This window comes from Leptosomus discolor, chromosome 7 (genome assembly GCF_034619465.1).
Source record: "Leptosomus discolor isolate bLepDis1 chromosome 7, bLepDis1.hap2, whole genome shotgun sequence".
Taxonomy (NCBI): domain Eukaryota; kingdom Metazoa; phylum Chordata; class Aves; order Leptosomiformes; family Leptosomidae; genus Leptosomus; species Leptosomus discolor.
The window spans coordinates 11,374,239-11,662,596 of record NC_141397.1 but is presented as its reverse complement, the minus strand read 5'-3'; the positions used below and the strand labels follow the sequence as shown (position 1 = coordinate 11,662,596).

At 41.3% G+C, this 288,358-nt stretch overlaps 2 protein-coding genes across 2 annotated transcripts; one reads left to right on the top strand and one right to left on the bottom strand.

Moving 5' to 3' along the window:
• The first annotated feature begins 5,977 nt into the window (after nt 1-5,977).
• TRIL (TLR4 interactor with leucine rich repeats) lies at nt 5,978-8,272 on the top strand. Its single transcript, XM_009948410.2, has one exon. The coding sequence runs from the start codon at nt 5,978-5,980 to the stop codon at nt 8,270-8,272; it is 2,295 nt and encodes a 764-aa protein (XP_009946712.2).
• Nucleotides 8,273-64,465: 56,193 nt separating this feature from the next.
• Nucleotides 64,466-277,372, bottom strand: CREB5 (cAMP responsive element binding protein 5). The gene is made up of 10 exons (XM_086468150.1): nt 277,307-277,372; nt 274,041-274,134; nt 264,919-265,040; nt 234,998-235,170; nt 133,408-133,534; nt 131,148-131,258; nt 72,507-72,830; nt 66,967-67,194; nt 65,868-65,976; nt 64,466-64,629 (listed from the first exon to the last, which is right to left on the bottom strand). Exons 1-10 carry the CDS (start codon nt 277,358-277,360, stop codon nt 64,466-64,468), a joined length of 1,506 nt encoding a protein of 501 aa, XP_086324276.1. The 5' UTR covers nt 277,361-277,372.
• Nucleotides 277,373-288,358: the final 10,986 nt, after the last annotated feature.

The following is a 288,358-nucleotide window of genomic DNA, read 5'->3' as shown; positions in this document are numbered from 1 at the left end:
GAACACTTGTCTGATTTGTTACCCCGTTATGGAAAAACTGGTCTAATAATACTACAAAGATTCAGTATATAAACAGATAATCATACAAAAGAATTGCAGACACTGCAACAGCTAATTGGCCCTGCATAAGCTACGCAAGTATTTGGTTTACATAAATGACACCACTCTTATCCTGACACTAGTAGGGTTCGCTTCTTTCTTACTGTCACAGATGCTCAACTACACAAAAAGTACATACTTCCATTAAAGAGTTTCTCCCTCAGGAAATAAGTATTGGATAAAGCAAAATATATCAGCTAAATACTTGGATAGACTTTTGCAAGTACGATTTGGCCAATCTAATTGACAAAGCTAATTTGTAAGTGATCCACATTGGTAGACATCACTATACAGAAGAACACAGGTATCTAACTCTCCATTTATTGTTATGAAATACTAATATTATAACAACAATATCCATTACTGGATTTGCATTTAATTGTATAGATTGAGCTGGCCCATTTTCACTTGCAGACAGAACATGTGCATACATTGCTGCCTGTGGATACAGCTACAATTTGTTTTGCAAAGTCTACACAGTGAAACCCAAAAACCAGATTTGAAATTGCTTGGTCAGTAAACTAATATGCACAAAGGAACCAACTGCTATAATCAATATGAGGTCCTGGAACCGCCTGCCCAGAGGAAGTCTGAGGCACAACCTACACTATGTGAAATTCAGTCAGTTTTGATTGTTCAACAGAGCATGCATACAATGGTAAAAGCATGTCTAGACTAGCATCATATGTCAAAAAGCCACAAATACTTTAGTCAGATGTTTAATTCTGCAAAGATTTAAAGATATGCGCGATCAGCAGAGCTTTGTAGGCCACAGACCTCTATGGATGATGGGACCAGATATCTATTAAACATCTGGTAGCTTTCGTTGCATCAAGCAGAACAGGCATATAACATTAATTGCTGGCCTGGGAGCCATACTTTATTTCTGAAGAACTAGATGTGGCAAGAGATGTTTCATTACAAACACACACAAACCATTGCATCAGGAAAAAAGTTTTATTTAAAATGTTAATTGTTACAGTTAAGTGCAACCAACACAAATTATACAACATAGGCAAACTGTTTGTGCAATTCCAAAGGAAAAAAAAAATTAGCACATTTGGCACAAGAATTCTCATATTTTCATAAGCTATGGTATTTGCATTACTGGCACTGACATAAAGGCACCGAGATTAAGCTCCAGTTCCATGGAACTAGTTACCATTGCTGGTAACTACACAAAGCAATGAGATATCACCCCTTCAACTTCGGCACCAGTTCTCCTATTCTGGAATCAAGAAAGAGTAACTCTGTTTAATGGAAGTTTCTGATGGGGATATTGCCACAGTCCCAGTATCTGCTGCGACAGGCTACACTGAGCATGCTCCTTCTTTCACTCCATTTTGCATTCTGCCTACAAATATGTGTTCATCACTTTCAACCACCAGTCCCCTGACCCGTGCCTAGATAACATCGCTTGAAAAAATGACAAAAAGAAAATCATAGAGGTATTTGGTCTTAGGTGTAACAAACATAAGGATACTATTCAGCACGAAACAAAACCTTATTCAAGCTCATTTCTCTCATAATCATCACAGGAATAGATACATATCAGCAGAAAGACAGTATTCTAGTTTTGCTATTTGTTCTTGGCCCTTAAAACTCCTCATACTTAAACTCTTAATCATAAAGGTGTATTTTAACATAACTTTTAAAGCTTTTAAAAATAGGCTACTTTTTAATACCCTCCCCCAAGTTTTTCAAAATCGGATTTATGCTTTTTCAGTTTGGGGTAAAAAAGATTACTATTTCTTAATAAGGCATTAAAAATTTTACTACATGCTTGGATGAGGAAACAAAAACTACTGCAGCTGCAAAGTTCCTATTCCAAAGTAGGAAAACAAACATGGCACCTTTTATCTGAACAGATGTGTCCCTACATTTGAATAACAGCTTTCTACTTGAATTTAAAAAAAAATTCAGACAAAACCCATTGCATTTGTTTATCTGTTTCTGGTATAGGATATTTCCAGTGCAAGACCAAGTGTGTGATGAACTCTCTTCTTAAGAATCACTAGTAAAATTTTTTTTATTAAATTCCTGTCACTTATAATCCCCCCAAAGCAGTGAAAATAATAATAATGTTGGCTAAGTGTCAGAAATCATAAATCAAAAGCAATACATAAGACACAATTTGACATACACCTTTAGTATTTGCAATGACACATGACGAGAAAAAGATCTACGGTGCTTCTACAGGAAGGACAGTTCATAAATTGCCCTTATATGCTTGAGCATGTTTCAGAAGAAAACCCCAAAGGAACAGAAAATAAGCATAGCATTACACAGAATGGTTTTCTAAAATTTCAGTATTTAAAGTACACCAGAGTGAAGGAAATTCGTTGGGGGGGGGGGAAGGTCACTAGTCACTTAGGCTTTGCTCAGAATTAAAGACAACTTTAAGACCCAGGGTATCTTCTCTTGCACTGTAGTGGCTTTGAGAATGAGGGAAGAAACACACTGTCTTTGTAGGGTGAAAAAAATCTCTCTACTTTGTCCTGAATATTAGACATGATGTGATAGATACCGAAAAGAAAAAGCTGGCATATGAAAACATATTCAATAAAGAAGAGACTGAGTGAAAAGGTCTGTATTCTTAATCCATGGACACCAGAATCATGAAGAAATGCTGGATGGGCTTCTTTTGTAACCTGGGAAAATAAGAAAAAAGGCTGACAAAAAGTTCCTCCTGTGAAACTTACTCAGATTTATTTCAGGAAAAAAATACCTTACTAATCAAGCATGCACTGCTTGAAATAAAGCAGTTACTAATAATCAAAACAGAAACTTTCCACCTCACTCAAGAAGCAGACAAACTTCCGCCCACCCTCAGAAAACAATGCAGTGACAATTTAGGTCCCAATTTTAAATCAAGTTAATCTAAGAACATGTTTGTTTGATATCAAGAGGTTGCATGTCTGCAAAAGTCAGTAAGTTCTGGATTCTGTCAACTCTGATTTCCACCATTTTTGCTTCCAAATATTTGATGCGATATACTGTGAAGCCTTCCCCTATAAGCAGATTTTTGGGTAAAAGTACCTAATCTTTCAGTTACTCTTTTAGTCTATCAAGACTGTCTAAGCAACTGCTGTTTCTCACCAAAAAGAATTTCTAGCTTTAAATTTCACAATCCCCTTTAACCAGCTCACCTCACCATAACCGTATTCCAGCACATTATTGTTCACAGCGGGTTTTACCAATAAGCAACTTATAATTCAGAGCTGCTAACTTAATTTTAGAAGAATTTGCAAAATCCATCCAGATTATCTAAAATATCACTCTCCTGCCCCAAATATGACTTCCCACACCAGCACAATGCAGTTACCACTACAAAAAAGATTCTTCATAAGGCCCAGCCTCAGCTAACTACAAGAGCTAAGATCAAGATGCTCATAGCGACATTCCTTTGACCCAGCCAAGCCTCATCCCTTCTCTTCAAGGTTTCTTCAGACTGCCAGCGTGCTTTTGAAGCAAACCTGTTAATCACCCCCATGTAGAACACCACTTCGTGCTCCAGAGCAGGCTTGGGGCACATTTCATATTCTCCAAACTCCAAAAAGCGGGACTGAAACAGTTCTCAAAGTAACACCTCTGCGTGAAAGTGAACAACGGGGCTCAGCACAAGCTACCACGCTACTTGCTTATGCTGACACGGCTACTAAAAACGAAGCTTCCATGAAAGCGATCTAAATTCTGCCTTCTGGTGAGAGAAAGGAGCACAGCTTGTACACTGCTTTAGTCCAGAAGGGTACACATAGTACATGCAGTTGGATACAACTTCACGTGGTAACAGTTTCCAATGTATTTATTAAATTTGCAACACAATATTTTGGGCATTATCTTCTTTCTTTCAACATCCTTGACAGCCTTGTATACCCTTTGTACCTCAGCATTTCCTCCTGCCCATAAGACACTTATTTACCCCCTTGGCGACATCTTAGGGAAAGAAAAAACGCCAACGGGAAAGAAAGGCAAGTCATTGAATGGATGGATACACAATCTGGTTTGTTTTCAGTATGCTTTCCAACACCCTCCTTTCACTCTGTATGCTGTTGGGAGAGAAGATTCTTTAAAATGGGAATTATTTTTAAAGAGCATCTTAATCACACTGATGAGACCCTTGTGGAGCTAGAGCTATGTTCCACTACATCTTCACTGCTAGCTTTGTCAGGAACCTACTGGGCAGCGTCATGCAGAGAAAGAATGAAAGTTCATTCTTTGATGTACTACTATAGGTGGCTTAGTCCTCTGATTGCTGTTTGCTTGAAACAAAACTAAGTCCTTAAGCCATGGTACACTCTAACTACTGCTTTTGGCAAGTTTCTAAATACAAGCAAAAAAGGGGGGGGGGGGGGCAGACGATGACTATTTTACTTCTGTTCCCTTCCATCCCATTGGTGGGACAAGGGGAGGTTGTTTTGAATTTCTATGCAGCAACAAGGAGTAACGACAGACGCTCAAAAGTTCAGAATTCCAACGAGCTTTGCTCCGTAACCTTGTTTAACATTGGCAGCAACCGATAATAGTAATGAGAGCGACAACCGCACCGAGAGATGGCCAAGGGAGGTACGATCCCAACGCTTACAAAAGCCGAGCGCGACCGCAAGGCCCCTCAAAGGCAAACACGACCACAGCGCTCGGCCTTGGTGACAGCTGAGGACGAGAGGAAGGAGGGATGAGAGAGGCAGGAGATGGGGTGCCAGACGCCACCGCCCCGGCCCCGCGTCAGGCAGCCATGGCCGGTGGGCAGACCTCTGGCGGTGGCACGTGCCCCGTCCTCGCCCTGTGCCCTTCTGAGGGTCCCCACCCCCGCCCCGCAGAGGCGGACTGACAGGCCGCCGCGGGCACGCGCACTCCGAGAGGGGAATCTTCTAGAAACGCGCCGGGGGCTCCCCCGGGGCGCGCGCACTCCGCGGCAAGCGCCCCCTGCAGACGGGGCGGGGGGCCGCGGGGCACGCGCGCTCGGTGGCGAGGGGCCTCGCCTCGGCGGCCGATGGCTGACCCGGCCCGGCTCGCAGGCGCAGAGACAGAACCTCGCCGACAGGGGGCGCCGGCTGGCAGAAGCCCCACCGCCCCTGCAGGGCGCGGCCCGTCGCTCCCGCCCCAGCCGTCCCGCTCAGGCGAGGCGGGTGTGCGGGCCGTGAGACGGCGGCCGTGCCGTCGGATGCCGCAGCTTCCTCCTCCCCGATACGCAGCAATGTCCGCAGCCCATGTGGCTGGGAGGCAGCCACGGCCGGTTCCAATTCCTACTTTCCCACTTTTCGGCCCAGCTCGCTGCCGGGGCTGAGCCCAGCCAGGACGGGCCGAGGGCTTCCGCCCGCCCCGTCCTCCTTCTCCTCCGCTCCATCCGATCGTCCGGTCCCTCAGGGCACAGTGTGGGAAGTACAAATTTCCGCTGAGTTTTTCTCGGCAACTTTCGGAGCTCGTCTTTCTCCAGCTCCCCGCTCCGCCTGCCGCCCCCACCCCCTCCCCCCCGCTCCGCCCGCCCCCTCCGCCCCTGGGAGAGCCGGCGGAGCAGCGGGCAGCCGCGCCGCTCCGCAGCCCGCCGGCCGCACGCACCCCCGCCCCCCCCCCCCCCCCCCCGCGGCGGCACCGGCCCCGCGACCGCCCAACCGCGGGCCGCAAGGGGCGGCGGAGCCCGGGCGGCGGCGGCGGCAGCCTGCAGCCCTCCCGGCCGCTCCGCGCCCCCGGCCGGCTCGGGCGAGCCCATGGTGCCGGGCAGAGCGACCTGCAGCCGCCGCCGCGCCTGCCTGCCCGGCGCGGAGCTCAGCCCGGCGCGGAGCACAGGAGAGGCCGATTAGCAGCCGCGGAAGAGGAGCGGGGGGATGCCGGAGAGACACAAAGCCGGCGGGGGAAGGAGCCCACGGCTTGTCCCGGGATGGGGGCGCCGCGCCGGGTCCGACTGATGGTGCTGCCGCGGGTGTTCTGGGGCTCCATCCCCCTCTTCCTCCTGCTGCTGCCCGGGGCCGAGCCCATCTGCCCCGAACCATGCGACTGCCAGCAGCACCAGCACCTCCTGTGCACCAACCGGGGCCTGCGCTCGGTGCCCAAGGCTGCCGAACCCCAGGATATCCTCACTTACAGCCTCGGGGGCAACTTCATCGCCAACATCTCGGCCTTTGACTTCCACCGCCTGGCAGGGCTCCAGCGCCTGGACCTGCAGTACAACCGGATCCGCTCGCTGCATCCCAAGGCCTTTGAGCGGCTGGGTCGGCTGGAGGAGCTCTACCTGGGCAACAACCTGCTGCCGGCGCTGGCCCCTGGCACCCTCAGTGCACTGGCCAAGCTGCGCATCCTCTATGTGAACGCCAACGAGATCGGCCGGCTCAGCGCCGCCTCCTTCTCCGGCCTCGGCAGCCTTGTCAAGCTGCGGCTGGATGGCAACGAGCTGGGCTCGCTGGGCGACTCTACTTTCTCAGGTCTGCCGAACTTACTCTACCTGCACCTGGAGTCCAACCGCATCCGCTGGCTGAGCCGTGGTGCCTTCACTGGCCTGGCTAAGCTGCGCTTCCTCGACCTCTCGGGGAACCAGCAGAGCTCCCTTCGCCACCCGGACATCTTTGGGCCGCTGCGCTCCCTGCACACCCTGCTGCTGGCCAGCAACAGCCTGCAGCAGCTCACAGGGGGGCTCTTCCAGCACCTGCCCAGCTTGGCGAAGCTCTCGCTCAGTGGCAACCGCCTGGCTCACCTGGCCCCAGATGCCTTCACGGGGCTGGGTTCGCTAAAGGAGCTGCGCCTGGAGGGAAACCTGCTAAGCCACCTGCCCGCTGCCCTGCTGGAGCCGCTGAGCAGCCTGGAGGCGCTGGATCTGAGCCGCAATGCGCTGACCGCCCTGCACCCCTCCACCTTTAGCCGCCTCGGCCGCTTGCGGGAGCTCAGCCTGCGAGACAACGCGCTGGCCACCCTGCCCGGCGAGATCTTTGCCTCCAGCCCGGCTCTCTACCGCCTGGAGCTGGAAGGGAACGCCTGGAGCTGCGACTGCCGCCTCCGCGGCCTCAAGCAGTGGCTGGGGGCCTGGCACTCCCAGGGCCGCCTGCTCACCGTCTTCGTGCAGTGCCGCCTGCCGCCCACCCTGGCCGGCAAGTACCTCGACTACCTGCAGGACGCCCAGCTGCCGCCGCCGCAAGACGGCGGCCCCTGCCACGACGGTGCTCCTCCCTCCTCCGCGTCCCCCCCGCCGGCCGCCGAGGGGCTCGGCAGCAACAGCAGCCGCGGCGGCGGCGCGGGTCTCCCCCGCGGGCCGCCGGGGCCGCCGCCGTCCGCCTCCACCGCCCGCCTGCTGGGGGCGCCCGAGGGCGCGGCGGCGCCGAGGGCCGCGGCGGAGGCGGCGAGCCCTACACCGCCGTTGCCCGCTCGCCCGGCGGCCTCCGGGCCGGCACCGCCCAGCGCGGCGTGGCCCCGCCGGGCTGGTAAGGTGCGCTCGGCGCCGGCCGCCGGGGTCCCGCCGCTGGTGTCCGACCCGTGCGACTTCAACAAGCTGTTCCTCTGCAACCTGTCGGTGGAGGCGGTGGGCTCCAGCTCGGTGACGGTGCGCTGGGCCGTGCGGCCGCACCGCAGCCCCCGCCTGCTGGGGCCGGTGCGGTTCCGCCTCCTCTTCGACCGCTTCGGCGCCGCTGTCAAGTTCCAGCGCTTCGTCTACCTGCCGGAGCGCGGGGAGCCGGCCGCCACCCTGCGGGAGCTCCACCCGGACACCCCCTACCTCGTCTGCGTCGAGGGCATCCTCGGCGGCCGCGTGTGCCCGGTGGCGCCGCGGGACCACTGCGCTGGGCTGGTCACTCTGCCCGAGGGCGGCACGGCGGCGGGCGGGCCCCGCAGCCCCGACCAGCAGCTCCTCACCCTGGTGCTGCTGGCGGTGAACGCCCTGCTGCTCTTCGCGGCGCTGGCCGCCTGGGCCTCCCGCCTGCTGCGGAAGAAGGTGCTGGGGCGGCGGCGGCGGAAGGCGGCCCCCGTCCACGTCCGGCAGCTCTACTCCACCCGCCGGCCCCTCCGCTCCATGGGCACGGGCGTCTCCGCCGACTTCTCGGGCTTCCAGTCTCACCGCCCGCCCCGCGGCGCCGCCTGCGCCCTCAGCGAGGCCGACCTCATCGAGTTCCCCTGTGAGCGCTTCATGGACAGCGGCAGTGGCGGCGTCCGCCACGGTGACGACCACCTGCTACAGCGGTTCACTGACTGAGCCCGCCAAACTACAGCTCCTGGCAGGCCCTGTGTGGGCAGCGAATGGTGGATCCCACTGGGAGCTGTAGTCAGTGTGGCAAGGAGAGGCAGCCGTTGGTCTGTGAGGGAATGGTGCGGGCCCTGCAAGGTCATGGCCCCCAAGGGGGAGAGCTGTGGCCCAGTCGTTGCCTTCAGCTGCCCTTACTGCAGGCCGGGGCAGATGCCATCTGTGAGACAGGCTTACTCAGTCACCTCTGCTGGGAGGTCACCGTGTTCTCAGAAATCATCGCTAACCCAAGCAAAAGTCCTGATAGGCGGTAGCTGGTCGTCGCCATGAGGAGACCCAAATGGTGGGAGCTGCGAAAGCAGCTGGTGCCTCCCTTACACAATCTCAGAGCCGTAAATTTAAGTCTGGTATTTTACAGGTGGTTTTCTTGGACTGCAGCTGGGAACAACAGCTACGGTGAGCGGCCTGGCCTTGTGCGAGGACACTTTGAACAGACCTTTCCAAGGTCTCCAAATCTTCCTGATTAAAAAATTTGGGCTCAGTGTTGTCTTTTAACGTTACTGTTGAACTGTGAGAAACCAGGAAGTCAACTAGAGAGCTAGAAATGTACGTTTTGCGCTGGACAGTTTGAAGGCTGTGCCATTTTAAGTCAAACCCAACATGAGGCAATTTAAACATGAGGCGATTTAATGTGCGCAAGTGTGTTTTCATACTTCTTTTGTAAACAGGAGACAATAATGCAGCTGGTTACTTTTACAGGAATATATTGCTGACACCACTAGGAAAAACTAACAGAGTTTTGTAGTATGTTTACAAATGAGCTATTTTGAAATTGGTTTTGAATAAATACTGCCTGGTACTTGTACACATTAATGTGTGCTGTAGTTGTCTGGGTTCATGGTGGTCAGTAGATCACTGACCCTCACATAGTCCATCTTCATTTCTAAATGGGTGGATGCAGAGGTGAACTGTTGGTGGATAAATAATATTGGTGCCTTTCTTCAGAAACAATAGTAGGTGAGAATATTTCAGGAATGTGAAACAGTCTTTAACCTAACAGGCAATTCTCTCTTAGCCTTAGCCTACTAAAGTTAGAAGCTTTATGTACCTCACTGTGAAATAAAACATTTTTGTATATTAATCAAGATTCCGTGTTTTGTGTAGCTGAGTGAGTAATGCTAAAGTTAAACCCTTATGTACTAGTATATGATGTTTGAATTGGTTTGGGTTTGGTTTGGGGTTTTTTTTAGTTTGAATTTTGCTTTTTGTTTTAGAGCAATGCTAAGCATTTTATGGTTAGTTGCTCTCTACTTTCTTGGACTTTTACTTTCCTAAATATTTACAGAATGTGGTTCTGTTACTATGAAGTATGGTGGTTTAATTCTCTCTGTGTGGTCTAGAAGTGAGCTAATTAAACAGGTCCAAACTGGGGTTACACTTTAAATGCAAATGTCTTAGATGGAGTTTGGTAAATTGTTGAGACCATTGATACTACTTCTGCCTCTCTGAATTTAATGTGCAACCTCAGATGAACTCTTGTGGAACTGAATGGCTTGAAGGAAGTGTTAGCGGACTATGGAGGAATTCATCTCAATATCATGCATTCATTGCTGACCCTCAAGTAAGCGATTTGGGGTTTTGCTTTTGTTTTGTTTTTTCTTTTTTCAGATGAACAAGTGTTTACAAAAGACACCATAGTAACTGGTACCTTTGATTGGAGTTCAGTGACTGAATGGAGAGAAAAGACTTTGTGTTCTGAGAGAATTTTATTCAATCTTTAAATTCAAATGGGAGGAAAGGAGAGAGTGTAGAGGTCGTTTGCCTTAATCTTAGCCTTTTAAATGGAGAAAAGAAAAAATCCAAGTCTTGATTCTTGAGTCAGTAGCAAAAAGTCCTATGGGATTTCATTTTGACAGGCAGTAGTTTTCATGAATATCAGGGGCCAAACTTGATTGTCAGTGTATAGATTACAGTTCATAACTCTTATGGGCACAATGTTGAATGGAATTAAAACTGAAGGAATCCAGAATCAGGTTTTGTTTTTTTGTTAAGAATCTTTCATTTCTGTTCTTTTGGACACCTGGGTGCTTTTGGCCATTTATGACTGACTGTGGAATACACCACTGTTTGTTGTTAGAAATGCAGTGGGGATTACTGAGTAAAGCTGTGTATCACACTAACGTTAGCTCTATCACTGGATATTCTTCCAATGGGAGATGCATAGATGCTGTACGTGGTTATAATCAATTATGTCAATAAATCCATTTGCTGAAAGAAAATTGGTGTCTTAGATTGTATCTCATAATGCATCACTTCAATCACAGATGGCTGTATCTTCTTTGTATTACTAGCACTGCTGTTTCTTAGGGCTGCAGAGAGTGCCTCATCGTTCATTCTCTCGTGTCTTTTCACCATACGTTGTGTTTGCTATTTTGGTTGTAATATGTTTGCGTAGTGCAAACACTAAAATAATTAAAATTTTCAGTTCTGAAACAGGTAGACCACTGTCTCAAGATGGACTAGTAAGGTGCCGTTACATCAGTGAACTAAAGATCCTTTATAAGCTAAATAAGAAATAATGATTGTTTTGGATAGTACCAATATTTTATGTTCATTGAAAGTTATCAGGGGCTGTTTCAGTATTACCAGGCTAATGATGTCAACGTGATGTCGCATTGAACATGTATGTGTTGTTCTAATTAAGAATTCACTGCTTTTTGTATTTATACAAATGTCTGGAGAGTTGCTAGAATGCAATGGAAATGGCTCTTGGTTCCAGCCCAGGAGAAGTAGATACATAGATCTACACAACAACAACAAACCACTCAGATGGTTAACAGAATGAAGTTGGTGACTTCTTAACAGTCACAAGTTCTGTAACGCTAGGAATACCTAAGCTTTGTGTGCAGATGTTACTTGCAGCTTTTTTGCAGAGGAGGAGCTGTGCTAGCAGGTGGTTGAGGAAAGAAATGTCGGTGACATTCAATGACTGAATGATGTAAATATTACATGGCTTTATTTTTACCAGTATTAATGCATTTATATATATATGAGTCTTTTTAAAAGTAAGTTCCTTTCTAATAAATGACTGTAAAAACAGCCCTTTTAAAGTGGATGAATCTGCCATCAATTTGTGCTCAAAATGTTTGTCCTTATAGCAGAAATAGTGTTTTACTGCCCCGTCCTCTGCTGGAATCCATGCAGCTTGGGGAAGAGTGAACTGAGTGCTGTTCTCCTGCTAAGTAATTACTGAGCACGTTATCATTAAAGATTGAAAATCACCAAATATTGTCCCATCCAATTAAGTGGACTAGTGCTGGGGGGTCTACAAAAGGTACTGGGGCTTCCCTGGAGGCGGTGCTGCTTGATTCAGCAGCGTCTGCCCACCGCCTGCTCCCCCAACCCTGCCCCAGTCCCTGAGCCTTCACTGCAGTCAGCTGGCAGGGTTGTTTGTGCAGCTGGAAGGTGATCTGCAAAATTGATCCTCCTGGAAAATAACCTTTCCTAGTACCTCCCCTCTCCCCCATTTTTCAGCCAGCTCGGTTTCTTTCTGTTCAACTCGCGCAAGTATTGGAAGTGGCAAAAGCTGGGGGTGCAGTGCAGAGGAAGGAAAAAATAGTTAAAGATGGGAAGCTGCTTAAACAATCTCAGGTAGTCTTGACACCCAGTTTGTCTGCAGTCTAAGAAAATCTAGACTGTTCAGATTAGATAAAAATCATAGGTAGAGGATATACCTTTACTGGAAATCTGCAAAACTGAAAAAGCTTAAAACTTCTCTGTGAGATCTTAGAAACATTGACGTTACATCACAGGGCTAGAGAGAAATAATCTGAAGAGAATAGAGCTATAATGGTGTCAGGCAAGGTCTACATGTGCTTGAAAAATTCTTGCTGAAAAGCACCGCTTGACTATCAGAGCCTGTGTTAACACAGCTGGATTTGTAAAAATGCTGATCTTTTTATGCAGTGCTATCTTTAGTTTTCACAATTCACTGCAAATGCCACATTTTAAAATGCCATCATCGCCTGAACCATGTTATTACCCTTACAAGAAGGGACCTGGTAAATTATGTACATCTTTTGTGCCTTTTCCTTTTTGCTCTTTCATGGGAGAGATTTGGAAAATGAGGAATTGGAAGGAAAAAAAGAGTCTATGCCTGTTCCATCAGGATATTTATTTAACTAGTAAACTTACATTTAGATTGTAGTGGATGAGTCCACAAAAAATCATTTATTTTCATGACAGTATATGTATTTGCAGAAAACTCCTTCAGTGAGCATGAGAAGCGTTACTTCATTTTGAAAAACCTGGCTGCTCACACTAATTCATGTTTCTTTGGCCACCAAAGGTCTGCAGATGTTGTGTGAGGGCCATAAGTGAAGTTTTGGTTTAAAAAATGATTTTTAAAATCAAATCAGCCAAATTATGTGTACACAGTGATGTACTTCGTTTTTCATCTGGGCAACTCTTTTGAGACGAGTTGCTATATAAATTTTGATCTATAATCCGGTATTTGTTAAGTAGACATGGGGAATAAACGTAAGGAAATATGTGTGTGCTGGATGCTGGATTTGTTCTTTTTTGTTCTATGCTAAATATAGCACAGCAGCCTGTCCAAATACTGCTGTTGTGTTTTTCTCCATAAAAAGTTGAGTTTTCTCAAGAGCATGCTTTAATTCCCATAGAAATTAAACTCCCATAGAAAAATAGGCAATTGTCTTTAAACGCAAATATTTATCTTAGTATCATTGTACATGAATTTATTTAGATAGATGCTCCTTGATCTGTTGGGGTTTTTTTTTGAAATAAATCTATGTCCATTTGTTTTTACAAACAAGGCCATAAGAATTAAAATGAATAATACAGTATGAATAAATAACTGGAAGAAAACTGCCTAAAAGCATAATAGAGGTATTTACTAACAAAGAAGAATCTGACACATTAAAAAGAATTTATGAATATTTATAGTGTGACATGTTGTTGTTGGATTTTTAAAGGTACATTTATTTTTACTTTGGCAATCTATGTGTAATAATTTTATGTCATAGAAATAAGCTATTTGGCCAGGGATGGGGAGGTCCACCCATTCATAAATCTTAAAAGCTATTGAGTGCTGCAAAGAAAACTGGGGTACTGTTAAAAGTATTAATTCTTACCAAAGTATTACCTGTTTTTTCATTGCAAAGCTCATTTGAACTTGCTGCTGGGCAAAGTAGTCCTTAGCTAATGCATTAAATGGTGTCTCTTGACTTCAGATAGGTGTAATCCCATTCCTTACTTTAGTAAAAATTTTAATGTTCAGACAAACATTCTCAAATCAGGTTAATATTTTTTCCAAAATATTTCTTTTTTTTTGTATATTCAGTATTTCAAAATACTTTAACGCTCTTCGCAGATCCATGTGGAAGCTGTACCAAGAGAGAATCTGAACAAACATTAGAGCAATCTGTTAGTCAGCATATGTATACCACTTTGTAACATCGTGAGTGCTCAGAGGTTGTGAAGTGAGGGTTTTATTTCTTATAATATTGTGAGAATGAACAACCAAGAAAATGTTCATGCATGGCCATGGCTGTGCCTTCTAGCTATGGCAAATGTATTACTGTAATAACCACCTTATGCATCAGACTGGTCTAGTCTAGTTCATTTTATTTTGACATGTGAGACTAGAAAAAAGACCTGATTATGAGACCTGAATTTCAAGGAAATAGAGTGGATAAGCTTTTTGTGAAGGCCTTGGCAAAAATCGTGTTATCCAGAATTTTCCTGGTTCATTTAACCTCTCGTGTGCGATGTGTTTCATTGTCATTAGTTTAGTATACGTTTGTTTAGTTGTAGTAAATATTTAGAAGTCATTTGAATATTCGAAGAAGGCTTGGATAGATATAATAGAAAAAAATAATACACAGAAAGATAATGAGACGAATTTTCTCATTGAGAGACTGATTTACCTTGTAAGGGACCAGTATTTCAGGGGTGTTGTCTTTAAAATAAACCTGAATGCCAGTTTTAAGTCAAGAAAGGAATTCTGTTTTCTTGCAACATGAAGAAAGTAGGAAGGTTATAAATAATTACATGACTCTTCTTATTTAATTTCTTGCCAATAAGGGCAAAGATTGGCATTATTGTAACAACTTATATTACATGAGGATGTGCATGTATCCTGTCTGGATCCAGAAAAGTTCACTGCTTTTAAACTAAGGGATTCACTGTTGCCCTTCTGTAGTTCACCCTGACAGTGAGAAAGACCTCTTTGGTATGTCCAGATCCATGTTTTAGTACAATCTTTAACTTAATTTGTCATTGTACCATTGATACTCGTTTTCTTCCTATCTTGCTTGATATTTGAATATTACAATTAAAATTCAGTTTAAATGCTGAAGTTACTTAGCACTGTAGCAGCCCTTATCTGACTACTGTAAACCAATTTGAAATAAGAGAGAATACTCAGTGGTGATACCTATCAGATGAAAGGTCAGAAATAATTTTACTCTAGAGGAACACACTCAGGAAAAGCATGCTTTCAGAAAAAAAAAAAATTTTGTTTTGTTTATAACTGAAGGATAACATGGTTTATTTGCCATTATATGTCATGATCTAAATCTTGAACAAGTATACTGCAAGACAAGGATCGTATGTTAGACTTATGAGGCAATTTGGAGTGTTGCTCAGTACATATAGCAGATGTTCTAGCATGCCATTTTTTTGCGGCAACAGCTTGATCCTTCTTCTGTTTTCACTCTATGAGAGTGAAAAGATTTCAAGACTCTTAATGTAGGTACCCGCTGATAATAGCTCTGTGGCAATGGAATTAATTGTATCGCAGAACAGTGCTCTAAGATTCACTGTTCATCTTAAAAAAGAAAAAAATATTTAGTTCTCAGATCCAATCAGCTTGGAGACATTAACCTGAGTGTTAACTGGCATGGAAGTGTCTTTCTCAGCTGATGATTACCGAAGAGGGGGAATCTTTCATGATCATTGTAGTAAGTTCTTAACTCTGAAACGTAAAGACGTCAGACTATTGCCATTGTTGATGACATTATCATAAGGACCCAATTAACTCATCCCCCCCCCCCCCCAAACCCAAAGTTCTCTACTTTCTCTTGCTGCCTAAAAAGTTCTACTTATTATTTTAAATATTTATCAAAACCTTCAGTTTTTCTTTCTCCCAGCAGAATTCCTGCATTAGGTATTGACAGTATAAAGCTCTGCAACCTGTTCCAACTTTGTAATGAAGGAGTGGCAGAAGTGATTCAGAGCTAACTGTACTCATTGAGTTCAATATGAAAATGAATAAAGTACTAAATGGGGCAACAAACCTGGAACTTCCCAGTAGTTCCCATAACCCTGGCGCAAGTGCTGGGATCCAGCTACAGTGCTGCTGTGCTGCTTGTGCCTTCCACCTCACTGCTCTTACTGGTGCAGCCCTACCTTCAATCTTACTCATTGGCAAAGGGTTTTCTCCAACAGATTAGGAACATTCTGTTCAGCCTGGTGTCCATTAGTTATTTGTTTTTTCTTATCTCATTTTTAAAGTTCTATATAATGGGAGTTTGTTTGGGTTTGTTTTATCTGGTTTGAAATAAGAGATAACAGCTGTTTAAAATAGAGTCTTAGAAGGAAGGACTACATGAATTTGAAATAAATCCTGCTTAAATGGAAGTTATTTTATTCAGGAATGATTTGTGATTGGAATGATTCACTGGGATCCCACTGATACTGTTCTGCTGGCACAAAGGGAAGTGCAGAGGCTTCTGGTTTTCCTGCCAGGATTTATCCCTAAGAACCTGAGATTGCAGAGGTCCAGCAGGAACTAAAGACATCCTTTACATCCATTTCTGTGGCTCAAATGGAAAAGAGATTGAGGTTCAGCATCTTTTTCACTGGAATGGCTAAGAACTTTATTTATTCTATAACAGATATATTGACCTGAGCTGATTTTGTAACTGGAGAGTTGTAAATAGGTTTCACACTAAAGGCAGCATCAAGAAACCTGACAGGTTTTGAGACAAAACCTCCTTGCTTTTCCTCTGTAATACTGAAGTCAGCACAGACTGAAGTAACTGGCAGTTTGCTGAAGGTGTTAACAGCTCTTTGAGGTGTCTGTAATATGCAGCTGAGTACACTTTATTCAGTTAGAATAGTCTCACATATATTTTATTTAGAGGTACTCAGAGTATGTCCCAGGCTGAAAATACTGATGAATTCCAAACTGTTAGCTTGTAATGATACTGACCTACTTAGATTTTGGAATAATTTGTTGCTTATATTTGTACTCGCAAGTGCACCTGAGGCATTCCTGAACTTTAGTCTGATCGTATGTTTTTATCCAGCCGGCTAAAATCACCTACCATTCTAATTAGGACAACTGTACCTGGAAAACATTTTCACTTATAGCTTTTTACTTTTAGCCTTTTCACTTATACCATGGTAGAAAATTATCTTAGTCTATGAGCTCCTAAGCCTTGAGATATGCAATTGCTTATGAAACAGGAGAACTGACAGTGTTCCCAGCCTTCCAAACACAGATGAACTCTAACAATCAGAACAGGGTTGGAGGTTATTTTGCTGTGGTAAATAACTGATGGGTTAGAGCTTTGCCAAAGTCTGCCAGTAGTGACAGTAGTGCCAGGACCCAAGCATGTACGCACAGGAATAGTCATTTGGCTGTGGGAACTCTACAAAATTTGGGCATGTGCATAACATCACTAGAACTGATTTTATGCCCTTAGGACTTACCAGTTATTTTATTGTGGGTTTATTTTTTTTTTTTTTCCCAAAAATGTTCTTCACCTTCTTCCCTGTTCTATTTCCTTTTCCACCTGGCTAGAGGCTTTTGGATTAATACAGCAAGACTGACTGGAATATGTGTTTAAGGATGCTGAAGCATCCAATGTGTGTGAGAAGCTGCAAGTGCTCAGAAAATACGATGCCTTAGAAAACATGCAAAATGCAGACCTTGAGAGGCATTAGTTCCTATATTTCTTTATAGAAGGAGGTAAAATCGTGACATACAGGCCAGTGGTACAGCTTTTATCACCTGTATATGTTTTCACATCAAATAGCTTGTGTAGCTGCCTGTTTTTCAGACAGTGCCCTTTGGACCTAAAGTGGTCAGAATCAGATAGGAACAGTTGGAAACCAAATTGTTACTCGTGAATCTCAATATTCAAACCAAGAGTAATTCATACATTATACAGAGGAATTCCGAATCTCGCATAATTCTTCTCAAAGGCACTAATCTCATTTTAGGCAGCCTTCTCTTTCTGGTCCCCAAGGGAGCTGCCATGCAGAGCGGTCCCTCTCTCCCATGCTACCCCTCTGTGCACTGCTGGGATTAGCTTGCATTTCTCAGAAGCCTTTGGAGGTTTTTTAGCTTCTTGGTTTGTTTGTTTCCTGCTGTGTAATAGGCCTCATCCATGTCCCCTCTTTCTGTGCCGTATTAGGTTTTTAAACGTCAGGATTACAGCAACTGGGTCATTACAGCAGAACTGCCGAAACTGATGTAATGACCTCTGTGTGTTTTCAAGTCAGGAGTTAGAATCAATGCTTTATCTGCTTAACTGTAATGCTGAAACATTTTAAACTATCTTTGTTTCATAATTCCTCTGCCCTTTTTATCTTCTCAAATTCTCAATTTGCTCTTCTAAAAAAGTAAGTGGAGTTTTTCTGACTCATCTTTTCCATGTAAAGTCATTATGCCTGACCCATAAATATAAACTTCCAAAGAGCAAATACTTTGCATCTGAAAAGGTCAGAATGGCATGTATTTTCCTGAGGGGACAGAAGCCTTCTCAATATATCCAGGAAGAATTTATTAACCATCCATTTAAAATTACATAAAGTTAAATATCATTTTGCAAAAGGGATTGTTTTGGAGAACAACAGGAATGTAACCAAAACTGTGTTTATTATATACTACTAACAAATTTAAACTAAAGGATTACAGCATAAACCCACAGTTGTTTACGAATCCTCCAGATTAAATTGTTCCTAGAATTATTTATCAGTGTAAATACATTATGCCAAACTGGTGTAGCACAACAGATCCCAAGGCTAATTTCAGTGGATCTACATCAGACCTGAATGTGAGCCAATCTTTCTGTTTTCCTGCTTCCGCTGTAAAAAAAAAAAAAAAGCCATGGATATTAAGAAGAATTGGTGGTCTATTTAAACAGGAGTCTCATTAAACAAATTAATTATTGATCTCTTTCACGTAACTGTGAAGTTACATTCTCATCATTTGTGATGCAGTGCGTGAAACTAATTAATTTCTGGAAAATGTTCATCTGTGATTTGGCTACGCCTGTTAAACATTTTGGAATATCACACGGAAAATGAAGCTACCAAAAGGAAACATCTGTTTGTATCTAAAAACCCCAAACATTTCTGAAGTTTAGCAACAAGCATTCTTCTTGGGGCTGCCACCTATTATACTCTGCTCTACAGCAAATAGCAAAAGGATACTTGAGGTGACCTTTTGTATCAGATTAAACAAAATGAGAAAACACTTGGCAATCAGACTTCCTCTGCTAGGCCATGGGAAACAGCAGAGCAGAGGAACAGATACAGTAAAAACATATTAATTCAATCTCATTTGCTTTAGAAGAGTCCAGCAGTGAAAAGAACAACTAACTGTGAAAAACCTGAGGTCTCTGTAATTTGGCACCTCTTGAAGTCTGTCTAGATTCTTCTGAAAAGGGCTATCTCAAGCAGCAATAAAACAGGAGGGGATGAAGAAAAACAAAGGACTAGAAAACATTATGTGGGAAATGGTTTTCTTTCAAAAGCTATTTCTCAGGATGAAAATATCCCTAGTGGAGTGCAGTTTTGGTATCAGTGTTCTTGTTGCACATGCTGTTTTTGAATATTTTTTCACATATTTCTTTAAAACACTATGTGGATTTCGAGGTTCCCTGTGCTTGCGTAAATCCATGACTGTTGTTCATTCGTGTGCTGAGCAAAGCTGGGGGAGGAAAACAAACTGCTGTTTCCCGGTGAGGTTAAGCTAGCACAAGCCAGAATGCTGTTAAAATAATAGTCCTGTTTGTTGGTGGATGCTCATCGCTTCCATCTGTCTGTCCAGCACATGCTGGGTAATAGCACTACTGCTAGTATATATTGCCGCTCCTTGCTGCTTGTTGGCAAGATCACTGGATTGTTTATTCACATCTGTGAATGGCAATGAACGAATAATAGGAATAGTCAGCTCTACTAAGCAAATGATAGATGTATGATCAAATGACATCCCACTCTAAAGGGTGAACAGATAAAGAAGTCATCAGGGAAGGGAGGATAAATGCAAATGTTTAACTGTTATAATGATTGGGATTATTATGCATTAGGACCTACCTAAGGAGGTTCAATTTCAGACCTTCAGTGCACTAGGAGATCTGTTGTGCTACACCAGTTTGGTTTGCTCAAACTGGTTGTTCTATATCACAGGTGATTGTCTAACTTGCAGCCTGCTTCCAGCATGCCTCACTCCTTGCTGCAGCTGCTTTCCATCCACAGCAGTTCCTCATGCTCAGATCTTGGAGTCCTTCCCTGTGTGCAAGCACTCAACCCCTGCAGGCTTCTTCTAACTGGATGGGACGCAAAGGACAACCTTCCTCTGCCTTCCAGAGGGAAGCAGCTGCAAGGAGAGTGGGAAGGCATGAGGTCCTCAAGGTTTCCACCACAGCCATGCATGGGTAAGAAGCCCAGAGGACAAACTAGCTTCAAAACCAGTTGTGTAGCCCATAGGCAGGGATGGGAAAAAAAAGACTTTCCCTGGAGGCAAGACTGCAGTGACGACAAGTATGATGGTCAAACAAGGGCTTGGTGAGGAAAAAGTTTGCAGCATGCAGAACTTTGACCAGGTTATGAAAATTCAAGGCCAGAAGTGCTCATAGGGTTGTTTTGGCCTGCTGAATTGTTCCACTCTTATGTCCCTATCTAACAGCCAGGAGATATTGCTCCCTGTTTGCTTGGGTTTTTTTAGAAGAAAGGAATATGAATGTTTCAACAGTCTCCCCACCCCACAACACCCCTTGCCCATCTGCACACAGAGTAGTCAGGGGTCACTGCTGACAGAATTTTTCTTGAGGAAAAAAAGCCCATCCATGCTGTAGACTGCTACCTCCAGCAGCAAAGTTACTGTTTAGCAGTAAGCAGATCTAAAAATAGTTTTAATAGGATCACAGCCTCTTCCTGGCTCTGGGGCAGCTGGAAGGAGAGGCACCACAGCCAGGTTCCACCTTTTCCAAACAGCATTGCTGCTTCTCCATTTCTCCCTGCACATGTTGCAGTACACCACAGTCTGCCAAGCACCTGGCATGAAGCTTACGGCTGTGGGCTGATGCTGTTAAATCACAAGTAATGGCAAATATCACATTTCTTGGAAATAAAAGTAACTTCTTTAAAAGCTGCTGAAAGTCATGGGAATCTTGCACTGCTGAATGAGGTGTATGTGTAAGCTCCTATCAGGGTAATGCTGGTGTTGGCTGGATGTTGCAGGATAATTTTTAGCAAATGTAGGTGGACTTTACGTAGAGTTACTCTTCTGCTTACAAGAGAGATGGTGATATGTGGGCAGGTATATAGGATTAAACTCAATTCTTATTTCAGCCACAAACCAGGAAGGTGATTTGAGTCCTGTAGGTGTTTTTCCAGAGTGAATTGGATCTTCCTCTATTCTCGCTGGAGGTCCCATGCAGAGGGTCCAGAGGCATGGAGTAATTCCTTGCTGCGGCAGACCTGCTCAGATTGGTAGAAAAGCTCTTGGGGGAAGATTTGGCCTCTGGAGAAGAAGCTTCCTAGACTGAGAGTTTGACTAGTGGTGGTGTGTACCCCGAAGAAGCTGGTGGCTCAGCTCTGAAAAGAGCTCAAGGCACACAGTTATTTAAACATCCATTTAAACAGTTGGGCTACTCACTGCAGGCACTCTGCAGACTTTCTGCATGTACCCATCCTCCTCAGACTTCCCGTCTTTTCTACTCAGAGTCAGAGATCAGTAAGAGCCAAAACTCCTATAGACTCTGTAAGGCCAGAGAAGTTGACTGAATGAGAACACTGTACTGGATGTCCAAAATAGTAACTGAATTTTAGGAGCTAGCAATAGAGAAGGGAGCACAAACATACATACATTTCTTAAAATGCAACCCTTTTGCTATTTTTGTCTTCGTATCATTTTTGGTTTGTTCCTCTCTCTCTTTACATCATTTTTTATGTTCACACATTTTTCTGTATTTTCCTTCTACTTTTTCTCTTAACTCCATGCTACTGACATTGTTCTCACACATCTGTTAGAGCCTTCACAGTGTTCTTTCTGACTAAGTGTTCATTAACCTATTATGTTGTATTGCAGAAAAAAGCAGATTAATTATATTCTGAAGATTCCCAGCACCTCTGCTGACAGATTTTCTTATGGTAACTTTGACCTTTTTCCTGAGCACAGCTTCTCTATTCTTCTTCCTTCATAAAAAATATAAAGCTTACAAATCAACTCATCTAAGCCCCTTGAAAAGTCTTGGTTCAAGCATGTTTCCTCACAAGTTCATCCTTGAGGATGCACAGTTTACCTCCTCAGAATTTTCATGTTGTCACACATAATTACAGCATTGATTTATTAGGGTTATAAACAAGCTAGTCAGTAATTTGATAATGTATATACAAAACTGGATGAAACAGAAAAACTTCTGCACATGTATTCTCTGTCTGAATTGCCCTAACAGTCTGCAATGTTCATGCCTCCAGGCCTTTTCTCACTGTACATGGTTCATCCTGAAAACTGTGGAGCATTTCTAGGGCAGCTAGTTTTCTTTGACCTTTTTCCTCCCTGTTTTGCTTGGAACCCCTTTCCCGATATGAAAGCACACTTATCTCTTTCTCTCCCTTGTCCAAACATCCTTATTTGACTTGGTGAATGAGTTTATATGTCTCCTTCATAAAATTTGGAAGTATATTTATTCTGAAATTAGTATTTTTCAGTCTCCAATCACTTTCACAGACATAGAAAAAAAGTTGCTTTATTAGGCTTCAACCTCCCTGTTGCTCGAGGCATATCCAGTTCAGTAGATGATATTTGATTTAAAGACTGACTATGGACTCCTGTGTGGCAAAGTCATGAAATAATCCTGCTCAGATATTGAATGCTATTCCATAATTGTGTCATAACTTCAACTGGAATAGATTTCCACAAACTATTTCAACAGGAAAACATTTTAACAGGTTAACATGCCTCAGATCCTTAGGGCCTGCCTACCCTCATGGGTTATGTTGAAAGGAAGCTGCTTGAGGAAGCTGGGGCTTACTTCAACACAGCTTTCAATAAATGGTGACACATTTCAGCTGAAAACTATATTAAGATTGTTGGTTCTTCTGGGTTTTTTTACTGTTGACATTAATCAGGCAGATAAATTTTGGCAAATAAGTGGAAGGAAAGTAATTAACACTGTTTTTAAAACTGGCTTAGGTAGTTGAATAGGTATTTGGGAATACATAAACTTGTTAGGATATGTAGGTGCAAACAGTATTGGCTGCATGTCTGTTTGAGTACCTGCATACTAGTCCCTGCATCTGGTCCCGGAATGTTTCTTCAGCTCAGGCTGAGTGCCCTATGGGCTTTCTGATGAGAAGGGGCACTGCATCCAGACTTACCTCCCCACTTAACATTTTCCTTGCAATTGTGTTCTTTCTGTGGCAATAACTTTAATGTTACTTCCTGATCCACTTTTCTTCTAGAACCTAAATGACAGCGTCACCTCTTTTGTACTTAAAGAATTCAAATAGTTTTCACCATGTTTTCTATCAGCAAAGTATTTCTAGTAAGTAATATAAACTGAAATAACTTTGTCAAACTAAAGAAGCTAAAGAATAAAATTAGTGAGAAGTTGTCTTCAAAACCATCTAGACACAGTCAGAAACTGTCTAGACATGGACCTGGGCAACTGGCTTTATGTGGCCCTGCTTGAGCAGCGGAGCTGGACCAGGTGATCTCAGAGGTCTCTTCCAGTCTTACCTCTTCACCTTCTGTGATTCTTTCTGTGACTTAACTTTCAGCCATACCCATTTGCATTATTTAAGTAGTAACTGAAGCTGTTTCCACCCAAGCTACAAGCAGAACTGCTAGTTGAAGACGTAGGGTTTTTTCCCCTGATCACACGCACTGGAGTATATGTGCTGTTGAAGTTCATTTAGTGAAAATCAGATCCATCAATTGTCTGGACACCCTGAGGTCTAGCAATGGTGGAGTTGATAAAACCAATCAGGTTTAGTTTTGTTGCTTTTTTTTTTTTTTTTTTCCCCAGAATGAAAATATCCTCTTTGTAATCTTTGATGCCTTTCAGTTTTGTGACTCTTAAGCCTGTTCAGATCACTTTCAGCAAACAACATGTGGTAAATTAAGTCATTCTTCCTATCTGTCAACTGTCCATAAACAGCCGCTGTTTTTTCCATGCAGTACCTGAAACAATTCAGTAGATTTTTATTATAATCAAGCTTTCATCTTGTTTCTCAGCAAATTTGAGAGTTGATCTGTCTTTTAGTATTCAAATGTTATAGCTAAACCCACAGTCAGTACTATAAATAGCCATCTAAATAATATGGAAACTTCTGATCAGGTGGCCCCACCTTTGTAATTACTACTTCCTCCTTGGAGTAATCTTATCATCACAATTACAATCACTTTTGGTGAAAACACAAGCATAGACAACCACTGACACTGGGTCATGTCCAATTTAGAAGTCACCAGCATAATTGCCAGCAATTTACCCAGCTGCAGTCATCTGTGCTTTTAATTCAATTTTTTTTTTTGCGTGACTTCTCCTTGTTGTTCCACTTTGATCAGTGTCAGGGAAGAAGTAAACAATGATGGTATTGGTCTGCACTTGCAGTTACTCTGTCTTGTTTTGGAGGAGGGTTTTCAGAAATACTGAACGGAATGCAAAAATGGTTTTCCTTTACGCTTCCTCTGTGCCATTTTAGAGCCTTCTTACAATGAATATTCCCTTTTTTTTTGCTCCCTGGATCAGCATAAAGAAGCCTCAGCAACCCTGTCAATTCCAGTCATACAGAAATTGCAAGCATTAGCAAAACAGTGGATTTGGTGTTAATTTTAATTTGCTTTCAATAGTTCAAATTGTACTGTTTTCTATCTTTAAAAAATTCTCATTGACTGAAAGGGCTGGAAACATACTTAAAAATAAAGAAAAAAAAAAAAAAAAAGAAAAGTCTTCCTTGAAAAAATGTGGTGAATCAAGAGCTGCATAGTTTAAGGAAAATAACAACATTTACGTAAAGCTGTAAATTTTAAATGCTATCATGCAAATCAGACTGTTAGACTCATCTCCTGAAAACAGTGCTAGATGAAGAGAGGGGGTTGGTTTTTCAGATGCGGGAAGTCTTAGATATGAATTTTAATGTTTAGCTTCCTGATCAAAATGCAAAATGTAATTTGGGTCCATGTGATTTTCTGGCTTGATTTAATGGGTTCTGGATAGTCTTGACAATCCCTCGATATGCTGTAGAGTTCAGAATCACTGAGTTCTAGATAGTTTTTCTTACCAACTGATGAGGCATATTTGGTTGTATAAAAACCTTTGTGAATAACAATTTCTGTAAACAGAAAGGAAAAAGAGTGACCAAGATACATATGATAAAAAAAAAATTATGTTCAGGGGAATTAACCTTCTAAAGTAATTTTACATGTACATGTGCTACAGTTAAAAAAATTTAGCTGTCTTGAAAAATCATGTTCAAACATAAAACATTTGAGGTAATTTAATAGTTGGCACTTAAAGTAACTGCAATTTGATGTTCAATTCAAACCAGATGTTTATTTTTTGCAAGAAGTCTATTCTGTTGTCAGGGGAGAGAAAAAGCATTCAAGGTTACGGAGCAGACATTTCTTACTGCAGTTGATTAGAACAAATTACCAAGAGCTGCACTTCACATTTGAAAGACTGAGGCGTTTATGATCTCAGGCCCCAACAATTAAAGAAAACAAAAATAAAGGGATTGAAAGTATACATACTGTGAGCAGTTAAACTGCAAGAATGCTGTGGATCCCAAGCAGCTGGATTCCATTTGAACTCAAAAAGTTTAATAGCATAAGCCTGCACATCTTCTTTTCCACTTCTGAGGATCATCTGCCAGATGGAGAAGCCCCCCCCTCTCATTTCCTTGCACTGTACAATTGTGTTACAGAATAAAATGACTCGATGTGCTGGAGCAGAACCAGTACTTTTAAACCAGGGAAAGATTTATAGCTCTTAGACAAGATCAGTTTGATGCAAAGGAAACAAAGGTAATAAACCATCCAGCTTCAGAAGTTAAATGCTTGCAGGGAAGTTATTTTATTCAGGTACCAAGCAAGCCAGTAACATTGATGCAGTACCAAAATCTGCATTCCTGGAAAGTGGCATATGTTAGTGAGATCATCTTTTGAGATCATAGAATCTTAAAATGTGCCCAGAAGTTATTTCCTACTCATCATTTTGAATGATAGATCTCCCGTTGTTATGCTAATTGGATACTTGACAATGACTCCTCTGTACATTGTCCAAACTTACAATTTGGAAATAAATTTAGTGAGGAAAGAAATAGGGCAAAAAGTAACCCTTGTTCAAGACAGTAGTGATCCAGCAACAGGGCTGAAAGAAATCAACAATGTACTAGACCTTGTTCTAAGAGGAATGGCAGTTTAATGCTCTTCAGACTCTTGCTTCTGTCTCCAGTCACACACAGGGTCTGTAGAGGCGGTCTGTGGTGCGTTAAGGAATGTACAATTCCTGTCTCGTGTCACAAAAGGTGGCTTCCCAGGAAGATGCTGGTTCTGCTGTCTGTGGGACCCTTCATGCACATGAAAGGAGAGGAGGAATTGCTTTTTGCCATGTAATTTAACAACGCTAATTAAATAAAGATATCCACAGTGCACTGAGTGGCATTAATTACAGCCCTTTTTGCAGAGAGTGCATGTGTAGGGGGGAATTGCACAGAAGCCAAATCACAGAAATGCGTTTTAAATATATGTGCTGGAACTCCACCAACTCCAGCTCTAATAGCAGCTCAAGAGGGAAAGTCCTGCTGCTGACCCTGGGTGCTTCGGGGGGAAAAACTGAAAAAAGTCTTTGGACTAAGCTTGAATTGCAAGCAGGGTCTGTATGAGACAGCTTGGCTTTCAGACAGTCAGCTTCCCATAAGTGCAGCTCACAGTCTCAATGTCCAGAGATGAAGGGGAAGCCAAAATTGGTGAAATAGTCACAGGGTTTCTGTGCTTCTTCTGGCTTGGTTTACAGTCAAACAAATGCATTCTGCCATAGAACAAAAGCACATAGACTTCCAAAGCCTGAATGGGTTATCTTCAGCTGTAATGCTGAATTTCAGACATGAAGCATAAGCCTACACAGCATGATTAGATGGTGCTTTAAGCATCAGCTAAGTGACTTATGCTAAAAAGGATGCTGAAACTTTGGTGCAGTTAACAGATCAAGACAGCAAGGCCACAGAGCTGCTGCAACGGATCATAACAACAGTTCACTGGCCGCTAATCCAGCATATCTCTGTCACTAAACAAACCTCTCCTTATATAGTTCACTTTTTTTTCACAGTGTGTTGCTTCTGGCAGAAAAAGAACACCCCTCACTTGAGCCACAGTGTGGTCAAGCTTATAGGAATTGCTTACTGCTCCAGCAGTGTGAAAGAATTATATGTGATTTTGAAACACATGTCCTCAGTCCATTAAGATTTTAAAGTCACTTTGGTAAGAACAAACAACATTCAGTGCATCGTTATAAGCTGTAATCAGAGTCACTGTCCTGTTTTAGAGGGCTTGAAATGAGGTACATTACTTTATGTTTTAACTTTCTCCAGTCATTCTATAAGGTATTTCTTCCATTTAGAAGTAGAAAGATGACTTTGGTGACTACTGGTCCCAAGCTCCAGCTGTATTTGAGATAGAAGCTGTGTTTTTCCAGCTCATCTGTCACTAGTAATAAGATTTCTGCAAGCTGAAAGATACCTGTGGAGCCCTGTTGACCCTACCGGGGCCAAGCACAGCTTACTCAGTATTTCTGCTTATGAACAAAACATTGACACCGTCTCCTTACAAGTGCTAGTGAGACGTCTGTCCAGACTCACCATGGGTAAAATAACTGAAGGTATCGCTATTTGGCTTGGTAAGAGATGTACTTCCTAAAAAAGAGTTTCTTTGGGATTAAAGAGCAATGCCAATCATAGATGTGAAGATACTGAGGTTGCAAAAATGTGAATAAAAGCATATGTATCTACATCGCTGTATATTTCACTGTGACTACTATACAAGAGCACCTTTGTTCACGGGATTCCAGGTGGTATTTGTGCCTAGAAAAACTTTCCTCTTTTTTTTCAGCTTGGAAGAGGATTGTCTCAGCTGTGTTGGAGCCACCACGCGTGCATGAAGGCAGCGGTACCCGTGCGTTGCCCAGCTCTGCCCCCTCGAGAGGAACGAGAGCTTTCGCGGATGGCCAGAGAGCATCTGCAGGATATCCACAGCCCTTAAACGAGCTGTGATTGCAGTGAATTGCGGATTCCGTGAAACCCGTGTGGTTTGTATGGGGTGCGAAACGCTCCCGCCGAGGCTGGCCCCGACATCGCGGGCTGCCCCCTCGGCTCGCTCGGCTTCTCACCCGCAGACAGCTAGTACCACCCAGTGGTGTCAGGGATTATTGCAGGTTTTTGAGTGATTTGGCTTCTATTCTGTAAAAATGCCATGTTTTTCTTGACAGCGGAAGAAGCAGCGAGAAACGAGGCCAATAATATCTATAAAGTGGTCTGAGTTCGCTGATGCTGAATGTCCTTTGCAAAGCTGGAAGCAAGAAAGCAGTAGAGGGTCACAAAAGTATGTAGCATTACCTCCTTCGGATGCAAGTGATTTGCTTGTGATCAGGGTGTTCCGAGCTGTTTTACTCTGGTTCTGCCGATACTTCTGTAAAACAACATGTGTATACTAACTTGCAAACTAAAGGTGTTTTGATTTTACGCAGCTTCAAAAAAGTTGTAATAAAAGTTGTAATGCTGTCATTGGTCACTGCTTCTTTGTAAATGAGAAATGAAAATATTATTTAATGCATGGAAGGCTATAACAAGGTTTCAAAGATTCAAGTGCTGTAAACCCCTCTTAATCTTTTTTTTTTTTTTCCCCATGAAGTTATAAAGAATGGAGAAAATTATTGTTAAATATTGCAAGAATGAAAAAAGTTGTAACTGATCATATGTTGGAGTTGCCACATTATAGTTAACTGCATGATTCTGTTGATAGTACATTCATAGAGCTTAATTCTGTATTATGTTTACAGGAAGCCTTCAAGTCTGAATCTGTTTTGCCCTTTCTTTAAATGTGCCAGAGCAAAAAAGCATATTTTAAAAGTATAATTATTCAATTCCTATATAGATTGTGAAAATAAAATCTTCTTGAATCCAACAGGTGGGAAACTCTAAAAAAAATGGCAGCAAAAATTACAAAAGATTCCCTTCAGCCTAGTGTATTCATTGTATGAGCAGTTCATACACATTCACACAGTGTGTGTGAGCTGTGAAAATGAAACCAGAAACAAAGCTAGAGTAAAAAGGAAATGTACTTTAGACAGTGAAAAATATTTAACATAGTGGCTTTTTTTCCCTTTTTGTATCTTTATTTTGCAGAGTCTAAAGTCTTCCTAGTCACATACAAAAACAGTCAATTAAATTTTTTTTATTTCAGCAAGGCCTTCATTACAATCTAAACCATTCCAGATGAACTAAAGATGTAGAGAGGGTGCTGGAGAATGCCCTTGAGATTTTTGTGGGGCAGCGCGGTGGTGGTTTAGATGATCTAATAAGTTTTTTCCACCTATTACTTTCAGCAGCTTTATGATTTAATTTTTTTTTTTAAATATCAGAACTTATTCATGCCCCCAACCTGTCACTAGGGTTGTGTGCGGACATGTAGAGTTCTGGAAGACACTGTTTTTCATTAGGCTTTTAGTCCAAATTTCAATACCAGGTCTGCTCCTGAAGTACTTTAACATGATCTGTGGTGCTATACTTTAACTTTCTGGTTTGGCAAATTAAAAACAAGCAAACAAAAAAGCAAGCAAACAAACAAACAAAAAAACCCAACCAAACAAAAAAAAACAACAAAAAAAAAATGAGCTAAGGAGAAGCAGAGATTCGCCCGCTACACCAGAACAGAAGATACCTGTAAACCTTTTTTTTTTTTTTTAACACAGGACTGTTGAGTTGGAATTATTATATGCTGGAGATAGCATTTATTGTTTATTTTAAGGATTCAGTTAACATTAGCCTGTTCCTTTCAATGTATCAAAATCTATTGAACGTCCTAAGAATGGCAATAATCTCCTTTGGTTTTGCTGATACATTTCTGCTTTTGTGCTATAGTTAAGAGGTGCTCACTTCAGAGCTTGGACTGAGCTTTCAGCAGCTGCCCACAGGGGAGCTCAAAGCTTTACAGGAGACTTCCACCAGTGCTGAACACCGTGCTTCACAAATGCTTCATGCCGCATATTCCCACCAGAACTAGGTTAAACAGACAGTTAGTAAGAGACTTGCTTAAAATCTACTTGCTTTTTACTCTTGTAGGTTTTTTTGGTCCTATTACTGTAGTATAAATCCCAGTGGAGTTATTCTGTTCAGCCTTTAAACAGGTGGGAACTAGGAATGTGTGAACATGGGAGCCTGTATATACTTTGTATGTTGCTGGGTTTTGGAGCAATATGTGCATTTTCAAGCTGTGTAACAAATGGCTATCAAGGCCAGCAAGTTATAAAGTTTGTGAAATTTCGTAATTTTACTGGTTGGGGATTTTTTTCCCTTTGAGTTTGCTAGCTCACAATAATCCACAACCAGATTTTTTTAATGACTTTTTTTGAGTGGGAAGGGGTGTCTCCTGTAATTCCTAGTAAATCAATTCACCTGTTACTGTGACTGTAGATCAGTCCTTCCCCCCTTCTCTCCGTTCACTGTTTATTTGTAGTTTAGCTTCTTCCTCCCCTGCACCACCTTGTGCCACCAACATCTGTGGAGGAAGATGGATCTGGGAACGGAGCTGGTTGATGGTTAAACCAAGAAGAAATGGGGAGCTTTCAGCTGAATTGATTCCACAGAGCCACCTCAGCATGAGAGAGGCGGTGAGGGCAAGCTGCATGAAAGGGCATGAGGGAGGGAAACATCTCTGCAGTAAGATGGACTAAGGCAAATACTGAATCACAACCCTGCCTTAAAACATACACAGGACAGGTTTTCACCCAAAAACTAAATCTTTTGGGTCTGCCTTTCATGTTAATTTCCATGCAAAAAACTTCTTAAAACGCCATCCTTACAACACTTTAACTCTTCCATGTCCCCCCCCACCCCTTTGTCCATCCACTTTAACTGTGTACTGGGGTCATAAAGTCCAGTACCCTCTCAAGTCCTCTTTGTGTTCCTTTCAAATAAGTCCTTTGTATATTCATTTATAAATGCTTATTTTGGTAACTATGTGCACAGAAGATTACCCAGTTCCTCCCTTCAGTGATGGAAATAAGATTGATTGCACTAAATGTCAACGACAGCCAGGCTAGGGAGGCTGCCGTGAGAGGCCCCTGTGAAATTCCTTTTAACTTTGATGAGAACAGAGCTTGGGACTAAAATGGCTGATGCAAATGGCAAGGACTACTATCCTTGGAAAGGGTATAACCCCTTGGGGGTAAGCAAGTGAGGGCAGCTTTGTGCAATAGTTGTCATAAAATGAATAAAATACGCATTTTCCCTTCTTCTCACAGTAAATGCCCTGGGGTGTGATCTGTATTACTCCTTAAGAGAATTTTTTCCTGCTCACACAGATATTATTATTCCCATTGGCTTTAGCTGAACCATTTGGGCAAGCCAGAGCTGCAGGATTTGAGCCCTTTTGGCATGTACAACACACATTTAATAACATGACATAGTGTTAAGGCACTTCACAGATATTAGTGAAGCCTCCTGCCACCTTTATGAAGTTAATGGGTGTGATACCTTGGAAAAGGTTGGGGAACAAGGACTAGGACTTGAAGTTTATTACTCCAAAAGTGGCTTTTCATGTTCTTTCCTAGGAAGCCATATCCCTGCTTTTGCCCTGTCCTGTTCAGGTTACACTCTCCTTTCACCTCCCACATCTGCTTGCTCACTCTCCCAGCCCTGTCCTTGGTAGTGGCACAATGGCGATGGTGGTGGTGTGGGTGATGCAGGTGTCACCTGCCACAGAGTCAAATTGTCTCCAGTTTGTGGATAATGAAATATGATAGCTTTGGGTCAACAGGGCACGCCTTTGACTAAATTAGTGGTTGTGTTTCACATGTGTGAGGAAAAAAAAGATGTGAATTATGCCTGTTGATACCAGTAACAGTGGTTGTTGAAACACTTTAAAGCATGAAAACATTTTTCATTGCTTAGGTTTACTGTATTCTCTTATTCCATTGTTTACATGTGCAAATGCATTAACTGGATTTATTTTAATTCCTTTTTCAGTCCATCACATAGAACGATACAGTGTTGCTGGGACACAAATGACTTCATGCACTGCTTTCTGGAGAGATCCATTTTCTAATTTCTAACTTGGAAATATTTCTGTGGGTATGAGCTTAAGCTGGCTTCAATTTTATGAAAATAAACGTTTTGTGGGTAAATTTAACCTGTTGGTTTTGCTTTAAAATACTTCTCACCATTCCCAGCCTGGTGAAACTTTCTTGGGCAGTTTATTGATTGTCCAGGAATCATAATCCAGGCTTGTGCTTATACGTGACAGACTCAATAGGCTAATTATGTTGTCTTTTAGTTTTTGTTTCAGTGTGATCTTTGTTAATTGGATGGATTCATTTGCTGCTGTTTCCTGTTACCATTGCAGTCCTTGCTAGGAGTACCATAACTGTACTTGCTTTGTAGGCTCTGGGTAGTACCTCCATGCTTTATTGCTTTGACCTGTTTTTTCTGTGTTTTCCTTTTTATTATAGCTGGGCATTTCTATCCCTTTCTCACAGGTTGGTTATGATGATTATTACCAACAATGTAGTGACATGACCAATAAATCAAGTTTCTGGCCAAGGCAAATGGTCACAGACATTGGAGGCTCCACGCCTCTCCCACTCTCAGCTTCCCCAAAGAACAGAAAGAACATAAAGGCATCGTAAATATCCTTACTGATTCTTATTAAAAAGGGGAAGAAGCACATAATAAATCAGTTTTGAAACTACAGCTGGTGCAAAAATAGAAAAAAATACAAACCTATTCTGACTGTAGAGCTTGTGATTTGATCCAAGGGGCTATGTACGCCTGTGTCCTGCCTGACTAGAAGGGAAGGTGTGAGAATCCTGCATCAGCAGGCACTGGATGACTTGCCTCCCTCATTAGCACTAGACTCTAAGGACAGGCTTAACCTCAGAAGTGTGAATTTTAATGTCCCGTCCAAAGTTATCATCATTAACGATGATTTATCCACATGAATATTTGGTTCATTTTTGACTCTTGCTAAGTTCATGGCCTTGACAGCTTCCCATTGCAGTGAATGCTGAAGCCTGTTTGCACATCACACAGAAAGGTGTTTTCTTCAGCCAGCTCAGAGTTTTGTCAACACTTAACTTTGACTGAATGCCTCCTTGAGTTCGTGTTACGAAAGAGATTAGGAACTTCTTTTTGGCCTCTGTTCTGTGAATAATGCATTATTTTACATACTGTTCCAATGTCTCTTTATTTTCACTTGTCTTATAAGATGATCCCTCACAGCGTTAAGTCCCGGCTCTCCTGCCACTCTCGTACATGAGGCTTTTTTGTTTTAGTTCACATGTAGGAGCCAAGTCTATTGGTCTCTGACACTGGTCAGCAGTAGATGCTTGGGGGAGAGTTTTAGGAGAGGAAAATATGTATTGATGCTTCCCTGACAGACTCTCCCAGCCTGCAACTGAGGGATTGCCTGAACCCAAGACGGTGCCCATAGATTTTTCTCCATAAATTTGGACTCCAAAATGACGTAAGTAATTCTGGACATAGCACAGTCCTATGGCTTAAGAATACATTGAATGAAAAGTATTTCCTTCTGCTTATCTGAACCTGCTGCTTGCTTATATCTTTAAATGGCTTTTAGTTCTTGGATTAGAAGGCAACGAACAATCTTTCTTTTCCTATTTACCTTATTTTCATTACTAATGATTTCATTAGCCTGTAGCACACCACCCTGCAGTCAGGTCTGGAGAATCTGCCTCCCTTATGATCCCTGATATGACAGCAGTACATTAGCATTGATCACCATTGTTGCCTTTTCCACACCTTTTCTAGGTCTTCTATGACTTTTCAAGTGAGGCAGAATCAGATCTGCACAGCAATATCCATTTTGTAGGTGCAGCACTGGAGTGTTCTCCATTTTGTTCTTTCCCCCTTTCCTGCTATCCTATGTAATATGATCTGCCTTTCTTAACTGATACATTTTCATACAGCTATTTTAACTTCGAGATCTCTTTCCTGAGTAGTCGTGAATTGTTCAGAAGCCTCCACCATGTACATCATATGGAAGTGATGGCTGGTTTTCCTGTCCATATTCTGTGTGAATTTCATCTTGACATTTTCTTCACCCAGTTGTTATCTTCTGACGTTTCTGCAGTTCTTCCCAGTTATCCTTTATTCTCACAATCCTGAACAATTTTGTTGCCTTGCTACCACCCCACTTTCTAAATTTTAGGAACTTGTTGAGCAGAGTGGCTCCCAGCACTGGACTCGAACAGAGTATTTGATGTTTTCCTTCTATTGAGAAACCTGAGTGTTTTTTCCCACTCTCTGGAGAGACCTTCCCTCTTGCACTTTGGCAGTTTAGCTTCTTCTCTGGTCTTGAGTGAGAGACCTTGTCTAATGTCTTTCAGAAATTCAGGCAATCAACTGTAGCTTCCTTGACCATGGGCTCATTGTTTAATGAACTTATAATATATTTGTGAGGTATCAGAGATTTTTCTTACCTATTCCCTGTGGAATTATTCAGCCAATCACAATACTCCTTACACATAACTTTATTGCATCTACTACTGAAGGCTTTTGCATACTTCTTCAAGCCACAAAATTGACACTTCATGGAATATTTTGTGTATGCTCTCTGTATGGCTGTTGGCTGGAAGAGCCAGGTTTCTTCTTCTCCTATGAGAAGTGATGAGTTCCGTTCCTCTCTTGGCCAGGGCATTATTCTGTACTTGCTCAAGTCTTCTTCAGAGTGTCTCCAGGAAAGCTGCCTTTGGATTCAAACTTGTCCTTTTAGTACAATTCCTTATTACTGTAGCATTTGGGGTGTTGCTGTATGAAGCAGATGCATACGCCCAAAGAGGCGTATTAGTTTGAAAGTATAAGGCCGTACCAAGCAGATAAGTCTATAGTTGAGTTTAAACCAAAGAGAGCTTTTCCTGCTAATTAGATTTTTTTCAATGAAAAGTGAAGAGCCCATTGGTGAAATACTGGATCGCTGTCCCAGAATAATGAGGCAAAATGAACTAGGAGGTGAAATTTGGCCATGGTCAACAAGGTCAGGAGAGCAGCTATTTTCATTCTGCATGAGGCTTGTACAACAAAGAAGCATTGATGTCCTTGCAGCTATTTATATTGAAAAATTGTCCTGGTTTGGTATCATAACATCCTTACTCCTTTTCTCTATGAAATTCTTTTTTTGCTGTCTGTGCAGTCCCAACACTTGAGCCTAGTAAAATGGCCATGTTTCATGTGGCTGTGGGAGGGGTACGAGAGCTAAGGGACATCTAAAAGAATTACAGCAGGTTAGTGTAAACCCAAGGAATTCCTCAGACAACATTTTGGCACTGGGGAGGATTATGTAATTTACCCAGGGGTTGGATTTAGCTTTAGCACTTCTCATTGTTTCCATTTGCTGCAATCTTCAGAGGAGAGACTATGGTTATATCACCAGACTAGTTCTCACACTTTTCTGAGAAAACGGAACTAAAGGTAGAACAAACTTAGACACTTTTAAAGTCTTCCCCTCCTCGAGTCTGCAGCTAACCCTTGTGGGTTCATGTTTGCGTGTATAATGTTCCACAAAAATATGTGAGCCGTCTCCAGGCTTTCTGGGCCATTTAGGATGAATAACTGTAGCTATTCTTGGAAAAACCTTGTGGCATGACCAGTATAGACCTCTAAATGTCCGTCAGCGGGCGAGATTGTTTGAATGCTGTCAATGGGATTCTGTGCAAGCAAGGGGGGCTGCCACACTGAGCCCATTGTGGGACCCAGGCCTTCCCCCTCTTGCAGGATCAGATCAATTTGAGGACCAGGCCCTTAACACAGCCCAGTTTGCAGGAGGTAATGAATAACCTCTCTTCCTGCTCTTTAAGGCCCCCTTTAGAACATGCTTTTTCTGAAGTTTCAATGTAATTTGGGGGGGGGGGGGGGGGGGGATACCCGTAATCAGTTGCCTGAGTTTTATTTTTATCAAGTGTTAGGAGCAGTGGGAAACGGAATGCTATGAACCTAAATCTAGTCCCTTCATCAGGCTGATGCACACAAGTGTGAGGGGGAAGGTACAAATATGGGCTGTCTCCTCGTTGTTCAGATGAACCCCATGCTCTGAATATGCCTTAGAGGGAAAAGAAGAAGTCTTCCTATTTTAACATCCATCCAGTCACACTCACTAGATGCTGTATTTCAAACTCTCGTGCAAGAACAGCTAGAGTTGTCTGAAGATATGCAGATAAATTGCATTCACTAATAATAACAATAATTTATTTTAAAAATCAAATCTCTTTGTGAGTGATGGAAAGACACTGAATCTTTAATTTCCTCCCTGAAAGCTATAAATCCCTTGAATGAGGGTTTCTTTACACAAAGAAACACAGCATAAAGACATTATGAGGAAAAAGAAGGGAGTAAAATGCAGGCCAATTATGCTCTAGCTCTGGAGTGTTGCTGCCAAGGCTATTTATTTTCACAGACAGTGTTAATTTTGTATGCACACACAGAGCTTTGCTTGCTGATACCACAGTGAATTTTAATTTTGGAGGAGGCTCTGGTTCTTGTCACCATTAAATTCACCTCCCCATTTACTGCATATGAGGATGTTTTTTGAGATCTTTAGGTTATTTTGTTACATCTGTTTCTCAGGTTTATGTGTCACCATCTAAAAAAGTTTGCAGGTGATCCTAAGAAAACCCTTCCTGAACAGCCAAATAGCCCAAATGGAGTTGAAGCCTTTCCTCTGGGTAAGACATAGCCAAAACAACCTCTTTGATTTCAGGCGTCAGGTGAAGATGACATCTCAAAGTCAGGCTGCGGAGGTGATGGTGACATAGAGTGATGGTCCGGTGTCTTCTCACCAGCTGACTCCATAACCCTACTTTTCAGATAACTACAGAAAGAATGTAGCTAAATAATGCCATACATGACTTCTAAGCTAATCACTCTGCAGAGCATGTCCTGGACCTCTCTACCCCTCACTGGAAAATCCGTTTTTGCACCTGTGGTGCAACAATTTAAAAGGACCTTAGCAGTTCGCATCTGGCATTGGGTTCTTTAGCTACAGCAGATGTTAATTATGAATTGGCAAGGCATAATGCTGACAAACCAATAGTGAAGGTACAATACATGAAGCTTTACTGCAAGGACTGCAAGGATTCTCTCAGTATTCAGTCCCTCTTGGAAGGCACTCTTACATATGCAGGACTGTTCATAATTCTTTCTTGTTATGATCAGTCTTCTGTGATTTAATGATCTTTGTGAAGTGAGAATGGCAAAAGCAGAGTCATGTATTTATTTAACTTAGTTTCTGTTTGAGCTTGATTACTTAAGTGAAAAATTAAAACACTGTTAAATTTGGAGGGAGGACAGCAAAACACCTGTTAAAGCTCAACTTTGTAAATAAGGTTAATCTGCATAAATCATTGCTTTGGTTTTCATGTTAATTAAAGCTTTTGTGCCTTCAGTACACTAATTGAGGTGTGGAATGTCTCATTCTCCAGCCTCCTTTGCAGGGGGAACTGCAGGTGCTGAGCATTTTTGAAAAGTAGGCCAGCATGGTGCACCCAGAATCAGAAGCCTCTTTGAAATGCCTGTTACTATTTACTAAACAAAGCTCTTATTTTAATCATGGTCTCTCAATAAATTTATACTTGGGCTTTGCTTAAAAACTCAGTGAGGCCAACAGAAGATTCTTATGTCCCTACTGAGGAACAGTGAGGTGAAGAATAGTATGGGTGTCTACTAAAGCATCATAAAAATGTAATTTTGCCCTTTCTGATAAATAAATTTGCATTCTTTAGCAGAGTCTGCAAAATGTCCTTTCAACATGACATGTGTGTGCTTGGGAAGCTATTGCTTCTTTTCATAGGAACCACACCAAAGCTTGGGCTAGCAAACTTTTTGGTTTTAACTTTCTTCAAGTATGACAGTGTTTCAATTTGGGAAATCTGATTTCACAACATGTGAATTTCACAAGTGGAGTTCACCAGGATTTAGGTAATTCTGAAACTGAGGGGTTATTTGGGACTGCTCTTTGAAAGGCAGAAGACTTCATGAATTCTATGGTAACAGTCATAGGCAGGAACTGTGAGATGGTTTGGACAGACACTAGAGGGGTGTCGGTTATTTCCTGTTGAATCCCACTATTGCTCTTCAAAAAGACAGTAAATTATTGCTACAATTAGAGTTTGGCTGAACATGAGGATTAAGATGATGTTTGCAAAAATCTCAATGGAATACTTCATATCCACACATCCTGTATACATTCAATATGTTCAAAGCCTTCTCTTCAGATACATGTTACCCCTGTGGCACTGATTTGTTACCATAGTTCTATGTTATTTTATAACTGTACCACTGGGATAATAGGTGTCTTGTCTTGAAATTTCTTGGGCATGTCTTACAGTGAAATTGCAGCCAGTCTCTTAATCCTGAACCACAGGTGAGATCTCATGAGGTCAAGGTTTGGTGTTATCTGAATTATTAGAGCATAATCAATGGTCTCTTTAAATGTGAAAGATGTTTCTGAATTTCTGTTCCCTGTGTTGCCTTCGAAGCTTGATGATCAAACACTTCTTCAGACATCAAGCCTCTGTGCTGGAGAACATCGGTTTGTAGGAGTGCACTGCTGTCGAGACAGTGTAAATAAAAGTTCAAAAAGTCAGATTGTGTTTCAGTAACATTTATCTAAGTTTTGCTTGATGGAAAGCAATTAAATCATTTGTGTTATTTATACAAATGAGGTTAAATAAAGTGGTTCAGCAAAACTTAAGACATTTATAGTGCAATCTGTGATGCCATATGGAGTATTATCTTATCTGGACACCTTATCTAACTTCTTTAAACACTGTGTTAACTAAAAATAAAATTGTGGAAACCCATTAGATCTTACTCTTCTTACTCTCCTAATAGAAGTCTGTTGTAGTTTTTCCTTTCCTTTTTTGACTTGTTATTTAATTGCAATGAGGAATTTCCTTTGAAAATCCCACCTCCTTTGCTTGCCTAATTATAGAAAATCAAGTAATTTTTCAACAGTTTAAAGCATACACAAAAAACTGTCCAGAAGGAGCAGAGTATCATACAATGTATTTAGCTCATGTAAAAGGTATGAGGTGACCTCACAACCACCCTGAAGTCAATGATAATGCTGCAGTGGACACCATGAGAGCCAAGCTGTCTCTTTTTTGTGGTCTTATCTACTGATTTCCATGTGAGTAGATGAACTATAACCCAGCTGGCAGCAGCAGCCAACTGCCACCTCCTTAACTGTACAAGGAAGGGAAAAATACTGCCTTTTGAATCCACCTTGTCCATCTCCAAGGTGATGACTGCTGTAAGCCTTTTGTATCAAGATAACAACCTGGAAAGCTGAGCTGCAACCACATGCTGTTCTGGGGATTAAATTGGGGATATGGTGCTGGGAATAGAGTGGACTTACAGTGGCATGTGTGTGAAAGGAAGGGAGGCATCAGTGACACAGTGGTAAATGTACACTAAAACAAACATGTGGGGTTTTGGTAAATAAATAATGACTCTCCACTCAAGTAAGAAATAAACTCTTCATCACCCAAATTTGCAATGGGAGAACTCTGTGTTTATGCCTCTCTGTACCGCATGGAGAGTATGTGGATAAGAGGAGAGTCTTTGAGGTTGATAGCCCATAGCTCCCTGGCATTGTACATTTAATTTTCTTGACTTTTGGGTCAATCAAAGGTGACAAGACCAGTGAAAATCTCCTCTTCACAGCAGGCAGCCTGGAAATCCAGAAGCTGTAAGTCAGTCACAGAACGGCTGAGGAAGGTATGTGTTTTTCCCACTAATAGGATTCAAGACTAAATCTCAGTTAAGCAGTGATTGAAAACTGTCACCTCTTTCAAGTGGTTCAAACAACTCAGTGGCCTTTCTTCTGTTATGAATGATGTGATGTTCACAGCCCAGAAAACCACCCCTTCAACAGGTATCTTTCTATGGACTTGTAGAAAGGTGGCGTGTGGTGGGCAGGAAGACTGAACAAGTCTTTTTGCTTCCTGGACTGAGAGATTTACGTTTACCCTGCATAGTACTTAGTCTTCCACATCCATGTGAAATGAATACAGATTAGGTATGTTGCGCTCCTCTTTTTGCTTGCAGCCTGTTATGTGAACTCTCACCTGGTGCTGGCACGAATGGCTCAGAGCAGAAGTGGACAGAGCCATCAGCATCACTCAAGGCACTTCAGTGGGACAGCCTCTTCCTATTATTTTCTAGACAGAAACTCTCATAGCGATAACAAACTTCAGATTTCAGGGCCGTAATTTACATTTCTTAACTTTCTGTTTTTTCTGAGTTTGCACCATTTTTTATATACTGATGTGTTCAGTCTTTCTGCATTTAGTAAAGGGCTGAGTCTATGTCTGAGGAGCTTCTGACTCAGGGAGTCCCATCCTAAAAACTGTGTATGAATTTCTACTTCTGTAAGTTTCTACTTACTCCTATAAGCTATTGCACTGGCGTTCAGAAGTGTTTGAGTCTTGTGAGGGAAAATGTGGGTTTTGAAGTAGCCACTACCTATATATTTCCACTTACTGGGCTGTGAATACTGTATATTTTAACAGAAGATTTCATCAAGTACTTCTATGCTTTTAAACTTCTTTTGCATATCTGTTTTGCTACATTTTAATGCTCCATCAATCCTATAGTACTTTTTGATCTTTCAAGAACTTAATACTTGCTTTTCAAAAGTTTATGGTAGAATCCAGCTTCTAAAGAACTGTAACATAACTAGGCAAAAAAAGTCCAGTGGTTATTGCAAAAAGAAAAGAAACAGCGCTGGTGTTTCTGAGAAAGTTATGGAAAGTGGGTTGATTTCCTTTCTACCTGGGATGAAGGGCTGGAGCTTTTTTCTATTACTTGTTTTTTAAATTGCTTCTCAGTCTTCATCACTATTAGAATTTTTCCAGGAGGGAGAAAGAGCCTCGCTGTTCAACCCATGAGATGGAGAAAATGGATTTATTGAGCGTTCCCCATCATCCAAATTCCATCACTGCCCTGAAAGGTTCCTGAAGTACTCATCGCTCTAAAGGCTGCAATCATTTCTAGCATGTGGGAGTGCTGGAGTCTGAAAGCGAAGTGGATGCAGTTTGGATCCTCAGTTTGCTTATGATGCTTCTCTTCCCTCCCTGCCCTAAAGTCCGTGGCTGTTAGGGTCCTGTCTGTGGGTCCTTCTTCCCTTGGTATTCATGGCAGCACTCCCAAGCTTAAGCAGTTCCTAGCCCCCTTTGGCTTTAGTGTAGCTGGCACAACAGATGGCTCAGGAATATATGGGCTTTGGGGCCTCTCACATTCCAGCTCCCCCTTTCGAAATCCAAACCCTCATCTAATATTCATAATCCTTCATGTCAACTGTTTCACATTAAAAAGAGATATATTTTTGGTTTGCTAAACAAAATTTCCTAAGGGCAGACCTGCTAATGATTAGCTGATGTAACAATGCTCAATAAAAGCAATTTGTAGTGGTGAAGTAAATATTACCGCACCAAATAACCGATGGAGTAATTTCATTGTTTGCTGATTTGTAGAATTCAATTGTGAAAAGTTTTAAGAAGACTAATGATGTAACTGTTGCATTCACCTCATGAATACTCATGAATACTTCAATAAGTTACTTGGATTTTACTAGCAATAACCCAAGCTCCACCATCTTTCATCTGAATATTTGAAAGTGCTTTACAAACAAGTCTCAGAAGACAATGATTGCACTAGTTTTTCTATGCTGACTCCTTAGTCTACTGTTTTTCTCTTCTCAGATCATTCAAATGAATAGGCAAGCTTAATGGCTTAATGACATAACAAAAGTTGAGTGGAGCTACTGGTTGTTCCCTTCTTCGCACCAGCCCTAACATTTCTTAGAGTGTATATGAACTAGTCTACAGCAGGATGCTGCAACACCTGTACAGCTCAGAAAGTAGAAATGAACCCAAAGAGGAAAACTCAATGGGATGAGGTGTGGCATCAGCGTCAGGTACAGCAACACACATAGTGGTGTCAGCCTGAAAAACTTTATCCTAAAAAAAGTTATCTTGGTGCAGCTGCTTTCTTTCAACCATTGCAAGCAGCCCTGTCATAATAAAAATAACTATCTTAAACTCATTTCTCTCTTAAGTTTGGGCAGGATGTAGCTTACCTCATCATTAAAGAACAACATTAGCACTATTGCTCCCACAATCGCTGTCTCTTAGAGACCAATATTCAAATGCAAAGAGTCAGCTCTTACTGCTGTACAACTTTTTAATGAATGATCTAAGTTCCAAGGGTGAAACGCATACCAAATTTTATTGAACCTGGAAAGAAAGGTTTCCTCATTAAGAATGCCCAGAATCAGTATCACTTGGGCAAAATAATTACCTGCAGTTGTCACAGGTGAAAAGTGTTAGCCAAGGAAGCACATTTGCCAGTCTATTAATTTGCAGAGAGACTAGCTAGAATACTTTGAACTGGATTTCTCTGCCTATTGGAGATAAAAACTGAGTATGTCCCTTGACTGATTCTCAAAACTGTATAATTAATGACTCCAGAGAGAGTGAGAAAGTTAGAAAACTCTTCGAAAGGGTATTCTGAGTTCTGAAATGACATATTTTAACATCAAGTAATCAGCAGATGAGATTCCCCAGCCCATTTAAATATTCAATACTTTATGCATTATGATATCAATCATTCTCATGAAGCACAAGCTCCTGAAAAATCTCCTATGTTTCTCCTTACCACCAATTTTAGAGTAAGTATGCAGCACCTAGGTTTGTGTATGGAATTTCTATTGACATTAGTGAGGAGAGTATGTGCTCCCAGTCACGGGTACAGTTTGGCCTTTAGGCAGTTCTTCTCCAAATGAGACCATGGGGAACAATACCACACTGGGCTGCAAAAGGAGCTCTAATTTCGATGATTTTGTGCAACTGAGTACTCTTATTTGCGACCTTCCAAAAGCAGTAAAGCTCTAGTCAAAATGTAATTCCTAGGTCAAAACCAAAGAAGCCGAGGAAAAACTTTTAAGCACTACCCAAGCAGAATTTGTTTAAAGTTATTTTTATTTTCTTTGCAAGGCGATAGGTTTGATTAATCTTGAATTTCTCCAGGATAACTATTCCAGAATTGTTATTCTGCTCTAAGTCCATACATAGACAGTCTTATTCTATACAATTCTGATTTCAACTCAGTTCACTTTCGATAACTGCTGCTAAGGACATTTATTCTGGAGTAATTATTTCAATAAATGCTCAACCGTAGAAAAGTCTGGAGACATTTTTTTCCTCAGATTACAGTGAAGGTGAATGGCTGTGGTCAGTTGGAACATGCCAGTTTCATAAGGTAATGAAGCCAATGCTCCTGAATTTATCTTTATGCCTTTGGGCATACTCTACTTCCCTGGCTTTGCTCTGGATTTCCTACCTGCAGTTAACTCCTGATGGATCTTCATCTGTCAGTAAGATAGAAGGAAAAGTCAAATAAACACTATGGCATCATTTCTATGCATCTCTAGATAAACTCTAGAGTCACGACAATGTAAACATACTCTGTCCATTCTACTTGCTCTTTACTTCTTCATAGAGATGCCATTTCCTCTCCTAGTTTACGTTGACTTGTATTCTCTCCAACCACCATCATTTTAATGCCTGCCCTGCCAGCAGCTTCTGTTACCTCTGTCTTTCCATGTCTCAATATTCTTTCATAAGCTTTTCAGTACATTTATCTTCTCAGAGTGCACCTTAATGTCATCAAATACATCCCAGCTCAATTTCAGCCTTTGCTTTGGTCAATCTGCTGTTTGTCCATACTTTCAAAGGCTTATGCTCTTGCAGCCTTTAAATAAGCACCTGTTGGTCACTTAATCATCAGTGTTATGTGCCATGCAGTACTGGGGAAAAAAAAAAACCTCAGAGTAAGTGAATATTATCTGAATATTACTTTTCGGTGTGGTATTACGGAAGAGACCCCAGTCTATACCAGAACTTACTTTATGATGAGAGACAGAGTAGGATATTATAGTAAATAAGACAGAAATGCATGTTTCCCATGGAATCCGGAATCAGAAGAAAACAGGAATAAATGACAATAGCGTGCAGCAATTCCAGTGCCTAAGCAATGTTAACCAGTGCTGTTTTAGACACCCTGCCTGCCCTTCACCTGCCTTTCCAGAGGCTGCAGATGTGCGTTAGAGTCCTATGTCACATTTGCCAGCCTCAAGCAGGGAGGCAGCCACAGGGCATCAAAGACTACTTTGCATCTATTGCATTAGGTGCCTGTGCTTTGGCACTTGAATTGCTCTTTATGTGCCCAGAGTCCCAGTTAAATGCCTTGGCTGCGAACATGTTTTTTCTTACGAAGATGAAAATTCTGCTATCATTACATCTAGCGTGGAATTTAATTCTTCATTTCAGAAGGTATTGCAATGGAAGCAAATTCTGCTGAGTGCTTCTCAATGACATAATTAAAGACATAACACGAACATGAAAATTACATGTCTGCAAGACAAACTGAAAACTTTCTCTCCTCCCATCCCTTTGGAAGAAAATGTGGAGTGAAACATGAAAATTCTCATCAATCCCTGTTTTGTAAGATTGCAAACTTCTTAACTGATTTATTATCATGCTAGGTATTTTCTTTACCACACTTGGCTTTGAAACACTCTTTTGAATACAAACATACCCTCTATTACTTGCATGGCGTAATACCGTAAGCACCAGGGTACAGCGATGGTGGGTGGGCTCTTTTCTTTTTCTTGCTAAACACAGAAACTCTCTAATGTTGTAAGTACCAGCACACTTGAACGATCCATTTGGGATGGTCCCATTCTCACATTCCTCTGCTGCCTCTCTTTCCTTTCAGTTAATTCAGTAAAGCCTCATGAGTGTTGGAAGGTGGAAGATGAAGTCATGCAAATCAACACACCTTAAATCACAGGGCAACAAAGGAACCCTGTTGATCTCCCCAGACTTTTCTGCCCAGGAATGAAATCCCACGTGAGGCATACCAAATGCTTCTGCTTATAACAGAAGTGCCGATTCCTCTTTTTGGGCCAAATGCTACTCTAAGATGCATACATGAGGCCCAGCTGAGGGAAATGGAAGCCCAGTGGAGCATCCACTAGCAGAATTTGCCCCAGAGACACCAGGGAAATCCCTAGTTCTGTTAACTGACTGCAACGGTGACACTGAGCTTGTTACTTACATCAAAAACTGATGTCCCCCTCCTTGGTAATTTTGCCGTGAAGACCTCCCCTATGGCACAGAGGCCTCTCCTGTATTTCCCCCTATTCCCGTCTCAAGCAACCTTAGTTCACATGTCAGATGTCCAACAATTTTCCCCCCCCCCAAAAAAATCTGTTTGAATGTCTTTGTGATTATGTGCTCTCAATGAAATAAGGCAAGCAACATATTTTCTTGCTGAAACCTATTAGAAGCTGGGAGAGATGCAAAAAGCCAGATTCTCTGCTGCACTGAGACATTTTGTACTGTTAGAACAATGGGGCCAGAACAAGATGGATCTTCCCACCGTGCAGTTTATTCTGTTGTTGGGAAATCTTTAGCCCCAGTGGCTTCTGCAGCTGGTGGCAGGCAGAACGCTGAATACAGGAGATGACAGGAGTAGTATTGCTGTTCCCTGCCCTTGTGAGCTCTTGATAAACAGCTGGTTTAGCTTAGAGCAGCCCCAAGGCTTTTTTTCTCCTTTGACTGCTCATGATCTGCTTTAGATAAAATTAGAACTGGGATGCAGCAGCCAGCTCCATTGTCATCCTTCTACCTTATAGCTGCAACTGGCAGCTGTAGGGTACTGCTAAAAATGCTGAGGGACTTGCTGTTTATGCCCACCAGAGACGCAGGAAGCTGTGCTGTGCCTGCTGCCATCTCTGCAGGCAGCTTCCAATAAGGAGGTATTCCCTCCCTCTCTGATGTAAAAATGAACTCTGCTCCTAAAAAATCCTGATTGATTGCACATGTCCCTTCGGGGTCTCGGGGGCAAAGAAACACCCTGGGTGCTCGTCTGCCGTGGTCTGTTTGTGGGGAAGCAGCGTGGGTGTCTTCAAATCCACCAGACTACATGCTCAGTTCACGCTGCCCAGGAGTGGTGGAACCGAGGCTTTGTGCCTCACATGTGGATGGGGAGGACTGTGCTTGCTTCTCCCTCAATGACGGGGCAGGCGTTCTTTCTCTTTCCTTTCATGAAACTGGTTGGAGCTTTGTGGCTGCTGCCCATTTGACTTTTTGAAGTCGTCCAGTGGTTTCAAAGTTACTAGGAGGGAAATAAAGACGTACGCTCACTCCACTGCATACAGCACACATGCATTTTTACCTTAGGAAGCTAGACCTAATATGAAACCAAGAAATGTAGCTAATTTTGGTCATGTTCTTAATGCTGGATTGACATTAGTGTGATACCAGTAATGCCACTCATTCATAGAGATACGACAAACCCAAAGGTTTACTGCTTTTTGGCATCCCTGTAACCAATTACACGAGGGGAAGGCGAGTTTAAACTGCTATCAGTTGAAAATAGTGGCATTTTAAAATCACTTTGTGGGGTATGTATCACTTCAGAAGGTTCTGAGTAACCATGAATCAAGCCTTGAACCTCTTACCACATGTTAGGAGATCATCTAAATCTTCCCATCCTCTCAGTGAGGAACAATAGCTTTCACTCGAAGAGACACTATTAATGGCAAAATGGATTTAAAAAAAAAAAAAAAGAGGGGAAAAGGAATAATAATAAAAAACCCTTCAATCACTCGACTTACAGATGCAACTAATTGATTTGAGGGTTGGCAGGGGAGTGCCATGGCAGCTAGTTTGATGTAATAATTAATGCAATCATCCTTCTTTGTTATTACTTTAATAAGGTAAACACCCTGTTAAAATAAACTGAAACAGTTGTCTCTGGCCAAGAGCTTGCAGTTGTGGTGAGCGGCGTAATAACCCCACAATGTAAAACTTGGACAGGAAAGAATGAATTACATTAATCCCTGAAGGTTCTTACTGCAGACTTTTGAAGTTTTAACTTTAAAGTGGAAAAGGAGATCTGAAACTTGGAGGCTATTCACCCTGTGGCTCCTGAGAGAAAGCAGTGTGTGTCTGCTTGAGTACCCTGAATCCTGCTAATACGGGCTGGAGATAAGCTCGGTTTCTGCAAACACTCGTGCTTGTGCTTATCTGCACTACTACAAATAGTCCCTAAAAGTTAGGCACAGGCATAAAAATCAGCACTTGCACAGGTAGCTTTTGTTCTGTATTGGAGTATCAGTATGAAGAAGGTTTCAGCTTTGTTTTTATCCTAAGGACTGTTTCTTAGAAGTAGTTTCCAGCAAAACCCACTTGCGGTAGCATGATTTGAAAGGGCTGCTTTATTTTTTGGGGCTGTCCGCTTCAGACATTCACTCTAAACAATGGCATTAAGTAGGATATCTGTACCGTGTTGTTAAGGATCCCTTCAATAAAAGGGAGTTGCTGGAACACACAGCAAAATGGAGAAAACCAATTTACTGGTGAATAATAACAGTATTTTTTCTCCTATTTACTTACAATGTTTTAACTGTAGGATGTGTGCAACTCAGAATTTTATTCAGATATTTGAGGTTTCTCTTACTTTCTAAACCCCTTGTTTTAGTGGTTTTACCTAAAATGCACGTGCAATCCTTTGGACTGAAATCTTTGCACATGGCCTGAAAACTTCCAAATATTTCTGTACAAAACCTATCTGGCTTCTTTGAGAAGTCCCATGTGACCAAAAGATTTGGATTTCTTCTCAGTTCCTGCTCTTCCATTGATGCCTCAAGCATCAATAACTTAAATGATAATTTGCCAGATTCCCATAAGATGTAGGTCCAAAGATGAGTTATACCATTGGAAATGCATGAGTAACTTTTGCAATGAATAATGTAGTTTTCAAGATGGTGAGTGCAGACTATGTTGTACTAGGGTAGATTTACGGTGTGAATGGGTAATAAAGGGTTATGGCCTCCTTATTCATGTCAGCCAGCATAAAGTGCTGTGGGTGTCACGGAAAAAATAGTCACAATTTGTGGAATTTTTACTTTATTATTTATTGCCAATTAACAGAAACCTCTGATTACCGGTTAGGGTACTGAGAAAAACAAAGCACCAACAATTAAACACTGAAGTAAACAGTTTTCTTCCCGTTCCCAATGCTCAGCTTAGGCCAAACACATCTCCTAGCCCTGCCTCACTGCAGCTTCTCTGATTTCCCACACTGGTTACACTTGGTCTGTCCCATCCCTTTGGTGAGGCAGGGGTTTTCTGTCTGCTGTGCTGGGTGTACTGGTTTCTTTTGACTTCTGCATGCTTTTTGCTGTTTTCCCTCTGCAGCTCTTTGCTCTTACTTGGGTCACCCTTGGTGGTAGTCCCCCAGGGTTGTCTCTGCTTCTGTGTGGGTCCCTCAGTTGTGTCCCTCTCTATGGCAAGGGAGCACCTCCAGCCAAGAGCCCTTCTCTCTCCAGCCACCTCCTCCACAGTATCTCTAGCCCCAAATCTCCAAGAGCATCACTCATCCCTGAAGACTGCTACTTGCTTTCTTAAATACGTCCGAGCCGGGGCACCATGTGCTCCCTAGATGGACAGAAGTTTTAGCAGGTAATGGTGTGTTTTCGCGTGTTTCGGAAGTGTCTGTGCTTGTCACTTGAATATTCATAGCCTCCATCTACGCTCGTCATCCTCTGCTACCAAACCCCTGCCATTTATTTACGCCCCATGCAGAGGGTCCCTCTGAAAACTGTGCTGTCCCCTCTATAGAGACCTCCACACTGCTTGTTTAATTTCTTTCAGGATTAGCATTTTAACAGGAAAAGCTTCAGAAAGCTGAAGACTGCCCTTGCTGTACAGAAGAGAGAGATTCATTATTCACAGCACATGGCTGTGTATGCTCTTTATAAGCTCTGGAGCTTTACTCCAACTGAGCACTTTCTTGTCAAATTTTCAGTTTGTCACTTCTACAGCAGTTGAATTTGGTAAGAGAAATTGCACAGTCCACAGAGAAAGCAGCTGAGATACATATATTTGTAAACAGTAAGGGTGCTACTTATGATGACGGCTCTTTTAATTCCCTTATTTTCATTCCTTGGATGGAATTCTTCATTCACATTCCTTCAGCTGCATCCTCATAGCTGGTTTGGGTTTTTTTTGCTGAAAAACAGGAGTAGATGGCAGTTTCAGGTGTGTAGTAAGGTATGTGAGAGGACAGTGAAAATTGTCAGCTCTGAAATAGGAAAGGGAAGAAACCAGAAGTGCAATCCCCTTCCCTTCTCCTGGGTTAGCATTGCAGGAAGACTGAGATGCCACCCCGTTGAACACATGGTGAACCCTCCCCAGATGAAAGAGTGGCCCTGAGAAAGGACAGCCATTATGTGCGTCAGGGCAGCATTTCCCTGTTGCTGCTAACCTGGTGCACTCTGGGGGTTGCCACCAACCTGATGAACACTGTTCCCCGTTCCTTCTAAAAAAGGTGTTGCGCTGTCTCTTCCTTGTGTGGGACCCAGTGACCATGCAGCCGCGGCGTTGGCTGACGTGGGCAGGAAACAATTCCAGACCTTTTGGTGGCAATTTTGACTTTGATGGCATTTGATGAGCTAATTTTCAATCGGATCAGCTCACGGGGACAGTTTGCCCTGTACACACCTGGGTTAGGGCAGGAAGGAAAAACAGCACCACTGGTTTTGACAGCGGCCCGCACCCGGGGCTGACACCAGCACTGCCCGTCGCCCCGCGCTGTCCTCAGCTGCCGGGCCGGGCCGGGCCGGCCGGGCCCTCGCCCCAGGGCCAGCCCCGCAGCCGGGCTGCCCGGGGACAAGCGGCGGCGGCCGCCTGAGCTTCCCGGCCGCGCCACAGGGGGGCACGGCCGGACTGGGAACGCACCGAGCCCAGCCGAGCCGGGCCGGGCCGTGCCCAGCCAAGCCGAGCCGAGCCGGGCCGTGCCTCACCACCACCGTGTGCGGTCCCGGTTACCGCGGGTTTGTCCCCGTCGCCGCCGGCGAGTACCGGTACGGGATGGCCCGTCTGTAACGGCCGCAGCCTGACTGTATGGCAGTGCCCGGGCTGCCTGGCCGAGCAAACACATCTGCCGGAGACCTCGCAAAACTTGGGGCCTCCGCGGGTTTGTCCTCGGCCACCTGCCTGTTTGGCCGAGGTGGGAGCGAGGCTTGTCCCCAGCGGGGCTGGGGGTGGCGGCAGGTGAGGGAGCAAGCGAGCGGGGCCCTGTCACGGCCGCACTCATCGTCGGCCTGAAGTTGTGGGAGCGGGTGGCAAAGGCCTTTGTGCAGTGTCTGCGGGGAAGCTGGAAGAAGTGGGCAGAGAAACGTCTCCTCTCCGCTCTGCAGCCCCAAAGACGTGTGAACACGGGGGATGCTTGGTGTCTGCAAAGCAGACCTTTCTCAGGTGACCAAGGCAAGCAGAGGGGAAATTTTTTCCCTCAAAAAAAGCTCTTGCACTTATTCTACTTGTAGGCCACAGTTCTGCATGTATATTCGTGTATACAGTGGTAAACCACCGTGGACTGCGGAGGGATGGTCTTCCTGCATGTGTAGGATGAGGGTCTTGCACGTTCACCTCCCATTACTACAGGTGAAGCTGAGGTGGAAGGGGGCCCTTGTAAAACCCGGGGATTTTATAGTGGAGCGAATGGGAGAACAAACATACCTCTGAGGAACGAACATGGAGAGGGCCCTGTGCCAACTACAATAATCAGTGTGACTAATAGGGAACACCAAGAACTGTTCCATTATATCATGAGACATTACATCGTGCTTGAAGAAACAGTCTTTGATGACATGTGAAGGATTGGCAAGTGCATTTCAGGGAATCCTCCTGTATTCAAGGGTTTCAACCATGTTAATCATGTTATGCATAATTTAACTTTCTCGGAGGTTAAATTGAACTTGTTGGAATGGGTTTTACATATTCATCATTTAAATTTGGGGGAACAGAAGGTGTATGAACTTATTTAAGTTACTCATTTATAGTTCCTGGGAGGAATTAGAAACTGGGACTTTACGATAATTTAAACACGTATTTCACCCTGGCCCAACATGCTACGGTTTTGCAAAATGCCAGGTATTAGCACAACTCCATTTGCATTTAGTCTCATAGACCATACAGAGTAATATTTCTATATAAGATATTGTGATACTGACTTTCCTATTTTTTGTAATTTTAATATCACAAGTGTCAATCAGCAAGGAGATTGTTGCCTTTATTACAAGTAATATAGTAGAGCAAAACAAAGAACTTTTTAGAAAATGAATATGCTCTGGGGAAATTCAATAAATCTTTGTTAGAAGAAAAAAAGTTCTTATATATAAATATATAAAAGCTTGCTGTGTATTGTGCAAAAGTTGCTTACTGCTAAAGGAGTAATGCATTATAAATCAACGGTGGGTCCCATAGCACATTATGGGTTATTTTATTGGCTTTTTACCTTAAGGTAAGTTCTTTTATTAAGAGTATATAAGAGCAAACTCTGCTGAATACCTTGTTTTTCACAGTGCTTTATACATAATGGGGTTTTTTTAATTTGCTTCATTAAACATTCCTGTAATTAATGCATTTAATGGGAATCCAGCAGTAACAAATATAAAATTTATTGTGGTTTTAAAAGAAACTACTTCGGTTACTAGATTTTCCATTAACAAATGGCGGTGACCAAATTCCTCAAAATATTTCTACACTCACCCCAGAAATCTCCTGCTAAAACAGGTGATGTTTTCAACTGTGTAATGGGAAAGAAATGCCACATAAATAATCCTTGTGAAGGACTCAGTATAAAAGTAGAGGGAGAGAGCACCAAAAAGTGTCTTTAAAAGAATCCCCAAAACCCCCTGTTTCAAGCTTGATAAGAAGACGTCTGTATTAGCATTGGAGCTTGCCATGTGAGTTATTAGGTGTTGAAAGACACTGTCTAGGAAGTCTGACCCATCAGAATTTGAATGTAAAAGGCAAGTGACAACTGAATACATGAAAAGCATTAGAGCCTGGTCCCAAAGCCCTCTTTCCCTGCCTGAAAAGCCCGTTTATCTTCGGGTGAATAAGAGTTACAGAATTGGAACCTAAGGAAAAAATCGGTGGTATCCATGGCCAAGGGAATGTCTCCCTCCCACCCATTTGATTAGAACCATGTGCAAGTTTGGCTAATGAGACTGCAGGGCTTTCCCCTCGCCTCACTGGATGATTGTGGCATTTTATTTGAATACCGATATGGTTTCCCATTCTGTTCCTCGCAAGCTTTTGGTCTGGGCAAATAAAAAAAAAGAGATGTCAGAACCGGAGAATCTTTTTACAGCGTATAAAACTCTTCCCATCCAATCCAAGAGGAAATTGTAATGTGAAGAACATCAGTGTTTTAATGGCCTCCTAATGAGGACGAGCTTGGCCAGAACTTTGAAGAACACAAATGGAAAGCAAAACAGCTCGTTTCTCCTTGAGGGCAAGGATTATGATTTCTAGAGAGGACTGCATGGATATGGCTTCAGCAGGTAAAGCTTCACCTGCCTGAAGTCTCCTGCTGGGGCCCTGATGTACAGGCTGTGGGCAAGAGAAGGAAAGGGGGTAGGAAAGAGGGGGATGCGCTCATGTTTTCTGTTTTTTCTGTCAGTCTATTCCTCTCTATGTGCTGCTGGGAAAAATGAAGACAATTGTATTTACCTAAATCCTGGGGTAATTAAGGTACTAAATTAAAGCCTGAGAAGCTTTCGAAACTCTCTGATGAAAGAGCCCGTACACGGACAGCATGCTTGTAAACTTACGTGTCTGGGGTTCTCCCTAAGGTACAGGGGATACACAGCAAACACTCTGTACAGCCATAGATAGGTGATCACATCTAATTTAAAAGCCCTCATTACTCCCTCCTGACAGGCTTGGATGTTTGCCTGCCTAGTTCCAAGGCCAGCGTCGATCCATTTAAAATTAATATTTTTCATTCCTCTCTCCGCTGCGTGCATTTAAAAGCTGTCCTTGGCTTTCCCTCCCAGCTGCTGGCTCTGATTAGCCCAGCAGTGGCTGATGGAGATCCGCTTTGCGGCACCAGTGGGATCCTGCTGCTCTCATACCATGTTAGAAGCAGAGCTTTCCTGGAAAAGGGACTGCCTTGATCCTGACATCTTCCGTGGCTTTGGCAAGCCAAGGGGGCTTAATTTCTGATTAGGAAAAATGGGCCTTTCTCATCCCACCCCAGAAATGAGCTGTGAGTGCCAGGGCTGTGTTGATTGTCATGCTTCTTCCTGCAGCGCTGTCCCTCAGCAGGGCTCAGCACCGTGTGCCCCCTGCGCTTGACTGGGGCTTGCAAAGGAAGGAGAAATTGTTTTGTGAGAAGAGCAAGGACTTTCGTGAGAGCTAAAAGGAGCTTGAGTGACATGCAGCATAACATGGCAGAGAAAATTGGCCTCATGAAAATATGCCTGAAGCTTATCCTAAGCAATTAAAAATCTGAGTTCTGCTCTGGAAAGCAGCTGTAAAAAGAAGAAAAAAGTGCATTGTTTTAATCAGCAGCTTGGGTTTCCCCTCTATCTGCAGAGTGGGGTTTGCTGACTCTTTGAAGGCAGAGAGCAGGTCACGTTTAAAGCTACTTTTGGCTTCATGGGCTTTGGAGGGGAAGAACAACTCTGGGTGAAGCCTTGCTGGTGGGTCAGCACCAGAAGTGCACTCAAGTGGATAAACCTCACGGGGACAACGGGGCAGCACCACCACGACTAATGGCACAAGCTGTGGCCATCTCGCTCGAGTTTCTGTCTGGTGCCCTGGCCACAGCCCCGGGGTACAGCTTCACCACACAGCAGCTCACAAGAGATCTTGGCCATCTCCACCCCACCGCCTTCCCCGTGCTCTGCTCACTCCCTGCCCACCCACCTGCAGCTCTCACCTGCCCTCGCAGGGCTTGGCAGAAAGTGAGCTGCATGGTTTGCCACACCAGTTTGCCATGCTGGTAATGCAATAAATAGCCTTCTCCTGTGTTTTTCCCTGGTTTTAGTCAGTCAGATTGGCTTGAGGTAGTCAGGTGAACGACGGGACCTTGGTTTAGCTCAGCTTTTGCACTGTGGTGGCAGGAGTCACCTGCAGTGCCAGAGCCAGGCGGGTCAGTACAGTGGGACCCCTGCAAACCTTGCTGCCGGCATGGCCAGGATGCAACCACATTCTATTGCTGTGGAAATGTGGGGCTGTGGGTGTCCCTGCAGGCCCCCCACCTCCTCCTATGGAGTACTAGCACGAAGAGGTAGCAGGAACACCTTTGCAGAGGGCTAATAGTCCCTCAGCTAATTTAAGGAATGAGTTTAGGATTGCGGGAATTAGGTGCAAAGGGGGTTTTGCTCAGTGCCGCTTGCACCTACCCCAGATGAATGATAAAAACTTTGCCTCTGAAGGCAAGCCACCATTGCAGCAGGACAAAAGCAAAGCAATCCCTTGTCCTCCCCATTTAGCCTGTGAAAACTGCCTGGCTTTAACTTTAATTCTGACAATTTAACTTTTAGATCAAAGTGCAAGGATTAGCTACAGCAAAACGCCAATGACAAAAAACCCAAGCCAAAACAATGGCCGGTGTTGTGATACCAAATACAATGCTGTGTAACTGGAGTCTGCGGTCGTGTCCCACTGCAAATGGTTCCTTTTTCTCATCCACGGCTACGTGTTGTCTTTGCAGCGCAGCTTCTTGAAGCTAAGAAAAACTTTTACTAAGCTGGAATTGGCTTGGCCGCCTTATAACACAGAATGAAAATGATTAGTGAAACAAAAGAGAAAGTGCTAGGAGGATATAGCGTCCTTCCATACAAAGCCTCCTGTCTTCCTATGTGATCCATTATAATCCAGAGGGCCCCAGATTTAAACTAATCTGTTTCTGCCTTTATTTATTTTTTCTTGACTCAATTTCCTTCATGAACTGGCCAGTTATGTCAAGTATTTTTCTTTCTTTTAACTTGACTTGCTGTCAGCTGAATGCAATGCCCTGTGAAAACACCTGCTGACCTGCTGTATATACACGTACACACACATGCACACATCTATACCATCTGCATCTGAATATCTATCTATATTGCCTATGCGTATCTATATAACCTATGTCTATCTATATCATCTATATCTGTATCTAAAGCTATATCTATATTATTTGCTTTTAGAGTGGGGCACACACGTTGCAAATTCCTTAAAGCTCTGCAAAATACACCTTCAAGCTCCCCTCTGTTTTGGGAAAGGCAGCTGCCCCATTGCTTCTAGTTCAGGCTGCTCTGGCTTGCTCTGCGGGCAAGTCCTGGGGGAACGGGCTGATCAGGTTCACTAATGGTTGGACTTTCGTGGTATTTGCTTACCTAACACAATCAGAACACGCGTCGTAAATATTTTATCAGCTTTGTGGGGTCATTCTCATACCAAGGCATTGTGTTGCACTGGAGAATAGAGCAGTCTGGAGGAAAAATGGTGCTCAAGTGCTGCAGAAAGAGAGTTTTAAGCAAATGGCAAGTACTAATGCCCTGCTTAGCACGGCTAAAACAATGTCCATATTGCAGCAGGGCAGATCAGAGGCAAAGAGAAGTTAGGGCAGTTGCAATAACAAAGCAGACCAAATAATTGAGCAAATGGCCCCAACCTCTCAGTTACGAGCTCTGATCTGAAGAGTGGTGGCAGTCCTGGTTTAACTTTGATCCCTCCTTTCCCACTCTTATTGCTTAATTTTTTGACTCCCATGAAACTAGTCCTCAGGAAGTTTTGTATTTAATCTTGTGCTTATTCCCTGTGGGCCAAGCTCTCAAATGCCTGCGAGTAAAACCTTTCTGTAAAGAAGGTGGGTGCAACAAGGTAATTCTAGGGGTCGTCCCAGAGCTGGAGTCTTCTGCAGTGGGACCTTAGCAGCCAGTAGCTATTGCAGAGAGGAAAACTGGTTTTCCCTCTGAACTGACCCATTGCCTGCCTTCAGCTGGGCAGCACTGGCTCCAGGGTGGGCAGGGAGAGCTGAGAGGTAGGACTGTACTGCAAGACTTTGCTGGAGCTGTGAGTGGCAAGGGTTGCTGGAGAGGGGAGCAGAACCAACCACACCATTTCTGAGACTGTTCCCAAGTGCTGCATGTGGGGACACCCCCCCCCCACCCCCCCCCAGGAGGGGCGTCAGACTTGCTTTGGCTCTCTTATCTTGAGAGTCAGTGTGATACCAGAGAGCTTGCATCCTTGCATGTTCAGTGTTCCTTCTATCCTATTATTTTTTTTCAAAATCACCCTAAAACTAGCAAAAAAACCACTCCTGTCTGTCTGCTTGTCCATCCCCCCTGCTGAAAGATTTCTTTAGCACAAGATCAATTCAAATTTCTCAGCTCTTGCCTCCATTTATGTCTGGGCTCCTTTGGGTTTGATCCACACCCCCCTTTTTTTTGGGAGGTGTCAGCTTTCTCCAGATGGTTGTTCCTGCTCTGTTATGCTGCCTGCTTTGTGCCAATGCCTTAGGGATACAGTGCCCTCCGTGATGGCTTATCATCCCTACCCAAACTCTGTGCTACATTGCCATTAGTTTTGAGTGCCCTTACAGCAAGTAGGTGAGGCTGCAGTCTGAGTTCAGGAGAAACCTGGGGGCAGGTTGAGAGGCAAAGCGGGTCCAGCCAAAGCACAAGGGGCTGGTGTGGCAGGGGGAAGGAGACTCTCTGCATTGATGTAAGCTGGGGTAACCCTCTTGCTGATGCAGAGCATCCTCAGCTCAGTCTAGTTCTGGCTGCACCCCTGCAAAGGAAAGGGAAAGGAGCGTATGCTTACACTGATTCATTTTTTGTCTAATAATAACTTTGTTATGATGTCCAGAGCAGCCCAGAGAGAGCAATAGTAACAGTGGACTGCTTGGAAGAGGAACAAATATTGTGATCAGGTTTGGGAAACCATGAATCAGCTGGAAAGGGCAGTGTTACCTCAGCCTGAATACATCTTGCTTAGCTCATACTGTCAGGTGTAAATATAACTGGGTGGACAATAAAATAGTCCTGTGATATGCCTTCATGAGAGGCATCTATTTTTACAGATGTGATGATCCTCTTTCAGTACTTGGTCCCAGAGCAAGAGCCCTGCCATATAAATAAGCTGTGGCATGACAGCCCTACTTTAAAGGGCTGGAAAATGCAGGGTATACGGCCTCAGAAATGGCTCCAGCTAATGCCATGCCTTATGTTTAGGGAAAATGTCTGCTGTACCCCCTTAAAGAGGGAGCCATGTGCACCCACTGCCCCATCTTCCAGCTTTTTCAAAGGGAGAATGGGAACAACAGCATGGCTCTGCCTTTTTCCTACCCATTTTAGGACGGTGAATGCTCTTGGCCAGATTTAGCCTTTTGAAAACCAGGGGGAGAGCAGCAGAAGCTGTGCCCATGCCAGGGCCTCCAAGGGAGCAGCACAGTCATGCCGCACGGGGCCAGTCTCCCGCAGCGTGACACTGGGACTGAGCGCTTGCGGGCAGGCTGGTCCCTGCAGCCAAGGCTGCACCTCTCAGGTCTCAGACTCCGTCGGGCCAGGCCATCGCTTTGGGACTGCCAGCAAGGTCGTCAAGTTGCATTAATCTAAAGCTGGCTTTCCCACTGGAGAGATGGGTCCATCCTGACTAACTTTAGATTACAGTTTACACATTATTGTGCCAAGGTCTGTATTGGACCAATTTATAGTGAGAAATGAGGTTGGCAAGATAACAGGGGCATCACAATTAGAGCTAATTAGCCCAGCAGGAAATCCATTTCCAGGCAGCTTTTGGCAAGAGACGAGGTTGGCGGGATAACAAGCATAGAGTGTATTTTGATATAAGCACACTCCAGCTGCAAGGAAAAGTAAAATAACAGCTTGTCTCATCCTTACGTGGAGGCCTCACGTCAGGCTCCACCACGTAAGTCTTTTTGTTTGAGGCTTTGCAGCCTCCCTGCTTGGAAAAGCTTTAGAGAACTTGTTCTTGCAAAGTCACCTCAGCTGCCGGAGGGCAATGGTGGGCTGTAAGGTCTGCACAACCCCTCACTCCTACTGCCAGATGGGAGGTTGCTCAGCACCATGGTCCTCCTCTGATTTCAGGGGAGAGGAGGGATTGCAGCTTAGAATAGAAATACTGAAGAGCAGCTTGGTGTAATTGCAGTAGTTTCTGCACTGTAAAATGTCTGGGGTATAGACACAGCCAAACTACTGGAACGATTTGTATTTGAGTGCTTTATTATATTGGAATTGCGGTGATATTATTAACATTTGTACAAATGCACAAAATTCCTTTCTCTTCTAGCTAGAAAGAGATGTAAAAATCTGACCTAGTTGAACAGTCTCAATGAACTCATTGTCCATTTGTAACAATAATGGGTTCACAATGCAACAAAAAGCTTAACATAAAATTAAACATATTAAATGCTGCAGCAAGTATTTACACTTATGTACCAAAAAAAAAAAAATTATCTCCCTCCAGTAAGGAAGGTGGTTGCTTTACAGAATAAAACAGACAAACAAACACAAAACCTTTGCATACAATACAAACAACCTCAAGCCCAAAACTTACTGTGACAGCACCTTTTTTTAATATAATATATATATATTTATATATAAACTTCAATAGTTTAGGCTTACTCCAAGCAGTGCTAAAAGTTCCTTAAAACCAGGACAACGGCAATAGTCTGAAGAAGCAATGTTCACTGATGAGGGCTACCCAGTGTTTGAACGGAGCTGTTACAGAGAGGGATACAGAGCTCACGGCCATGGGCTGGGAAACACTTGGGTCCCAATGATAAAGTCCTTGGCAAAACTCTCAGTGGCAATTATTCAGAAGAGCGAATACACCTCTCGTGCAAAATAGTTTGTCTTGTGGAAGCACAGTAAATGTTGTCTCTGACAGGGATCTCTTTGCAATCTCGGCTCCGAGGGGTGGGGAAAAAATTTCTCTGGAATTTCCTAAATTCCAGCAAGGAAAACATTTCCCTTGAAATGCCCTATCAGCCCTCCCACCTCCCTCGCTTCCTAACACTGCTGCAGTTTCTGCAAAGCCAGAAGGAGCTTTCAGTCTCCATTCCGAAGGCTGTCGCACAGATTTTAGCCAAGAAAGAGATTCGGGTCTAAGAGTCTCACGGCATCAGATGGCATGCTCTTACCATGGGCTTTGGGAGCAGTTCCACCAGGTGAAACTCAAGATCACTAACATTTAATTTGCATAAATATAGAACTGGAGGTCCTGAATCCCAGGTATTACACATTGGTTTAAATATAGCGAGTTGCAATTATTGATTCCAGTCCAAGGAGAGCCTGGGAAAGGATCAGATTTCCACTTAGAGAATCAATCTTGTCTGTGAGTGTGTGTGAACACTGATATTTTTGGCCTCATGCAGTTTAGGATTTACTATAAAGTCGTTTTGAAAGCTACAGAAAACCAATAATGGTAAGCAATTTATCTCTGAAGTGTAAAGCCACTGATAAAACTGAGGTAAATGTAAGCTCTGGAAAAAAGAGGTTACAGATGTAAACAGTCTCTTTTGTCTTTGCTGTAAGATGGTTATTTCAGATGTTGAAAATTTGAACAATTTTTTTTTTAGTGTTCAAATCACTTGAGATTTTATTGCTTTTGTTTGTCCTTGGAAGTTTTCAGTCTCTTTTCTTATTCGTTTTTTTTTTTTTTTTAAAGGTGCTGTCCCTAGTCAAGTTATAAGGCAACATATTTTATTGATTCAGGACTCTAATACATAGTATGGCCACTGTTATCACTGCAGCTTCACAGCTACCGTGGGTTGGACAACAGTCAAAGTGCACGACAGTGCACAACAGAGCCAGTCTCCTGACCTTAACGATATACAGGACACTTTGGTTCTCGGGATGAGAGATTATAAATGTAGCTTAGATGCTGCCTCACACACTTTGCATAATAAAACATTTATATGCTGTCATGAAGAGGGTGTAAAGTCTAAGTCACACTGCAGACTGGCTGTTCTCAGCTTCTCCATTTGGGCAGGTGTGAGAGACAAGTTGTAGATATGCCACCAGTGGAAGCATATAAATGTATCTGGTGCAAATGTTTTACAAGAGTATTTATAAATGATTCAACAAGGGAGAGCAAGAAAGAGAGTGAGAGCTAAAGTGCAATTTTAAAATAATATAAATAATTGAAACGTAGAAATAAGATACTAATTAGTTGTAACTGGTTTTGTTTTATAGGCACAGCTTAGTTTTCATGTCTACAGATCAATCTTATTATCTTCTTCCCCCTCCAGTAATTTTCTCTGATGTATAATGGAGTTTTCAATGGTCTAAATCTAAGGAACACTGCTTAGTAAGAGGACAGAAGAGGCAATGATAAGGCAGTATAGTGCAACTCACTATGTGATATTAGAAAAGAAACAAGGATGGGGTTAGATCTTCTGTGGCGATGTATAAAATCAGCCTTAAAAAAAAAAAAAGGAGAAAAAAAAAAGACAGGCTTTCCAGTTATATGTTGACCTATGCTTTCTAAAATGAGAGAGCACGTTTTCCAATACAAAGGAAACAAGTGAAGGTTCATAATTTGTTTTGTTGTTACCAAAAAAAAAAAAAAAAAAAGCAGATGCTGCTTTAAGGAAAACATTTAATTCTAGGAATTTCTGTACAACTGACCTCAGCAAGCTTTTCCATCTTAGATGGATGACTTCTGCTTGAGACCCTGAAATATTAAGATGCACACACACCTAGAGTAATTTATTGCAAAACTAATATTGTAACTTTAAAAAAACAAACAGATTCTGTACAAGAATACTGTTCAAATGGAATGTGTTAAAATAACATTTATTAATAAATACTTTATAAAATTCTATGTGAATACTAAATTAATAGATTCCTGTTTTAAAATTGCTTTGGTCCTCATGAATTTTCATAAATTCACTCTATACGCTTCTTTTTTAAAAAAGGTATTAGCTGCTAAAAAGCATATTTTGCCTAAACTAAAAGGCTAGTTTTCAACACTAAATATTGTTGCTTAAAAAAATATGAATCCTCAAAAGTTGGGCATTTAACAACAGTTATAGCTGGCTTGTTAGTTAACAGGACAGAGTCAGTTAACACACTAAATCCACACGCACTGAGGCACTGAACCATTGACTTTCCACTATTCAGAAGATGGGCAGCAGACATTTAGCTTCATAGCAGGAATTAACTCCCAACAGCGTGAAATTCTCCATAAATCATCATCATCATCATCGTCCTTATAAAACACACCATGATAGCACACAAACTACTTGTCTCCCACAGGCAGCATTATGAATATGGCTTGCATAAATTGACACGGGGAAGGGGGGTCGGGGATGAAGGAACCATATCACAGCATCGCTTGTTTCAGATCAAAGTATTGCAGTTGTCCGTGGCTGAGATTTCCAACGTGCTTCTGATGTTGCACGACGAGAGGTGCCGTGCGTGGAAATACCTCCTCCTGAGCCAGGCGCCGGCTGAGGCTCGCTGCCCTGCTAGAGCCCAGGAGAGTGGGTGAGGAAGCCATCCCAGTTGTCCACTGGCAGCGGGACGGGGCACGGAGCCCAGTGGGGGGCTGGATCGGCGAGGCAGGAGGAAAGCAGAGCAGTCTCCAGTAGTAGGTTGTAGAAAAGTAAGATTTCTCCTGAACGAAAAGAGCCTGGGAAGTGCATTTAGAGTGATGGGTTTAGGAAGAGGCCGCTGCCCCCGACCGCGCAGCAGAGGGACATCCTGGGGACAGTGGGGCAGGGCTTTCTCCCGCAGCCCTTGCTCAGGCAGCCTCCAGTGCCAGGCTGGACCAGCAGCTTGAGGAAAGGCTGCAGGATCACTCCCCTGGAAAACAAGAGCATTTTCATGTGGAAGCAAATCTGATGCATAATATAAGGTGCCTGGTACGGTTGGTCCTTTTACCAATGATATAGCTGATATAAATATGCTGCGTGTTGTCTAGGCCTGTGAACCTGCGACAGAGTTACAAGAAGCAATAGCAAATAGCTTTTCATCCTTTACTTATTTCCACATCACTAGCAAGGATTATACCTAAAGGCCAATAGTATAGAGAGGAGACATTTCATTGTAATTACACATTTAGGCCAACATGTGTGGTTGGCTTGCCTAGTTAGCATTAAAAAAAGAAATAATTGAGCTATATATAATACACATCAGTCAAACTGTCAAGTTGCTGAATTTAACAAAACTTAGGCAAGGTTTTTGTATTTTTTTCTTTTTTTTTTTTTTCTTTTTAATGTAGAGGCTTTCAGTTTAACAGCTAAATATTTTAATTGAGGAGACTGAATAAAATGAAGCTAAACCGTAATTCTAGTGCAGTGTAGCTCAACTGGGTATTCTAATATTACTAACAACTTTGATTTTTATTTTTTAATGTATTTAAGTGCTACCCATATAGAGGGAATTTTTTTTAAATTAACCCTGCCATGGCATTTCTTTTTGATGGTGAATGATAAAATTCAGACACTGGGGAAATGCTTATTTGGGTTTTTTTACATGGTGGATACTCAGCTGGAACATTTTGCTCGACTGCATATTTGAAAAAAGTTCCCTTGGGAGCCGTGATGAAGCAAAACCATTTAGCTATTACAACTGGAGGTTAAAAAAAAATTATAGATTCAGTATTTAAAACACTTTAAAAGTATATGTTTGTCTAAAATATAATAGAAAATCCTTTATGTTTGTATTTTTTCATAATTTTTTTTTGGTTCTTAGACTGTATAATCAAGTCAAGATTTACACTGTACATTAAAAATCTTCTTTTGAATGTATTTGCATAAATGGAAAGCGAGCTGTTAAAGAAAAGAATACTGATAACAAGTTAGTTACAAAGATAAGAACTAATTCAGAAATGAATGATCCTCAGAATTTTGCTTTCTCTTCCAGGCAGGCCCTGCTCCTTACAGTGCCTCACACTTCAGTTGTTTCATTCTCCCTCCTGCACAGAGAAGAGCCACCCTTTTAAAACCCACGACTCCTCTAAAACATAAAGACACAGTCTTTCGGGGGAGAACTTTGCTTCAGAACAAAGCATGTTCAGGGCTAGAGGATTTTCCGGGAATAATGTGAATTAGCTTTTGCTATTAAAGATGCAGCTCGAAATGTTTGAACATTTATCACCAGCTCGGAGCCCGCTCCTCGGGTAAGCAGCAGGAGGTTTTGCCGCTGACAGATTTGAGAGCAAAATCAAGTCCCAATATACAGCAAGGCAGCATAATTAACTGGCATCATCTCCATCTGATTTTCCCATCAATCACTGGTACCTCTCGAGGATGCAAATCAGTCGTGCTGAGGGGCAGGCCCAGAGTCCAAACAAAAACCTTAATTGTGGCACAAGGCTTTTTCCAGACCCTCTTTGCAGGACTGAATTCTGAATTTTATCCAGAGTGCAGTGGGATTTGCCATTCTTGCAGTGCTTTTTAGCGGCTGCATGCCTTCTGAAAATTATTTAGCGTCCTAATGAGACAATTCCTTACCCGCAGTAAACGGGCGTTAAGTGCCATTAAAGTCAGTGAAGGTACAGTGCTGTCTGCCAGCTCAGGAGCGGCCTGTGGACGCTTAAAAGAACGCCTGCAGAGAGCAAGTCTTTCCCTGGGAATTAAAAATGGCATTTTTCCAACCAGTCAGAACTATTATACTGATTTATTTCTCATTTATAGCCCATGAAACCTGAGGCTGTTAGCTTATGTTGCTAGAACAATGCAATTGGGTTAAGGAACAGAACTTTTCCGAATTATTATATACTACATGGATTTTTCTGTGTTAATGACTGGCAGTGCAAAAGAATTGCTGATTCTCAGGTGTTGCTTGCCATGCCTGTACTGGGCCACAGAAGCTTACAGGGCTGCTAGGATCAACACAGCTGGCTCTCAATCCTGCTTCACCTGGGGCTGCGCTGCTTTCACCTTTCGCTGTTTATTAAAAACACTAAATCAGGAGCATTTCTATTTTTTAAAAGCCAAATGCTCAGCGCAGCCCAGCTGCGGGTGAAGAGCTAGTGAAAGCAGCAGCCGTGCCAACAGTTTTTAGGTGGGCTTGAAGTTTTTGCTTGTTCATCACTGCTCTTTGAGAAAAAAAGAGGGAAGTGAGAAAGCCGTGGAATGAAAAAAAGCAGGAAAAAAAGCGCTGGGGGATGAAAAGGGAAGGGAAAAGCAAGGTGTAAGAATAACTGGAGGAGAAAAAGGCCAGGATAGGGGAGAGAGGAGAAGGGGGAGGGCTAGACAAAAGAGCACGTTATTTGGGCTTGATTTTGTCCTGATAGCCACATCCTATATAACCGCTTTGAAAGAGGCTCTGAATGCAAGATGGGGTCTGCTGATAGCACAACGCTAACTCATTTTTTATTATGCTGTCAGCAGATGCCCTCTCTCTATATTTATAGCCTAATTACTTCTAGTTACCTATGTACGACTTTGTTTAATACTTTTCATGCCTCACATTGGCTAACAAGCTGCAGTTTAACACAACTCCGTTATTTCTGAGGCTTCAGGCTAGATTGGTGAGAAGGAAACATGACTATGTACAGAAACAGTTAGGTTTATAAACAAGTAACTGGTACCAAAAAAACTGGAGAAAGCACCAAAGCATTTCTCAAGCTGATAGCATATTAATTGCATAACTCCCTTTTATGTAACTAAGTATAAAAGACATTTTAATAACTATAAAAATGAAAGCCAGAGTCTTTCAAGAACTGAGGAATCTTCCAGGCTTGAGTTACGGTTGCAAATGTCCTTAGCAGAGAGGACGCTTTGATACGCTACCACACTCCCCTAGCAGTTTCTGATCAACCACTTTTAAAGGATGGGGTTGATGTCTGTTCTGTGACTGGCGAGCTGGGTGAGAGTGGAGCTTCCCACGACGTCGCTGACGGAGGAGGAGGTCGTAATAGTGTTGTGCTGGATGACTTGCTGCTGGGAGCAAGCTGGGACCGGGCTCGCGGGAGGACTGCTCTCGGGACCTGGGAAGGGGGTGAGGGCACAGAGACAACATTCATTTTTCCATCCAAGTAACAAGCCCAGGCTGGATGATGCTCCTGGAAAAGGGATGTACTACTACGGCAGCAATACCAACAACCAGAGGCATGCACAAGTCCCAGGATTTCAAAATACACAGTTATCCAACACTCTCTGTCTTCTGATCTTTTTCTGTGGGTTTTTTTGTTTGTTTGTGGGTTTTTTCATGTTTTTGTTTTGGTTTGGTTTTTTTGTTGTGTTTTTTTTTTTTTTTTTTTTTTAAGCCAGCTTCTTTGATATCAACCTGACTTCAGGATTTGGGACCTTGAAAAAAGTCCAAGACCTTAACGATTATGAAAGCAATGTTGGGATAAAAAGTCTGGTATCTTAAAGTCTATAAAATCAGTTGGGATGTTTAAATGCTTTATTCACTCCAGCAGGAATCAAAATTGGAGTGCAGTGCACTGCAGCACAGAAAATCTAATTCAAGAAACAGTTGATAGGCATGTAATGCAGTTATGTATTTTTTTCTTTGAGTACTGTTAAAGAGCCAGATGCATAGTGATGCAGAGGAGACAGAAATGGGCTCTATTTTAAGAGGATGCCACAATCTAGCAAATACTAACCCTGAAGCTCTTCTGAGCCCTTCTAGAGCCAAGCAAAGAATTTGTCCCTAAATTACCACATTGGTAAAATGCATCAACCAGACAGGATCAATTCGATGTCTCCATTAGATAAGAATTTTTTGAAAAAAACGAAAGATAAGAGTTTAAAAAAGAGTTAACAAACCTTGAAACCCTGCGTCACGCCTGGTCTGCGCCACTGTCAGAGCACAGTACCATTTTCGCTGGAGGGGACTGTAATGTTTTCCTTTTTAACTTTCCTTTTGAGAGTTATTTTAAGGTGCTGGCAGCACTGTGCCCAGGAGGACTCTTGCAGGTTTGGAGCTGTGAGTTCAAGCAGGATACTCCACAGGGGAGAGAGAGCGTCCATCCGTGTGCATCTCCTTGCAGAAGGGAGGGGTGGGGAAGGCTAGCTCTGCTGTGTGGGATGCAAACCAGGGCTTTTCTGGGTTTGAGCAGGGCTGGATAAATAAGGGCAGGAGATTGGATGCCTCGGATGATGTTTGAGAAGACAGAGTTCAAGTGATAAAATGACCGACAAGGGGTTCTGGAGGGAAGAACTGGAAACATTGCTTTCCTGTGAGGAGTGTGGAGACAGTGCAAACATACCAGCTACTTACTTAGATATCCTTGTGATTCTTTCTGCATAGCTGTTATCGGACAGTCTTTATGTGTTAACAATAACTGTTTCAGCTGTGCTACCTCATTTTTCAGCATGGAAACCTCGTTCTAGAAAAGAAAGAGAGGGTTTGGTTTGCCACAAAGCTTAAGCCAGGCTCTTTTGCAAAGTTTAAACTCAAGAACACAGAAACTGCTCCATAACTTTGGAAGAACTGACCGAAAATGGCACTTGGTGCTCATGTGCTGGGTTTATGGTAACCGTGACATTATTTCATAACTTCTTCTGAAGTCAATTTGGCTTCCAGATTTGATGACATACGCTGACAAATGAACTAACTTCACAGCACCAGCGATACTTCAGGCAATGTTTTAACCCACTCAGGAAATACTCTGGCTCTCTGCATCAGAACAGGGAGGGCAGACCCGTGGGGGAAAGCGGCAGCCTGCCGTGCTCGGTGGCATGGTGGCAGGCCTGCTGTCACCTGCAGCTCCGCTACCGCCGGTGCCTGGGTGCCGCTCACACCTCTGTGCTTTGGGGGAGTGCCGTTACGCGAATGGTCTTTCTGCTCTTGGCAGCACACAGGCACATCTCTGGATGGGACAGAAGTACAGTGCCCACCATAACGGCAGCACTGTAAGAAAGGCTTTTATTATCATATTCAGGTTTTTTTCATCTATCCGTTTCATTTTCCTTACTGGTAGACTGATCTATTCACAGTCCTATCTCGCAGGCTTTGATTGAGGCTTTAGCTACATGCCCTGCTCTGAAAAAGTGTTTTACAGCCGAGTTAATGGCACTTTCAAAAAAAATCCCCACAAAAAGCAGTGACAAGTAAAGAAAATAAATACAACTCCATCTAGCAAAGGCTTCTAAATCCCAAGACAGCTTTTTCCTGGCTTATCCTCCTAAAATGTAATTATTTCTTTAATTGAAGCGCACACATCTTGATTAATCGACTTTGATTATGCCCATGCTCCCACTAGGAGCCAGCTGTGCGGGGGCAGCCCTGAAGGTGATGAGGGCCCGTGGGCACCAGCAGCCCCTCTGAGCACAAAGAGCCCCTCTGTGTCCTTGGGGGCACAGACAGTGGCTCGCACCTGAAGCTGCATGTTTGTCTGGGTGAGCTCTTCTGCTTTCTTTTCCAGTGACATCACCCAGACCTTCCTCTTCTGTCTGCAGCGCGTGGCGGCGGCTCGGTTCCTTTCCAGAAATTTCCGCCTCCTCTCATCCGGGTCTTCATCCACCACCCTCCTCCGGCGACCTCCAGTTGGCTGCGGCGGCTGTATCGTCTGCGTGGGCTGCATCTGCTGCGCCGCCGGTGAAACCTGGCGAGGAAGAAGAGGTTTGGCAAGGGGTGGTGAGAGGGGAAAGTTACAGAGAGGGGATGCTGAAAAGGGAAGGGAAATCTCACAGGCTCGTTCTGCTCCCCGACGAGGACTGCGGCAGGAGCAAGTTGAAAGGCTGCGCCAGATGCCACTGAAATTAGCTGCTGGCAAATCCTTACCGTGGTCAAAGGGGAGATTTTTTGGAAATGATCCTCTGAATATTAGTAGGGAAAATATTTTTCCCCTTACAGTTAGTTATTAAAAACATTCACATTAGGTACTTTCTCTGCCACCACCTATTTCAAACCTAAAATGTGAAGTTCCTCTCAGCAGCTGTTTTAATCAAAGCAGAGGACTGTAGGGGCCTTATTTCTGTCTCCCTGTTTTCTTTTTTTTTTACAATTGCCTCCAAAATTTTAGGACATTTCTATTCCCATCTCCATTTCACACTTTACCACCTCTGGAGACAGTGGCTGCAACACTCTGCACCTCAGCGGAGCTGGAAAGCTGTGGGCTGAGATCATGCAAGGCCAGCAGACCTTGGTGCCCCTCAGTTGGGGGTAAAAGAAAGGGTTTAGGTACCTGCACTTGAACTTGCATTTTGGTATCCCTGCACTGCATGAAGAAGGATATTCTCCTTATCAGGCATTTCCATTTGAGCCCTGTGGATGATACACTCTTTTTTATTCAGCAGCCTGGCTTTGACAGTAGAGGCACATCACATCCAGCCCCGCTGCTATGAAACTATGGAAAAATATGTATTTATGCTTTTCCAAGTGCAGGAGAGTATTGATCCTGCTCCTGAGAGTAACTGGCCCATGCCATTACAGAAAAGGTGTGCAGTGCGGGCAGCCCAACGTCGTCTGTGCTCCGACTCCTGGGCGGATGAAACACATGCCTGTGTCCCTGTCAGGAACCAGCATCAGACTTAACGTTCAGCTGCCTGGGAACAGCCAGCTTTTGGACTGCTTTCCCGCCTCTCTCTGTGCCCAGGCCATGGGGCTCTGGATTGTGCTCGGGGCTCAGGAATTCGACCCATGGGTCCCATTGCTTGCACGCAGTGGGAGCTGCTGCTTACATTGCTGCTACCGCTCCAGCACAGTCTGGAACAGTCTGGAAACCTGAATTGTTGACTCAAAATTAACCCTCTTGTTCTGGCAAAGGCCCAAACCTCCAAGGTGCTTCCTTTTGACTCCAGGGAGTGGACGTACTCAGTGCTTTGTCAGGCTGAGCCCTGAATTTCAATTGCGGCAATTAACATGTGTTTGCCTAACACCTCTGTCTGTCTCAATTAAAATGATACTATCGTCTTGCAAGGTCGCTTTTCTGTCTAGATTCTCACCACAAACTGTGAAGAAGAGTTTGCTCCCTCCCCCAGCTGACTTGTGTCAATTAAAGTGGCAATTTTATGTGTAATTATTCTGTGCATCTGATAACGCTTTTTGCATAAAGCCAAATTTATACCCAGCTTTATATTGCACAGTCAGGGAATCTCTCTCACAGGAGCAGAAAAACGTTTTAAAAAACCAATCTTCTAAAAATAAATAAGCCACCCTGCACTTTCTGACTGATTTTTAAAATTTCAGTTTGTATTAACTCTGTATGTTTGCCGGTTAAATCTCCAAACCGCTGTCCTCACCGGGGGTTGGAGTCTCTGGGTTATGGCAGCTGCAGAGGCTGCAGCCCCCAGTGCTGCGCAGGACCACTAGCCAGCACCACGCAGAACTGCCGGTGAGCACCTCACAGGACCACTGGCTAGCACTGCAGAGGACCACCAACCAAAGCCCCCGTCCCCGCCAGCATCCCTGGGCTGCCACCAGCAGATCGCTGCCAGTGGATGCCAGCTGCTCCCCGTCCACCAGGGCCGGGCATGCCAGCGCTTTAGCAATATAACTGAGTGCAGAGGCCTCAGAGATCCCTTTTAATGTCAACATCTCATCAAAGGCTTTTCTCATATACAACACCTTTCCAGACTTCAGAGATCTGTTATTTATGTTTCCGGACCCCAGACGGTTTCCTTATCCCATATATTTCCTTTTTAATTCAGCTTTAAAAATTCTTGTTCCTTAGCTCTCTCAGTGGGGCCTGCTACACAGGCAGAAAAAGGTAAGTATAATTCTTTTTTCTCCCCCCTCGTATGGTCATTTTCTCCTGAATAGCTAGTGAGTCATTTTGTTTTCAGAATGTACCAGTCAGTCTTCGGGCAGTCAGAGCAAATTTTCAGAACAACAAAATCTTCTCTCCATCTCTGGCAGATATTAATTATAAAGGTTGCCATTACATCATTAATAATGCCATGTGGGATAATAACTGACTCTTACTAGATAGCTCTTAACCCTGAAATCTGTTAGGCTATATCTTAGTAACTGTCTAAGCATCATTCTCTAGCACGATTTCACTGCCCTGCCTAGGGACATAAGAAAGAAAATGAACATGTATTGAAATTGAGGTCAATTTTTTTTAGAGGATGCTAATCACATATCTGTAATGAAGACAAATGTAGGACACCTAAGAGAAGGAAACAACATCCAAAACCATACTTCGCTTAAGCTATCACTCTGGTAAGTTTGATATGAAGAAACCTTCATGGGACCAACACAAGAATAACAGTATCATTTTTGTAGTAGTTGAGGCAATATAGCTACAACTTGGTAAAATACCTCGCTTTCTCGGAAAGGTACCTATCAGAAAGTGATTTCTACTTTTATGCTTGATCCAATATTTCTCTCTGTTCTTTGCAACTCACCACAAAACTAATACCCATTCACTCACTCTATGAAAGCATAATTCATTGGGCTCCTGTGTATCAAAATGGTAACTGAAAAGCACAAAATGAATTCTGACATTACAGAAGGGTGTGGTGCAGAATAATGACAGTCTCAGCACGGGAGCACACTGCTTACAGCAGCGTAGACCATGCTGTCATTTGGCAGGTGGTTTGGAATGGAAGAATCTGGCTCAGAAGAGAAAGGAGGTTAACAATTAGTAAAACGCACCATAAAATTAATGTCTGCTGGAGCAATCTGACCCCCAAAGAGGACGTTACCATGGAGATTATGGATGAGCTTAGAAAGTAATAACCATGTGGTCATTACTCAGCAAACCCATCTTTTCTCCCCAGTAATGCATCTGTTCAGAAACCACTATTGCCTTGGCACCATGGGAACAGATGTGCAGCAAGAGCTCTGCTGCCCAGGGAAGCCGCTGACCCTAGGATTCCTACTCCATCACCCTCCGTTCCCATCCTCTTGGTGACACTTACATCTACGGACAAGGTGAAACCTCCTTGATCCCTGATGGGACCTGTTGCCTCCATAACAGGCTGTGCATGGCAAAGATCATCTGACCACACAGGCACAGCTCCAGAGACTGTGCGGTGTGGAGACACAGGGTGAATCTGATGTACATTTGTGGCTGCCAGTCAGCTCACCTACCCTGGTGCCTGTATCTCCTCTTGCCCACCTGTGAGTCTTTTGGGGTGCCTAGCTAACAGTGAATACCAAGAACAAGAAGCCTAGGCTGTCCTAACTGGAATGAGTGTAAGAAAGACATGGACCCTCTCAAATGGGTCCAGAGGAGGGCCACTGTCTCATTGATCTTATCCTTAAAAGTGGGAGGTTTGTTTTCCCTGGTAGCTCCTCACCTATTAAAACTGGTAATATGGATGTTTTGCCACAGTGCTCCATACCATGGTATCTGACTCCCTCACCTGCATTAGCATGTTTATCCTCTCAACCCCTTGGTGAGGTGTCGGTACTATTACCCTTGTTTTAAAAGCTTCAGAGTGGTTAAGTGACTTCCTCCATCTCATCCATGGAGTCCTCAGTCTGCTAAGCACAACTTTATCCATACTCTCTCATGGATCTCCGAGACAGCCATCATGTTAATTTTGGTTTCTCTGTTATGAGATAATGTCTTTTTATTGGAGTTTTTAAACAACTCCAAGGAAAATAACTCATTAACAGATGGGAAAATAATTGAATTCGCAAAGTAAAAACTGAACTAAACTTAGGAAAGCTCTGGACATCTTCTCACAGGGGAGTCTGCTGCTCTTATTTAGACTGTTTCTCTAAAGCTGACAATTCATTTTACATTAGCAAATGCTTTAGGGAAATCCCATGTGCTTGCAGCCTCTGCAATAATAAAGCTAGATGTTAGTAAATAGTTAATGTTGTGGGACACTGGGATGTCAGCCAAATCCTCTCGTTTTCTTTAATGTTTTCTAAGAGCTTGTCTGAAAGGTATTTGCAAGCAACACAATACTTCACAGATTGAACTTCTTATGGCTGGCACTTCTCTTTGTTCTCATTCTATGCACTGCCTGCCTGTCCTCCCTAAATTTGCTCCCCAGATCTGACATGTTACAGTAACTGCTCCCAGAGCTTTATTTTTCTGGTGTGATCCTGATGCAGAAGCCTATCATCTTAAGACATTAACAGAATTCCTCTTAAAAATGACTCTGCTGAAATCCATGCTCACTAGTTCATTAGTTCAAGAAACATTCAGTTCAGATATTGAATTATCCAAATTGCTGAAGCAAATACACCTGGTCCAAAAATTAAGATCTTCACCTCATTCAATGGAGACCTTCACTGAGTTCTCATCATCCAAATCCAATTCATAATTGCCATCCTGGTTTAAATCTCTCTCCTTAGACTGGTTTCACCATCTTTTTCTCCTGTCACAACACCTACCAACTATCGCCCACACTCTCAGCTAATCTTTGCTTTCTCTCATAGTCTGCAGATGGGGGCTGCTATCCCCTTCACAGGGTCTGGATCCTTTCTTCTTCGCCTCTAAGCCAGTGTATCTTACCTTAGAACTACCTCTACTATCTCCAGTCTTGAACACACACCCCCCCCACACACACCCACCAGTGCCATTTTACTTCACTAAAGATTGTGCTATGTATTTCAGCAGGCAGAACACATACAGCTCTTTAAATCTTGGCCTGAGAAGTCCTGGTTCAAGCACGTTAAGCAACATATATAATATGCTAATCTCCATAATAAACTTCATCCATAAAAGGATATGTGGCAATTTCAGACATCAGAGGACTGAAAAACCTTGGAGCTCCTTATAAAGTAAGATCTTACAAACGTCTAGCAAATTAAGCAGCAAAACAAGTTGTTGCCTCACTCTGTTTTCTGAATAAAGTTTGCGCTTCCCCACCACCCATAGCAGACATTTATGAGTAGCCCGAGGGGCTTGTATCTAACAAGACCTGTGTCCAGGAAGGAACAACGCAGGGATCAGGCTTTAACTCCATATAACAGCAAAACTCAGTGATGCAGCATGGCACGAAGGTCTACCTGTGCTTGTCCACCTGAGTGCAGCGGGGGGTGCGGTGAGGTCTGGTGATGTGCCGGGTGTGCGTGAAGGTGCGAGTGAGAGTGGTGGTGGGGATGATTCTGCTGGTGATGAGGCTGAGGATGCGGATGGTGTGCCGGATGCTGGTGCTGATGCGGGTATGAGTGGTGAGGTGGCAGTGTCTGGTGCTGATGAGGGTGTGAGTGCATATGATGGTGTGGTGTCTGGTCCTGCCGCGAGCTCATCATTTCCATCATGTGGCCCATGGTGTTCATATTCCCGTTCGACATGGCGGCAGGATGATGAGTCAGCGCTGCCTTCAGTCTCTGGAACAGAACAAGGCAGAAAATTCAACAGTCACACATGACGATCTGAGCAATCAGAATAAGATTTCTGCTGTTGCAGAAATGGTGCCTTGTCCTGGGTTTTGAGACTTAGATTTTTTCCTTGCTGTTCCCTTGATAAAAGGCATCTTATTTCAGTTTGAGCAAGAGCATATTCTTGGGCTCTAATTAGTTTTCCACTGTAAATATGTAAAGATATAAACATCTGAACTGAAATTTAACAGTTACACATTTCCTATTGTGCTGCTGAGGAAAAATAACTGGCCCTCATCCTTTTCTTTTTGGCCAGCTCAGTAGCATTAGCTTGTATTCTTGCAAGTTTCATAAAGGAAAGTCTGATTAAAACAAAGGTGAAACAAAATTCCCCTTTTGTCTTTACTTACACATATTATTTAAAAGACTCATTGATAAATATATTACATTGTTGTGTTTTTCAAATTCAGGCTCAAATATATTCCACAGTTGTACTAGCACCCAACCTGTTCTTTCATCAGAAAGAGAGGAAAATAATGAGGGTGGCCTTAACCCAATCCTCTTTCTTTGCTCAAAAGTTCAAACATCTGCTGTGTTGTTATTGCATGCTAATCCCTCTCTCTGTTTTGTACTCCTTGTGTTTTGTACTGTCACTTGATTGGGCTCTGGAGTCCTGAGCAGGGCAAAACTGTCCGTAATATCAGTGGTATTTATTCACTTTTACCTGAACACTACCAAAGAGCAATGGGAAGGGCTGCCACATTTTGGACTGCAGGACAGGGCCCTTGTGTGCTAAGGCTATAGCTGAAATACAGAGAAAAAAAGGTTCCCTCTCAACACGATTACAGAGTCATCACAAAGCTGTGAGCTGTACTGGCATACAGACACCCTACTGGTATCATCCTGCCCTTGGACTACTGAAATCACTGAAATCTACTGAAATGAACAATAATAATCATAATGAAAATGAATATAACAAAAAGAGAGAGAAATAAAACCCAAGAAAAGACAAGTGATGTACAATACCATTGCTCACCACCTGCTGATCGATGCCCGAGCAGCAATTCCCCCCACAGCCAACTCCCTCCAGTTTATATACTCAGCATGACGTTCTATGGCACAGAATAACTCTTTGGCTAGTTTGGGTCAGCTGTCCTGGCTATTCTCCCTCCGAGCTTCTTGTGCACCTGCTTGCTGGCAGAGCATGGGAAACTGAAAAATCCTTAACTTAGGATAAGTGCTACTTAGCAACAACTAAAACATCAGTGTGTTATCAACATTATTCTCACACTAAATCCAAAACACAGCACTGTACCAGCTACTAGGAAGAAAATTAACTCTATCCCAGCCAAAACCAGGACAATAACTCATCAACTAGCTCATAATTTATTATCCAGACAGAGGATATAATGAGTAGCAGATAGCTCATCAGTAAGAGGTGCCACCTCTAGGAAAGCCAGCAAGAAACAGCAGTGGTACAAGGGACAGAGGCGTGCCTTTCCCCATAGCAATATCTGTGGGTCACAGATGATGGTCAGAAGATCCTACAAGCCAACGTAGCCAAAATCTGCCAATGCAGGAGCAATGACCAGATTGAACTGCATTTTGGTTTTGTCTTTAAAGCAAAGAGAGTGTCAGGACACTTCAGAACCTACAGGAATTTCAGTCTACTTTGTATTGAAATAACACCTGTCTGTGCAACTCCACTGCAAGGCCACAGGTAAAGGCTCCTATGTTCAAAGCTGCACCCGGGAGTGAGGAAGAATCAAATTCTTAAGGAGAAAAAAAGAGAAAAATATTAGAGAAAAAAAAAAAAAAGGTTGTGGAAGGCAAAAAGAAGTAACAGGGTCAATTCAAAGTGTCATTCTCAAATTTTCATATCCCACATGTTTTTGCAGACTTCATGAAGTTCATTCCACTGTAATAGATCCATTAATCCAAATTTGGTGGATTATTTCGCTAACGACCAACTGGCTGAACAAGACTTTAAAGAAAAAAAAGATACATTTAAAAAACACATTAGTGCCTCAGTTTGTGTGAAGGAAAACTAGATGCATGAATTCTGAGAAGTTTCCTTAAGAAAGCCCATCAAACCATGACTGCACTACGATATCTGTCACAACCTGACGATCTTCTCAAAAAGAGATGAAGGCAACTATGGTGAGGTGAAATACCTCCTTCCCTACGTCTAAAGTCAGAATGAGGCTCAGTCTAATATCAAGAGCAGTAACCCATCCTGGGTATAAAATAGACGATTTGAGCAGCTGTTGTCCTTAATGTTTCCAAATTCAAGGGCTACCCTGGTTACCACAAGCAGCTCTTCACAATGCTCAGAATAACTGGTGTTACCCAGGAGTGTATTAGGAAAAATATGGGGAAAAAAACACTTAAATAAGTCAAGTCGTTCTGCACATCATTCTTCTTCAAAACTCGCTAAGACCTTTTTCATGGGGCTGAGCCACCATGCAGATCTAAGCCAAAGCACCAACAAAAGCTGTCGTAACTCTGTTTTCTGAATCAAAATGCGAGTTCTCTTTAGCCAGCAGTTTTATGTGATGAATACCTAACAGAATCTACCAACGCTATATTTGTCAAACTCTGAAACTGAACTACAGCATGTCTTACTCTAAACTGCAGACTTTCAAAGCAAAAAAAAAAAAAAAAAAAAGAGGGAAAAACTTAATCTCCGAATAAACATTTTTTTTCAGCTGTAAAAACTGTGGCTTATTAGTGTGGCATGACTTCAAGGAGAATAAATTATTTTGTTTTCTTTTCATAGCCCCTTCTACCACATCCATTTATTTGAGATAGCAAATCAAGAGAGACAGTGAGAGGTCTGACATGCAGCTGGTTTCAGTCAATAGGGGTCATTTCCATTTGGTCTGTGTATTTTACAAGCTCCTTGTTCACTGTTCCCAATGGGAGGGTGGGCCAGCTGCCCTGGATCCCAGTCCTGGTACGAAACCAGCTCTCTACCTCATCCTCTCCCAGTGCAGCAACAGCCCGGCCCTCGCCTCCCTTTAGCTTTGTGCTTAGATCAGCTCCACAGCAGCGAGAGCCCTGCCTGCACACGCACCCGGAGCAGTGTTTAGCTTCCATTAACCAGTCGCTGCTGCCCATCAGAAAAATCTGGGGAACGATGAACATTTTTTTGTTTTGTTTCATCTTCAGTGAGATCAATTGTTTTGGATGTTTTAGTTAGAGCACAGGGAGGGAAAATCACCAGAACTTGGTGAACTCTTTGCATTGAGTATGTGTAGAGCTGGAAGGGCAGGCTGCATTTTTGTTATTGTTCTTTTTATGTGTGCTAATTGCAAACAGCTGTTTTAGTTTAGTGTCAGATAAAATGTGATGGCATCAAAATTGAGCTTGCTGGATTGACTACGTTAGCACATCCCCTCTAGAACTAAACGATAACCCAAGACGCAGTCCTGTGGCCATTCAGTTTTTCAGGAACTTTGTGACTGACTTCACCAGAGCCTGCAGGTACCTGGCAGTTTGCAAACTGGGGCTGAAACAGAAGACTTGCTACTCACATTTGCTCTCACCAAACCCCGAAATTTCTGCAAACCTCAGTGGCAGTGCTTTTTAGGGCACAATCCCTCTTCTCTCTCTTTTATAGTGCAATTTTCAAAAAAATCCACATAACCTCAATTCAAGAGGAAATGCAGATGCTCATCTTACCTGGCTTTTGGCCATTACTGATTATTTTTATTATTTCATCAAAGTAACATAGTGACCAACATCCGTTACATCTGATTTCCACTCAATCCCAACATTTCCATCAATGGCTGTCAGTGACACAGACAACATGAGAAATCTTACACAGAGAACAGCCTGTTTTGCCTCTGATCAAGTGAATAAAGAAAATTCAATTTTGATCCTACAGGAAGCCAGAAGCACATAAACACTCATCTTTGATGCTTAGGAGGAAATAGCAACAGTGGATATTAGAGGTCCACAGGTATGTGTTGTGTTCCCTATACTATCACTCATGATAATGCCCCTAACTGACACATTTACTCTGAAGCCACCACATTGAATGTCATGCGAAGTTAACACCTCAAAGAAGTTATCATTGTACCTGGAATATCGAGGGGTTTTTGGAGAGTTTTCACAGTGCTTCCTCCATCTAAAGCCTGACATCATGGTGCAGTGAATTGCTTGATGTTTCTTTTTATTAACATAATCATAATTTAATTGCTGAACATCTTTGGGCAAACCCTAAGTGTGACAAAAATGGGCTACAAGCATTTGAGATCATGAATGAAAAATAATATCAGTTTCCTTATCACTTCTTCAGTTCAGGATCTTGCTGCTTTCTAATTTTTCTCTATCATGACATGTATTTCAAGGTTGCCTTGGGTTTTGTCCCACCTTTCTTGAAAATTGCTAGTGAAAAACAGATAGCTTTTTTTTTCAGTTTGTTAGAAGAAGAAGAAAAAAGATAAATAAAACTGTAAATTTGGAGATTGCTTTTACAACAACTAAAAACGCAAATAATTTTTGGGTTTTCATATGTATAGATATATTTATACTATTTATAGCATGTAATATTTATAGTACAACAGGCTATAAATATTGTACTATATGCCATAATCTGTATATGACAATAAACTACAACTTTCTTCCCTTTATTCCTCAGTGGAGAAATGACAAAAAATCTCCTCCAATTTTACAGATGTTATTACCCAAGTGATCTGTGCTTGCATCAAACAATAGGCTATTATATCGTCCAGCTGAATTTTAGGTTGGGACAGACATGGAGTGCTGGTTTTGAATAGGATTGAATTGTTCTGAGTAAGTATGCACCGCTGCACTTAGGAAAAAAGTCTCTTTCCCTTCTGGTTTGCATGCCCAAATCCCACTGAATTAGAGAAGAGCCAAGACCAGCTGTAGTATCAACTTAATGTCTGGTATATTCTTATCAGGAGATTATATCAGACCCTTGTAGACGGATGGAATATGATCTCAAAGATATTTTCTTGCACTAGTGCCTGTGATTCTAGTCCCTATTATACAGGAGTGTAGTAATTTCCCCACAGGGGACAGAAGAGACCAGAGAAGGGTGGAAATCAGAAAAAAAATACAAGACATCAAACATCCCCACGCATCTGCAATTAGGTAGCAACCTCAGGCTAAAAATCTTGATTAGCTAAACTTCATGGCAAGCATATCATTGACTTCAGTGGCACTAACATTGTTTTCTCATCTGCAATAGTCAAGTTTTCTTTTTCACTCATACTCCTCTAAGTATCATTCCCAAGATGAATACAAGGAGTTAAGCTGGTGGCAGCTAAAGCTGCGAACAGAACTTCACCCAGTGTATTCAGAGCATCACACTGAATTTTATCCTTTCCTCCAACTATGACTGTGATGAGAGAACTTAAGCATAAATGTCACTCTGGTCTTTTATAGTTGGCTGCTTACAAGCATTTCACAGTGTAAATAACAGAAACCACTCTTTGCAAATGTTCCACTCACATTCATAAAAGCAAATTGGAGGCGATTCATCTCCACCCAGTAAGTGAGCTGCAGATACTTATGAGCACATTTCAGACTGGCGATTAGAAAGTCTCTGATGCCACATTAAGTGCTTGCTCCTACAATTCTTGTGCGGTAAAATACAGTCCCGCATATTGACTGAAGAGGAGTGAGAGGTGTGCGAAGGACATGAAATCCAGAACTGAAGTGACACATTACACTAATGTAAAGAGAAAAGGGGGATGCATTTAATTCACAACTCTCCAGTAAACAGCACTAAACTGCTAATCTTCTAATTATTCTCAGGCTGTTTGGCAAATCTGAATTATACTTTTCCCTTCCTTTGTGCTTTCTTCCCTACTTAGTCGGATTTTATAACAAGATGAACAATAGATCATCATCCAGCCTTCAGTGCAGCTTAGCCTCTAATAAAAACAACAAATCTGCTCCCTTGTCCTTCCAAATGCAAACTGAATTAAACTTCAGCAGAAAGCAGTGAGAATCAACTGTAAACAATCAAAGCGGCAATAAAACTAATAGACATCATGCTGCTCAAGGACGGGTCAGCTGCAAGAGCTGCTTCAGTGTCCATGGACTTGGGGCATGGAGAAGCTACAAGCAGCCACGCTGCCCTGTGACATCAGTTCCAGTGACACCTCTCCGGACGACTGGCAGTTTTAAGCAATCCAATGCAGGTCGCAGCCAGGGTGGCCCAGGGGTACTCTGCCAGAACTGTCATCTTCTGGTGACAGCATTTCATTGAGAATGGCCACGGCTCCAGGGACAGCAGAAAACACAAGTGAGTTTACACCCCATCTCCACCCAGCAATTTCCTTCTGTCATTCCAAAGCACCTTGCAGAGGAGATCAGCATCATTATCTTTGTGCCATGCCCCACCTTTTTAAGGATTAGAAACAGAAAAATACTACATTCTCCATTCCTTCTACACTGCATTTGTAATGAACAAGTAAATTATAATCAAGACAGAAAATACACTGAAAGTACAGTTTGTGCTTCTCACTATATACTATTTCTTGCATGAATCATTTCTCAATGCAATGTTAAACAACTGGAGTTGATTTGCACAGGAGTCAGGAAATGTAAAGTTCAAAAAATCAAACCCCTAATTCCCACAAAGTCTAAGTCAATCCCTGCATGTGTATCTATGACAAGGGATATTTAATGATGTAATCACACAACAGACAGCAAAGTGATTTATTACTGGCAAATGGTGTCATGTAATTTCAACATACAATAGCAATGGAAGGATCCAAAGAATACAACCAACTTCTGCCTGATTTCCCCTCTGTGTGCCAGAATCCAAAAGGAAAGCTGCTACTTAGCTGCTACCTACCCCTGGAGAGGCAGGTTTCTGACAGCAAAATGCCTGACACTTTCGGGATTAATTGCCTGTGCCTGCTATCAGTAGGCAGGCACATACCTAATCACCATCTAATTCTCCAAATAGACAGTCTTTTGCTTAGTTACTCTGCCAGATTCATTTACGTGATATTCCCATGCATGCTAGGTTGTCAGCGGTGGAAAACACAGAAAAAGGAGGTGGCAATAAAATCACCCAGTGTTAATAGCACCCTGCAAGGCAATGGGAAAACCTGGGCTTGAGGGGACCTCAGTCTGTGCTGCTTATCTTCCAGATCCATTCTCTAATGCCCCTATTACAGCTCATTCCCGAGCCAAGAGACCACGGATTCTTTCTTCACATTGGACATCGAACACTTTGGCAAAGCCTCTGGCAAAGGGGCAGGATCTCAGGTCTTACTCACTCCTGCAAGCAAATGCTGTAACTAGTTTCCAAAATCATGTTCCCATCTTCTAGTACAATGCAAGTAGGAAGTGCTTGTACAGTGCTTGCGTTGCTATATACATGTCTTGCCTGAACACATCACGAACATTTATGAATGTATTAAATGAGAAAAGTGGGAACTGATTTCAGAGGAAGTTTGGGGAATTTCCAATACAAGCCAGATATGTAGCAAATCCTCAAATCAGAGCACTCTAACACTGGAAGGAACACTGTGGGTTTGGGTATTTTAATCTCTACTCAGAGATCAGATGGGATTAGCACCACAAAAATCTCTCTGCAGAATACTGCTCTGAAGCCTTGAGACCCCTCAAGGAGTGACTTCAGTTTCTTGCCAAGCATGCAAGTTTCTTGCTTTCCTTTTCCCTCTCACGAGCATAATATACACACCAAGGACATGAGAAAGGCAGGTTCAAAGTCTTCTCTGTCAGAAGATTTCTGAACTTTCATCGCCCACCTCTCACTAAGGCTGATTATGATTAAGTCACTCATATACAAAGAAAAATGCCATCCAAGTATATAAAACTTGGGTGGGTTTTTTTTTTTCCTTCACTGGTGTGATTTTTGAATACTCGTTTTTCCTGGATTAAGCCCAGCACATTTCAAGGGCTACTAGCAAGCCAGAAATGGGATACATGTGCATTTAAAAGCGCTTTGATTTCATCCCAGATGTGCAGTGCTCAAGAGCCTACACACACACACACATATGCACACACACACATGCACACGCACATACGCACACTGACTGCGTAGAGGACACGATCTGCTCTGTAGATTTTGTTTCAAGATTATAGCAACCAGGCTCTGAAATGTAAAACCAAAGCCCTGACCACTTAGAGCCATTAGGGATCCCAGAGCTCTTTTTGAAAGAGTATTGATGTTCATTAGCCTATTGGCCTGACTGGAGAATTCAATGCAGGTAATTAGACATTGTCTCATTACCACATAGTTTCAGGTGAAATTATTTTTCTCCTTCATTTCTAAAGTGAAAAGATTTTTAAAGCATTCATAGATTATTTTTTTTTCCTGAAGAAATAACTAGAATTTAAAGTACAGCACAGGGACATATAAAATGAGAATGTTCTTATGGGTTATTTCACATTTTTTAAAAGCTGAATTCCAGCATTTGACCCCAAAAATGAAAATAACATTTTAATTCAACAGACAGCTTTCAATTACCTGCCTATGAAAACCTAGTGTCTACTAACTTTTTAAACATATGCACTCATGTGTGGCACGTAGTATACAGATACAAACTGTAAGGAGTGTGAACAGGTTCACTTTGTGTCAATTTTTCCTGTTATAAAAGAAATATCATCTATGCTGAGAGTTATCTGCATGGATATCATGAATATCCAGCATTCAACATACCAGTGTTGATAAGTACTGTCCTTTCAGACTCTCATGCAAGGTACCTTATGCCCTCCCACCTTCCCCCATGTTCTCCCCCCCGACTTCATCCCTCAGGCTGCTGCCCTCCACCATGCCCGCTTTGTTCTTCACCTGCAATGCCATTCCCCTTTGTTCATATGCAGCTCAAGTTGCTGCCTTGTTTTTCACCACCTCGCACGTATCAGCTGCTTTTAAACAGCAGGATCTTGGGTCAGACGCATTGAATTTCAAAGCCACTTGAGGCTCCAGGAACAGCAACATCTCAACCCTCTACCAGATATCAGCTAGCTACCAGTGCCATGAGGTTTTTCATACACTTTAGGATAGCTACAGTGTGAAAGAAGACTTAAGAAGAATCAAACCCAAACATATTTTTTTCCAGTGGAAAAAAAGCATGACTGTGATTACATCAATAGGCTTTACTTTGTGTTTGAAGGGGCTAGGAATGCATCCCCACACACTTCCCATGGCTCAGCTGACAAGCAACAACTTACTAAAATGCAATATATCAGCTGCTCACTCTCTTGAACATGGTATGCTTACTCCTTGGCAATACTGCTTTTCAGAGCAATGTGTCAGAGCAAACCGAAAAAACAACCTTCCCCAGGGAAGGGAAGGATGCTGCCTGCTTGGTAAGCCATTGACTCATCCTGCCATTTCTGGACAGCTGGATTTGGCTTTCCTATGGCACATACCACAGGATGCAGAACAAATTTGTAGAGGTCAGGGACCTGGCCAGACACACAGTTGTGGTAGCTGTCACACGAGCAGGATTTCCTTTCCGGCACCGAGTGACAGGTATAGTGTATCCTGCCCCGTCCCTCCTGCCCAAGGGAAAGAGGGCAGAAATAACCACTTCAGGGCAAAGCCCTGGCAGAGGTGCCCTAAACGGAGACAGGCAGGCAGAGGGTGCCTGCAGCACCCTGCACCCTGAGGGAGGCAGAACGGGTCGTGTGTCGGGTGAGCACCCCCCATGGGGATGGGGCGATGGTAGACCCAGACACCTTCCCACGTACCAGAAGCAGCTGCCAAGATCACAGGAACAGGCAATTCCTGCACACCGGTTATCCATCTGTGCTCACTGTCCTTCACAGCACGGACGAGTCTTCCGAAAAGCACATCAGGGATCTGGCTCCTCTTGCTATTCCCCTGCCTTCCTTTTTTAATATTTCTTGTGTACTTCTACTGAGTGTGGGAGAAAGGCATAAATACCGTCTTGTTTTGGTGCTTAACACATCTTCCTGTCTCCTCTCCCAGCCTTGCCGACAGCGTTATCCATCTTCCTGACACCACCATTGTCTGATTCATTTGACATATGCACCAGAAAAAAATGTCATGTTCTGAACAAGATCATAACGCTGTGATCTCATTCCCATCTTAGACTCCTCAGTGACTCCACAGCACCTCCCATTTCTTGCTGCTTTAGAAAGAGAGGGATTGAGAAGCTTTTCCAGCTTGCTCACTGGGAAGCTTATAAAGGAGATGAGGTGAGGGAAACCAGGCCAGCAAAGGCACACAAGCACTTACACAAGTATGTTGAAAATCAAGGTAATGCCATAGAAGCTTCAGCTATTTACCTCCTACCTAGAGTGTGAAGCAGCAAAATCTTTCTTGTCTCCTGTTACTTAGGGCTGTTGAGGGACTCTATGATTCTGTATGTGTTATTTCCAAAAGAGAACGGCACTTTGAGAGGTGATGGCAGGCACATTCTGACTGTATTAAGGAAATCATTGAGCCCTTCTGTCTCACCATTTTCCTCTCTTTTGAAACAAAAAAAGCCTCATGCACTACTCACCTCTGTGACACTCAGGACTAAGGGTTATGATGAAGTTCCCCCTTTTGGCTGGCATGCCAGCAAGTCAGCGTAAGGCTTTGTGATGCCTTCTGTCACAGAATCATAGAATGGTTTGGGTTGGAAGGGACCTTTAAAGGTCATCTAGTCCAGCCCCCCTGCAATAAGCAGGGACCTCTTCAACTAGGTCAGGCTGCTCAGAGCACCATCCAACCTGACGTTGAATGTTTCCAGGGATGGGGCATGTACAACCTCTCTGGGAAACCTGTTCCAGTGATTCACCACCCTCATTGTAAAAAATGTTTTCCTTATATCTAGTCTAAATCTACTCTCTTTTAGTTTAAAACCATCAGTCCTTGTACTATCACAACAGGCCCTGCTAAAAGATTTCTCACTTTTTCTTATAGGCCCCCTTTAAGTACAGGGAGGCTGCTATAAGGTGTCCCCAGAGCCTCCTCTTCTCCAGGCTGAACAAGCCCAGCTCTCTCAGCCTGTCCTCACAGGGCAAGTGTTACATCCCTCTGACCATTTTCATGGCCCTCCTCTGGATCTGCACCAACAGGTCCGTGTCCTTCCTGTGCTGAGGATTCCAGAGCTGGACGCGGTACTGCAGGTGGGGTCTCACCAGAGCAAAGCAGAGGTGCAGAATCACCTCCCTCGACCTGCTGGTCACGCTGCTTTTGATGCAGCCCAGGATGCGGTTGGCCTTCTGGGCTGCGAGTGCACATTGCCAGCTTGTGTCCAGCTTCCTGTCCACCAGTACTGCCAAGTGCTTCATGGCAGGCCTGCTCCCAATCCCTTCATCCCACAGCCTGTGTTGATGCTGGAGGTTGCTCTTGCACTTGGTCTTGTTGAACCTCATGAGGTTCACACAGGCCCATTTCTTGAGCTTGTCGAGGTCCCTCTGGATGGCATCCCATCCCTCAGGCACGTCAACCACACCACTCAACTTGGTGTCATCTGCAGACTTGCTGAGGCTGCACACGATCTCATGTCTATGTCACTGATGAAGATATTAAACAGTCTCTCCTTGTTCGGTTGCACCCTTCGCTGACCCTCCTGTGTGTCTTCTGTCTTGGCCACAGGAGTTCACAATTTAAGGGCAATTAAGAGATTGCTGTGCGCTGGCAGCTGAGGCACGGACAGTCTCACCCCAAACATGTGCCCTGAGCTCCCGCAGCCTCTGTCCCTTTTTCACAGCAAGCTGCAGGAACGTCAGCATCCCACCGCCACCTACAGACTTAATAACCCATTAGTGGCCTGGCCAAATGAGTTACTCTCTCACGACTACTTCTCTTTGGAGATCTGCCAAAAGTAGAAAAGACAAGGGGTGAGGAGGGTGGGGGCAAACCAAATTGGGAGCTTGTGTGGACGAGGGAAGGAGAAAGGAGGGAGAAGAGTTGGGAAGGAAAGGTTGAAGCCGCTAATTTTTTCATTTTTTTCCCTGTGGTTAAAGCATTCACAGATAATTTATCACACATTTTGATGGTGCACCAGCTGGCAGGGAAAAGAGCTATCTGTTTATTAATTCAATTAGCCTGCTTATTTATCAGCGGAGGGTGAGAAAGTGCAGTCACAGGCCAAACTGTGCCAGCCTCAGACCGCCTGCTGCCAGACTGAGAGGACGACCGGGAGTGGGAACATCCCGCCCTGGCCGCTCCGGCCAGTGCACTCATCACCGCATTATCTCAGGCCTCCTGAGGTAAGAATAGAAAAAAAAAGCCCAACAAAATTTAACGGCATACATGATGCACATCAATGAATGCACAAGGCAGGCTTACAACTGGAGCCGCATGGCTTTGCTGCCACCAGTTCAGTGCCCTTAAAGTATTTATTATGTCTGACATTGTGCCCAGATCTGATTTTTTAATTCATTTAAATGGATGAATACACTTTGGATTTTGAGTTCAATGGGGATAGTGTTCAAACCAACACAGCAATATAGCGCTGGGCTGCTGGAGGAGCTAGGAGGGGGCAAGGATGGTGCTATCCAGATGCCCACCAACACTTGTCATCTTTGAAAAGGGGACATTTGGGAGGGAGAAAGTAAAAAGAGGGGGGAAAAAAAGCTGACCGTGGCCATAGAGAAATAGGAAAGCATTTCAGAGGGCTGGGATAGCGTTGAGGCTACAGCAAGGCCTGCTTCCTCTGCAACTGCAGGCAAGGTCAGTATTGCTTTGGTTTTGGCGAATGCCAGGTATTGCCACAACTTTCCTCTGACTCTTCTTCAGTCTGCCCTGCTCCATCCATGGCCCACTTCTTTGCTCTATGGAGCTGCCTATCTAGGACTACTAGGTTTCTTTCCCATTCACTGAAGTGTCTAAGCCTTCTGACACTTGAAGCTCCAAATTCCAAAAATGTTGTGCAAAATTCAGCTTGGAGCTGTCAGAGCTGAGGTGCTTCTAATGACACAAAATATGTGAAAAAATCCATGATAATGGAGACCAATTTCCCCATAGCCAAAAAACCCCTTAGCCCTAGAAACTGCAGACTATAATTTCTACGTAATTTCAATGCCGTGAGAAAGAGTGTTTATTTTTCTCTTGCTGCTTCTATAAACCGTCCAGCTTCCTTTTCTATCACACGTAAACACAGATACAATATAGATGTTCTGGCTTCCAGTTTAGCCCTTCAAAGACACTGTGCAGCTTCCCATTCATACAGATAAGTCCTGTGACGCTTTGACTTAAAAATGAGACTGCTGACAAGGATAAAGGGGGTCTCCATAGGATAAGGCTAGGATGAACATGCTCTCAAATGCTGCTACCATTACTTTTCTCATTTTGTTCCTCCACCAGTGGATGTTTAAAGAAAATTTGCATTTGTAAATTTTTTTTTTTCTTTTCTTTAAGTTCCTTTAGAGGCATTCTTTCTCTTTCTGAAATCTTGCAGGATGTTTCAAGGCAGAACACCGTATCAAATTAGGATGGCAGCTAATGTTTCCACTGCAGATAAGCTGATAGGAGCCTTTAACAAAAGGTTTGCTAGAAATGCATCCCTTCCTCCCCTCAGCTCCACAGCCAAGTTTGCCTTTCAGCCTCTCCTGGCTGATGATTAGTTTAATATTCTGAACCAAGATCATGCTTGACAGATGATTCCTCTACCACCAATAGTTTAGGCCACATATCAACATTTTATAAATTCTTAATTTTCTCACTGCAGCCATATTGAACAGTTTTGTGCAAATGAGACTTATAATTACCCAGATAAATCAGTCCAATGCAGTATTTCTTAGGATCTTTCTCAATTTTCTCCCTGGAGGATGGGATCCCATCTGCTTCGCTACATTCAGGCTAATTGAAGGGCACTGACTTTTCCAAATGGATTCATTAATTACTCTAGCCAGATTCTCTGTGGGGTTCTTCATTCAATGGGTGACACTTGGGCTGTGCTATACCATCCACCCATGTTTAGCAATGTTGCTCTGATTCTCAGCTACGAGCTAAAACATTTGCAGATGCATTGGCAGGAATGGTTCTGGCCTTAACTGTACAGTGTTACAAAACAAATGCAACTGCTTCTCCTTTGCTTCTAATTTAATATGCATTCAGAAGCTATAAATATTGTAACCATGACAGTTCCAATATGTTTTACTTCTTGCCATCATACATATCAGCAACTGCCCCAACGAAGAAACAGTAAGTTTACAGGTATTACACTGCCAACAGCAGAAAAGGAAGAGAAACAAGCATTTACTGTTGCAGAAAATCTGGTATGTGTGGCAGTATAATGTGAAATTAAACCATTAAATGTAAATGGAAAGCTGTCCTATATAATTCCAGGCCTGTGTTGATTTTATTTAGTACAGCAGCAGCCTGGGTTTTCAATAAACCCATGTGTAATCATATTGCTCACTCAAATATCACACAGAACACCAAAGCAAAACAAAGACCCATCTAGCAAAGACCTAACTTTGGTGAGGAAGGTGGTGATGATAATCTTCAGATAAGTGCAGGCAGAAGGGAACCTGACAGCAGTTGGAGTCTGGCTCTGCTGGAAGGTTTATCAGCTTTCCCCAATAGCAGGCACAATTTCATGCTACTTAAAATATCTTATATTCTGAGTGCTTGGTTGGTTAATTCAGGTCTATGAGGCAACTGGCCTGGGAATTGGTGACACAATCTGCTGTGAGTGGGCAACAAGCCTTCATGCTCTCCAGGAATCCCAAAGCATTTCGCAAACATCGGACCCTGCTGCGGAAGGCGCCGAGCCTCTTTGCATGGGTCCGTGCCGCTGCACCTCACACTGCTTTAAAGACAAACCCAATGTCACTAAATGTGGTGGGAGACACAGCTTACAGATCAGTGAACTAAAACTATGAGATTGTCCCAATATCATAGAAACTCTTAGTGGCAGAGCCAGAAACACAGTCTAAGAGCTGACTTGCTTACAAACAGGGAACAGTCCTGCTCCCTTTCACTCTTTCCTTGGTATTGCAAGTCCCCAGGATGCAATAAAGGTCTACCTTCTTATGCTTTATTAGAGGCAATAACTCTACTTACATTTAAGAACAGACAATGGAGAAACTATATATATATTTTAGCTTTAACTATGTGGTTGCTTTGGACAGTTAATGTCATGCAAACAAAAATCTCACAATACAACTCATCTAACAAATCAGTGAATGCATAACTCTTCTCACATAATGCACCACAGACATAAAAGAATTACTCAGATAAGTAATCATGTACATAGGGATGTAGATAGGGCCATGGGGGTGTATGCAGGGATGTACTTTGCCCTACAATTCCAGAAATTTATCTTCTCTGCTATCCTTTCCTTCTTAGGTCAGCAGTCGTGCTTCCCCAAAGCTCTGACAAAGATGATCTTGATAAGGAGCTCCTTTTTTGGGACAGAAAAGATCTCTCTCACAGTTGTTCCCTGTGATTGCCAGTTTATCTCTTCTAAATGAGGTGCCTCTGCTCTCTCAGCAGCTAATAAATTCACTCCTTCACTGGCCAGTACAGCAAGCTACACACCTTCAAAGAGAAAGTCTGAAGCAACTCTGTCATCAACTGGCAGGACAGAGTTTTTCTGAATTTGAGTGGTTGGCTATTTTGATTTTTTGTTTTCTTCTAATTTTATTTATCTCTCATCTCTCCATGGTTTATAAATCAGTATTCAAAAAGCAGTTCATAAATTGTCCACAAAGAAAAGTAAAGCTAAGCAAGGAGCCCCTATCTTCTGCTGCTTATTTGGTTTTTTCTCTAGAGCCAGTGCTGGCAGATGAAGTGCAGCAGGCAGGCAGGCAGGCGGGCGGGCAGGCAGGTGGGCGGGCAGACACTCAGTCCCCTTCCCCTGCCCTCTCCTCCTGGCGGGATGGTGGCTGGCCCAATGGCTGCAGGGGAGCTATGCTGATGTATGTCAGCTGAGAACCTGGACCCATCCATCTGAATCCATGCTAGTGCTGCTGGTTAGTATCGCATCTGGTTGTGTTTGAGTTCTCAGAAGCCAGCCAGAGACATTTTTGTTTAGGTTAATACATTTTATCACCTTTATGACAGTGAAAATCTATAGCTCGAGTGCTCCAGTTCTTATGGGGGGTGTCCAGGACCTATGAATCACAAGGAACATTTTGTAGTGAGAAGGACACTCTGTGTGTTTTGCAATGTTAGAAATAGTCTAGACATTACCCACTTTTAAAAAACAACGTTGAAAGCAGACCGCTAAAACTTTTCTGAATTATTTTTTGAAAAATTCAAAAACGGCTCCACATGCTCAAATGAACTTGATCATGAGCCAAAGACAGTAAGCTAGTCTCAGCCATAACTGTGGCAGTGCTACACCTTTTTATTCTGGAGCTGAGGAATATGACATATTATATACAGCAGTGAATTGTAAAGTAGTTAATTTTCTGTGCAGCTGAAAGGAGTGATCGATTGGGCTCACTCCTTACAACTGCTCACCTTCCCCCTTCTCCCTTCTCCCCTCCTCCTTCCCTGCCCCAGGAATGGCTCAGACCACAACATCCATCAAGTCACATACAGAGTTTTAGCGAAGGGCTTCACAGGAGAGCAAGCGGGGCTTCGTGTATATCTGCTCTAGGTGGTCCTGCTCTGGCAGGGGGGTTGGACTCAATCATCTTTCGAGGTCCCTTCCAACCCCTGACATTCTGTGATTCTGTGATTCTGCGATTCTGTGTTTAAGTGTTACAGCCAGTTTTGCCCTGGACAGCTCTGAATCAGACCGTTATATTACTGCCTATCCCTTTTCTGTTGCAGTTGCTTGAAGAACTGCGTTACTATTTTATTTCACATTACGTTTGAGGTGGAGGGGAAAATGTAATGGGATTCAGTGGCAGCTAAAAATGCCTGCAAGTTGTTTAAAATTTTCCCTAATTCTTTCCCATCAGTTTTATCGGCATCTTTTTCCCATTATAGTAGCATTCTGAAATACTTTAGTAAGATTCAGAGACGACCTCACTCGTTTAACATCTTTATTTTTTTAAAGGAGGGTCCAATATAATTTCACCAGTCTTCGAAGGCCATACTTCCAAAAGGGTATTTTTTCCATTATATTCTTCTGACTGAAAACCATGGAAGCAGAGATTAATGTGTCTTTTTTACGTTAAAATCACTATATTTTGAGTAAGAAGTGATGTTATCAGGAGCAACATGCATCTGACACAATTTGCCCACAAAAGGAATAATAATGATTTATTTTAAGTGTTTCATAAACTGGTACATGCTTGGGTGGACCAAATTATGTCCACTTAAACTAGGTATATACTTAAACTAGAATTAGACAAATCTCAGTAGCTGCTTCCAGAGGGTATTATTATTATTATCCACGTTGTTTTAAAAATTAAACTCATCTTTGTCCATATACTAGACATCCTGTGATTTATTTTTCTTTGGCCTTTTCCTCCTTTTGATTCTGTAGGTTTGAATTACTGAAAATAAGTAAGAATATACTTTGAAGTAACAAAATCTTTGCCCATGATGTCAAGCCTTGCAACTAATGTCACAGCCTGTCTGCAGTGTAGCATCTGACATGAATCCTACTTTCTTCAAGATTTGTTTCTCTCACACTGTGGCAAAATAGAATAAATTAAATATACCACAGCAGAGATACTGGAAGAATTCACTTCACGTATGCAGTTGTTGCCCTGGGACAGCTGAGTAAACAGCTTGCAAAAGTCTGTTTGAAGACTGCCAGCTAGTTACACCCATAATTTCATCTCTATTAACAAAAACAACTCAAACTGTCGCAATGCCCCGAGTTGATTACTGAGCATCTAAATTATAGAGTGTTGCTTGAGTAACCCTCTGCAGCAGCAGGGGCTGTGTTTTGATACCCATTGAATACTTCCCACCTTGCTGATTAGTAGAATATCCATCAAAACCAGCAAATGCATAGGAAAAGACATAGAGAGGTTTTGGCAATATTATCCCATGACTGACAGAAAAATAGTTGTGTAATACTGTTCAAGTCAGTGAGTCAGAATAACAAGTCTTATAAATATGTCCTTCTGAGCTGGATATAGAACAATCTGGGGAATGAGAGAGCGATCTGGGTGAAAAAATTTCACAGTAACCGTTTTTGCAAATAACGCCATTGTCATGTTCAGAGAGCTGGTGTTTCTGGTGCGGTGCTCAACAGGCGATCGTCAAGCTGGATACCTGCACAGGCTTACTAAATTTCAAAGGGATGTGCTGACAAAAACCAGAAGACTGCTTGGGCTGAGACACGAGAACTGGAATAGAAAATAACAGCTTGCTGGTGACCCTCTTACTGGAAATTTTGAAGTCCCTTACTGACACTACCCAAGTGAGTTATTCCACACTAACACGAAGGTCAAAATATGGCCAGAAATCAGTATCAGCAGTTCTGCTTGGTGACTGTAACGCATGAAGCACAGAAAGAGCTGACCAAAGCCTTCACTAGTAAAGAGGGAAACTCTTACACACGTCAATCTGCCAACAGAAATAATCTGGAGTGAGGGTAAATTCAAAAGAAATACCCGGATTAAAGAGTGGCTTGGGTAATTTTCCAAATTAAAGTGATGGCTTTGTAGGCTTTTTATGCTTCAGTTTAATTTCTATTCTACCTTTCAAGCTTCTTTAATCAAATCAAGCCAAAAAGCTTGTACAAAGACTCCATGGATTCACATCATACTTGAAACTTAGGTCTCTTGACTCTGCTTGATGAAAAAAGGCCTCACTAATGCAACATCACACTGCATCATAGAATGAGAAATTTAGACCAAGGGAACCCAAATTTTTGTTTATGGAAACAATATGATGGCTATCATGCAATGCAGCAAAACATACATGCAGTGCAATACACTGAGGCATGGTATTACATTTAAGAACATGTTGCGCTACAATGCAGTGACATTCACTACTGAGAATGTAGCAAGTCCTTTGTAATACATAAAAAATTGGGGAACTGCAAATATATGAGCCATATGTTGGGAATCCCCGATTTCAGTGTTGGTTAATACAGCTACAGCATAAGCAATCTACGTTTCAGCAAAATCTGAATGACTATCACTCTCAATATTTTGCAATTTCCAGTTCTTTTGATGAATTGCCCTTATAAAAATACGTTATTTTTAATCGTGCTGGGTTTGATTAAGTTTTTAACTGCAAAAGGCCTGGCAAGACAAATGAAGACTTCAGACAAAGATTTAGAAGTTATGCATTCAAAGAAACATGCTCCCTCCTGTTCAAATTTGTCTTTCCACATTGTCTTAACATATTAAGAAATCTTAACACATTAAACAGAAATTGTGCAAGAATTTTAGAGATTAATGACAAGAGTGGGAGAAGACAATGACTTTTCTTTGAGAAATTATCTGGAGGCACTTTGCCTCCAGTCTCCAATTAAAAAGAAACCACAGAACACCTTTTATCTTCCCCTATTTCAACTTCTTCCTCAAAATACTGCGCTAAAGCAGTATCCCTGGACCAAAAAACAGGAATGAACTAGATAACGTGAGCAATCTGGGTAATAGGCTTTACGTAGTCCACAGAATTCGAGCATGATTGTGCTTATTTCACAAAAGCTATGTCTGTGTACATTACACTCTGAATTGTATAGACTATATGCAAGAGGTGTGGCAAAGTGAATAGAATTACGTATGCCTCTGTGGCTATCATTCCCACCAAAACCAAGTTTTCGGGTAGGTTATGGTTCTCCGTTATAGATGTCCCAGGCAAGCCCAAGCTCAGCCCAACGTGCCAGCAAGCATCCCAGAAATTCAACTGTTCATACTAACGGTGTGACACAGAGTTTATATGCATTTTTCAGGTCACCTTGCACATTGCTCTGATGTGGTTTTGCATTAGTATTGGAAGGACGGTGAGGTACGATATTAGATTGCAAACGATGGTTGCAGCATTTAGGACAGTGAAGGAGAACGGGTGGTTTGTGTTGTCAGTAATTGCACATAGAGGTTACAGAGGTGAATTGCTGCTTATGGGTCTGACAGTAGTTGAACTAAGTCTCCATCTTTCCCTTCATGCTTTTTTATTGACTGGACTCAAGATTGTGTATTTGTGTGCACACCCATGTCTGTATGCCTTAGTCATTGTACCCTTTCTGACCTTCTCATCTGTAAAACCCTCCTGTGTGCACCATTCAGCCCCCCGCAGGTCCCTAGGCAGGGCTTCCACCATCTCAGCATCTCACTCTGCAGCTGCTGCAAAGCAGTTCAAGGTCACTAGGTGGACAACAGGCTGCAAGCACAGTGTGTTATTGCTACCATGGCAGTTCAAGTGGAAATATCTGCGAGGTTCTTCACAAGCCCAAAATTTCCATAAGGTTCACTTCCAAGCAAGTATAGAATATACGGATGGAGTATGAAAACAACGGGGGCTCTTGGTAACGTTTATAGTTGTTGTGAAGGCAGCAGCTGAGTGAAAGCTCAAAGAGTTGGCAAAGGATCTCCTCCTCCTCCAGCCTAGCAAGGAAAAGACATTACAGGAATGGGGGGGGGCAGAAGGCGGGAATCTACCACTGCGGAGGAGCTTGACACTTGAAGAGTTATGAACATGCCGCCCATCAAGGGTAGGAGTCTGCTGTTGGACACAGTGACTGCAGTGAGTGAAATTATTAACCAAAGTTACAAAATAAGGAAAATAAGGCACCAAAAAGCGGAGACCCACCCACTCAAACACATATGTGAAACTATAAATCAAACACTAACCGCCCAGCAAATTGGCAGCTGGCACTATAACGTTACATGCAGTGCCAGCTAAAGGCTTCCTTATATGTTTTGGGTTAACTTTTTTAAGGTCTTTGCCACAAAAGAAAAGCCTTAAAAATATATGTACATGCAGCTGAATTTAGAAGAGAACAAGAATAAAGAAACTCTAAGAGAGAAGCAACACTACCCTACCATCTATCAGCTCCCACTGTTTTACATCCTGTAAAAACCTAGTGAAGAAACTAAAGGGAATTCAGTTCAGCGTGTCCACCAATCTGTTATTTCAACAAGAAGAACTTTCTGCCATGCAGTAATAAATGGTTCTTGCTGGCAAATTCACTTTTTTGCCACCTCTAGCATCTCACTAGGACTGGCGGCAGACAACTTCACCAAATCTTAAAGCCAGCCTTTTATAGCATCTACATAGTGTCTTCTATTGTAACAGCAATTAAAAAAAGAAACTGCAAACCTTTTAAGTTCTCTCTTTTCCAGTGCGATTGGTGAACTTTAATGAGATTCGTGGTCCAAAAGGCGAGTTTTGTTCTGAATTTCCTACTGAATATATTGGCAAAACAACAGCTGTTGTACAGTGCTATGGCTGTCTTCTACCCACCCCCTGCTTTGGCACTGCTCGCTTGGATATGTTGATTCATACGTAGGAGAAGGGGAAAGCACTGGACCCACTGGCTGTAGAGCGTAGGAAGGAGGTGCGTCTGCCAGCAAATCTCTAGACTTTGATCACTCCTACTTATTTGCCTCCGTCTCCCTGCTGCACTCATTTTGCCTACAGTCATCCCACCTTGGCAAGGATGTTTGCAAAAGCTCATAAGCCAAGTATAGTCAAGCCTAGTTAGTATAGAGATGGGAAACCTCCAAGGAAAACCTAGCTACCGCAGGAAGATATCCAGCTGGCATGCGGCTTTCTTTTTTTAGCAAAAAACAGTCACCCAGCATCATGCAGTGGGTGAGGGGGCAGGAATTCAGTGGTGGAAAGCACTTTTTCCTTTTTCTTTCAAACTGAAGCTTGGATCACTTATAATCACTGAAGGATCATAAGAATTTACGTAGAACAGTCACACAAAAAGAGACATCCAGGTGAAAATTTAACCTGGAAATTCTACCTCCTTAAAATTATGCCTGCAAATCCAAAACACACATCCCCCTTTCCTATTTTAAGACATTGAGTGGATTTGATTTTCTTTCTAAGAAGCTACAACATGTCACCTCAAAGTGTTTTAGCGTAAAAAGTCATTCAAGCTCACTAAAGGCTTTGGAATGAAATGCATCACATCTAACTCTCTTTGCATCTCATGTAGTCATTTGGGCCCATGTAAAATGCAACATCCCACCATCTGAGCAATGAAAATAGCATTTTACGTTAAGTGTAAAATGTCAATGCCAGATGCCCGTAGAGTGAGATACAGTATGTCCTGGAGCAGTGTTACTCAACTGGTGGTCTACAAGACATCAGAAGGTGGATCTTGAAATGCGCAGAAACACATACACACGTTCCTGTGCAGCTGGGAGGTCAGTGTCTATAGGCAGGGCTCTAGCTGTGTGCCAGTGCCCAATTCGTGTTATTGTCTAATTAACACATTTGTAATTAGAGCAGCAAAACTATAATTTCACAAAATAATATTTAGTTTACAATAAGTGCTGCATATCTCATCTATCACACCACTGCCACTACTGCCTTACCTGCTCAACAGCTAAACAACGGTGAGATGCAACATTATCTGTGGAGTTTGTAACACTAAGATGCCCTTCCAGTTTAAAAATGTGAAGAATCAATGCTCTACGGAAACATTCATGGGATGCTTTAGTAAAGGTTTGTGTTCCTGGTTCATCCTGCCAGTATGAACATCTCCAATTTTATGGGATTTTCACCTCTGGGTTTCTGTTCTACCACCCACAGTCACTGTAATTTCCTATTACTTCAGTATCCACCCACAGGTTCTCCGAACAATATATTGGGCTCTTCAGGCACTATGACAATACTGATACATAATAATTATATTACTATATATTTGCATACCCACCCTGCCTTCTTCAGCAACTCCCGAGCTGGGGCAGCAACAGATTTGAGCGTTACCAAGAGAGCTGCACTGTGACCAGCTGAGAATGCTACTTTGGTCCTGGTGGTGCACAGGGGACGTGTGTACAGAAAACCCCAGCACTGTTATCACCACATACATTTTCATTTCCTTCAAAGCGGGAAACACTGAGTTTTCAGCAGAGCGTGACTCAGAAGCCCCTTTCTTGATAGAAAGGAGTCTTTAACTTTTTTTTTGGCTAATCAAAACCATGAAACAGCTACATTTTACCCAGTTTGCTCAACATCATGTGAAAGTGTTTGCAACTGTAAGCAAAGCATTGAAAATATCATCAAGATTAGCAAGCAGAAGATGGGAGCAGCCTGGCAGGATGGTGGCTGACAGCTGATGTTTATTAGGACTGAATGAAGCAGTAAGTTAACAAAACCTGCCACTTCAAAACAACCAAAACCAAACATGTCCCGAGGATCAGAATCCAAACTGGGAAGGGGAGGGGGTGACAGAGCAGGCAGCCCCTCCCTGCAACTACTCTGACAGCTTTTGCTTTGGGATATAGCAAATCTCAGCATACAACGTACCAGAGCCTCATTATTGAAAACATCACAGCTTGCTGAGCATACTAGTACATATGAACTTTATAGTAACTCTACATTCCTGAGGAGTTCTCAAAAAATTTTACTACAGGCCTTGTATTACAGACCTATTGTCAACAAAGTACCTATTTAATATGCCAGGGCACCTAAGACAACCCAATCCCCTTCAGTCTGATACAGAGAAATGCTAAGACTGGGAATTACAATGATACTATCACTGTTGCTGTGTAGTAATGGGGGAAAATACTGACTTTCAGTGATCTCAGATTGTTAAAAATCTGTGAGTAATTAAAACTAGCATGGAAATTTCTGCTAGACTGCTTAAGAAATAAAGCAGCTCTTTGCTAACACTGCTGACTGATGATAAGTTAAAAATTTGCTGAGGATATCAGACCATGAGAAAAAGAGGAAAAAAATTTAAAGAAACAGCTCTTTTTTTTTCAGTGGCACATGCAGAGCCGATGTCATGAGCTGGCACACTCTCATACGCAATATCATCTTTTAGAGCCTACAATTTTCACTTGATCTTTTAAAAAGAGCTATAGCTAGGATCCCAGTTGGGGGAAAACATTGATCATAACACACAAAAATTAATAGAAATTGAACTTTTACTGAGTGATACTGCAAGGTTATTTAAAAAATCTTTTTACTGGCAAATGTTGTTGGTTATAGCAAAATCTGCCCTTTTGTAGAGATTAAGAATAAAATTAGAGGTAATATGTTAATGTAATGACTCCACAGGAATCAGAACCACCAAAAAAAAAAAAAAATTCTAACATTTCTTGGTAAGGTTTACCTGCGCAAAAATGATTTGATCCAATTTTTAAATTTGGGCTAATTCATTTGGAAATAGTGACCTGTTTCTGCTTCCATCCTATCAAGGAAAAAAATTCCCAGTAGGGCAAGGGTTGAACTATTTTACTTTTAAGTTTATTTTTCCTTGTTGTATTTAATGTTCTAACCAGACGTCCTACAAAATAAACTACAACAAGCTTGTCTGGACATTTAATAAGGGCCAGATTCAGCAAACACCAGCTAGTAAATTTAGCATTTAATGGGCACAATTCGTTGGCCCTATTTCGTTGAAAGACACACACACATATTCAGGGAAGGAGGTTACATGCAGAGATGTCTCAGATATTGCTAAAGTGTACATCAATTTTCATTTAGTGTTTTAATTCTTGGATGTGATAACTTTATTGTGTAGAGACTTGCACTGTTTCAACTTAGCAACAACTATTTTTTAATATGTCAGTAGACTTACTCCAATATAGCATTTTCAAAGTCTGAAAGAGCTCATCCAGAGCCTTTTTTGATTTTTGGCTACAGAGGTCAAAGCAGGACATTGTAAAGACCCAAAGTACCCATTTCCCTTCTGAATGTCATTAAAGTATTTTTGTACTTAAATGATTAGATCATTATAAGGGTACTTTTCTTTGTCATTAGTAATTCTAATCTATCTCCATTGGTCAAAAGAGCCAAGCTAAAGAAGGTAAAAAGAACCTAGCTAATATTAAGAGATGAGTTTTCAGTATTTTAGTTGCAGGCTGTGTGGAACAACAGCTTTACAACTGGATGTGAAAGCACTCAGTTAAAGTGGCATTGAGGATCTGATCCTACTCCCAGTAAGGTCAGTGGGAAGACTTCTGCAGTGCTTGGACCAAGCCTGTTATATGAGGTGAATGAGTAATAAGAGTAAGACACAGAATGATTCACATTTAATAGGACTATTGTCAAAATACAATGCAAGGAGTAGTTTCGGATCCCTTGAATGTCTGTCCGTGCACGTCTTTTCACCCAATTCTCTCTACTTTTTACTGCAAACTAGATGGCAAAGAGCAAGAAGCTGGCTCAAACCACCATTGATCACCAACAAATGACCAAACACACAGAGTTAAGGGTGATGCTCCTTCCTCAGCTGAAGCTGGGTTTTGCAGATCCTAAGGGAGGTAAGGGGAATGCAGGGGTGTTGAACAGGGTCAAAACACAAGGTCAGACCTAGGTGCTATGGTCAGACGCTCTGCTCAATACTCTGCACATATGCTGCCCCCACTGCCCCTGGTTCAGTCTGGTCCTTCGATGTCAATCCTTTAGTCTAGTATTGGGAACACAAAGGCAACGATAAAGTTTGCCGAAACTGGGGAAGACTGCAGAACCAGTCTGGAGAGGCTGTGCTTTCTCATCTCTCCTGCTAGCAAAAATATTCGCCTGGGCGAGTTTACATCACCCCAATCAAAATCCGTGCTCCTATGTGCCACCAGGTCTGAGCAAATGGTAGTAAAGCACAGCTCAGCTAGAAATTAGATCCCAGGCCAAGAAGGACAAATGCATAAAATGGAATTGGTATAAGAATCAATCTGTTTACCCACTTGCTTTACTAGGATCAGAGTTATAAAAGAGATGGTAAAGCTTAAAAGGGACTTTCTGAATTCAGGAAAAGAGATTTTCATCACTTACATTTGAAGGAAAAAAGAAATAAAAAAGGAAGGACATGATCAAGTGCATTGCAATGGATATTTAACAAAGACATTCAGGGAATGACCATGCATCCTGCAACTTATTACATTGTTTTGATTTTTAAAATTTAATTTTGACAATGCAATTGCTTTAACTGTCTCTAGTGACAGCAAGGGCTTATAACCATTGCTTATATCAGAGCAAGAGCCCTTTTAACATCTGAAAACAATAAATACAGCACTGAAAGGCAACCTGTGCTTTTAGCTCTTTTTGATTTAACAACCCAAACAGCACTCCAGTGAGTAATACTGGAATAGCCAAAACCTGACATTATCTCATGTTGTTGCTATTGTCTAAATGAATAGTATATGCTGAATTTTATAAAGAGAATATGAATAGTAACAGGCTGTATAAAATATTTATCTGTGATAGAAAAGGTAAAAGCCACATGATACATAAATTGGTAATGGTGATTTATATAATGCTCACTGAGTGTAAATGACCCCACTAAATCTCATTATCCTAAGTATAGATATAAATTCCTAGGTGACAACTGAAATGTGGAAATAGCAGAAGCATTATAGATCTCCAGTCTCCAATTACTCTAGGTAAAGTATGAAAAAAAATTGTATTAAATGACAAAAGAATCATAGAAAATAGCAAATAATATGGTAGGTAAAGACTTTATAATCTACTGCTTTGAACTTCCTTTCATATTAACAGGAAGTGAAATGTGGGTCTTAACTCCACATAATAAACTTGACTTTGTTCCCACTGACGTCAGCTCCAGTTTTGCTTCCAACCTTCATGGGAATGGACTAAGTGAAATAACACATGAAACGAATTACTCTAAAAATGTATTTACCAATTGTTTTTTAATACGGCCTTTCTGAGGTGCTGAGAAGTAATAACAGAATTACTGCTAAGACTCTGAACAGTGACAGTGACTTAAGAACATATGTACTCTTTTGCATGCATATACAGTCTAACAAAAAAACAGGTTAAAATGTTAATATAAATGTACAGCATTCACTCTCTCTAACTCAGAGACAGACACCTAGAACTTCAATGAAAATGAATGTGCAATCACGCCATACCCCTAAAGCAGGCTCCAGCAGGCATCACCTCCTGCACAGACACACAGGCATCTTCCATATTTACAGTCAGGTTGCACAGATGTAAAATGTACTAGTTTGGCCCATTTTATTCAGCAGCAGTCCCATAAATATAGGATTTATCTTACTTCACAACAAGAAAATTTGTCTAACCCTGTCACCTAAGCATCCTTTATAGCCAATGCAAGGGACAGGCACTTCCAGAGAGTGATTAATCCCACATAATTTCTGACATTTCTTTCATCCCATCATACTTGGGACATCTGCACTTGAAATGCAGCAAGCCAGAAGGTGTGCTCAGCTCTACAGCACAGAGAGGGTTAAGGAGGAGGACCTGGCAACTACTTTGGTAAGTCATAATTTGCCTGTGTTTGCAATCACACAAGTTTGTACAGTCCTTCTGCATTATTATCTAGCCTGATCCATTTTGTCTACTCTTGTATCAAAATTTCTCTTGAAGTTGATAAACTAAAAGAAAAGGTAAACGTATCTTTTTAATGAAAAGATGGTAACAGACATGGTTTTTGTATTTCTTTTGCATAAATTAGAGAGGAACAACATCACTGGGTTTCAGTCTGTATCGAGCCTGATATACATCAGCCTCTCCCCTCCTCCCCCTCAAAATAAAGCAAGCCGTGATCTTTTCATCTCAGTTCATATCACATATTTATGTATGGTAGAACAAATCTAGAAGAATTACAGCAAGGCTGCAAGCATGTAAAACCAGGGTGAGACAAAATTTTGTCTCCACATATGCAAGTGGGGGTGTAATCAACTTCTATATACCTGAGAAGTTCAAATACAAGACACAGCTGTCTCACAGATGCGCTCAGCAACCTCAACCTATATCCCATGTGCTACTGAGTCGATCTGTCAAGATCAGCATAAACACCCATGAGAAGGTTGCTTTCAATTAAAGTGCCCAACAAGCTCTTCCAGGTAGTTTGGAAACAGACACAAGAGTAATTCTCAAATTGAATTCCCTTCCTGGGTTAATTGCATTCTCCTGCATTAGCCTCTGGCTATCTGTATCTATAGCATACAAAGTTTGCGAAATGAACGTCCAAACACCCCATTTACTCTGGCTCCTATATAAACAAAGCCCTCTTCATTGAATCAGGTAGATTGTTTAGGTGGAATTAGTCAAACCTATAATCTGTAGAGGTTTACTCAGCTCTGGAAATTACTTACCAATTTGCAAAGAAGTTTGGGGAAAAAGAAAGGGGAGTTGGGTATGTAAACCAGATACCAGGGCTCTTCTCTCCATTCCAAAAGAAATTTGCTATTGCAAAGGAGAGCAGAGGTCCAACCCCGGCTAGGGACTTGGGCTGTACAGCACTGACCGCTCTGATGAGGGATGGCTCAACCTGAGCAGCTTTACCATGATTTCGTGGTAAACCTGCATCTCCATTGAGCTGTGCAGAAGTAGCGAGGCAGGCGCTGGCTGCCTGTGAGCTGGCTGTGAGTCAGGGCACTACCGTCTGTCAGGCAGTGAGGAGCGAGCGATACTCCAGCCAGGGCTTGCAGTCAGTTCTCAGAATACGACTTCAGGGACCTTCCAGCTGGAGCCAGAGGCCAAATCCCGCTCGCTTGACACCCCATTTCTTACAGACTTTCACCTCCCTCGTTTGATTCTCCCTCAAATCTCCTCCCCCAGGGGAGGCCTTAGGTATGAACCTCCTGCCTGAGCAAATTTGAAGGGAAGGGCCACGATGGATTTGTCCCACCGTTGGCTCTTCTAGAAGCTCCCTCCCCAAAAGCACACTGCCCTTGGCACAGTCCCCATCATGACAGCACAACAGCAGATACAGGAGACGCCTGCTGCTTCAAGACCTTCCTAAGTACCCCCAAAAACATCAGCAGGGTCCCAAGGACAGTGGCGCCCCTCTCTGCCTCTGCACCACCCCACCATTGCCCTCAAACCAGTGCCCAGCACTAACCTCACAGACGTCCTGGAGCTCCAGCAAGGGGAAGGGACGGACCCGGGGCCACCAAACCTCCCACCATCTGTACATCCCCCGAAGGGAAAGTCAGCAATCAGGGAAAGGCAAGGGATGACCACGGTCTCTGTTTTTAATAAGGCAGAACTCTTGCTTAAGAGGAAATCGTTTTATGGACCATCTAGGCCTGGTCTTGAAACCTTGGCAACGCAGCGTTATAGACCAACTTTCCTAACTTAAACCTTTTGCCAACAACAGAGATGTTTCCATGAAACAAAAGGAAAAAACACACCTCATGCATAGTTTAAAGTCACTTGTAAAGGGAATGTTTTTGGCTTCTCTCCCAGTTACTCAATATGTGAGCTCTATGACTTGATCAGAAAGAAAAAATAGGGGAAAAAAGGGCAATGTATTGTACTTACATTCCTGCTTTTGCCTTTTGGGGCTGTAAGAAAGAACAATTCATAATTGTTCCAAATAACTGTTGTCAAAATAGTTGCCTTTTTTTGGCAATGTAGACATTAATTAATTACATCTGTGTGATTTGGGGGGAATCTCTCACTTGCCTGGAATACCTCTGTTACTTGAACTAAGCACTGTTAGAAAGACATCAGCCCCTGTAACTTGATTTCTATGCTGGTATTATATATTTATTCAGCAGCTTTGCAAATAGACATAAGTTCCCTTGTGGTGGAAATATTATTTGCAGAATGCCTTATAAGGGAACAGTTTGAACTGATGTACGCAGAATTGTGTGAAGATGAGAGACCCAGAGACCACTGGTTGAAAATCAAATTAAACTGCTGGTGACATCTGCATAAATTTCCCTGTTTCCCACCTTGTCTAAGCTCTCCTCTGAAAAAACTGACCCAGCCTACATCCAAAAATGATGAAGAACTCTCAAGTCCAAATCTCATTCTCTTCACTGAAAGAGCAAATAATGCAGTACCCTCCCAGGGCAGAGGCCCACGAAGAGGCAGGCAAAGGGATGCAGCCCGTGCTCAGAAGGTGCCAATGCCCTCCTTGTGCCTCTGGGACAGACACCCGTAAAAAGGGAATTGGAATTAAATGGTTTTTAAACGTCAGTGAACATCAGTTAGGGAGTAATCTCTGCTGCTCACGGGGGTCAGAATTAATCTAATATTAGAGTCAGTAGTCAAAAATACATATCTAGACTATTTCTGCACAGGGCAAACCATACCATTTCTAGGGGATGAATTACTCCCTGGAAGTGCTTACAGATTACAGGAGGAGTTTAGTCCAGGCTGAATGAGACAGCTAATGCTAGGTGACAAGAGGCACGCCTTTCATAGTTTGGCTGGCTTTGACCCTTAGACCCAGCAGTGACAAGTTCCATGTCCCAGTACCCCAAATTACACAGTCTGAAGGCCCATGCCATTTTAAGCAGACATATGTGCCGCAAAATCTAACCTGACGTTAGCCTGCACGACATGACCTGATTTGCTGCTGTGCCTTAGCGTACCTGCAGGCTGACACGCTTTAATGCTTCGTGCTGCCAAAATGATACAGTAGCTTTTATTAACAAAGTTAATGCCAATTCATGACAAAGAATGTTGGAATTATTACCCATACTTAGTTGAATCCCTTGGGAAAGTATCTGTACTGTTTTAGTAATTAATGGCTCACATAATGCAAAATGGTTAACAAAGACTAGGAAAGCTTGCGTAGGAAATCACCCTTGAAATAAACTTCTGAGGAGGTATGTTTGTTGTTCAAAACACATTTTCCACAAATAAAATCAAAACAAACCCAGAAGTTCTGCATGGGAGGGGAGGAAAAGGGAGGGGGAACGTATCTGGCGTTTACGCATTGAAGCTCATCAAAAAATGGATGAGGAATCAGAGCTGACATCATGGCATAACCAACAGTCTGGGACCTATTTGCATGTGGTTAGGAACTAAATTCTCCTCTGCTGCTGATGTCATTTGACAAACTTGCACTAGTGATGTGGATTGGCAGAACTTCCATTTTTTCCACATAATAAACACCCGTGGCATAACCTGGGCATGTCAGGAACACTGCAAGGATGCGAGGTATTGGAGAGCAGAACAATTCACGCTCCGGGGCTGCACATGCACAGGCAGGGAGCATCCTCTGTATGCACCGGCAAGCACTCCTTCAGCACCCGTTCAGCAACAGCAAACTGTGTGACATTTATAGAGTCAACGTATTTAGTAAGCAAATACTATAGTTAGTACACAAAAGAAACAAACAGGGTGATTCCTCTTTCACCCCTCCAGGCAAAATAGCTCCAGCCGCATGAATGCGTACAGAGTGTAAACCAATTAGGCACGTAGTGCAAAAGCTGCTGTGGTATCCGAATATCCCTCTGCATGACATAGGAGCAAACAACGCCAATTTATGGTCACATTTGCTTTCCTATGCAATTAAATGAAACAGTCTTTTAAGTAAAAATATCAGCTAAAAGTAGAATTGAAGTTTAATGTGTTTCTTGTTTATTTACAGCTTTATTTTATGCATATGTACACAGTGTCTATATACATTTTTTCTAACATACACTAGACTTATACACTGAAAGCTTTAAAACATCCTCACTGTTTCGATTTCAGTGTACTGTGACAAGGAAAAGCTATGTAATTAATCATGCTAATTCAAATGAGAATTACTTTTTGGTTGAACTAGTGTTTTTACAATTGCCTCCAGACTTTGTGCTTTTCGTTAATACTGCTATGGAATTACTTACTCCTCATTTTATATACGCTTTTCTGTAAGTCAACTAACAAAACTAATTAGCAGCTGTGAAAGAGTGTATTGATAGAATAAAAATATATAAAATAGTTCTGAGAATTCTCAGGCTGAACCCTATATATCATGGGGTTTTCCCTAGTACTCCAGGCCCTTTTCCATAATATAAATAAACTTATGTAAAATTGACCATTTTTAAACTTGCCTTTAAGAGACCATACACTTCCTGAACGAACCATTTCTAAATTACACATAAACACATGTAATCAATCTTTACTATGCAGCTAGGAATTTAGCATATGGTTGGCGGGTTACATTTTTATTTTTTTAAAGCAGGCATTTGGCACTTGTAGATGAAAATGTACAATTAGGAACAATAACCTGGACTAAGGCAACAAGCAAATTTTACAGGATTGTGCAATGACAGCACCACTGTAAGAGTTAAATAATCCAACAGCAGCAGCTGTACCCAGTGAAGCCCAGGCAGAATTTGGATTAACAGCTACACAAAAGCAGAGCAAAGGTGGGGAACATTTTTTGAGTTTGTTTCTACTGTTTTAAAGATTATGGGGCAGAACTGCAGCTGGAGCAAGTGGATGAAAGCGTGCTGAAGTCAACCAAACAGTGACAATTTAAATTTGCCTTGGGAATATAAAACCACATAGGATTTGCAAGAGCAGCTGAAGATGTTGAGTGTATCACGCATGATGTTTCCGAGCACTTACCATTTCTGGAATGCTCATACATGGCTCTTTGCAGACCACCAGCTGCTCACCTATGTCCCTACCAGGGCTCTGAGCTGCGGCAGGCAAAGGTGCGGAACACATGGGCCGAACAAGGTGAGTTCTCCAAGCACCCCTGGAATGAGCTGGGGATGAGGAGTTCACTGGGATTCATTTACATCTCGTCCTGTTTGCCTGGGGGTGGGCTGGGCAACAGAGGCCTGCACATCAGGGCCAGAGGAACCAACCCTGCTCTGCTCTACGAGCACAGAGACTCGCCAGTTCCCATGTGCCTCAAATCTTTTGGCCTCATCTCCTGCTCCACTGCTTGGGGGCACCAGGGTCCCAGGGAATTTCATCTGGGCACTGCTGAATCCCTGCTCACCTGCAGCAGCTACCTGACCTGCTGACCATGCAGGGTGTTGGAACAGGAGAAAGACAGGAAGGTTACGCAGCAACCAGGTATCACTAAAAGACATTGTATTCCTCAGCAACAGCCTAGTACCCTCTCCCACCACAGGATGAGTGTGTTTGGAGCACCCACATGTCTACTCTTGTCACAGACCAGCATAAGCCCACGCACCCAATGTCCAGGGGCTTGAGTGGTCTGCATAAATACAAAAGCAAATAAAAGCGAAGATGCCAAAGGATGCAAGTACACATATTTAAAATAAAATTCCTGGAGGCTTCCAGAGATGCATGAAAAAATCCTAGAGACCTTTATTTTTTGGAAGCTGCTATCATGCAGGTCGAAACAGATAGATGGTGCAGGAACATCAAGGACCAAGACATAATCTTGCTCCAAATTACATTCACTGGTCCTGTACTAGCACAAGGGTGATTACACCTACAGGCAGGTCACTTGGCTGGGACTGTTTGGCATACAAAAATCATTTAAAATGCCCTCGACAGAGGCTGCTCCCAGTAACACCAGTTTACCCATTTCCACCAGTCCCCCCAAAATGGGACCCCTACTTGAAGTGCCTCTTTGTAAACTTAGTTTTATATTCCTAATCCATTAGTTTCCTCAAAGTTTAATTAGTTCAAGGGTAAAAAAAAAAAAAAAAAAAAGAGTGCAAAGAGGAGAAAAAGAACCGTCTTAACCGTCTTAAAAGTGAAATCAAAGCCACGGGAACAGCACTCAAAGCTGAATATCCCTGTTTATTTACAGAGCGGGTACAACACAGACAACAGCAGTCTGAGCCCTCCCTGGCTACTTTGCCAGCTTGCTCTAACACCAACTTAGGCAGACCACCCAGGCGAGGGTATCATGGGCTCGTTGCCCACGCAGTCTTTGGCCCTGCTTCTGAAGCTGCCAGCAAAGATGCCAATTAAGGCCAGCAGCAATTTGGACACCTGTCTGCTCCGAACCCGCATGAGACCACCAACTAATGCTTTACAGGCGGGCTCCAAAGCAGCTATCACTTTCCAGCTTGACTTCTGTGGGCTGGATTTGAACTACTGACCTGGAAGCAAAAGGCTCATTTATGCCTTGAGCTGCAAGAGCCTGGATTCCTCCCCCTCCGCTTTCTGACTCCCAGGCTTTCTGAAGTCAGACAAAAACAGGACACAGACGTTTGGGAAAGAAGAAACGGCCACCAGAAAATGTAATTAAAGCATAAAAAGACCAGGCTTTAAAATGCATATTAATACAAAGAGAGGTTTTGAGGGGAGTGAGGGTGATGGGGGAGGCAAGGGATGCTGACAGGTGGCCAAGGGCAGGAGGAGGAGGAAGAAGAGGGAGGGGAAGCAGTGCGTCCGCTCCTTCCGGCAGCTCTGCAAGTTTCCTCTTGCTTCTGCCCCATAACCTTTCCTTTCCTAGAATAGAGTCAGATGCAAGTTACACCAAAGGACAGAATTGTAAAGAAGCACAAGCATTTACTCTTTTGTGTCACATTTACTGTGTTCTCTCAATAAAAGCAACTTGTGCTGCATGTCTAGCTTCCAGAGACTCAATGTGGCTATTGGAATCTCTACCCGGAAACTTGTCTTTTGCCCACGTCTCTCCAGACACCCTTTTCCTTTTGCAGGCTCTTTAGACAGTTATGCTTTTTTTCTTTTCCAGTTTCTCCTTCATTTATTACCCTAATTCTATGTAATTTTCCATCCCACCATCACTCTCTCTGTCACTCAGGCTTGTATCTCTCCCTTCCTCTCTCCTCGTACTGCCACTGTCCCAAATGTCCAGCTGGGGCAGAGAGGCTGAGGAGAAGCGCAGACATTAGTATGGCCAGACCAGCGGCAGCTCTCAGCCTGCCATTTGCAGCTCCAGTGCTTATGAGCAAGTCAGAAGTTGTGGGGGCAGGAAAACCAGAAATTATTTTGGTGTTTGGGTGATGCATGGAGCAGAGATAAAAAAAGCCTCTGAGCTCCTGTTTCTACAGGGAGGACACACACATGCTGTCCTGCCTGTTAACCCAGGGCGAACAAAGTCTCGGCTCAGGTAACCAAAAAATTGCCAGTTTTCCTGGGGAAAAGCCTCTCCAGACTTCCCTGTCTGCCTCATCAGCTCCTACCTGGTCTTCCTGTGCTGGGCGCAGACAAGGGTACTGAGTGAGCCACAAAGTCTTTCTAAAACTTTTACAATTTTACATTGATAACACTTGTGGTTCCAACCACTGCCTGTGAGGTGAGGGGGAAAAAAAATCCCCAAACCCAAAGCAAAAAAGAAAATCCAAAATGCGTGAATAAGCCCTGGTGTTGGCTTGATCAGAAGCCTTCTGCAGCAGGAACATGGTACGGAGTGTCCTGTTTCCAAAGACATCAGGCAGCGTATTGGTCTGACCTCAAGGTTACCAGCAGCTGCCTGAGTGGAAGAATTTGCTAGGTGAGATAGAAACAGGCCACTCTGATAAGTCTACATCAAGAGTGGTGGGTTCATTGCCACACAACGTGGCAAAGGCAATAATGAGCAAGAAGGTATTTTTATTTCAGACGAATTTGTTGGGAAGGTATGGAGCCGCACTGGGAAGACGAAGCAGCAAGAGGCAGCGTGGGATGAAAACAGAGCCCCTTTGGCTCCCGCACTGGGTGGTGAGGCTGGGATGGACAGTCTTGTTTGAAATAGCAGCTGCTCCAAGTCTACCCAGGTTTGTGAGCTTGGAGAGCCTTGTGGAAAAAGGGCGAGAAGGGCTTGCTCACTAGGCAGGTTTTTCCAAGTTCTCAGAGCTCTAATTATGATGGTGGGTGAGGAGGGGCGATTTGCCAGTGTACCCTTGGCAACCTGTTTATATGGCCTTTAAAGTTAATACAAGGAATAGGTAAAATATGAACCGACATAGGGATTTAGCATATCTTGCACTCCTTCAAAGGCTGCTTTGCTATGCCACCCTGCCACTGCCCAGCTCTCGGACGTGCGCACCAGGATATGCCATACCGTATATCAGTAAGAGTTCCCACTAGGTACAAAGGTGAGGCCAATAGGAAGCCATCAGTCTTTATAAAGTTGAGTCATTTCTTTTTTAAAAGAATGGAGGGGGAAAGGCCTTTGATGGGCCAAATGCTGCTCCCCCTGATGCTGGCATAAATCCTGAACATCAGTGAGTATTACAAAGGGACGGCTCAGGATTTACGCCACATAAGTCAGAGCAGAATGAGGCCTGATAACTGTTTATTTTTTTAAAATGAAGGCTTTGAAATAAACCATATGGATTTTCACTTATATTAGATGTGTAAAGAGGTCTCTGAAGAGCAGTTTGTAAAAGCAGAGGAAACTTATATTGTGCATCAGACCATACAGTAGAGCCAGGAATGCATCTAGAGCCCTGCGAGAGGCATTCAGCTCTGCAGGCAGTGCCCACAGCGACTCTGGCTCGGGCAAAAAGTGCTGTATTGCTTTAAGCACAAGCTGGTGCACCATGTAGCAGAGAGGCTGTAGATTCAGCTGTGTTCTTACCTCACTTTCCCTTCTGCAGTGACCTCATCCTGTTACAATGCTACTATTCATGCAGATGGGGTGGAAGACTGCATACAAAAGTTTCATTTAGGCACATAAACATGAATATTTAGCTTGTTTGATTAGAAATGAAAGCCAAATACTTCTACTCTTTGCAATCTGGGAGATATTTTTTTATTTTTTAGCAATCCTTATTTTACAGGCTAGCACTGAAAAACAATATAATGAACCACATGTAATAATTTCTGTGATAACCATGTTAATATCCTTGTCCTCAGAGATCACACAGCAGCTTCTTTTGCTTAAAAATATTAGTGAGAGAAGGAAAGTGAGCATATGCAACATGCACTAGGAGAAGATAAAAGATTGATTAAAAAAACCCACACCTGATTCTGATTCTCAGCAAGTGTAAACTGGCATTGCTGAAGTCAACATAGCTCCATAGATACTAGATTTATTCCTTGCTGAAGCTGTAACCCCAAACTGCTAGGAATATATATGCTCTTTCACTAAGTGGTTACTCTGTGACTCACAGAGTTTTTAACCACGCATAACCATAGTGATGAACACTGAATATTCCATCATTGAACCTTCTGAAGCTTGGAGGATGAGTGCTTACTCACACCGCTTGTACCAGTCCCCTGGCTGTGAAGCTTTGGCTGTCCCCAGTCCCGTGGTGCCACCAGAGAGCTGTCCAGAGAACCTGATGTTAGACTATAATTAGCTCTTAAGTGCTCCATTAACTGTATTAGGAGCTTTGACTCCTGACTTAGACAAGTGTCTCAAATTGGGCTATGTAAATAAACCCCAGATAGTTTCCATAGCTACACCTGACAATCCATCAATTTCAAATGAAGAAGATGAGCAATTAAATAATTTTGCACCCTATTTCCTCTGCTTGGCAGTTCTCAGCCATAGCTACCTCCTTGCCATGTCAACATCTGTGTCAATTCTGAACTACTCCACGGGGCATAGTCATTTGTGTTGACTGTATCTCATGTACTTGCGTGGTTACTACTACAGGGCTTAGCTGGCATTACTGAATTCTGCTGCCCATGGTTTTTGCTGTATCTCTTTATAATAAAATAGTTTCTATCATATGTTGCTCTGTATAAGCAATCACAAAACACAGCTAGTGGGAGCAAATTCCAGCAAAATAAGACTATTTACAGAAATTGTGACACTTTTCACTGCTCCAGAGTAAGAGCACTCCAGTTTTGCATGGATGTCCAGTAACAGAGTCCAACTTCATATAAACACATCACAATTTACACACATAGTGCATTCACCGTGACAGCTATTCATGTGTGGCCTAATCATAAATGTATTACAAGTAAAAGGAACCATTTAATTTGACTAGGGTAGTCATAGGGGTTGTTCCCGTCACTGATACATGATTTTTTTTGTCTGTCTTCAAGTGAGCCCTGATGCATTTCACCTTGCCTTGTTGCACTTTACATGTCTTTGCAAACTCCCATCCTCCTTCAAAGGCCACATTTCTGCCCTCAGCTGAGATTGCTCTCAAGTTTCTTCCTTCCGTTTTGAAAGTTTCTTTGTTTTATATCCTTCTTTGATGGTCTTTTACCTTCATCCTCCCCAGCTTGTTAATAAAAACAGAGTAATGAGTTGAATTTCTGCTCTGTGAGCAGTTCGGGAAGGGACAAAACTCTGCACCACAACTCAGGAACTGAGGTCTATCAACACTTTAGGTGTTGATGGCCAACACTGGCTAGGAAATCAACAAAATATTTTGCTGCTCCTCCCTGCTCTCCATCCATGGTAAACTTTTACTCCCTTCCTAATCACAACTTTGCATCCTGAGACAGCCCCATCAACATCTGGAATCTACCCCAACCTTTACAGCCAAATCCCAATCTGCTGAACTGCCTCAGGTTCATGAGAACATTGCCCATATCAAAATAACAATAATGATGTGACCAAAATAATGGTTAGCTACCAAATGGAACCTTGATGTCCATGGAGACTAGCACCCAAATCAGACTGAGGCTGACAACAGCTAAGCACCAGTATAAAATATCATATGAAAATTATCTCCTGTGATTCACTTGCTAAATTACAGCTCTTATATCTTGTACTTCTTGTGTGTGCAGTTTTCCCACTTACTGTCAAGGAGGGATGGGGTTATGATGAGAAAGGGGAACAGCAGACTTGGACTCTGCAAAGCAGATCTGAGAGAAGACTTTTGCTATAAATTTGCTAGCCAGTTAATTAAACACATCTTTACACGGATCCAAGTAGCTATTAATCTCCAACCAATGATGTTTAGAATTTTACAAGCAATTTGGTTTGCTAATTTATATAGACTGTTTCAGCTGTCTTGCTGAAGCAAACCCACCGTAGCATTTATAAATTCACATTTCTGGATGGATACTGGATCACTCTTATTCTGGATCAGTGAAAAGTGTCAAAATTTCTGTAAATGGTCCCATTTTGCTGCAATTTGCTCCCACCAGCTGTGTTGTGTGACTGCTCATACAAAACAACACATGATAATAACTCTACTATTATAAAGAGAGAGTTACAAAGACCCTTCTTCCTTTCCTGTTTGTCAGTGTATGCTGAGGTGCCGAGGAACATCTAATCATGTGGCATGTGTTGCAAACCAGGTCTCGTTCTTCACTGGCTAGTGGGAAACATTCACTGGGTCCCTACACACATTTTGGCATCTGGTAAAAGTTTAAGAATTCTTCATCTTCCACCCAGAGATTCATCTTTCAAATTGAGATGAACTCTCAAAAGATGACAACTCTGACCCAAAAGCTGTGCTTGCAGAAAACTGATTGTTGCAAGATTCCACTGTGATGATTAAGCGAATGTTTGGGAAGACCCTGAAAACTGCAGAAAAGAAAAATTTAGCGTTGTTATTCCATGTAAATTCACCCCTGACAGATTAGATTTTACCCAGTGGCACTTTCAATTACATGCCTCAAGTAAGGTTTTAATTTAGATTTAATAAGACAGTTATTGCATGCTAATTAAATACTAATGGATTATTAAAAACATATTTTCCTCAGGTTTAACAATCCCATAGTAAGCACATCTATCTAAACCTGAATACACATGGTTTTAATCAGTCTTTGGAATTAAGTTAAAACATAATTGCTGAAAGTTGAAGTATGTGATTGGACTCAAGAAGACAATTACAGTATGTCTATTACACAAACATGGATTTGATGGAAGAAATAATTTGCAATAATTATATTTATCCGCTAAATAATGGTATTGATTTAAAAGTATTCATATGTCACACATTAACTGTATTTAAATATGAAAAGGATATAGAAGAACTAATACATTGCATTAAGCAGACTGATACACAGGACTGGTCAGTAAATTGCATTTCTTTTAAAAATGATTCTCAACTAAAAGACATCTCATTCTTAGACACAGATTTTTGCTTAGAAGTAGTATAGTGCACTTTTTATATAGTGTCTGTTAACAAAAATATATCTTTATCATTTGCCAAGAATGATGTCACATTTTTAGTCTTTGGCCAATTCCTTAGCCAATTGGAGTCTACTTCTGAAGCATGTAAAACCATTTATCTTTCAAAAAATCTGGCAATCTCATTGAACACTTCTACACATATTGATGCATTAGGTACCCCTAGCAACCCACTAAACAGAAAATAATCTGGAGAATTATTTTACCTAATGAGACAATTTAGTAATTATAGGTATTTTAATTAGCATTGCTAAAGACACCGTTAAAAAGAGTTGCTTAATGACCAACCATCCTCTGTTGCCGGAGATCACAAAAGTCCCTGTATAGGCTGCCCCACTGAAGTTCTTACCATGCCTGAGTCCATGCTGAGAGGACATGGGCACCGGAGGAAGCCCTCATCACGATACCTTTAATTAATACTTGGAACTGCAGAACATCCCTGAAGCAAACTATATGCACTGAAACTATTACCAGCTTTTTAGTATATTCTTGCATTTCTCTGCACTATTGACACAAGCCTGCAAATATAAAGCAATCAAGCCCATCTTTCTCCAATGCGGGGATTACCAGCATTTGTTAATCTATTCATACTTTCTGCTTTTGGCAGATCCCTCTCAAAATCTTTCACAGAACGATCTACTTGGGAAGAGAATAATATCCCTTTAGTTGCACCAGTGCAAAAGTAGAAATGAGGACTTTCACAGAAGGAATCTCCTGTTAAATATTTTGGCACAAGTGACGCTAACATAGCAGTCAAAACCTAATCACATCAGAAAAGAAAGTTAATTTGGTGATCTCACTGCATACACCAGTTGTGAGTTTAAAGCTGCTCTCTGGTTCTGTGCTACGGCAGCAGGGCAACCACTGGAAAAAAAAAAAAAAGGTGTTGCCAGCCAGACTAGAGGTACCTTGGCAGGCTGTGAGGGTGAGCTTGCACCGCTCCTGCCAGCCCTACAATTATTAGATGCTATCATCCCCTTGCATTCACTAGTACATGCAAACTTTTAAAACAAACAAGCAAATCGACCACACAATGAAGTAATGGGCTGTTTTGCATCTCTCCTGGCATGGATACAACCTCATTTATCTGATAGCCACGCTACTGAAACCAAAGCACAGAAAACTCAAAGTCAAACAAATGAAAATGCATAGACTTATTCTTGTACTCACTCTCCCAGACAGCGCAGGAAAGGAGAGACAGTACAGAACATTTGCAGCGGTATCTATGGGATGACAAGCACTTAAAACCATTCCACAGCACAAGCTCAGAGCTAGCACTTGTGCCAAGTTTCAATGACATGCTTCAGTAACACGGATTGCTTACTGTTGGGCTTCATTTAACCATCCTGTTTCTAGCAGTTCTCTGAACTATGGATTCTTCTCCCTGAGAACACAAAAGCCCAAGGTATGAGTTCATTGCTAAAGAACGAAAGCATCTCAGCAGCCCAGGCTGCCTGGTGATTTGCTGAGCTCCTCTGCGCCAGTTGTGAGTTTTCTTCTAGTTTAACTGTTAAGGTTTAAGCTAAAAAGAATCCACCCAGTGAAGCACTGTATCTATGAAAGCATGATCCTAATCCAAGCCAGGAACAACCTTCCAATAAGATTTTTTTTGTTGTTTAATTGAGGAAAAGTAGTGCTCCTAAAACACTACAGTGTTTGCAGTAAAGACTGAAGTTATTTGTGTTTTGTAGAAACGCTGTGGTTTGGTCTCACCTTTAGAGGAGCTGTAACTAAAGCACATTTTTTTGCTTTTTATGAATCACTAGACAGGCAACCGGCTTTTTCCCACAGAAAGTCACATTTGCCTCAGCACTCCAAAGCAATCTGTAAAACTTGCCTATATCGCTGACTAATTATTACTGTTAAGCAAATGTTTTTCTAATGCTTGTATCTGAAGCCATCAGACAAACTATAATTTGTGACCAGCCTTTGTATTTGGTAATAGCCTAACGTGGTGGAGTCAGAATCCATTCATTAGCTCTGGCAGGCAGCTCCAGCCTTCTGTGTAAGGAGCAAAGATTAATGCAGACATTGTACTCAGGGTGACCCTCGTACTGTGAACCCCATGGTTTCAGCTTCATTTATGAATCCAGAAATCTTTTTTTTTCTTTGCTCAGGAGTAAAACTGTTAGTGAATTAAAGCAGTGATATTCGTAAAGAAACTTAACCATGTAATACATCCCTGATTTCTACATTATTTGCACATAAACTAGGATATTTATTCTACTTAGTTTAAACTATAGGCCACTAGCTATTTTCTGTCCACAAAAATGCACTGGGACAAATTTTTGATTGAAATGTGACTGACAGGGATGGGAAAGGAAATGTTCCAATATAATAATGAGAATAACACCTAAATGTGAAATAGTAGCATATTCTCAGAAAACAATTCAGAAGTGATGAAATTCAGTCATATCCACTGCTCTATCTTCTTAAAACAGGCAACCCTGTAGTAAGACATACTGTAATTTCCTACATTTCCAGTTTGTGCTTCATGTTATTAACTAACAGTTTATTCCTGGCTTTTTGAGGTGGTTTATTTTATGTAATACTTTTCATCCTACATATTTGTTCTTGATTGCAAATTTATCTTTTGACACCAAAGCTCATGCTGACAGGGAAAAGTAATTTAATCGAGCAATTTAGAGGCTTGATTCCCTGAACTACTTGAGCATCTGCTTAATTAGATGCTGAAATCACACATGAAGAAGTGCAAAGACTCATAGTCTAACTGTGAACTAGGATGTTTATTGTCTGGGTTCTCTATGTTCTAATTTCACTCTATATCTGTGATCTATTAGTCAGGCACAATATGTAAACATAAGTAAACATTATCTAAATTGAACTGTAAATAGAACACACAATTATTCTGAATTACAGTTTAGTAGATTGCAAGAAAATAAGATATCCTGAGAATATGATGCTTAAACTAGCCATGCCTTTTGAATGTATTCATTTATCTTAAAAGCAACACAGAGATAGCATATCTCTTGCAGAGCTCATCAATGACAGCAGACAGACTACCCAACATGGCTTCAATAGCATCTTCTTTTATTGAAACAAAAGGATGAAGAAAAAGAATGCATTCAACTCCACTCCACTCCTCCTTCTATATAGGAAATACACATTCTCAAAATGCACATCATGTGGAAGGAAATTGTCAGGAAATTATGAGCTTGTCCATAATTTCTTGAATTACGTGTTTGTTCATAACTCCTTTATGGGTGGAATTGACAGGAGTTACACTAGCATAATAAATTTACTTTTTCTCTTCTTTCTTCAAAGCAAAAGAAGTTTTTAAATTCCAGTCACAGTTATGGCCTCAGGGAATCTAGGGTTTCACTAACACAATAGCAGTGAGTTTATACAGTCCAAGACACCCCAGGAAAGCCATGAATAAATGTCAAAATATCCTATTTCTCAACTGTGTATGTTTCTCTATCTCATAGTAGCTTTATTTCAAGTAAACCTCATTTACAGGTTCCCATTCCTTTGAACTCAGTTTGCATCACTAGAAGTCTATGTGTAAAGTCGAGTCCTCTCTGATTGTCCTACTGTGTGCACAACCCCAACAGCCCCCTGCCCCTGCACATCAACACTCCCTCATCCTAAACAGCCTCCCCTGGGGGTGGGCTATCTTTCCATTGCTCAGGGTAGAATGAATGTGTTTGGGAGGCCAAAAAACCCCACACACCTTAGTGCTATCCAAGAATAATGCCTAAAGAAGTAATAGCTGCATCCCCTGTGGCCACATGAGATGACATCACGGACCTTCCAGACCCAGAGCTGCCGGTTCCCCTGGGCCCCGCCGATTCAGAGGTCTTCCTAAATTGAACATAGAAGTGATTTCTGCTCTCCAAACATCACCAAAGCCATTAATCATGACCTCATGGTACACATAAGGAGGAGAAAAAAATAGAAAGTGCCAAACTTATCTTTTAAGTGCCTTTTGCACTTTCCAAATATTTCTAATAGAGGCAAGACATTTCTTCAGTGCCTACTTCTCCACTGTTCTTTTAGCAATGAGGCTACATATATGTGTATATATATATATATATGTATATACATACACATGTTATTATAGAGTGAAAGGTAAGAGAACTGATCTAAATGCATCAGAAGGTGAGAAAACTGAGCTTTTAAGCCGATGAGGCATTAAAGCCTGCTCAGCTTTTACACACTGTCAGAGCAGAGCTTGGAGCATGGACTTGCTCGGGAGCAGAGACGGGGAGCAAAATGAAACTGGGAGGACCACATGTCTAGTGAAGTCAATAGAAAGGCTTTGTGCATGCCACAGTGCATCAATAATATACCTTTTGTTAGACGTAATAAAGTCTTGGCAAAGAGGGGTGATGACTCGAAGCACAAACAAACAGAGAGAGTCTCCGAAAAAGTGAGCAAAACAACTCCAGCCTGTTTCAAGTTTAAAAGAAATATTACCAAAATCAAAAGCAACATCTGCCAACTGGTCTCCCCAACACCCCAACTTAATCCTGTCTGTGCTCCATTAGTGTTCAGAGATGGTTTTTGCAACATCCAAAGGCCACCAAAGACAGACAGTTTAGAGCTCCTACCCTCAGGCAGCTCAGGGATCATTCCTCCCTCAAGGAAGCTTCTGAATGTAGAGCAGAAACTTCCTCTATGAAGTTTCCAGAATGGAAATCAAAATATTTCTCTGAGGATATTTTTCGTCTACTCTTGGGCTGGTAACCCAATGTGCACCTTCTCACTTGAACTTTCTTCTCTGGGCACTGGCGTGGGTGCAGCCTGTCCGATTGCTGACCGTGCAGAGGGTCTCAGAGCAGCCAGGGTGGTTGGCTCATCTCTGAAGGCAATGCAGGCAAATCTAATTTATTTCGCATTTTAAACACACCATGAACATGGACACAAGAAGCTACCACATCTCAGCTGAGAGAACAGTTGAGGCTGGTCAGCCTCCATCCTAACAGCGTGTCTGACTGTGCCTTAACAAGAGAGCTCCACTGTGCTGCACGGGTGAGCGCTGAAACCCCAAGACTCTGCGGGTGCCGTTAGGAGCTGACACAGGCGGTGTTAGCCTCTCTGTGCTGTTGGGTCTCATGTTGCAAAAGGGTGTGGAGATGGCAGGCAATGTGGAAAGCAGTGGTCAGCGTTGGGCGTTCGTCTCCTAAGCGTTGCTAATGCATCGTATTGCAAGCAAGGTCAAATACGTAAAGTCAAATGACACAGTTTCTGTATGTTCTGGAGGGGGCTTTTACAGTTACCCTAACTGAAAATGTGGCTTTTCATATTAAATTGAAGAAAACAACGCACATACTAACTTAGAGTCATCAAAAAGTACTAGGCTATTAATATATCACAGTGACATGTCTCAGTAAAGCTTTGGAGACAGAGAGGGAAATACCAATGGAAGACAGTCAGGTTTTATGGTGATGGTGTCCCTAGACCAAATCTATCCTTTGCGGAACTGTGCCGACACCATTAAAGACACCCCAAGGATGAATTAGAATAGATGACATCTTACATTACATAATGAGATCTGTATAGGGGAATTTCTTACAGTTTTACTGCTACAGCTTCTAGTGTTAAATAGGATTTGTACATCCTAACTTAAAATGAAGTTTCCGAAGTATTTTAAGGCATACATCACCTAGACTACATAAAACTAATCTGTGAAACAGGTTTCCAAAGCATACACGCTTCAGTCTTTGGCTCGGGCTGTTTCACAGCATTGCTATCTGCTGTTAAATTGCAGTCGAAGTCTCACTCAGGACAAGACTGCACTTCCCAGCTGGAAGAAATGAACCCAGCTGGAAGAAATGAACCTAATAAAGCTCCTGATATCTTGTGATCTCCAGAGAATAAAAAAACAAGTACGGTCCCCGTGGCCAACGATAAAATGAGCCATTCATACATTGAAAAACTCTTCCCAGCAAAGCCATCTGAAGCTGTCTTCTTTTAGATACCAGAAAAATAAAATGGAAGTCACAAGCCTTGTCCTTCCCACTATGGGTTAAACCTGAGTAAAATGGGGTACCTCCAATGAACCTGGAGGAGGAGGTGAAGTAAGACTGCCCGTATGGTTGCAAGCTCCGTGCTGCTTTCAGAGCTCAGCTGGACATTGAAAAACTTTGTAGAGGTTGGTCATTCTCTCAAACTTGACAGAGTCATAAATCCAAGGCACTCTGTGCAGCCAGGCACAGAGTTGTTGTTTTTTTTCCAGGATGAGAACACATCTGAAACAACATGCTCAGACAGTATGGTATTATTTACTTACAGCTGAGCTTGGGAGATCGGATAGCAGCCTCAGAAATTATCCCAATTATTTGAAATTGCAGTATAGTGTAAGAATTCTGTCAGTAGAGAGGAGTGCAAAAGGCAATGTGGTGGGAAAAATTAAGATGGCTTTTTTTTTTTAATAAAGCAAAATGAACCAAGGCAAGTATTCAAACATAAGTTACTAAAAACCATTTTATAAACTATCTTTAAAAATCTCTTAATAGCATTAGCTTACCTTCTGTTGTGTCTGAAGAAATATATATGAACCAATAATGTTCTCATGAGATTTCATTACTGAAAAGGCTCATTAGAAAAAGCATTAAAATACTAATTACCTCATAAACTATTTAGTTGTGTACCCACTGGGATAGTACTTACGAGTGCTCAAGCTCTTCATAGATTCAGCTAATCAATTAATGCTCATTACAACGAGAAAGAGTATGCAGACTGCAGCATGCAGGAGAAATAAATAAGTCAGAGGTTAGCAAAGAAAGTGAGTTGGGTGTAATTGAGCCTTCCTTTGTAACACAACTGTTGTCTGCTATGATTTAATTTTAATCAGCTTTTTTGGTACTTCTGGTAATGTGACTCTTCTTGTCTCAGGAATCTCAGCTATTATTATTGCTCTTTGAAGTACATAATTTATTATGGGAGATACATCAAGTGCTACGTGGAGATTCAAGTGGACAGGTATAGTGTTCACTGATACCATGCTACCACTACCTACTGGGTGTGTAAATGAAGAGGAGGAGCCTTGGGGGTGTGTCTTGGGTGGTTTTCTCCAAAGAAGAGGATCAGCCACAGAGACACTGATGTACTCCTTTTCTGCACGTGCTCCCCCACGAAAGCAAAGCCCAACACCAGTGTGTGCCTACGCTCTGCCAAGGCTCACAAAGGCTCGGGAGATGTCTGCTAGGGAGAACTGGGCTCTCACAGTGCTTTACAAACACCATGAGGGAAGGTGTCCTGCCTTATGTCCTGCAGAGATGGCACACACACTCCTTCACTTCAGGACTACTAGGACTGCGGACCCTCTCTCCTCACCGGACATGACAGCCCAGTATCGACACTGGAAGCACTCAGAGACTGGATAGAGCCTGCTGGGCTCCTCTCCTTGCCTTTTGCCTAGGCCTTTGCAGGAAGGTTCCTGGCAAACGTGCTGTCACCACTAGCCTTACATGGACATCAGTCCATCACTCGTGATGCTAGCATCCCATTGAGAAACAAAGGATGGAGATCAACCTCTGGGCAGCAAACAACTTCAGGCAAATAAGATTTCCCAACCACATGCACATCATGATTTCTCCTGTCCTGTAAGAGCCAGGAGGCTGGCAGTGTGTTTCTGTGTTTTCCTACTTTAGGAAATGTAGCCCTCAGCATAAATTACAGCATCTCTGGTTAAAGACATCCAGAATTTAATCGTGGTTGCTTATCTTCCCCTTCACACATGCAACTCAGGAGAGCTTCACTTCTGCTCAATTCCTTGAAAATCTCTGCAGAAAGATCCTACGTGCACCAAAGAAATGCATGTTCATGGTCTCTGTTGTTCTCACTGTGGAGGGGACAAACCAAAGACAGGAACTAGTAAAGTGAGGAACTTTAGAGCTATTTCATTCAGCTGGTCATAGCCCAGGTTGCGGTGGTCAGGAGTCCTAAGGCTAGCTTAGCTCCTCCTCTAGGAGGAAAGCACATGCTGGATGGGTACTACAAGTCACAGCTATGTCATTTGGATTTTTGTGGTCAGTATTAAACTAGTGTCATATATACCAGTTTTAGGAGGACTAGCATAAACAGATCTTGAATTTTAAGTGTAGTAGAAAGGGAAGTTTTATTTTCTAAAATCTTTAAAATAGGATCAGGCTACCTTGTTTTCTGAAATGAAGGACTTGGATATCCTTGGAGAATCTCAGTCACCACAAATTTCACCAAGGGCAATCCATTCCTACTTTCATTCTCAGCACTGATACAGTTATATACAAGTTTTCACATAAACCTTAGATTACCTCTGGAACTCTTTATGCAACTAGTTCAAACATTGCTTGAATCAAGTTTCCAATCAAACTAATCCACCACTATCATCATTTAGAAGACCGACAACTCTCTGCAAATTCATGTAGCCGAACAGATTTCCCATTCTTTGTGCAAATGGTAGTCACTCTAAATGTTAGCAAGTGCTTTTTGGATAACACGCATGGATTTTCAGTTATTTATTGTTCTTCAACATCCTGAAGTATTTCAGGAAAAGCAGTTTCCTAACAAAAGATAAGGTCATGAACAAATAAATTGATGCACAAAGTTAGCCAAATAAGCATAGATAAGATTACGCTTGCACAGTAAAAGTGCATGGAATGAAGGAGGGAAAAAAACCTCACCAAAACCACAGAAAGGAAAAAAAAAAAAATCACCCACATGTGCACAAACACACACACCTGCAGACATCTGACCAACAAAGCTGAAGCTCTTCAGATTGTGAGCTGTTACTATTGCCTACCGCTGCCTCTTGTCTAAATGAGGTATTCAGAGAATCCAGATTTTGTACACATTCAGATATTAATATTTTGGCAGGATTTTTTAATTTAAGAGGATTCCTAGAAGATGAAGTTAGAGCAATATCTGTTACAAAACACGAAATACATAGTTTTCTCTCTCTCACACACACACACTACACACCAACACCAGCCTTCAGAGCAGCTGCACACATCCATCAGATGGAAAGATCAGGACTTCACCCACCCTTATCCTGGGTATCTCCTGGCTGCTATGCTGGCAGCCAAAACAAAGTTCACGCTTAACCTCATGCTAAAGAGCCTCTGTTAACAGTCAGGGAACACAGTCCATCCTCTCTACATATTTTGCTCCTGAACACCAAGCAGCATATAAAGCAGACTCTAGTCAAATCCAGTAATGAAGCCAGGTATTTTGGGAAGAAAAAAAAAAAAAAGGCAAAAAGTTGGCACAGGAAGGCAAATGTCATACTTTGGTGTATAGTGGTGTTCTGTCAGAAGCCAGACATATTAAAAATATTTACATAATTTAAAATAATTTGTACAGGTCTAGTAAAGTCTATTTTGGGATTTGGGCTTTAATAAAAGTTTAAACATTTGCTAGATCCCATTGGACTTCATCTGTAACCTTGGCATTTGAGGGCAGTATTGAGGATATGCCATTACTAAACTTTTCATATTAGTATGAGTGTGAACTGAAATACCATAATAAAAATACAACAATATTTCTTGTGACTTGAAAACAGCCCTGGACTTTACAGTATTTCCAGATGGGAAACTAAAAATGTACTTTATGTTTGCACATGTATACTCAGAGGTGGCTTGTAGTCTAATTAATATTCCAGAATAATGTGGCCTAAATACAATAATATGAATCATCCATCAGTTTCAAAGAAATATCTGGCAATTTTTCATTATGAATTATTAGGGACAGGTACTAATACCTGTCACTGACTGATACAGGATAGTCAAAAGCTCCCGGTGATTGCTTGGTATGATGAATCAATTATAGAAATCTCCTGATATTATTTTGCAGCTTAGAGAAAATAATTTACATTTAAATATTATGTAATGGACACCTATAGGAAGCAGAGTTGAAAAACTAAGTCAGAAAAACTTCATATAAGATGCTAGAAGAGTTTGCAAAACATCAGTGTGCAAAAAGAAGATGGAAATATGTACTGTATTCTAAATAAAAGAATAACTTTAAAACCAAAAGCCAAAACCAACAAAATGTGTATCTGACAGTATCAAACTGTGGAAGGGCCAGTGCTTGCCTAAAGGAAAAATCTGAGATTCAGAAGTGTAAACTAGGTCTTCAGTTGATGCAAAAACCACACAGTTCCTTTGAAGTCAATGAATTTGTACAAGTTTACAGCAGCTAAGGATTAGGGCTAAATTATAAAAGTAATCTTTGACTATACCAAAAATGTTGCCTTTGATTTTTTAAAGTTAGAGGAGTGTGAAATTCTATTTTAAGCTGCTTATGGGGCTTGTTTCCTTTCTGAACACTTATTTTTGACAATTAAAAGACAAGAGGTGAGGAGAGGAGGGGAGAGGAGGGGAGAGGAGGGGAGAGGAGGGGAGGGGAGGGGAGGGGAGGGGAGAGGAGGGGAGGGGAGAGGAGAGGAGAGGAGAGGAGAGGAGAGGAGAGGAGAGGAGAGGAGAGGAGAGGAGAGGAGAGGAGAGGAGAGGAGAGGAGAGGAGAGGAGAGGAGAGGAGAGGAGAGGAGAGGAGAGGAGAGGAGAGGAGAGGAGAGGAGAGGAGAGGAGAGGAGAGGAGAGGAGAGGAGAGGAGAGGAGAGGAGAGGAGAGGAGAGGAGAGGAGAGGAGAGGAGAGGAGAGGAGAGGAGAGGAGAGGAGAGGAGAGGAGAGGAGAGGAGAGGAGAGGAGAGGAGAGGAGAGGAGAGGAGAGGAGAGGTAGCTATTTTGTTTTAAATCATTTCCAGTAGACTCAAAAACAAAGCTACAGGAATCCTAGCTGCTCTTTTTCTATTTCACAAAAGCTTCCTCTTCTTGTACAACACAATTTTAAGATCAAGCTTTCATGAATGAAAACGTAATATAATGAAGGTAACAACCCTAAATTAAAGTACTTCCACACTGATATTGTTACTAAATGAAGAATTTTATACTATCTTAAAATAAGATTTTTGGAACATTTTTCATTAGGGTAATGAGTTGGCTTCAGTGTGACTTTAATATATAAAATAGGAGAAAAAAATTGCACATCTAGGACTAGAAGAGGGAGGTTTTGCATAAATTGAATTCTATTCCTAAAAGACTGAAGTCTTTAAAGTTCATCCTCAGCTGGTCAAAGTCCACGTTCCCCCTGCCTCCGCAATACTAGTGGGAAATTATTTCAGTTACATCGAGTATTTTTCTGTCTTCTTTGTAACATAAATCACTTAAAATGGGGTAAACTACCTAAAGCAGAGTAACTTGGAGGTGTCCACATTGTCAGAGAAATTGCAGTGAGTCCTCAGCACGTGAGCAACAAGCTGTGAGAATAGATTGCTCAGATCCCCTGGGGGTCTGGTAAGGTGGGCTATGCAGTAATTGTAGTATAAGGAGGACAGAGCACGCAGAGGGCATGACCAACTACACTATATCCCATGCAGTCTGACTGCAGAGCACATTTGGGAAGATTATTCATAGCTTTTCATGCACTAAAAATCTCAGATAAACATTACTGGCCAGCAATTTGCTAGTAAAAACCGCCAAGCAGAGCAAAGTTTGCTGCGTAAGTGTTTCCAGGGTGGGAGACCCAGCCTGCCCCAGTTTTTAAATTATCTCCTCGATAATTCTCCGAACATAAATAAAAGCAGTTGCACTAACGAACATCTGGAAGACAGTATATAACCCTCCCACTGCTGAAAAGTGTCACTGGTCATATCTGACAGAAGAAACAACAAATGCTGTGAGCATTTCCTTAGACTGAACACAGCTTGTAGCAGTATTTCAAATATGCCTGTGATCTTAGAAGGAGCTCTACAGGGGTATTCGTTAGTCCTGGTTTGGATATGGTTGACATTATGTGAAAGTAAGTGCTCTCCTGAGACTTCAGGGAAAGCTACGATGCCAGGGAAGCTGATCTCACAAGACTTCCATCATCTCAGATGACAGAAGTCTCAGAAGTTCAGTTAATTTTTGCCACTCTGAGCCAAAATCTCATCAGTAAAGTTCAGGAAATTTCAGGGGCATTAAATCCAAACCGTCACCTTCATTCGAATTTGAATCCTAAATTTGAGCCTGCAACCTCTTTAAGCTTTAGGAGTTCAGAGTCTCCCCATTCTTTCACTAGTCCTGAAAACCCACTGTATTTCAACAATTATATTGATATTACAGATATTAATTATTAATATTAACTTGAAAAAATACATATACATAAATTCTACTCAGACAGAAGATGTGTTTTCTAGAAGTGGCAGCCAGAAATTCTTCTGTGCTTGTTTCAGCTCTTCCACTGACAAATTCTGTGGCCTCTAGTGAGTCAGTTCACTTTTCTCTCTCAGCTGAACAGTCTAAAATTATTTCTCTCACAGGAATGCTATCATAATTAATAAACTGCTTCATTAGCTACTGTATAGTTTTTAGAAAATTATTTTTAAGCTTTTAAGAAGAGATTTATTGCCATGAGACTTTTGCTTCCAGCTCTTGCTTCCTCAATGCTTAAAATTTGGAGCTGGTAAAGTGTGTAGGAACATCCCCTCCATCCCAAAGCCCACCGCTTGTCATGAGAAGCACTTGTACATCCCAAGGAAACGCCGAGCTTAACATGCAACAGCCTGAAGTGCAAAACAACTTCCATTATGCATGGCTCTTGCAAAAATCTTGGAAAGTGAAAGCTGTACATATTCCAAGCAAAAGACTGAAATATATCTATGCGAAGCAGAACTTCCCTGTAACGCAACCTTGTTTTTATTTTTATAATTTCCTTTTTCCCTGGCTTCGCTACCATAAGGACTTGCTTTTACTTGCACCAGCTCCCACTGACACACAACTTTACACAAACAAAACCTTCTCTGGAAGGGAGGTTTGGCACCAAACAAGTTGCCCTCACATATACAGATGCATCTGACTGAAGTTTCAAAACCTTACAACACACAAAAGCCAGCAGTCCATGTGTTGGCCTAGATGATAGCTACAGCAAGCAAATACTAGGATTGTATTTCAATTATTGCTATGGTTACAAAATCAGGGTGGACACTGGAGGGAAAAGGAGAAAGAGAAACAAATCTACAAAGACAATAAATCCTCTGAGGAAAAAGAGGGTGGTGGAGAAACAGAGGGAAAGAGAAAGGGTGAGGGCTCGTGGGTGGGGGAGAAAGCGAGGTTGTTTTAACACCCAGCTGAATCAAGGCAAACAAAATAATAAAAATCCAAGTTCTTCTAGGGAAATAGTGCTGATAAGATCACCACAGGATAAAGTGACACAAAGAAAGAAAAATGCAAGGAATTGTTACAACTTGCGTCTGCAATAAGCAACGCAATTTGTATGCACTCGGGAGAAGTGGGATCAAATATTCAACATGTATTCGCAGCAGCTATGAGTAACTGAACAGGCTCGCTTCTCTGTTGCACTTATGGAGCCACTGACAGCTTAAGAAGAATTAGTTCCTACCCAGTCTAGTTCATAATCCAGCATTTAGGCATGACGGCTACAAGGTCCTGTTTCAGTAAACAAAACAAAATATGATTAGCTTCACCCATCACAATAATACCTTAATCCACAGCAAGGCATACTGTCTGCAGGCAAAGCTACTGCCCAAGGAGGATTTTAAAGTGTGGATCAGCAGCACACTGAAAGGTTGGTTTTAGGGACTTTAAAACATAAGCGCAAATGTAGCAAGAGATACCATTTCAGAACAGTGAGTTTTGTCAACAGTTGCAGAAGCACTGTGTTTTTTAACTATTTAACAGTCCCTTCCTTGAAAACTTTTCTCAGTTACCAATACAGGAAATTTTGTCACAACCCTTTTTTTAAAATTGGAAGGCTTTGCTTTGCACATTTTTTTTCCTTACGCTGCTTTCATTGCTTTATTGTGAAGGACAAGATGAGCAATTGCTGTTGAAAGCTCTGCAGAGATGCGACATTTTTCTTTCTCCTCAGTAGCTCAAAATCTGTGCAAAGAAAAGCTTCTGGCCTTGAAGCAATGCTTGTGGCTCTAATAAAGTGACTAACTCCTTTCCCAGCCAGCTTGATAGGAAAACACAGACTTCAAACTGTTTATTATATTTAACAAAATATGTTCAGTCGTGAAATGTTAAGTAGCTAAACCTAGAGCTTCAGTGGGTCTGATCCTGCCTGGACTGCCTATGCCAGCATCCTGCCTGAAATCCATACAGAAAACTCGCAGACCTTGGCCCACAGCTGGTACCTGGTGGGATGTCCTTCCCAAGGCCACCAGCTGCACCAGGATGCCACTGGTGTTAGGGCAGCGCTCTTGTTTCCACATCCAAAGGCTGCTGCAACAGCTGAGCCAAGTACCAAACTGGGGCCGGGGGTAAGAGCTTACTCCATCTGTTTCTCCCTTTGCACCAGTTGCACCATCACAGCTCACGGGCACAGAAATGCGCGTTATTTGTAAAACAAGAAGCAACAGAAGACTCCACCCAAACGCAGACCCCAGTCTGCATCCGAGGAAAGCCAGCCACCTCTGCGGTCAAGTCTTTCCCGCTTGGCTGACGTGCTGTTTCTGGAGAAAGTGAGCAGTGTCCCTCTGACAGCCATACGAAATGCACCCGGGTCCCTGCAGCCAGACGTGCCTTTCTGCTGGGACAGAGAGCTGAGCAATGCTTGAACCAGGATTTTCACAGCCACCAGTAGGATCTGGACCCTTTACTCTCATTAAGTTGAATAAAAATTAGTGTTGATGACAACTGGTTAACTGCAATTTCTTTCACCTCTCTCCTCCTCCACTGCCAAAGCTGTCCAGAATTCTTAGGTAAATTATGAGGTTCAGTTAATATGGATATTTTACCATTATAATTAGGAACATGCTCATTGCTGGTTTATTACTTTTCTTTTCTGGTTATATTTTCACTCTTTCTTCTGATAGACACCTTCAAATTAATTTTCTTATTATTACTCTTCAATAAAGTGATGTGTACAAGGCAAAAACAATAGCCTACAACTCTACATACTTCTGATACGGAAATAAATTATTTTCTTTTTTTAAAGAACCATACAGATGCTGTCAGGAAGGCAGGCATAGCCAAGACACATATATTGCAATTTATTTAAATTTTATAAAACTATGTATCCAGCAAGGGGCAGACAGAGAGAGTAAAAGAAAAAATTAACAGGTCAAATTGAAAAAACTGCATTTTTAAGTTCAATTATTTTCACTGCCAGCCTGCTTTTCATACCTCTTTTCAGAGCTCATAAATCTCTATAGGTAAAGATCAATGCCTTGTAAAATTCAGATAGAGAGGCATCAGCTCCACCAAAAAGACCTGCTGTCACACAGCCTTCCAGCTGTTCAGTGCACACTATTTATCTTTCACTCCGGTAATCCACACAGTATTGCACTTCCGAGTTATAAAACCTTGAATACTTTGAAACTGCAAACCAAACGGTATGCAAGCAGTATATTAAGGCAAAGTAACCACCAACAATTCCGAGTTCATAATATTCTCAGCCTACTGAACCACATGTTAATATGCTACATGTACTATTCAGCTTATTTTTACCATGTACACTTAGAGCTATATGTTTCCTCCACTTTCCAATGCAATATATTTTAATACAAAATCGATGTGTTTTTTTGGTAGGCAGCGTGAAGGTTTTATCCACTTAGCTCTGAATCTAAGAAGAAAGCAGTATTTATTTAGATGTTCACTCATTCATTTACTAGGACAGTTTTAAAGCATTAGGTGATAGCCTAATTGAGAGGTACACCGTGAGGGAAACTCAGATTGTTGTGATAAATTAAATCAGTTCTGGGGTGTCATCTGCAATGCTTTAATATTTGTGAGGAACTTTCTCCTGAAAAAAAATCTAAACAGGAAATGAGCATCTTGGGTGGCAGAGTGTGGCTTTCTATAAACACCAGCTAATACAAGCTGATTAAAAGACATATAGATAAATAAATTGCTTATTATAGAAACACAACATTAATGCAACACATATCCTATATGTGTCCGTAGATTGCTTATATATCAGACAATGAATGTATTTATCAGACTGGCTTCCATTTCCTACTACGAACTGATTATGAACCAAGCAAAGGTGTGAAACTTTTGCCATCTATCTGCTTTCTCTAAAAAACCTGGCATCACACAGCATCCATACTGATATTATGTATTCATATTTATTTTAGAGAAGCAAATTAAGTCACATGCGTCACCAAATAGTGTTACGACTGCTGCATACCAAATCATGCTTGCATTGCTCAGGTACATACTTTCAAGAGGTCAGAAGGATTCAGTCTCACATCTGGGTCTCACATCTAGAGAAGCCTGTCCTGCATTCTCATGTAGGCACAAAGAAAATGCAGATCCATCTGCCACGGATTTGGACGGCTGATGAATCAGGCCCAAAGTCCCCCAAACTTCTCCAGTTAATGCAGTCATTAGCTGCAAGCAGCTTAGATGATTCTGCCTAGTATTCAACACATTTATTCATTGCAGAGTGGGGCCAGCCAGAGAGAACATAAGCAATGCTGGATGCATCAGCAGTAATAGCATTAGCAGAATCTGGGGAAACCTGAAATTCCTTCTTAATGCAGGACACAATCCAGTAAGGTACTAAGCACCCTCGTTTTCAACTTTTTTTAAAAAGTAGCCAGAATATACGAAGTCTCATGCTTTGAGCACGAAGCAAAGTGAAATAGTTAATAATAAGAACAAACATGCCTGTAATACAGATGATTCAGATTTAAAATTCATGAACTTACATGTTAGAAATAATTTTGCTCTGAATATTTCCTACATTTTTTCCACTCTGTGTTCATGCAGAGTATTGTTAATAGATTCATATTCCTCAAAACAGTGGCTAAACAAAGAGGCGTTTTACATTACATGTGTGCTCAAACAGAAATAAAGTATAAAACTAGTATATAGAATATTAAATAAACCCCTGCATTTGAATAGAAGAAAGGTCCTGAAGCTCTGAATTATGCTTCTTACTTTTAAGAGTTAATGCATGTAGATTTTTCTCTACCTCTGGAAGAGCAGCAGAAAGACCCTGAGAAGCAAAGGCACTGCTTGTTCACTATACTGTGTTTTGGAACCGATAGCAATTTCTGTCTGAAAGAACTGTGCCTTCGTACACTAGGTTTAGGGACAAAACCTGCGTATCCAGATTAAAAAGCAATTTGTATTAATGTACAGCTTCAGCTATTAAAGCACAGAATTCTCACCATATGCACCAATAATTTAATCTTGTTCTTAAGTAGCCTCACACTTCCAGTAAAAAAAAGGCAGGGAGAGCGGGGGGAGAGTAAACTACAGAACCCCTCAGTCCCCAAAACAGATGCCAGTTTTAGATTTATTCAGCCAGGGAGTATTTAGCTTGGCTCAGCTGTACTTGTGTTGAAAAAACACTGGCCTATTCCAAAAAGTTTTTAACAAGCTCTGCTGCAGATGTTGTTGCCATTTGGCATGTCACCGTCACTGTGTGGTACAGCAGAGAGAGAACTCTTGACCACAGGTTTTCCTTGGCTGGGGGAGCAGCGTTTTTGGCTATTGCTCTTCTTCTGGCCAACTGGCTGCATGTTTACGGAGTGTGGTTTTAGACGGGGTGTTAACAGAGGTTGGGTTAACAGCCTAACCCAGACCAACAGTGAGGCAAAGGCATGACCTATCCAATCTAAGAAAACAGAGATAGAATAAGCTCGTATATGTTGTTGCTCTTAACCCACAGCCTCTTGCATGCACCATACTTATAGACAAGAAGATATTTTTCTTTGCCTCAGGACAGATGACAACAACTTTAAAAGCTGTACCAGTCATGCAAAGTAGAAATATATAAAAACATGTGGTTGCTTAATATTTGTCGGCTTGATTTCTTTCTCTCACTTATGACAATTTTACCTTGGCAAAACGCCACTGAAAGAAGTTCAATGAAGTTACTCCTGTTTTCCTCTATGACGAGACATCTTGAGAGGGTTAAAAACCCTACAGAGTTAAACTGCAAACTTCTGAACTTGTACCAGCAAATGGCAGTTCTGAAACTGAGAAAGTTTAAGTGCTTCTACATTGATGAACTTGGTTCCAGGGATACTAGTGCTGAATACCTCCATGCGAGTGCATATAAAGCTGGGGAAAATTGCAAAGGCCCACTTGTAGTTTAGTTTACCTGCACTAATCCTATACCAGTACACACACCTGAGAAGCCTTGACCTGGTAAGAAATACAGCAACTTTAAAAAACACTATGACATTTAACTCATATAAATAAATAATTTTTGTCCAAATTCTGACGCTTTTTGATGGCAACACCTTTGTTGCACTCAAGCAAAAGAAAATATCCCAGTTTTATACACATTGTTCAGTCTGCTTTTCTAACACTGCCATTACCCTGACATGCCATGTGCTTATCTGGAAAAAGCAGACTATGTGCATTCCCTCGACGTCAGACACTTTTTACTTCACTATTAATCGACAATTTTCTTTAAGCCAAGTTGCGGAGCACAGACACCATCAGAGAACCAGTCAGACCATTTGTTTAAATTCTACTAATCTGCACCAAAAAATCCTATTTAACACAGTATGGATCAGAATGTCCACCCTTCACTTCAGTTCCCTCTCACTGAGAGTTCAGCTAGGACTAGGAACATCTTGAAAGTTCATAGACACAAAGGCAATTTACTGCAGCATATTAAAAAAGAGTATAACATATGACTAAGAATGAAGTAAGCAGTGTCTGGCTACATCCCCCACTGTCTGGGTAACCAGTATGCAAGAGCTATGTAAGTAAATATTATTTTTGTAAATTTTCTTTTTTTACCATTTTGGCTTCTGAATGCATTGGGGGAACTTGAGGTGAAGCACAAGGATTATTGAGGTTCGGCCCCTGCATCCCCATGATGTTGGAGTTCATTGACATTTGTCGCTCCATCTTTCAAAAGAAAAAGAAAGAAAGAAAAAAAAAATGTTTGAACACGTCTGAAGACATTTGCAAAAATTTATGCTCGATTTCTATTTAAATGGACTCAGCTTTATTTCTTCAAGTCATGACTGGAAAAATAACAATCTTTGTCGTGAATTGCATGTGTATAAGCATGCAGGCGTGTGTTTCATCAGAATCAGCCCTGAAAACTCACAGCCAATTATAAAGAAAAGGGTTCTTTACTAAACAAATGTAGCAGCCACCCAAGTTTGCACTTTTTTGTAATGATTTTCTCCTGTTCAGTATAACAACACTTGGAGTTAAGTGGTTTTAAAAGCATCACTGTATAAAGTTGTGCCTTCCCTTGTCAGTGCAGCCCAACTTAGCTTGTTAAAAACATAAATAAAAATGTACAATCTTGAATATATGGAAAACAAGTTGGCTCTTTTTCCTTCACTCGAACCACTCAGCTGAGAAAAGTTTTCCATATGTCTTGTAAGGGAAGCTTTCATGTACTGCTGAGATAGCAAAAAACAAAGCAGAACTCCTCCTGGCTATTCAGAGCCCTTTCTGCGAGGTAATCTCACTAGGCTGGGAGGGAGAGATATAATTTTCAAACAAAACCTAGTGGCAGTAAGGCCTGGTAATATAATTTCCTGAAGTGTCTTCCCTGAAAAGAGGCAAGTCCTGTTACAGTGCTAGTCATTGGTAGGGGTGATAAGCAGGGTTATGGTGATGCCTTCAACCAGAGCTGAGCATCCTGCCTTGCTTTGGGCCAGTGCCCTGAATCTTTGGCTCATACAAGAAAGAAGCTTTTGGATCCTCCTAAGCTCTTCCAAGCAGGGGAGATACTTTTTGTGCCCTGTGGTGAGGTCTTGGCTCCCATTCTCCATGATCCCAGCAAGACTGGGTGCTGAGCCTGAGGGAGAGGACAATATCCCACTGGCTGCTGGTGGGGAGAAGTTGCCTCCGCCAGGGCCCCTCACCTGCTCCATGGGCTAGGAGGAGTTCCCACCGCTATCTCCTCCTCTTTCAGGAGGGCTGTGGGGCAGGAGCTGCAGCCGGGGCAGCCAGCGCTGATAGGGTCTGTCTCACCTCCATGCTCGTGTCTGGGGCTCTCAGCCAGAGCACACCTGCTTGTCTGCAAGCAGAGCTGCCCAAAGGGCTCCCCAGCACCAACCTGAAGCCCCTGAGCTTACAGCGAAGCAGGATGTTTGCTCCGTTTCAGGTTCCTTAGAAATCATGCCAGAAAAAAACTGCCTACAGTGACATGTCGTGTATTTTTTTGTTGAACTTCCTGGTCAATATTCCAGGAGAGCCTTATTGATAAGTTCCTAATTAATAACTTATTAATGATTGCTCAAATAGCAGCCAAACCTGAATCTTCGTAGCCCTCTGGAATGTCTCCCTTGCTCCAGCAAAGACAGAACAAGCAGTGCTTTCCTCCCTCCCACGGTCAATTGCTCTCAAGTTGTCTTTCAAACTGAACATCGTGGAATGAAACAGAAATGTCTCCTTTCCCAATCCCCTCCTCCCCATGCCATCCTTACTCATCTCCACCCTTAATCCGCCCAAATGTCTTATACTGAAAGAGTTGTTAAAATCATTTAAGAATTTGAAGCTACAATTGCAAAGCACCCCTTTGTCTCCCAGAATATGGGAAATATTCCCATCTCTGCAGAAATGAGTGGCAGACGAGCAGCAATCATGAACAAATTCTAATTAAGTGCAAGCTACCAGGCTGGAAAAGTAAGTCACATTTCTTTCTTGTTAGCTGGTTATCTCCCACAAACAAGAGGATTACTTAGAGTTTACTGGCATAACTGATGTACATGACTTTTCCCCTTTTGTCTGACTTCAGAAAAATCTTTTTATTCCAGCGTGGACATACTGATTTCACCTATACAATCAAATGTGAGAACCAGAAATTGTAGTCTCATGTAAACCATTTCTAATCACTCTCATGCTAATTAACATGCCATTAACTGCTCCAGAAATACTGTTGTGTAAGATGAAGCAGCAAAAAAGGTCCAGCTTCCTTAACTCATTACGCTTTGATTTTTTTAGAAAATCCAACAGACTTTCACCTCTGCATAGGCTGAATCGAGCAAAACACCAACCTTCCTCCCCTGCAAAAAACGCAAACCAAAAAACTTACAGGCATGAGTACAGCAGAAGATCCAGGCATGGTAGGGTTGGGCAGGGTGCCAGGCATAGAGGCAGGCATAGGCTGTCTTTGTCGGTTGTGTAGGTGCAGTAGTGAAGACAGAGAACCTGGGACAGGCCTAGGAGAAAACGAAAGAAAGCTGTCATGGGCTATGGAGACCAAAACAAGCCTCACCGTGCCAGCCTTTGTTTGGCACAGGCAACTCTAGACAAGCAGGCACAGATAAGCCAATCCAGCATTTGTCCTCTCCTGCATGAATCAGTAGAACAGAAAGTTTTCAAGAAACAGATGAATCACCTTCCCTCTATTACTTATCAGTTAAAGCACCAGTATAGTTTATCCAATAGAAAATGAAGGTAAACATAGCAGCTGGTCTCAGTCTATGCACCTCTGCATTTTACAGTGGCCAGCAAAAGATTTCTACAGACAAAGCAGGAAAATTTCCTGGCATGGCACATCAGTGCATTACTGTAAATTCAGCCCTCAGGAACAAAAATATCTGGATGACAGTTTTGTAGACTATGACAGAAAATTAAACACTCTTAAACTAAGTTTGAAATTTTATCACCTGTAAATAAACTACTCTAAAATGAGTATTTCACCTCACTGTTGATATTCTCTCCTGTGAAATTCCACCAAGCCTTTGTTCCAAAGTGAGGTTCATGATTTTACCAGTTAGCATCTCACCAGGGCACAGAAAATGGAGAAATAGAAAGAAAATTAGCAAAATCACATTCAGATTAAGTAGCTTGTAAAGGCAAAAAGTACGGACTACGAAAAAGCAGAGTTATGTCAGCAAAAGCAGGTCAAAGGATTTGAAGGATTTTTCTAAGTACAGCACACGGAAAAGGGTGCATGTGAGAAAGCAGGCCCACTTACAAAGAAGAATAATCATAAAATTAATGGATTAAACAAAGTTAGGACTACTCTTTGAAAACAGCCTTTAAGAAGTGTGGTCTTGGGAGTTAATTAAATTAATCAGCTTTTTTTTATTTGTTTTGTTTTGAAGAAGGTATAAGTTGCTTGAAGTTGAGGGTAAATATAACTTGCTACCTTTTCAAAAAGCATTAAGTTAAGAAAGCTTTTGCATACTCAACAAACATTGCTAGTACAAGTTAGTATGTTACATTCTCACTGAGCAGGATGCTTTGTGGTTTACACTGTTTATTAGGCAGGAGAGATACCCCTGAAGGTGTAAGAAGGACCAGAGAGAAGGCAGCATAGTCTGGGAGCTTGAATAGCCTCTGCAGGGGGGAGCATGGAAAGAGTCTAAAGACGTTTGAAGCCTCTAAACATCAGGGTTGATTTTCAGCTTTGGCAGAAGCATCCTTTGCTTCAATGACAAATCCACAACTAGCCATGAAAGCCTCAAAATTGGGCTGTTCTGGTCAGGGAAGCAGAGTCATAAGCTCAGAGCTGTGAGGGGGAAGACAGTCACTTCTCCCACTTGGTCTGAACCGTGTCACACCAAATGACGGGGCCCTTCCTGCCCCTCCAATTATAAGTGATACTGGCAATCATGAATACATACACCCCTCCTCTAACTTTAGCTGTCACCTCCATTTATCTAACAACAAGCAGAGGCCAAAGGCTGTGAGCAAAGGGATTCATAGACATCCCATATGGAGGACACCACATTCAGGCTCCCAAAGCGGAGGTGCCTATATGGAGGACACCACATTCAGGCTCCCAAAGCGGAGGTGCCTGTCTCATGGCAACAAAAGCTTCTTCTGACCTACAAGACTCATCCTCTTCTGCCCAGACCTCAAACCACCTAACCCCGTCTTCCCTAAAACTCCCTAGCATTTACCATCCTTGGACTTTCAGTCCTTCAACCTTCCTCTCTTCAACCCCATTCCCACCAGAAAAACTTCTGTCCCAACAAATGCCACCTCAAAGTCCTTGCCCTGTGCGCTCCCTTGTGCCCAGACATCCCTGCTCCTCCCACCCCTCTACCCTCAGCTGTCCTCTCTTTAGCGGCTGCACACGACTGAACCCATCCTTTTGTCTTGGTTCTCCATGGAGAGAAAAAGTCTGTATTTTGAAGGATGTTTTAAAAATCCTCTCAGAGACATGCAGTACTTATTCAGAAAGGGGAAAAAAAAAACAACTAAGCAACAACAAATGTATCTCAAATACAGACAAGAAGCTCTTCCTATGTCTCCCTTGTTATCTGCCTATGGAGGAATATGATGTACTTTACATCTTCATACTCCCTGCAAAGAAACTCAAAACAATGTCTCCCAAATACATGGTGTAACCTTGGGAGAGGGTGCGCCGTGAGGGAGCATGAATGAGCTTCTGGCATAGGGGTCTCTACAGCCACCTCAGCACAAGGGTAAGCCTGGGGAGCTGTGGAGGTGGTGTAAGTGGAATGGATGTAGTGCAGGAAAAATGAGCTCAGAAAATGTACTTAAAGTACACAGCCCCTGACCCATCCTACTCTCCACTTAAAACACAGCTGCTCCAGGTACCAGCACTCATTCACACAAGAGGACTGACGAATCATTAGGACAGGGTCAAAATAGAATAAAAAGTAGATTCAGTGATCCTTTAAGAAAAAAGTGAGGAGATACCAAGCTGAATGTGAGGAGAGCGATCTGGTTGGTTTCCAGAGGCTGTGGTGACCCCCACAAGGAAATTCCACTTCCCACCAGCCCATTCTCACTGCAAATACAGCCCTCCAGAGCAGACAAGAAGCTCAAACAGGTCTTCTCTATTTCGTACTTTAAAGTCCATGCAATAGCTGCCAGACAGAATGGCTGAGACCCCCATGCTGGGGAGGATGAGAAGCAGAAGAGAGTGTGCTGCGGCCCTTGTCTGGGTTTCCTCCCAGGAAAGCAGGCAGGGAGGAGTGGGCAGGAAAGGGGAAAGCACTGGTGCACTCCCACGCCTGTCCTGGGACAAGACTGAGGCGTGCACCCACCCTCCCACTGGAGCTCTGGAGCCCTCTGGGTCCATCAGCTTAGACACAGCCTAGGGGAACTGCGCTGGCTAACAGGAGCAATGCATTCAATAAAAATACCACTTGAGTTTTCAGTGGGACCAAAGTAAAACAAGTATCATGACAACAGCCCCCCCCCCCCTTATTCATTCTGAGATTGTCCCACATACAGACGCTTTGTACAATTCACCAGTTTCATAATAAGCTTAGGTGTTAGGCTGTTTGACAGAAACTTATTTTGGCCTGACCTATGCAATTTGTGCAAGTGATTCTCAAGGGACTGCATGGTTTGAGTTTTGCTTGTATGTTCCAGAGCCAAAAAAATTTCCAAAATTGCTTTAATGAGTTTGGGAATATGGGACTTGGGCAAAAGGGAATTACTGGTATTTATTAAAATGGCAAAGAAGCTTCCTTGCTGTCCCCAGTTTCACCTTTAAAGCTGCTTCGCTTTGAGGGTCTGCATATGGATTACACTTAGCTAGAGGAAAAAAAGTCCTCAGTACTTCAGGTATTTTTTCTTGCTACACTCTTGCTAGTCCGTTCCCAAGCGTGTTTTTGCAAAGAGGTGCAGAGCAGTTAGAGAAACCTTGTGCTTCAAGGTTTACTCGCTTTGTCGAAAAGTCTGCGCTGCTCCTGCCACCAATAAAAGTGCTACATAATGTACACCAGATTCCGCTTCCCATCAGGGAAGCTGACAATGACCAACACTCATGGATACTTCTGTTCCTTCCACATTGAACGCAGGTCATCGATTAGCACGTGCTCATGCACGCAGAGCTCAGGGAAAGTGTACGGCACAGAACTCTACCAGCTGAGATACTCAATTTATCTGAGACATTTCTTCACCTTCCAAGGACAACACAATGACTCTTGTTGTTGCTTTCTATCCTGCGGCAAAGAAAGTCAGTGAGAGTTTATAATTGTCATTTTTAACATTGGACACGTCGACTCTGCTCCTCTCTTTGTAAATGCTGAGGAGGTGCTGCCTGCAGCCTGTCAGTCAATATTGCTGACTGAGGGATTTTAATTCCTTGGCACCTGTGTTGCTAAATAAATAGGGTTGTTGGGCAAACAGCCCACAAATAAAGTCCAGATAAGATAGAGAACTGGCAAGTGCTCAACCTCACTGCAAATCTGGCCATCCATGGGGTTTTTCCCAAATTTAAGACTTTCCATTGTGTTCCAGCAGGAGCCTGCTGTTGGACACAATAGGATCTCAGTCAGCATTTATACACTATCTCTTTGGGCGTACGTGGCCTGGATGGATAGCGCTACAGTGGCTTAGTAAAATACCATGTGTTAGCCAAGCTGCTGTAACTGACCACGTTGTCTCCCTTCCCTCTGCACTGTCATGTTAACACCATGAGTCATCCTTACCAGCATTTAAACAGATGGGCGGTACCCTGCTAAGCCACGGTGACTCGATCATGTTCCATCATATGACTCTGCCCAACGATTAAAGATAAATCCACTAATGAAACCAAATATCTATGGTATATACTTTGCTATGTACCTTCTTGATTAACACCAAATATTCTGTCTGCCGTGATGCAACAGCTATCTGACCCAGTTTTCTAGATTGTCTGATGACTAAAGACTACATTCATCTATTAAAAGACAAGGCTTCCCTTAACTTGTAGTCTTCAAGAACAGTTTCTGCAGATGACAGTTTGCTGCTGAGGTCTCATGAGATTAGGTTCATACTGACCTAGACCACTCAGGACTACATGCAGAAGGACTGATGCTATTTAAAGTATCACTGCAGTATGTTTTCTATTATGGTAAAGCACTCCAGGTCAGTAGGTCTTACCCTGACCTCTCTCCTGCTCCTTACTCTCCTGCACGTAGTATTCATGCAAGGTCAGCAAGAATGCCTGCACCACAACCTAGTTTCTTCTACTTTAGTTAGCTCTGATGTGGAAAAAGTAAAGTCATAACTATACGGAGTTGCACTGGAGAAAAGGAACTCATCTCTTGATTTTCTATGGCCTCCAGACTCAGTGAGCTCACACAGGAGCAGCCCACAGGTTGTGCTGTGGCAACTCGCCATATTGGGTCAGCACTGGCTCAGAGATTTCTGCACCAGTTACATTCTGTTACCAGTTCCAGTTACACAACACAGACTTGCCCAGACTTTCATCATTTTTATATATATGTATGGATATAAATATATACACATATATATATATATTACAACGGTGCCTAGAAGCCTTGATTTAAAAACTGTGAGTGAGGTCCTGCCCCAAAAATCATATACATCAAGGATAAAATGAGGGAGAGCGAGTAGAAGCAACAGGAAGACATGGGTGAACAAGGCAGCAAGGATACCATTATGATCACTGTAATGAGGAGCACCCACTGAATACCAGCAGCCTGGATCTTTTCAAGGTACGTACGTGTAGTTTGGGTGGCTTTCCTGCTGAAGCACCCAAGCAGCCTACTGTGCTGAAAATGAGCACAGCTGGCTATGGTCTACCCTCTGAATGTCTCATGGACAAGCAGGTATTGTTACAATTAAACTTTTCACTGCTAAGAAGTTCACTGGAGCATGTGGTTCTACAGACCAGCTGCTACTGAGGCCAGAGCACCTGACCCAAGCGCTGTCCTCAGCCTTCAATATTTGAAAAATTCAGTCAGAAGGCGAAGACGTGGAGGGGATGGATGTTCTAACTCGAGAAAAGCGTACTGTCTGGAGGGGTTGCCTCACTTACTGCTGGTCTGCTGTTGTTTGATCCACAGTGCCATTATTTAAGCCTATCAATCCAACTATAGCTTTCTTCATTTGTCGCCCATTATCCAAGGTGCTCCCTCCCCAAGAAAAGCAGGGCAGTTCTGTCTAATTTCAATTTATTCATTTGTCATTCAGAGGAAGAAAGAAAAAACAAACACAAAGGAAAGTAACAACAAAGCATCAGGCAAGTACTTGGAATACCTCACATAGTTGCAGGGACCTCACGTGGCCTGCTGTATCCCATGTTTAACGATGTTTTAATCACAGCATCACCAGAGAGCCAAGCTTTCCAAGAAGTGGGAGGTTTGTGTCACCAGGTTTTTCAGAGAGCCAAGCCATATTCAGGGGAAAAGAAAACTGGCACCTAAAATTAATGGCTCCCTGCCAACCTAGTAAAGATCCTTGTTTGTATTTCTCAGACAATTCAGACATCTGCATGATATGGGTAGATTATTATTATCAGTAGCAGACATTTATACTGTGGTGGTGCCCAAAGGTCCCAGTCAGGACCGGGACCCCATTGAGCCTGGCACTGTACAAACACAGATAAGAGGCAATTCTTACACAGTGTGTTTACAATCTAGAGACACAAAACAGATGAAAAGTAGAAGACCGAGACAGAACACACAAGCAAATAAATATGCTAAAGAATTGGAGACAGTTTAGTGGCACTCCTCTGGTTACTTTTTTGTTTCTTCGTATGTTTTTTATTTAACTCGTATGCCCAGAAATGACAGGACCGAGGAAGTTTGCAAGAGGAAGGGAGTAACTAAGATTGAGACACAGGAAGGTCAATACACTAGAGAGGGAAAATTGTGGCTCATAACTTACAGGATTTGGGGAGCATCCAGACAAAGCTATGCTTTCTGTAGAGATTTTTAAGCAGTGTGCATATATTTTAATATATGTGTTACCTTAAGGAATTTTCACAATGTTGGACAGGAAGAGATTTCAGCCTGGGAAAGAGAAACTAGTTGATGGTAAAGACACTGGAAAAGTGAAAGTGATGCTTGACACTGTAATGACAAACTGGAGGACTGCGATAAGATAAGGCTAAGCTGCAAAAAGTCTTAAACACAAGAACCTTGCTTCAGAAGTGAAGGGAAAGCCCATGTAAGTGTTTGAGGAGAGCTGGCACAATTAAGATAACAAGCTCTACACTGGCACAGAGGTAGAAGGAATTCAGCAACAAGGATCACAAAAGGAGCAAGATGCAGCACACAGATATGAAATGATGTGGACGAAGTCAAAAGCAAGCAAGCAAAGAGAAGTTACTTCTCTATTCATATATTCCTTGATGTCACCTGAGGAGCTGTTCACTGGGAGCAAAGCAACTGCATCAGAAATGTATTCTTGCTCACTTGCTTTAATTCACAGGGACAGGACATCCAAGTGAATGGAAAGAAAAAGAAAAAAAAAAAAAAAAAGACAGGGAATGGATATATGTACAGTAAAATACTAGAAACCTGTGGAAAAATGCCTCCAAAATTTGTTAAGAATTCTGTACTTTTCACCCGAGCTTATAGGAGAAAAGCCCCACAAGTCAGCAGCACCACTGTTGTAATGTATTTAGTGGGCCAAATTCTATTTAAAGATTTAGTCAATGATAAATCTTGCCTTTAGAAACTCCAATTGTGCTAATGCCACCTATATTTCCTGAACACATGTTTAAGGAACCTCTGCAAATTCAGCATAAGAACAAGGACCAGCAGGTCCTTGGAAGCCTCACAGAACCTATTAACATTTGCCTTTGGCTCTTACAGGTCTTAGAAACTGCTGGTTTCAATCTTCCCTTCCCTCTAAATATTTCACTAGGTCTTATTGCCTGACCCATTACAAGAAAAATAAGAAAAGCTAGAATGGTTTCTTAGACTATAACCTCCTCGGAGAAGTTTATGTTCTGCACAGTGTTATGCACACAGCTGGAACTCACAAATGATACGTGGAGGATAATGGCATAGTTAAAGCAAAACAAGGAAACACTGCGAAAGGCAGGTTCAAGGGATTATAAAGAACTAGCTCATATAAAAACACATTCTTGTAATAAAATAAAAAAGTGGGATAAAACCAAAAAACTGCAGCATAAACATGATTTGATCATAAAAGCAAGCCACTATGTCAAAATTATTCCACTGTTGTCACGGTCTCCCAGCTCAGACAGGACCAAGTTTAATTATTCAGGAAAACAAATGATTTTGCATCACCTCAAGTAAAGCTGTATCAGTTTTCATTGAAGAAAAAAGGTAGCAATAATACACAAATGTACCAAATAGCAGCTGTCTTAAAACCAGGAATAATAACAGCAATAAAGCTTACACAAACACTTCCTAACATGTCCATTCCTTTTAAGGGTCGGGCTTAAGACTCCACCCTGGCAAGCAAATTCAAGAAAACTTGAAAATTTAAGGCTTATTGAGGAAAAATGTCAACAGGTTGAACAGCTGGAAAGAAACCTAACCCCAGCATCCAGACAAAAGTGAAAAGTGAACACCAAGTAACTCTTCTGCCAGGTTTGTGCTACCTAAAGGTGCTGGAGCCTTCATTTGCTCAAGTGGCTCCATTCAAAAACATTACAGCAATGTTTTTATTAGACCTTCATAACTTTGCATCTGAAAAGAATAGGAGGTTGCAAAAAATATGGAGAAAAAGCTCCTTTTACTCTTAAAGGGCTGACAGGGTGTTTGGAGAACTCTCCATGAATGCCCACTACCAACAGATCCCTATACTGGAAATGTGGTAAAACAAATTTCTCAAAATTCTCTATTTACCCTTATTATTTGGACCAGTGCAATTTAATAGAAATACTAAGATAAAAGAGCTTTGTAAACCCTGCTTTGTAATAAAAATGAAAAAATACTCTTTTTGAAGTTATTTATTTTTCCTTTTTTTTTTTGTTCTTTTTTTTTTTTAGCTTCCCAAACAAAGCAGAAGTTTGTCTCTGAAAATAAGACGGTGAATTACAGCAAAGTCATGAAAACAAAGAACCAACAGTTTCTCCAGTGCAGGCTTGTTACCATGAGCTAATAATTCCAGACTTTAAGCAAGCTGAGCCTCTTTTTTAATAACTGCATGCCTCTAGGCAAAGTATTTCTACTAAAAATTATTGAGGCATGGAACAAGGAAAGGTGTGTGAGCTAATGTTGGATTGTTCAGTTACTAAACCAACTCCTATAGCAATGAGCCTGCTCTGAACTGACAGATTATTTCTCTGTATACACTTGTATAAACACACTGCTTAAGGTCGAAATCTGTGTAAGCTTTCTTTTCAATTAAAATGTCAAAGATGACAGCACATGTTTTCACTGTCCTCCACACGATGATGGATGCCGCGGCAGCAGTTTCATGCCCCTGTGTTTCAGAGATGTTTGCCTGCCTGGGTGTCTAAGAAAGATGTACTTGCTGATCTACTCATATGCCTGCAGGCAGACAGGACTGTCGTGGAGACTTTAGGCTTTGGATGGCTTAACATCTCTTGACTTTTTCTTCCGCAATGTCCCCCACCATGTGCCTCCACATCCAATGTTGTAAACATTCGAGTGGGAAGGTTGTTATACCCAAAGAGGTTGGGAAAAGGGTCCTGAACTAAAATACCAGATTGCTACTTAAGTGACAGGCCCTAAATCCCAGGCTGGTTTCTGATCGTGGCTAGTTCAGACACCGGACTTAGGTCCCCACAGAAAGACAGTTACTGTAGGTAGTCAATAGAAAGACAGTGCATCCCAAAAGGAGTTTCCAGCATTTTTTTTTATTTTTTTTTAAAAAAGGGGATGAATCTGAATCTTTACATTTCTTCAGCTCCATATCCATGAAAATGAATAAAACTTTATTCATCAGGTTCTCATTTATTTTCATCAGTTTAGAGCTTGTACAAAGACAAAGACAAAGGCTCCAAATGTTGCTGGATCTCAAGACCATGGGGTAATACAACTCATAGGACATATAGCCATAATGCTACGGTTGGACCTGGAGCATCAATTTGGTCACAATTTTGCTAGAAAAATACTGACTAATGAAAACAGTCTCCCTGAGAGAGAAACACTCCAGCATCTGCCACTGGCAGATTCAGTCTGTCTAACGCTGCCAAGACACAACTGCGCTGTATGCACTATGAAAAGAAGAGTTTGCCCACAGTCACTAGTGAGGAAAACAAAAAGGTATATACATGTGAGATGATTTATTTACTGAGATTTAAATTCTACCCTCAACACCAAAAATACTATAGAAGTAACACATACTGTAGAAATCTTTAAGAGAGGCATTATATAAGAAAATAGAAACATGATTTCTCAAACAAAATAGCAAATAAGTAAAATAGAAAATTAGAAGCTTGGAAAAGTTTCAGATGACATATGACAACAGCGGCAGACCAAAATCCAGCTCTTAATCCCATCCTTTAACAAGAATACCATAGAGATTCTCTGTGCTTTTTAATGCTCATTGCTTCCCTAGCACTTCTGCCATCAGCACATGCTCCTGTGGTGCCAAGCTCTCTCTATAGCCCAGAGAAAAGTTAGCACTTGTGCAAGGGCCACCACGGTCACAGCCCCAAACGTGCTCAGTGTCTCAAAGCTGCTGGTTGTTTCAGTGGGTAGCAGTGGCGGAGGAGGGAGAGAAGTACATACATGAGGGTGTATTCTCAATTATCTGTTTAGTAAGTCACCTCCAGGTGTAAAAATACCTTGGAGCTGCCAAGTAGCGATATATCTTCAGTGACCCTCTTCCTACCCTCAACCCACTTCACTGATGTCTTTCAAACATTCATAAAGATCAGAATGAATATATGCCATTTCCTGGGAGGAATCTTTGCACATACTTCATCTCAAACGTGCTAAAAATCCCAACTGACAGCTGTATTAGGACAAATGTTGAGAAGCGTGGGGAAGAGGTGAACTGTCAAGGCAGAAAGAACAAAGTCATGGAGAACTGCCGCAACTGTACTTCAACAGCAATCAGCTCCAAGCCAGCATTGACTGCTCTTGTTATTTAAAGAGCTCACGTTGCCTTCTCTTCCTAGATCTCAATGGGAGTTAGCACTGATTGAGAGCATTAGTCCAGCAAACAGGAATTCCAAACTCATCTACAGCATTTTATACATAGCTAAGGCAAATTTCACTGAAGGGTGGAAATCACGCTAGCTGCTATTTGCTAATAAAGCCCCCCCGAATGGTCTCCCTGAACAGTGTGCTCCAGAACTGCCCCATGGCAATGACAGAAGCACTACAGGTAGCGTCTGATGGAGATTTCACTGACACTTAGATGCTGACACAGGCCAGCAAAGGTTTCCAGCAGCGTGCAAGGGGAAGGAATGATAGCTAGTAAAAGCCACAGTCCACTTGTGCAACCACAGATAGATGGGAAGAGTTCTCTCCCTACACATGCATGCACATTGAGACAGCAAAAAAAGAGCAGGCATGGAAAAAAGGTTATGTTATGCTTGCAACAAAGTGTATATTGTCATTGTAATTTCCTGTCACTATCTGTGCCTGCTCCCTCCCTTTTAAGTACTGGTTCAAGCATGAACCTGCAGCTAATTTTGAGGTTGGAGTTCATTTGTTTTCACATCAATGCAATTAATTTCCACTGGAAAATGCATCTCAGGCATTCAATCAAAATAGGCCTAAAATAATTCTGAAAAGCTCATCTGTCTCCAATCTATATAATGTTTTAAAAATTGGATGCATGCCCTGCAATAACATTGTACTTCACAAAGCTTAAAGCTCTAAACTTGAGGGTATCAGTTACATTGAAACTGTAGTAAATTAAAACATCCAGTTTCTGGTTTGCATTGATTTATAAATATCGACAAAACTACTATTGCAGTCATTACCACTTTGGGTTCTTCCAGTTGAATTTTCAACAGTTCAGGGTTATTTTCATTCTTATTGTGGCTACAGTAGCCTTTCAAGTTATAGATCAAATTCCAGATAACATGTAAATCTTAAATCTTGGTTTTAAAAATATGCATACAAACCAGCCAATACTTATAATAAAAAGCAGCAAGTCTAAGTGGTCAGTAACATCAGATATCAAGCACATTTTTTTCAGACTTTCCAGCTTAAAGCAGAAAGAATACTTACTATTATGAAATGTTTTAAATAGAACCAAGTGGAAATGGGATAAAATACGAAAACACAAATATCTAGGTTTTTTATTGGGAAATTGCTCTTCTTTTTTGAATCATTCTTTGGAATGAGATAATCAGAACCTTATTCAAAACTTTTCTCCTAAAGAACTTTGCATATTAGTCTACCTGGTGACCTTCAAAATATACTTGTTTATGAGCAAAATATCACTGAGGAAATATAAACCTGAAAAGAGAGCTCATGAGCTGTAACCCAGTTAACTCAATAATTTGAGAAAACAATAAGAAAAGCATGAACATATCAACAGCAGTAGAGCCAATTCTCAATGGTGTACAGCACGCAGCTTTGCCAAAGACAATGGATTTAAACCAACTGGGAATCTCACTCATACGCACACATGCACGCACACTCCATAAACACACAGTATATAACACGCATTACATCTAGTTGTAAAACAAGCTTTGACAGTGATCTATGTCTTATTCTTCAAAAGAAAACAAAAATCCCCACCTTACACCTTGACAACTGTGCACTACTACCGAGTAATTTCTCCTGACCTCTGCTGGTGATTAGCTTATGAAGTGAAGCAGGAGGAGCACCATAATATTCACAGCATTTCTCCTGAAAGCACTGGCCAAATTCTACCCTTGCTGCTCTTCCTGATACTGTTGCCGAAGCCAACGTGCTGATCTGCAATCCAACGTTCCACTATTCTTTCCATTCATCGTATTTGCCTTATGCAGCACATACAGTACAGCTGAGAAAGACAAGGAGAAGTTGATCCTGCTGTGGCAGATGTTCTTTTGGGCATGATGCTCTTGCCACTGAAGTAATTTAGAATAGAATCAGACCCATAAAAATGTAGGACAATTATGAAGGTATTTTCCTAAATTATACCCTGAAATGCTGACTTACATGTGTTAATGATACTGTACACGGCACTAGGAAAAAAAGTGTATTTCACATTTTTACCTTCCAATTTGTACTGATGTTTCCAGCTTAGCATTTCACAGCTGTTTGGTTTTTTGTTGGTTTTTTTTTTTTTTTGTCTTGAGAGACATGTTGTCTTAAAGAGGAAACATTCTCCCAAACCAGAACTTTGTGTTGAAAATTAAGACAGCATCCACTGCACAAATTTAGAGTAAAGGGCTTAATGGCCAGTAGGCAGTCATGCAAAAGCTCAGGTCATGCTGTCACCTGCCAAGAGTCTGCAGTATGAACTTACACAGTGTTAAATTTTTTTTGATTATTTATTTCACGTCTTTAACATGAACTGTAAGGGTGCATGCATACTCCGTGAATAGTTTTCGTTTGCACTGTTTCCTCCACTTTCCCTTTGAGAACTGCTGTTGAAACAGCGCTTTAGCTAGAAAGCTTCCACGCCATGGGAAGTAATATAGCAGCATTATGATCAGCTCAAATGATTCAGTCAAAAACTGAATTAGATGAATTTTGAAACTCTGAGGGTACTGGATAACTTTCAGATTTTGCACGTCACAGTTTTCAGCATTGCAACTCTGCAAGGAGGAATCATCTTTGCATAGAATAGTTTAAAAAGACCAGGCTGACCAGGCTAGAAGGACCTCTCTAGCTGCATTTGCATGACTGAAGTAATGCCACTTGTCTAGACACAGCCTGAGTCTCCCGTAGTCACACAGGTCTGAAAACAGCCCTTCCAGGAACACGAGTGTCGTTTCAACACGCACTGACTGCCCAATGCTGCAAAATCAAACTCCAGAGTACCGCTTTTCAGTGAAGGGCCACTATAGCCCTTGGAATCGACTGCAGCACTTGCTTTAAGAGTTTCCAGAGTTAAACTGTGGGAATGGGTACCCTGGAGTTGTCAGTGGAAGGCCTCTGACAATGTAATTTGTTTCTCCTGCTGACCTGACAAAGTCAGAGCATGCTGACATTCAAGAAACATTAGTTGGTTTTGGTTTTCGGTTTTTGTTTTTTTAAATGTTTGCTTGGAGCTGATGGGAGGACAGAGAAAAAGGACTGTCAGCTTAGGAATGGGAAGAGGCAGAAGAGGGAGAATGGAATGGAGAAGACATGCCCTTTTCTAGATGTAGATGTCTCCTATAACATAAGCAAAGTGTTTGTCACACACATAGCCTGAGACACACTGATACAGTGCACACAAACAAGTAAAAAAACGTTAACTTTACCTAAATAGCAAAGTGGCAGCTCCACTTAGTTTACAATAACATCAGATCTATTTGATTTGGCCCACAAGGAGCCAGACATTTGACTGATCTGTTTAAAATATCTCAACAGTCACATAAATAGGCCTGGTCAAAGCCTGTTGCATCACCTGCATTTATTTTTTACTGTTAATATTTAGCAATGGAAGAAAGATACAGATCTGTGCTCTATACACTTGCCATCTCCAACAGTATGATCTCAGCTCAGAGAGCAGCAGGAATTTGCACAGCAGTGACTATGGCTGATTTCCAGGGGTCGGAAGCCATGGCTTACTCACTCTGCTCTGCGTTTTCTGTTGTCATTCTGTTTCTTTTTTTTTAATAGGAAAGGCAAATATGATGAATGTAAAGATTAGTGGCAAAGTCAGATTGCAGGTCAGCATGTTTTGAGGGTTTCTACACCCGGTCTCTCTATTTTGCAAAGCACAGATTTAGCCCTGGTATTAGCCTACCAGATAACAAGTCCTTAAAACAGCTCACAGATAAAATTTGATGTGAAACTAAGTGTTTAGGAATAATGATTCAGATGTGGACCTTTTAGACCAACATGGAAATCTGCCTTTATCTCTTTCTCTATAGCAACGAACCATCTGAATCAACAACACCATACCTCGTACAAATCTGGCCCGGTTTATGTAGGACATGTAACAAAGCTAATCTGTGGCTGAAGAGAAGAAAATGCAGCAGTATATATGCAAGACACTTTGCATTTGGCAGACATGTAGAACCAGCTGTTTGTTCTTTAGCTTGTGGCTATACATCTACCGGGACATCCCCCATCCCTGTAAACCTTGCTTAGCTCCTGGTCTTATTTCCACTGTAGATTTAACCCTAAGCCATGGATAAGCATAGTGTTTGGGGTTTAAAGTTAAGTGTCATTTAGTATCATTTCTGACATCTCCATACATCATAATGAGCTTCTTTTTCACAGGGGACTTGGGATCTGATTTTAATTTGTGGTAGGGTTATGGTCACAATAAATGTCTATTTCAGATATTCATGAGAAGTCTCTAATGCAAATGGAAATAGAAAGTGGCTGTTTTCTTGTAGTTTCAAAGCCATGTATGTAAAACACACAGTAGAGATCTGTTCCACATGCAAAGCCATTATCGATCCACCATTGTGCCCTGGCACATTGTGTCGAACAGTCTCAGCAGGTTTTATAGCTTGCATAATAAAAGAACAGGTTATGAAATCATTAGCACCTCATCTGAGGCTGCCACAGGGATGGCCCTTTGTGTTCATGTTCTTGTGAAACATTTCTTTGGCAGCTGCATCCTAGAAGCATATTTGGTTGTTGTTGCTTCAAGTATCACCACACAAAGTGGGAAGTAAATCAGTATTTTCATGTTCTGAACTTAAGTGTGGGGCGTGGAAGTCTCTCTAGTCCGGTCTAGGCTAATTCTCCCTATTTACACATGCCTAATTGTAGGCATGAAGACCGCTAGGAAGGCCAGATGTCTATAATCACAGTCCCAGCCCTATGCAGCCAGTGCTGCCAAGGATCTGGGCCATGCCTAGGGAGGCTGGAAGAGACTTCAGCTTTGTCAAACACCACGCGTTCCAGCTCCCCTCGTCCCGCGGGCTACCACTGCTAGTGGTGCTTCAGAGCAGCCCAAACGCAGCTGAAGGCTTCCCTCCCCTTGGCTGCAGTCCTGGCTTGGGGTACAACGCACAGTCCATTGGCACTTTCTCCTCCATAAATGCAAGCTCAGGTGAAACTGTGTCAGTTCAAGCAGCTGAAGCTAAACTTGCTTGCCCTTCCAAAGAAGAATCCATGTCCCCAGCAGAAAGAAACAAAATCCACTGGTGGTCACTGAGCAAAGCATCTAGGGCCCCTTGGATGTTAGGTATTTCAACCTTGAAACCCTTCTTGCAAGATGCAGCAATACTTGTGAACCTTACACATGCAAACGAGCAAGGCAGCACAACCATGATCTTGCTCGCAGACAATCGGTGGCCCTAAATATCTAAGAATCTGAATCTAAGAAAAGGGAAAGTTGTGCAACTTGAAGGAAAGCCCTAGCACCAGGTGGGGAGGGGAACTTGTTGGAGGCTCTGAAATTTTACTGACTTGAGTCACACAGGTATCTAGTCCACTGGTATTCGCAAAACTGAATTCAATCAGTTTTACCAGCTGCATGAGACAGAAAACTCAAAGAAAGGACCGGTGTCAGCCTCCTGAGCAGTAAGTAAAGCTCGCTGGTGTTGCTGTCTTTCTGAATCAATGCACTGGGTCACGATTTAAGTAATTGAGGCACTGGGGCTTTTTAAAGCAGCGTAAGTAAATAGCTAAGCTTGATGTGATATAAAAAGCACCACAACAGAAAGGAGAACTTAATGTAGTAATGAAAATCACTTACCCTTAATCATCCATGAGACAGTGTTTTTACAACGCTACTTGATTTATTCACCTAGCAAACATGCCTCCTTTGACTTTTCTAATAACAGGCCATCTCAGCCATGCTTGTTGGGATTTGAGTTCGGGTTTTTTTAATCATCATCCCAAGTGCGTTATTTAAATGTCTTTGATGCCTTTTCTTTAAAAGAATTTGCTAAGCAATAAATCATATTTATTTGCAAAGACGACCAAAAAAAATCCCAAACAACCCAAAACATTAGTAAGGAGGTTTGCAAAAAAATAGAGGTTTGGTCACAGGTGTGTAACCAACGTTGCACATTTCTAGAGCACATTATTGCTTAAAGACTTACTGAAGCCCACATTCATTGCTGCTGACAAGCATGCCACTTAGTGTGCAAGATTGTATGAAACGTTGTTTGCTGTGATTTAGGATGGTGCCCTTACACTAAAAAGGAAGGACTGTAAACTAACCGTGCTCTGCTGCGCAGCTCCACGCTTCCTCTCACATGGAAGGGCCTCAGCTTTTGGAAAAGTTGGACGATTTCTCAAGTGAGTACACTCTTGTGACACTGAGGCTAGCCAGACCACAAACTATTTTATTATGTTGTGCAAAAACCTATGTGCAAAAAAAACCCTCTTTAATTAAGATAGAGCAACCAGCACTGCGGTTGTAATTACCTTGGACTGCTTTACCCACGGGCATAATGAAATAAAATTGGGCCCTCTATATTTTTGTTTTTAAACTAAGTAAACCCAAATTAATTTATTCAACTCAAACCAGACAGGTTTCTCTTTAAAAGGGAGGCATATACGGTTGGAGGGGCTGGTGCAGGAGGCAGAGTGACATGCAATGATGACTGTGAACTGCAAACTGCTGGCAAAACATTTGGCTTGCCGTTGGTCCGTGGCCAGTATTTTCCTTTGTTAATGAATCCCACATCTTTTCTAAGTTAAGCATTTTTTCTTCTCCCCCCTCACTTTATTTGAAACATATTTTAAATATTTTTGTTTTTATGACGTCGTGGAACATGATACAGCCCCCTCCTAACCCCGAATATGGGAAAATCAATTAAAAATCTGACATTAGGAGCTATGATATAAACATATGGTTCAACTGCTCAGACTTCTTTTTTTTTTAAGCAACATATCAAAGATCCATGCAAAGAGAAATAACCCAATGAGAACTCCATATTACTGGATAAAAATGGTACCGACTGAAAGTGTACCACAACCAGAACTTTGCTACTCACCAAACACAAAAACCCCTGCAAATTTGGCAGGTTTTGACAGACTTCCTCTTAGATTTAGGATTACATATATTCAATTAGTGTTCTTTTCTGAGGAAAATGTCCATTAAAAAAAAGCCATCCCAAATGCTGTGTCTAATACATTTTGTCTCACCCGAAGGACCTTCATTTTATGACTTAAAGAATGCAACCTTAAAATGGAGTTTTATGGACTTCCTCATTATCTTCTGACTCTCCCCTGAAGAAAATAGCATAAAAAATAATTGAGAAATTTCTCATCAGAACAGAAACATGATTTTCAAACGAATGATCATTTTGGGCATCTAGTCACACCTGCCCTACTAACCACCAATCGTCAGGACTATGTAACAAAAAAACCCCCTTCCAGCTCCCTTTGGAATTTCAAATCATCAAAACCCCAGACAGACAAAATGACAAGTCACTGAAACTCCAGGGATTACAGGCACCAACTAGAAGATTTAACTCTTTAGGTCACTACGCACAAGGTTCCTGCTGAAGCAAAAAGCAGCTCTTTCCCAGAGGTCTTGCAAGATTGGAAACAGTGGTTTTGGCAGCTTAAAGTGGAGAGTTACTTTTAACCTGTCACTGGCGAGAAAACAAGTTTTTTCAATCATCTTCTATGGACATCTAGTCTCCAATCCTGCAAGCATCTAGCTACATGAATTTACATGCCCTCCTTTAATATTCTTGAGTTTTACAAACCTTGCAAGATTTCTTCAGCTACTGTAACTCATAGCTCATTCTACCAATGGCAGAGATGACGAAAGTATAGCACAGTGCATTGCTGGCCCTGCAACCCACACTGGGTGAGGACAGATACACTGGAAAAAATTGAGTTGCAAAAGCATTTTCTGCACCAACCCTCTTACTTTTTGTAGCGTGAATGGTGCCGTGCTTGTGTTAGAAATGATGAAAAGCTTTTTCTAGAGGCTCCTGATATCAACTCAAACTCCAAACCTACATGACAGAGACTTCAATTACCTATAGAGTATGTGCGAATTAAATACACTCTCTATTGCAGTGAATTCACTTGCATTGTAACAGACATGGCTTGTGCAGAAAATTGCAGCCAATAGAGCTGCACTTTATTTTTTCCCCTAGTCAAATAGAAAATTTACCAAAAGCAGCAGTTTCAGGTTGACCAAAATTATTAAATTCACTAATAAATTATATTTAATAAATCTTACAAGTGGAGAAGAATACATATTTGGAAAAGCAGAGGTTTTTTAAAATTTCTAAATGTTCCAGTTGAAAATGACATATTAATCTGGAAAATTAACTAGCTCATTTTAAAGAGTTCTTTTTCTTGTAAACCTGAATTTTTTTTTTCTTTTTTATTTGCACAGAATAATTAAGAAATTAAATCATATTGGGTTAACCTAAATTATTACTTTTAATTTCAGTCATTAAGCCAACAACTTTATTTTTCACATTGAACTAGTTACCACTACAGGTCACCTGCCACAAGCACACCAATGACACAAAAGAAACCTTAAATCTGACAGGTTTTCTTAATTTCCTGTTCTATTAAAAACAACCTAATATTCAAACTCATTCCTCTCTTTTATGTCTTCTCACCTATATTTTTCCTAACTGATTTTAACAGCTAGTTAGAAACCTGAACATCAATAATTAATGAAAAACGGAACTAACACTGATATTTTCAAAACTACCTTACTTAAAGACTGATTAGGTTCATTAATAAATTAACCAGGTAGGAATGCTGTTTTCAAGGCAAAGGGAAACTAGTATATTGTACAGGAAAGTATGGGACTTTCTGTTTTGTTTTCCAAGGGGATTAGCTTTTCCAGACAGGAAGCTTTTACCACACATCCAGATTCAGCGACTTGCTCCTGGTCCGACAGTGGCACAAAATCATCTTTGACATTTACCAAAGCATCAGGTACGGCACTTTAAAAGGAAAAAACTTGTCTCGATTACAAGAAAAAAGGACGCAAACAAGATGAATACATGACAGTAGAGAATGTGCCAGCAGTATAGTAAGAGCCAGGCTGTATGCTTTAGGACTGACTGCACTTTTTGAAACTTCACAAACATGAACAATATTCTTCTCTATAAGATTGAGTCAGTGTCACCACACAGGCTTTTGTCAGTGAAAACTCACGTTCAGTGACTATTTCTCACTTTTTTATGCTATATTCCATAATAAATTATTAATTTGCAATAATAAAATAACTGAGCATGCAGAAGGGCAAGGCACGATTTTACATTTGATACTAGTGACAGCATATTGGATAGTCATTAGTTAATGGTCAAATACAAACACAGGATAAGGTATACAGGGAGTTCATTGCAAAAAGACATTAATGTGCCGTTCCTTTTACAGTGGGAACAGCTTTTGCTAGCTAAGTTCCTCTAAAACATGTCTTTGAGTTTACAGGGATATTAGCAAATGGATCTCTCACACAGTGACGGACAAAGCTTGTCCCCTAGTTTTGCAAAACATGCTGAAAATTACCACGAAGACCCACAAGTTTTGCTTGTTATGGTTTAATTCCCCTATTTTTGCAAAAAGAAAAAGAGAAAAAAAAAAATTCGTCCTTTGAACAGCTGACTGGTTTGGAAATACCTCAGAGATGGATTTTCTTGTAGCATTTTAAAGCACTCTTGCAATTCTTGACTATAAGCAGAAAATACAGATGTTTAGTTGAGCAGGGAACAAGACTTCATTCATCTGTCTATAAACTGAAAAGATATCTGGCTTCATTTGGTCCATGTTTCAGCCAAAAATGGCTGGCTGTCAGGATTCCTGTTTTATTTTTGCATTTATCAGGCATCTCCTAAAACTTAGGTCACTGTAATTTATAGTGGGAAAGCTAGGAAATGAAGCACCTTGAAGTTTAATTCACTCCCTACCCAGTAGCAGTAACTCAGAGTCCACAGTAACACCTCTTACATGAGGTGCATACATTCCTTACTTCTCAAAACAAGGTGGACACAAGTAGGCATGGGATATGCTTGAGATGACATTATTTTCTCTCACCATTTGCTTTTCTCATTGCTTTTTCTCATCAAAATTCTTCCTGCTTCCCCACCCTGTACAGATAGTCATTGCTGCCATCATGACCCAGTGCAGGACCAGAGAACGGTTTCACTCAGCAGACACCTCTGAAGGTCACTTTGTCCAGCCTCCTGCTCCAAGCAGGGCTAAATGCAGCATCAGAGCAGGCTGCTGGGGGGCTTCTCTAAGACAAAGTGTGAAAATCTCCAGCAAGTCAGACTGCCCACATCTCTGGCCTGTTGCTGTGCCTTGCCATGCTCCTCCTGCAGGAGCCTTTCTTTCTTTAGGTCCCACGGGAATTTATCTCTGTGAAACTTCTGACTGCTGTTTTCTGTCTTCATGCTGCAAATTGGGGCAGACCCTGTGTCCTCTGTAACTACCCTACAAGTAGCTGAAGTCTGCAATTAGATCCTCTGTTGGCCATGTCTTCCCAGGTTAAATAAACCGAGTTCCCCTGCTCTCTGTTTCTCCTGATACTGTCTCCCTTCAAACTAGGAAGATGCCCATAATGGCATCTGTCCTCCACGCAACTCACCTTCCTCTGCTGCAGTGACATAAGTCTTTGCAGTTTCACCCAGGAACATGTGCGCAGTTTTGGGGTGCCCATTTGCTTGGAGTTATTGAACAGTCCAAACAGATTTCACCCCAAACTGCCCAAGACTTTGGCTGGGTGCAGAGATTTTTTACTCTCCCCAGAATAGAGATCTTTCTAACTGCTCTGGGGATTGTTTGGGTGAACCCAAATATCTGACCCTGAGCCAATCAGTTAATTATTATACCTAATGTTTGCCCTGTTTGATAACTACTGTTTGCAAGACACATGCCAATGCAGATGCACTCCCAAAACACAGCACTCCTGTCCTCAGTGCTGTGCAGGGAAGCAGCAGACTCATATCCTTCCTACATCCAGCTCAATCCGATTTCCACTCCAAAAAGTCCTCTTATTGGAGCGTTGCTTCTTTAAAACAAGTCTCCCTGAAATAAAGAACTATCTCTTAAGGGGAAAAAAAAGAGATATTAGATAGAGTTGCTGCTGGCTGTGCTATCAGTCAAGAACTTGTCCCAGGCACCAGGTGAGACTTAAGTTTAAAACTCTGGAATGTAACACCTGTGATTGCCAGAGTATGATTGCCTGTTTTAGCATTTGCTACTCTCCACACTTTCTGGGCATTTTCCCACAGAAACGAATCAAAAGTAACAGAACCATTTAGAAGAGACACTGGCCATCAAACAGAAAAAAAAATGTACAAAGTTTAATCATCTTTCAGTGTACAGCAAATAAGAAATTCTTTTTCAAGATTTTTAAATTAAAAAAAAAATTCTCAGCAAAAACAATTATCAATTTGGAAGGGAAAGACAGTTTTCTCTTGAAACAATTCCCAATTTCCCTTGAAACAATTGTTATTCTTCAAAAGACCAAATTTTAACAATTGTTGAACCTTGTTGGAAACTTTTCAATCAATCAACCACATTTCACTTTTCTAAATAGAACTTTATAAATCCATGCTTTTCCAATTAATTCTATCCTCAATTCTTCTCTGTAACATTAATTTATTTTCTCATTATATTTTCATAAATGTTGCTGGTAAGGTTTTGTACTTTTCCTGAAGTATGCTGCAGCTCTTTCACAGGGCAAAACAAAGTCTTGTCAAAATAGTTTAAACTAAACTAAAAAATGGATAAATGAGTTACTAAAAGGGAATTTGCTGCATATTGTTTGTTCATTCAACACATCACAATATCTACAGAATTGCAGTAGCTACATCAGGTTTTTCTCTGGCTGGAAAAAGTTCGATACTGCACAAGATTAGCAAGTAGAAAGCCAGACAACACACTTACTGATGCACAGTAACGTTCCCCTTTAACTGTTGTTTGAATTTTTGCCTAAGATTTAGTTTCTCATTCTGAAAAAAACTGAAATGGGAGGTAGAGCTGAGGGGTGCCAATACAGTTTCAATTTCAGAAAGAAACAAACTGTCATTCAAATGTATATACTGCCTTAAGTCATGCAACTTGGAATCTTATTCATGTGATAAATTCTTTCTGATAGGATTGGTTAGGAATAACAGAAGTTAATTTTGCCTTGCAGCCTCAAATATATTTGCAGGGGCGGCGGGCACACACACACACTATATACACATACAGATCCACGCATACAGAGATTTCTGTACTAATCTGCACTTTCTGCAACACATCCCTGTTTCATACGAATGGCCGCAGGAGATATTTGTCAACACTGGATTCCAATGGCAAGGAATCTGTTGGTTCAGGCAATCCATAAACTGAACCTTAATTTAGTCTTTATTTTGATTTTTTAGCCAACCTTATTTCTACGTGAATTTACAAAAGAAACTCACTGATTCAAAGTATGTCAGAAAACTAAAAAGTATTCAAAGCTATGCGAATTCTTGCAGTCCTGTGAGTGACAGCACAAGAAAAATATAGCTCACATCCTTAGCTGCAGTGACAGAAAATTTCACTTCGCTCTGGAAACCAAATGACAACAAAGATCACAATACTGGAACTTTTTTTACATGATACTGTATGCCCTTAAACTGAGGTCAAGGGAGGATCTGGTCTAGTAAGTTTTTTCTGTTCTGGTTTTTAAGACTCAGTTTGGAAAAAACTACCTCATGTTAAAACTAACATATAAAATTACTGGTGCCGATGGGCTTTTCCAGTGTGGTAAAACATTCTACTGGTATTATTTTTGACAGGGCTTGTGATAACTATTTAACTAAATTTAGAGAAAATATAAGGAATTATTATTATTATTATTATTATTATTATTATTATTATTATTTAGTTATTTAGTTATTTTGCTGCTGCTAATGGGCACATATTTCTTGATCTCCAGAAAACAGCGCCCACCTGAACCACATTGCCCATATTCTTCATGGTCATGGAGCAGCACAAGAGCTGTAGACGCATGCAGTAAAACACTACATCTTGTTATTTATATGAATACACCTTGTATTCATACTAATAAGGAGCTTTAATAGATTTGACTAATGGCTGCAATTTGCAAAACATCTTGTGATGCTCTTGAATGAAAGACATTATGTTAAAATAAAGACCACCACACAAACACAGCTTGTGTTGATGTGAGAGACTACAATTCTTACTCTCGACTAGTAGTTTTTACCAAGACAATGGCTGGTTTTATTATAATGTACAGAAATCTTTCAGTAAATTAAAAGTTAGACGTTTTCAGTACAGTTACTCATTTTATTATAGGAAGCTGATGCTACAAGGAAACAACAGGACATAAAATAAAGAATGGAAGTGGGGATGGAATAAACAGAATTCTGTTGAGTAAATGATACTTTCCTGGCTCTGTAAGGATCCAAAAGCCCTAAAAACCAAAATGTGTGTCACTGGGGCTGAAAAATAACTCATGTTACTTGACAATCAAGGCCTTAAAGATGTATTTGGAGGAAGTGGAGAGAGAAGGTGGCAGGCACCACAACACAGAAATTCCATGCCACGTTCAAAAACAAAACAGAAGCACCCACGTAGAGAGGAAATCACCCGTTAACAGGGATTCAAGGCTCATCAGTCTCTAGGATCACTGTGGCTGAACAAGTAGTTTTTCAGGAGGGCACATCCCAAAGCTAGAGATGTTGAAAAATATGTGGGTGCTCAAAGGAATGAAAAGAGGATAGTTTTACAAATTTTATCCAGAGCCCATCAAGGCAGCACTCCCATTCACTGCAAAAGCTTTGGATCAAGTTCAACATCCAAATGTAGTCCTCCCTCAGTAGAATTGGCTGGTCATGTCGGAAACTGTTTGGGCAAGGTACCCCACCCATAAACAGAGTGCTCGTGGAGAGTACGGTAGTAAGCAACAAATAATTTGTCTTTTTGCCAAGATTAGGGATTGTGTCTCTTACTCGCTCACCCTCTGAGACAATAAAACAAGGGCTATAGTAAGGTAATATCTCTGAAGCAATCTAAGAAGGAATGCCACATGAATGAGAAGCAAGAGGATAAGGGTTCCTTCAATTTTGATGTTGAAAGTGGAAGAAATGAGTAAGCAATGGGGTACAGAAAGCCACTAGTAGACGGAAGCAGTGTTTCCATCAGCTCTTTTCTCTGGGATCATGTAAATAGGAAGAGGAATAGAAAGGAAATAGAAACCTGAGTGTGGAAAGAGAGTTCCACTATGGGAATTGCCACATCAGCTAGGTGGAAGACAGAGATACACGAGTCCATTTGCAGGAGAAAGAAAGCATAAACACAGTTAAGTGGATATTAATGAATGCTAAACAAAGATGGCAAGCCTGCTCTGAACTTACAAATCACATCCGCATTAATACCAAATGAGTTCATTAAGATTAACATTATTATGATGAGTATCAAAGGGATTAAAAGAGATTATGGCAAATAAGAGAGTCAGATAGGAATGAGATGTAATTACCTTCATATCTGGTTTATCTATAGCTGCAGAGAAAGACCCAGCGTTCACTTCACACTGGTCGGAACCTAACTCACATTTTGATCTGAAGTGTAATTTTCGGCAAGGCTGATCTCAACAGTTTGGGCTGAACGCGGCCCAGGCATGTGCAGGATGAACAAAAGAAGGGTGGGAAGGCGTGCAGAGAGAGACAGGGAAGGGTGGAGGAGGCCCGCTCCTACCCCAGCAACCTCACCCAAGTGCAGGAGGCAACTTGGTCTTTGTGCCCCCCGTGTCCAAAACATGATGTGAGTCCAGCCCTGCCACCACCTCTGCTCAATGCCTGGCCTGCTCTGACCCCAGCACTCTCCACACCAACTCTGAAAACTTCATTGGGCTTCACAAATATTGGCCAAGTCTTCCAAAAATGTTTAAGGGAAACAGTCTTAATGTAGAGCGAGGCAAATTGAAGAATGCAGGGGCAGAGGTATCACATTCAGTGAAATAAAAGCAAGCTCTGATTTTTACCTCTTACTTTTGTACCACAACTGCAGAACCAATACTTCTGTGCATGCAGAGACCAGCTAAGAAGCACCAAATTATGGCTTAAAATCGCACAGCGTATAGAGCGGATATTCTGCCAATGCACACATTCAACAATGCAGGCAGAAATGTTACTTGGGATCTTGGTGGGGAAAACTTACTGGGGCTCTTCCAGCCAGGCTCTGCTCTGAGCAGATTGCCTTTCTTCACAGGCTGACTGTACAGCTGGCTCTCCAGTGCAAACATCACTTCCCAGCTCTGGTGTGTTTGGCTTCTGGTTTGTTTGACAGGTGACATGCTTCTGAATATATCTTCCGATGCTCATGTTCAGAGTGCTGTTAACATTTCTCTTGGCTGCTGTTTAAAAATTAGATCCCTAAAGATATCATCCTTCAATAAGAAATTCCTCTTGCCAGAAGGCCCAGATTCAAATGTGTTGAGGCTGACTGTCAAGAGCTGTTGACCTCTGGCCATGGAGCTGCAAGTCCACAGGCGTACCTGCACATTGGTTCCAAGGTAGCACAAGATGGGCAGCTAGCACTGGAGGAATCTGTAACAGGCAGCTACTTTAATTTTTTTGTTGTCCAGGATGAAACTGCATTTCAAAAGCACCTGTCAAGCACAACCAGAGATGTCTGCCTCTCATCAGGACAGTTATACCTCATTAATTATATGCTTTGATGCTTCAATAGGCAATATACATACATATATACATACGGAATTGACAACTGAAACTTTTTGAAAGAAGCCTTTAAAACTTTTTTTCTGTGGTGCTGTGTTGAAATCAGTTAAGTAGTAGAAGTAAATTGTAACTTAGAGTTGCAATGAACTTCTGGAAAGGAAGAAGGATTTACACCTTTATACCCTCTACCTAACTTCACTGAGCACGAATCAGTGGGACGGAAAAGACAAAGCTGCTTTGTGAAAGTCATGAGCACGAGGCAGGGTCATCAGTCAGTCCACACTGACTAAAGCACTAAGATGTTCTCCTTTGTTGCCCTCCCAGCCAGGTGAAATGTTAACAGCTAGTGCCAGAAAAGTGAGACTGATCCCCTGTGGAATGTAACCTGATGTCCAAAGACTTCCAGGCCACATTGCACAGCGTACTTTATTTGTGGTTTCTTTATAAGAGAAATATCAAGGATGCATTTCTGTGTAGGCAAAGATGGAGAGTGACAGCCTGCATCCTCTGCCCAGTATCTTGACAACATGGCTAGACACTATCCTAAGACAACACTGATGGACTTTTCACTCACGAAGTCTCCAGCCAGAAAAGGCAGGAAGAGAAAGAGTGAACACAAGTCTGTCCCAGCATCTGAAGCGGGCAGGCAAAGGGAAGAATCTACTCTGCTATACTCTAATGGTCCGTGGAGCTTCACTTCCCAACATTTCTAGGAGAAAACATGAGTCAGAAATCCTACGGGAACTCCTGCAGCAGCACAGCTCCCTCTACAACCCACACATCCTCAACAGAGCACTGCGCAATCTAATCCATATGGTATATCTGCACCGCAACGTGGGCCAGAGCCGGGTGCGGCCTTACGTTAGGCTCTCAAATGATAAAAGTTTGGCACATGAGCAATTGTTTGTGCTTGAGCAGTTGACTGAGCAGCTTGGAAATCAGGGCATTTAGAAAAAACCTGTGAGTAAACTGCAGGGACATAACAGCTAGACACAAGATGGCTTTGCAGAGAGAAGGCAAGGCAGAAGCTGGTCAAGGGCTCTTGTCTTGTTCAGAGAGAGATGAGGAGGTTTTGCTGTCACCACAGAAGAACACTGTTTGGTATTTTGCTCAGTCAGGTCCCAATACATGTTGTAAAAAATATCACCAAACCCTCAAGAGTCTGTTTAAGCCTATCTTTAGTTATCCAAGCAAATCTGTGGTCCACTGCTAATCCAGTGGACACCAATACCATGCTTCCCTCCAAGACATAAATTCTCTGAAGTGGGCATTTTCAAGAGCAGTATCTTAGGAGCAGACAGCTCTTCACACAGAAACTGGATGCAGATTTCCTCCGAGCAGAACAGGTATCCTGAGGACACACCTGGTATTGCACATTCACCCCACATTTAAACATAAGCAATGCCCGAGCAGGGGCTTAGTCAGTGTCAAGCTCTGCGTGGCCCACCCTAAGGGTACTCTCACTGAACTTGGGGAAGAGGCACTTTTTCTACACCCCCGCCCCCCCCCCCCCCCCCGCAGACCTAGAGGTTGTTAATGATGTAGAAAAAAAGACTAAAAGCTTTGTAGGGAGACAGACAGACTTAATAAGAGAAGCACAGTGCTCTGTCCTGCAAAGGAAGCCCACATGGGCAGATGCCCCAAGCTCAGGCAGCTCGGGAGAGCAGGACCATGACAGGAGGGGGATTTGCCATAAAGGATCAGGACCTCAGCGGTCCCAGAAACGGCGAGAGAGCAGCCCATCAAACAAGCAACGAGCCTGGGGCAAGCTAAGGATCAGAACATTGCTGACAAGTGTTAGGGATGAAATGCTGAGGCTCCTCTGCAAACTGCCTCCCTTAAATGTTTTATTTTCTACAGCAGATTTCCAACAGTAGGAGCTTTTACTCACTCTGCTAGGCAGAGGGTGAACTGCTCTCTTCGTATAGTTTCAAATTCGCCAGTTACACTTCAAGAACCACCCCTTTTTGCCTTTGCCTCTCACTTTTCTTTCTGTTCTCTCCGGGCTTTTTGTGAAAGAGACACCCAGTTTCAAGCCATTTAAAAAATATCAAAAAACCCTGGTGGAAAATAATTTGCAGCTGTGATAATAACACATTTTTTAAAATACCGTAATATAGTTTTACTTTTAATAATAAAAGATAAAAAAGGGGAGTCTGTGAATAATTAGGGAGTGCAGTCTGAAGCCAGTTACAGTCACTGCAATTGATAATAAACTTAAAGCCCCTTGACAGCAGGTAAATGCTTTGCAACCCTGACCCCCTTCCTCTCACATTACTTAACAACCCTGCAGTTCCAGCATTACATCACCGTCCAAGCGATTGGTTCCTGCATTTTAACTCTCTCCCTGTCTCCTCCGATTAGGAGCAACACAATGATGGGAGGGGAAAAAAAAAAAATCCAACCAACAAACCACCCAACTTCTCTCAAGTTTGCTGTACTCCTTGTTTGGGTTTGGTTTGGTCGAAAAAACAGCTTGTGCTGCTAAGAGTCGAGGTTACACGCACAAGAAAACAAACTCTGTCGAAGTGGAAAAGAGTGGGAAAGGGGGACTAGGGAGGGGAGGAGGAGAGGAGGAGGAAGGCGAGGGGGGGGGGGGAGTATATAGAAATCAGAAAAGGAAAAGAAAATTAAAAACAAACCTCATGGACATCACTGAGCCTGAATTCCCTGCTGAGGTGCAGAACATGAGAGCCCTGGAATGAGTGTATGTAGAACTTGAGCCAAAGCTTAACTAGCCCGAGTGAGTCATATCCTTCCCATTTGATTCCCGTCCAAATGATGATGTAATCTCTGGCCCTCTCCCTCGCTCGCTCCCGCTCGCTACACTACCTCCCTCCTCCCCTTTTCTCCTTTTTAGCTCAGTGCTGGTGAAGTCACCATTTAAATCTGGCAGAGCTGAAGCAAAAACTTCAATGTAACCAAAACAGCCCCAGGCCAAGTTCCAGACGTACTGAGACTCGGTGGTGCAATTGCCATTGGAAACGAGTAAACAGAGAAAGAAACAGTGCCGCCTCTGAAGGCCTGCGCAGCTGCCTGCCGGGTCACAGGAAAACCCAGGGACGGGGCTGACATGATTGACTGGCGCTGATCAGAAGTTATGGCACAGAAACGCACTCGCTCCCCAACGCCGGCGTGGTCCATGCTTCGGGAAGGTCCGGCAATTGGGAAAGGAGGAGATCGAGCCAGAGCCAAGGAGGACATTGGAGGAGCCATGAAGGGGAGGCAGCATGTTTGTGTGGGTCTGGGGAGAATGACTAGCGCTGCTTTTAGGCGTTAGACTGGGATTTCTCTGCCTTAGCCACGCAGGGCTGGAATCGAGCCCTGCATTTTTCAAGGATAACTACGGGGCTGTTTCTCAGCGCGCCTGCAAATGTACAGGTGCAAGGCACTTTCTTCCTCCACTACTTTAAAAGTACCAGAAGAGCCCCAAGCCGTACAGCACTGCAAGCTTATGAACTAACTCACTGTGCTGCTGCTGCTATTGCTTACCCTGCATTTAAAACAATGCCCTTCTGGTGTTTATCTGCCAAGTCTGATGCCTGTGATTTTTTTAAGGATAGAGAATGTTTCTAAGTAGACTTGCGATAATTTTTCACGTGCGCAACTGTAAGTTATAGTGGTGCAAAACGTTCTGCTGCATTGTATTGCGGTTTTTAAGTCCTCCTAATGTTAAATGCCATAGTGACTGTGGCTGAAATACCTCCCGTGTCCTCCCCCACAGAGGGTTTTTTCACTGTTCATCACTCACGATTTATTGTGGTCAACACAATACAAAACAGTTGCTCCACAAAAGAATGCAAAGCCTAAGCAGTAGTAGTAAGAATAATAATGATAATAACACGTGAACATGTCTAAGCACACATACCATCCCTCAGCAATCCAAAGACTAACAGTTTCAATGGCAGACTGTAGGGATGTAAGCATTAATGGAACCTGAAACACTGGAGAGGTATTTAAAAGTGCCTTCTTTCTTAATAGATCAAAAGCTATCTTACAAAGTCACCTCACCCCCTGTGTCAGAATGAAATTCAGTTTGTCCAACAGTCAATGGGCACACCTATCCCCCACAATTCAGAAAACAACAGAAAAACATCAAAGCCAATGTGTTTTCTTGTCTTGCTTATAATGATGTGAGTTTATGGAAAAGCAATTTCTATTGCCTAGCAGCATTTTACCAAACAGGTTTCTTCGATGGGAGGATTCATTAATTGATCAAAGCAGCGATGCAACAGAGATTATTGTAAAGTACCAAAGTCTCCTCCTGAGGATACTGTTATGGTTATAAATTCTCTTTAGAATATATTTCTATGGATCAACAACATTAGCTTCAGGCATGGTTTAGTCTTGAATTCAAGTAGTTTCAGTCATGAATTCAAATTTTGTTTAAGGTATATAAGATTTTTATAGACAGAATGAGAGGAGGAGAAAACCAGGGGTTTATCCAATTCAATTAAAAAACCACAGTTCTCCGCAGCAGGCTGACCTGCTGGATGACATCCTCAATTGATATTGATGCTGCAGCCACTCAGAGTGACACCTTTATCAAGCAAGGCAGTTCTGAATTAGAGGTGATCAGCCATAATTATTACTGGCGCCACTGAAGCCTGTGGCTTGACAGCATCAGATGTGGTTGTTATAAAGTTTGGTCCATTGTGTCAATGGCCTGTATAACTCATTTATGTCTGAATTACCAGCTATTGATTTTTTGTCTTCTGTAATGTAATAAAATAAAAGTTAGATCACTCCTAAAGCTTTCTTTTAATTCCAGCCTTGCTGATAGCTTCATTTTAAGCTCAGCCCACTTCTCCCTCTCCATTTAAAAAAATGTGACTTCCAACCCTTTCTCTGTGCACGTCTAAGAGGTCATCTTCCCTCCCTCCTCCTTTTTATTTTGTCCTCTTACATTTACACTGCTGGATTACATAGCTTCTGCTCACCCACTTACGACACTGGCATTGCTATAAACTTTGTCATGGGCCCAGGACAGATCCCTGGCTCAGAACAACTTCAAACTGATGTGGAACGTGGCTACAACTGCGGCACAAACTTAAATCCCCAGGCCCACCCTCAGAAGGAAGGAAGCTGCCGCCAAACAGAAAAACTACTACCCTGAGGATCCCAGGTTACCCTGGGGCTGCTTGTGCACGTGTATCCATTCCTGCAGCCTTCGTCAGTGAACCAGCCTCTTCTCACTCTTCTGAAAGACCCACACTTCCACCACCCCGATGTATTCAGAGCAAAATGCAATCAAAAAGATGGTGCAGGAGCTGCAGTGTAGTTCATTGTCCTCCTGAGGCATCAAGCACTTGCCTGGCAATTGTGCTCTTTCCAAAAGAAAACTTTATTTCTCAGAAGCAAGAGCAGACCCATTGTCCATCTGTGAGCATCTTAATCAAAATATCTTAGGAGTCACTGTGTTCGTATGGCAAATGGCCCTTTTAATTATTATTACCCTCATAGACACAAGCTCAGAAGAATTAAACTGCTTTGAAAACAGCCTTTGTCTTACAGAAGATATTTCCATGAGTTAGAGCATTTTCTGAAACAAACAAGAAAGATCCAAGCAGCTTGAACTGCCGATAATTTTTAAATGTTTTAATTAGATGTTTTAAATGAGACTTCAGTTTACACTGAAAGTCTTTATGCTTTGCATTTCAAGAAGCAAACTGCTTTAAAACAGAGCTCATGCTTCAAAGGAGTTAAAAACTTATTTGTGCTTGCTGGTGGGAACACAAAAGGTTCTTTCCAGGCAGGTATTTCCAAGGCCTATTGATTTTTTCTTCCCCCTAACAGGAAACACTGTTTTCCCATTTCCCTTCCTGTGACAGACCAGTTACTGATAAAGAATGTCCTGTGCTCAGAGGAAATTCCGCTTGCATGCAAGAGCTCCCTCTTTATCTGTTTACTTCTCTGTCTTTTCTTTCTCCCCCAACTCCACCCCCATCCTTAAATTTCCATGTTCAGCCACGCTCAAGAATAGGGCTGTTGTGATGAGAGCTGTGGGACGTTTTAATTCTAATGGGAGCTTTCTTCAAAGTAGCGCCCTGGCCAGCACAGTTATGACTCCAGCTTAGCTGTCTAGTTCAGGAATGCTTGCAACACCCTCCCTGCAGCATGTTTCATCCTTGGGGAAAGGGTGGTGGGGCACACCACAGATGTTTGGTGTAACAGAAACTTGACAAAAATCACTGTTCCTGCTGAAAGTTTCCAGTCTGAACAACCAGAAATCTCTGAATTTTGAGAGCCCAAATGTCAGAGCGCACTGGGATTATCTCAAAAGCGTATTGTAACAAGGAACTGGGTGTACTACAGTTGAGACTGCGGATGGACAAATCATCAGTTCTACATGCATTTTAGGTGAGTGTATCACACACAGCCTTTGGGACTGACTTGTGCCTATTTCAATCAGCAGCACAAAGCATCAGCAAAGACCCTGTGGATGAAAGCAGTATAACCTGATTATTTTTTTCCTCCACTGCTTGGCTCTTAAAAAGGCTTGATTAAGAAAATATTCTGTAATAATCGTCCTACATTCAGGAAAGTCTCATTTTCATTCTGACATTATTTTTCATTTCTAACCCAAGAGCCTTACAGTCCCTGTGGAATTAAAGAGGCCAGATAATTTCAGGGTTAAATAAGCTTTAATGACTATCACATGTATGGAACCTTAAACCTAGTATTAAAAATTATTTTTTTTAAGTGGCATCCCTTCCTTTTTTAATTTAAAATAACCATCCAGGTGGTTTCCTAAGGATTTCTTTCCAAATTGCTTCCAGTGAACCTTTTCAGTTACAGACCACTGCAAACCCATGTGGTGTTACTCAGTGTTCAGTTCAACTTGGGTGTCCCATGTTTTCGTAGTGGACAGAGGGACTGTCTGCACAAGTGCCTGCACAGGGAGACTGTGGGGTCTGAGCAGGTGAGCTGTCACTAGCAAGGACTTAAGAATGTGTAGGTCCACCAGTTTCAGCAGAACAAAAGTAAGACAGGATTAAGAGTGGATTTTTCAAATTGCTCATGAGATAATGGGACACGTCTTCCCAAGTCACTTGGGTGCTTCAGAAAAAGCCATTCTCCTTTGAGGAGGCTCAGATCAAAGTGCTCAGCATTGAGACGTATCAGAGGTAGAGCTGGTTTTTCTATGAGCTCTCCAAATTTTATGAAACAGAGTATGTGGAAATATCCTTTGTGAGAACATAAGCACTGTGAGAAACTGGATTGGACTAAGTCTAAATGAGTCCTGGAACAAAGATGTCCCTCTCTCACACATACGCACAAATATGCTGCAGTTAGAAACACCCTACTGAACATATTCAAGGGAGAAGAACTAGCAAAAGTTTGGGTCCAACAGCTCTGGAGACAGAGATGTGAAACGGGCATGATGGCCAGTAGACTTCCCCACAACATTTTGGCAATGAATCTTAACCCAAATCTTCAAGAACAATCTCAAGATAAGAAACCCTTCCCCAGTGACAGTCCTAAGAAGATTAATGCCGCTTGGGATCATGGTTTTTGTGCTGGGGACACTGAACCACTAGGAAATGGAATTGCATACTTATTATACACTCACCAAATAGCCGTGGGCCAGTGATGAGCGGCTGACCTGGAAGTGAAGAGCTCTGTATCCAATTACATATCACTGAGTCATCCAGTCTGAGTAGCCAGCTATTTTATTAGAGCTGTAAACCACAAATACCAAAGACAAATAATATAGCAATTTATGCAAAATAATAAATAATGCTTTACGTTTCGGTAGAACCTTTCACCCTGAAAGATTCCAAAGCACCTTGCAGGCCAGTCATAAAAAGTCATGCAATGAAATCACGCTTGACGTGGGAGATGGCAGCCAGCCAGCAAACGGCAGAGGAGTGCAGAGGGGAGATGGTGACTAAGGACAGAAGTAAACAGATGCAATTATTTAAAAAACACCATGTAATCTTTAATGTTGATGCATAATGAACAGGAGGTTCTCTTCCCCCAGTGTGATTCTAATTACTCTAATGGATAATTAGAATGTGCTGGTTGAAAAGTAGAGCTACTGCTATTTTTTGTGTTGCTTGAGGGACCTTTGCCATCTATGTACCCTAAGTATTTTGACCCTAGATCTCAGATATCTTTCTCTTTAGTGTAAAACTCTACAGGCTTTATCTTGGACCCAGGTTAAAACTTGTATCACATATAGTCACATCTCAACTCTTATAACAGGAAAAAGGATCTGATTTTAATGTTCTTTCCCCACTGTGCTTCTAACAAACAGAAAAGTAAGCTGAAATTGCAAAATCTGGATTAAAAGAGCAAACTCATATGCTGTAATTAAATATGTGCTGTGAAGCACAGTATGGCAAGCACTGAGTAATAGTACAGATTATCTCTAAAACAAATTTTAGTCTTCCCCTAAACTATTTTCTTTATGCATTTTTGTTAGCCTTCATCTTTATTTTTCAGCGGGATAACAATAATTAATATTTGAATAAAACTTTTCAAAAAACGGGCAAAGGTCTGGAACTCAGTTCTAATCAGAAAAGGAGAGTGCTGGGACTCAGATGACCCTCATTACAACAGCATAGTTTTACAGTGCTATCCAATAAAAACATACACAAGACAACTTGCTTTTAAAGATACATCTCATTTGATGGTAATCCAGCTGATAGTACAGTATTTCCTCCATGAAAATGAACAGCTATAACCAACCACTAGGAAATGTTTGCTGGACTCTTGCTGGACATACTGACTTAAGCTTTGAAGTTCCATGAATTACAGGTAGTCAAGTAATTCTGCTGGTCCTGGCTCATCCTCAGGCACAGGGTTTGCACCATTCAATCATGATCAGGATGATTAAAATTCATGATCCAATTTTTTAACCTGGCTCTACGCAAAGATCTGAATTTAAATTATATCCAGCATCTTCATTCCTAGGATTCAGTCTCTTTTATTATATCCAGCCTCTTTTAGTACAGATTGGAATCTTTCAAAGTTTCTTAAAATCCGAAGAACCCTGCCCCACAGAGACTGACATGCAGCCACAGCTAAGGGCCAGCCTGAAATTCTCTATTTGCAGTGACTCCCATTGAAACATAATGTAATATAGTTTCCAGCATAACAAGTCAGCTGTAAGAATTAAAACTCTATTGTTGATAACACAAAGCTATGACATGATTAGACATCTTATTCTAAAAGGGAAAAACTATTGTCTTTTTCCTTTTTGTTGTTGTTGTTGTTTTGGGTTTTTTTTATGGGACTTAAACAGGAAATCCTAGTTCAGTTTCCTTCATGGTAACTACTCCAGTCACAGATTCATTATCTGAGAGATCCTTTCTGAAATCAAGTGAGGTCCATCTGTACCCACTTATGTTTTTAGGATTTACATACTATGTTTAGTCATCCAATGCTTTTCTTCTGGAAAAGTATGGCTATCTAATATCTCTAAACATATTAAATACAAACAGATCTCCCACAGACACTCACACAAATCCTTTCAGGATTCTGAAGGAAAAGCGTCTGCATTTTACTGGCATCAGAGTCAGCGTTAAACCACCAGTTTTACTGTAATGATAAACGAAAGCAAAATTATTTCTGGTTTCACATTATTTCCACATTCTGTGGTGCAGGATGCTGCTTTACTTTTAACACCAGTTTCTATGAACCAAAACATACTGCTTTTCTAGTCTTGCATAAAAAAACCAAACAAACTCCAGAATAAGAAAATGTAGCTACAGAACATGCTCGCGCTGAAATACGCAGTAGGTAAGTACATATTCCACACAAACAGCGCCTACCAGATTTACACATGGAGCAGTTGTCTGCATGGATACCCTCTAACACCAGCCTGTTCCTGCCACAGTAAGAAACCAAATGGTTATGCTTGTCCTTAGCAACTGCAGCCCATGTCAATGAGGCACTTCTGTAAATTCTGTATCGGAAAAATCTCACTGACATGCTGGCATCCCTGGTGACTTTTCACATAAGGATAGAAGATTAATTTTCTGTTGAAAAACAAACCACAGTCATGGTCAATTTTTAAAACCCCAACAAATTAGACTTTCAAGTTGCCTAAATGAGAAAAAAAAAAAAAAAAAAAAAAAAAAAAAAAAAAAAGATTTATTATGGAAACAGGATAAACAGATTAAAACAACGATGACTAACCCATCTGAGAACCTGCAGAATTCACTTACAGTCCAAGATTCCCTCTAACGTAAGTGGACACTTCTGTGAATATAGCTGGATAGTTTCGATACAAAAGAACCAGTGCCTAGAACAGTTCCCCACTTCACTGGAATGTGTCCCTCCAGTTTTTAACCTTTCAAACCCTGAGCCTTCAGTGTTTCTCTCTTGTTTCCCCAAAACGTTCCCTTTATTTCCCTCCTTCCAAGTACCATGAATTTAATTTCTTAGGATTTAGAAATTTTCTACTGTCTTTGTCCCTCATGTTCAACTTTCCCTTTTGTGCGGTAATTATTCTGCATGGAGATGCCAATCTGAATTCAGCTTGAAACCACTTCAGGGCTTATATATTCTTGTAATTGCTTCATAACTGGAACATATGTCTCACCACCCTGCACGTCAATAGTTGCAACATCGTTTTCTCTGGCTTTTACCAATGCAATTTTACCTCTTTCATATCCGTCCAGACTCCTGCTGCAAAGACCTTTTTCCCAGCCCTTTGCGTTGAACATGCCAACTCACTCTGTGTATCCCTTAACCAGCTCAGTCTTTCCTTCTGAAGTTACTTTCATTTTCAAGACCCTTGGTAACAAACCTTCCTCCACCTTCCCTAGCATGCTTCCACCAGCATTAAAAGTTAGCTCCAGATCGGTCCACCATGCCAGTCTGATACCTCCCAGTGCCTCTGGAAAGCCATCTTCCTGATGCATCATTATTTAAGAGTGCTGGTACTCTTAAAAGGAGCAAACCACCACAGAAGCTTGCTGCCACTCCATGACCACTTACCACTATCCATGAGCCCTCCTCCTACATAGCTGTTCCCAAATGATGAGCTCCCAGCGTCTTCTTCTAGAAATTTTTATTAGTCCCCCCCAGGCACAGCCTTGCATTTTTTAATATGGAATTTCATTCCATTGCCATTACTTCAGTTCTCAAAGCTCATCCAGGTTTTTTTGGGTTGGCTTTTCTTTTTCTTTTCTTTTTTTTTCGTAGGATATCCAGGTCCTTCTCTGTATTGCCAATGTCTCCAAACCCTGCATCACCCGTAATACTTGTTATACTTGCATTACCATCATTAATGAAAACACTAAACAAAATCAGGACTGTACTGAACATCGTGTACCTCCACTGGCAGCCTCCTCCAACCGGACACTTTCCTTTTCAACACCGCCCGGTTCTTTCCCCTCCAGCAAACCCCAGTTTTAAGTGTGCTGAACGAAACCTACCTGCCCTATTTCCTAGAGCAGATTCCCCCACATTAGCTGTAGCTGTTGAGCAGTCTGCAGCTCTCAGCAGCTTTCACCGAGTGGGAATTTGTCAGCGTGAATAACAGTGCAGGACAAAGTTTACCCTTATTTACTAATTCACTCCCTGAAATTTCTTTTAGCAGACAGAGTCGGATAAGCAACTTTTTGGAAAGTTTTGAAGAGCAGAAATGTTTTAATTACAAAGGTGATAAGTAGTATTAATCCTACTGAAATATTTAAGCAACATTTCAGATGTTTGCTGCCTCTCAGCACTTCTTATATCAGAGGAATTTTACATCGGCGCCCCACAGACCTGAGAAGCGCCCTGTGTCACTGTGTGCCGTTCTGTCCAGTTACGCTTGTTATTAGGCAGTATCATTATGTAGACTTTTTGGTGTTCCTAAAAGGGATTTCAGGAATGCCACAGCAAAAAATGGATGGTTTATTTACTTGATTAATGCTGTGATCTATGATTACAAATCTGTCTACTGTTGCTTTCACAGGAAATTATTTCAAGAACTTCACTTCTGGGTGTTGCTTAACATCTAGCACCAACTCCACTATAAACTCATGCACATGATTTATCTGGTGGCCAGCATGTGTGGGAGGAAAGATCTAGGAGTCTGACAAAACTCTTCATTCCCTCTAACTTTCAGGCCATCAGATGTAGAAATCTAGACCATTACACTCCTAAGCCTGTTTGTAAATCCTCAGCCAACGCAAACTATTAATATTGAGCTAAGTGAGTGCAAAATGAAAGTGAATTAGGCACATCCTTTTTAAAAAAAAATTTATACACACATGTTTTACTAGCTCTAAACGTTAAACCAGCCGATTACATCATACCAACACAGTAAAAATGACTCCAGGGTAACCTAGGAAACTGTTTTTACTAAATAACAACAGAGTCCCTTCATTTAATCTCAGTTCACACAAAACGCAAGTTTAGCTTAAACTTCCTTCACAGCAATCTCATGCTGCAATTCCACGCTGTCTGTTCAGACTGGCTGGGATGCTCTTGCTGTTGGTTCGTAGGGCAAAGCTCTCTGAGGACTGCAGCAAGGCTTTCTCAGATGAGGGGCCCTTGTCTGTTGTATTTGCTATTCTTGGTAGCCTGCCAGCAGTCCCAAATTTGGCAAGGTTCAAAGCACGAGCTACAGTCGGGTTGCTTGATTATCATGAGTGTTATTATTTTTATTGGTCAGTTAATATGTTTTCACTTTGCTATGTTTTAATTTTGCTTTGGTTGTCCATGTTGGCTGTTCACCGCCTCCAGCCTAAAGAGGCTTAAGGATGGGCAGCCTTCAGAGTCATCATCTTACCCAGGATAGCCCATACTATTTTTGTTCCTCTATATTTTGGAGGCCAATTAATGAAATGTCTGTTCAGTTGCATCTGATTCCTTACTTGGTCAGCATTTTCAGAATGCTCAAACAAAAAGATATTAAATACTTGCAACTACTCCTAAACAGATTTAGTCAAACAGGAGCTGATCAGGTAAATTCAAAGCAAAACCAGAATTAATTCTGGGATGTGGCTGATGTGATTTCACTTGCCTCACTGCTGTGCTCATAATACGCATATACAGGGGCATATGTCTCACGCATACCTAAATAAAAGACACTATCATATAGAAAGCATTATACATATATTATACACGTGACTATGTAAAAAGATAAAGCTGACTTAAAGTCATATTGCAGGTTGAATGACATTAAAACATGTTTACAGTTGCATCTTCATTTTCATTCTATCTCCCTTTTTTAGATACTTTTAAAACCTTCCAAAACTTTCCCTTTTTAGGCTGAAATACTGCAGGCCTGGTCTTTGCCAGATAATGAATATTTTAAAAAATATTTCCTTAAACCATTTTGTCCGTCTTTTATAAAGGACAGTGAAAAGTGTAAAGAGTCGTACAGTCAGAAACCCTGGGAACTGAGAGTTGAACTTTGCCATGAAAACAGTCTACTAAAAAAATACTTTAGAGTGCATTGACAAAAATTAGGTTTTACTTGGTGAAGCTCTTCAAAGTTTTGTTTTGTTTAGGCCAATTATGTTTTCCATGAGATTTCTTGCTAAGCTTTAAATCATGCACCTAAGAAAAACAACTCTATTTTTCATTTCAGCTAACCTGGCTTCCATAAAAAAATTTATAGGGACTAAGAAAAAGGTCTGTAAAGTGCAGAGTGCTAGTGAATTTAGAAAGAAGCATAGACGAGAGACAGGCTGATATACTGTCTGGAACTCGGCTCAGCTCATTCGCAAGAAATGTTTTCATATAAGAGCTTTCTGTTTTGTCTTCTTCACACATATATTTGATCTAATCTGTTGGCTCTCCTAATCTATGATACCAATTTTATTCTTCCTGTTCTCACTTACTCAGCCTACTCCAGGCTACATCTGTGACCTCCCTAGTCCTTCTGCTCCCTTCCATCCTTTCTCTTCCCCAGCAATAAAAATACCAGCCCCTTGAAGTCCCATTCTTCTTTTTCCTGAGGAAAAACTCCCAACTCAGTTCACCAAACCACTGCTTCTTTTTTCAAATCCCACCCAACTCACATCCTTCATATTGCCTATCCACATGGAGCTAATAAACAGCAAAACCAGCACAAGGGACCATCTGAGTTACCTTCTCTGCCTGAACATATTTCCATTGAGCTAACCTTTCTTTCCTGCACACAAAACTGCTCTTATTCATTAGTCTTGTCTCTCACTCAGTAGTCTTGCAAATGAAATTATCTCATTTGGAAACAGACAGGCCCACTTTACCTTTACAAACTGCTTTAAAAAACATGTTTAAAGCATGTGCCAGGTAACAATGTAGGCAGCAGGTAGAAAATAGACTGAAGGGATATAGAAGGGATATAAATAGAACAAAATAATAAGGATCGCTTTTTCATCAGAATAGTCGTAATGACTGAGAAAATTCAGAATTCATGTGTTTTACAGTCTAAACTGTTGCTAAAAATGTTTTTCAAACATTTACCACAAGGTGCCAGCAGTTCTTTAATGCTTTTTTATTTTCAATTCCTGATGTATACACTCAAAGCAGGGGTACAATGAGGCAAAGACTTCAGACAAAGAAGTCATAAGGGATATTAATGCCAGGATCAGAGACCGTTCATAGAGAACAAGATCCCAGACATATATTAGTACCTTCAAAAACCTTACTACAGGTTTAGTAATTTGTACAGAGGTATAAAGCACACCAGCTTGTGGTGGTTTGGGGTTTATTAGTACTTTTGAAACCAAACCAACTATACTAGTCCTGCCCATAGTGAGGATACTCAGCTACCAATGTCTGTTTCGCCTACACGTTACCCCCTACAAAAATTAATAAATACCTTACATAATATAGCAGCAACCACTCTCTTCAGATTATAACCCCTCCTAATATTGGGAGACTTAAACAACACTGCTGTAAGCTACCTACTGAAGGGGGGGTGTCTTACCTAGAATGAGACTATGAGGTGTGTTGTGCAAAGCCATGTACCATTCGTAAATTTATTATTAATAAAATATCAATAAGGATGTATTGCAGTAGAGTGCAATTGTATTCAAATTAATGTTAGCTGGATAGTGTTGATCCTAGTACTCATGACTATCAGATTTAAGCAACCATGTTGGTGAAAGATTTACCAATATTTCAGTATCAAAGCCAGATTTTCAACAGTGAAATCAGAATAATTCAGTACTAAACCTGCAGAACTTAAAAGAGGCTGCCTTCCCAGTCTGTTTTATTACATTTTCAATCATATTGCTATAATATGAAAGGTTATAACAAAAATTACCTGAAAATATCCATACACATTATATACACTCCACTAAGTCTTAATATTTTATACATATGCAGCTCTTTCCACTCAGAAAGGGCCACAAAGCAATTTACAAACAATATACAGAGAACTAACTTGACACATTTAATGCAATATGGTCTCCCTTCATAGAGATACATGACTAAACATCCCCAATGACTAATATGGCTAGCAGCCATAACAGCCTCAGGCTGTGATCTGGTCTGCTCTCATAAGCTAAACAGGGTTGGTCTTGGCCAAATGCATTTGGGAGCTCTCCAAGGAAATCCCAGGGTGCTTCAGGAAGCAGAGCTGGTGATTCAGTAGGTGGCACACTTCCCTTGAAGTCAGCACTGAACCAACCACTCCAGGGGAAACCTTGGTAGGTGCAACACAATTAACCAAATGGGATTTCAAGCAGGATCCATCAGCTGAGACTGGTCATTTGTCACACTGTCATGATTTATTAGTGATGCTATGGATTCTGCAATTAAAAACAAAGAAGGCATTGCTGCTGAGCAGTCCTTCCTCTGCAGAGCTCCTTTAATTTGGAGAAGTTGAAATAATTTATTTCTAGCTTTTTCAGTTGCAAACGTTTTGTTTCAAATGGGAACCACATGTAAGTGCTTCTGGGCTTCTTGGTCCTCACCAACACCAAGTGAATTTTTTACCTCCTACACTCATTTTTAAATATACGTATGTGAATCCTTTCCTTTACATCTGAAGTACCACATCCACTTTTAGGTACTGTTCCTAGTTAAAGGTGTGTCAGCCAGAGAGAACCATTTGGACAGCTGGAGAAACACTTTGAAGTCTAGAAGAGGACTAAGGACAGACTGAGCAAGCTGGATAGTCTACAGAAGACAAGAGAGAGGGTGGACATAATACATTTTCAAATACACAAGTCACTGCTGAAGACAGAAAGAAATAATATCTTTCTGCATATCTATATTGAGTAGAACAAAAAATAAAAGGAACTTTTATTTTTGCATCAAGGAGGGTTCAGGTTAGATTGAAAGAAAAACTTGTTTCAAAGTGAATACAGCACAGCAACAGGATGTGTGCTCTGCATTTCTGGAGGTTGTCAAAAACACATTAGAGACATTTCTGTCATAAATGATGTAGATGTTACTTAATCCTACTTTGAGCAGAGGATTGGATGAACACTTGAAATCCCCTCCAGCCATATAGCTCAATGATTCCATAATTTTTATGAAAGCAAAAGATTTACAGCTTGGGCATTACAGATTTCTTCCTATTTATATTAAGTTTAAGTAATAATAATTCCACTCCACCAAAAAAAAAAAGCCTAAAACACATCACATTTGATAGCCTTAAAAAACTGTGCCATGATTTTAGGGAGATGACAGCAAAAATTACACATTCTTCAAAATTTTATGCAAAATTAATCTTGTGATCTTGCTTTTCTTTTATATAGACATATCCAGAGCTTTCCATCATTCTTCCCTCAAAAAATCAGAGAAGAGCTTTGTTGCACATCTGAGTCGATAAGCAATGCCATGATGAAGAATCTACTAACTTGCGGAAGTGTCAGATCATTTTTTATTTAAAGAGGAAAAGAGGGAAAATAGGCAAAAATGGGAAAAGGAAAAAGTAAGACATTCCTTGAAGCATAAATACAACCTCAACAAACACATCAACTTTTCCTGGAGGCTTCCTCACCACTTAGGTACCTGTTTAGCTGCTGAGTTCAGGGCAGTTTGGGTCACCCCACTGGAGCATAAGTTACGGTGCTGGTATTAACAGACAGCCCTTTTAGCTGATGGGGCCTCTTGCACCCTGCATTAAAAAAGCTAAGGATGAACATAGTCCCTGAGAATATATTGCTAAAGTCCAGCTGAAAGACCCTTGAAACTTCCCTTCTTTTCCCTGATTTTTTTTTTCTTTTGAACAAAGGCATAAAAGTACAAAGCTACTCAGTAATTTGGATGATCTGGGGGAAAAAGTTTTTGCCAAGTTATTTTTTTGGGAAGGCCATGTGGGTAGATCATTGTCACATTGGAGAGAGATGAAGAGGCAGCATATAAATATAAGAAGAAAGGTTTAACACAGCCTGAGCAGTACTGGCATATGGCCCTGAGAAAAAACATGCTTTTGGGTCAGGATGCTGAGTACAGGGGTCTGGGGCTGCAGAGGGCAAGCCATCCTTGGTCCTTTGATTGCTCCCCATGCTCATGAGAAAAGGACCTAATTTCCTGAAGTATATATATACACTTCAAAATATTCCTGATCCCTTCAACAATTTCTTTTCTAGTTCAGAACTACAATACAGCCTCTCAGGTTTTGCTTGGCAACCTGTGTCAAAGCAGAAAAAAAGCCCCGAATGCCAGTAAATTAAATTTCTTATAAAACTTAAAATGCATTTTTCCTAGAATTTAGGAAAACAGTTTCAAAATGTAGATAGGACGACATGTATCTATCTGCTAATTGCCTTTGTTAGTTTGCAGGCACATAATCAGGTTTGTTAGAAAAATAGCCTCACAGGAGAAGGCATAGTTTATTCTTCAATGAATGGCTCTTAACTGAGATTTACAGTACAGACAGATTACAAGCTTTACATTCTCCATAGAAAGAAACAAAGAATGGAGCCCTTCTAAACAAAATATTCAAACAATTCAAGAGCTAAAGAAAGAAAAGTCTCTTCTCTTCTTGGCTAGACAGTTTTGATACCTTAATGACTGTAACATTTTAACAGCTGTGGGAAAACTGACATTAAAAAAATACCCAGCCCAGAAACATGGTCTGCGTACAACATCTTTGAGCTCTTATGTTTTATTAGCAATTTGGATTCATTACTGTTTTAAGGAGGAAGGAAGGGAGGTAGATGTTCCTGAGAGCTGTTTCTCTAAATGTATTAACCAGAGATTTCCAAGCACAATTTAATATAACACAATCCAATCCTCAAAAACTACCTAACGGGTGAGATGTCACCATTTATCCCTTCATTGAAATTCATGCTCTGGCACAAGAGGTCAAAGCAGGTATTTGAGCGATCTTCCTTATGAAAATGAGATAACCTCCTTTCATCCCAAAGCCTGCTCTGATCTTGCTCCCCCTCTCCCTTCCAGCCCGATGCTAGGTGGTAGCTCACGGTTACCACACTGTCACCTTCCTTTTGAATTATGATGCTCTGAAAGAGCACTGTAGTATTTAATAGCCTGAGATCACAGGCTCTTCTGACACAATACTTAACCAGGTTCTGCCTTTCTTTCAGTGTGCTCATTATTTGCACATGGTCTATGACATCCAGGGAGAATATGTTATCACACGAGTTCTCTTTTCTCCCACTGTTTGCTCTTCCATTGTATTTATCTCCCTTACCTGACAGGTTCTCGACCATGCTGTCAATTTTGTCAAAAAAAGAGCATTAGCATAGATTTGGGAGGCCCTGTTCACTAATCTTTTAGGAATCCTAAGGTGCCCTTTAGGATTTAAAACAAACACTGAAGCCTGAAAATGACTTATGTTCTGAAGCTCAACAGCCACCTTGTGATTATCCCATTAGAAATCCCTCGAAGTCTGTGTTCAGACTTCATCACTCTCAACTAGTCAGACCTCAGGGTGGAGAAATGGACATGATGAGAGTTCAGAAATATTGCAGAGGGAGACATTGAGAGAATGTCTTGTGGTAAGAGAGTTTTCAGGGAGTAGTTCTGCTTAATTACAGCCATATTGAAGCTGTGCTTTTGGGAGGGATATAAATAAGGTAGTTAACAAGCTGAGACACAAAACACACTTCTTTTGCCCTTATAGGCTCTGAGATCCCAATTTTGTTACACTTAAAAGGGTTTGTTGTTTTATTTTTAATAGCTAGCTTCCACTCCCAGCTCCCTCCCTGGTTAGGATACGATTGAACAGCAAAATGAGATTTTATTATTTGAATATATTATAAATTCATTTTTTTCCTTAGGAAGAAGGCCAGCAATTTTAAGTAAGCCATACAGCTACCTAACAGAAAAATCCTCCTCATTTTAATAACAGTCTACATCCAGACCATGGGTATTATATCCTCTTGTGCTGATCAGACAGCCCTTCAAGAAAGACCACAGCTCTGGATCAAGCAGTGTTGGTGATGCCCTGAGAGGGACAGTCCTAAAAGCACCACACAGGCTTAGAAGATAGGCCACATCCAGAGGAACATCCTCCCAGTGCAGCAAGCCATGCGTCAGTTAAAAAACTCCGTTACTTTTCCAGAGTATAAATGCCAGCTCCCATGTCAATGATAGTTTAGGTTCTTACATTCAGCTTCTTTCAGAATTATTTGCAGTCTCACTGTATATGGTGTTGATTTTCTAACGTACATTAGATGCTTAAATACCTGAAATGATGATGTCTTTATACCAGGGGGAAGTTCTGCAACTAAAGTACACCATAAAACAGCTCTTCCTACATTTATCCATACTATCTTCTTTTTGTGTGCATGCCCACACTCCTTCAACTGAACACATTTTTGTAAATGAGAAATGTTTGCTCCTCTGGCTTCAACAGCTACCCCAAAATTAGGCAAAGGATATAAAATCTGACATATGAACTGTTATTTTAAATATCGACCTCAGCTTCGAATCAGAAGGAAAGAGTGCTTCACGGCAACCTTCCCCATGAACCTCCACCGTGCACCTGACTAGCATCTGCTTCAGTACCCTACAGAGCAAAGAAACAGATGACAATAGGGCACTGAATTTGAAGCCCCTTGCAGAAGCCTCTCTCACTGCTACCAGCCCAGCCAAGTGGCATTACAAAGTCCATTTCCCCTCCTTTGATAGCAAAAAGTTTTCTCCTTCACTAATAGCTAGAGAGACCTTAAGTATCATGCTTAAATTGCCCTAATCTCACTCTGCTCTCACCTTTTAAAATCACTGGTAGTGGTTGGCCCCTGGCAACACAACAGCATTTTAACTCAAACTTCCATGCAATAAATAGCTCAGATTTCCTTTAAAAGGAACACATACACACAACAGACTAGAGGTGCACAGGAGTTTTATGCATCTAGCAGTTTTTACATATTCCACTGTTATTCATTTAAGGCTGACCAAGTGGTCCTCAGGGGATGGCATGCACAAGCATAACATTATAAGTGTTAATAGGAAACGGATCTGAACAAAGAACCGCATTTCCCCATTATATTGTGTTTCTGCTTTAGTACATCATGTTAGTTTCCTTCACAGCTGGCTGGTTTGCCTGTTGTTTCAGGGGCAGCTATCACTTGCTCATAACTTTCCTTTTTTTCAGTGTATTTTATATGCATGTATAGGCATGTGGAATTCTTGCTTTGGTTTTAATATAAATGGCTTATCTTACAACGTGCTTTGGAAAGCTCATAACATAAAATGGGTAGCAATTAAAAAATGACAACAGAAAAATATGACCTGTGGTGCCACACTAGAGAGAAAAATAGAGTCTAGTCAGCATAAAATGTGATCAGGAATATAAATCAATTAGTTGGTTATTAATATAAACAAAACAACCAGAAAGGTACAAGGCAAATTCTTGCTTTTTTTAAAAAAAAAACTCAGACTCACTTCAGTAATATTCTGTTGTTTATGAGCCCCTGAACTAATTTCCTCCCTCTCAACATGCATGCAATTCACAGGATAGCTTTACCCTGCTAGTGGTGGGGGGAAAAATCCTCAAAATAAGCAGAAAGAATCCCAGAACATGCACTTTGGGAACTGCCTTGTCGAAAGTCAGACTAAATCTACTTGCGGATATATTTTTAAAGACACCAAGGCAGTCAGGTAAGCATGCATGCTCCTGGTGCTCCTGTGGTTTTGTGGACAGTCACTTCTGCAGGCAGTGATGGAGTCCATGCATGGGAACTCCACTGCCTGCTCCTTCTGCAAAACTGAATGTGGCAGCATTCCTAAATTGCTTGCACATGTATGAAATGGCTAACACGGATGTACAAGACCAACTATATACTGACAAATCAATGACTTTGCTTCCACACTTCACCATATGATGTCTCAGTTAAAACAAGCAGCTTTTTTTTTTTAAATTCCAATGTTCTTGTACTTGCTGGTTTTTCAAGAAATAGGTACCACCCTTTCCCATGGCACTCTGCAGTGAAGTTACACCCAGCGCATGACGTGACTGTAATTACTTTCTCCCAAACATACACCACATCAATGTGCAACTTGGAAAAAGAGAAAGGTCTTCCTTATTCTCAAAGATTAGCTAACTAAATAACACCACATTTGTAACACCACATTTTCATACGAGAAAGATTTATTTCAGCCTCCAGAAAAGTTCCACCAGCGACAAAAACTCCTATGCTCTTCAAAGCAACATTCAGTCTCGCAGCTCTGTTTCAGCTTCTTTAATACTCTGTAAAGTGCAAGGTATATACTTTCCTCCACGTTCCTTGCTTTTAAAGATCTATTTCCCAAATGAGGCATGACTCCTTTCAGGATGACAGCTTGTAAAAATCACTTTAGGGTACATTTTCCCTTTTAAGGAAGCAGCTTAGCCACTCCTTTATCCCCAGAATATGTACATCCCATCCCTGCAGGCAACAGTTCTCATCAGCAGTGTTTCCCATTCCTCACATCTGCTTCTGAGAGAAATCCCAGCCACATCAATCAGCCTCATACATGCATAGACTAGGCAAAAACATTTGTTGTGCTTTCAGAGCACAGTATCAGGAAAGATACTAAGTTACCAGAAAAGATACTAAGCAAGAAAAAATCATTTCATCAACATTGTCCACTAGATACCATAGAGCCTATCTCTGATCTCTAAAGAACACATGCCAATATTAATAACAGTGTGGGTAAGGGATGGTTAAAAATATTTTACTAAATTTGGGAAGAGTGAGGAACCTTTGAAAAACTAGAACTTTCATGGCTTCTCATTTTCACAGAAAATCTTTCTTTCCACAAGAATGTCCTGATTTATTTCCCCAGCCCAGTAGAAACTCGAGAGTGCAATACCATTGGGTGCTGAATGAGAAGTCAGATATTCCCCAACGAAATTTTTGGCTTTATTCTATTCCTGAGAAAAAATATTTTTTTCGTGGAAATAGACCCCATGGTTACACCACTCTGCTGAGACAGCCTGGTTGATACCACAGCTCAGATCCAGCTCAGGAAACTACACTCTCTGGCATAATTCTCCTAAAATTTCTAATAGTTATTACTTGAGTACCTATTACCCGTCATGTATGCTACTTTGGAGCATTCATGATGCTAATAGTGATCCTGTTACAGGGTTTGCAGCACCAAATTGCTCATATTTCAATGGCAAAGAGATCTTAAATTAAGCATGCAAAGCTCAGCTGCAGTTTGAAAAGTGGTTTTGGAACCTGAAGTATGTAATAGAAATGCACGGAAAGTACAGTAGAAATTTGCACTCAAATCAGCAAAAATAATTTTCTTTTTCTTTTAATATCTGCAATCCATTACCCTAGCAATTAATCTTTAGATCAAAAGGTTTGATTATGCATTTTTAAAAAAATACTTTTCTTTTTAAAAGAAATTACATGAAGCTTGCTTACTTATTAGTGGAATGATTCTAGAGTTCACAATTATTTTAGTGAACGATAGAATGGAGAAAGAAGTGTTTTATGGACTTTTCTAAGTTCCTGTAACCTGACAGAGAAACTACTGATCTGGCTGCTGCTCTGTTCATTTTCAGCAGCAGCTCAAGGTACTTAATTTTATAAAGAATAAGTAGCCAAAGAGCCAGAGGTTAGTGGAAAGAGGCAGTCAATACTCTTCCTCTTTTCCATTATGTAGTCAGCTAAATGAACAGGTAGGATAATTAAGATTATACGGTAAGCAATGCATTGCTTAATTTTCTGTCAGTGAAACCTGGACTACATGGGTGATGAGTTAAGTCCAGGACTATGGCCTGAGTAACTTCAGCCCATCCTTAACTGCAAACCGTACAATAATCTCACTGAAGCCACACAATCTTGAATTTGCCTATAAGAAAAATCTTCAGTGCAGAAAATTTAAAGGACACTGGCAAATCAGTTAGGAAAGAATACTTTCTGAAAACGAGTAAGTCTTTGGCAAGCTGTTTACCACTGCAGTTAATTTATTGCACTTTTTGGAGGAGGTATATCATATAGTCCATCGTAAGAAAGTAAGTTACACAACAACTTTTTAAGAAACAAAAAACCAAGTGATCAAATTCAGAGATGCTTAACTGTCTGTGTAAGTCCTATTGACTAAAGTCACTGATGAGATTTTTAGAAAGTATATAATCGCGAAGTTTGACAAACAGGATTTGGTAGCTTTACATCCTATGCATTATAGAAGCAAAATCCTTTCTGAAAGTCCTCTGAACATCATACGTTCCTCAGAGTCAGCATTACAAATCCGCAGAAAGATTCTCAGGACCTTACAGGACTTAACACGAGCTAAAATGAGCATATAATCTCATTCCCACATTTTCAGCAGGCCTCGGTACCTGCTTTAAAATTCTGCCCAGAGCTTTGGTAACTGCTATCAGGTACTTCGCAATGTAACAATGACAGTTTAGGAGAAGAGCTGTAGGGAAGAAATGTGATTACAAAAACCCCATGTCATAGTAAATTTTCAGATCTGAGTTTTCTATGGCTTCTGTGGTCTTAAGGCAAAAAGACTTCAACAAATCTCAAATACGGCTTCTGCAAACTTAAGAGACAAGGTCTAGATTTTATTGTGATGATGTGTCTGTGTTTCTACAGTGACAGTTGCCTCCATTTCCATTTGCCAAAAGCACCCATATCCAAGCCTACTTTCCCTACAAGCATGTCTGTAGTTCCCCAAACCAGTACCTGCTTTCCATCCCATAACATATTGCTTCTTTTTACCCATACACCTCAGAAAAAAGCGATACCTTTACATGATGCCCAGGGACAAATCACACAGATTAATTTTTTTCAAAAGGATCTCCTGTGACAATCCTAATAACTATAAAGTACAGAAACACCACCTCATGTAAGTATGTATCCTAGTTATTCCCAGTGAGTTCTGTCTGGTTTGTGTCAGCCGCTGCATATGTTACAGGGTCCTTAGGACAGGGGCTGTCTATATCATGTGTCTTCTACAATACTAAGTGCCCATGGTGTTCAGTACGTTAGTATTACTTATACTGAAAATTTGCTTACTGCAACTGCCCTGTTTTGAGACATAGTAAGCACAGCAGTCTGGTGCCTAATTCTGAACTTCTAAGTCTACTCAGAAATTTAATGACTATTCTGTGAATATATGCACACCTGAAGAAAAGCACAGGCATACTAGAATTTAATTTGTTCTTTACTATCTCTCTCTAAAGTGGATTTTCCCATACTTGTGGCTGCTATCTGTGCTCCTTTTACTTCCAGTTGCAAGACAGCTGTCAGCTTCTTCCCCTAACCCCAGAATCGAGACTTGATATGGCCTTAACATTACCTCTTGTTTTAATCAGCTTGGAGCCTGAGAAACCCAGCCTAAGTCCTCCTGGGAGCACTATGAGCTGCTTGTGGGCCAGTGGGCTAGACCTCATCTAGCTGTCTATCTGATACCGTCTTCTACATTTCTGTGAGAATCAGTGCAGACGTGCTCTTTTTGGTGCCTGCCAGAGCCCTCCAGCACAGCTGTGAGATCAGAACGATCTTTTATAAAGAAGATACAGAGTGGGTAAAAAAGAAAAGATACATGAAAAGATACACAACCATGCACATGCACTAGTGCAGAGCAAAAAGCAATCAAGGGCCAGGCATGACAAGAGGGCACATCTGAGAAGTATTTCCAAAGGCACTATGTATAGAAATTGGCAGCCACTGTTATCCATAGCTGCAAAATGTTCTGATGCAGTCTTTGAAATTGGACTTACTTTTGGACTCCTAGTAGATGACATAACAGATATATCTCAGTACAGGGAAGCATGCGGTTGGACAACTGCCTACAGAGACGGTGGTGAGCCAGAAGATTGGCATCATGTTGTATTATTTCATTAGCAGTAACTACTGGCAGTGCTCAAGCTGCACATGACCCGGTCCTGTCCACGTACCTTAGTTTGTGCCTATTCATTAAAGAGGTGATAGGTGCAGAGTGAATGATGTCAGCAGTAGCGGATTTAAAGGCATGAGAGAGTCATAAACCAGGCTATTATACCTGCTCAGTAAATGGCCCAGAAATTATAACTAGCAGTTGATCATTCTGCTCAATCGGTGTTCAGTGTGCACAAAGATATTTACAAATATAATAAAGCAATAAAAACATCTCCCAGCATATTTCAGTGAACGAGCATGTGACTGCAATAACAGCATACAACCAACCAGCCAGTTTAAAATGGCTGATTGGTTCCACTATATTACACAGGAGACTGGCCAGCTAGAATTTTGCAAAATGAATTATTCAAGCAAAAGTCAGAGCCTCAAATGACGATGAACTATCCCACTATCACCATAACACAAGACATATGCACAGTCCAAACCAGACCTCCGGATGCTAAGGGTAAAATAGTAGGAGGTATGAACTGAGGCTTTATTTTAGATCATTTCTGTATTAATCTGGCAAGCTGTATTCGAAGATCAGTGTTCCGCTGATCCTTCATACTAGTCATTTATTCTGCAGGGTACGGAAAAAGGCCTAGGCTGCCAAACTGGTTGCACTGCAATGATGGGGAATCCTTATAAAGAAAGAGATATTGAATATATGTCAGTACACAAAACACAAACATGGGCTTCACACGCACTGATAGCTGAAAAACCGTGTCATAAAATGACAGTAAAGAAATAGCTTAGCCATGGCAAAGAACTTGGTTTTAAAAGGAAATATTTCAAGGTAAAAAGCTACACTGATGCCAGACTTGGATTCTTTTGGGATTGAGATTGATCCAAGTAGTTCTCACCATAGTCTTGGATTGAGTCTCTACTGCACTGACTGTAGCTCACAGAGTATGCTGAGCCGGTTTGATGCTATGTAACTCAGCCTCTGTGAGCAACACAGTCATGACAGTAAAGAGGTTAGTATGGACTAGTTGCTCGACCTCCGTGTGGCACAGCCAGCAGAGATGACAAGAGCTCAGCCAGCCTGTTGAAAGTAACATGAACCACAGAATGGATGTTCCCAGCCTGCAGATAACAGTCATAGCTGGACAACAGCTGCAAATAGTGGAAAAGCAAATCTTGCAGTCATCACAATTCATAGCCTAGAAAGTCTCGTTAATTAGCCCAGATCTGATGACCGAGACCTAACAGTTATCAGCCTCAAGGAAATCACAGCATATGAAATTATGATTTCATCATGTTTCATTAGATACTGCATTGCTGTGCAAGATCACATTTTTGGCTTAGTGGCCTCCTAGGAAAACCCAGCTGCTCAGTGTTAACAATTCAGTCAGTAGCATTCTACCCTCTGAGTCAAAACTGGCTGAATGTCAATTGACTACAAGTCAAATGCTTGTATTGGTATTAGGAGCTCTTTGGCAGGGCTCTGCAAGATTACGTTTGAAGTCCACACCACTTAGAGTGGCAATTATGCTCTTCCACCATCATTTTTCATAAGACTAATGATTAGCACTTTATTCTCAATGTTAAGTACCATTTCAGATAACTTTTTTTCCTCACAGAATTCTTCTGTAGATAAACTAGGTATAACATTAATCCCAGATTTTAAACTGTTGATGTTGACTGGCCTAGCATCTGCTGTGCCACGGAATAGTCACACAAGGCTTGCTCCACATAATACTAAATAATTTAAAGGACTGAAGGCAAGGGGTGGGGAACACAGTAAGTTCTACACTTCAGATGGAGTAGATAACCAAAATCTTACACATGAAACCCCCCACTGCTCTGTGGTGTTTGAACACCAGAGTGGCAGACTGCTTTTCTGCAAGGCTCCTTTGCTATTAAGCTAAGCTTATCTTGAGCTAAACCCATAGCAGAATGCTGGGAAAAAAAGAGAAATATCATTCCTTTCAGTCTCATGCCCCAGGCCAGACACTCAACCACCAATTTTTTATGAACTTTTACCTGTGCAGTTCAAAAAAGGAACAGGCAAAGTAGCAGGGCCAGCTACACGGCTGTCCTGGAGTGCAAAAGGAAGAAGTCTGACACACGATAAAAGGAAAGAATAAAACCTAGGCCAGAACCATGCTGTAATTCACTCAAAAATACATCCTTGTCAGAAGTATAAATCTCCTACTCCTGTAAGGAGTTCAATCCACAGCCCAACTTGTATTAATATCACATGTGTAACTATTGGGTCAAACCTCCACCTGTTCCACAGGCACTAATACATACAGGCTCACTAATTCCCCATTTCAGTGCAAACACAGATGGAGTCCAGCAGGCAGGGCTGAGGTAACTGCATATGTAAATTACTTGTGCGTTTTCACATACATTTCCTCTGTATGCAGTCACAAACTTTTTTGATTTTAACTCAAGTCAACAATGAGAATTTCTCAGGAATTCAGTAAAATATATTGTCAAACACATGCTTTCTTAAATAAAAATGCTTCTGTCGCCACAGCTTATTTTTTGGGTACTGAGCAGTGTTTGCTGTCTAAGTCGCATAACTTTCTAAATAAGCATGTTTTCTTCAGGTCATAAATAATGTGAAGGGACATGATGGCTCAAAGCCTTATAAATGCATGTGTGTAACAGGAGAAGAACAAGGAAGTATTTTTTTCTTATGACAAATTAAATTAATTGGGATCACGGACTAAAGCACAGTAATAGAAAAGGGATGTGTAAAGATGTCAGCTAAACGCAAAACTCAAATCCTTAGTCTCTTCTGAATTCAAATAAAATATCCCTTCACTCTATAACTCCATAGCTGTGATTATCTGATTAGCACAATCTACAGTGACTGAATGAAGAAAACAACTACAAGAAAACTCTGCTCTGAAGAAGTAACCCAAACATTTGAGTAAAATCATTGTGAAATAAAAGAAAAGTTTGCAGTCGCCCCCCAATCAGGCTTTCTAAATGAGAAGGAGAAATGCTTTCAGATAAACATCAAACAGCATTATAACATAAGATCAAAAATACGTCATGTGGGAGTATAAAGGACAACGGGTAAAAGGGCAATTAAGCTCTATAAAGATGTCTTACCCAGATAAGCAGGCATGTCAATAAAGTCTCACTATGCAAACATCAAGACCAACCATTCGAAAATAGGGTTAAACAATTGCCTGTCTTTATTTTAGAATGCTCTGGTTTATAGAATCCCACCCCCAGCCTGGTTTTGTCTTATTTCATTTGACCAGTAAAAAAGCTGGCCTTTTTCCTTACTGTTTTTTTACAGATTCCATATCTGTAGGCATAGCTCATCTTTTTTGCAGTTGTTGATTGATTTCCTAAGCACATAAATAATTTTGCCTTTTTCCTAGTTTAGAGTAGTGGCAGAAATACATTACAAAATCAACAGAGAAAAAAACCAAACCAAAATCAAAGTTCAACAGGATATGAATGAATAATCTTGGCAACAGAAACAAGATATATAAAATAGTCAGCAGACTACTACTTTTTTTTTTTTTTTTCACTTGCAGAAAGACAATTTTTACAGGTTAAATTAGGCAGTGGGTGGGTTTCCTACTGTTCCCTGAATTCAGTAAAAGTAGTCTCAGAAGTGAAATAAAAAAAACCATAAAAAGAAATAGAAGTGCTGTGGAATTAGTGCAAAATGTGTTTCTTCATTCACAAACTTTTACTGCCTGTATAATTTCAGGCAAAACAAAATGTATAGCATATTTTGTTTCTCTAATAGTAAAGTAAAATAATAAACAACAAAAAATTGTTAATAGGTTCTTCATACACAGAGTGCAAACTATTTCCTTTTCTCATTTCTACTGTTAAAAAAGAAAAAGAAGTTTCAATTCTTGGTGCTTTCCAAACACTCGTGTGCTACTCACTACTGAATCTGATTTGATGTAGATACTAATGAGCATGTTTCATTCAGGTCCAAACTTGGACAATTTCATACAAGCTTAACGTTACTCAAGGAAACATCATAACTGAAGTTAGTGCATAAAGCAAAACAATATCAATACAAGTGCACAAGTACCATAACCTTTACCATCCCACTAAGTATCAGTGCAAGTGAGTAATGGAAAAATTGGAGTCTCTCAAGATATCTGCTTGGCACATGTGGAAAGATATTTATTGGAAAATAAACTTACTTAACTTGCACAGGACATACTGCCCCTTTTTCTTAGGCCTTGCATATAATGCATGGCAGATGAGTTTGCATTGTGGCAGACTTCCCTAGCTGGTCTTAAAAGATATTGGGGATCCAGTCACAAGATGGAAAGTGGGCCCTAACATATACAAATAGAAAGAGAGATGAAAAACCATTTAATTGCAAATACCAACATGAAAGAAAAAGTTAATTTAATGTGTTTTACTCTGGCATGAAAGGTTAATGTTAATGGATAGATGCTTTCAAACCTAGAGGCATGGCAATTGTCTGGGCCTCTTCAGCACAATAAGTGTGAAGTCTTGTAGCCACCATACCTCCTACAAGGCTGGCTTGGCTGACATCCTTTGATATCACTACTGATTAGACCTTCTTTATGCATGTCCTCCAAACAACTGTCCTTCTTCCAACTGCTATTAGCCAAAGGCCTTGCCCTGCTAAAATAACACTGCTCCAGACCTAGATGACTGCTTAAGACATAACAGGAGACAGATTTCAAGACCTGACTAAAGGATATCAAGTAAACAGAAGGTGAATAAGAATTCCAAAAGACCATGTCATTCTCAGCTACTTTGATTGTAAAAGCACACTGAAACCATGTCTTCTTCAAACTTCAGCAGTTCAGTTTCTGCTGGCTACTTAACAAACAAGAGCCTTCATCAGGAATCAATAGCACGTACTAACCCTCTTTCCTTTGGAAAGTGTAACATAATTCCCTGTCTGTGGGGTCTCCAATGTTCCCAGGAGCAACAAGAGATTAGGCTTGATCCTGCCTTGCTTCAATAAGGCAGCTATTTCAAAAGACTGTAAAACCAGCCCTCCAGTCTCCACAGTCTATTTGGATGCAACAGCAGCTGGGCAGCCAGAGGAGTCTATAGCAGGAAAGTCTCCTTCCACATACTCACTGAGCCAGTGGAGGAGATGCATTGCAAAAGCACATAAAAGAAAAACAAGAGTAGGGTCCTCTCAAGTGAACAATTCTTTGTTTGCTTAAGTGCCCCCATCTTCATGCCCTGCCTCCTTGCTGACAAGAGTTTTCCAGCAGAAGCAATATCCCTCTGACAGGCAGAAGAATGTTTCCTTACCCATTTCAGCAGCACACAGGCTGCTTGCTCAGCTTGTGCCATGACTTCCACTCTATTATGTCTACTTTCCTGTTGTTTAGGGAAACATGCAACAAATGCAAGGCTAGGTCTGCATGGACTACAGCCCTAGTTACTTGAGTGAACTGACAAGTGTTAACCTGTGGGAAAGCACACAAGGTGAGGGCCTTCACAGTTTTAAAAAAAGACGTATCCAACCACCTCAAAGTCCAGCTGCACCCTTCAGACAATGCTTGAAGTACACAAGAGCACTACATTCACATTGCCATTTAAAGAGTGTCCTTCAGAGAGGGAACATTCTCCCTCTGGTGCACATGGGACATGGTGGGGCACTGTTTCTCCAGCCGCTGCTGTCTCTGCATTCAAGGGGGAGATGAGGCAAGAGCATCTTGCCCATCCCCACTTTTAAGGCAGCAATTGCACCTGGCTCTCAGGAGGGCTGCACAAGGTCTGGGAAGGCTCCTTACACCTCTCTTGCCACCACGCACCCTTGTAAGGCCAGATGGAGGCCAGCCCTCAGCTGAGGATTAGTGGTGTTTAAAAATAGAAGCTGAGACGTGCAAACAGACTGAGTTATTACTACTAAATTCCAGTGTGAAAAGAAAGTGTCAGCTGGCAATGCTGGAGCTTCGCTGTATGGGCAAGAAAGGTGTTGGAATGTCAATCCAAGCACCATCTCCCATCATGGCATATAGACGAACAGTCCTGGGAGCCTGGGATGTACTACTGTAAATGGCACTAGAGACTGCCACGTGTAATGCTGTTGCATTACAGAATAAGAAAGTGCTCAGCAATATTGGGGATGCACTAATAATCCTCTGTGACGGCATACATTTAAATATCATTTTGACACAAAGATGAAAACCACGAAGAAAAAGCTCCTGCAGCTGTACCATAGGACCATAGCTGTGAATACTACACAGATAGTAATTGTTAATAGTTTTTACATATATATAGAAGTGTAGGATGCCTCTAAGGCAAATAATCAGCTTAATTTTTACCTTATACTAACATAACCCCGTTGGCTTCAGAGGAGTTCCACCAGGCACACATCAGTGTGTTTATTATAACTTATATTATGGTGGTGTCTACAGGTCACAAACCATGAAGACATGAAAGAAGTATTCCCAGCTCCTGACCTAAAGCAAGAGAGAGAACATCTGGCTCTCTGACCCTACCCTCAGGATTCAATAATCAAGAAGCCAGAGATCAAACTGGGAGCAGTATCAGAAGCTAAAAATACTTAAAAAGTAAATAATCTGTTTACTTAGTATGGATTCTTATTTGGCTTCTTCTGAGGTTTTAGAAACAAGTGCACTGTGTCAATACACCATTTGAGATTTTTTGTTTGAATTTAAAATATTCTGTGATAGTAAAGTTCCCTTTGTTTCAAAACGAAAATAAACATTCCCCAGGATAGCAGAAATGCATCTGGAAGTTGGTATCCTGGTCTGAGTTTCACTCTTATTAAAAATGGATGAATGGATATTTGTAGAAGATAAGCATGAGAAAACAATATTCCAAGAAGCAACAGCACAGGTAAATTTCTCAAGTAATTCTGTTCTCTTTTCCAATCTTAGTAGCTAAGCTAATAAAAAGCACTTATATTGAGGCTTCTATCTTATAATTGAATGCAAAATTTCAGTTCTACCATATTAAATATGGCAACAGATACACTTTCGTATGTTATCAAGACAACTGGAGGGGAAGTACTCTTCAATTTCACAATTTGCAACATCTTGTTTTCCGCAAGCAGCTTGATGTAATAGTCTTTGGTTACTTGTAATTTATGGAGAAGACTTAGCCCTTGTGTGCTATCCTTTGAATGAAAACAGGGCAAGCTTTCTCCACAATTCACATTTCTGGTGTCATACTGGGGAGACAACAGCATCAAGAAATACTGTGAAGATGGCAGCTGAAGAAGTACTGACCGAGGATTACAGCTGCATTTCAAGACATCCTGTTCTTTTTTCATCTACACTTCTGGGTTCTTGCACAGACAAGGGGTCTTACAGCATGCCCAAGAAAACTCTTGCCTCACAGTAAGCCTTGTCTTTGCACAGCAACACCAAATCAGGAAACAGGGAATGACTGATCTAAACTTTGTGGTCTCACTATGCAAGAAAAATTGGGAACCATTGTGAACAGTATGCCCTCAGGTGAACCGAACTCCAAAGCCTTCCAGACTTTCCAAGACCAAATGCAGCTTACCCTATAGCCAAGAAATGGGGGAAAAAAGACAACACAAATGGCTATTAAGCACTGAAACGTATCTGCAGCAGGAGGGAAACTTTTTTAATCTACCAGTTCATATTACCTTGGGCTGAAATCACACAAGACTGCAAGGTCAGGGGTGGCCAGTAGTTTAACAGATGGCCTTAAAAGGGGCTATGTATTTTAAGAAATGGCAATGGCGATCCAACAGGTGCCAATAATTCTTCCTCCTTCACGAACAGATTTTCCAAGGATCTCACTGACCAGTTTAAATTGCCTCGCTGGTGTTTGTACACAGAAGTATAAGCTCATATGCTACAGTCTCAGGGCTAAGCAACACCCTTCCACCTCAGTTTGTCTTAGAAAAACAATCTCCTTCTGTGAAAAATGGCTTTCTAAGATCAGTGAGTAGTTAACTTAAGACATGAATGGATATAAAGACTCGTAAATAAACCTTCCCAACAGGTACTTAAAGGAGTCCTGTCTTGACAGAGAGTCTTTCTTACAAAAGAGTCACAAAATATTTCTGAGCATTAAGGAAATGGCTGAAAGCAGTATTACAAAATCCTAAACCCCTTCTCAGTCTTTACCCACCAAATTCGCTAAGTTTTATCTGAGTAGGGGTCTTATAAGTAACCCTGTATAGTGTTTCAGTCCTGGGAATCATAGTATATAAATATCATTATTATGTAACTGCTCCTTCAAATCTGGACAGCTCTCAAAAAGATATGAAGGGTAATTAGCTCATCTCTGTGTCCAGCTAATCTCCTGGGAGAAATCCTAAGCGGTACAAAGCACAAGAGACCATCTCCAGCATTTTCAACTTGAGATCACTAAAGTCACATCTGATTAAAGTGCCTAATTGTTCCATTAGGAGATAATTATTGTCAGGCTGCTGAACAAGGTGTTTGTTTCCATAATTGTTATACCTGGGAAACTCTCAAATCAAACCAAAAGTTTCAGATTCAGAAAAAGCACTTTGTAAACCAAATAGTAAAGTAAAAATTCAGCTTGACCTATAAAAAATGAAATTAAATAAAAACCACAAGTCAGTAAATGCATGATTCTGTTGTGCCAAACTATATGTTAGCATTAGTAACAGCTTCTCACTTTCTGGAGTTTTAATTATGACTCAAGGGACTGTGAAAAGGAGAGGGCGGGAGAGAACATAACCTTTAACAGCCTCACTGGTTGCTGTCCCTACCTTTACTGCTGTTGAACTGAAAATCTCCACAGGCTAAAATTCTTTACATTACAAATAAAATAGTTTTTCCCTGTTTTTTATCAGCCTGGGTCCCACAAGGAACTGACAGCCGGTTTATGTCAATGAACAAGAGTTATTGTTTTCAGATATTCCTTGTTCCCCTACCCCCACAAAAAATGGTGAGGAACTGAAAGCAAATGTTACTAATAACAAACAGAAGGCCCAGAGGTTGGGGGTTCTACTAAAGCAGCATTTTGGGGCATAACATATGGTACAAATAGGTTTATGGAAGATGCTATTCCACTGTATTTCTTTATTGAAGTTATTCATCCATGTCACTGATGCTAGACCTACCACCATGAATCTGAAGTGATGTGACCAGACTGTCTAAACCTCCAATCTTTCTTGGAGTCAACCATCGAGGAAGGGAAGGAGCTGTGGATCTGGAGGCTGAATCTCAAGAGGAAGGTAATACCACACTCCCTCTGCCATGATACAGTAATTCACAAAAGGTCTGGAAGAAGATGGTGTCATTTACTTGGGCCTTATCCTGTCAGATACTTCCACTAAGGTGCTTGATGCTTTCAAAACACAACTTCAGACTCTTTCCCAAGAGACGGAAAGCAAATGTAAATAACTTAAAATATTAGAAACTCTTGTACCAGGTTCTCACATCTGGGAGCAACTTCCACTGCCTGGCTCACTGATTTGGCACTACCAATCTTGTGAGATACCACTGTGCCAATCTATTTAGTTTATGGACAAACAAAGTAAGGGAGTTCACTGGATTTCCTGTGTCCCTCATAGTGAGCCCAAGTGATGATCTTCAAGTAGATACTCAGTCAATCACTGTTATGTGATGCATGCAATATAGTATATAAGCAACCGAGAAGCCTTGAGGATGTGTTCAGACCCTTTGGGAGACAATTTAAAAGAGATGTTTCTACTAGAAGCAGTTCAAATACTGAATTTGGAAAGTATTGCGACTCTTACAGGCATGGCAAGTTGTTATTTCATTGACTAAGACCTGTTTCCAGCAGCCACTAACACAACACAATGAAGTAGATAATAAGTCAGGAAGATGACTAAACTTAGAAAAGAAGGACTAGAGTAGACCATAGTAGTACATGAGTAGTTTCTTTACGTTTACCGAAAACCCCGAATTATATCCCAGAGTGATATTTCAAGTTCAGCAACAAAGGAAAAATCTCTGGTCATTTCCCTTCTGAAGCATTTTAAAAAGATAAGAAGTTTGAGTGGTTATGACATTTAATTGAGTCTCCCAGAAGCTTGTTCTTGGGTTCTGACAAAACAACACTCGCTCTTCCCTCCACCCAAATACTTTTCCTTGTCCTGCAGAGTGCAAGCATCTTATTTCAAGCATTACAAGCCAAATCTGAATGGAAGCCATATTCTCAATATAGAGAATCTCATGAAGGATTACAGAAATCTTAGCAAATTATGACTTGGTCAACACTACTACTTTGCAAGATGACCCAATTTATTCCTAAATTCCTATCTCAGACGACTAGAGATTTAACAGCATATGAAACCTTGAGGAGCCAGAACAGAATGAGAGATGACATGATCACTGAGCAGGGAGAATTTTAGGTAAAATTCCTATTGATTTTCAAAGTACATAAGCTTCAGCACCTTTACTTAAAATGCCCAGAATAAATAAAGTTTTTCACCATTTTTCTATAGCATTCAGCCTACAGATTAAAATAAAAACCACACAGTTTTCAAAAAAGGAAAACAAGTTACATCTTATAAAAACATTTTAAATACTGCATAAAATGTCTTCATTCTCCCAGATCACTATTCACAAGACAATATGTTAAAAGAGAGAGAAAGAGAGAGCTCTGGAGAACTGTTCATCAGTATTAGTAGATAAAGTTGTCAGTTAACTTCAGATCTGCTAGTATTATGTCACTGAAATGAAGATTTTCTTTGTTTTGGCAGTGTTATCGTTTCAGATGTATTGAACAATTGTGAAAATAATTTTGCAATATCCAACCCCCCACCCTCAAAAAATGCGTGTCTTTGTCTCCCTATTTTTTTAAAGAGACAGCATTGAATGGTATCATTTCAAAGACAAGAGATTTTAATTAAGAACAGAAAGACATAATTGTTGGGATGACAAAGTTTAATATGAACACAAAGGTTTGCATTGCTCTAATGAAGAAAAAAATTATATTTGCACACTAGAGCAGCATAAATTTGAAGTGATAAAATTTGGTATAGGGAAAAATCCTGAAGCTCTGCCTAGGAACTACAGTAAGCCAAATAGGAAAAGTGTGCTAGCATATCAATAAAACCACAAAATTTCATGCTGTAGGTGAATAAAATACAAAATATTAAACAGATTGTATAAACAATGTAATATATTTCTGAGGTTTAGATTTAAAAAAAGACTTTTCTACTAACAAAGGTGATTTTTTTTCCTGCTGTCTCAACAGCATCTCTGTTAGCCAGCTGAACAGTCCTGTTTATTACCATATATCTGAGAGCAGCATGTTTCAATGTAAGTGGAAATGTCAGTCAGTGTGTGGCATCGTGGATCAAAGCCCTGCCTCGGTACATGTACCTTCTCATCTCTTCTCATCGGGGCTTCCAATTTGAGATGGAACAGAAGGAGCGCAAAGTCAGCTTCAAACAGATGTTGTAAAATGTCTGGTGGGAACAAGCTCCCCTCAGGAGCAGTCAGATTGTGCGGAGTAGCATCTGTTAACTTTCATTGGAAAGTCTCCACACTGGAGAATCAGAACATAATGAAGGAAAAAAAATCACAACAGTAATGGAAGAGATGGAGAAAAGGAAGAAAAGGATTGTGGATCTTACAGTGTGTGGGGTTTTTATTGAACTGCCCATTTTTCCTAGTTTTGCAATATTCAACATACAAAAATTTATTTAAAATCAAAGATATTATTCAATTTGAAAAAGGACAGGTGGTTATAGCAAGTAAAAACAAGCCCCAGAAGTAGTCATAAGGGTTCTATATGCATCCCAAATTTAGAGGACTTTAATCTTTCACTACTTATGTAAAGACCCAAATATGTCTTCTACTTTCATTTACCAAACAAGGCTAAAATCCTATTTAAGTCAAAAACAAGCCAATGTTGCAAAGTAAGCATATGTGTTAAAGAAAATAGCTTTTTGTAGTACGCCAGGAGTTGAGCCCACTTGTTTTAAGATTTTTTCATAAGCATATATCCCAGCAGGTATTTAGATGTGGATTACATCCATTAGATTCAGACACAAAGGAACAAACTGATTTTAGATCAAAGATCCATGAGCATTGCTGCCACATGGGAACGATTCCTTGTTCCTCTTAACCCTCATATCACCACACAACTCATTTCTACTCCATCTTTCCTCCTTCCTTGTTTATAAGCTTAAATTTTTCTGAGGTGCTTCTAACTCCAAAGCAAGAATATATGGTAGCACTTTAGGACACCGGAATCAACAGCGATCACATGTCAGCTAAGGAAATAATCTGTAAGTCTGTTTTTCTTTGCTGCTGGACTCTCTCTGGTCACATCAATACTATTATTAATCCTCATCAATCCATTGATCCTCACAATACCATTGTGATCCTCACACTCTTCCTCTGCTCCAGCAAGGGGTCCCTCTCATGGGAGACAGATCTCCACAAATTTCTCCAACTTGAGTCCTTCCCACAGGCCACAGTTCTTCATGAACTGCTGCAGTGTGGGTGCCTTCCACGGGGTGCAGTCGTTCAGGAACAGACTGCTTTGGTGTGGGTCCCCCACAGGGTCACAAGTCAAACAAAGTCAGGTTTGCCAGCAAACCTGCTTCAGTGTGGGCTCCTCTCTCCACGGGGCCACATATCCTGCCAGTAGTCTGCTCCAGCATGGGCTTCCAAGGGGGTCACAACCTCCTTTGGGCATTCACCTACTCCAGTGTGGGGTCCATCACAGGCTGCAGGTGGATATCTGCTCTACCATGGACTTCCATGGGCTGTAGGGGAACAACCTGCCTCACCATGGTCTTCACCACAGACTGCAGGGGAACTGCTGCTCTGGCGCCTGAAGCACCTCCTCTCCCTACTTCTTCACTGACCTTGGTGTCTGCAGAGTTGTTTCTTATTCTCAGTTGTGTCTTTGCCTGCAATTGCTGTTGCCGAGGTTTTTATTCACCCATCTTAACTATGTTATCTCAGAGGCGCTACCACTGTCACTGATGGGCTTGGCCTTGGACAGTGGCAGGTTCATTTTGGAGTTGGCTGGCATTGGCTCTGTTGGACATAAGGGAAGCTTCCAGCAGCTTCTCACAGAAGCCACCTCTGTAGCTCCCCCCACTACCAAAATCTTGCCATGCAAACCCAATACAGTCATTCATTTCAAATAATGGATTTTCCGAATGATTAATAGTCTTTATTGAGAAAAACATGTGAAAAAGGATGTATAATCACAGTACTGTATCTCAGTTTGGCCTATGATAATTGTCTTTTTGTTAAGGCAATAATAATACTGCAATAAATTAAAAGTCATTTGAAGTATGCTTGCCATGGGGTGTTTAGACTAGCCTAATACAGTACCCTATAGGTATTAAAAAGACAAGTACATCGGGGCGGGGGGGTGGGGGAGCAGAGAGTTCCATAAACACAGCTGTAGCACCTTCTTTCAGTCAAGAATTCAGCCCAGCACTAGCCAGACTGCTCAGCTGCAGACACCAATGTCCTGTCATTAGTCAACTTCAGGAAATATTCAGCATTTGTTACCCAATCTGCAAAGACAGGAAGTAGAGGAAATGGAAACGCTGGGGGAGGGAGAAGGTTCTGTGCTTTAGTAGGTGATGGAAAACAGTGAGAACATTACTTCTCTGTTTGTTCAATCTAGTCATCTAGGGACTTCTAGAGGAACAAAGACCTTTATCTCCTTTTGTGAGAATAAACATTGCAGAGACAGAATTTGAAGGCAAGTTTTGACCTGAGGACAACATAAAGGAAACTTCAGATCCAGGAAATGTAAGCTGTGTTGCTGTCTTCTTCCAAATATTCAATGGTTTTGACTTAGCTCCACTTACAGGGAGGGATATAGATCTAAAGCCTATTGAAGTAAGTGGGAAGACTCCCATTCACTTTAACAGGCTTTAGATCACAGACAGAGTAACAAGACTCAACCACCACCATCACCTCAAAAGCTGTCCACAGTTTGAAGATGTTAAAGGATTTTTTCCTAAGAAGGTCCCAAAGCTTATTAGTGATACGCTAGAAGTACATCACAGACAGAAAAGGATCACAAATATTATCAAATGGATCACTGCAAAAGACAAGGATAAATGCCATATGCTTGAAGCACTAGCACATGGGTGGTAACTGTATTTTGACCATTGAAAAATACTACAGTCTAGAAAAGAAGAAAACCTTCTTTAAAGAATTCACAAGCTTTCTACCCCTCCTTCTCCTCCATTCCCATCTCCCACTGCCTACAGGCCAAAATACAGGCAACCTTGTAAATACACTAACTTGATTCAAACTTCAAAGAACTCTCCCTTGCTGAGTTATTCCTCACATCCTAGTGGATCTCCTTTCTCTTGCCCTTGTTTAAACTTACTACAGTTGCTGGCTTATAGCCCTGACCTCCTTAAACCTCTGTGACTTTCCCTGTAACGCAAAAATTAGCGTAGTATGTGACAGGAGGCCTTAACGAAGTGTGAGCGGGAAGCGAGGTGGTCACACTACTCTTATGAATGGCAACCATTGCATCAAGGAAGCTTAGTCATCTGAAGGGGAAGCTGAATTGCTTGTTGAGGGATCTCAGTTCCCATTTTTAATTGTGTGGAGGGAAGCAGGCGGTTGTGGTAGGCCTGCTGGTGTACGTGAGAGGCAACGGTAATCAAGAAGGATCCCTGGATGTAGTGGTCCACAGAGCACACATCTGAAGTCCCATTTCAAGAATTCCAGCGGGCCTTATCTGCAAAGGCATCATCTGCAATTTCAACACAACTCAATCAAAGCTGCAGGTGTTCACCTCTGTTGGAAGTCAAGTCCCTAAATACAGATTTGGGAATCCTATGCATTGCCACGCACACTTTTTAAGTGATGCATCAGAAATTGGTAAAGAGATAAACAACTCATCTCAGGCTCTGCTGTCAATTCCAATTCAGCTTGGATCAGTAACAGCTGGACAGCAGACTGATAACCTCATTTAAATGACTTTTCACAGAGGCAATGCTATAATAATCATTAATTAGATTCCCTTGTGGGGATACACAAAAAGTCTAAAAGCCTGGAGAGAGCATTATCTCTTACAATTAGCTGAAAAAAGCATAGGGAGTAAGCTATAGGGATAGCCTAAGGACAACCCTAACTCAGCCAAAATTCCTCCTGGGTTATCTGCAGAGCACGTGTGCTTCATTCTAACCTCACTGACCGCTTGTTAGCATGTGGCAGCCCCCAGCAAGGTCCTCAATCCAAACATGTGGGTACTTAATAGCAGGACAACTAGAAGGGAATAGTTTCTGTGAGAGCCAGAGGGATTGCAAAAGTATACAAGAATGCAAATCCATATGTGGTCTCCCTCACATTTTTAACAGAAAATTTGTAAGCAAACTTTCTGTAGGTGTTTTCTTCCTTTTCTTTTCTAAGTAAACCAATTGCTTTCAAAAGTCATATTTATCAGACAAATGTGTCTCTGCACTTCTGTTCATGAGGAAAAGGCACAGCTGGTTTTGTTTCCTTCTTTTCCTTCCCTATTTCTTTCTTCAAAAAAGAAAAAAAAAAACTGTTGGGCTTTTTTTGCCCTTGTTAAAAAAAAAAAATATATTTAATAGTTACAGCAAGCTCTGGCTGTTGATCCTTGAGTGTCTCTGTGGTATAACAAAGTGTTCAGAGGTCAAGGCTGAAGCAATAGTTTCCACAAGAAAAGGTAAAATTAGATTGTCTTGCTGTTATCCTTTTAGCATATCAAGAATAACATTTTAAATCTAACATTAACTTTTGAGAATAATAATTAGATATGCCACCAGGATACAAGAAGTTATCCTTACGTTTTATTTTTGTAGTACCTCTCATCGTAAATAATACAGCCTAGGATAACAACAACTTCACCTGCAGCAAGTAGATGCCCTTCCAGAAGAACAATACTACTAAATACTGTTACAGCATTCCTCACACCCTTCAACAGCACAACACCCTCAGCTAAAGTAGAGTGAGCATCACAGGGTTGTACTCGGGCTCAGAGGTTTTTTTTTAATTAGATGTGTGCATGTTTTTTCTCCCCAGTGGATCTACTGCATGGCGTGATAGTTTCATTGCCTGTATGGGATCCAGCAGGCAGAAACATCCAAGCACATATCAGCATCTGGATGGGCTTTGCTGAATGTTAGAGGTGTGCAGTAGGTAGGTCCAGGGACTCCCTCGTCTCTGACAGTAACAGCATACTGTTACTTTACCGTCCATGCTAACATCTTCTCATTGGTAACTTCTTAAAAAATGTAAAAGACAAAGATTAAAGCAAAAAAAAATAATAGAATATTAAGGAAAATATGCCAGGTAGTAGTGATGATACATCAATACAAACTCTCTGCAGTATTTACTGTCCCTCTAAAAATGGAGAAACATAAGGCAATGTACAAAGAAGCTCTAACCACTTCTGTCAGGTAGGACTTAGTGAGCACAAAGTGCACTGCAGTGCTCCCAGCCCTTCCACTTCTGAGTGGAAAAACAAAACCATCTTCAAAACTACTAAACGCTGAGTAATGAGAATGACAATGTGGTTTTTGATTCTGATTCTTTGCCCCCACACTCATCTCCACTCTTACAAAAACAGAATTCTGAGACATGGGAGCAAAACCTTCCACCCCCAAAGAAATCACCCTGTATCTAGGAAGAAAAGTGGCAAACACAAACTCACTTGCCTCATAGGACATGGGACTGTCTACATTCACCCACTTTTTTCCTTAAGCTGATCACAAAAAGTTTGCAGAAGGGTGCAACAGACATTCAAAAGGCACGAAACAACTGTCAGAGGGTCCTTATATTAAGGGTCAAGTTGAAGGGATATTCCCTCCAGCAGTATATTTCGGTTTGGAGCCATCTCTTGATCAGAAACAAATGCTCTCCATAGAATCTGTTTCTTTGAGATTCTAAAAATAAATTGATCTATAAGTGACTGTACTGTAACACAGTGAGTCAGATGAAGGAGTAAGAGCCATTTTTAGGCTATGAAGTAAACCTTACCCTGAACTAAAGGCTATCTCTGTAGACAGAAGAGACAAGTTTTCTCAGCATAATAATCTGGGGACACAGAGGAGGGCGAGGAAGGACAGAGAAATCCTTAAGTGAGGGGAGAAAAACCAGCATCTCTGAACAATGTCTTGCTCTTCTGTGATGAAAATGTAACAATAGTAGAAAAAGTAGACCATAGTAGAAAAAATAATAATAATGATAAATAAGAATAATAACTACTAAATCAAAGGTTCTTTAAATTTAGCTAGAGCTAAAGATACAGTGATCAACAGAAGCGATGATGTGGCAGGAGCTGCAACATAACAGGCATAGAGTTGCATGTATGAGGCAGGAGCCATGGGAGACACAGGGGGGCAATCTCTCCAATTTTGACATGAGCCTACGGCTCCTCATCATGCTTTAATTTGTTTCTTGGTTGTTAGACTGTGAAAGATTTCCCTCTCCTGTCTTAAATAATCCCCATTCAAAATGGGCAGTAATGTGTGTAAGCAGGATTTCAAGCACATGAAGAGGTTAGCAGAAGATGTATAACCTGCTTGCAGAACCTCACACCTTTTTACACCTTTCCTGTGGCAATCATTCCAGTATAACGAGCAGAAATCAGGCATTTCCATTGTTACCACTTACACGGGCAATACCAGCATTAAGAGGCAATAGCTCTTCAGCTTTATTAGCTCAATAAATGGAAACCTTGAGAAGTCATTTCTGTTATCAAGGCACATCTTGTTTCTACAACAAATCAAAACTGTATCTTTGTTTATCATGATATGATATATATTACTATTACAGGAGACACCATAGTACACCTGATAATGACCAGAGAAGAGTGATTATTGCACGACTGCTCTGTGACTCTTGATCAAAAGGTCCTAGATCATTCGGGTTCACTTTACAGAATCGTGTACTTTCAAAATCCAAAACACCCCATTAACTCCACAAAGATATTTTTGAGGTCACATAACATGAACATCTGCAGTTTCACAGCAGACTGTGGCACAGTAGTTAATATATTAGTGTCTCTAAAATAATATATTACTGTCTTTAAAATAACATAACTTAATGTGTTCACTTATAAGAAAAAAAATATAATTTCTCAATAAATAAGGGTATTGGAAACTTCATGCAATATAGCCAGTTGTTCATTTATATGACCTGTAGGTTTAAATCCAGTGTTTTTCAAACTGGAATATTATTGTCTGTGGTTGAAGAGCTATATACAAGTATTTAGAAAACCACAAGGGGGGGACTGAAAGAGAGATAGAAAACTAGCTTAAAACACCAACTTGGTGCAAGGTCAGACACCTTCCTCTAATGAATTCTCAATCAGGGAGTGTTTTTACCTCATGTTAAGTATTTACAACCAAACAGAAGTTTGCCAGAAGAATCACCTCTGTCAGACAGGCTAGCAGGATTTTGGTTTAATATAGTCTGAATGCTGCCAAGAGTTTACAGGATAATTCACCATCTTTCTGTGCTGATGTAAGCATAAATTAAGTATAAACTTAGGTGTAATTATACAACACAAGGTGTTGAATGCTTCATTGTGAATTAAAGCAACAGGTGCCTACCACATTTACACTAACAATTATTAAAACTTCTACAGAAAGGGACCTGAAAACTGGCAACCTGTAAAATTTAATAAAGGATTCTTCTCAGAACACAAAATGTTCTATAGGCCAGATTTTCATATATATTCAAGTACCTTTTATGAAGCCAAAATAGTGTAAATGGGACATTAATATAACAGAAATTCCATCACATAGGTGAATTCTAAAATACTGTAAAGAAGTCACCAATCACAATTAAATGCTACACTTCTTTGAACAGAGGTTTCGTGAGAAATACTTTTATTATATCAGGTGCAGATTGCCCTTCCTTGGTACATTTATTGATGCATACTCTATTTATTATGGACTTATTTTTGCAAGCGAATTTTTAATTTAACTTTTGAAGTATAATGTTAAAAAGAAAATCTTACTTTTTGTTGTTACAGCTGTGACATCCAACAGCCATCCACAGTGCAATTAACATTAGTTCACTTGTACAGAGCAGAATGATTTTAAAAAAACAGCTTTCTTGATCTAACTTGTTGAGAGCAGATACGAGATATGACTGTGGTAGCTGGCATTCAGATTTTGTTCATATCTGACACCAAATACAGGCCAGATAAGTCCAGCACTTTGGCTGATTTCCTCGTATGACACCAAAGCAGAAGGGTTTAGATAATAGTTTATTGGCTTCCCTCACAGGAACAATGTGGCCATCCAGAATTATCTCCACATCTCAAGTTAAAGCATGTGTGAAGTTTTAATGCTTCTTTTACTTACAAAAAGGCTCTTTGAGCACTGGGTAGTGCCAATAAAAGAACACTAGAACTAAAAAGCATTTGCTAAGGAACAGTTTCTCAGCGCCTCTGATTTAAAGGCGACATGTATATAGTGATGTTCTGCCAACAACAAACAAGGGGCTCCCTCAACATTTTCTGTCCTAATAAAACCAATTGAGCTTAAAAGGATTTTGGATGGAGACATCCCACAACTCACATAACGCAAAGCTTCTCCATGCAAAGGCTGGGCCCCCTCAGCTCCCACATTGCAGCAGAATCCCATATTGTTTCCTAAAAAACATTCCACATGCTCCTGTCACCTAACTGCTAACCCAGACTCAGCAGCGACCCTAGACTCCTGTGTTCAGAAAGGCGATGCGCACCACTCTGGTGCACATAAGATAAATCATCAGACCTGCCACGGTGACAGAACAGGATAACACCTCCACCAGGGAACTATCAGCAGCATCGACATGTGTAAGAACAGTACACCGTGTAAGTGCTACATGCATTCAGTGTGACAAGCTCCAGTTGAGTAGTGGCCATTTTCTGACCTAGCACAGCAAAACCCATGGAACTGGTAATAGATAGGTCCCATGGAAGAGAACATGATGATGACAGGCTTCTGAGAGTAAAATCGCAGCCAAGGCTGCATGAATGTTTTGTATGTCTTCTATTCAAGACAGGCTGCAAGTATTCTCTCTCTCTTTCTCTACACATATATTATATTTTGTATGTCGTTTGCCAAATGTAGTAATTTCCATTTACTTCAAAGGATTCTCTACAGCTTTCAATTCAATGATACAGGTATACATACAGAAGAGAGGGGAAAAGATAAATTTCTAAGTCTCATTTTTAGCTGGGACAGTTTTGCTGTGTCAAGGGCAGCATGTAGCTCTCCTTGACTAGTTGTATGAGTTGGAGCAACCACTAAAATGCGTGAAAGTTATTGTAACACTTAGGATGTCATAGGCCAGCTAGAATCATACCAAGTCAAATACTAGGTTTTATTGCCCAGTACGTTAAAAACCATAATCTCCCACAAACACTTACACAGTTTGGCACAGAAACAGAATTAACAACAAAGTAGAGGCTGCTTTCTTCTGGCATCCAGTGTCAATTTACCTAAAAATACACCCTGTGCATCTCTGTACAACTAGGCGGGTGGTGGAAATTAATGTGATCAAGGGTTTTCTCATGTCTACATCCATGGAATGTCTTTGTCATACGAGCATACTGATTTTATACATCTCTTCCAATTGTCTCTTCTCTCCAGAGGATAAAGTAAAGCCTTGGAAACATATCTCCATACTATGGCCAGCTGCTTCAAGAATTCACATCCATGAATTCTTTGCAGAACATCTGTCTGATTTTCAGAGAGTGATACTTTCATGGATATGAAGAAAACGGATAAGCAAACACAACTGGAAAGATATTATAGGTAGACTGTAACCCAAGACTTGAACATAGCATTCACTGCTCCCGCATCCTCTTCTCTTCACACATGCTCCCCCAGGAAAACATGCATAACTTCAAATGCAAAGTTTATAATTTGGCTTGACCTCTAGGATCCTGAACACTCTTGATTTTGAACTCAGTCAGAAGCCAGTTGTGAGCCATCATAAAATTACTACCCACCCAAGGAGAAATGTTACTGCACAGGCTGTGCATCAAACAATAAAATTAAAAAATAACAACTGCTCCACTCAAAAAAATCCATGTTCTAATATGTCTGCCCAGCTGTCACACAACAAAACTTTTGAAAATATTAGCTTTTCTGAGACTGTCTACATTACCCAAACTCTTAAACACATTTCCCTCTCACCAAATCAGATTCTAATCTCATATGCAGATATTTCTTTCCTATTAATGGTTACATGCACTTCTTCAAACCCATATGGGAAGGTTAGCAGCACAAAAGGTTAACACTTTACATACACCATGATAAAGGCATGGCTCCCTCCTAGTGCAAAAAGTCAGAGTTCAAAACCAGATTATACTGTTTACCCTTTAATAACCCTGTGAGTGAGGGCAGTGGTAGTGATAAAAGAAAGCATTAACTGTATCTAAGACTGACCAGCAGAAGCAAATGGCACTAAAGCTGGACCAGATAGCCACAGGCTGATAACCCACAAGTCAAGATTGTCCCGAAAGGGTGCAGGACCAGGATAATGTCTTTTAAGCTCCTCAGGCACAGCCGAAAAGTTTTCACTAGGGAAAAGTACATGGTAAGCAGCCATCACGACCACCACAATAGACCACTGCCAACCAGCCGTGCTAGAATCCTGCAGAGCCCTCCCAGGCTTATCTGGGAAGAAAATAGCTTTTAAAATACATTTTACATGTCCATCCTGAACTGCATTACAGGGTCTTTAGGTGTTGTCTATCTGGATTTTGGCAAAACCTGTCTGCTTTCCCTCTGTGATTTTAGGAAATGAGAATTACAACTCAGCATAGGCAATGAGCAGAACACCACGGAGAATAAAACTCTGAAGAGAGAAACAATCAGTTAACACTAAATACTTCTCAAAAAGTCTGCACAGAAGCTGAGCATGCAGAGAGCTTTATGACAGCAGCATGTCTTTGCTCAGTATTCACAAATATGGGGAAGTAATCATTATTTATAAAAATCCCATAAAAGGTATCCATTTTTTTTACTCCACAAATGAGTAATGGCTCGATCATTTAGCACCCATGAGTCATAAGTTTTCTCTTGTAAATAGGATAAGATCAAGTCCCATGGCAACATGTTCAGTCATATCTAAGTCTTAATTGTATATTTTCCCCCTTTCTTCCTCTGCCTTCCACCTTTAGAGCATTCTCTGCCCTATACTGTTCTTTAATTTACAAGGACTCAGTTTCATCTACAATACATCAAAACACAAATCTCAATTTTTTAAGTAAGGACATTAGGGAAAAAAAAAAACCAAAACCCACACCAAAACCCTTTTACTAGGTTCTCATTCAAAATGCTTACTGTCCTGCTGAATTTTTATGCAATAATGTTCCCCATTGTCACAGATAATGGGACTACTGACATGTCAAATCTGTTTGGAGGGATTTTTTTGTTGCTGTTATTTCCCACCCAACCCCTGACCAAGGGAAAAGGAGAATTGCCTGTAGGCTTTAATCATGATGCAGTACACACAGGCTGCTAGTGAGCTACTCTGTGTCTGGAAGGTAATAGAAAAAAATATCTCAAGAGAAAATATTTTGGATTTCATTGCTCCCTTGCTATGTCTATGCTTTGGGGAAGAACAACCAACAGCCGCATTTTTCAATGGCATTTGAGCAGGGTTGAACACACAAATCCCATTATTGTTAATGGGATTTGTGCACATAATTCTGAATACTTTGAACACTCTCCCGTGAAGTTTCTCCCAACCCCTCAAGAAGCAGGAACAATTCTACGTTATTTAAACATAATCTCACTGACAGGTAATTTTGTGACACAAAATTTATTGCTGGCTTGTCCTTTGAGGGCATGTTTCACCATTAATGTTTCCTTTTAAAAACTCCAGCATATATTAAATGCTCATACCAAGCTTCCTGGTGTTTTCCTTGGAAAATCTTGCTTTCTGTGGTATTTCACATTATCCAAATCCCTCTTTACTTCCCCCTCCTCCTCTTTGAATACTCAGGACACCCTTGAAAATGAAATATTTGATCTCCAAAGACCCTACTGGTCAAATTTTCTTTTAAATAAACCCTTTACAGTATTCACCTATTACCTCAGACATTCATGTGGTATAAATTTTAAATAAACGTCTACCAGCTTGCAATTGATCAAGTGAGCTAGAGGCCATGAATTTAACATGACTATTTCTGCAGGCTGCCTCTTACAACCTACCATTTGCCACTAGACTTCAATGGGGTCATTAACAAAGCGGGCTATGGGCTCACGGTCCTACAGGCTAAAAGGCTATCTCAGATATCAAGATACTCTGCTTCGACTTTTGGCCCATCTGTAACACAAGTGGCTTTAGCTCATCTGCATTTATGTCAGTGAGTCATTTGGAGATCTCAGACATACCTTTGAGATGGTGAATTGCTGAAACAGGTCGTGCTATCAATTAACACGAAAAACAAAGTAATTTCCTACATGTGAACAGATGATGGGACTGGAAGGAGGAAATTAAAAATGCCATTATGTCACATGGCCCAGCACGGCTGGAGCACAGCTATTGCACAGATCACAGTCATAACACATTAGAAACGCACAAGCTAGGACTTGATCACGGAGGTTTAATGTACATCATCATTACCTTAGAGGGAAGGCTCTCAAGTTCTAATAAGAAAAGTATCTGATGAGATGAAAAGTTAAGAATAGGACCTACGTAGCTAACTTAAAATACTTGGGGTGTTCTCGTGGCCGCAGTGCTGGGAAGGGTTTCAACAAATAAGGCTTGCGCTGTCACTCTGCCAACGATGTCCAGCATTACTCTTGAGACGGAATAACTGAAATCAGCAAATGTTGCTGGCATGATACTGTATGTACAGTCTCTCCAAGAGACCTCCTTCTGTTGTTCCCAAGGCTTTACGGCACTGTGATTCCTAATGAGAAGTTTGCTTAACTGCTATCAGCACTTTCAATTTAAAAAATAGGAATTTTACTTAAAGCATTATTATTAATAGTATTAAGAAATTGCCCCAGGACATAAGTCATTCATTGGTTCAACACCGTGTAACCAATTGACAGACAGTCAGGTGAGTAAGCGTACAGTGGCATAGGACTTGACTTCACCTGCAGAGAGCACAGCTCAACAGACAATACAGAAAAACGAGATTTCTCCAAGATCTTCTCCCAGGAAAGGGCAGAAAACAATACTCCCTTCAGTAGAGCATAGTTAGCAGAAAAGAGTCCCATTTTCTAGAGTACAAGCAAGACTCTCATCAGTTTGAATGCCTCATTTCCCCATTGCCAGCCACTCTTAATAAATAGACCTGGCAGCTGAACTGAAAGTCCTGCCCATGTAGTTCTCCTGGCTCTTGCCCCCACTGGCGTGCATTGCTTCCCTGCAAGACTTGGAGGAAAACTCTGGTGTAATCCTACCTCGATGGATGTCTCTGATCCTGCTGCCCAGAAACCACTGGAGGGTGGAGTACGTAGTCCTGAGGCAAAGTATGATACAGGCTGAAAAAGCAGCAACTAGTGTAGGAGAAAGAGTTTTACAGGTTTGCTGCTGGGACTCACATTGCTGCTGATGGCTTGAGGAACAGCTGCAGCTTCTGACTCTCAGAAATGCCGGTACAAGCGTTGTAAGACAAATCTCACACTGGGCATCAGAGCTAGATACAGTTGATCTTACTAGATTGAATTCAAGTGAAAATCTTCCAATAACATAAACGCAAACAAGTCTAAGTCCACAATTTATTAGAAAGACATAACACTGAATAAACAAGTAAAATACAATATATTTTATGACAAGGTGTTTTCTCCCTTGTGGGAAAAATTATTTCCAGATTCAAACACATCACAGTAAAGTACATTTCTGCAGTAAATAACATCTGAGGATCTTAACTGCAGCCTGCTGGCAAACCTGCTTTCCAGAAATCATTGCCTTTCCCATTTAAAGGGAGTCCTAAAAGGCTGACTCCAGAAAATCACACAGTATTTCCATTCTGTATCATCTTGATCATCTCCATCATCACTACAAAGTTATTACTGCATGCACACACACATGAAAAAGCACACCAACACACACACATGCATAGGAATAACTAGGGCAATGGAAAATATGTTCCAGCTTTGCTCACTTATTCCATATACAGGCTAATTTCTAAACCACAGGGGAGCAAATGCTCTATAAAGCCCTCTTATCCTACAACTAAATACCCTTGCTAACGAAGAGTTAGCAGCACAGCCATCAGTATCAAAAGCACTAACTTTTAGATTAGTAGCAGTTGGCAACTCAGTCATCCATTTTTCATTTTAAGGAAACCTTTTTAAGACTGCACTCTGATTTTCAGGAGGACTATAAATGCACTTCTCATGTTTTTATTTTATTTATTCTGCCCTGGGGATTTGGGTCCCTCTTTGCAAGCAATAAATTTTTCTTTAAATCTTTTTGGTAATAATATATTTTAAAATTAATCGGACAAGGGGAGCAAAAAAATGCAGGTCTCCTCTCCAAGCGTTTTGGCAAAGCATGACTGCTACGCGGTGTTTGTAATCAACTTGCGGTCACTAAGCAGAGTGTTAATGACCTCTGCAAAAATGGAAAGCCACATGTGTCAAAACATGGCTTTCACTCCTCTACTTTGCACCACCCCCACCTTCCATGCATGACCACCTTCCCCTCGCCACCATATAAATTAGTAAGGAGGAAGGCAGGACAGAAAGACAGACAGAAAGAGACACTACGGCAGCTTTTAAAATTGTTGCTGTAAAGGATTTATCTGAAGGTCTGAAGGGACAGCACTCAGTACTTGACAGAATGAGTTACAGCAGTTAGCGGGAGAGAGCAGGAGGAGGAGGAGGAGGAGGGAAAGCAGCCCAGGAGAAAACCTCCAAAGTCTCGTGTCTAAAATGCTCTTGGAAAATCTCCAATTACCAGTTCAGAACAATGTTGACATTTAGCCTTTTTCTAATCGGCGTTGTCCATCACCCAGGGCAGAGATTCCTGCTGTATGACAGACCTCTTCTGCAACTGGCAGCGGCGTCCTCTCACCCATCTGCTCCTCTCTGCCCATGGCCACCACCCACTGGCACCCAGCCTGGCACCCTTGTCCCACCCCATGGGTTTTAACTCCCCACCAGCAGGCTGAGGCACACAGTGGCTGTGGGCTGAGGCCAATGTGTACGGTAGGGTACAGCGCAAGAGTAATAGCTGTCTGCAGGAGATTAAACCACCACTGTCGCCCTGCTGTCAGGCTCCTGACAGAGGGCAGGGCAAGTGGAGAGAAGTCTCAGTTTAAGACAGGTTCTGTTCAAAGAAATTCAGTAGATGACGTAAACTGAAATATCTTATATGACAACCAAGCCCTTAAAGGTAGTTTAATTGAGGTATTGGATTTTAATTTGACCAAAGTGATGTTGCAGAAACCTGCAGTTTTATTTGTTTACCAGTTTCTGGCTTTGAGCAGAAAAAAAAGCGGAAAAAAAGATGACAGAACTGCAGGAAAGAAAGTATTTAATTGCTATTAATAAACTTTTCCCATTATTTAGAAATCAATTCAACACTCTTAGACCTCTGACAAGTTCAGTGTCTTTCACTGTGCAGATCAGATGAACACAGCACGAGGCTGAGCTACATCATGTTTCGTCCATCATCACAGAACAAAAAAAAACAGCTTGGCACAAGCAAGACCTAAGCTGCTGTCAGCTCAGAAACATCAGGACTGGGAAAGGTCAGAGAGCACTATGGAGCTGGAGCTGATAAAAGCGAGATAAGGTATGCTGCACAGTGACAGCCTGCCTTAGCCATCACAAAAGCAAGGACAGTAGAGAGGGAGGAAAGCACTGCCGCCACAAGGCAATGTGCTCTGCAGCAGCTGGCTGTCATCGTGGACGCTTAGGTACGAAACCCACTGACATGTCAGAGGGAGTTCCTTTGCAATGGGAGGCAGATTTTGCTTTCTTCGTCTTCACTGCAGATACCCTGCTTAAGGACAGTAGTTAAGCAGCCGAGCGATTTAAAATCAGTTCTCTAGCTGCAGTGATTTCAACTGCATTAAGTTTGTCTCTGTGGAAGTAGATGTGACTACATGAACATCAGATTAGGTAAATGCAGGATCAGGGTTTTGTAGACCCAAGTAAATTTATTTTCAGAAGTTATTTAGGTATATAATCAACTACTTCTCAGTGAAATGAAAAAACTTAAATCATCGTCAAATCTCTCAAGAATATCCTTCAGTTCAGTGTTTTGAAAGACCTTAGGCAGTGAGACTACTCACAAGTAAGTGTGTACATCTAAAGTTCTTGCAAAACAGTAGGATATAGCTCTGAGGCAGTAAGATATTTTAGCTTGGGCTTCACTGAAAGCAGGTAAGTAGCACTGCAAAGTCAGCAGAACGTGTGAAGTTCGCACATCCCAAAGTATTTACAGTGTCCTGGCAGGACGTCCTGAAACTGAAACCAGACAATTTCAGCTGCACCGGACCTCGACACAGACCTAGCTCTGGGAAAGTCTGGAGAGAAAAAGCCCCTGTGAAACATAAATTTGCTACAGCCTCAAAAATAATTTTGACTTAAATCTTATACCATTTTACACTTGCTCTTCTTTTTCTGACAAGTTCCAGCCCATGACAAAATTATTTTGGAACCTTCACCAAGCTTTTGACAGCAAGACACAAACCAAAACCAGTGTGTTCAGTTAGAGATTTCAAGGCAGAACAGCGGGCACAGTTAAGGTTAAAGAAATGGTGTTAAATGGGCAGTGGTGGTGAACAGAGGAGAATGAAGTGCTGTACTGGCATCATCTCAATCTTCGGACAGGTCTTGATGCTACAATAAGCACCAAACACATCAGTCCTTGACTTGGCCTTTGGGAAATGTAAAGAGTAGCTCTGAATTATGAGTTGAGAGGAAGAAGCCAGCTGTGGCAAACTCAGCTGCAGTTCAAAAGTAATTCCTTAGATGAACTTTGGTTCTTTAAAATACATTTTTATTTTCTTCCCAAATCAGTCAACATTTATGGAAGTCACCATTTAATACATTTGCCGGAATTCATCTTCCATTTTCCAAAATTTTAATGAATAATTTATCTTCATTGTGCTCAGGATAAAATTATTTAATTCCCCTATTTTCGTCTCTTCTAACTTTCAGGCTTATCAACCTTTTAAAAAGCAACAAGAACAAAACAAAGGGAAAAAAAACCACATTAAAGGAACTTGGAAGAAATCCACATCTTGATTCCAGCTAGAAAAGAAGGGCAGACATGAATGGAGAAGAAAAGCAGAAGGAGTTCGGGGAAATCTGTCTAGGACTAGATGAAGAAATACAAGAAAATATCTATGCCCCTATGTCAGAACCGATAAATAATTCTCTCAACCAGTGACATAGCCCAGAAAATCCTGTGTCCTGTGCTATTTTGCATTTCACAGAGCATATTCTGAAGAAAAGACCAGACAGAGACTGGTTTGAGAAAAAATAATATTGTGGTAATTCTGCTAAATCAAGCTGCCAAAGAAAAAGTAATTCATTCAGCACAAAATGTTCTTTCTAGGTGCACTGCCTTTTAAAATGCAGAGGCCAGTGCCTCAGCTCTCACAAAAATGGATAGTCTTGGTAAATTTTATTATGGCGACTTGCTCCATGAAAGAGGATGTAGTGTGTAACAGAGAAGTCTTCAGCTACACTGAAACCAATAAAAGTTTTGCCAATAGCTTCACTGGGGCTAAGAACCAGTTGAAGAAGTTGTCTTTCAAATCATTTCTTCAATAAAACACCGAGATATTTATTAGATCTACATTAGTTATCCTCCAAACTCTCCACATGAGTTTTAACATGTACATTAAAAAAGAAGTATTAATTTATGTGTCCCAGCCAAATTTTTTTGTACTTTCTTAGTGCATTACTATGCGAAGGCTACACACATGGGACTTTGCTTTTCAAAACTTTTCCAAAGCTGAGAGGTAGATGCCTTTTACTGTGCGTCCATTAGCAGGCTGTGCCTCCCTCTCTCCTTCCCACTCATCCCCAAAGGCCTGATGATTCTCCCAGTCAATTCCCATCCAGCCAAGGGTGGCTGGACACAGGTCTCTCAGCAGCCTGCCAGGGCCAGCATGTCAGCCAGACTGCATCCCTCCCTGCCCAAAGGGGCAGGCTGTGCTCAGCTGTAGCACTCCAGCCATCCCACCACCAGGGCAACAATTATTTAACAGCTGCCTTTATTTTTTTTCCCTTTGAAAGAGCACATATTAAAGCAGGGAAAGTAGGGTCACCATCTTTTCCATTCTGTCATCTCCTGTGGGTGGAAAGCTCCTTAATTGGGGCAGGCAAAGGCAACAACAAAAAGCAAGCACCCAATTTCAAAGCAATCTACCTGTCACGCCAATGCGGACAGCAGACAGGCTTCCAGGAGTGTGCCAAAGACCTTGACAGTAGCTAACATCATTTACACTTCCTCCTCCCCACAACTGCAATTTACCACTGTTAAATACAAAGAAAATACATACACTTCCTGCATTTACAGAAATATCAGGAGTTAAGAGGTACCAGCATTTGTAACACAAGGAAAAGCCTCCATTATTTTATTCATGTGTAAGTAATTGCTGGTGGAAACAGACACCCAGGCAAGAGCTCTACAACCAGGCACAGCTCTCTTAGTGGAGATGGCTGCCACCACCAGGGAAGTCAACCCAGAAACTTCACTGGAAGGCCTACACCAGAATTGTAGAGTGGCAGCATGAGATCTCAGTTAGGTCAAACCACTCCATATACTTTTCTCTATCATTCATCTACAATAGTTCATTTCATTCCACCAGTTACGAAAAAGATGTGAAAAGCTACACAAGTAGAGCTAGAGAGTAAGCACTGTAGCAAGACAGGTGTTGAGAAAGAGGTAACTGAGTACTGCCAAGATGGTAAGAGATCATTTCTGGCCTTTTGTTATTATCTCTTCAGTTTGAATGTCAGCATTATTACCATGAGCCTCACCATGTCTTTCTTTTCTTCAACTACTGGCTCTGAAAGACTTTAATGCTCCATTTAAAAAGAAAACTTACATTACTGTCCCTATGGACACAGAGAAAACCTTGAAAGCATGACTTGAAAGCATGCCTCAACATACACATACAGGATGAAAAAACAGATGTCAAACAAAACGAACATCTACTTTATTATCAATTTTATTAGTGTTTGTGTCCTACTCTTGATTAGAGGGAGAGAATATTTTTTGCTCTTCTTAGAGAATTGTTGGATCATGTTTTCAAGATTATTCTTCAATTGTAAAGATCTGAAATGTGTTGAAAAAGGGAGATAAACATCTCCTACCGATGCAGAAATGTGGAAGCTGGGGCTTCACTAAGTGACTTCCAAATTGCAAGATGGGTGAGGAAATCACTTGTGGGCAATGCTGTGACAAGGAGTACCCTAGTTTAGGCACCCAGCCCTGGTGTCTTTCTAGAGCCCCTAAATTCTCAGTACTTTTTTTTTTTTTTTTTTTTTTTTTTTTTTTTTTGAGATCTTGCATGTGAAAAATGTAGTAACTATTGTAATATTTTGCCCTTTATTGGTAATATAAGGAACAGCAACAGGCTTACTTTGAAAGAAGAAAAGACATGTTTTGTGAAGCAGTTTGCAGCAGTTATTTTCTTTCTGAAAACAATGTGAGTGAAAGTTTCTAAACTCTGTTTCATGCTTGCAGCTCTTCACAGTGTCCATATAAAGCAGCCAGAATAGCAGCAGTGAGGCCAGGTTCAGTCCCAGAGCATTTAAATGACCAGAAGACACAACCAGCCATTCAAATAGCCAACAGTGAAGTGGTACTGCAGTATTGCAGCCTGTATTTATAAGCTTCGCATCCATTGCGCCGTGGCTCCATCTAAGCACAAGCTCTTCTCATACACTCATGCTGGTTTACTATTTCTGTACCATACAGAAATAGACAATGGACCATATTCAATACTATTGTTTTTTTTCTGTGGGCTGACTTTGGCTGATTTTGTTGCCCTATTGGCAATCTTACTTATCCAAATATAATAAGAAAGAGTGAGAACCTAAATGATTGCTAGCAGTGCTCATTGAAACACTAGCAGTGTTAGGAATTAGTGTGTAGTCTCCCTCTGTATAATGATCCAAAATTCAAGACTGTGACAAAGAACAAGCACGAGGGAGGATCTGGCTCATGCCTTTTCAGCAGATGCATCGTTGGGAATAATTTAAATATCATATTTCAGCCTTGTTTTGCACACAGAGTGGAGTGGAAAGTAACTGCTGTTTTTGTATTGAAGGCAGGGGGTACGGTGGGAGAATAGTTTTGCTAATCCTTCATTTCAGTCTAGCTGAAGCTTCCTATATCCATGAGCACAGAAAGGACTATTGCCTGCTTCCCACACTGAATGACCTGACTCTCTGGGAAATCTTTGAACTGCGTTTCTTTCAGCACCTCTCTGACATTGCCTTTTGGCAAGTTGTCCTAGCCGAGTTGTAATGCAGTATAAACATTGCATTGGGACACGCAGGTTTCTACGAAAGGAGAAGGAGGCTTCCTTCTTGCCTGGATGCCTGAGCTCAGTCTCTGATTTTATGTGGAGGGAGTGGTGATAGGGTGGAGGGTGAGAACAGACAAATGCATATGGCTGTGAAACATTTGGAAACACTTGAGCACGAGCACTTTTCCGTTCTTACCCTCTCTGCTGCTTTCTCCCAGCACAGAGGAGTGGTGGGTGAAAGGCTGAGATGAAGCCCTGAAGTTTCCACTTAGTGAAGACAAAGGGACAGTTCCAGGCAAAGCCCAAAGAAAACATCTTTCTCAGCTTTTTTTCCCCTTCCTTTCCTTTCCCCTTTATTGAGCACAGTTATCGCTCTACCCTATGAAAAGGAGTTCAGACTCATCATTCTTTCCTGCTCCCTTCTTTCCTGTTCCCAACATAAATCTGTTTACTTACTGCTGGTCTGAAGCATGGCAGTCCCAGGTACCGCACATGCACAGGCCCTGCTCCCTGACACTTAAAACTCTGCCTCCTCACCATCCTTCCTAAGGGACATAAAGGAAGAGGAGGACACTCCCCTGCTGGGTGGCAGTGTGGCAAGTGAGCCCTACTGCCCTCCCTTCTCCACAGCTGGTGCTGGGTGTGGGGTATACAAACTCACATCCTTCCATTGTTGGAAAGGAGCGAAGTGCAGCTGCTAACATTTGGCTTTTATACCCAATACATACATCTTTCTTACTATGAAGGTTACAAGATCACAGAGTCCAAAAAAGGCTGTCAGGTAACATGTTCACTTGAACACTTTCTCTTTTTTCCTTTAGTTGCTTTTTTCCATTTTCCTTTCTCTTAACTTTAAATAAAAAAATCGTGCTTAACCAAGCAAGGTGCTAGACCACAACATTGCATCACTCTATAATCTACAGCATCCTAACACATGCAGCAGTCACAGACAGGCAGATATGGGAGTTTAGCATCCCTCAGGGATGGAGGGAGGGCTGCAAAGTGAACCAGGTCTGTATCCTGTGGTACAAAAAAAAAGGCCCCAAACACCCTAATGTGGGAGCAGTTCAGCAATCTCTACCTGAGGCATATTTGAAAAAGATAGGAGAGACCTCACTTTAATGTCTTACTGGAAACTCAGGCTCTGTACCAGTGCAGCATATTCCTGCTCTCGCAGACCAACGAGCAGAGTCAGCACTGAGATTCACTCCAAGCCTCAGTGGGGAACTTGAACCCCTCGACCTACAGGCCCAGAGAGGAGAGAGAAAGCAAGTCCGTCAGACAATAAACACAGAAACTATTAATAAGATTAACTCTCTGGCACCAGCAATCCCAGCATCTGTTTCAGACAGAAAGAGAATGCCTGGTGAAAAGAATATAGTGGTGACAAAGGGTTAAATACATGTGAACTGGGCAGGATCCTACTACTTAATTCTTTTCCATTGTTTGCTGATGAGGTGCAGGCACTTGGCTGTGCAGAAAGAGAAGTCTTTAAGGGGACCCAGCATCTGGGAATATACTGCTTTTAAATAGGGAAAGCTGATCTTTAGAGATAGTGTCCCTCGCCACTTCATTTTTTTAATACTTCAAAGCATCCATATTTTATGTAATCTCAATTTTAACATCAGCAAAACTTGATTACAGAACCTCTAAAAGTGAATCTGCAGAAGAGAGCTGTGCGGTCTCCTTATTTTACTAGTCTCAAAGAAAGCAGGGGAGGGAGGGACTGGCAGCCAGCAGGCTAGAGGCTGGCATGGCAAATAGGTGCTGAAGAAGGTTCTTAAACTGGTGTAAATGCTTCGCGGACTCTTACCTCCTGTCCAACTGGAGACATCTTTGAAAGGGTGCCTGCTAGAAGGGGATTAGGACAGCGAAGTGCTTGGTCCTGTTCCCAGAAGCAGCAGCCTGGTATTCCACATTTAATACTAGAAAAGTCATGAAGGGCACAGAATTAAAGCTGGTAACCCAAAGGGAATGCACTCTCCTTCTTAGATCACTACACTTTCCTAGAGGGACACCAGTAAAATAGACAGGGTGACCAGCAAAGGCACTCTGACAGCCAGCATGTCTGAAAGGTCAGATTAGATTGAGCACTTAGTCTTCATCCATTAGCAGAAGCTAATAAATCAAGGAGACTAGCAATAGCCAAGAAATAGCTGTGTCTTTGTAACATAACCATGTCTTAAACCAGATTGAAAAGGCTCCAGGAAATCTGAGGGCTCTAGATAATACTCTAGATAATGTGAGAGCTGCTTCTCAATGACCTATTTGATAACCTTCCCCACATAAGGATGTTTACAGGCTGGGTGGCAACTAAGACGTTTAGTTATGCTGAGATGACAACTTTACGAGGTAAGAAAAATAGTACAGTGTTTTATTGTTGCCCTCTAATGTGGATGCAGCTTTGAAAGGTTGCTATAGCAGTTCTGTCTGACTTTTTGGAAATAATTATTTTTCTGGTTAGGCCCCTGTCTACATTTAGCCTGTACCCCGGCCTAAACTAGTCGCTCTACCACCTGACAACCCCTCATGAGCCAGTGAGATGATGGAATCAAGAAAAAGGGGAGCAGACCTGCAGGTAGAAGTTAAACAGATTTAACAAAACAGCAACAGAGATATACTTAGCCAAATTAATTCCCAGTCCTCACAAACAACCAGAGAGCAATCCTCAGAAGAAGCCAGCAGAGGAGCAGGAAGAACCCCACAGGAACCCTCTCTCCTCAGCAAACCTTCCCCCTCTATAATGACCATGACATGATGGTGTGGGCTACACCTGTAGCTCACTCAGGTCAGCTGCCCTGGCTGACTCAAACTGCTCACGGCCTGCCTGGCATGGCTGGGCTGGGGTTCTGTCCCAGCCAAACCAGGACAGCCCCAGGCTGCATTAATTGTTTGGAGGGTGTTATTCTTCACCTGCTGTTAATAGCTTGTTAGAAAAAACAATAGACATGAAGTGTTCTTGGGGTGAGAGCCTAGAAAGTGTTTGAGGGGGAAGTTATTTTAGAAAGGTTTTTCCTTTGAAGGGCTGCTGGACAATCTAGTGTTTGTGTTTGGTGTGTCCCTGCTCAGAGAAGCTGAGTATTTTCAGGTTATGGCATAATGGACTTCCTCTCCTACACCTTTAGCTTGGTATTCTCACATCCTAATGAGAAGCTCATGTTTGTTTGTATGAGAGCACAGGAAGCACTTTTCTTAGTTTCTAATCACCCTTCCAGCCACCCTGTGAGGCCATTGCAGACTGTCCATTGAAGGCCAGGGAGGAACTCATTGAGTTCAGCCGGCTCTTTCCAGTAGGCAAAGCAAAAGGAGTTCTTTTGGATGTATGGGTAAACTTAACTCTCTTCCTTTCTAAAATGCTTTGTCCAATATATAGAGTCTGCATGGACATGCCTCCAACATTTGCTGTCACAGTGTCACTTTTATCTGTTGCATGTCCAACTCACCCCATGGAAGGAGGGAGGTTAGAGAAGTGTATTGCTTTCATTTTACTGCTGTTTTACAGGCAGTACGCATGCTGGCAGTGATTCCTAACTTTCATTAATGGAAAGGAATCAGGATTGAAAGCTTCCTCAGAGTCTGTCTGCCACTAAGACAGTTTGCATAGCCCAGTCTAGGGAAAACAAGGAAAACACACACACACAAAAGATGACGAATGAATGGATACCTTCTAAAGAGATAGAAGAAAGCACGTAATAGAGAGATCGAAGACAAGAGAGAGGATTGTAGGCTTGTACTTCTCTTGACATAAACCTCATTTTCCGAGTATTTTGCAAAGAATGAAGTCTGGTTTAGAGCCTTCGGGGGCTACTGTAATGGAATTAATTAACTGGAACGAGAAAAGAAAAAATAACTCAAGCATAGTAATTTTTCAAAAGAAAAATCAGTGTTTGCAGGATTTGTGAATGTCTGATTCACCAGGACATTAACAAATTTATTTTACTTGAAAAAGAAAAGAGAGAAAGAAAATTAAAGTATTCCTACACTTGAATATCTAACTCCTTTGAAACAAATCTTAATGTTTATTAGCTCTTATCTTGATTTTGGAAAGTTAAAGGAAATTACTTTCAGTAATGTTTCTTGTGTGTATTAGCATTCTATTACCTTTACAAAATACGTCTGATAATTAATTCCCATTTCAATTTATTTTCTGCAAATCATAGAATCAAAGAATGGTTTGGGTTGGAGCAGACCTTTAAAGATCATCTAGTGCAACCCCTCTGCCATGGTGGGGACTAGATTATCATGATGTCTGGAAAAGGTCTAGTACAAGCATTCTGATTTTTCTCATTCTGTTTAAAGCATCTTCTGCAGCACATTTTAGCTTCCAGGAAATTCATAGTACACTATTTTAGACATGATTACATAATACTACCGTTCCTCTTTATTTCTGTGGCAAAGAACTGTATATTCAGAAAAATTCCTGATGCTTAATTACATCAAATGTTCAAGACTTTATATCAGAGGAATCTATTTCCTTTCTGCTCCTAAATTCCTTTTAACATTGCTGTAAGGTGAGGGAGTATTTCTTTCCCTATTTTACACTTGGTGAACTGAGGCTGAGAGAGGCCAAGAAATTTGCCAAACATCATAAAGAAATCAATGGTGAAAAAGAAACTAAAGTGAACTCTCCTAGGTCCAGGGTAGCACTTTAATAATTTCTGATGTTGCTTTCTGTCCATCATCCAATATCCACTTGATTTGACCTATTCTTTGATGGATTTGCTGTTGTTCTTATAATCAGAACTTAAGTGTTTTCCCCCTTTGCACTGTCTGTTTCTAATGAACTTGACAAAGTCCTCTGTTGTTCTTCATTTCTGAGTGACAGAGGGTAGGTTTAGAAGTAGCAGTTGTTTTCCCATTTCCACCATCCCAGGACATACCCCACTTTTCCTAGTTCCACACAAGCACTTTGAGCTACCCTGCCAAGCCCAGTACATAACAAAAGCAAGAGAGAGCAGGGATCGTGTCCCCTTCCACTCCACCAGTTCTGGTCCCCACAAGTAGAATGGTCTCTGTGTATTGCTGCAAATGGAGATTTTCTTCCAGTCCCACCACTTCTGAGAATTAGCAACGGCAGCCCCAGCGCCCCACCTTAATACTTTGAAACAGCTTACATTTCACAAGCAGTACATCAGCCGCTGCTTGGGAATGTGATATAAGGAACATTCCTTTACAGAAAACAAGTGTTTTGCCACATTTTTAACTAAGATTTAAAAAAAAACAAAACAAAAAAACCCCAAAAAACAACAACAAAAAACCCCACAGATCTTTCTTCTCTAATTGTCTGCTTCTGGAAAGTAAGCATGAGAACAGATCTTCAAGCTGTTCACCCCAGGGAGAGGAGGAGAGCTTCTGGATTGCTGTCTGTGGCCTGTGGAAAGAACAGCAGTCACAAAAAAGCCTCGATGATACACAGCCTTAGGTTTCATTCTGGCCAAATTGAGGGCCCCACGCCTGAACACGCTCTCTGCCACATCAGCCCCAAAAGCTTACAGGAAAGGGGCGGGCAAAGACAGCTGAGCAGCCAGCTCTACATAAGGAGCAGTGAGGAAAGCTCTTGTACACACAGACACATCAGGACAGCTGTTGGGGGAAAGGAGCTATATCCATTCAGGATAGCAGTCGTGCTTCGGAGCCAGGAAGCTGGGCTCAGTTGCTGATAGCCCGGTGGCTCTGTGCCAAAAAGCAGAATGGCATGAGGTTTGCATTTCAGTGTCTTGGAGATACTAGGAAAGGGTTGGGGCCCTAGGAAGTTCTTCCTTCAGGAAAGAATATAACACAGACAAGACCTGTGGGCCTGATCTCTTTCCCCAACGTCAAGAAGTCCTCCCAAAATGCCGGAAAATCATTGTTATGGAGCAAAAATGAGGCAACTGAGCCAACTGAATGATCCTGGTGCTAAGCAAGCCAGTCATTTTGTTCCATTTGGATGTAAACTGCATCGCTTTCTTGAAGTTAGATGTAGGACATAGGCATATTTGGCACTGTCTGTCTCCAGACAGGTTTTCTGGAGGCTTCAGGACTTCCATTCAGTCTGTTTGTTCAGCAGATAGAGAAACAGAACACATACCAGTCTGCGTCAGTTGAATGTCCGTTTGCTCCACACATAAGGCCTACCTGATGTCAGCAAGCAAGAAGTGTTTGTGAACAAAAAGCTGCAGCTGCACACACATCTATTGGTTTTAAGAAAAGGGACTGCAAATAAAACACCTATTTTCTTACCCTCACATACTCGTGCTCTTGTTGTGCCAAGTATTTTAAATGTCAGCTCCTCAGGATTATCTCAGAGCTGCATGAACAATTCCCAAACTATGTGCATCAATGGGAATATCAGTAATTCCACAGCACGTCCAAACTCAGCCCAAAAGACCACAAATAAAAGACTGTGGGTTTAGGATTGCTTTTTAAACCAAACATTTATTTTAAAAGATAAGAGAATGGCTATTGTTGTGCTAAAAGCTGAAGACAAAATTACTATATATGTGGTAGGTTTTAAATATATCACTCATTTATATTTCTTTAAGAGGAAAAAAATTTGGCTGTAGTCGCAATCAGTCTTAATTCATTCTTTATTGCTCTTCTGGTTCTGTGTTATTTGAGCTGGTTTAACTGTTAAAAGCGTTTCAAATGTTCACATGGTCTGCATTAGGTTACAGAATAAAAGTAAGTACAGCCCACCAAATGTAACTTTCTGAAATGTAAACCACATGAATTTGATTTCTTTGTGGTACAATTTTAATTGGGTTCAGAGGTCTTTCGGTCTTACCTGTCTATCTACTCTCTGATGGCCTGACCTGATAAAGCTAATACAAAGAATCTGCAAATGTGATCCAAACTGATTACCCTCAGTTACAGTACATGGCTTTATTCTTGACAGTAACAGCCCTTTAGATTAGTTCATTTTTAGCTGCAAATTTGAACCCTGGAGCCACCATTGAACTGGGAGTGGAAATGTCACAAGTTGCAGTAAATGGTCACGTGTCTCCTTGCAACTCTGCAAAACTAGAGGACTGGAGGGAAAGAGAGCATCTAGTGCAACCATAAGTGATCACGTAACCTAAAAAACCAGCAGCAGCATGTGTACGTATATATGACTTGCAGCGCCACAGCAAATGTCAAAACAGAGAATGCATTCAACACACAATATGTGATACAGAAGCAACTGCAAACAGAAATTTCACCAAAGCCTGAAATCTTCAGAGATTGATCTTCAACTGATTTCAGATTGTATTTTTTTTTCTTTTGACAATGCGCTCTGTTGCCTTAATGACAATGACTCATCATTTACTCATCAACTCTCCTCTCTGTTGCATTACATTGTGCCATATGCCTTGCTAGAGTGAAACAACAGTACCGCTTCCCATCCAGAAAAGTACATCTTATCTCAGCAACAACACGGAAGGAACTGTACAACAGGTATACTCACCTCATATCCTGTGACCTGACTTGGAAGCAAAGACCTGTATCAGTTTGTGAGAGCAGATCTGGAATTAAGCAGACAGCTCAGGAGAAATATAGGGAGAAAGGGAGCAGCGTGCTGAAATACTAAAAGTCCCTTTGCCTGGGTAGCTTGTTTTCTTGGTTTTGGAATGCACAGCCTGGCTTTTGAAAAAGTAGCGTGAAAAAGATTCACAGTGATCCTCACTCTTGGAAGAAGACACCATAGAAAAGAACACTCAGCAGACCCAGTAATAAAATAACATAACCCAATATTGAAAATTACTCAACTGAAGCTCCCACTGCCATTCATAAGTTTAATTCAAGTAAGTAAATCAGTAACAAGCAAAAACATTACAAGTCATCATCTAGTTCAAGCAAATTACATTCTCTTTTCCCCACTGGAAGACAAAAAAAAATTGACTTTCAAAGCCAATGCAGTAATTTTTTTTAGATTAATATTTTTCATCCTATTCCCCCAAAGCTGTTGTGTTCTTTGTCATTTTTTCTACTGTTCTATTACAGAGCACTGTTCTGTACTGGTAGAACTGTTCTCCCAAATAATTTCCACCAGTGAATGTACGAGCACTAACAAATGAGGTCCCTTAATTAGTTCCAGGTTTTTCCAATAAGCAGTGTTGGCAATACAGCTTTTAGCTCTCTGTCCATCACACAAATAACAAGGCAGGGCTTGTAAACATGGCAGGGGTCTCTCTCTTTTCCTGTTCGTATAATGGGCAAGCAGGAGGAGTAAGAAGGAAATGTATATCTCAGTGGTAGGTTTTTATTGTCAAGATGGAATAGATTTTTTGGCTTGGAGTCATTTCCACCATCTTCAAGGACACATCTTACAGCTTCCCAACTTGGTCATAAGGAAAACTGAACATTTCCAAGGATGTTTTCTCCAAAACAAAAAAATATTTTTTTTTCCCCCTTGAGGTTTGAAATGTGGGGTTTTGCTTTTGTTCTTAACCCCTGCTTTTTTTTTTTATATATGGGTTTTTGCTTCCCTCTGCATTTATGGGTTCTGTTTGGGTCCAATATTGTTTCTAGCATTTGCTTTATGGGAGTTAGGGCCCCACAACCCTTGATGTTGCATTAAAGTGCAACAAAAACCTCCATGCTACTAGGCTGTGTACAGAAAAAGACCAGACTGGAAGGGACCCCAGCTTTCCCCACAGAGAAATATAGTTTCACTTGATGGCTTCTGGAATGAACTTTGCCTATTATGTTTTATATAGATTTTGAATAAATCCTCTGAGTCACAAATTTTTTATTGAAACAATAGAACTATATAGAGGCCAGGGGAAATTTTGGAAGCAAATATGGATTTTCTTCCCTGTCGTGGAGCCCGGAATCCATATTTTTCTCCACATCCATTTACTGTGGCACAAAGGGAACTCACTGACTGCTTTCTTCCAGCTTTCTTTGCTACTTCATAGAAATATTACTCTGCTTCCTATTTTATTTCCCCACAGATCAGAAATAATTCAGAGACACCTAGGTCTCTTTCCTCTGGGGGCCTGGAACAGACTGCAGAGAAAGAAGAAATTAAAATAGGCTAAAGAGAAAGGTAATGGTAAAGAGGTAAAGTTTTACACACGCCTCTTCCATTTAGTGTATGTAATAACTGTCTGTGTTTAATCCACTGACCATGTATTTTTTTAGTATAGAGTTAGTTTAATACCTGTGCCATGTAACCTCAGACAAACAGAATCACTCAAAACAAGCACAAACTGAGAGAAATGATAGGAAATTGGTTCAAATTTAGTCTCCTTTGTTTACCAGTTACAGTTAATGTCTTCAAACGTTGTAACAGTATTTCAACAAGGATCGGCCATCCATAACAGCCTGTGGAGCTTAACAGACATTCTTGTTTGACTGAGTATTTAAAAACTACTGCTGCTTTTAGCCCACTTTCACAATGCTCATTTACACGTGCTGCCTAAAAAAGTTGCATCAACAACTCGCAGCAATAATGAATTAATGAAGTCCAGCATATCCAAAGAGATTCTGTCAGGCACATTAAGTCAGCAGCTCATCTCTCCAGGGGCAGTTTCCAGAAACAGCGTGAAAACATTTGCTGAGAACACAAGGTTTACCCATGAGTATGTCAGGGAAGCTTTCTGCATGCAGCTCTGCCCAGGTGCTCCAGGAGAGCATCACCATTCAGATCTGTGCATCTCTTAAACATCTTCCCATGAAATATGTGGGACAACCCTACCGCATGCTACATGTGGTATGAGAAACCATAAAAGGAAAGACAGACGTTCAACTGTAGCTACCACTTGCTTCCAAAGTGCTTAAAGGATCAGAGGCCCACCCCAGACAGCACCTTGCAGCTGAAATGCAGTGGCATGGTCACTCTCTAGACACCAGAGGCAGTAGCCTATCTAAGATATGACAAGCAACATCCACCATACGAGGACTAATATAAAGGAAGAAGTTTTGATGATATGTTGTATAAATGCCCAGCCACAGGTGTGAAAGTGGATGCTCACAGCAGTGTGAGCTTCAAGCCCAATCAATCGAGATTTAACCAGCTTGGAAACCCAACTCATTACTTTTTAAGAAACTTCTCATTATGTTCTCTATTTATATTCTTTTTAGGTCATCTTACTTTCAAAGGTGGGGTCATCCTGTCTTTGCCTGGGAAATCACAAACATTTCTGTGAGGGGGGAAAAAAAAAAAAAGATATGTTTAAAGACATCCAGGCCCTAAATAAAAATGCTTAATGCTGGGAATGCTGAGAAGAACAGAACTGTAAACAAACGTTGAACGGTCTTCAAGGAAAATTGTGAATTCATCAACATATACAATGATACCAAGAATTGTCAGGTTGTACTTGAACCCGCACCAGGGATCTTTAGGGACTATTAGATGTACACAATTACCCTCAAAACTGCCATGAACTGAACAAATCGTTCAGAAAAACTGTTCTGCCAACTTAGTCAGGATGAACATACTTGACTTCTAACCAGGTCTAGAAAATCTTAAGTTGCTTGAAGAAAACTTATGAGGACCAAAAGCTACTATTTTCATTAAAGAAATCATAAGACTAGAAGCACCAGAAGAGTGTCTTCTAGGATCATTTAATGCTAATCATGCCTTTTTTTTTTTTTATCTCAGAAAAAAAAGAGATGGGGGGACAGGAAAGTATAAAGACACAAGCAAGAAAAGGTAGAAAACGAACATCAGGCACAGCTTTTTTCTTATATTAAATGTTTGATATGTACAAACTGTATTTCAATTTGTAGGGTTAAAAAGAAGTATAATGTTACTTTGAGCCCTTACATTTACAGCACCGGTCAGCTTGAATGATATGGTTAAAGAACTAGATAAAAGTAACATAATATAAATCAGAATTCCCCAGGAAGTATATACAATTCTCAAAGGACTGTCACATAAGCTAGGGATTTGGATTTCACTCATTTGGAGAATTGTCCGCTGAAAACATTTTATTACCTTGCCAAGTTTTTATGGACCCTATCAGAACAGCTGCGATTCACTTCACTTGCAGCAGAGGAAGCTGGTAATAGCTCAAAGATTGCCCCCTTCATTTCATAAACCAATTAGGACCTGGATCCTACAACTGGAGTAACACAACCCCTTCTTTTACTGGCAAAATTCCACTTCATTTATGTGAGTTCAGAATAAAGGTCTCTGTTGGCAGAATACAGATGCTCATAGCAGAAAATGTTTCTAAAACCCACTCTTCTTCCAAGGAACATTCTTCCTGCACTCATCAAAATGAACCCTACCTGCAGGTTCTATCTAGCCACCAGTTCCTTGTTCACCTCAGCAATTTTTTACTAAACATGGCTAAGAGAATTTAAATTACTATTTACCATGTGGACCTTTGCTAGAAGTCTCCAAAACGACAGATGTATCTAAATTACTTTTTCCTTCTAAATCAAGCATCATTTCATTTGTTTAAAATAAGTCATTCTGGTGACATGGTCATCTTAGATTTATCTGTGCTTTTGATTTAAATTCTGGGGTGTTTCGTTTCGTTTTGTTTTTCAAATGTGTATTTGGCCTATCCATAAGTATAAAAGAACTCATATATATCTGCCATACGTGGGACCATGCTGTACCACTGATTTCTAAAACTCAACTCATCAATTAACAGGGAGGCCTAATTTTAAACGTGGTAAAATAGGATCCATACACTTTACGCAAATTCTATAATTTCTGTGTTTTCCCCTAGGCATTTTTCTGTGAACTATTGTCACATTGTCATTGGTTTTCAGCCAGTACCACCTCAAAAAAAAAAAAAAAAAAACCCCAACAAACAAACAAACAAACCAAAACATTAGCACTTTACAAACTTATAGTATGTTTTTATATCCCTTTGAAAGCATTCAAAAATACACTGACAAGACAAATCATGTAAAATCAAGGTAGTTTCTGTTCAGCACATCAATGCCAATTCCCTTATTGAAACAGATACAAACATAACTTCTCAGTGAGCAAATGAATTTTTATTAGTCCTTTGCACATAAAGGTTTTCACTTTTTACTCACTCACCATAACCACTGTGCCACCCCAGCAAACATTTAAGCCCTTCTCTGAACTGGCATGCTGTGAGGCAGCATCCCAGAGCTTGCTATTTCTCTGGAACCTGCAAATTACTCTCTTAAACAAAAAGAAAAGAAAGAAAGAAAGAAAGCAAGCCTTACACCAAACAAAGTCTATATTGTTTGAGTTAGTGCTTTACTGCGGCTTAGTTACCTGTCAAACAGGCTGACACTTGGATAAAACACATACTGGAATCATGCATCAGGGCATGTTAAGTGCAAACCTGTGATGAAGAGCAGAGCTATGTGATTCGGCTGTGCAGAGCTCTAATGATCATTTCTGGTCTAGGAAAGCTTGATCTGTGGCATCAAACCCACTGCACCTCTGAGATCCTCTTCCATCCAAAAATGATTTTACATCTGTTTTAGTTCAAAGAGTCATATAAATCAGAAGCTCTGACTATAAATTTTGATAACACCTTTAAAGAAGATTTATACAGTGTGTATTTTATATATATATATATATATATATATATATATACAGGAGTTACGTAAGGGATACCAACCACTAAAATTAAGCAATCAATGCTGTATTCTCCAAGTTCTGTACATCATATTTAAGTCCTATTTATGACTTACTCTGATGTGAGAGCCAACCTATGCCTATGAAAGCTCGGCATTTCTGTTCAGATACAGTTATGAGTGCAGTACACTATTCTGACCTTGCTTTCCTATAGTTCTTGGGCAGGATAAGCTTTCCAGAACGGAAATATCATGATTCATTATTTAGAAACCACTTATATAAGTATTGGCTTGAGCATGGTTTTGCTGCCTATCTGAAACAACCATCAGGAGAGGGAGAGGGCTGGTTTCGCTCTGTAATGAAAGACAACAGTCCCAATAAGAGTCAGCAGTGGCCAGCAAGTCACACAATATCCTTGACTCTGGTTTTTTGTTGTTTTTGCTATGAACAAGCAACTTTTCTAATAAGCTTAGGACTTCTGTCAAGTAGAAAGTATGAGGCATAAAATGCTGTGTTCATTAATAAATTTAACCAACATGTATTACAAGTGCATAACTTTCAGGATAACAGTTGACTAAGTCAGATAAGAAACACACTAGACCGTCTCCATTCCTGGTTGACAGGCTATTTATTACCTCGCTAATGATCCTCTTTTCAGCCTCCTGAAAGTCATCTTGATATATGTCAGTACTTTCCAACCCCTCCCTAGACCTTACAGCAACAAAGAGTTTTTGGGAAGGCACGGGAGTATGTGGTTGGGGATAGAAGATAGATGTCATGAACAATCACCCCTTTGTGCTGTGGCTGACACACAGACCAGTGCTGTTTGCTCTTTTTCTTCCTGACTCAGCAGTGTCAGGAGAGATTGAGTCAGCAGCTCCTGAACATGCCGATGCAAATAACAACATGGGAGGCTGGGGAGCAGGCAAAGCTTCCAAACGTCACAGGCAGAGCAGCACAGTTTGGTCTGCAGGTCAACATGTGGACCCGGGCAGCAGCTAGCTAAAATGGATGAAACAGCTTGAGAGGCTCCATCTGATAAGACTCTGTTTTCTCCCACATCGCCCTGTCTACTAGCCGTAAGCTATGAGACAACTTGTTTCTGTGAATGGCTCACTTGTAATAATTTCCTAAGTAATTCACCTGAGCTTCCCAGAGATTTGTGGCTGCTGCACACATGTGGCTTGATGGGATTTCATGTTAAGGGTGGCCAAGGTCAGTGTAGTAGAAGGGACTATAGAAAACATGTCTTAGCACAAACAGAAGAAAAAGAAGCAGGAGCATTAAACAGGGAATAAAGCCCAACTTTGAGTACAAATACAGAAAAATAAATATTTGCACAGAACAACATGTCAGATGCTGTCTCTTCCCACCTTTCCCTTTTCCTCTGCTTCCAGTGATCTAACTGATGTCCTTACATGCCGCAGAACCAAGGCTACAGAATGGATCTGAGCAAGTAACTGAAAGGTCATTTGACACTTCATCTCATTTCACAACATACTGCAGTGATTCAGTTCAAATACATGAGCTCAAACAGAGACTTTTATCCCAGGTTTCCTGGGAAGGGAACTTGTCTTCGAATTTAATAAAAGCACATCATTCCATAGCCTCTTTGATATCATGCACTTCTCCAACTTACTAGGAGTTTAAGAGAGACTTTCTCTGGCATGTACAAAGACCCTTCTGACTTACAAGCCTATTCCAAGTGCCTTCCAGAACTAGCTGCAATATGGAGGGGTTTCTGCCTGTGAACGTCTCTTACAGGAGTCTTTTCTGTTTCCTCAAGCTATAAAGGATGATGGCAGGATACTCAGAACTCTACCAGCAGCTGCAGTCTCAGATAGCTTGCTGCTATGGTAAAACTCCTGTGCTTGCCACAGAGGAGCCCTGTCCTTCTGCCATCTCGGGTCCCTCAGATTAAGACTACAGCTGAGAAGTTTTTTTCATTTTCTAAATCCCCAGGGTCAGTCACAGTGAGTCTGCTCTTCACTGTGTCACCAAACCTCTGTTAGTCCCATTACATGCAGCTTTCATGACCACTCCATTTCCCATGCTTCTCTGTTTGGAAAGCATTCAACCCTATGAAAAGATGACAAACTGGAAGCAGAGAGAGATGTATGGCTTCATGAGACGGAAAAGAGAGAAACAGGAAGGAAACGCATAGGTGTCAAAATGAATGCTGCATGTGGGGACTGAAAGGCTGTCCTCCCACTGGTACCATGATTCTTCGATACATAAAGGCACAAGAGGCATCTTCCAAACCAAACCCCTTTTGTTGCCTTCCCCTACCTTGCATTTCACCAAATGTGGTTGCAATTTTACCCTTCTGATGCTGTGCCAGAAGACCATCTTATCTTGATTAAAATGCTCTACGACACTTTGAAAACAGATAATCTACATCACATGGTTATTGCTTTATGTCCACTTTGGATCCTGAATTCACTGAAACTTGACTCACATCCCCCTCTCCAGTTAGTACAATGTTAACAACTTGCTGGACCTGTGACACCTCTCAGTCCTCCCGTGTTCCCTGTCAGCTATAGAGGTGTACTAGTGAGCTTTAAGCTGGAATAATTACTAGGTATGTCTGCTACTAGCCTGAAAAACAGCAGCAGGTTACTCTCTCCAGAACATTGAGCTGTTAGGCTGCATCCACCTATAGTCTTTGCTGGTCTGAAATAGACATCTTACCTAACAAAAGACATGCCCAGATAAAGAAATCAGTGTACTGTATTGTCACCAATTTGTCTGACCATAATTTTCACATACATTGCTGAATATTCAGTCACTGAAAAAATGCAGTTACTTAAAAAAAAGAAGACAAACACTGCTATTGTACAGCCTGGTTCAGAGCCCCATATCTTGAGCTGATTCAGCTTATCTGCCTTTCTATACCTTTGACAAACGTATGTCTTATATCATATGCCTTACTGCTTTTCCTCCATGTATCTTATCTCCAAACGATGTGCTATTAATCAGCCAAAGACACCCTTCACTGCTAAGTGTTCCTCAACTGATTTTTCATCAGCACAAGTAGTTACTAGTTACAGCATTCCTCCCACATGCTAAAGGCTTGGGGGGGAGGGAGGAGGGATGGCAAGGAGGTTAGAGACTGCCTCACCACATACGTACTATCTGGGACCTTTATACCAACTTGCCAGTTTGCTGTGATGATAATGTTGCTGTTTGTTCTCAACCAAGGTACATGGTGGGAGGAAAGTGGGACTGCACCCTGTCTTATTTTTTAAGTTATTAACCTTCATGCTCTTCCCTTTTCCTGATTAATCTGGCTGGATGCCTGTTCAGTAGTAGCTGAACCTTAATACCTGAAACAATGTGGGTATATACACTGTGCCAGTAAGGCTTGCCCAGCAACGCTCATTCTGTCATGTTTTCCCATGCCTTGTGTCAATATCTCATTTTAAATGCAAGCCCCCAGAGCCAGAGTAGGGGATAGGAAAAAAAGAGAGGCATGGAAGGAGGGAGAGGGGGGGAAAAAGAGATGGAGAGAAGAAAGTAGGGAAAAATTACATCCCTTGGGAACGTCAGCTGCTGTGAACTCACCCTCTCCTCACAATGAAATGAGCTGTGTGCGGGCACAGGTGGGTCCCATTCTCTGTTACTAGAGCACAGCCTACAAGCAGGGTCTAAATGAAGACTTTCATTGCTGTTCCCTGTTTTCATTGGAGTAAGGCCATCACAAACATTTGCAGGTGGCTTGGCCATAGTCTGACATTAAAATATTTGTGGTTGTGATAAAAATCAGAATATTGCTACAAGATGGTTCTATATAACCTTTAGGGCTTGATCCTGCTCTTACAGAACTCAGTGAGAGTTTTAGCCAGTTGCTCTGATGGTTTTATTGCTCATTAAAAGGCATATTCCCTGGCACAATTCTCCATGGTAAGGACCCGTCTACCCCTTGGGGCAGCTTCAGATGTTTTTTTTTTAAAAAAGGGGGGGCGAACCCAACCCAAAACCACTGATTTGAGCACCTCAGAATCTAGGCTTGTTAAAAAGCTGAACCATCTCAACTTTGTAAGGCCAAACCAAAACCACCAAACTTTGCAGAACTCAAATATTTTCTGAATCCATCTGGATTTTTCTTCAGTTGCCTAATATCAAAACCATGGTCCAGTCTGTATTCCTTGTGAATGAGTCTTAGATATAATTCATAGCACGTTTAGAAGGATAAGATGAAGATAAATAGAAATGACAAGATATATTCTTTGAACAAATAAAACAAGCACCATAGGGAAAAGACTGAAGGAACAGATGACAAACAACAAGGATGCTCAACACTTTGGCAAGTAGATGAAGTCGAAAATGCAGCAATTATCTCCTAGGACACACCATGAACAAAATACAAAACCTCCTAGGAAGAGGGAAGAATGGGGAACAGAGTATGCTGGAGGTCACACCATAAGTCTCATTCACACACCAACTCACACAGAGACTAAAATGCTGACAATTGCCTCCCAATAGAGCAGCTTCAGAGTCAGACTTAGGAAACATTTGTGTGATTCAGTCATAGGGGAAAATTAAGATATGTCATGACAAAGTTTCCCAAATGAGACATTTACCACTGACTAGGAAATAGGCCTTTTATCCTCAACCCCTCCAACTCTGGAGATTCTAATCACCGTGGCCCCAAACCAACGCAAACCTTAAACCTGACTGACAGGGTCTTGCAAAACCACATGCAGTTTTTTTCTCATTATATAGAAACAATTGTTTGGAAGCCAAGTACAGTCCCATATAAAACACCTCACCACTAAGTATTAAAAGTTGTTTGGTGTTTCTTTTTTTGCTTTTAATTAGGATCATAATTACCACTAGACCTATTAAGTCACATTTTGAACAGGAGCTTAATCATCCTTAACCCAAATAATGGCATTAGCTGTTTTTCTTTCTAAAACTGAAAAAGAAACTGTTTCGTCCTTTCTCCCAGCCCCCTGACTTTGAACAGAATGGGACATATATAAGACAACAACTTTCTTGGATTCACAGGTGAACAGTGTTGCACATGAAATCCCAGTGAACACTGTGTTTTGTCAATATGTAACATATACATAGGGACATCTATCAAATATGTTTACATGACCCATATCAGATTTCTATATTAAGAACCAAATCCTTAAATAGCAGTAAAAAGGAAAAAAGAGGAGCTTTATCAGGAGTGAAAAACTGGGGCAGCGGATGGGACTCATGTCCTGTGCGTGCCTGGGTAACCCTTACAGCAGTCAGTGCCATGGGCCATCCCTGCCACCACGGCAGTGGGAGATGGAGAGCCTGTGGTCTGCATCCTTCCCCAGCCACCAAGAATCTTGAAAGAAAACGCAGGAATAACTGGATTTTGAGTTTTCAATGCCAGGATTTCACTTTACACTTTTACTCTGAAGAGACTGCAAGTTGCTCGTCAATTATTTAGACAGTGACTGGGGACAGAGACTGCTTTTGCATTCATCATATAATGGATGTGACCAAATTACAAATGACAGATAATGAATCTAGACTGCTGCTTCTTTCTTAGTTCACTGATACATCTTTTTATCCATATGTTTTCATGCAGAAAAGCCCCCAAATTCTCAGACTTGTGTGATGAAAAACTGTACCCTCAAACCATCTGGGCAGTTTCTGTATAATTTAAAACAAGTTATTGTGACTTATGAGGACCTCATCTTTGCTGGAAGTAACTGAGTGTACAAAACATGGATGTTTTTGTTCATATAGTTCTCCAAACATGAGCACACAATTGGCATTCAAGCCAATATAATAAGCATCCATACTGTCAATTTATGGGAATAAATATAGATCCATCATCTCAAATTGAGCAACTGTTCACAGAGGTCTCTGTGCCAAACTCCATTTACCTTGTGGGTCTTTTTATTTTGTCTTCTAGCATTCCTCAGTTAAACAGACTACATAGGAAATAGCTCAATCCCGCTGAGCACCCAGAATTCCATTGAAGGAAGTGAAAGGATCAGCTTCAGAAATACTCCGTCTTTCTTCCCACAGCAGTTACAGAAACAACATGAAAATTGAATGTAAGCAGATAAAAACAAAAAACTGGATGGAGAAAGCAGGACTACCCTCAAGTACAGCACTCTGCCCCTTTTGAACCAAAGTGCCAGGTCTGGAGCAGATGTAGTAACCTGGCTACTCCCCCACAGTCTGCAGTGCATGTTGCAGGGGTCCTTGCTGCATGCTGACAGGAACAAGTGCAAACTCCACAACCTCAAGAACCATGAGGACAACATCTGGTGTTGCACGCAGCTGAACCTTAAGAATGATGAGGACAACATCTGGTCCTACATGCAGCTGCTGGAGCCAGAGAACTGGAGAAATGAGAAAATGGAAATGGACTCACCCAATCTGTCGATTTGTGGAAGGTGCTTGTGTAATGACCGAACTGGACTGTGGAGATGGCATGGCTTGTTGAATCACAACGCTGGTGTCGTGGTTTGGCATCCTTGTATTTGTCAGCTGATGAGATCCAGGTCCTGCCATTGCTCCTCCAACTGTGTTATGCATGGAGATATTCTATGAAAAGAAGGAAAATGGGAGATGGTGGAGGAAAATCAAAAAGAAATTAATGTCTTATCTTGGTTTTCTGTTCCATAGGAACACAATTAGAAATCTGAAAGCATCAACAATATAAAATTTACTGGCTCCCGGTAAATTCCAAGTCAATAGATCTTGTAACCAACAAGGATAAAGAAATGAAAAATAACTATTTGCTTTTACAGGGCAATATAAATGGAAAAATACCCACAAGTTGACTAATCACTCTTCTGTGATTCTGACTTATGATTTATAATGAGGATATTTAGCACATATCCTCCTAACTGAACACGATATATATTTTGTTTGAAAATTACTTCTGTGGTGAGTGCGGGGCACCTTGATTTACTACATGGGTTGTTTACTGTGTACTAGGTCTGCTTAGCCTGACAAGCAAATCAAGTTTTATAGTCCCAAAGTAACAAACACTACATGGTACGTCACGAAACAGCCATTTCTATTAGCCTCCATATATTTTGTAGAGCAATAACATCCCAGAGGCCCAGAATAATTGCACTGTATTTGCACATATATAACCTTTACTTCAGGTAACTTGGAGCCCTTAAAAAAGTTATTTAAAAAAAGTAGTTCACAGATCACTCATATCCACAGAGTGAACAAGCCATGAGATACCGGGATGCTGCTAAGGAAGGAACCATGGAATAAAATTTCTCTCCTGTTATGCCTGCACACACAATACACACTGCTGCTAAACCGCAGGGTTTGACTTGGCCCACGTTTAAAAACAAACAAAATTCTCAAGCCAGAGATAACCCACAGTGTATACATATGAAAAATATGGTAACCTTGAGAGCATTATTCTTCCTATCAGGCATCAGCCTGTGGATTGTTAGCAGTAAGAGGAAAAGAAACTTCCCATTGTCACCTCATGCTAGGCTGAGGAAAAGGGAAAAAATACCTTTACAGACACACTCTGCCACAAAGGCTCAGGCAAAGCATCTTCCTGACTGCTGCAATACTCAAGATTGAAAATCAAAATTCACTCAGAATTCCAATTTATAACCCAATTTCTCTAGGAAACACATAAAACCCACAAAATAACAATAGATAAAGCTGATGAGAAAGGAAACTCAGAGCTCTGATCAAATGTGGGGGACAGGAAAGGCAGACAACATACCAAATCCCAGAATGAAAGATTGCATTCTGAAGCAGAACATGAATAAACGCTTTAGATTGCATTCCTCATGGAAAAGGAGCCAATAATTAGAGGACCCACACTAAAGGCCTTAGCTGTCATGCCCCTGTCCCCCAATTCTTATATATTTCAGGTGATTTCCCAGGCTACTGTGGACACAGGGAGATCTCTGTTTCTTTCACAGAAGTTGTTCCAGACTTCATAAACATATAAAGTAGGCAGAGGTGCTGCCTATAGCTGCATGATTAGACCACTCACTCAGTATGAAGCAGGCTCAGCCCTGAGTTCCTCTTCTAGTAAATAACTTACACAGTATAAATCAGGTCCAGCAGCTCCAGTATTCACTTAGGAGCACAGATTGTGAAAGGAAGCCAGACCAAGGACTTTAACTGTATTTTTTCATAGCCCAGTAGTATGGGATGACCATCAGGCAGTAAGAGAGAATAACCTTAGATACCTGGAAACTTTTCTAAAAGAAATTCTCCCTCATCTACCACATTCCTATTAAAATGTCACTTCTTCAATGGATTAGTGTTTTCTGATGAGAGACCTGTTCTCTTTAAAAAAAAAATAAATAAACAATTTATATATAATATGAATATATACAATATGCGTATATATGTATATAAATATATACGAAAATAAAAAATCTAGTTTAGGATTCAAAACTGCACTGACTTTTTTGATCATTACTAGATTTTGCAAAACTAGGTCTAATATCTATCTATCTGCAAGTGAATCTTTTAGCGCTATCACTTCCTAAAGCTTCTCCTTTATATTAAGTGTGTGTATTTCAATTAAAACCTATCAATACATGGTATTTACTTGTTTCAAAGTTCTCCCTCATTTAATTTCTCCTTTATACTGCTTCCACAGTTTCTGAATCCTTCCAAGTATTTCTGTATTGCCTGTTTGCTTTCAGTAGTACGTTTCTTAGAGCGAATATTAAATTGCAAGACAGGTATACAGTACTTGTACCTCTGGGTCCATAGGGGAGCAACAAAGAAGAAAAGCATCAGTCACTCACAATCAGTTTACCCTGCAGTGCTGCACAACTGCCCCTTGCCATTGCCAGCACAGATCTTCTGCCTGCACATGACCACCTTGCTTCCAAAGAGGGCTGTCTGCACAAAGCCAGAGCATTGGCATGAAACTGTCCAGAATTCAGAAAGCCTTTCTCTAGATCACAGACTCCAGACCACAGATTTCCAAGAGCTACAGAATACAGATCTGCTACATGGGAGGCTCCTTAAAGCAAACATGAATGGTGCCATGAGTCCATGAGGCCTAGGAAGGGACAGGATGTAAATCCATCACGAGCTTTAGACAAGTGGTACTCCAGCACTTGCCCAGATTTTGACTGGATTTTGTTGTACTGTGGCAGGGCAGAACTTAAAGATTTAATATCAGATTCCTGTGCTCCTAGATTCAGTATTTCCATTTTCTTCTCCTTCTCTTTCCCTTTTCTCCTATAATTCCAGACCTCTCTAAGGTACAAATCGTATGCATTATGATGGGCATGAAAAATTTTGTTTACGCATTAAGACATTGTAATCATTAGCTTACATGCATAAATTTGTAATGCTGTTTAAAAGTTTTCACAATTTCTAATAAACCGTATCTTTTCAGAAAGTAGGCTGAATATGTGATGCACAGAAAGCAAAAACAGAACGAAAACCAGTCAATGCATCCAAATGTCCATTCTTCTCAGTAATGCAAGCACTGTTGTTGGGCATGAACTATACCTTTATACTATGCTGCCAAGAAAAAGCCTAAGATTTCCCAACAAAATGTCAAACTCAGCATGACTCTCACATTCATAAGAAAAGGATTTGGCAATCTCAGAATAATTTACATCAGTGAGATGCTTGTGAATTTACAGAGAAGTTCAAGCAAGTTCATACTTAAATGACAATGCCTATGCTTTGAAAGATGGCAGGAAGGTAATGCACAATAGATCTGACACTAAGCCTATCTGATCTACTCATATGCATCATGACATGCAGAATGGCTCTATATCACCAGCACAGCAAGACTAGGCTTGTTGCCTGTGCGGTGCAGATGGTCTTCAGAACTCCCAGAATGACCTTGCTGTGTTGAGCTCTGCACCTGACTCTGAATGGATCTGGATAGGATATTAACGAGTTCCTTGCAGACTTGACTTTGGGCCCTCATAAAACAGCAACATCGGCCGCAACTGAGACCTCCACTTTATATTTGAATTGTTATTTGGCTAGGCTGCTTCCAGCTCTACTTTTAAGGAGTTCTGCATGCTCTTCCACCAGGGATCCATGAAGAACATCTCACTTTGACTTCCCTTTTCATTATCCTCCAGCTCTTGAGCCAATGGTTAAGATTAATTGATAGTAGGCAAAGAGCTCCCAGCACTCCACCTCAGAGAAGTCGACAGGAGCCATGATGCAGACAAAGCTCTCCCTCTGCTTTTAACACTCCCAAGACCCATCCATACTCGGAGGGACTATGACACACACTCAGAGTTTTCTGAGATCTTCATAACCGTCCTTCAGCAATAGAAGGACAGAATGAGTTTATTAACATTAGCCATTTTATTAAACTGAACCTAAATGTTCACACAGGGAACAGGCCACCCACATGCCAGGAGCTGTAGAGATATGAAAGACATCCCCTGCCCTTAAGATTCATTTAACAGATCTTAATTAAGATCCAATAAATTAAGAGAAATTTATTTCCTCTAGGACTGTTTCATCCTCAAAGTTCCCAGTCACTGTCACTGAAACAGAAACTAGGATTATAACACTGAAGAGCTTTTATAGAAATGCCCCCCTTGCCCATGTGCTCATACTGTACTCTACAGCAGTATTTAATATTCAAATAAATAAAACAAACAAATAAAAAAAGCCATATCCACAAACCACTTTTAAATTAATGTGCTCATTCTCAAACTTTCCAGCTGCAAGAGGAAAGGGAACAGATCATCACCAGCTTGACTTCTCCCCAGTTACACTGTGTTCCCCATTTTGCTTCAGACTTTCAAGAAAACATTTGAGCATTTTTCTCTCACGTGCAACCATTTAACGTTGGATAGGCAACACACTTCTTTTTTCTAAAGGCTAAAAACTTCTTGAAGTCATGCTTCCATGTTCTGGTGGAGAGGATTACACATCACTCCAGAAGAACACACACCCTGTTGGCAAGCACAGCAATGACGGCCCCGCAGACACAGGCGAAATACACCCCATGACTCCAGGCAGCCACCATTTCCACTAAACCCTGGTTCACCCATCCATGTCACACAGTACCACCTGCGTCACACATCTCCATCTATGAAGGCAAGGGATGAAGGCAGATCCATCCTTTATGATTCATTGTAATATTCTGAGCTTCAGACAGAGTTTGTACTTCCTGAATGAAAGCTATCTTATATTTTCCTACCATTCTTTTTTAACTGTGAGGATTAATGAAAATTGCAAATACCAGTTCTACACAAACTGAAGACTCATTCAGGATTGTTCTGAGTGAGCTTTTGGATCAGGCTGTCATCTACAACCAATTGCACATAAATGTATTTTGCAGACAGTTATACAAATTCTAAAGTTAGAAGGCATTTGCCATGAAAAAATGAGAGAAAATACAATTTGTCTAAAGGAAGATAAAAGCATTTTTTTTCATTTTTTTTATTTTCTGAAAAGAATCATTTAACTCTGTTTTCCCAAACAGCAACTTTAAATATTTTTCAAATAATTCAAGAGAAAAGGCTTCAACTTTAAAAAAAAATTTAAAAATTAAAGACAGAAATCAAATACTCAGCAATATTTCAGAATTTATATAGCCTGGCCTCTCAATTAATATATTTTAACAAGGATAAATATTCTAAGCTGTCCCACTTTTAGGCATCTTACAATTTATGGGCAAAGAAAACATGTATTTCTAACACAAAGTCTTTTAGCAGGCTCTACAGACACACAGCATTCAGGGCAACCAGGACACACATTTAAACGGCAGCTGCACATGCTGTATACTTTTAAGTTGTATACAGTAGCATCTTGCCTGATTATGGAGATCATAACTTCACAATACATATACTACACACATGAGTGGAAGCCATCAGTGACACACTCACCCACTGCACGTGCTGTTTACACAATCAAAGAATCTGACGGATTAAAAACTTGGAAAACATTGTCATAAAGAAAATTATAGACTAAATGTGGCAAAAAATGGCAGGCTTTAAAATCATTTTAATCATATACAATCTCCATCAAAATTACTGAGTCCTTACAAATTCCACCCCGACAGAACAAAAAAAAATAATCTCAAAGCAAAAGTTACAAAATATCCCCAGAAACAGCATCGTCATTTTTCTCATTATTCAGGTCAATGTGTAAGGAAAACACCCTCGCACCAGCCCATCACAACTACTAGCTACTAGCATGCAACATCTAAACTACCATAAGCACAGAACTAAGCTTCCTGTCTACACAAGGCCAGCAAACATAGCAGAGGAACTAGGGAAGAAAACAGAGACAAAAAATGAATCAGATTACTAATGCAACAGAAGGATTACAGGAAAGTCTATTACAGAGATTTAAATTTTTTTTAAAAAAAAAAAAAAAAGAAAGAAAATAAAAGAAAAAAGGAGAAAGTTCCATTATGCAAGAGAAGGGAGAATGTAAACTTGGTGGAGACTGATGGACAGCACTAATGCAGAAAAAACGACACAGAAAAGAACTGCTGGAAAATGTTATGTAGTAGCATGAAGCATAGGGGAAAAGCACTAGGAAGATCTTGTTGCAGACTGCTAAAATCCATTTAACTCCCTTACTTAGGAAGAGGTATGAAATCACTGAATGAGGCTGACACATAAAAATACGGAACTGATGCCAAAGAATCTATTCCTCAAAATGTTTCAAAGAAAGGCAAATGCTCACTTATCAGCTACCTGATAAAAATGGCACATTTGAAAAAACCAGCAAGCATGATATATCCCAGAATGCAGGACTCTTCCCTGTGCCCAAGCCCCACCTAACGTCTGCCCCTGCACTGGACACAGCTAGCTATCCACAAAATGCTGGGGACTCAAAGGCCAGGAGTGGTACGAGGGTATCTGACTTCTTGAACCCCAGGCACCACTGCTCGGTCAAATGTTATCAAGCTGATTTCCTTAGGGGCAAAAATGTAAGGAAGTATTAAACTCCTTACTCAAAAATGACAAGTAATGATAGGCAGATGAGGGAAGAAGGGAAACATTGCTCTAGCTGAAATCATAAAGCTTTGAATCTGTACTTATCAGTCTTGGCCACTGTTTTCCAATTTTTTGGATCACAGACCTCTGTCAATCCTCTGAATTTCTCACAGAGCACTCTGTGCTCTTATCATAAATTGTGTAATTAAGGCAAGATGGTTCCACAGACCAGCTGCAGATGACTTACCACAGCTCTGCGACCACCAGCAGTTCACAGACCAGGGTTTAACCACCGCCCAAATACTGCTTCAGAGTACCATGACTAGAATTTCTTGACAAAAAAGATAACATTTCTAAAGGTATCTACAGACTTCAGTAGCCCAAGTGCTTTTTTCAAAATGTCTTCAGTCTTTTGGAGTCTTAGTGAACAATTACTGTTAATAGATCAGACTTGTGTAGTGGGGCTGGCAGCAGCTTTGGCAAAATTTTATCCTAAGTATCTATGCTGGAACATGCAGGGAAACTTTGTTTTAAGTTAGGATGAATTATTCTTAAATGTAGGCATGCAGGCTGCTGCTGAAGAGGCACAAACAAACCAAAAAAGCCCTCATAAATAATCGTTTTATCCTGTGTTCTTTCAATAGCTGTTATTATGTTATCAGAAAGACTTTCTGAGATACAGCTAGTGATGCAAATAAAACCTTAAGTCTGCTAATCTCCAGCAGACTACGTGATGCTGCTAAGAAGCGTGGCACAAGACACAGGACAGACATATGAAGTGCTAAGCCAGGTATAAGCCATCTCAAGGCTGCAGCAGTCACCACCATAACTCGAAGTCCGAAGGGCCCATTTAAGCACTACTAATCCTCTTAAGGCCGCTGCCTGAAGGGTGACAGCCCTGCACAAAATCTCCACAACACAGCTCATGCTGAGAGCCAACCTTTGACATGCCTCCACTTGGCCTCTGCCTCTTGGGTACTCAGAGTGCACGATCACCTCCTCTAGCCTCTTCCTTGCACCTTCTGGGAAAAATGGACATGAACTTCTTCCAGGGGCAAGTTAAGCCTCCCTGCTTGTCCTCCACTTTGGCTGTCGGTTTAAGCAAATGCTCTTGACTCCTCAGATATGAACAAAATGCAGGAGATTTAGAATTTTTGGTCTTTCATCTTAATTTTTGTGACATGATCTAATTACAGACATTCAGTGGTGCCCTCTAATTACCAGTAGAAATGAATACTGAAAGATGACCCTTGTCTTGAACGATTCCCTCCCCTCTTCCCCCACTACCCTCTTCATGCCCTTTTCAGCATATCTGTCCAGACTATGCTTCTGACATATGATGCCTTTTTTACATACACAATGAGTAATATATGGTGCATACCAGATGTACCCACGATAAACCATTTACTAGGGGAAAGGAAAAAAAGTGATATAAAGGAAATGCAATGAACATATTTTAAAGGAGAATGAAATTTTGGAAGACTGGTCTTACCAGAGTTTGAAAGGAAATAGCTTCTCTATGGGAAAAGATGACATCAGATTGCATGCCTATGTCTTGAAGTTTCCTACAGAGATCTCCCATTTTCCTCAGGGTTGCTTGTTTCATACACAATTACTTGCCCAAGATAGACATTTAAGCAACATAGCACAAAGAGCTGCTTCTGTTCAAATAAACGTCAGTAACACTAAGTATGCATAGCCCAGTTCGGGTCACTCAGGGTGTTTTGCACTGCTAACACCACACTACGTCCTGCTAATTGGGAGGCTGCAAAATAGGGGGAGCACAACTGGTTGCAGGGCTCTACCCTGTTCTGTCATACTTTATGCAAAAGCCATAAATGGACTATTTCGTTTCTTCCAAGTTGCCTATTGTGACATTTATAAACAGGAACCTGGCAGCATGTCAATGGTGCAAACTGATTTCCTTTTCTAAATACAATTTTAAAAAGCAAATAAACAAGGTTATGCCTGCTAATGAAACATTATATGCCATGCTGGAGCTAGTTTTTCTCAAATGTATTCTCTAGAGCAGATGGAACACCAATAAACACAAAACAACAAACTCTTTTATAAAGAGCATGTTTATAAGAAAATACATTCTACATAGAACTTTGTCTAAGGAAAAACTGGCTTATATCTGTAATGTTATCTTGGGGACCCAATTATGGTCCTGTTAGATTGCTGTAAACAAGTGAGCTTGCCATGAATTTCGAATGGAGAAGCGCTAGTAAGAAACTTGAAAAGGAAGAAAAGAGATTTGCCAGTATACTTACTAGGTGTAATTCCTAGAGGCCTCAGTTGAAATCAAGGCCTTATTGTGCTAAAATCTGTATAGACACATTGATGGACTACACTCGCCCACAAGCCTTAAGAGTCCAAAGACAAAGCAAGGGAAAAGGAAGGAAGAAAGAGAGAAAGTAACTGATTTGTGTAGCCAAAAATCAGGACTCAATGGAAGGGGTCTTTTTTCCAAGTCCAGTGTCTTATCCACTATTTTGCACTGTTTATCTGCATTTAACACTTATAAATGAATTCAGAAAACCAGGAAACTCTAAATGAAATTTAAAAAAAAAAAAACAACAACCCACCACACCACCACCACCACCCCCAGTATTATAAGCTCTACTCTGAGTTTTTTCCAGCACTATCATTTCATTTCTGTAAATCAGACAGAATGGGCGTACAAAGTGGGTACTCAAAGAACCTTCTCAAAGTAGGTGCATGTCAACTTTTGCAGGACAAGCAATTAGACATCCAAAAGCAGCTGCCAGATCTGGAGGCCAGTCAGAGGGTAGTTGAAAACCTGCCTTTCCTTTCTTTATTGTAAGGAGTTTTGTTTTTATCCATCGCGAAACAGAAAGCTGGGGGGGGGGGGGGGGGGGGGGGGGGGGGGGAGGGCGGCAATCCTCCAGGAATTGCTTTAAACAAGCCTTTGATACTGCTAACTGAAGGCACTAGGCTTTTCAACATTATGCAAACCATTTATAATCTGTTAATAGCAAATTCACAGAGACAGCACTTTGGCATTTAAATTTGTTATATTTTATTTAAAGCTTCTTTAAAATTCTCATCATTGATTTCACTGGCGTAAGTTATTGGCATCATGCATGAGTTACAGCAATGGCTGCTTGACTGCATTCAATGACCAGAACATTTTTTAGACAGAGCAGTTGGTAAAGGAGAGCAAGGATGGTAGCAACAAAACAGCCAGTGATTTTCCATTCAGGCAGTTTCAAGCAGAAAACCAGCAGGCTTAACTTTTCTGCTAAGAAGTCAAGTGGAAATGCTGCTACCCTGGTAATAAAATGCATCTCCTAAATATTCTTTTAAACCCAACCCACTGCAACAGCTATTTTGGGCCAGGCTGGCTAGTACTACATGGGGACCAAAACAAAATGGGAAAGGTCCAGCAGTCAAGGCCAACAGTGATCTCAAAAAGCACCCAGACAGACCATTTGCTACATACAAGGCATCACAGGTCTAACCAGTGGAGTGGCTTGACAAGCAAACTGGTAGGAAAACAGTTTTGATCAGTGAAAATCATAAAAGGAACACCGAAGCATCAAGCTTGGATCAAGTTAATTCACCAGACCTCAAGTAATCACAAAGGCAAGCATGCAGCTTTCCAACATCCATGATCATTTCCGTAAATTTTACGTTGATATTTTGGGAAAGGAGAGCTAGTTTCATTTAGATCTTGGGCTGAAAGAACTTAGAGAATTAGGTTCATCAGTTGGAAGCATTCAGACAAAATGAATAAACTTTTTTAGACATAGGAATTTAAAACGTTAGGGTTTAGTAAGGCAATCAGACTGTCTACATAGAAGGCAAAAAAGTTGAATACACTTCTAGCTAAGAAAAGTTCACTTCCAGAGAGTAGAGTAAGGACTACAAACAGGTATTACAAGAAATTGTTCTCAGAATCCTCAAAGACATTTCTGACATTCTGCAGTCTGGTTAAGGGAAAACACGCTGCCCTTGTCCATCTCTGTCTTGGTTTTAGCAGCTACCTTCTGCAGTGGCAGGCAGGAAGGAAAAAACAAGACTAGGAGAACAAACACAAACATGCTTAGAAGAAAGAGAAACCAATAGTGGTCCTCCTGCAAAAAAAAAACAGAGTCGACCATCCATTGATGAAGGCATGTGATTTTGGTCTTAAAGCACAACTTGATGGGATCACTGAAATAAGAGCTACTGTTAACAAGAAATAAGCCAAGTAAACAAGCTGGTGTGGAGTTGGGACGTACAGCTTCACAGGACTGGGAAAGCAGAAGAGATCAGAAATATAAATCCTTGGACTCCAAAGGTAAGTCAGGTACACCACGAACTGCATAGCTGTTCCTTTCCTTACTCTGCCAAATATTTACTGCATGACTTTAAGCAAATTACTTCACATTCTTCTGCCTTACATCTAAAACAGCACAAGTATCTTCAACAGCTATAGAGTGCTCACATGTTACAAGTGAATAGCTCTTAGAGACAACACAGTATACCTAGGAAGGCAATATAATATACTAGTGGCAGAGTATGAGGGTTTTTTGATAAGAGAACAAATCCACAGGACTTTAGAATAGTGTGCATTTGAATTTCAGTCCCATAGAAATGACAAGAGATCATAACCAAGATACTTCAACTAATACAGAAAAGAGTTATATGATGAACACCTTTAGAAGAATAGCAAGACAAGAGAACAGTTGTTTGGTGACTAGAAACAGAAGAGTAGAGAAGGACATGTAGATCAGTAAAAGTGAAGAATGCATGCTGAAGTCCAGATAGCATTGCAGGATCTATTCTTCGGAGAAGAGGAGTTCATTGTCTGCAGAAAATTTGATCCAATTAAAGCATTCCTGGCTGTACATCCAAATCTGGGCACTAAAAGTTGCAAGCCACTGTAGAAAAGTCAGGCAATCAGGCTAAAAATCTCACTGAGGTTATATGGCAGCAGTGGTGGAGGGGGTGAATTCTCAATTGTAAAAGCAGGACACATTTCACTCAGCTTCTTTTCTGACTGGAGTAAATGGAGAGAGCAACAAACAAGCTGCACTATATTTGATAATGCTACCAGACAATCAACCAGATGTACACACTTCCAGTCACGCTAATTAAAAGTGGTGTGGAGCCATCCTGGAGAGTACCGCAGGCTTCTGAAATGCCTTGGTGAGGCCTCACTCCACCTGAGGAGCCACAACACTCGTTTTCCTAAGTAATAAACAATTGGTTCTCCTGTAATGGTGTGACCCAGCCAGCCAGCCAACTTCATACAAGGAGGCAAAACATAATTCAGGCAATGGAAAGCAGGAGTTTCAGATGAGCCATGTACGAAACGGCAGACATGAATCCTTGAGGAACAATCCAGCTGCACAGAGAGCTGTTATTCTGGGTGTGCTCTTCCACACAGCAGCTTTTGCCTACAAAGTGGCTTTCAGTGGGATGTTTACAGCCAAAGCAACTTGACACCTGAAAGTCGAGGGACAGAGGAGAGGATCGGGAATGCCAGCCTGGCACAAATAGCACCACAATCCCATTCTCAAAAGCAGCTAGCTAATAGGGTATCAGCATTAAAGAAGAGCATATTACCCTTGAACACAGTAACAACACTGCTCATTTTAAACCCGTCTAATTTAAAGTTAGGTTGGAAGTTATAACTACACAAGACTCATAATACAGCTACTGTGGTGTCCAGGAATTGCTGTCTGGTTTTTCTTCATCATCATAAGGCTACGGAAAGGACTGTGCTTTGGAAACCCATTGGATCACACTGTCTAAGCACAAGGAAATAGGTTTTCCACTAAGATAGTGCTCTGAAGGTGATTCTGTGCATGTTTTATACTGTCTGCCAGTTGTCTAGGAAAATTACAGTGGCAACTCCTGGTCACATACACTAAAAGACTTAAGCTGAAGATAGCTGCTAAATAGCATAACCTTCAGCACTCCTGACAACTAGTATATAGGAAACGGCACTGCAACCCATGTGATATTCTGAAAACCATTTCCCAAACATCTCCTAATTGAATGCTTGATCTCATTTCAAATACTTGGCACAAATTGTCAGATTTCAGACCAAAGGCTAAAAAGTCAGTGCTGTTTGTGACTCAGTGCAAGGTCTCCTTCAAAACGTGGGGCACCATCTCACATTTCTGACACAGTGGTGAAAGGGTTTGCAAAGCTGAATCCAGTGAGTCTAGATTGCTAGAGCTGGGCCAGAATTTTGCCCAGAGTTTCACACTTTCAGAAGATCCAAACAAGAAAGCTGATAACTTTGTCGGGGTTTACTAACTGTGTCCCCTGTTGTAAGACCAGAAACTTTAATCCTCTCAACAAGATTTACTGGGTAACGGCAGGGATGCATATGTAAGTTTAGCATTCAGATAAAAGCTGTTCAACAGAGAAAGAAAGGGAAAGAAAAAAAAAAAAGATGTAAACTCAATGAAGTTCAAAGCAAAAAAAAAAGAATGAAGATTTGTGTGATAGTAGAGAATATTCTTTGTTGTTCTTTTAGAGTATTTGCTTTAAGGCAGAAATATGATAGTCCGAATTTTAATAAGATATGGTAAAGAGTCTGTGATGTAGGGAGTCCAAAATTATTATTCTTCCTTCAAAAAGGACAGACAACGTACTACCCTACAATACTTGGTCTGTCTCTTCTTACAGTAAACATTGCTAATGCTCCTGGAGAGGGGCTGACCTTGCCAGCCAATTACATTATGCTAATTTGTCTGTTACTATAACTCCTACAGAGGCATTCACAGCTCAAAGCAGGACAGAGATTTATATTGTCTCTTCCAAGCTGCAGACTATGGACGTTAATCTCTCTCTCTCCTTCCAGTTACAACTCTACATGGCAATATCTACACGCAGCACCACTGCACATTCAAAGCAGCAGTTATTGCCAGCTTTATTCAACTTAAAACACAAGCCGTGGTCCTACCTTGCCCTTTTAATAACTATCACTCTATCTAAGAAAGCAAATGCTTGGTAACAGCTGTTTTCCTATGAAAACATATGGTTTCTCATACGCTTTTGAAAACACCACAGGAATGTATTCGCTTGCTAGATGCTAATGCCATGTCACTATATCAAGCAACAAAATCATCCAAAGGAACTGCAATACGTTTTCTATGTTATACTCACGTATTACAAAAATACCTATTGTTTCAAAGCAACAAAAAAAATCCAGCTGAAAAGATTCAGTGTAAAAATAAGGCTCGCAATTTAGGAGTTATGTGCACTACAATATTACTTAAAGATGGGATCAAAACAGTGGTCTTCTACAGGCATGTAGCAAATGGTATGCTTCATGCACGCAGTTTACAGTCCATATTGTATCATGAAAAAAAACCTCATGAGATGTGGCTCTTCTAATTGCTGGAAAGATCAGAAGCTTCCCTAACATCTTCCAGTTGAGATATGGTAAACAGTATCAAAACCAATTGAGTCGCAGCAGTTTATAATAAACTACTCTCCATCAAGTAAACCAGAGTAATGACCTTTATATGCTTCTCTCCCTCCCTCCAGAATACTTAGGGCAAGCTAAGAGTATTCGCATGGCTGGTTGCATGTCAGAGGAGATAAAAAGAAGCTAACCTGTTGGGCTACTTTAACTCAGATGTGTTCAGTCTAAGGCCAGGCTAAACTGGAAGCTAAATGTTTTGGTAAATAAAAGTTCCAGCTGTGGTTTTGAAACTGATTTCAACATCAACGGACATAAAAATGCAGAAAGTTTCAAAGTGTTAAAAAGACAGTTAGGGAACTTATAGGTCAGCAGGAAAACCAGAAAAACGCAAAAATGTGGCTTATGAGAAGGTCTTACAGAAATTTGCATTGGCTGTAAAAATAATTCCACCGGGAAGTTTGTAGAAAAGAAAGAAAAAATTATATTCAATCCAGTTTATGCTCTAGCATCAACATCATCAAGAAAATCACCCAAACTTCACTGCAAGACCTTCTGAACATACCAGTATCTCTAGATGATATTCCAGTACTTCTCATATAACTTCAAAAATTTTACACCTATGTCTTTATGGCAGTTAACCACAGGGTCACACCAAAAAAAAAAAAGCCACCATGCTGAAATGTTATTTTATTACCTATTAACAGTGTGAGGGCACACACAGAAGTCCACAAAAATCTCCATCACTGACTTTACAATTTCCAGCAGATCATGTTGCGCTACTGCCTGCAGTTAATGCCCTGAGTCAGAGTCTGACTTCTAAGAAGGTGCTTAAGCACATGATGCACAGAGGTCAGGAAAGCCAATGAACAGCAGGAACTGGTGAAACTCCTGTGACGCTTGAGGTATGGCCCTCAGGCATCTGGTCGGCCCCTTTCCATGGCTTATGATTTCCTCCACGCAGTCTGTGAAAGGTAACACTTGCCCGGTGGGCACATATGTCACTATGAGGATCTAGCATTTTGCAACCTACTGGCAGATGTGCAATAAACCCATACTGACCTCCTTTCCAAAAGCAAGCAGCAACCAAAGACTTAATAAGATGCCCTGGGCACAGGAGACTTAAGAAAACAAGTGGATTCCTTGTGCAACTGTTCCTACCAGTGAGGATCTAATGCACCAGGGACAAACCTGAAAAACCCTTGGAGGAGATTAACTCAGGACCTTTTGCTCGGAATGTAGGAACTGTGTCTGAAAGTGATATAAGCCAAGGGAGGGAATGGAAAAATATCCCCACCTGGCAAAAAAGACACTTCGCAGTTAGCAAACAGAGGTATAACCTTACAGTTATACCTCTTATAGACACCATAAGGAGATTATGAAACTAACTTTCAATACCAACTTCTAAATAGCACCCAGTTCTCTCACTCCCAGAAGGTAACTGAGAGCACCTTTTGCCTAAGGTGACTCTTTCAAGCTCAAACAAATAGCAAGGTCAAAAAGCAAAGAGTCCGTGTCATAGAGGCAAACAGTTCAGACGTGGCACTGGTCAGATCTGCAAAGACTCAGCATAAGAGCACAATGAAAACAGATTTGCTCCTTTTTCTGTACACTGGGAAGGGAAGAAAAAAAAAATAAAATAAGGTACAGCCTGCCATTCACAGGTTTCATATCCTGCCAAAAACAACAGTAAAGTATTCTCATTTACTCCTATTTGTTATCCGTAACTCCAGTTCTTCCCTAGAAAAGAAAAGAAGGAAGAAAAGTTTGATTTACAAATACATGTCCAGTCTTTCTGGATATATCAAATGGCTTTGTGTGACAACAGGTATTTTCACAAGGCACAAAAGTGTGAGAAGACTTAAATGTACATACAACAAAAGTGAAATCAACTGCTTAAGAGACCCTACAGCACATAGCATATTAAAAATTAATAAAAATATGTATAGAGTTATACTGTTCACTTACATTTCTCTTTAGAATCAGAACATTGGCTCTTCCACAAAGCCAGTTAATTTAGTGGTAATGATCAACACATGATATATTTCTGAAGTCTCCAAAATTTAATTTACTAGTCATTTTCCAGCTGATGAACAAAAGGAAACTGCTCTTCCTGCATAATTAACTTAGCTTATACTCCTATCATGAACAGTCTATACAAGGCTGTATCTGTACTATCTATACAACAAAGTCTCGTCTGTGACCTTGCTATGCATGCAGGCAAATAAAAAATTTAAAAAAAAAAAAAAATTACACTGCAGACTCCCAACAACTTCAGCAAAACTACCTCATACTAGAAGTGACCTAAGATTACCTCATTTTACATACATATATCCTCCGTATTAAGCAACATTTTCCAAAGATGTAGTAAAAGGAGAGCACAGTATGAAAGTATTTTGAAGGTGCAGCTTTCCGATCAGCTCAGTGGGTTCACATGAGCAAATCTGATCCCTTTGTGAAGTTTTTAAAATTTCCTCATTGCAAATATAACTTCTGGTTATCTCTTCATTAACTATTACTGGCAGAAGCTTATCTGCTTGACAGGAGAGAGAAGGAGCATTTTAAATTACCAGAGTATCACATTGCTTTACATCCCAAAAGGGGCGAGGGTGTCTAGCTGGCACAGCTCGTGGAAGTCGCAGTGACAGGGATCTGATCCAGACAATATCTGTACAGACAGCACGTTAGGTTTCTTAGCTGCTCAGCTCTTTCACACTGTATTAATAGTCTTTGAATGCATCAACTCTGGAACGAGCAGAGATTTTTTTATTTTCTTGGAAAACATGCTGTGGTATTAGGTTAGTAATTTAATCTTGTTGGCAATATAATAGTTACGGTATAATCCCTCACGTTATAAAAGTAATTGCCATAATCATAACGTACATTCAATTATTTCTTCTGCTACAGTGCAGCTGCAGTGGTTTCCCACTCCCAACCTGCCGTCCTATCACTGAGGAGACAAGAAGGGGTAGAAAGCAGAGCTCACAAAACGCGCCTACAGCCCATCCCTCTCTCTTGCCTAATAGCAAGTGACTCCCCATCCCAGTTAATAAAGAGCTCCTTGTCCCTCCATTATGCAGTGTAATCTTTAAAAGATTACATTCTCATTTGGGAATGAGCCAAGAGCCAGTGGGAAATTCTCTAGTAAATTGGATAGGGAGACAACAATATGAAGGGCAGCTGGATGGGAGCACATTTTTTCAGGGCATTCCTATTCCTGGGGCCCTCCGGCATTGTTAGAAGTCCTGCAGTCTCGGCTCTTTTCACTGCTGTGTTGTCAGGATAATGCTATTCAAGAATAAGGGGATACAGATTAGCTGGTTTGAAGACGAAATGCGAGGAAACAAATATAGAAAAGTAGTAAGAAAAGAAGAGGAAAGCCCAATTATATTTTTAAGTCTTACCACCTTACATAAAAACAAGGGAAGAGCACTTTGTTTTAAAACACTGTATTAAGTGTATTGGCTACAATAATAAAACATGGGTTTTTTTCTTCTCCAGTTGTCATCAAGAAGGCAATTTGAGCACTCCATCACAAATAGCATATTAAGAAGTGTTTTGAAAGGAACATATCCCTCACTGCCTCTTTCCCCTTGCCTGTACCTTCCAACAGATGCATTTGCCCAGTGGAATCTACTTTCCAACCCACACTACCTGTGATCCAGGATGGAGAAAACCAAAACAACATCGGCAGGCAGCCTTACCCCATTTATCCCTGCACGCAGAAGGATGAAAGTGAATGAGAAAGGCAACTAGATTTTTGTTGTGGGTTTGTTTGGGGTTTGGGGGTTGGTTGGGTTTTTTTTGTGAGTTTTGGGGTTTGTTTGGCTGGTTGGTTTGGGGTGGGTTTTTTTTACATATATATATGTATATACACACACATACTTTAATTGTTCTTTAAAAGTAATTTCTCAAGAAGAAGTCACACAAATTTATGTACCCAGAAGATGCCTCATGTTTATTTGGTCAATAATGCCATACATATATTACCATCTTAGTACCACATTTTGTTAGAAAATATAGAAACCTCATTTAAAAAAAAAAAAAAAAAAAAGAGCTATGACAAATGACTTATTTTTTTCTGGAGGAATAAAAAAGATCTGGTACTTTAAAAAAAAAGAAGTTTTTAATCATAACCTGAAATTCCAATCATTATTCCCTTTCATGTAACACAATTAAGTTATTTATTATGAGGAAGTAAAAAAATAGTTGTCACAGCAGGGTACCAGAAAGGTTGTTTTTACCCTGAAATTAGTGTTCAACCAACTACAACTTTCTTCACCTGCAGGACACTCAAGTAACAATAGTTACCTAAAGTCCATGGAGGCAGGTAAAATACATTAAATAGAGGATGTTTGCAATTTAAAATCTTAGTGTTGGGAAGTCCTGATTCAGCAAACCTCTACACACATGCTTGAAGTTAACCACATGTTTAAGAGCTATTGAAGTACACGGACTTTGGCCCCATTTCAGAAAATCAGTTATACACACATTTAACTGGCCGAGATGGATGAAGCAAGGAAGAGAAGTTGAGGTAAGAGAACTGTACCTGAAAAAGATTCCAGCCAAACAATAATCCACAAAATAAGAACTTATGTGTAGAGGTGTAATACACTTAATAGCTTTCCTGGTTTTCCTGAAACATAGACGTTGGCATTTACACTTGCATGAGTTTACTGAATTGGAACAAAAAGATAGCATAAATGGGAGAGAACTACGGTAACTTTGTCATTAGAGAAACAGGCCTTACATAGACGTATACATCCCAAGGGTTATACACATAGATCTCAGAGATAAGACAGGAGCGTGATGAGAGAAAGAATAAAGGCCACTGAAAGCAGAAACAACTGTGTCCAGGCTGACTCTCCCTTCCTCTTTTTCAGAGAAAAACCTGTTCTAACACCCAACATCAACTAAGCATACTCATGTCTCCTCTTCCTTGTACAGTCACATCCCTTGACATCTCAATTCAACATTACATGGAGAAACTAACTAAATTTCCCTGGGTTGGGGGCACGGTGGGCAGCAGAGGAAATTATACTTTTCACACTCCTCTATCTCTGCTCATTCAATTCCGCTAGCAAGTACATCACAGGAATATTTTAATGCCCTACTTCTCAGAAAAGAAAGATCTGCCTTTTTAATGTATGCCTCATGTGAGTGCTGTTCTTCCATTCATTCATTCATTCATTCATTCATTTTTCTCTCTCACTTCTACAGCCTCATGGTAGCGCCTCCCCCCCCCCCAACTTTCTTCATGGCTGAGTAATATTGCTTTTCTTTTTCTTCTGTGTGAATTTTCCTCTCCATTTTCCCCACCAAGTCTGACTTGGGGTAGAAGTAAGTCCTTTATATAATATAAAGTAAAAATTAAAGGTACTTTTCTTCCTTTCATTCCTTTCTCCCCTTCAGCAACCCATACTTTCCCATCTTCCTCCTTTCTCTCCCCTCTATCCCATACAGTGTTAGGATATCAGGGAGGACTCTTCCAACACAAAGGAAAAGGGATTAGCAATGTACCTTACTTTTCCTTCTCCCTTGATAGGAAAAGAAAAGGTAGGACTGGGGCAAAAATAAGCTGCCAGACAGAAGCCCAGACAATCCACAGATGAGGCAGCTTTTACCTTTTCTTCCAGTTACCATTTCTCAGCATCAGTGGTGAAGCCAAAAGCCAACTCCCTTTCTGTGCCTACTTTGAATTTCCCTGTGCCTTGATAAGTCCACAAACAGGGAGAAAATACCACTCCCCATCTCAGGTGAGGAAGGAAGGTGAGGAAGAGCAAATATCTCTTAATGTAGGAGGGGAAGCCACGCTGACCACGCATACTTTAATCTCTGCTGAGAAGGAGCTCAGAGACCTGCTCAACTAGCAACGGTAGGGTACTTTCAGCTTATTGAAAGGTGGTGTGGCATGGAAGTCAAGTACCTCCGTCATTACACGCATTACACTTACAGGTTACACAGATTAGAGTTTAACATTGTACCTTAATGGGTTTTTACTGCAGTTCCTTTTGCAGATGTCTTTTATTTTAAAAGGGAATTTCTAACCTTTAATGAGAAATACTGGAACAAACTACAACTAATAAAAAGGCAGAACACAAAGCTTATGCAACAAGCCCACAAATTTCCCTAAACACTACATTGTACATTTTTACTGAGACGCACAGAAAAATCAGTGAAACCTTCAAAAACAAATTTCCAAATAAAAACTAGCATAAAATCAAAAGGGGCCGTAGCCATTTTCAGGAATTCCAAAGAAAGAAAGAAAAAAATACTTCTTCAGGCTCATAACAATTTTGCTATCTCCATTAAGCATATTTTTCCATCAAGAAGATTTCTCTTAATAATAGTATGCCACAAATGATCATTAAGCAGGAAAAACGGGTCAGGGCAAGGAGAACAAAGATGAAAAGAGAACTGCTGAGAGTTCACCTCTGCTGTTTATTTTGAGGCACACTTAAGATTCGAGTCGGGCTATCCTAATTGTATTCAAAGATTTAGTTCTCTAAAGAACATAAACAAAACTAGCAAGGGCCATCAGCCAGAATAAAGCTTTCCTTATAATCATAGAGTAAGGTCAGCTTTTGTTTGTTCTTTTATATGGTAATCTCAACTTCTCTGTGTTAACTTTTTAATTTTTTAAAAAGGAGAAAACAATGTTTCTTAAGACTAATGGCCTGTTTCTGCAGGGGCAGCTTTTTCAACGTGCTCACACATTTTCTAGCTTCTTTTGGACGTGCTTTCCTTATCAAAGCTTTTACACCTAATCTAGGTTAGCGTGCTCTGGTTAGCAGCTTGTAGCCATTGAAAGACGAGGCAATAATCCGTCTAGGTTTAGGGCATTTTCATAGAACTGATGCAGAGCTGTGTCAATTTTAATGTCATGCTATGGAGAGTGCATGCAGCTCTCTCCACTTTAGAGGATTAAAAGTGACCTCTCTTACCAAAATCAATAAGGGCAGCTTGCTGTGACTAATAGGTTGTAGAAATTCAAAAGAGAGGGTTTGTAACACTGAGTTCATTCTGCCTGTGTCTCTCCCCACCCAGCCCCAGACTGCCTGGCAGAGCTGTACTTTGACGTGTACATTCACATGGCAAACTGATGTCTGTTCCCTTCCCAGGGACCAGACCAAGCCACACACAGTTTACTCACATTTCAGGGAAGAAAGCAAGCTGATATTTAATTGACAAGAGTGGACTTGGCAACTTCTGTAGAGAATCACGTGAGAGAGAAATTTGAATAAGGAAACAGTTAAAATGCACCTTTTTTTGCTGCCTAGTATGGGTTTTAAAAGGCTCTATTTTTACATATTATCAGGACATCAACAGGTACCCAGGTACTTCATATCACTTCATGACCACAGGTCTTTTTTCTAGTGTCTAGGCAAAGGCTTTTCTCCCTTCAGATCTTTGCCTAGTTGTAATAGGCTAAAAATTTAAATGCCATTAAAGTCAATGAAACTGACCCAGAGATGTATGAGGCTATACATCCAGCTACATCATTCATTAACTGCCATGGCATGTGCTCAGTTGTTCTGGCTTCCTTCTTTTCTCCACTATTCCTTCCGTTACTCCAAAGTACTTCAGATTTAATAGTGAAGTTTGAGGGCTTTTAGAAATACAGTAATATCGTAGAGTACTAGAAATGGGTCACGCTACAGAGCACACACAAGGGGTGTAAAGCGAGTTTTCAGTTTTTCAGTTTCACATTTTATAAGACTAAAGAATATAGCAACTCAGATCAGCATCTCCTACCTTATGGTGAAAATACCCTTACTCTCCTGGATGTCTTATTTCCAATTTATTTTGCTTGAGGTACAAATTAAAAATCCTTACCCACAGTTCATAGCTTGTGGACATTTTCTGCACATAACAATCACCATCGTTGTCTTTATGCCAAAAAAACAAGACCTGCCTTGCGGGAGCAAGGGAGAAAAGGGGCTGAAGTGGTGGGAGGAACCCAACTGTAAAGGTTTAGGAGTCCCTACGGAGGTTTATAAATAGATGACTGCCATGTGCAAAACGTGAAAGAAACCCAGTCAGCATAAGAGCTGTTGTTGTTTTGAAATCCTCTAACTATGTCCATTTAGGCAGTAGACAAGAGTTATAAACAAACAATAAATCAAGAAATTATTAGCATTTGAATTTTGGCAAGATAATAAAATGTGTAGGGGTATAATCAGTATATAATAGGAAAGATCTGCAAGCAAACCCACCAATTAATGATAAATAGGACTTGGCACAGAATAACTTCACCAATGTGGATCTCATTAGATGGCCGTGGAACCTGTTCCCGCAGCAGCCCTCTCCGAGTGAGGGAAAGGTGAGGTAACTGAAATGTCAGCGCACCCACCCCCTCGCAGCTCTTGGGCTCTGGGATTGCAACCACCTGGGCCAAAATGACAACCTTATGGTGCAGTGAAGGCCATGTCGTGGTTCTCCAGTCTTTAACCGATTGGTTTCCTCGTCCCAGCTTCTGGACCTTTGCTCTGCAATTCCATCTCAACAAAGGCAACTGAAAACATGCAGCTTCACTCACTCTGGACAGCGAGAATCCCTCTCTCCTCTGTTCACCTTGCTTTATTAATGATAACTCTTAAAGAGGGAAATACCCCCAAGCAAGCGCTATCACTTAAATAGATAAACAGTTTGCACACCAGGCAGGGGGAAAGGAGAGGGGGAAGAGACCCTGCCTTATTAGACTAGAAACAGACACACCATATTAATACAAAGAATCAGCATATGGTTCTAATAGGCTTTCTTAAAATGATTTATCAGCTGTGATTAAGCCCTCGACCAGCATGTCTATCTTCATAAATAAAGTAAAAGTGCACCTTGCTCTGAAATATATCAGCAGTATCTTATTACCTACCCAACCATATAGGCTGCAGTCCACTCTGGGGAGCAAGGAGCTCGTGTTTAATAGCACAGCGTATGCTCTAAAGAGATTGCCAAGATTTAGGGGCTTTACCTAAGAGATAGACTTATAAAAATGCCAATACAGGGTAGGTTTATCCCTTCATCATGTGCCATCCAGTCCACGCTGCTGGAATCTGAACTAGTAACAAGAAAGCTGTGCCATTAAAAATGTTCATAGGAAGACCGAAGCAAAATGCACAGCTATGCCATGTTGTTGTGAAAGAAATGTCAGAATGAAATCAGGCAGGCCTCCTTTTTTGGGGGTAGCCAAAATATACAAAACGCAACAAAAACCCAAACATTACAAGAGGGTGACTCAGCTTCTTTGGGTCAGAGACAATAAGAAGCATAAGGAAAATGGACTGTCCTGACAGAGCTCTGCAGGATGATTCATCAGCTGGAATTCAGAAGAACATGGAAGGATTATGGTTAGGGAGGTTTAGCTCAATCAAAAACGTATGCCCTCAAGAATTGCCTTTCTGCATGATACAGGCACTTACTGCTGGAAAAACATTCAGGTCTTCTCTCAGAGTATGAGGATCTACATCCATAAATCCATTCAAATACAGTCCATTGCTACAGAAGAAGATAAGAGAGACCTGCCTGCCAGCAGAAGATAAGATGTACTGGCAGCAATGAGACTAAGTAAAGCCTATTCCTCTGAATATTTCTGCAAGGTCATGTTATGAACTTGGTTGTCTTGACAGCTTTTCTGCACCATTATGCAGAAAGCGTCCCTTTTGTAACACAGTTCTGATGCTAACTAAGTGCCTGGACATAGATACATGCTCAAAACAGGACTCGCAAAGTCAGAGGACTAAAGTGCCAACTGCAGAATTGCCATACAAAATATTACATACCACCACATGTCTACCATGAAAGCTCAGCAAGTTAAGGAAAGCAGTTAAAATCCAGCAAGTCTACCCATCTGGAGAGAGGAGAAGAGCATTCTTCCTGTCTTTAGCAACACTGAACAACAGCTGATAAATCTTTAACACACATGGTTTGTGGGATGCTCTATGCTGAGAGCGAGGAGATATGGAATCAATCCGAGGCTCTGCCACAGACTTCCTGTGCAATTTTCAGCACGTCACTTGAGCCCAGATCCTTTATGGTAACTCGCTGATTCGCTCCTGCTTTATTTCAGTGAGAGCAAGGCACCAAAATGCCTTTGAAGGTGTCTATCAATCTTTTGGGGCCGCATTGCTAAAGGTATTTAGGAACCAAAAGAGACAGAAAGCTGCTTGCTTGGCGGAATGGTGGAGAGGACCCAGCTCCCCTGCAATTCTTACTCCATGTCTGCAATTCCTTCAAGAGCTTGGTGTCTCACTCCGAAGGAGCTTTGGAAAACAACGTCCTCTGGAATCTTTTTTTCCTTAGAAAATAAGAGAAAAAGCATTTCCCTTCTCCATAGGAATGCAGCAAAGTTAATCAAAAAGAAAAAGAATTTATAAATCAACAGTGAGCCCATAAAGCAGATCAATAACCTGATGCAATTAATACACATGAAAACTCAGAATAACCCATTGGAAAAACTCTGATACAGAGTAATAATGTATCTTTACAGTACTTCAATGTGTGACTCAGAAGAAATGCTATGCTGTGAAGATATGAGCATCTTCACACATACAGATGTTATATTTAGAGTTTAGGAACTATTATACTGAAATCTTTGAATGTGGGGTGATATTTTGGACTTTGACCTTGAGAGTTTTGAGCTATCACCTTGACAACAGCTTAACTGATTAATAAAGTAACAGCTTGCAGTTATTACAATACCGACAACAACGGCACCGTGGCCCTTAAGCACTGTATTAACATAAATCACTCCTAGTCTTATTTTGCATCTGCTATAACATACTCACCACATAAGATACTCAGTCTCAGTGGGAGAAGTCAGAGGGACCTTTGACTTGAAAAAATATGGACATTCTTACATTGTGTTTAGACAAACACACACCGAATGTATATATGTGTATTTATAATTACATAATTAAAAAAAAATCAAAATAGTAAGCATTTAAACATAGGTCTTTCCTTTCTTCTGCTGTACAGACTGTCAGTCAGAGTCAAACGTGCTCCAGGAACAAGCTTATGAGTTTGTTGGTTTGTATTACTTCACAAGTGAAATTCAGCCGTTTCAGAGCACTTGCCTCTCAAATGTCTACCAGCACACTATTCTTCTCAATGACCCCACTGGGGTTTCAGAGTATTCACAAAGGAAAACTGGAGCTAATGTGATTACTGTAGAGGTAGGGCACACACTCAGAAGTCATACTGTTCTACACCAGTGCACTGCAGCATTGACACCGCCTCCCACCAGGTCATGCTTAAAAGGAAATTAATCTGCAGGTCTCCTGTCCTGCATTGCTAGAAAACTGGACAAAAAATGTGTGCATATTGTTGAAACAAGGTTCTGTGCTGCACATTAATCATGTGAGTGGGAAGCGTCAGGTGAGTGCACTCCTTGGGAGGGTAGCTGTTTTTCAGAAACGGCCAGTGTTGCATTTGTCATCCATCAGCTAAGCCAACCACTATAATCCTGTTCATCCCTGTTCTTCTGTTTCACCAACAGAATGCATTGCCAACAGTACTAAGGGGGTTCTTCCCTTCACTGGACTACTTCGATTTGCTGATACTTTTCCAGCAGTGAGGTGCCTGCGGTCGGATAGTATTTACAACAGCTATATTAAGCCATGTAGAGGACTTGCTGGCTATGAGCTTCCCGAACTGACACTGAACAAGCCATGTTAAAAACAAGGTGTAGTTGAGACTAACTGTTTCCCTGCCTCATTTGCATAGTTTACATCCTACCTTGCAGCAGTGAGCACTGGTTGGAAGATTTCAAAACTGCAGGATAACCCTGAGGGGGGCCTACAGGAAGCTGGAGAGGGACTGTTTACAAGGGCACGTAGTGATAGGACAAGGGGCAATGGTTTTAAACTAGAAACGAGTAGATTTAGTCAGATATTAGGAAGAAGTTCTTTACCATAAGGGTGGTAAAGCACTGGAACAGTTTTCCCACAGAGGTGGTAGAGGCCCCATCCCTGGAGACACTCAAGCTCAGGCTTGATGGGGCTCTGAGCAACCTGATCTAGCTAAAGATGTCCCTGCTTATTGCAGGGGGGTTGGACTAGATGACCTTGGGGGTCCCTTCCTGCCCAATGCATTCTATGATTCTATGATTCTAAGTGATGCATCCAAATTCTAGCATAAGCAGAATGTGATTTTTAAAATGCCCTCATGTTGAAAATATTCAGCTCACTATTTCTAAATACTACTTGATGTAGTACTCTACATGCTACCACTGAGCATACTTCCACTCTATCATTTCGTGCAGGGAGGTCAGACAAGATTCATTTTAACGAAGCAGGTCCAATTCAGAAACAGATACTGACTCTTCCCATCTTTGATGTTATTCCCTCAGACCCAATCTTAATGCTCAAAACAAGATGCAACAGCAGGACAGCAGCAAAGGTCATGCGTTTGCAAGGATAACCCATCACAAACGCTTTGGATATTTAATGCTCTGAGCAGCGTAAAACTAAAACCTGCAGCTAGTAGGCTAAGACGGTCATCTGATCTGCTAGCACTACCTGCCTTGTTGATCTCGGTTGAAAATTTTGTCTGGGGCAGAGCTGTCAATTGCTGCCTGCCTCAAGCTCCTAAAAGCTTTAATATTTACACTTTTGCAAGTGGACATATAGTGTAGGCATCCTTTTACCTGTGCAAATTTTGTTGGTGAATTTGACAGGTAGACACTGTGTCAGGAAGAGTGTCAGCAAGAGAATGAAAAGAGCATCTTTCTCATACACTTATCAACATGCTTATTGCTGATCTAGAGCACCCCTTGCACTTAAGGACTAGGCCTTTCTCAGGCAGAGACTTCCAGCTAATATTTGATGGTATAAGCAACAGAGGAGCCAAAGCAAACTGACAATCTCACTTCAATTTATAACTTAACTTTTCTCTAGGTTCACATCCTGCAGGTCATCATTATTATTATTACTTAAGTCCACTCGATTCCCAAGCAAAGGCTAGCCCAAGTGTACTTCAAAAGACAGTCCTTGACAGATGAGCTTACAATCATAAGATCCATCAAGCATAGGAAGCAGAAAGAGACACTACTCACACTTTACACATGAGTAACTATGCTAGAAAGATAGCAAGAGATGAGTTCCTGGATAGGCAGCTGGGATATTAATGCAAGTGCTTTCCCCTCAATATTACCTTTCCAAAAAGGGTTACACACAGTGTTCCTAAAACCGCGTATTCAGCGCTTCACAGCTAATTTGGAATGTCACCAGTCCACATAACCAGCTTAATCACAACAAATTCTCATGGATTATCCATGGGCTCCCACTCAGAAGGGAGGAGGAGAAAGAATGCAGCTAATTGGACTTTATTCTTTGCATTTTCAAATGATGATTATCAGAGGGGGGGGAACAAAAAAGAAAACCCAAGTGTTTTTCTCTTACAAGATTTCAGTGTCAAACTGTGTGCTAAACCACAGCAATATACTAAAATAAACAAAATTATTTCTTTCAGAGTCCAGAGAAATTAACACAACCAAAAATATTTTTGGAAAACTTTTCTGAGGCATGAGTAAGATTTCCATGTAGCTGGTCTTAGTCTCCAAGTCTTGGTAGGTTCATTAGGACAACGCTACATTGCACTCATATTCCAGGGACGGGCTGTTAGAAACATTTCGTTCACGATAGCTGCAGCCAGAGGAGTCCCCTTCTGTTGTGCCTTTGTCTCCCGCATTTGTGTAAAGCCCTACCGGGGCCCGCTTCAGATTCCTATCTGACAGTCAGCCGGTAATGTAAGAATGAACATACAGCAGACTAATTGGAAACACAGAGCAAATGTTACAGGTTAGGTAGCAAGTGGGACTTCTGCTTTCTTTTTTTTTTTTTGTTTTGGTTTGGGTTTTTTTCCTTTTTTTTTTTAATTTTTTTTAATTATTATTTCCTCCTCCTCCCCCCCATCACTGCTCCCTGGAGATCACCAATGGCAGCTGCACGAGTTGGTAGGAGGAGGGCAGAGTAAAACTTCGAGAGGCCATTAAACAACTGGAATTATCAGGTAACTTGATGCCCTTGTCTAGCTTTTAATCAGATTGTGCAACTACTCCTTGTAAGTTGAAGTGGACTCTGCAACATCAAGCATTGCAATCTGTGGCTAACTGCGTTGCAGTCTGTGGCTAACTGCATGGAAGTCCACATCAGTAGATTTCTCCTCATCTCCTACTCATGCAAAATAAACACCACACAGAAAGAACAGTTTAGGAATCCTGTAATTCACAAAGAAGTAGGAATGCACAGAAATGTTCTCCTTGTTTGTGGCCAAGTGTCCCCTCTGCAGCACAAAAGAAACAAAGTATTAACAAGTTAAAGCTAAAATTAGACACATTTAGCTCATTACATGGCTGTTTCCTAGCATTCATCCTGCACACACAGAGCTGTGAGGGTCAGTCTGGGCTATTTTCCCAATCCTTGGCCAAAACTTGGACTCTCTCACATTTGGACACTTTTTCCTTGCTCAGCATAACATGCCGCAGCCTCTCTCCTCTTCTCTTCTAGCTGTCCCAGTCTCTTTCCTTATAAGCCACAAATAAACCATCCTTAGACTCCCTTCCCTATAAGCCAAAACCAAACCATCCCAGACTCCCTCTCCATAATCTTTCTGCAAGCCTCGTCTCCTGTCCTGCACCTCAGCAATCAGCTTTACCTCTTTTTTCCAAAAAGCCTCTTGGGCCTTTACTGTTCAGACCTGAAGATCCCTAAACACTGCTACCTCCAGATTTCACACACCGCAGCAGCATGCATACGAATTTTGAGTTGGACAGGAATCACCAACAGGCAAAGCAAATGACACAATACAGCAGCTATAAGAAACAGTACCCATGGAGGAAGCCCTTGCAATTGGAGGCACAGACACTCTGAAAGGCAAAATAACGCTGAGGCAAGCTAAGGAGAAGTGCCCTCTGGCTTTAGCACCATAGCTGCTTCGTGGCTGCCTTTTCCTACTTTTAGTCTGTGGTACCGGTTAATGTTCAAATTAGAGAAACAGAGGGTACCGTGACAACTAAGCCAAATAACACAGTGTTCAATAACTGGGGAACTCCTACAGCAGGGGACACATTACCTAAGAATTTCCAAGAGCTGCAGAAATGGGAAAGGGGAAAACAGAGGCACAAAAGGGAACATTGTGAAGGGGAGGCACTGGGCAGGTTGTCGGAAGGCTGCAGGGAGCAATATGCTCGTGTAGGAAGCCCCACATCACTCATGTGTTTTAGTTCTCAAAAGCAACCAGAACTTTAGACTATTATTTGAAAAGTTAAAATTTCATGCATTACCTCTTGCTGGCCTCTGTAGTGCATTAGGCTCTTTTACAATTCCTTAAAAATTTTAGGATCCCTCAAAACACTCTAACAATCTTTGGGCATGGGAGTACACCTAACCCTATACAAACTGACCTATATAATTCAACCTAAACTTACAAACACTGAGACTAAAAGAATACTAATTGGAAATGGGATATGTTATCTACTAGGTATTACAAGCTAAAGTTTCCCCCTTCAACATGAATACTTTATGAGAAATACAGAAACATAATAAAGCTGGTAACAATGACAAATAAATCCAGGGGCCCATCATGTTGCAGAAGAAAGAGCAAAACTTTTCTTCTTTTTTGTGCGCGTGTAAAGTAAATGCCTCCTCATAATCCACATTTCCCTGTAATGTATTTGAGCAAGTTTGCAATTCAGACTTCAAAGATAATAGACTTTTCCCAAGTCTCTCCCTCAAGAGGTGTGTGATTTGTATCATAATTTACTTAAAGGCAGCGACTTGGAATCAAACCTTGGTAAACACAGCTACATGCTTTTCGAAATGTAATGCTATTTCTTGGTTGGTTTGGTTGCTTGGTTTTTTTGTCGACTGTTTAATACTTTAAAAAGCATGTCACAACTTATAGTGCCACCTAGTTTCTAACCAAAAGGTTACTACCAGGTACTATCTGCTCTCACACAGTGTCCTTTAATGTTTTGAAGGAATGCAAGGGGGAGGAAGGGTTCAGGGTGCTCACACTCACCCTTTTGTTGTTCTCTTCTTCTTGTGCCTTCCTAAACTCGTGCTCTAGGGAGCAATCAATGTCGTTGAAGAGGCCCACTTCCTCACAGTTCTTCAGAAAGCGTGTTGGTGTAGGAGTCTGATCTAAGAATATGACAAGAAATGATCATTGGTATTTAAGATTAAAAGGAGGAGGAGACAGTTAAATAGTCTCCCAGGAAAAGAGAGGTTCTAGCTAACTTCTCCATGCCTTCCCACCCCTACCACACCATCATTAAAAACAAACCACACAGCACTGAATTTCAGCACCATGCACTGCAGGCAGGCAATGCTTGCCAACAGTGTCCAGTAACAGGCAGCAGTCATCATTCAACCAGAAAAACAACAGGCCAGGTTTCCACAGGGCACATAACACAAGTGCATATCCTTAACGTGTGCAAATGGTCGTTATAACTGTCTATAAACTTCCAATAATAGGTGCGTGCAAAACAATGCACAGTGCATATCATAATGCACATTTACACCACAGCACGCTGGTAACTGCTGCAGATATGCACAAGTTAACGCATTCAAGTGCTTGGAAACCACCTCAAACACACACATACTTCGCAAAACACATGAAGGTAGCCACAGCAAGAAGTTCTGCTTCTAACACAATTGTTGAAGAAGGAGTGAAATGACTTTTAGAAAGCTATGAATTGTTAAACTTTCACCACAAAGAAGCATCCTTATGTGTTTTATACCTAGAAGCATTGATAATACATATAAACCATGAGATATGGAATCAAAAGATTTTTCATGTATGCCTTCACCTCTAGGAATTTTTTGTCCTCTCAGAAATAATTCAGGGAAGGATAGGATTCTCTTTAATGCCACAGGCAGGAGGGACTCAAGAAGCCACAAGGTTTTCAGCTACCTTTTCCAAAACCCACAAGACAGATGAGCTAAATTGTCCTGTGGACTGTAGTTTCAGTGACAACCTTGGCTTCTCTTTCTTCAGGACGTGGAAAATCAAGCCCAAACTTGGGAACCAAAGACTCGTCAAAGGTCATATCTAAGGCACCTCCATTCATTGAGGTGAGTTCATAACTATTCCACCTCACCCTCCCCATCTCCCCCTCAAAATTACAATACAGAACCATATTAGCAAAAGCCAGGAAGAGTCCATATGGTCTTTTCACTTTTACACACATTTAAAAACAAATCCTCTCTTGCATGTTAGTTTCTTATTCTCAAGCCCCCATTCCAGCTCAAGCTGATTTATACCTAATTTTATGGAAAGACTGGACTCACTCTCTTCAAAAATAATCTTCTGCATACTCATTGACAACTACCCTATTGTTTGCAACTCATTCTTTAAAGAATGAAAACTCTGTCGTACTAATCCCAGTTGCCCATAAAGGGCCAGTTCTGACCTCAGAAAAAAGCTTCCCACTTCAGTGCGTTCTGGAAGAAAAATTTGGTTTCTTGCACTTAGCTAAGCTGGGTCAAGTTCTAGTATTTCCCCCTTACAGGGAACAGTTACCAGACACAATGAACTTTACATGGTCAGCACAGAAACACACAGCGACCCCTAAACAAAAGGCAGCACAAAAGCAATGCATGCAAAAGGAAAGGCAGTTTTCACTTGGAAACTAAGGGAGAGGATCAGCCTTCTCCATTATAAAGCCAGCTGAAGCAAATTTCCACCTGTACCAGGTGTGGCCCTACAGGTTTGTCCTTCTCAAGTAATCCAAGGGCAAACACACTCATTTGCATTTATATTTCTGATGGAACATATTGATGTTATATAAAAAGCAAGTCCTTAATGTTTTCTGCTTTATTTCTTTTGGCTGCAGCATCCTACTTGTGAGCTTAAAGGAAACAAAACTCAAGTGTTTGGGAATGCACATATATTTATCTATTAGTTTTCACAGCTAACTACTGTATTACCAGAGTCAGAAACATAAGACTTTCCAAGAATCTTGCAAGAAGAGCACAAAGAGCTGAGTCAATGAGGTGGTGACATTGATGGGAGTTGAGGACACTCAGCACTTCACAGGTCCACATTCTAAATAAGTAGTGCCAAACTAATCTCTAGGGTAACCTCACTGAACTCAGTAGATTTACACCAGGGTTTTCTTTGTCCCTTGCACTGGAGTTTGTACTGGAAATTAAGTGTACTAAAAAGCAGGAGAAATAGAATTTATTTCCAAAAAGGATTAAATACTACTGTTGTGAGAAACAGGATTGCTTTGTAGAAAAACAAAGATAATCGTTGCCAAGCATTCCTGGACATAAAGGGCATGTTAGTATTTGAATGTGAGGCAAATACAGGAAATGTTTTATTTTCAGAAGTGGTATATCCATATCAAATAAGCAAGGTACCAATTTCATTACCAAGTTGAGAGACTAAGGCTTCATAAAGAACTTGATGGCACCACTTTCACTAAAATCAAAAATTGTAAGGTTTTTTTCAGAGCTGCTTGAGCCCAGAATTTGGGGAGCAGGACAAAAGAGAATACAGTAACACAGATAAGGTCTTGTTATTTTGCATCAAGGTACACAGCTGATCCAGAAAACAGGCATTACTACAACAGGCTATAGCAGGTCAGAGGCAATGTAATAGGTAACAAGGTGGTGATTAGGCATGTGCAGCTGATGTCCCCAATCTGTTCAGCATCTATTCCATGAATGTTAGACAGACAAAAAAAAAAAAAAGTTATCTCAGTGAAGTAAATCCATTTTAACAGTGAAAACAAGCAACCCAGAGCAAGAATGTGACTTTAAATGCACAAAGGCCTCATCAGGTTTTCTCTGCACATGCCAAAAGTGTACCGTCTGCATGTCAAGCAGCCTGAGATAACTAAATGTGTTGCTGACAGTTGATCTTTCCAATTAATTACTTTATTGTCTAAAAGCATCAAAACTGATAGATTAATTACACTATTTACATCACCTATGCATTGACACGGTGATCTTAAATGACTACCTCAGTCTCCCCATATGGTTACTGTAGTTTCCATGATCCAGAAATCAGACTGGCAGGAATTCACAAGATTTTGCTAAAACGACAGCCCCCCTCTCCTCCCAATCAGGGGGGAAACAGCACCAACCACCCAGCCTAAACTCCATCCACAGGCCTTCTGGAAGCCAGATCAGCCAGATGTAAAACAAGACCTGCCTTTCTACCTTATAATACTTCATTCTTCAACATCCACAGAAACCAAAACTCCATGAAACCTCTGTGTTTGTATAAGAGCAGAACTGATAAAGATCCAGACTTTAAAACGTTGAGACTTTATACAGTATAGTAGTTACATTGCACACACACTGCACTCACTGGTTTCAGCACTTTAGAGCTACCAAGTCCAGTGGGCTTTCTTTGCTTCTGAGGCAACCAACTATTTTGTCTCTGCAAAACACCAGTTCCCCCTCACGAGGTGGGCAAACTAGTAGAAGATATTACTCTCAACACCACATTAATTCTTTTACCTAGATTAGGCAAGCCCTGTGGTTCAATTTGGAATAGGAGACCCTAGCGTAAGTTACACATTCAGGTCTCCCAGAATTAATAAAATATTCCCAATTCTCAGCACTTAAAAATGCATTAATAGTTCCAACAGCTTGTGCCTGACCTCACTGTTCCCTGTTGGTACAAACAAACCTTTTGTTGCTATCACCAGCGCCCACAACTATTGCAGGCTCACTCAGAGCAGGGCTCTGATTTGTTGTACTTCAGCAACTGGATGTGCCAGACCCATCTGGACCAAAACTCAGACAGAGCTACTACTGCTCTCAGCATTCCTGCCGAGGACGTGCGTTACTGTAGGAAGCTGTCAGCATGCATGCTCTTAGCCACACAACCCAGGACTTTAATGGCCCAAGCTGCATTTTGAACTGGGCAGACTGGGTTAACTAGGTATCTGGCTATTATACTGATCAGCCATCCAACCCAGTCCCATTGTTCGGCATGTAAAATCTTTCCATCCCCAGCTGGTATCAGAACTAGTTTACTATGCTTTGAGGCATCTACCTCTAGCCAACTGTCACTTCATGGGTGAACCTGTGTCATCTGACAATTACTTAGGAAGTTATTTCTATCTCACCTTCACCACCAGGTTGAACATAGTCAAGCTTCAGACTAGGCAATAAATATTTCGTTCAGCCTGTTACTCAGGTGAATAACCAGCCTCTCTGATGACACAGTCATGGCCAGAAAGGCTGTAAGAAGCAATTTAAATAAACCTCAAAAACGTAAGTGGATAACATAAAAGCCCCAGAGCAAGATCAAATGGTCTCACTTGTGCAGAGCCCAAGTCAACCTAGTGTATCTTACAGGAGAGGATTTCAGAAGCACTCAGCAATCGGATTATGACCAGAACCTGATATACTGAATATATTTTTGTTACTGAACATTTTGAAAACCAGTCCTCGGTATCTGAAGTGATGCCTGATTCTCCAGACTAACTCAGAAATATGTGCTACAAGGCAATGGGAAATTTGAAGTCTTCAGTAAAGAGACCCCATTATATATTAATTATTGGCTATGCAAATTTTGTTTGATTTTGGCTTTTGTTTGTTGGGGTTTTTTTGTAATTACTGAAATAATAGTCTCAGAAAGGACACTCTCAATACATTGCTTTCAAAACAACAGCCCACAAAATGTCACATTAGCTTGCTATATAGAGAGTTTATTTGAATGCACTTTGTGAAACTGCCAGGGATCCTAGAGCTTCATTCCTCAAAGCACAAATTAAAACTTTAAAGCATGATACCAGTTAAGAAAAAACTGAAGAACCAAAGCTATGTGAAACAAGCTTTCATTCTGGGAAAAAAAAAATCAGATTCAGTAAGAGATATCTAACAGCACAGCTCCAAAGCATGTAACTTGATTCCTCATCTCTCTTAAAAAAAAAAAAAAAAAAAATGTTTAGTCTGATGTGCAGTAATAACAGGCATTTGGCTTTTTCAGCTGTGGGCTCTGTTGAAGTTATATACTTACCCATGTTATACTTCCACACAATGATAACAAAGTCAGAGTAATAGGGCTAGCACCGAAATTTGAAGGGCTGCCCATCAAGCAGCCACAAGAAAAGAGGAATGTCCTGAGAAATTCAAGGAGGCTTCTTCATTGATTTCACAGGTTATTTCCCAAGTACACCAAGCAGCTCAAGGTCACAAGACCTCAAGCAGGTGATAGAAGAGAAGAGGAGGAAGAGAGGTGCACCCAGTCATACCTGGTGGAACTGCGCTCACCCGGGGGCTCACAGATGAGGGCTCCCAAGAACTTTACTGCTTAAAGACTGGCCATTTAAAGCCCTGGTTGGACTTTCTATGGGGGTGCACATACTGGGTAGAGCCCATCTATAATCTCTTCTGGTCACTCAGAACCTGTACAGTTGAATTTTAGAAGACTTTTCATTTCATTATTTGGTAAAGCAAGGGACACAGAAGTGACCAAGAAATCAAGTAAAATCATTTTTCCTTATATCCAGTCATTTTGTACTCCACAAAATTCATGCCCAAATAAACCTCCCTGTGTAAACCACAAGGAGAAAAAAATTAAACCAAGGATGCCTAAGTTACCTCACAGACACAGGCATTACCTGGGAAAAGTAATACACTTGTCCTACCTTTAGCATGTACCCTTTTTCATCTAGAAGAGACTGTTTCTATCTCCACAGCGGGCTTTACCTCCAAAAATCTAGAGGACTGGATTTCAGTGAACAGAATGATGAGGAAACAAGGTTTTTATATAGATAATTGTGGCCTCTCTTGTATCTGCTAGCAGCACTTTTGGAAGGACTCACCCCCCTCCAATGACAGTACAGTGTTACTCCTTCCTTTCCCAAATTTGATACCACAGGAATCTCAGTGTCACCAACTCCCAAAGTTCGGTTCCACACCGCTTTTAGCACTTACCTGGAGGGAACAATCTGTCTCACAGACATTAATATTTTGGTGTTAAAACAAAAAAGCTTTGACACACAACAAACTACAGAGCTTCAAAGCAATGCAACGTTCAGTTAGCACAACAGCAAGAGATGACGTCTATTTCACTCAACCTAACTACAAAGTTTCCTGCAGTGATGACTAGCATGCAAAACTTACACAAGGTATTCTGTGTTATCTCAAACAGCTCTTTTTTGGCTAGGAAAGATGGAAATGGGAACCATCAATGACTCTCTACCCATACTCATAACAAAGACTTTCTAATAAACAAAAATAAAATACGTACACAAAAAGGAACAAATAACATTAATTTTAAAAGACAGAAAAAAGATTGTAATGTCAAATTATCCAACAAAAGAATCACTTGCATTTTAATGAAATGCCTCTAGCAGACTTCCCTTCTACACAGTCAGAGAACAGAAAGCTATTTAGTGTGTGTATATATCTGGAGTTTCTGAATTCAAGAGCCACTGGATTTAATAAAATCTGTTCTTCTCCAGACAGGTTGAAAAAATGGAAGAAAATATGGTGGAGCTAGTTGATAACAAGGAAGCTCTTGGCAAGACATACCTGATAAACCAGCCACCAACAGTTTCAATCAGGTCACAGAACCTTGTTTATTAAACACTGACCCCACTTACATAACAACATATAACAGAACTTTATCTCTCACAAATTGGTATTTCAGACCTCAGCACAGATTTTGCATAAGAAACAAGTTCCTACTTTCCAAGTAATATTTTGCTTCCAAGTCATATTCTAAGATGTTGTATTGGTACAAGACCAACACACTCTCAGTTTTAGTGCCTACTTCCAATAATAGTTTATAGAAGACATGCTTAATGTGTGTTAAATATTACTGATATTATACTGATCCCAGAGTGGAGATTAGCTATCGCTGAAAACAAATTATAATTATAATATATAGATAATTATAATGACTACCTGAAATCATACATCCCGTTACTCTGCATGACTAATTACTAATAACGTATGGATCAAATACAACACACTAAAAGATGGTATACAACATCCTGGAAAAAAGGAGAAAGTCTGACTTCTAGGCAGCTTAATAAAAACAGAGAAAAAAACCCACCACACACCAACACTGCACCTGGCTTATTACAGGGCAATTGCGGCTGCAATTCTTTGAATCTACTGATGACAGAAACAATTTTAAAAAAAAAAACAGTCAAATAAGCAAAAATGCAAAAAACAAGAAGGAAGACATGAAGACAAATGTCTAAGAGAAAAGTCTGTCTCTTTCCCCCATATATCATTAATTTTTCATTATGAAATCTAAGAATAAAACATCTTAAACTTTAAGGTATTTAGATTTCCCCAGGGTTTCGGTGGGTAATGAAACAACTATTTTTCAATGTCTCCCTGAAGAGAGTAGATGATCTATGATGCTTCCAAACTAAGGATTGCAAAATGCCAAAGAAATCCACCAAACAAACACAAAAAGAAAAATCAATACACAGTAGCACTGGGTTGCCAAACCATTATGGTCAGACACATTTGCCACAGCCTTTACGAACATGTGCAGCTTTTTACTCTTTCATTACTACAGAGGATCATCATACACAAAGCACAAAGAACACATCCCTCAGAAGCAATCTTGGAGCCTTTCTGGACACGAAATTCTGGATTTCTCCATCCTTAGTTGGATAACTGCAGGTCTAGTGGCCCCACTACTGGTGGTAGTGGTGGGAGCCAGTCAAAGCTTTTTGCTTGGAAAAGCAGCTCACGGGATGGAGCAGAACAGCTAAATCATTGAAGTTACCAAACATAAACAGAGCTACTCTACTCAGGGGACTCCTGATGACAAATATACTCCTTAGAAACTGCCCCTGAGCAAAAGCCTTGCCTAACAGAAAGTTGTAACAAAAGGCAGCATTTTCACAGGGTAAATGTGCCCACAGCACAGATGTCTTCAAGCAGTTTCACTGCCAGAGGACACGGCCAAGTGCAAGAGCAGCATTTTCTCACTGGTGCTTGCAAACACAGGATTCTGCAGGCATAGCTGGCATGCAGGTACTTTACAAGCCCTACTCTTCAACATGCTCTGTACTGTTCCTTTCTACACTTAATTCACTATGGCATTTTCAAGTGTAAGAGGAAAGTAAATTCTATTTGGGACAAGGTCTGTCTGATTTCTCACTAGTGCCTGAATTCCCAACAAACAAACAAAAAGCCTAAATCAAATATTTGCAAGCAATTGCTACCCAATTATGATTTTCATAAAAATGGAAATGGTTTATCCATGAGAGTTAGTCTGCTGGAGAACCTTTAATCATTATATATTTGCACCTAAAATGGCACAATTTACCTTGGAAGAAGCCCATTTCAAAAGATAAATATCAAACACTGGTTAACATCCACATGCACATTTGCATCAGATTTTTCTACAATTACTCTGAAACCTGAAAAATCCTCATGATCCTATTCTTAATAATTCATTACTATAGCCCAAGGAATATACAATAGGAAAGGGAATAGGTGAGGAGAGAAGCAGTAAGATTAAGGCTAGCTTGACCTTACTCAGCACTCACTGAATGCTAGCAAGACACCGATACACCCAGACAAGAGTGTGAAAAAGCTACCTAAGAAACTAAAGGATGTCATTGCACAAATACCAAATAACCTCTGTGTGTGACAGGGGAAGCGCAGAGAGAGATGGTTACCTTTAGGGGGAAAGGGTACTGGATATTACCCACTGGTTTACCTTTCTGGTTACGGCTATTTACAGTGGGCAGGTCTTCAGCCACCATAAAGGTGGCTCATACGATGAGGTCTGTTACAGTCGCTGAAGTGAGCCTGTCAAACTTAAATAGTGAGTCTTACAGGAACAGTACAAATGCACTTCATTAACACGCTCACTGCTGGGCTCCCAGGTGACATGCGCTTAAGTGCCTATATTTCACTGGCATGTTGACACGCGAGTCAGCAATAGAGCTGCCAGCATGGCGGAGGTTCAACAATTTCTCTCCTTCTCATGCCAAACCTGTGGGAAGGCATAAGAATGGCAACTGTCTTTTTGTTCAAAGATATGCATTCTAGCTTATTCCATCTCTACATGTTATTTAATTGGAGCCGGGGCTTTTAAAACCAATCTTGGAGGTATTTTGCCAGTAGCTTTCCAGTAGGAGTCATGCTTTCAACATCATCTGAATAGTTATCTTGACTCTTGAATTCGTGTCTTCTTACCTGATAACATATTATCTGTTTTTATTGAAGGAAACTTCAAAGTCATTTCATGTTTGTGCCTGTGAATCATCAGATGATCCTCTGTTGGAAAACGCTGTCAGGCAAACACAGAGAGAGACAGAGAGAGGGGAAGAGAGAGAGAAAAAAAAAAAAAAAAAAAGAAGAAGAATTTAATTCTCTAATAAACTTTTTGGCATTGGACAGAATTTCAAAAATGAGAGAAAGAAAGAAATGTATCCAGCTAGAAACGTGTCCAAATGGCACAGGAAACAGAATATTTGAAAATGCAAGTATGAGTAACAAATACTTGCACTCTACTCAGAAACGTATTTGCTGCAGTGCTCTCTGGGGTTGCAAACTGCAAGGTGTCATGCATTTGCTTAAAAAAGTTGCAGACCAAGTTTTGGATTCTAAGGGTCTCAGACACCCGCTCCAGCCTCACAAGTCACCACGTGCCTGAGGATCTGCGGTAACTGCTGTTGTATATGCTCTTAGCCCACGGCAAACATAAAGTAATGTGGCATATCTTAAATCATTTTACTGGATTTTTCTGCTTTTGTGTCTTTCTGCAATCTGTATCTGCTGAACAGCAATAAAAGCGATCAAATAAGCCAGCCTTTCCTTACCCAAAAGTATTCAGGCAAAAGACATCTTTAAATTTGGAAACCTCTGGCATTTTGACTTGATTCAAAGCAGCAATGCAACAGTGCTCAGCATATAACAACTATTTATGACCCTTCATGATAGCTAATTAAAGGCTTTTCCTTTGTCAAGCAGAGAAGGTGGAGAGATGTGCTTTGTGAGAAACTAATCAGCGTGCTGAGTTTGTTTTGCAGTCTGATAACAGACTTCTACAACAAATAGCTTCTTTTGAACAAGACAAAGAAGAGACAAGCTTGAACAAATGTTCAAGCACTTGCACACTTGGGCTCTAAGAGCAGATGGGTTCTGTTAAGTTTCCTTCACCAGAAGGTGCATACACAGACCTTTGCTACAAACTACTGTAATAGTTTTAACAGGGTGATTTCAGGACTAGCAAAGGCCCAAAGTTGTATCACTAGGGCTTGAAGAAAAAAAATAAATTTTAAAAGCAGCTTTTTAAAGCAGCAGGTACATAGGAGACTGTAAAAAAGCTGGCAACAACAGACTTACAGTGACTTAATGCTTTCAACACAGTATATTCTTGGCTTGCTTGTGGCTATAGTGTAAATAGTTGCAGTAGTTACACTTCTGAGAATCTCTCTAAGCCCATAGACAAAGTAGCATAAACAATCGGAATGAATTCTCTGGAAAAAAAAAAAACCAAAGACCTTTTCCTCACTGTGAAATCCTGGTTCATTGCTTACTCATCTGGAAGAAATGCAGCACTAGACATTTATGTTAAGAATGAAGGGAATATGTGAAAGACCTTGCTCAATGAAATTGTGAGGGGGAAAAAAAAAACCCACATTTTGTACTCATGGAAATAGATTTTCCTTCATGAACACCAAACTGTCTTCAGGGTGAAATCAGTCAGCTTAAAGAGGGCGTGGGGCAACTGAGGAGAAGCTATTCCTCCAGCCCAGACTTCTCTTTGTCTTTTTTGTAAGTCTACTTTCTTCCTTGTGCAGAAGGTGAGCTCCCTCAGCCTTCAACATACATCTGCACTGGCTGCTAGAGAAGCCAGTCCCTAGACAGCTTAGCTGGATAGCAGCACTATGCTATGCACTTCTGTCGAGTCCTCCTTTACAATAAATGAAGATCATGTATTGAAATGGGAAATTAAATGCTTTTTAAGATGAAGCCACAGCTACATTGCTTGTCTTTCCAAATTGTGGCAGCATACAACCAAAGCTGCTCTCTAAACACCTAAATAAGCTTGTTGGGATCAGCTTCTCCTCCACTGAGGAAATTAATTAATAGCTGACATGAAAACACTCAAGTCCGCTGATTTGAGTGGAAGTTAGTTTTAAGATGCAATATAAAAAGTAAAAACTTGACTATAAAACTCAGATGCTTTTATTCTGCCTCTGTGACAGAATGGTGAAAGTTTAACTCTGCATGTGGAGATGTGAATTAACAAGTCTCCAGTCAGAGGGACAATCCAAAATATGCACTCTGACACCTGTAGAAAGGCTCCCACTTAACGAAACAGCGAAGCTGCTTGGCCAGTTGTTAGCCAGACCTCAAGCTTCTCCCTTTCCTTATTTCAGCTCTTGGCAAAATCAACACCTACGCTCCAGTAATAGTCACCCTTCATTCCACCAGAAGAGTCTAAAGTATTGTAAAAATAATAGCCAGCTGAAAACTCCCAATATATAGTTAAAGCAGGGAAAGATTGTCTTCATTAAGAGAGAAGGTCTCTGGGAAATGGGTTAGCTAAATCACTTAAAACAGATGCATACAGGAAGCCTGTGGCAAAAGCCCAAAAGATGCCCTTGCCTGAAGATTTTACTCACAAACTCTTGTCACTAAAACAAATTAGGGTCAGAAGTGCCACACATGCAACTTCCCTCATCGCTGCGTGGGGGAGAACTTCCCTCACCACTGCAAAATCTTTGAAAAAACACATAAATCACAATTCAAAATCTCAGCAGGCAAAATCCTTGTCACTTCAGGTTTTTTAAGATCATTAAACATCTAATGTTACAGGTCAGATTATACCCTCAGAGACATGGCAGATCACCAGTCAACAGGAATATCAAATGAACAACCTGGGGCAGAATTTATCCACAGGCTGCATTTTCTGTAGACAATATTTAGTAGGAAAATGTCTCAAAGATTTAAACAAACAAACAAACAAAAAAAAGCTAAAAAGCTAATAAGATATCATTGTATTTAAGTATTAAAAAAAAAAAAAAAATCTGGAGGGTTACCACATCAAATAGGAAACATAATAGATTCCATTGTACATCTAAGCAGAAGACCGACAAATGTGTCCTGCCTGGTGTGTCCTCTCTTGCTAGCCCCTAAAGGAATTTGCAATACCTGGCTTGAAACATTAGTCTTGGGGATGTGGGAAGGCACAGAAGCAGCTTGAGAAGCACTTTTACCAACTCACTTTTGACTTGCTGTTGTATCTGATTTAAATATTTTGTAATAATATCTTGCGGGGCGAGGAGGGAAGTGAGGGGGGGAAGGACTTAGAAAAAAAAAAAACAAAGAAACAAAAAAAACCCCAACACACATATTATTATTATTAGACATGTGTTAATATATCAGGAGGCATTATACAAGCCAGAGCTAGTGCTGAGGACTCAATTAATATCACCGCTGACTCCACTCACCTGTGAGCAGCCTGGGGCACTGCAGACAAAAGGCCTCTCCTGCTCCAAGTTCATCTTTGATTCCTCATAAATCTACATGTTAAAAGGGGGAGGGGGAAAGAAAGGGAACCTATGAATATATAAGTTCTAAACTTCACACATACATGCAACATACAACCGTCACAGTTTGTGCTTTTATTTCAAACTCCCAAAACAGACCAGAACAAAGTTTTCATCCTCAGAGTACTAAATTTGCTAACATTCAGCAGGCTCCCTACAGTCTAAGCTCTTATTACTCCTTCCTGAGCGCATATTTACTTTGAAGGAAGAAAAAAAAAAAACATTAAGCTTTCACAGAAGAAATCTGCCTCAGAAGAAAGCATATGTTCAGTGTTGTTATTAGATAAAACCATGTCTGCATAGAAATATCTCGAATTAAGGGTTTTTACCTTTCCTTCTTCAGTTCCTGCTGAACAACATTAAAACTAGATATCTAGGTTACTTCTGAGAAAGAACCCACTTTTTGAAGTTCTTCATCCATACTGTTCAATATTAATAACTTAAATATATTACATACATCCTCCCTATACACACAAGATAATTGTGCATCCCCATCCTTTAAAAGGTCAACTAGATCCTCAGAAGCTTGAGAAGTGCAGTTTTGCTTGAAACTGCAGCCTCCCCATAAGAGTTCCAGTCCTGTAACCTTGAACTAAAGCCTGCGGGACAGCTCCCAGGTCTCAAATAAAACTGAAGGAAGAAACATTCACCCTCAGAACACAGTAATGCAGCTGAATTTGGGTCAATGTTACGGCAGGTCCCCGACCAGCATCAACAAAAAACATTTTTCAGTAACATTCTAGGACGTAAAATAAATAAGTCATATCTTTTGGAAATGTTTTGAGCCTGTTGGTACAACTGGCATCACAAGCTAGAATATAGCAGCTGACCCACCTCAAAGTACAACATACGACTTCTGCTGACATTATGCCTCAAATCCCTTAAAATTCAGCCTCACCGCAGCCCCACTTAGACAAATACCTGAGTCGTAGTTGTGTAATTTCTTCATAAAACAAAGAGAAATATCTTGGTGGAGAAGCAGAATTTGATTTTAAAACTACAAAAATCTGCAGAAGGGCAAGTGCTAAAATTACTCAACCCTGTTGTCAGTTTTAAAAATTACAATTCATTGCCTCTGAAATATTAGAAATATCTTTACCACACTTGTACTTGTTAGAAAAGCTTTATTTTCAGAAGAGTAGCTACCATCCCCTGTGAACAATAAATACAGCGTTAACCTTAATATCAGCCAGATCTGTACTTAGAGCAATTATCTTCAGTGCCCTAAGTTCTTAAAAAAAGACCCCAAAACTTTGGGATGATAACTTTATCTTTTTAATTAAAATTCTTTCTGGTGGACAGCATTAGCCTGACAGGATATTTTCCTACTTGTGACCTAAAAATAAAAGGAAAAAAAGGCAGCAGAGCACCCTTTACCTGACTCCACTGACTTCCAGAAGGAGCATCCAGAAGTGAAGAATGTCTATTTTTATTTGCCCTTTAACCTCCACAAGGACACCACCCCCAAAAGTAGATAATCAGCACCAACTGATTTGTTTGATGTGGACATCTCTACCAACGTCTGGCCTGAGAAGAGTGATTTATTGCACCAAATACAATCAAGAAAGACCCTAACTCAGGGCTAACCTATCTATCTACAGAACGCTAGAACTGAAATAACTAAAATCGTAGCCAATTTACTTCTTTAAGATTATTCATATCCTGTTTTGATTTAACTTACAGCTATGTTAAACTGAAATAGGATACTCATAATCAGAAATGAAAGAGTATGTTCGCATAAAGGCTTGTACTAAAATAACTAAAGGTGTTAAATTACTTCTAATTTCAGTTATTTCAGTTCCAGACTGTGCATAGACAAGCTCTTCAGAGGGGAAGCAATAAAAATGCTCTGAATTACACTACCCTGTCTGAAAGAAATAAGCAGCAGAAAGATAACCAACTAAACAAACAAACCCCTGCAAAACCAAACCCAAAACCTCCAGCTAAGTCTGATTTTTAAATCCACCTCTATTTATGGGATGTGACCCCGGGATGTTGTCTTTCCTAAAAACCTTTTCACAGAAAGAAAGAAAAAAAAAAAAAAAAAAAAAGCTACGTGTGGATAATGAAAGGCTTTATCAGATATCTCAATTACTCCTGCAACTGAAGCACTGCCAAAGGTTTCTGTTACCCCTTTCTCCCCTCCTCAGGGGAGAGTGACAACTGCATTTTCAATAGCAGAACAACGGATAAGACTCAGTTAAAGAAAACAAGATAGTTATAATTCTGGTCCCAAGGGTGCAAGTGAATTTCAAAACATTACCACGAATTATTTGGGGTTTGTTTTCTTATTGAGTATTGCAAGTCTAAGACTTCCCTCCCCGCCCTGAGCTTGAGCTTTAGTCCCTAAAATCATCAGTGCATGCTCTGATAACAATTAAATGATTCTCAAGGTTATCTAGATAAATAAGGATGGACTAAGCACCAAAATAACACACTCGATTAGGACTAGAATCAGTGTGAGGATTGACTCCAGGAAAACATGGTATTGAGTTTTATTCTCAGTAGTTTGAAAAGGTGTCAGATTCAAGGTCTAGGCATTTACCACAAATGTACAAGCAACTGCTGGTTCCCATGAGAATCACTCTTTGCAGACACTAAACCTAAAAAAAGTAATAATCCAGAATGGCTATATCCTGTGTGCCCTCCACGATACTGTCTAGCATAACACGACCCATATAACATGTTACCAGATAGTACAATGCCCTCAAGACAAAGTGCACCATGCAAAATTTGTATCTATGTGTGATGCTATCACCACGGTTGAGACTGTAGCACTATTCACTCTTTTACAACAGTAAATGAGTGAAAGAAGCTGCCTACTGTCTATGATTTTTGAGAAGTTGCCTGGTGCTTGGCTATCTTACAGCTGTAATTCAAGTTTTACGCTCGAATGTTGACCAGAAACGAGCAGCTGAAAATCCGGGATGTGAGTGTGAACCTCCTGCACCCCCCATCCCTCTGAACTCCGCAAGAGCTGTGGGTGCACAAGCAGCGCAGGACCTCGCCCAGGTTTGCAGCGGGGTGGGAGCTCTCAGCAGTCTTGGTTGTGCACAGCACAGTTTGCACAGCATCCTTTTCAAGGTGCAGGCACGCATCTCCCAGCCGTTAGCTCAGGCTATAGACAGTCGTACGCAGCCTCTGGCACACAGTTCGCTTCACACGGCTCATGCGTGTTGCTGGGCCACACAATCCACGTCTCCTTTTTCCTCAGTGCACGCAGGTGGTTCAGCACACATGAAGGAAATAACGCAACCAATGGCAACATTTCGACTTCACCTAATAAAAATAAATCACAGCCACCCTTTCATCTAAATTAAGGTGCTTATTAACCTTTGGGATCTTAAAAATTCAAGTTACACTCGTGCCACTTTCATAGTACTACATGGGACAGCTGCAATTAACGCGCATGAAGAGGAGCAGGCAAATCTACAATGACTGAGAAGTTAAAAAATTGCTCAGGCCTGATTTTTTTACTTCTGTTATCAATAGCTTAATTTATGGCAACTTTGTGACCTCTTCGAAGAAACAAACAAGGATTATAAATATAAGGAAGCAATAATATTGATATGTCAGCATTAGTTCTGATATTATTAACAATAGGCATGAGTGCATTATGCAGCAGAAAAGGGGGCTGAATTTTAATAGACATGTTAACAACATCTGTCAGCATTTATTGCCCTATTGCGACCACGTAAAGAGCCTTATTGGCAGAATGTGTAAGTGAGGAAATCTGCTACACTGTAGCGCTGAAATATCACTTTGCTTAGTGGAAGTTAATATATTCTAATTAGAAAAATAAACAAACAAAAATACAGAAGAAACATAGAAGACTTCTCCAAGCCATGTCACATAGAAGAGAAACACATAAGTTCTGCAGCAAGCCAAGATTTTCTTCTATTCCTTGATTTCTGCATAAGATACTTCTAAACATTTTTTATTATAATTAATAAAACCGAAGCCCACAGCGAGGAATGCAAGAACACAACAAAGAAATAAAAAAGCAAACAAAAGAAACAAAACCACCCTCAGAACACAGCAACAAACTACATCCCCTCTCAGCAGCATCCAGAGGGAAGTATCCCATGTCCTCAGGCTCCTCAAGGATATTTTGCAGAGCCCCATGATCATCCTTTCTGAATCAGTAAAATGGTTCTAACAACTATCACCAAGAAAGCATGCTCCTTTCTGTCTCACTCTCCCCCTTTTTAAACTCAGCAGTAATCTTATGGCCTTACTGGTAAAAACATCAAGCAGGCTTGTTTCCTGTTTCAATGTTATTCTTGAAGTGGGCTGCAGTAAGAATCTGATTTTCATTGGGCTATTATTATTTGCAGCTGCGTGACCTTTTTAACCCTCTTTTAAAAGTGACATTTCAGCCTTCAACCTCAAGCTGTCTAAATGTTGCAAGGTTTTCAGTCCTCTGATTAACAGTGAAAAAGAACCGATGGGGAGGTGTATACTACAATGTGTCTAATACAGGTCAGTGCACCCATCCTGCCATTTGCACAAGTGAGTAATTACACTCTTGTAAGTAACCTGTTTGTTGAAATTAATCACCTGGGCACATGCTTGCAAGACAGGTTTCTTCAGCCTGGTGTGACCAAGGTCACTGAGATTTCCAAATACAAGTTCAAAATTCACAGTCCCTAGCGTTAGCAGCACTATGCAGAGACACGAGCAACAAATGAAGCATCACTTATTGTTTAGGGTCATGGCCACAACGTATAAAAAGTGAGAGGAGACATGGTTATGCTGCACTTGTGAATATTAAAGAACACCATCACTGTGTGCAGCATGGCTATTCAGTACAGCACTATTTATAGATAATTACAGCGTTATTACAAATGCTATTAAGACTTGTTGGGTTTGGAAATGTGGTACGTGCAGGGTTAATGCCTACAGTTGTTCCCAAGATGTCCTTGCATGAGCAAAGCCAATTTTAAGTATCGTTGCGCTGAAACGGTGCGTGGTGGATTTTTGTCAGCATGGGCTGTTCAGTGGAAGCACTTGTTTTCTGAAACGAGCATCATGCTTTCCACATGCACACATACAGGGCTCATTATCACGGCCCTGCCTGCTCCGGCTGCTACAACGAAGGGTCTGTCAGCATTTCCATTAGAAACCCCCCTCATTTCAGGACTAAAGCATTTCCAAATGGTTCTGGATGCTGGAAAGCAATTTGTGTCTGGAGTCCCTAAGAAGGACTTTAATATGATGCACATTTGAGCTGGGGCTCGAGCCCTCACTGGTACTCCAGTGAAGTTTTTGTGATTGCATTTCTGACATTTATATGTGGAAAAACACTCAGCTTGGGCCTTTATTCATTTGTTTTAAAAGAAGAGATCCCCATAAATCTTTAGGCAGAGCTGAGTGCTCTCAAAAAGCGGTTGATGTGTGAATTGCCTCAACAGCAAGCAGCCTTCGGTCCTTTCCCTGTGGTTGGCAGCACCGCCGCCCAGCAGCAAGAACCCTCTGTGTGCCACAGGCAGGGCGCCTCGCTAGTAGTTAGCCCCTTGCCACCCGTGAAGTCACTGGCCACTGGCATGCTTCAGGACCGTTTGCAAATGAAGTACCAAAAAGGCGCTTGTTTCATACTGCCAAACACCTCAGTTCTTTTTAAGCAGCCACTCGGTTTGCTTACTGCCTGTCTGAACAAAATCCAGTGCTGGGAAGGCTCGTCCACAGTCCTAAAGTTTAGTCCCATCTCTCTCTTCCAGGTCTCTCCTCTTCTACCCATTTGCCTCCAAATCAGATGAGGGAGGAAGAGTTTTTGCTCCCCTGCTCAACGTTTGACTGCTAAAACCCACTTTCTGTTATCAAGGACAACCAAATAGCTGCCTCCTGCCTTTCTTCTGCTTAGGCAGAGCTGCTTTCCTCTCAAAAAAAGAGCAGAACGGGGAATAACTGAAAAAAGAAGGGGCAAAGATAGGAAATTTCAAAAGGGAACAAGAATGAATTTTGTAAAACTCTGGAATTAAGGAGGGGGGGAAATAAGGGGAAGAAGAATCCCAAAGGGGCTGGGGGCAAGAAGCCACCAGTGGAAAGGGATAGAAAGTGGAAGTGAGGACGGCAACCACTAAGGAGTGGGCTGAGGAAGAGGCAGGGAGTAAAAGGATACCTCTGAAAAAGAAATTCAAAATAGAAAGCAGATGGCCTACTGTCTTCCCACGTAACAGCCGTGTGAGAGCCCAACACTGTATGCCATCCATGCAAGGTAAGAGTATTTGGTAGAGGGCATAATTTGTCCTCTACACTGGATGAGCTCTATCTCAAGCCTAAACGATTACTCTACACTTGCTGGGTTCTCCATTTCAGTATAGGAAACCCCTCATGGATTTACTTAGTATAGAGCAAAAGGATTTGCTGTTTTACAGAAAAGACCATGGGGTAACTAAGCACAGGCAATAGAAGACAAAAAAACGAAACAGAAGAACGGAGGTAGAGAGAGAATTTAAAACAATAAAAAAAAAAAAAACAACAAACCCACAAAGCAAAAAACCCCAGCACTTTTGAAAAGAGTTCATGAAAGTTATCTCAGCACAGAAATATTCTATAGGAGAAATCAGATCTTTATAGGGAAAGATGGCTATTACTTCAACTCTGGAAAAACACTTTGAGGAATAATGTGGTTATTTTGCACTCTGCAATTGGCCAAACAGGGCCGGCCTGACCTGGAAGCAGCCCAGACTTGTAGCTCTGCAACTGTCCCCCACTGATGGCATTTGCAGAACAACCCTAATACCTGCTCTCCCTAGTTAGAAGTCTGAAATGACACAAGAGACCAGACAAGTCTGTAACCTCGCTGACAGCACAGAGGTTTGCTCAACAGAACGTGCAGCAGCAACAGCACACACTGTAGCAATATAACCACAAAGTCAAGCGATGCAAGGAAAAGGCACTATTCAACAACGAACATTTCAAATACTGGCAGACAGAAACAACACCTGTACTCTTCTCCATTTTCCCGATGTGCAATTTTTCTGCTAGCTTTTCAGTGCTTGAAGTTCAACAACTAACCCAGACCTACTGAAGTAAAACCAGTATCTGGGTCTATGGACTTAACGTGTCAAATGTTAGGGAGAATGTCAAGCGTTTATGGGTACTCAGACAGCATCAGAATGTGATGTTTATCTCAACATGAACAAACATTGTCCTTGCTCTGAATCATCAGGCATTCAACTAAGTGCTCGTGTTAGAAGGCTAAGTTAGACTTGAGGGTCCTGGGAGGGAGGAAAGGCTATATCAAAGCAGGATTCAAACAGATGTTTGATGTCATCTGCTACAAAAGAACACCACTATCTCAAAAGCTTCAACACTCAGACTGCATGTACATGGTGATAATATCTGCCCTAACTGAAGTCACTGTCCATCTCACAAATCGTTCAGCACAAAGAGAGGTGGGGGAACCGCAAAACAACTGCAGTAATACAAGCGACAGGAATCTTGCTTCAAGAGACAACCACTAACAGCTAGCATTTTAAAGGAAAAACATATTTGCTCTGTTCTTTATGAGCAAGTCTTGACTTCTCCCTGTTTGGGACACAGTCCCTTGGGGTACAGAATGTGCACACAGAAGTTAAAACCACCATTAGCTGAAATCAATATTTACTACAAAATTCTTGAAAGATTTAAAGGAGAAGATACATGCAGAGAATGCCATTCCAGGCTCTTACAGTCATTATTAACATGGATCTGATAGCACCCACTCTCTCTCACTACTAATTTTTAGCGGTACACACTTAACAGCACTTACAGCACAGTATTTGATGCCCTACCAAGTTGCTAATAACCTCAGAACCGTCTGCTTAAAATTGTATCTACAGTTGTTTTCCAGACAAAGGGATAAAAAAGAACATAAGATGTTCAGCCTGTCAGACAGTCTGCCCCAATTTTCACTCGTCTCCCAAAAGTTAATAGTATTAAGTGAGGTGGGTCCTCTGTCTTCTACAAACCCCTTCACAAACACAGCCCCTTTCCCAGAGCTGTAGAAGTCGCTGTGCTTCACGTCAGAGGTTCCTATGCCAAGAGCATTATTGTGGGTGTATGAAAGAAAAACAAAGTCTTCAGATCGTCTTCTAAAGTAAGATGGTTCATCATGCCTATTGCTGTGAAACGGAAAAAAAAAAAAAAAACTTCAAGGAAAAAATCCAAGTGTTATGCACTGGAGAAGATCTCCAGGAAGCCTGCAAAGGGCAGAAAAGGCAAGTGCAACTGTGGTGAGGGATGAAGCCCATGAAGCAGAGGGTGTCAATGATGAACTCCCAGTAACATCTGGCAAATAAGCTAATCTTTTGGGACTTTCCAATGTTGGCAGATAAGAGTGTTGTCCGTCCTTTCAAAGGCTGACCTCATTTCTATCCTTGGGTTAATGGCATGCAACGCTCTCTGCTACACTTTTTTCACTCTTCCCCCACCCCCAACAGTTATTATTAAACACCAAACAACTTTGCCTGTTGTTGTAGTTTGCATACAATTTAATTAAGAGTTTTCCCTCGAGGAAAAATATTGACTGAAGGTTTTGAAGGGTTGTTTTGTTTTTTAAGCATACTGTAACTGCAGTATGCTAATTGCTTTGGTTTACGATACACAAATAGATAAAAGAATTCACCTACCTTGCATGCAAATAAACACTTGGATTTCCAAAGGGAAGGAAGAAAAAAAAAAAAAGAAAGCATAAAAGATATCCTGGGGGAAACAACAACACAACGCCTCTTAGCTGACTTTCATACCAGAAGCAGTTAGGGGCTTTAACACAAGCTTTGAAAATTCTGCCAGCCCAAATTTTCCTTCTGGTTTATTATATAAAATAATCCCTAAACCAGAACTCTGCAGACTAACTTTATACATTTTATGGATACAACTCTGCAATTCTGTGTATTTAAAGTAATTTTAAATTAAGGCAAATCTCACTTTTTACTTTTTTTTTGGGATAGTTAACATACAAGACAGCTTAAGACTTTCATTACATAGAAAAATGAGGCCATTAATAACTCAGCTACAAGCCATTAATTATTAACTTTCACCAATTTTTAATTACAATTTTTAAAGATTTTTTTTTTACTGGGAACTTCTCTCTTCAAAATGACCAAAAAAATACTGAATCAAATCTTCAACCTTCACTGCTCTTGGTATAAGATAAAATCCTCTGGGGTAACAAATCTCTGCTAAGAACACTGGCAGACCACACGTCCCCTCAGGCAGTACTCAGCATTAGAACGTCTTAGACATTAAAAACTAAAAACTGTTCTTTTCAGCCCTGACAAATCAAGGCCAGGCTGATTTGCAGCACTTTAAACTTTGTATGGGCAACGCTACTGGCAATCTCCAATATATACGCTTTATCTTCAGACACTTAGTTTCTCACTGTCTTATAACAAGTTTTACTAACAGCAGCTTAACAACCTATCTCATGTGAGTTTCATTTGGATTCAGGCTTATCTATGTGGTTTTTATGAATACAAAGATGGAGTCATCCTACTGTTAAAATACCTTCATTAAAATAAGAGGGTTTGAGTTTCGTTTCAGAACCAGGTTAAAAAAGCTGTTTCCAAATCATCTTTACTATTTGCACTGAATATAGCACAGCACAATTGGACTTTAAAAGGACAGTACGCAAGTAAAGTAGTAAGCAAAGATCTGCTTGAACTAACTAGTGACTCAGGAAAAAAGATAGAGAAGTTGCAGTTATTAAAACAAGAGTTTCTGTATTTTGGTGGCCCACTTACACATTACAACCAGCTCCTTCTGGAGATTTTTAGTCAGACGGGAGGCTTTCCTCTTACCAAAAAGGTTAAAACTATGGACCAGAAGAACAGTTCACAAAAGTTAATGAAAGCCTTTTGGGGAACAACAACAGGTATTTTAGCCTCAGTCTCCTGAAGCACCTGAAGCAACATCAGTAACCATGGGACATGTCCAGTGGAGGTACCATCAACAAATGATGCCCTGCTACAGGCAAAGCCCTCCCCAGGGCTTTGAAATCAGGAGCCAAAAAGGCCAGGAGAGGCAAACAATGCCCCGGGCAGGCAGGCTGTGCTTCAAAGCCCCCTCCTCTGCCCCCATTACACAGGCCAGCAGCACAGAATCCCCCGCAGCACCGAAGGACTCCTTCCAGCTAACACCCAAGCGAAGGCTGAGGACAGTGCGCCCTGGCAATTCAGGTATTTGACTTGGAAAGACCACAGGATGGCCCACAAACTGTGAAAGAAAAAAAAAAACAAAACCCCAAACCATCTTGTGCTGCTCCCCCCGCCCTCCCGCAGACCCCCCAGCTTGGCTCTGGCATCCCCCTCCACCCTGGATGTGTCCGCAACCCTTGGGTCAAACTTCTTGGCCATTAAAGGACTAGACCCAAGAGAGGAGCTAACTTTGATGAGAATCCAACACAGGTCTTCAAAGACTTTTTTTTGCAAATATATGCCTGCTGTAAGCATGAAAGTGGTGATCCCTGCCTTCCCCACAACTCGGGTGAAAGCAGGAGTGCCTCAGAGGTACTCCTGAGGGCCAGAGGTGCTCCTCCAGCCCCCCGCACCAACAACACCCTGCAAATAGCTTTGATGTATGCAAGAGACAAACAGAAGCCTGCCTCCCTCTCCGGAACAGCAGTTCAAAGATCAGCATCTCAGAGGAGTCCCAGGACGGGCAGGGGTGTGCCAGTGCCCGGGGCTGGGGCTGCCCTGCTGCTTGGCTGGGGAGGTGGGATGGGTCCTGCCCTGACACCTCCAGGACCCCACTGCAGTCCCAGCCCCCTGGGAGCCCCCAGACCCTGTGGTGCCTGGCATACAGCTTTCCTGGTGGTCTGTGCTGGAGGCTTGAACAGCCCAAGCGAAGAGGCTGGGGAGGCTGCTCAGCTGCTGGTCCCTTGGGAGCATTCCCATGCCGAAGCAGCCTAGGGTTGAACCCAGGGCTCTGCGACAAATGCAGGCAGGTACAGCTTGCGTACTTCCATCT

Bases quoted from the DNA above. Each gene is read 5' to 3' on its own strand.
- TRIL (XM_009948410.2), top strand. From the start codon at position 5,978: ATGGGGGCGCCGCGCCGGGTCCGACTGATGGTGCTGCCGCGGGTGTTC.
- CREB5 (XM_086468150.1), bottom strand. From the start codon at position 277,360: ATGAACTTGGAGCAGGAGAGGCCTTTTGTCTGCAGTGCCCCAGGCTGC. The intron at 235,171-264,918 runs GTGAGTGTGAGC...TTCTTTTCATAG, and splicing joins AAGAAGAGAACAACAAAAGG to AATATCTCCATGCATAACAC. The intron at 133,535-234,997 runs GTGAGTCCATTT...GTTTTCTCCTAG, and splicing joins TCCACAAATCGACAGATTGG to GCCTGTCCCAGGTTCTCTGT.